At 37.0% G+C, this 214,438-nt stretch overlaps 17 protein-coding genes and 1 non-coding gene across 29 annotated transcripts; 8 read left to right on the top strand and 10 right to left on the bottom strand.

The window, feature by feature from the left end:
* The first annotated feature begins 915 nt into the window (after nt 1-915).
* Nucleotides 916-55,816, top strand: LOC113503923 (transcription factor HNF-4 homolog). Of its 3 annotated transcripts, none has more exons than XM_026886075.1 (10): nt 916-1,493; nt 42,620-42,803; nt 48,026-48,120; nt 49,825-49,952; nt 50,946-51,092; nt 51,460-51,580; nt 52,069-52,200; nt 52,566-52,802; nt 53,261-53,399; nt 54,507-55,816. In XM_026886075.1, the coding sequence occupies exons 1-10, from the start codon at nt 1,397-1,399 to the stop codon at nt 54,559-54,561; spliced, it is 1,335 nt and encodes a 444-aa protein (XP_026741876.1). In that variant the 5' UTR covers nt 916-1,396; the 3' UTR covers nt 54,562-55,816. The 3 variants fall into 3 exon arrangements, with proteins under 3 accessions (XP_026741876.1, XP_026741883.1, XP_026741871.1); XM_026886082.1 differs by lacking the exon at nt 916-1,493 and adding an exon at nt 26,295-26,528; XM_026886070.1 differs by lacking the exon at nt 916-1,493 and adding an exon at nt 39,609-40,454.
* A 2,080-nt stretch (nt 55,817-57,896) lies between these two features.
* Nucleotides 57,897-66,533, bottom strand: LOC113503894 (fanconi-associated nuclease 1-like). The gene is made up of 11 exons (XM_026886031.1): nt 65,749-66,533; nt 65,091-65,351; nt 64,561-64,759; nt 63,468-63,698; nt 62,778-62,912; nt 61,995-62,226; nt 60,678-60,883; nt 59,950-60,068; nt 59,359-59,610; nt 58,734-58,912; nt 57,897-58,154 (listed from the first exon to the last, which is right to left on the bottom strand). Exons 1-11 carry the CDS (start codon nt 66,410-66,412, stop codon nt 57,990-57,992), a joined length of 2,643 nt encoding a protein of 880 aa, XP_026741832.1. The 5' UTR covers nt 66,413-66,533; the 3' UTR covers nt 57,897-57,989.
* A 621-nt stretch (nt 66,534-67,154) lies between these two features.
* On the top strand, nt 67,155-69,003 carry LOC113503942 (tctex1 domain-containing protein 1-B-like). 2 transcript variants are annotated; one of them, XM_026886089.1, is made up of 4 exons: nt 67,155-67,358; nt 68,021-68,214; nt 68,276-68,419; nt 68,802-69,003. In XM_026886089.1, exons 1-4 carry the CDS (start codon nt 67,275-67,277, stop codon nt 68,965-68,967), a joined length of 588 nt encoding a protein of 195 aa, XP_026741890.1. In that variant the 5' UTR covers nt 67,155-67,274; the 3' UTR covers nt 68,968-69,003. The 2 variants fall into 2 exon arrangements, with proteins under 2 accessions (XP_026741890.1, XP_026741896.1); XM_026886095.1 differs by lacking the exon at nt 68,276-68,419 and having other exon boundaries at nt 67,156-67,358.
* Nucleotides 69,004-69,217: 214 nt separating this feature from the next.
* LOC113503902 (synaptic vesicle membrane protein VAT-1 homolog-like) lies at nt 69,218-94,280 on the bottom strand. Of its 3 annotated transcripts, none has more exons than XM_026886043.1 (9): nt 93,894-94,280; nt 79,778-79,907; nt 78,632-78,847; nt 77,548-77,699; nt 74,791-74,894; nt 73,717-73,772; nt 73,108-73,302; nt 72,601-72,883; nt 69,218-71,234 (listed from the first exon to the last, which is right to left on the bottom strand). In XM_026886043.1, exons 1-9 carry the CDS (start codon nt 94,142-94,144, stop codon nt 71,203-71,205), a joined length of 1,419 nt encoding a protein of 472 aa, XP_026741844.1. In that variant the 5' UTR covers nt 94,145-94,280; the 3' UTR covers nt 69,218-71,202. The 3 variants fall into 3 exon arrangements, with proteins under 3 accessions (XP_026741844.1, XP_026741852.1, XP_026741860.1); XM_026886051.1 differs by having other exon boundaries at nt 72,649-72,883; XM_026886059.1 differs by having other exon boundaries at nt 72,685-72,883.
* Nucleotides 94,281-100,593: 6,313 nt separating this feature from the next.
* On the bottom strand, nt 100,594-103,663 carry LOC113503883. Its single transcript, XM_026886021.1, has 6 exons — nt 103,423-103,663; nt 103,115-103,316; nt 102,750-102,918; nt 101,671-101,810; nt 101,060-101,317; nt 100,594-100,835 (listed from the first exon to the last, which is right to left on the bottom strand). The coding sequence occupies exons 1-6, from the start codon at nt 103,521-103,523 to the stop codon at nt 100,641-100,643; spliced, it is 1,065 nt and encodes a 354-aa protein (XP_026741822.1). The 5' UTR covers nt 103,524-103,663; the 3' UTR covers nt 100,594-100,640.
* A 440-nt stretch (nt 103,664-104,103) lies between these two features.
* On the top strand, nt 104,104-114,231 carry LOC113503846 (retinoblastoma-like protein 2). 2 transcript variants are annotated; one of them, XM_026885966.1, is made up of 19 exons: nt 104,104-104,378; nt 105,072-105,208; nt 105,526-105,726; nt 106,751-106,941; nt 107,265-107,425; nt 107,595-107,730; nt 108,127-108,209; nt 108,671-108,837; nt 109,619-109,835; nt 110,220-110,429; nt 110,697-110,823; nt 110,904-111,017; nt 111,092-111,225; nt 111,508-111,687; nt 111,843-111,969; nt 112,054-112,151; nt 112,734-112,895; nt 113,095-113,270; nt 113,596-114,231. In XM_026885966.1, the coding sequence occupies exons 1-18, from the start codon at nt 104,241-104,243 to the stop codon at nt 113,266-113,268; spliced, it is 2,757 nt and encodes a 918-aa protein (XP_026741767.1). In that variant the 5' UTR covers nt 104,104-104,240; the 3' UTR covers nt 113,269-113,270; nt 113,596-114,231. The 2 variants fall into 2 exon arrangements, with proteins under 2 accessions (XP_026741767.1, XP_026741759.1); XM_026885958.1 differs by having other exon boundaries at nt 113,389-114,231.
* Nucleotides 114,227-117,866, bottom strand: LOC113503860 (SAGA-associated factor 29). 3 transcript variants are annotated; one of them, XM_026885997.1, is made up of 7 exons: nt 117,638-117,866; nt 116,906-117,011; nt 116,433-116,579; nt 116,161-116,283; nt 115,810-116,034; nt 115,382-115,639; nt 114,227-115,072 (listed from the first exon to the last, which is right to left on the bottom strand). In XM_026885997.1, the coding sequence occupies exons 2-7, from the start codon at nt 116,942-116,944 to the stop codon at nt 114,980-114,982; spliced, it is 885 nt and encodes a 294-aa protein (XP_026741798.1). In that variant the 5' UTR covers nt 116,945-117,011; nt 117,638-117,866; the 3' UTR covers nt 114,227-114,979. The 3 variants fall into 3 exon arrangements, with proteins under 3 accessions (XP_026741798.1, XP_026741779.1, XP_026741789.1); XM_026885978.1 differs by having other exon boundaries at nt 116,161-116,286; nt 117,638-117,856; XM_026885988.1 differs by having other exon boundaries at nt 116,161-116,286; nt 117,750-117,856.
* A 227-nt stretch (nt 117,867-118,093) lies between these two features.
* Nucleotides 118,094-124,247, top strand: LOC113503873 (polyadenylate-binding protein 2). Its single transcript, XM_026886010.1, has 7 exons — nt 118,094-118,294; nt 118,368-118,519; nt 119,498-119,645; nt 120,946-121,078; nt 121,195-121,324; nt 121,702-121,838; nt 123,028-124,247. The coding sequence occupies exons 2-7, from the start codon at nt 118,427-118,429 to the stop codon at nt 123,062-123,064; spliced, it is 678 nt and encodes a 225-aa protein (XP_026741811.1). The 5' UTR covers nt 118,094-118,294; nt 118,368-118,426; the 3' UTR covers nt 123,065-124,247.
* A 735-nt stretch (nt 124,248-124,982) lies between these two features.
* LOC113503830 lies at nt 124,983-129,598 on the top strand. Its single transcript, XM_026885934.1, has 8 exons — nt 124,983-125,395; nt 125,767-126,003; nt 126,179-126,500; nt 126,713-126,888; nt 127,140-127,262; nt 127,542-127,684; nt 127,925-128,096; nt 128,417-129,598. Exons 1-8 carry the CDS (start codon nt 125,285-125,287, stop codon nt 128,528-128,530), a joined length of 1,398 nt encoding a protein of 465 aa, XP_026741735.1. The 5' UTR covers nt 124,983-125,284; the 3' UTR covers nt 128,531-129,598.
* Nucleotides 129,590-130,406, bottom strand: LOC113503839. The gene is made up of 2 exons (XM_026885946.1): nt 130,205-130,406; nt 129,590-129,903 (listed from the first exon to the last, which is right to left on the bottom strand). Exons 1-2 carry the CDS (start codon nt 130,259-130,261, stop codon nt 129,601-129,603), a joined length of 360 nt encoding a protein of 119 aa, XP_026741747.1. The 5' UTR covers nt 130,262-130,406; the 3' UTR covers nt 129,590-129,600.
* Nucleotides 130,407-132,582: 2,176 nt separating this feature from the next.
* On the top strand, nt 132,583-132,664 carry Trnal-aag. The gene has a single exon. It is a non-coding gene; the product is annotated as a tRNA-Leu (tRNA).
* A 153-nt stretch (nt 132,665-132,817) lies between these two features.
* On the bottom strand, nt 132,818-136,711 carry LOC113503821 (probable splicing factor, arginine/serine-rich 7). Its single transcript, XM_026885922.1, has 4 exons — nt 135,835-136,711; nt 135,447-135,607; nt 134,394-134,534; nt 132,818-133,900 (listed from the first exon to the last, which is right to left on the bottom strand). Exons 1-4 carry the CDS (start codon nt 136,549-136,551, stop codon nt 133,111-133,113), a joined length of 1,809 nt encoding a protein of 602 aa, XP_026741723.1. The 5' UTR covers nt 136,552-136,711; the 3' UTR covers nt 132,818-133,110.
* Nucleotides 136,712-136,876: 165 nt separating this feature from the next.
* LOC113501012 (inner centromere protein A-like) lies at nt 136,877-139,316 on the top strand. The gene is made up of 5 exons (XM_026881987.1): nt 136,877-137,149; nt 137,288-137,409; nt 137,951-138,092; nt 138,479-138,654; nt 138,949-139,316. Exons 1-5 carry the CDS (start codon nt 137,098-137,100, stop codon nt 139,054-139,056), a joined length of 600 nt encoding a protein of 199 aa, XP_026737788.1. The 5' UTR covers nt 136,877-137,097; the 3' UTR covers nt 139,057-139,316.
* Nucleotides 139,317-139,659: 343 nt separating this feature from the next.
* On the bottom strand, nt 139,660-152,567 carry LOC113503800 (dynein heavy chain 12, axonemal). Its single transcript, XM_026885902.1, has 2 exons — nt 152,380-152,567; nt 139,660-151,358 (listed from the first exon to the last, which is right to left on the bottom strand). Exons 1-2 carry the CDS (start codon nt 152,512-152,514, stop codon nt 139,692-139,694), a joined length of 11,802 nt encoding a protein of 3,933 aa, XP_026741703.1. The 5' UTR covers nt 152,515-152,567; the 3' UTR covers nt 139,660-139,691.
* Nucleotides 152,568-153,143: 576 nt separating this feature from the next.
* Nucleotides 153,144-160,975, bottom strand: LOC113503810 (store-operated calcium entry regulator STIMATE-like). Its single transcript, XM_026885911.1, has 6 exons — nt 160,646-160,975; nt 160,155-160,299; nt 158,568-158,689; nt 158,117-158,316; nt 154,963-155,037; nt 153,144-154,623 (listed from the first exon to the last, which is right to left on the bottom strand). The coding sequence occupies exons 1-6, from the start codon at nt 160,767-160,769 to the stop codon at nt 154,534-154,536; spliced, it is 756 nt and encodes a 251-aa protein (XP_026741712.1). The 5' UTR covers nt 160,770-160,975; the 3' UTR covers nt 153,144-154,533.
* Nucleotides 160,976-161,399: 424 nt separating this feature from the next.
* LOC113503775 (heterogeneous nuclear ribonucleoprotein K) lies at nt 161,400-182,800 on the top strand. Of its 3 annotated transcripts, XM_026885862.1 has the most exons (12): nt 161,400-161,566; nt 170,311-170,352; nt 173,813-173,907; nt 174,004-174,060; nt 174,899-174,942; nt 175,435-175,510; nt 175,669-175,779; nt 179,997-180,125; nt 180,255-180,695; nt 180,793-180,962; nt 181,334-181,434; nt 182,083-182,145. In XM_026885862.1, the coding sequence occupies exons 3-11, from the start codon at nt 173,818-173,820 to the stop codon at nt 181,383-181,385; spliced, it is 1,170 nt and encodes a 389-aa protein (XP_026741663.1). In that variant the 5' UTR covers nt 161,400-161,566; nt 170,311-170,352; nt 173,813-173,817; the 3' UTR covers nt 181,386-181,434; nt 182,083-182,145. The 3 variants fall into 3 exon arrangements, with proteins under 3 accessions (XP_026741663.1, XP_026741670.1, XP_026741679.1); XM_026885869.1 differs by lacking the exon at nt 170,311-170,352; XM_026885878.1 differs by lacking the exon at nt 181,334-181,434 and having other exon boundaries at nt 161,402-161,566; nt 182,083-182,800.
* A 1,212-nt stretch (nt 182,801-184,012) lies between these two features.
* Nucleotides 184,013-185,324, bottom strand: LOC113503791 (lysM and putative peptidoglycan-binding domain-containing protein 3). Its single transcript, XM_026885890.1, has 3 exons — nt 185,155-185,324; nt 184,897-185,074; nt 184,013-184,733 (listed from the first exon to the last, which is right to left on the bottom strand). Exons 1-3 carry the CDS (start codon nt 185,163-185,165, stop codon nt 184,149-184,151), a joined length of 774 nt encoding a protein of 257 aa, XP_026741691.1. The 5' UTR covers nt 185,166-185,324; the 3' UTR covers nt 184,013-184,148.
* A 3,488-nt stretch (nt 185,325-188,812) lies between these two features.
* On the bottom strand, nt 188,813-213,570 carry LOC113503760 (protein disabled-like). Of its 2 annotated transcripts, none has more exons than XM_026885847.1 (19): nt 213,146-213,570; nt 211,204-211,418; nt 210,057-210,200; nt 209,147-209,296; nt 204,046-204,234; nt 202,751-202,942; nt 200,461-201,051; nt 199,992-200,192; nt 199,488-199,645; nt 199,113-199,206; nt 198,213-198,811; nt 197,529-197,896; nt 197,020-197,184; nt 196,258-196,363; nt 195,670-196,047; nt 195,384-195,457; nt 190,289-190,370; nt 189,763-190,140; nt 188,813-189,519 (listed from the first exon to the last, which is right to left on the bottom strand). In XM_026885847.1, the coding sequence occupies exons 1-19, from the start codon at nt 213,183-213,185 to the stop codon at nt 189,147-189,149; spliced, it is 4,497 nt and encodes a 1,498-aa protein (XP_026741648.1). In that variant the 5' UTR covers nt 213,186-213,570; the 3' UTR covers nt 188,813-189,146. The 2 variants fall into 2 exon arrangements, with proteins under 2 accessions (XP_026741648.1, XP_026741654.1); XM_026885853.1 differs by having other exon boundaries at nt 200,461-200,934.
* Between the last annotated feature and the right edge of the window lie 868 nt (nt 213,571-214,438).

Below are 214,438 nucleotides of genomic sequence, written 5' to 3'. Positions count from 1 at the left end.
ATTTATTATTGTTAGTGATTAGTACATTACAGGGCCCAATCCTCCTATTTACAATGGCCGATGAATTAATGGAAGTCGGCTTAAAATGACACTTTTTGTATTCTCTCAAGCATTTTTTCTACACAAAAATTATGGACGGCGCGGAATACATGGTTAAAACAATGAATTCCCAATTATTGTGTTTGCAAAATGCTTAATAGAATATTAATAGTTTCAAATTTAATCCAACTGCCATTAATTCATCGGCCATTGTGAATAGCAGAATCGGGGCTTAGGTATGTTTTGATGTTCTTCAGAAGATAAAATCAACACGTTATATTGTTATAAAAAAGGGTTACTTTTCGTTGTTTCTTAAGGCTCACTACAGGAATAATTATCCAAAATTTACCCGAGACTACCGAAAACCTAGTGGTATTCGTACAAACGTATAAAAATGCTCCAATGTCTTTTGAAATATGCATAAAATTAAGAAAATATTTCATTGATTCGCAGACAAAGAATTTGGCTGTAAATTAGGACGAGCATTTTCTAAAAGCAGAATTTCTACTTATAATTTAAACTACCTACCGAGAAAGTAAATTCTTAGTTTTAAATATGAGCTCTAGAGCTACCTTATTTATTTATCCACATTCTTGTTTAACTACTCATTCGGCTTATTTTAAAGCATCTGTCCTTCAGAAGGTATAAGGAAAAGTAAACACCGAAACAAAAATTATGATAGGATTACCAGATAAACTTTATCAAAACCAGACACTAATCCATGCAATTCTAGGTTCTTGTAAGGTACGAATCCAAGCAGCTGATAAGGTTAGAAACGTGGTAGGGGGTGTAGTGGAGTAGCCGGTGTTAGTCCAGTGTCCAGCGTTGGGAGAGCTTATTGAACTGCACAGTGGAGTGCAGTGGGTATTATTTATAGTGGATCAGCTGTTGGCGGCGCGGCGGGCGGCCGGCGGGCGGTAGACGCGGCCGCGAGCGCCGCCACTCCGCACATCCTGCGCACACGGCGCGCCGCCACTATCTGCGCTATCGTACAAAATAATACATCCACGTGAAACGCCAATAAACCGGCTCCGGCGGCTTGTTTACGCCGTTTACTCACCGGCCGCACAATTACCAGACCCGTCAAAGTGAACTGACTGCCAATAATATTATTTACATAACTTACAGTGACTTAGAATAACTTAGGTAGCGACGTAAGTTATTCTAACAGTGATTTATTTATAAAAAATACATTAATTCGTAATTTACGTTACGCAACTGCGTTCGGGACGCGTGTGAAGATACAGTGTAGTGTTTCGTCAAGGAAATAATTCATAGGATATCAACAAGTCATGGCTCCTTTCTAGGAACTTGGGTTGTTGTAATTTGGACTCTGTGTAGTGGTTATAAGGTGAAAATGAGGAGCGACGTGTTGGCACCGAGCGAGCTGGAGGGGACCGACTACCTTCTCTCCTCCACGATGAGGCTGGAGGACAGCTTTCTGCAAATACTCGGTGAGTCCATAATATACGTTCACGGACTTAGCTAGCTGCATAGCAACCATACATGCTTGCTGCGAATTGATGCCCTTACAGTGTATCTATCTTGCATTCAATGACTTGAAGCAGTAGTCAATAAATTCTACTACTAACTAATCTATTGATGTGGAATAACCAACCGCTTCTATTGGTAAACTTAGGTAAGCAACGTAAACGTAAGTATGTAGTCTAATTAAAATGAAAAATTAGTTAGGCATTATAAAATTAACATTTATATTCATAGAATCTCAAGGTCATTTCATAATACTCTAAAAAATGACTGGGAATCATGGTAAAAACTGCTAAATGAAGTAGCCTGTGCCTGTCAGTAATAATAAACGCTGAAGTGATTGGGAAAATTATAAAAACTATACTCTTTCGTTCGGTATCTAGGTGCGTACTAAACTTATTCCTACCTAGATATATGTAGGTACCACAATCATAATCCATCATTTCATAATCAGTAAAAGTAAGCAGTCTGTTGTAGAAATGATAAAAAGTTGATTATTTAATGCAATGTCACCCGCAAGACAAGTAATTTGATAATTTCGTTTACTAAATTTAAATTATTATAATATTACGAAATATTTTGCAAAATTATAAGCCTACAGCCTACTTTATTCAAAGTATACGTACAACTGAATTATAAATGCTGTAAAACAAATGACGTGTGTGACGACAAAAAATCTTTGAAAGTTACAAAAGAGTATTATTGTAAAGATAATCCCACCAAAAACATTACATGTAAAAAAATGCCAAGTCTCTCGATGCAGTCTTTCCATCGTAAAAAGTTTTGAGATCTCATAGAAGCCAAGTCCTATTCAAAATATTTTGTAGTTATAAATCAACATTTAGTAATTGTATCAATAGTTTTCTTTATATTATAATTATAGTGACTTGGCAATGAGCACAAGAAGAAACAAATAAAACGGCATATTTGTAGGAGTTGAAAGTTACACACACCGCATGCGTAAACATTAATATCACAAAATTAATTTTCTTTTGGTTTATCCGTGTCGTCCCAACCGAATTTCGGCAACGGCAGTCAGTCTTAGTGTACTCTCGATTCATTTACTTTCATAAAGCGATGGCCCGTAAGGTATTCTTAATTATTGTATTGGAGCATGTAGTCGGTAGTGACCATCATGATTCACACATAACAAATAATCTGATCACTGGTCTCGTCAGTAACATTTGCACATAATTCCAGGCATCAAGCAGCTTTTAATTTGTGCTCATTGCCAAGTCACTATAATTATAATATAAAGAAAACTATTGATACAATTACTAAATGTTGATTTATAACTACAAAATATTTTGAATAGGACTTGGCTTCTATGAGATCTCAAAACTTTTTACGATGGAAAGACTGCATCGAGAGACTTGGCATTTTTTTACATGTAATGTTTTTGGTGGGATCTCATTTATTTTTTGTAAGTGTATTTCTTTCTTTTTTTTTAGGTGTCATAATTTCTAGGACTTCAGCTACTGCTTTGCTTAGAACCCATTCTCTATCTCTATCTCTTTTGTTTCTTCTCTGAGACTTCGTTACTTCTAATGTAAACAAGCTTAAACTTATATATATATGCATATATATATCTACTAACTTACAAACTATAGCTAAACTAAACTAAATAACACGTAAAGTTCTCCGAATATCAATTATCACTACAATATTTTTTAGTTTCGAAATGGTTTTTCATAGACAGGTGGCGCTATCAAATGAAAATTATCGAATTATTCTGAAGTACTACTTAGACTGCGCTTTGTAACGAAACCATAGCGCGATTCAGACACGTACAACGCCATCTATCGAGCGCGCATACAATATTTATCGCAATACAATGGAGTTTTAGCTTTATTAATTTAATGAATTATGAATTTTATGTATTAATTTGTATTAATGATAGTCTGTGTATTACATTTATATTATTCTTTTCTATTCTATGTATGTATTCATCCAATTGAATAGGTACTTAAACAACGAACAAAGTTAACAATGCAGTAAAACTCCATACATAATGTTCTTGCCAAACCGCAAATATAAAATTGTTTTCTATGGCATATTATTTTTTAATGTTTTTATAATTTTTCCTTTATATGTGGCTAAGGACCTATCTTGGTGCAAAATTTGAAGTTTCTAAGTCTGCTAGAAGTACCTTAGATTTTTGATGATCTGTCAGTGAGTCAGTGAGTCAGTGAGTGACAAAATGGTGTAACTTTGATCGACCGTAACTCCTAAACCATTAATTCAATTGGCATGTAATTTCGAACTTAAGCTTGTTCTAATGCCTACTATTATTCCCCGAAAAGCTAAACTCCTAGCTTTGTCCACGTCGAAGATACAGGGGGGGCGAAACAGCCGCGAATCGCTTCGAGAAAAGATGGTACGGCCGTGCCCGTTTTGCTCGAGACTTGGCAGGGGCACTGCCGTGCCCTCAGATTTAACGCAGCTCGTAACGTAACGATTTATGGTAAGTCTTCTGCAGTTGTATGAAAGAGACGGGGCTTGACATAACATAGTGCGGTCTCGTTTACACACGGCACACTTCCAACAGTCATCTCAATAGGCTATAGTAAGCCTTAAAGAATTATCATTTATTCAGCATACAATAAGTGCAAAAATATTTTATCAGTAATAAGTGTATTTTTAAATGGATGTATGCAAGGGCGTGAAACGAGACGGAGTGACACCTTGAACTTGTTGCACCAAGCAGCACAATTACGTTCACAATTATAATATTCATGCACTTCATGACTGCACAATATACTTACATAATTTTCCATACCTTAAACCAACATAAAGCTCGTCTTTTAACAATAAAAAACGTCGACTTAATAGTACAATTTTGGCAGTTTATAATGATTTTATTGTTCGTTAAAAAAACGTAGCGCCTCAGTTTTATTTTTACAAAATTCTGTAACTTTACTCATAAATATTCATGTTTATAGATCGTCTTGAAAATAACGAGTTTATTGACCTAAGAATTTGCGTTTGGCAGAATTATACAAAACTAATGTGGAGTTGTAGACGAATAAGAATGTGCCTACTTACAGCGTTTGTATTTGATAAAAGGAATACTCTTCAATTTTTTTTTTCATAATAAAGTTGTCACTAAAAAATTAAAAAATAAATTGACTGCCCATAAACAAAAAGATTTTGGTTCTATTTAAAAAAAAAAGATTGTAGATAACAAATGTTAGTTATGAATAAACACTGGTAATGTTGGGAGATGAGTTGCTTAATACTATCGCAGTAACGCCACAATAAAAAAATCATTAAGAGTATCAGTATGACCGACTTAAAACACGTCATAAAAACTTATTTTCGGTTACTTTGACAACTGATTGTTTAACTCATCGAAGTTTAAGGAAAATGTTAGTTACGTTTTAATTTACATAGCTAGAAAACCGGCCAAGTATGATTTGGGCTCGCGCGCAGTGCTCCATACCATTTTCTATTAAAAGGCAAAACATTTTTTATATAGGTAGTGTTGTACCCAAATGGTAAAAAACTGAAGCCAATATATACCAAACTCCTCTGATTGCCGTATGTCTGTCTTTCCATCACCAAGCTGTGTTACTGGATTGCGGTTGATTGTCTAAAACGCGATGTGTGTCAATTTCTTTAGAAAATATGTATATCTTTATCTTATTTGTGTGGAACCCCAACTCGCAGTAGACTGGTATTTTCTTTACATTTGCAGCCATAAATTACAGATTTTCATGTTGCATAAACGTCCCATCTTGTCCAAGACAACTAGAGACGCTTTGCTCTATGGAATGATATGCACCCACGCCAAGGTTAATAGGCACTAGTTAAAGCTAATATAAACACACCTATACATTTTCTACTATATGTGTTTTCCCTATATAACACAATATACTATTATTTGTTAACTTCTAAGTTAAGCAAAGAGAATAAAGATTGAAAGTTTAAACCATTAAGAGAGTGTCAACGAATATATGAATGAGGCTAAAAAGTGTCTATCTTTCATTTTCCCCATAATTAATTCATGTAGGTGTTGACTAAAATTCTCGGATTATCCAGTTTACAAGACAAATAACTCATGTCTCACAGATTGAGTTAAATAGCAAACAGGTATACAAGGACACTGTAAGAAGGAAGCGCGTCGGAAAATTTTCATCTTAAGAGATTATGATGATCTGCGGTATAACGTTACACAATAATTGATCGTAATTGGTTTTGACAGCTAACCACTAATAGGGCTATTATGAATTATTGCTGTTAAAACACTGGCCATTACCGAGGAATTTATACTATAAGAGTTATAAAAATGATGAGAAAATATTGTCTGAAAGGAGTCTTTACTATACATATTTTGTGAGACATGAACAGTTAATGCAATACGTATTTTGTATAAATTAAACATTCAAAAAACTTCTATATTAAAAATTAAAGACTTTAATTTAAGATCTTTCTCCGTGTACTGCTCTCTCTTTAGAGACCTAATTATTTTAGCCATAAAAGGAACAAAAAGGTAGAGCGGCCGAAAGCTGCACGGAATGCTCGCATTAATACGAGTAAGTTCACAAAATCATGTATAATTAAAACTTTCTTTAACCGTACACAGATTAAGGAGCAGGGGGTCCTTTAATCAAAATCAAAATCATTTATTGGAACAAAAAGTAGTGAATAACATTAATTATGCGTTAACAGCCGACATCTATCCACTTTAAATTCCCTATTTACTCAACGAAAAAAAAATCTAAGACCTTGGCTTACCAAGTACAAGGGTGTAATTAAAACCTCTAATGTGCTTTTAGTTTCCCTTTCATTATCCCACTGAAAACTCACAATCTCCACCCAGCTAGTGTTGTCCTGGATACACGCACGTTGTCCTTGTTGTAACTATTTACCTAATTCAACATGTCCGATCACAGTTGAATGTCTCAAGCGATTTTAAATACAAATTTTAGCTTCTCGGGCAAATGAAAGTCGTCAGTCCGCATGCTTGCCTACTTCAAGTTAATCGAAAACAAACGTGTTTTTATTTATGTTAAATATGAATTTACAAAAGATAATATGATTTTGGAAATCTTTCGATTAAAATGATAATCGAATACGATTTTTTCCATGTAACTTTTGTCTTTCTGTTTGTATTCTTACGTATTGCGTTAGTAAATAATTTGAATTGATATAGTAAGCATTAATATATATATATATATATATATATACTAGCTGACCCAGCAAACGTTGTTTTGCCTAATAAATTATTTCTAAAAAAGTTTCGACCAAAAAATAAAAAAAAAGTTTTTTGTGTGGAGATGTTGTTCTATTCTCAGTCCTACCCAATATGTATACAAAATTTCATAAGAATCGGTCGAACCGTTTCGGAGGAGTACGGTAACTAACATCGTGACACGGGAATTTTATATATTAGATATATATAATTCAATAATATTTCATCTACTCTACGTTATAGCTTTTACGGCTTCTTAGATACTAATATAGTAGATGTTATCCAAACCAAAGATTAACGTTTATTGACTCACTTAATTTTGTTGAAATATTTATCTGAATTTAATGTTGCTATCGAAGCATTACCTAGTTATTAGATATCTTCGATAAAAATAATTTATCTAGGTTTATGGTCATAGATTATATTATTTGCGAATATTACCTATGTTTATAATAACTTATCAACAAAGATATTATGACGACGACTGTTATATTTACGGGTTTTACAACCATAAATAGTGGCCAAATACATAGGTACAAGACAGGGTATAAAATTCAGGTTCTGTTTTTAGTACTCTCGCGGTTTATGGAGTAAGATTTTGCGAGCTTCAACATGAATTATAATTCTCTTTACTCCGAACTCAACGCTGCCAAATGTGAAAACGTTTACGGTTTAAATAATTTTTATCATTTCGACGCTATATGTTCATATTATACAGGAGATTTTAATCAGATTTTAGTAATTTTCCACCAATTTTCATATCTGGGCCTTCCTTCCTTTATACATAACTGAGCGTTACCGCTTATGGCTACGACTTTAAATTGATTGCGTAAAACTAATATAAATCATGTGTGTACGAAACAAGGAAGTGTACAAGATTAGGGCCCTCGGTTCACAGTGCCGCTCACCGGCTCAATTGCCCCTGACCTGCCTAATGTGGCCGTAATGATGCCATGACGGGGGGGCGTCAGATGAACCGACACATCGTACGTAGTTTGGATAGTATCGGATTATAAAACGAAACACACCCCCTTTATATATATGTAAATACGTTTTGCGCATAACCTACCTCAATTTACGTAAATAGATTTTCGTATGCAAAAAGAGAAAAACTAGCCAAGTTCGAATCGGACACGCACGTGTAGGATTGTTTCGCACTATAATTGAGTCCGTATTTTATAAAAGCACAGGGTCACACCAAAAGTCATTTTTGGCCCTTTTGATATTTATTCTACGTTTAGTATTTGTTGTTATATCGTCGACCAAAATAATATCTAAGTTACTCGATCATTATCACTATTAGGTGTTAGTCAGGCAAGCAGACTTCTTAGTGATAGCCGTAATAGAGTCCCGTTTTAATAACCTCCCTTTCTGAAGGGTTTGTCAAAACTCTCCACGCTTTGTTTGGTTAATGGGCCGAGTAACAATCCAACACTTCATATTTTGCGATTCTAAATTCAAATTTCTATGCGAAGTAAGGATTTTAGCGCTTAAATTGATACTTCTTGCTAATAACAAAACGCACACGACGGCAGTTTATCTGATATTCTTGTTTCAAACCAACATGCGTTGAGCCTAGGGGGCACAGTTACTGTAAGTAAATAAATGTATTATAAGATTAGATTAAGATAAGCACTAAGTATGTACTCAGTAACATAAGTTTATCAGTAAAGTGTTTTCACTGGTATCTTTTGAAGGAGTGGAGTGTCAAGTCGGAGATTGTACTTCATACCTAAACATTCTTTGTTTTTAATCTCTATAAGTAAGTATAATTAGTTGTATATTTTGAGCTACTATCGTACAGGTGTAAAGAGGGAAACAATGTATACTTTAAATCTGAATACGAGTGCTATTAATTGAATATTATAAAATGTTTCAATTGAAAAATCAGAAAAAGGCAACTATACGTATATGGTTATGGTTACTAAAACAAGCAAAATATTATAAAATATTTTTGATAAAAAATACTTGAATTTTGAATTTGAACAAAGGTTGTTTACATTTTGATTAAAAACAAACAAACATAGGTTACAGTCAACACATTTACTCATTAACTTATTATTGTTCTAATCGTTGTTAGACTTTTCTAATTATAAGACTAATGAAAGCTGATACAGCCGGAACGGAGATAAGATGGCGCATCTCGTGTCAGGAAGGTACTTAAGTATCTCGCAAATTATCACAAGCCTTGAGCGCCATAATTGTGTCACCGTCTAGACTGATTAATTAACTAGGAAAAACATAATGAATCAATACCAGATATACTAGCATAGTTACAAACACGGAGCATAGAAAATTAGAAGGAAGAGTCTGGCTACGCGCGTTTGTCATGTTAAAAATCAACTAGTTTGTTAAAACCGACCTAAAGTTTATTTTGTTTATTTCAAACTCTTAAACTACCATTTCAGTTTGAGAATGCTATACATTCTTCTACCTGCCTTCGCTTGAAACCCAACTAATAATCATATTTTTTAATATGTTCGTCTTTGACAAACACTCGCCGAGCATCAGAAAGCGGATAAGCTCGTTGGGTGCCACTTGCCCCAATTCCTCTCCTATTTCTATATTCCTTGTTTACAACTATAGTTTACATGTTTCTTATAACAAATCCGGGTCGTTGCGCCCTACTATCAGTGTTATCACACCAGACGGATGTCGTAATCGACTTTTGTAAAATGTGTTATATTTATCTGCGTAATACCTGCTTAATAAATTAGCATCGGCTCTATTATCTGGCATAACGGCATGGCGCCCACCTGTTATGGTGATCAATATTGATTAAGGACGAGACAACTTTACACGAGATTAAGTTACGATTGCAGTCTTTTTACTAATCGTTAAGTTGCACTTTCCAAGAAAATCAGACTATACTGTATTATTGTACGTTTTGTCTGATCGTTTTAAGTGTTTAAAAATAGTGACGCAGTCTTCTGGTACTGTAATAGTAGTAGTATCCAATGATATGATTTCAAACCCAAGGAGAGGGTAACCTCGTTTTTGGTCTGAAGAATTAGTTTAGTGTCTTACCAAAGTCTATAAACGAAACCCTATTAGGTACTGAAGCCATTCCTATAAGGAAAAACCGGACACTGCAATCCGAATCTTTACTTAATTTATCATAGTTGCCTTTGTAATGATTCTAAAATGTTTCTTTTTATACTTATAACGATGAGACCATACATAAAAAATAATAATTTGATGACTATTGAGTTTATGTTCCTCACAATGAGATAAAAACAGAGGTATTAGTTTAATAGTTTGTAATTATGGTCGTGTCACATAGGTAAGTGATATCGATGGAAAACATGGACATAATTACGGATGTCCGACATTACTACAAAAAAATAAAAGGTAGCTATATTTTTTTTTTAATTTAATCGTGTAATTGAACTTAAACTGCTTTTCAGAATTAACTTCCAAAAAATCCGTCAGATACGAGTCGGACTAAAACACTGAGGATTCCCTAGGTATAAATAGAACAAATTTGTAAAAAAAGTCATCCATCGAATAGATTACCGTACCAACCGTTGCTTAATCTAGAATTTTGTTTTTATTATTTGTTGTTGTATCAGCAACAGAAATTCATCATCTGTGTAAATTTCGAGTGTCTAGCTATTATGGGTCATGATACAGCCTGATGACAGACTAACGCCGGACGGATAGCAGAGTCTCAACAATAAGGGCCCTTTTTTACTGTTTGAGTATGGAACCCTAAACGAGATCTGAATTTTAATCTGAGGCTTGCTTGTCGGTTATGCTGTCACCCCGTCAGTCATACTTGAGCAGATATTCAAATTGCAGAATGCCAAAACTCCAATTTGATTATGTATTAGGTTGGGTGCATGTGACTCGAATGTTTGTAAACTACCCGCGACACAAGGATTGAATTCCTTATTGCGGAGTCGTATTTAAAGTAAAAATTAGGTCACCAACTAGGATGTAGTGGATAAAGTTATCGTACTAATATAAGCCGATAAGAAATTTGCCTTTTTGCTTTTATCAAGCGATTATCTAGTTATATGACAACCGCTATGAATAGGCAACACCTGTAAACTTTTGTATTTTTTTTAATGCATACCCTTCAGCTAAGTCACATATCTAAAATCGTTGACAGATTAAAGTCACGTGACTTGTGAAACGTTACACGAAATAACATTTCCATACATTTGAATATTAAAGCATAGTAATTAAATTTTGTTTAATCATAATCAACCAATTTAAGAATCATTTACCACCGTGACCAGTTTTTGCGAGATATGAAGCATTCTCACTGACTAAAACACCCCGGACCCCTTCAAATGTCTGTACTAGAGCCACATAATCGCTGCACGAGTCTAGCTTGCCTAAATCCTGTTGGACTTCTTCTCGAGGGGAAGGTGTAAAGAGCCCACCCCTCACTCTTCGTAAGAAGGGGCGTGTGGGACGTATACGGGTCCGGCGTCTCCTGTCACCCACAGGCCCGAGCGCAAGGTGTTCGAACGTCGGATCTACGACCACTGCCATGGCGATCCATGACGATTCCAAAACATGAATCCCATGTTTTGGAATCGACTCCTTACAGAACAAACTTGAATCTAAATAAACAACGAGTGAATAATTTACTTAGAGAAACAATCGGGGTCCCGACCTCAGCACAAAGTGAAAATGCTAAACAGTGAATGTAAATCGAGTATTTATTAATGATATGTATATCGGTTTACGGTTAATAACATTTTGTACTAAAAGGTGTCTGCCCTTAACCAAACACTTTTATAACCCCTATCTATAATCGACTCTTTAAGTACCAAGTGACAGTCTGACAGATGACTATCCTTACTGTGACGGTGATAACTTGAAACTTAACTGATTGTCATTTGTCACTTGTTTTAATGTCAGGCAATATGGATGGTACCGACGTGTTTACTTGTCCATACTGCCCAATAAATAAAATTTTGGAGGGTAGTAGACCTTTCCCTAAGTAATTATATATTTATAATGGAGCAGGCAGAAAACCACTGCAGGCGCTGACAAAGACTGAAAGCAAACAAATTTTTAAAATGTATAAATGAAGTTTGTTTTCGAATAGTTACGCGACTTTAGGTTCAATTAGACGGTACAAATAATATCGTTCTAGTTCTCTGGTATCAAAAGTGAATCGCCAACAATATTCAGCAACTTGCACTTGATTCCCATAGTTTCTAAGTCGGCAATAAGAATCTAGTTAAGAAGAGCTTGGAAGCGTCGCTTGTCTCTTATTTTGTCTCTTGAAGAAGAAACTGAAAACAAATTGAAATGTTTTAATAAAGACTGAACACTTGAAGTCTCTTGTATGAATCAGAACAAAATTGAACTGAATGTTATAAAAGTAAATAAAATTATGTTGTTTAATATATTTCAAGAGCGAATAGAGCGATCTATTATTTTGCAATTCTAAACATACTTTTTGTAGTAATTATTTAGGTAGATAACATCCAAATTGCAACAAGCAAAGCGGCCTGCCTTCACGTCGTGCGTCAAAGCACTCTGCCTCTGTGTAGTAAACACTTAACGACGATAAAAAAACCATACGAGGTTAAAAAACATTATTCAATCTTAAACTAACACCTTGAAACTGTATTAGGAGAGGTCAGTCTTGATAATTTGTTAAGAAAAACTGACAATTAATTAATAATATGTACGCCGTAAGTATAGAGGAAACTACAAGTTTAAATTTTATATTGATGGAGGCGAATTAGAAAAAAAAATACGATAATTTCAATAAAAAATATAATAGTAACTTCCTATATATTGGTTATGCAGTAAATGCTGAGATAAAGATCTTTGTAAAACATACAATATTTTTTTGTTATCAATTTAATTGCGCCATATTTTTACGCAAAGAAGTTTGACGTAAAATGAACTTAAGAACGAAACGTCTTCACGCAATACAAATGCGTAATGTTTACTGTCGTAATCAAAATGTGTCTGTCAGTGGTTTGGGGTACATGCAGGAGATATTTTAGTTTGCTAGATAACAAAATACTACAGTGTAGTAGAATCTAGTATGTCTAGAATATATGTCAAAAGTAAAAAAAAAGATGAATGAAAGCAGCACGGAGTGAAACTAACACAACCGTCTCATTCATACATGTTAAAAATATAGACAAAATATAAACATTTATTTTTATCTAGCCTACTGTGTCCCACTTCTGGGCAAAGGCCTTCCTCAAATCCTTCCACGATTCTCTATTCTGGGCCTCAGGGAACCAGCCCGCGCGGTAAGCATAAAAATAACATAGATTTGTTAAAATACAGCCAAAATGTTAGCTAATAACAGTTTCCACAGTTACAGTGACATTTCACCCTTAAGTGTTTCTGTCATTGGCCCGGTGTCAAAAGGATATACAGACAACGGTTCCTTGGTAACCCTTTGGGAAATTAATTCTGATAGCTGAATACTACTTAATTAGATACACTGGAGACAGGTTCCGAAGATCTAAGAGTTAGTGATCTGTAAACGCAAGTCAGTGTACCGCGCGGCAGAACACCTTCCAGTCGTTTCAGCCCACTGCCCACCGCTCTTCAGTTATAACATCATCGACTACCAGACTACACATAATATTTTTGTGTTGAGTTCTCATCAAGGTCAGGACGATGACTTATTTTTGGATGCGTTAACGAATCATGACGGTCTGTGGCCGCATAATTATCATCTTGCACATCCTAAGTAAGATATCGCTATTCATCATCATACTGATGTTTACTCACCTTTTGATATTCCAAGCTTATTACTGATGGAAATAGAACTGTTGACGATCTATTCAAGGTCACATCGTTACAGTTGAACGACATTTAGTAACCTACAAACGATACAACTGTTTTTATATCTGTCTCGACTGTCTTTATATTTACGACACCTGTTTTTTTTTTAAATTTGGGTACTGTTTACCTATTCTAAAGGTCGTCTATGTACCTATGTAGATTGTGGTAGATGCTAAAAATCGGTGTCATCGGAAAAAGCCAAGCCAGTTCAAAACGTCGAAGGCACGCCGCTTCGCTGCCAGTAACTTCCTAACCTATGCCAACGTGGCCAACTGGCGATGGGATACTGACACTGCATCGGTGCGTGCGCGACTGTCTCCAACCAACTATTTATGTAACAACTTATATTTAACGCCGATGCACTTCCGGAATGCATTAAGAAAATTACATGTACAATTTGGATGGCAGTCGTCCAGAAACTGTGAATACAAGTCCTGTACAATGATGACTTTATTAAGCATATTTCTATGGGAATTACATGACCTATGTCTACAAGGTTTAGCTTGAACTTGTTCTCATTATAATACTTCTGATTTCTTACTATTCAAAGGGTACTTTGCCCTAGTTATATAAGTATATATCCTTTTTGTTTTCATACTGTCTTGGTATCTTTTATATGACTGAAGGCAGATTTTAGTATGTCGGCAAAAAGTCTTCATTTAATGGTAGGTACATCAAAAATTTGTTAGATGAGTTGCAACAAAAAAACTGCTGTTTTGATAACTTGCAGACTTAAAAAAATACATCAACTTATTTTATAACGTAAATAATTATAAATAACAATGATGTAGGCGTTGTAATCACTGTTTTGAAGGCAATCATTATCTTACTAGAACTTAAAAACGAATCATTGTTGAGGTATTATTCTAATATCATTTCATGAGCAATTATTATCTATATTTTTATTTTCAAATGTGACCTTAAATCCATCTTTATATTATAAATACGAAAGCATAGGCATAATTTTAATGAAACTTCGCTTATGGCAAGCGGATAGCATGCTCTATTAGGCAGAACATTGGCGTCATCTGCCTCGTTTGCCAAAAACGCGGCTGAGCTCGCGGTTTAATGGTACTTAGGTATACATAAATCTGAACTTTTCAGTCGACTTCTCAAAAGAGGAGTCAGTCGTGTTTTATGCCTGGTGGACACATGCTACCTCTAGCTCGCTGATGGGCACTTTAAACTCAGGATTATTTTCTGTGTAAGCTGTCATTAGCTCCCATAAAAAAAATCTGTTGTTTCCATTTGAAGTCGGCTATCAGCTTTTGCTCTCTACAAGAACCTATCTAAGCTATCTATATCACATCTAAGCAACATCAGAAAAGTATTCGCTTAATAAGAGTCACCCCTAAATTCCCGACTTGATCTAGATTTCTAGATATTTATTTGATGTGTATAAAAGGTGTCGTATTGTCAGTAACGGCACTCGCAGAGGACAAAAGGCCAGCGTTATCGAGCGCATATATTATTGGCTCAACGCCCTCTTTGAGCAACGTCTATTGATAAGAAGAAAGCTATTCCGAATATTTGGTTCTTTGATAACAACAGTTATGTAAGAGAACGTTGTAGTTATTACTTTTACTTACTAGCTAGGTTCCTAACACAATAGCAATACTGACGATATAAATTCTGGGGCTTTAAAGTAACGTTTGAGTAATCAAAATCAAAAAGTCTTTATTTTTCTCATCATCGGAAAATTATGGTTACATGAAAGTTTTGTATATGACATAGAGACTGAAGTCTATTTTAAGTAAAACCTGTGTCACAGATCACCAGTTTTATACACATTATATTTTGAAAATTAAAGAGAGCAGCGAAAAGAGAAAAGAAAAAAATTTATACAATATTTTTTTTCTTTTCCCTTTTCGCTCGTAATTCAAGCAAACAAGCTTCATTTGTTTATTGGAATGAGTTTCTTCTCATGCGAGGATATCGTGGACTTACTTCGGTTTAAAAGGAATCCATCAACCACCTACTTTGCTTTTTTTTTGTTATGCGGGGAAATCGTCATGGATACCCACCTCCTTGGAGGAGGAAGTTTATAGTCTCAGGCTCTTACAGATAAACATGAACAGCCGTGCACCGTCTCTTGCATTTAGTAATTGCCTCTCTTTTCTATTATTTTTACAAATAGTTTTTTCACGACATGTTACATTCAGTAAGGATGTTTCAGATTTTACTTCTATTTGTTTCGAAGCACCTTTTGTTTCTAAATGAGGTGTCGGTTCGCCGATAATAAAGGCATCCCCAGACGATGTGGTCTGCGAAGTTAGCCTCAAGGGAGTCTGGAACGTACACTCAATAAGTTGCTGAATGGAACATGACATGTTCGAAACTTCGTATTTCTGCATGGAGCTGAGGAGGCAGGAATGTTATACCTATATATGTACACAGCTTTCGAAGGTAGTGTAGAGTGTTGAAATTAAGACGAAACCTACGAATAAAGATGATAATTTTCACATAATTATAAATTTGAAATCATCATTTGCGTCAACTGGTTACTAAATGTTTAGTTGACAAATTAGTTCTACGCTTAAAATCAAACATGTTGGCAAAAGTTTTTTCACCTCTTAGCAAACATTGGCTGAAATGTTGGTGGTCATAAATCTGTCATAGGTGGGCTAACGATTGTCACCTGACAGTGTTGCAAATCGAGGCATTTGTCAAACATTTGTCGTATAGAATAGTGCAGTTCTCGTGACATACCGACACCGTGCCAAATGTTAATACTTAATTACTTATTATAATTATGTGTTATTTTATTGCCATACTTATTGCATTGCGAGTGTATATTAAAATGATTTTATTTTCACACTGTGGCTGTCCTAGGTTAGTGATATATGCTAGTTTTACCATTGGCCGTGTTACATTGCGGATGTTTAATTTGGAGGCACACCCACGTTCCCAAGAATTCAAATGAAGACCCCGAGAAGGTGTGACTAAAACGTGGTGTTGTTTTATGACTCTATCGATTCTATTTGTTCGATGAAAAAGATTTTTCAAACTTACTTACTAAAAGTAACTGACTTCCCTTTTTTGGTGGGGGAAACCTCATAGACACCCACTCCCCCGGGGGAGGGAACAGATATTGTCATTCTCTTACTGACTGAACCTAACCGCCGGGTGACGTCAGCCGCGTTTTATGCCGGCGCGACTACCTGGTGGACACATGCAGCCTCCAGCTCACTGATGGGCTCTCTACATGTACACTAGGATATCACTACGTGACCCCTGATTACCGTATGAAGAGCAGCTTGCAATGTTTCGAGTCAAGAACACCTTGGGTCAGCTTGTGGAAGCGGGACAGGGCAATACATGGTATAGAGCGTTGTCTCTCTTCCACCAATACTATTACTATAAGAGATGATGGTCCCTGATAGTGTGATTTTACACATAGCTTAATCTTGACAGATTACTTTGATGACCTTGACACAATGGCCGATTAACGTATAGATAACGTTGACTCTATATTCTTAACGGCCTTTCCCACGGACATCTTTTGTACTCGTTTTCGGAATTTTATTTTTATTTTTGGTTATTTTTTGTGTAAAGTTCTATAATGCCAGCCTATATGTATACGTGTATAGCTGGGCAGAGGATACGTTCCATATAGGGAAGGTTCTAGCATTGATAACCAGCGGGTTTTAGAGAATATTTGCAATCGAAGTTTACTTGCGATGTTTTTATGTCAGTACTTTCTTACTTTGAAAAAGTAAAAACACTTGGTTAATTTCTTGCGGTAGGTGAGAGATCGAACCTACACCTTTGTCCATACAAATCCGTACATATAACTTGCACCATGGTCCAGGTTTGGTGCCAAACGCACGCAACCTTTGTGGAAAGTTAGCTTAATGTAATCTAACATGAATAATTTAAGCCTTGGTGTTTATTTTTAATTATATTTATCTTGTTCTTGATATTTTACACGAGTAGTTCATGAAGTAATTACCTGTAGTATTAAGTTTCGTGTAGCTTAGACTTCCGCTTCCGAACTTATCAGAAAAGTATATAAAAAACTGTTAATTTAGTCACAAAACTAAACAGACACTAATTTGTATTAACAATGTAGAAAGATTTTTAACAAAATAGTGTCATTATGTTGGTTATTAAAAAGACGACTTCAAATCTTACGGATAAATCATACTAATCAGCAAGGCCACATACAAATCTACATAAAGAAACATGTGTAGAATACACGTCATTGGCAAAATTATATTAAAATTAACTTCTTGCTTTGATATAAAGGCTAATGTAAAAATGTAACCACTAATATTATTTTTGTGGTTGGCTGTATAACCTTGTGACAAGTACGCAGGTAAAAACTGTACCTACATTTATTATGTTTAGCTTACGTATTATATTATTACGCAGGTATTCATGGAGGTTAATAACTGCATAGATTCTGGAAATTATTTTCCATGTTCTCTGAAAAAATAAGGCCAATGTAGAAAGGGCTCCATGCTTTGGTGATCTAGTACAACTTCTATACTTTCTACAGATCAAGCTTTATTTGGTAAAAGATTGTCTCAAGTAATCGTCTTCATAATCGTCAGCCCATATTCGTCCACTCCCCAATTGCATACAATCAAAGTCTATCTTCTAAAGAGGAAATAGTAATATTTAATCACTAGAGATGAAGGGTAACGGTAAAGCAATGGTAATGCTAATGGTTTTGCGTGTGTGGAGGCACATCAAAGAGATCTGGTTGCGAAGTCAATCAATGCAATTTTGCATTTTCAACTGCTTTTTCGACAGCCGTGAAGGCGGTAGTTATATCCCTTCAATTTGGATCTTTTAACTTGCGACCTCCCAACTTATCTTATGATGCAATATTGGCACCTAAAGACTTACCGCTCTTCGTCAACACGACTGTCCTAATAGTCCCGGAAAAACTGAGAAATACCGTGATGATTACAGCCAATGATATAAGAATTACCGGCAGTAAAAAAGAGATCCTCACACTCTTACACGAAGAATATGAAATTGGGCAAGTTGTGAACCTGCCAATATTTTTAACTTGCCCATTTAGCCGTCTACAATATTGAGTATGTCTAGACAAAATCCCACTTCCATTCGTAAGCAAAATGTGTCTGTGAAGTTGATCGATATTTTGTAAGCTCCATATTTAACCAAAATATCAGGTTGTCGTGAGCGGAATATTTTATATTTATAACATATAAGGTTGTTCACTCCGTTGCAGATACCTTTTTAAGATCTCAGGTCGTTTGGAAATTTCCTGCCCGTTATAACCTGCCCTTGCTTCGTCAATATGATTGGATATAATCTCAATTAAGAAATAAGGAAAAAATATATGCACGTGCGTCGGCTTTTTTAACGAGTCAACACCAATTTTAAAGCGTGGTAAGATGAGATTGTTTATGATACGTAAAAATCTATTAAAAATATGAGTGCAAAAATAAGAACATTAGAACTATTTTGTATGAAGTAAGTCACAACTCAACATTCCCCCTGCCCCTTGCTCTTGTCCCATTGTTTTCTATTTAGGTATGGCGAAGCTTGTCTTCGTCTTCAATACCCTTCCATCTGGCGTCGTGTATTCTACACATGTTTCTCTATGTTGATTTGTATGTGGCCTTGCTGATTAGTACAATTTATTCGTAAGATTTGAAGTCACGTTCTTTTGACTTCTTGAAACTCTATTTATCCCTTTTTACGTGGATGTTCACAGAAAGTTACATGATTGTTTCTTAAATAAATATTGCACATATTAAATGTATTGCTATTGTGCAAGAGCTTGGTGTTGTCTAGTATTTCTTTGAGAGGATGTTTTATCTAAACCAGTTGGTATGTAGAACATGTACACTGTTTCTGATAACAAATTATATGATGACTTTCTTATCATTGTTGTTGAGGTGAATTAGATAAATTGAGATAATTACGTTGAAGTTTAGTTTCTAAATTTGCTCGCACCTTTGTGAAAAAAAAATATAGGTAAGTACTTCAAAAAAAAGGTAAAGACTTGAATATTACCTACTTTATTATTGTAAACGATTTATTCGTGAACATTTTCGTCGTCACCCAACTGACTTTGTTAATAACTCATACCCGACTTTGTTGTTGTTTTTAAGAAAGGTGAGTGATAGCTCATTGTAATTTTATTCTCAGTGAAGTTATAAATTAAAAGCGTTTATTAGTAAACTTATCTACACATATTTCGTATGTTTGCATCTTATAATATTTCCTATGAATGCATTTGCCATTGTTGTGTCTTGTTATAAATCTTGTTTTACGTCTTATTGTTATCATTTATTTATAACAGCTAGCAGTAAGCTTGAACCACTATTTTATATCCTAGTACTTGCAGCTACTACAACAATTTTTTTCCCGCTCTTTTTTTACGGCTGTCTTTTTGGTAGGTCCATTTATATTATAAGCGCAAGAGTAGCGTGGTGAGGGATCAACAATACCCCAAGGCATAAAGCACAGTTCTGAGGGAACACAATATACACTAGCAAGTAGCATTACAGAACAGACTATTGGGCCTAAGACTCAAGGGTAACCTAAGGACTTCCACCTCCTTACAGCAGTGCGTGTTAATAGAAAATCGTGGTTAGTTTCGTAAATACCGTAAACATAGATATTTGTACACAGTTGTGATAAAACTGTGGCACGTTATAATTCACTATCGATATGTGCCGATGAATTTTATGGCACCCTAAATTATGATTGTGAATAGAATGTAATAAATTAAGATACATTTCAAGGTGTAAGATATCACACACACACACGCTTCACGTAAAAATTACACAGCAATTCTAACTAACTTCAAATAATTATCTACTGTAGTTGTTTAAAATGAAAATTAAAAGGTTTAGAATAGTAAGATATTGCTTGCGTTGATATTTGCCGAAGTTTAAGAATCAGACATCAAACTTTGACACTGCCAAAGCGACGGAAACTCAGGGTTATTAGAAGAAAAATGATACTAGATAATACCTGCCACCCTTTTTAAACTGACCCAAGAATGGTGTAGTGTAGGAATAATTTAATAATACAGTCAGCATTTCTTCAGTTTATTAAACATCGGATACCATACAAAACGGCGCTTCTTCACAACTTTAGCAACATAAGAAAAGTATGAATGGATCGCGTCATACACTGACATCGTTCTGTCAAACAACTCTGTATCATTGAACGACCTGCGAGTGCTGCCAGCGCGGCTCCCCACACCTGCCAACAACGGCGTGACGGTGACGTAGGGGTGTAAATCATGATTCATTATTATTAGATTGTTGCATAATTGCCTACCGATGCAACAACTAGTGGGTAATCTAGGTAGATATACTTAGAAGCCGATTTTAGATCTGTGACAACGATTGTTGGCTGATAGTAATGGATTATGAAAGCTGTTAAACAATAGATTACTCTAGGGGGAATTCCACCGCCGTTTGAAGCAAGAGTTTCAGGTGTTGGAGCGAGATGGGGCACTATCTTGTAGAGTGACATCTCCCTTCTTTCACGGCTTCTCAGAGATATCTCATAAAAATCAAAGTACTTGTAAGTAAATACATTTACTAATATGGGGGCCGAGTGCCAAAATGCTTATTAAAGATCTAGCAAAGCGTCTTGTTGACTCTTCCCGTACCCCAAAGGCTGGCTTGTACTTCGCTCAGAGGATTAGCTTTGCCTTTCAACGTGGTAACGTGGCAAAACGTTTTTGATGCTTTATTTTAATTATTGTTTTTGTTTTTAAGTACTTATTTTAAGTGTAAATATCTAGGTTGTAAATGTTTTAGTAATAGTTTTAAATAAAGTAATTACCATATCAATTTTAAATTCACCTACATTATTATGAAAGAAGTCAGTTTGTTAAACATGCTCTTCTATAAATGTTAATTCGCCAACGAAGGCTTCTAGTCTGGCTAGTAAAATCTATCTCTCTCAATCTTCGCATCGCATCGCTGCACATGAAACAAAACAGAAGGTATTAAATATGGATATTTATTATTCAATTAATCTTCACACAATACCCAGCCTTTACAAGGTCAATGCCAAATAATTATAAACAATAAAAGTAGCTAATGTTTCTTAATAATTAAGTTGTTTACTCACAAACATAAAGTTAAGATTTAACTGAATATTAACCTACGAACACACAATACATGAAAAGCAGTTTAAAAAAAAAAAAGAATATGTAATTTAAGTACAAAAGGTTAAATAGGTATTTTAAAGTAAATAAGTGAAAATTATTTTTATAAAAATAAAATTTTAGATGAAAAATATTTACGATGATCCTAAAGATTTTTTTTTCTAATTTAAAAACAGTAGGTACCCGATCAACAAAAAAAATAACATCACTTTACTTGTACAGTGTAGTTTTTATTTTAAGTCAGTCGTATGTTTTTTTTTTGTTACAACAACATTATTATAGAAACTGTGAAACACGTCGGCATTATTATACAGTACTCCTAAAATAATAGTTATGTAAGTCATTAAGTAAACGAATCTCGAGTGACGCACAATACAAAATAGTTACAAGTTCTAGGCTAACCTCTTCACAATATCTTACTGTAGCAAACCAAGGTCGCAAAATTTGAGACAAAAAAGATACACAGTTTCCTGCACAATGTAAGGAGTATTTTCAGACGAAAGTATCTTTGGGAACGTTTGTGGGATATGTGCTCATCTTCCATTGTCCACTTTCAGCTATTAGCAGAGAGTTTTAAGAAAGTTAATTTGTTTTCCCTGTTTTCTTATCGCATCCATAAAAAATCTATACTACGTATGTGTACAGATAGCGTTGCCAGGCGTCCGGATAAAGCCGGACATAGTTAGGCTTTTTGATTACATGTCCGGCTAAAATAAGCGGTGTCCGTCTTGTCCGGCTTTTGTTAGGCTTTTTACGATAAGTAAAATGATGAAGTTATTTTTTTTTAGTTAAAAATGTCTTATTTGTTCATAAATGTTTTATTATCTTGAATTTAATTTATTGTGCAACTCAAAGAGAAACAGTTTTTATTTTAATCATGAAAAAGACCTGATTTTACATAAAAAAATTGTCGTACCTAAATCCTCAATAATATAGGGTGTCCGGATTTTTTAACCAAATGTCCGGCCAAACTGGCTGGTCTGTCCGGCTATTGGGTTTGGCGACCTGGCAACGCTATGTACAGAAGAGGTGTCTTCACGTTGAACATAGACGCGTTGCTGAACTGTGACCACACAGTTATTCTTACCCAAAAGGTTCTTATGAAAGCACTCTAAACAACTGAGAAAGATGTAGTTATATATTTTAGTATCAACTAGCTGTTGCCCGCGACTTCTTTCGCGTGGTTAGAAGATATAAGTTTTAAATTTTTGAACGGAAGCCCTCAAAGATGAATAATTATCCCTGTTTATTCCACATTTTCCATTTTATCTTCGCTCCTATTAATCGCAGCGTGATGGTATATAGCCTAAAACCTACCTCGATGAATGGTCTATTCAACACAGAAAGGATTTTTCAATTTGAACCAGTAGTTCCTGACATTAGCGCGTTCAAACAAACAAACAAACTCTTTAGCTCAATATATTAGTAAGTATAGATAAGCAATTAGGTACAACGTTTTCCAATGGAGTACCTAAACTAAACTTGTCATCACCATATCGAGTAGAGGCCAAAAGAAGGACGCGAAGTTGTCCCAACTGGTTTACATGCTGTCAGATAGGTGACAATTACAAACAGTTTTTGTTTATTGTATTACTATTAATCACTGATATTCATATTGATCAAGGAGGTCAGTAGCAGAAATCAGAGTAGACGAACAAAAAACATATGACCATCAAAACCAATTACACTAGTAAATATCCTTCAGAGCCAGAACCTTTAGAATTCAACAGGATCTCGCAGATCTTATAACTAGATATAATTTTTAACTTCCGTCGCTGAAGCTGATTTCCAATGCAACACTTACCGAGTACCGTTCAACTAATAAGACAAAGAAATGAAGACATTAAAAGCTACGCTGATGGCCCTACTAAACCCTTCAAACCTATATAAATATTTATTTACTTACAATACAAGTAACAAGCAAACTGTACGAGAGCTTCAATGCCACGCCGAGATTTATTAAAAGCAAACAGGTTGGACGTAAATATTAAATGAATGTCAGAGGATTGTTGTAAACAATGATAAGTATGATAAACTGGAACTAAAAATAGTGGAGATAGTGTGTTATCTAGAAAGAAATGGTAAAAAGGCAATCTTAAACAAGAAATTGGCATAACAGATTTCGGTTTCGACGGTGGGGTAAGTGTCTTTTAGGTGAATGAAGAAACCGGGGCAACAAAGTTGTCTGCAAGGGTTACTGTGGGTGGACCCGGTACAAGAAGTGCAAAGGAAGGAACATAAGTGGGTTTTAGTCAGTAGGAGTCTGACACTACTTTACGCTCAACTCAAAACGGAAGGACATTTGATGATTTCCCACCCGAAATAAAGGTGAATAAAGGAAAACTAACATTGATCAACCAGATATTTCTTTATATTTGCGTTACTACAAATGTTTGTTTTATTTACTACGTACTAGCAAATAACGAGGCAGAAAGAGGTAATGTAAGCGACAGGCTCGCTTCGCTTCGATTTTTCAATAAAATTACATTTCAAAAAATCTCTTATTCAGAAAATCATGAGTAACTACTAAGCCGCCACAAGATCATGGTATTCTACTTCTTCTTCAAATTATCTATATCTTGATACCTACAATAAAACAAACCACTTTGAACCCTTAATAATTTAAATATAAGACTCAGATCAACGATAGAGGAAATATCAGATTGAACAAACTGGTCCACGACGCGACGCCGCCGTACTTGACATAGTTTCCCAAAAGTATCTCTAAACGTGTTGTTTTGCTCCGGTGTTTGTTGGTATTCCAATATAATAACACCTACTGTTATATAATCATTGATGGAAAACAACGAATGGAAATAGAATGTCTATTTTCAATCCAAAGTCGGTCCAGATTAGTGCAGCATATTTCTTGGATAAAACGTTTCTAATAGTCGATTTATTTAAGTACAACACAGTCATTGTACGCTAATTATGATGCTTTCAAAAAAAGCGTTGCCTGCATTCGGCTGCTGGAGATGGTAGGGGTTATAGCGACGGCCCAGCCCTTTAAGTCGAGTGACTTGAGAAAAATGATATTTTCATGGCGTTATTGTTTGATGTAAATGATTGTAGAAATTGCGCTTGACTACAGGGACAGGGTGTAAACTAGAAGGAAGATTGCTATGCGAAAGTCTTCTGCTTCCTGGCTGCTATTCTTTAGCTGACCGAAAAATGAACATTCGAAATTTATTTCCAAAAACGAACGCAACAATATTTTTGCCTCCAATGCACTGACTAATAGAATGCGTTTTCATTCGCTATCACGCCTCTAAGTATGTTGCGTGCCTGCAAAATAAAGCAAAACAATGATTCTTAATTGCACGAGGTCACTGGTGTAGTTGCTAGATGTCAATTGTCATGTTATTGCAGTTCCTAGGCTAATTTATAGTAACCTAGGAAATTGTCTAAAGATTTTCTTAGAACTACACTGTTTAACTAGTATAAAACTGGTGCCTGATTGACCCCAAACCACAATACATAACTATCGTTACAAGTTACTACTTATGCCATCGATAGACACTGGCTAGACAGTTTTATGAGCAAACCTTCTGAAAAAACTGTAGTTAATCGCATGTAAAAAGACTTGAGCGTACAGGTTCATTGAGCACTTAGTTAACTACTGGGTATTCTACTTCTTCTTTATTTAATGTTAATAGTTTATAACCCCTTCTATCATTGCGGTATGGTAACTACTTAAATTGGAAAATAAACAAAACTTAAAATGCGTTGGTATGAAAAATGGTATTTGTAAGCTTTCTAGATTATTTGTTCGAGGGCTGAAATCTTTATTTCCTAAATATTTTAGACTCGTTTTTATATCAAAACATGTTCATCCGCTTTAAGGTCTTTCGAAACCGCCATTTCATGAGTCTTTGCGTGTAGTGCATTTGAAATAAAAATTGCAGAGGTATCGACAATACCACTTTTAAAGACTTTCCATTCACTTGTAGGCTATTAGACATAAATAATTAACCGTGTTGCAATTAATTAGATAGCTAACTACACAGAAACAGTTATTATAGGTAACACGTGTTTACTACTGTGCACGTTTATAGGTTATCATAGTGGTACCTACAGTTAATTCAGTTTATTATAAATCTTGTTCTTGTGTTAAATAAATGTTAATTTACGGAGGTAAATGTGTTTATGGATGTTAAGTTTAAGTGCCTACTTACTTACAAATTAGCGCAGTAAGAATACCTGGGTAGGTAGTCACTCAATGTCAGTAAGAAAATACTACATAAGTAGATATTAAAAACTCCAAGAGATAAAAAACATAGTTGAATTACGTTCTTAATACTTTATTTATAATAATTTAGATTAATTTGCATTTATCAACAGGTAGGTCTCAAAATTAAACCGTTAAAAATTGTGGGCACGGCAAAAGTAAAAGTGATAAAATTTATGAAAATTGAAAAATATATATTAGGTAACACACTGTTAACTTAGAACTTATAAAATTGAGATAAACAAAACAATCATAACATTCACGTCATGTTATTTAGACCACATCATCTCGTTACAATACAACTGTTACGTACGAGTACTAGTAGCACCATCTATGAAAACATTGGAGAGTTACGTTATTATCTTTACAGTGTGTTGGACAGATGTCGCTTTTATAAGTTTCATTACTTTCAATTTCGTTCATTCATTCTTTCCGATTGTAGTTCAATAAGCGTTAATAGCACTATCTATGACGTATGAGCTAAAAGGACATGGTATCCAGCTACGTAAAACAGAATTTTCGTCGTAAACTGACAATTAATTTTGACATCTGTCATTATTCCTTAAGAATTTGATCAGTGGAATATATTTTTATTAAGTGTTCGAATAAGTGTGGAATTTATTAACCAACCCAAGGATACATATCAAACGTAAAAATTGACAAAACAATGGGACTCTGTGACGAAGGTAAGCGCATTTCTTGTAATACATCCCTTAGACTTGATGAGAACATGATGGCAGTAAACAAATTAATTACTATCAATATACCTAACTGATTTCAATAGCACATGCGATAGTAATGCTGTATAATTACTTGCGTTTATTGAGTATGTGGAAAAACGAAAGAATTTAACATATTGTTGTCTGCTGCTACGCATTAGAACGGCGTAACATTATTTCTAGGCATGTTAATAAAGTGTTGACGAGACGTGTTTTCCGTTTGTTTAGCTAAATGTGTTTGCTTTAACACTAACAATATTTGTGTGCAATCTTGATCGCGGATATGTGAGAGAACAGGTTTGACCTCTAAACGTATTACCCAATGTTTATGTGACGAGGGTTATCTCTTACTTAACTATATAGGTCAGTAAAGTACTTAAATACATATATATTATGAAAATTAACATTAGTTGTTTAAGTACCTAAGTCATAACCTAACTATTTGTGATTATTGATAAATCCATATCTATATTTACCTTTATAACTTGTAGGTATATTGCTCATCTACAGTGCAAAGTACAAATGGCAAAGGAATTTCCTATCATGCCTGAAGTTATGACATTTAATTAGCTAAATCACTTTATACATTATCAGTCACAAGTGTGCCATAGGTATCGGTAAACAGGTGACGCAATACCAGAATTTCTATAAATTCTAAAGTTTGAATTAGTAATATACTTATCTTACACACTCAGTCAACATTTAAGATTGGACAGCCATTATTTTTTATCTAAAAAGATAAAATGGTATGTTTTGATAAATGTTACAGAATAGATTAGATTGTTTAAGACTCAAAATGGCATTTTTTAAGATTTTTTTTCAATGTTTACAAATTAGGGTTGTCTATAATGTTTTATTGTCTGTATTCCATATTGCCAGGGGTGTGTCCCAGTAGGTGTGTGCTCTAGGACACACCCACATGTTGCTATTTCATTAGTCCCACATGACAAGGGCAAGTCTGTTATTTTGGCAGGTGCCCAGGTTAATTTGAAGGTGGGATTAAGAGTATATTGGTATTACTGCATTAAATACATATGTTTTACGTCAATTTGTGCAACTAGTGTTTTTTCCATATATTATAAAATATTTCAGTATTAACTTATTTTTAGTTACCCTAATTAAAATATTATACTCCATTTTAATAGGTTGGATTTTATATTTAAACTGAATTTTGAGGGAAAGGATACACCAATATTGCTTACCTTTTTTTAGGTACCTAAACACATGATCAAATGCCTTATTGTCTTCAATGTAGTTTGCTTATTGTTTTGGCCAGTTCAACTTAGTTGCAACATCAAGATCATTAGAGAAACATTTCAACAATTGCTTGTTTTCTTGACATTATAAACACATAAAATATAAGTTAGTATTGCAAATCATTTTTTATTAACTATTGTGGTAAATAATTGCACACTTGCTTGCACCCAACTGCACTTATCTGACCTATAATTTTTCTAATAATTTATTACATTGTATATGTATTGTTATACAGCTGTTTCATAGTGATAGTGTAATTAAAATACTACTTATAAAATTTATTGATGTTTTCATTGTTAGATGTGGTACTACTTAATAATTATCTTAGGCACACAGATCTGGTCACAAGGAGGTTGGATATCATAGTAAGAACAGCCAAGTTTATGTATTAATGGTCTATAAAGAAAATTAAGTGGTTAAATACTTATTTATTTAAGAAATTTCTATCATTCATGTAATAACCAGATAAAGTTTAATTAAGATATTTACCAGACACAAAATAATATATACCCATGATTGAGTATAAGAATGGTATATAGGTAATTGCAGTGATGTATGAGCATTGTGCATTTACAATGGTCTAAGGCACAATTAGTTTCAATTGTAAGCTTGCCACCACTAGACCCAATTGAATGCCAGCCCATTTATTGTTGCTATCGAAGTACAACATCTATAACTGAACTTTTAAACATATACTGACTTTGACAACTTTTGAACTAACGCGTTGCCTGTTTCGTTCGGGAATTAACGCGGGATATATATTTGTTGTTAAGTCTTTGTTGTAAATGGTTAATTCGCCGGGCTGGGGGCCATAGCAGATGCTATTCAGGGCTCGGCAACCAGCATAATTTTAATAACCAACTCGTTTGAAACTTTTTTTTAAGAGAGAGTTTTTTTAAGAGCGAAATGCTCTTAAAAAGGAGGTCTTCGGTTACACTTTAACGGAATCGATATTATTTCGGTTCTGATCAAAGAGCTAAATAAAACGGTTTCTATTCGAAGTGTCGCTAATTTCCACGCTCCGCCCGTCACGTCTCTTTCCTGGGCAAAAAGGCCAAAGCCGCTCCAATAAATGTAGAAAAAAGAAATGGAAAATAGTACTAATAATTTTAGATCATGTCTCGTCAACCAAACAAAGCTCCCGCCCGAGAGTGTTACATAGAACTTGGTTATGAACCAATATATATCGAACGGTTCCCAAGCCCTGGTGCTGTTTAATAGGAAGATTTAGCTCTTAATTGGTCTGAAGAAATGAATTCGAAGTGGTAAATCAACACTTAAGAAAAGACTGAAGTAAAAGACGAATTATCTATATACTAGCTGTTGCCCGCGACTTCGTCCCCGTGGGTAGAAGATATAAGTTATGATTTATACCTGCCCTGTTTTTTTCACATTTTCCATTGTATCTTCGCTCCTATTAGTCGCAGCGTGATGGTTTATAGCCTAAAACCTTTCTCGATGAATGGTCTATTCAACTCAATATTTTTTCAATTTGGACCAGTAGTTCCTGAGATTAGCGCGTACAAACAAACAAACTCTTCAGCTTTATATATTACTATAGACTATAGATGAAATATGTTTGTATAGTAACGATAATCATATTTAATTTACGTTACCATTTACGTACGTAAGCAAAAAGTAGTAATAAAACAATGTTTACAAAGCTGAGTGATAAATAAAATCAGGAAGTTATCATTTAACGTTAGAGTCCCACAAGGCTCTTCACTTGGAAAACTGTAAAAACTCCGTATATGTGTAAAAAGTTATAATTACTTATGTACACAAACAATGAGATGACAAAAAATGATAATGCTCAATGAGTTTGTGTATTAAATCTTTGCGAAGTTTGTATAAATATACATATGTACATCTTTCAAAGTATTATAGATACTAATTAATATACACCGTGATTTTTTAGTCGTCTTACAAAAGCAGCCCAGTTCATGTATCCAATGACTAGAACACGTTCATGATAAAAAAAATAGGTATTTATGACATTTAAAAAAAAAATGCAATTTTTATTCAATATTATGATGCAATTCGTAGTTTTTTAGAAACACAGCTCTGTTGCGAGTGCGGTCCGAGCCTTGTAACAATGGTGAGGGGCGCGGGAGGCGGCAATTTTATCATTTTTAAGAGTATATTTCAAATTTCTCTTGTTTAATTTTCTTCGTACTTATTATCTTAGTTGATGATAAAAAAAAATCGCGCCTAGGGGTATTTTACGTCGGATACATGAACTGGGCTGCTTTTGTAATACGACTAAAAATCACCGTGTATATAGATAAATAAATATACAATACACATACGAAAGACGTTTTTTTATTATTTGATATGGTAAAATATTTGTTTCAAAATATCTTTTTTTTTTCTTCTAAATGAATCTCCATCCATGTCCATGACGACCACCGGCGGTCAACCTTTTCCGCATGTTCTGGCCACTGACCTAGTCAGCTCCACCCAGCTTCAGACAGGGTGGGATGTAACATAGAGATATCGTTCTCTCTTTTACTGAATACACCTGTGATGGCAATGTTACACAGTAAATTGTAAACACATACAGTGATATATGTACATTATCCACATAAAAAGTCTTTATTACAAATCCGAAAGTTATATGAACAATTATTTTCTAATACAATACACAAACATTATCTTAATAACTATAAATAACAAACAAATAACTGATAAGGAGTCGTTAAATAAACACGTAAAGTTTCCGATGCGTAGATACAGCCTGATGAAATAAAGTAAACAACACTGATAGATCATCCAATTTATGATTTATAGTCTGATGACGAAAAAACATAAACCGATTAATAGATAATTTGTTTAGCACGTGTATTATTCCAGTTGTGGAAGATGCTCTACGCTGTTTAGTGCCGTGTCTCACCTCTACAACTAGTTTAATGTTCATTTAGAAGGCAGCGCGGCGGCAATGGTATGGTACGGTGAAACAGTTTTTAATTTTCGGGGGTTAAATTCGAATGCCTTCAACCCATGGGCATGGCGTAGGCATGGCGTATGTTGGACTCTGGCCGACTAAAAAAACCCCGGACCCCTTCAACTATCTAAGTCGGAGTTACGGGATCGTTCACGCGTCTCTCTATCTGGAAGAAGTCGAAGCCTGCGTTCAAATTGATGGAACACCAGGTCTTCCCCCCAAAAATGTTTTGCTTCTGTTTTCGTTTTTAATTCCGTTCCCGGGTTTGTCCTAAACTGGACCAGTAGTGAACCAGTGTTATCAGGGTCGTGAGATGTCGTTCGAGCTTACTTTCAACGCGTGAATTGACGCTGTCGCCATTAGCTAGAACGCCAACTAAATCTCAATTCAGTTGAAAGAAAAGTAAACGTAAAGGTCTCAGAAAAAATTGCTCAAAAAATGCTGTTAGGCCCTCGGATAGACTACATACAGCATCGTTCAGGTTAAATGAACTTTTAACTCCACGTGCCGGCATCAAAAATGAACTTTGGGTTTACCGTAGTTATGAGGCATCTGCTGAGGTTTTCAATTGTGAGATTCTCAATAAAAGTCCAACAGATTAGTAGGCTTTTCCATAATACTTGGTGTCTTGCGTACAACGTTGTGTCCTAAGTGTATGCTTTTCCTTGACAAAATTTAATATTTGCTAGAGGTTTTTTCAAAAGGTAATTGAAATAATAACTGGATAATAAGTTAAATTTACGTTCAGCTATAACAACATAATTCTGTTTGATGTCATGCCGGATATAAGGACAAAAAACGGATAATCCATCCTAAACGGTGGTCTTATCGACAATTAAAGAAATTAATCTATCATGTCATTTTTTAATTTCATTTGTCTCCATTGCTTGGTGGGAGTCGGGAATTTTCCAATAAAAATCCAATATCATCTGTAATTAAACTGGTTCTTAGTAGTAAATAATTATGGCCGTTTAATACCCAGTCATCGTGGCATGGCACTAACTAAAACGATAATTGTGTCTACCTAGGTATTTATGTTAGTCTAGGACGTATTATCTCGGCCTGACTAATGAGTGACTCAAGAACTCATACTTTGTTTCTAACCGCATTAAAAATGACAACTTTAATTCACAATTACAGTCATGCCCATATGGTACAGAACTACATTACTGATTCTTGTTGCTAAGTGCTGAATGCTTGTTATTATGGGTATATAATTTTGACTGCCCTTGCAGCCCACCGATTTAGGTCACCACGCCAAACTCACTGAGCGTGACGTGTCGCTGGTAGGATCCCTCCATAGGACAAGCATATGTGTGAACCACGAATGTCTGCCCTGAGTCTGGATGTCTCGTGCATTTCCAAAAGGATTGTCAAACACTCCGCTCTACAAGGACCAAATTACTAGCGCTGGAGTCTTATAAAAAATAATCTTTCTTATATTATTATTAATACGTAATAAGGTAAATCTTACTGTTATATCAAAATAACGTACCTTATGCCTTTGTATCATTATCTTACCTCTATGATATTTGTTTGCTTGTCTGAGACTTGGTGACTAACGTTTCTTTCTAATTACATCCTTTCACTCGCGTTGCCTAAATTAACCTCAGTCGCAACACAAACGAAATTCTATGTTATGTATGACGTAAGCCCACTGTAAGTAACAGTATGTTTTTAATGTGAAAAAATACTCGCTTGAGCTAATACTGAACTTTGTAAACATCACCTATTATATGGCCTATGGATGTTTAGTGACGTTTGTTGCTGAGTACTATAACGCTACATAACGTTTTATCGGTTCATCAATATCTATCTGTTGCTATACAATCCCTAGTAAAGTGATGAGGACTACACGGCCTTAACGGTTACCCAAAACTGACGAATGCTTTGATTTGCGGCCATTTTGAAAAATTACATATGTATGTCGCCCTCAATTCTTTCTATGCATAGATTAATTGTTAATAGAAACTTGATTTAAATCAAATAGAAATAATATTAAGCAACATAATACAAATATCGCATTCTGTTAGTTTTGCACAGAAATACAATTTGTCCGCTCCACAAAGAGTCCAATTATGACGAGTCGGACTTTGGACTGTGATTTCCACAGATTACTTGCGACCAAAGTCCACTAGGCGCTTGCGTCAACATTACTCGAAAAACTAGTTATTTCAACTTGCAAGTCACTGTGAATGGGCAAAAAGAAAGATTTGGTTGATTACGTATGCCTTATCTTATTTTTATATTATCAGGTTTTGCCAAATATCGTATTAATAAAATAGCATATGTTATGCAGTATTTTTAGGTATTCCGTCATATAAGCTAATCTTTTGCACGGGCAATGATACGACCTTTGATAGTGCGCTTATTTTTTATCAACCAGGTAAATCTATGTATGATAGCTCAGTCATTTTGCAACGTGGCATTTAGATAGCCCGGTCCGTATAATAATAATAATAATAATAATATCATGGGACAACTCACACACGGTTATCTGATCCCAAGCTAAGCAGAGCTTGTGTTATGGTAACCAGACAACTGATAAACTTACTTATATATTTCTAAATACATACATATTATAGTATCATGGCAGCATATGACTAATGTTATGTTTAAACTTTCTTGATAGCGCACAAAAAGTGTTTTTACCCCAAATACCAGATTATTCCCTCAATTAGTTACATCGTCTGAATAGAGGTTGATCCTCGTTTAACCCAGTTCCTGGAAGAGTGTTTTCTTTGGCCATTTATTTTGTTGCGGGTTCAATGTCTGTCAATATTTTCCCTAGGATTATTGATGATTTAAAAAATCGTGGCCAACAGAACGAGCAATTATGTGTTTCAGGGTTGTCCTATCTAAAAGCACACGTTAAAATAATGATTAATTAATACTAACTTGGTATATAGACTTCAACTTTTCTAGAATATCCATGGTCACGATATAAAAGCTAATAAGTCGTTATGCTGTCTGTAATTACCACATAAAAAAGGAAACAAAAAATGGTATCCAACCTTTACGCTTGCGTACTCACACGTTTGCAATGGTTACTTAACTTTACAATCACATCAATTATTTATTGGACTTTGGACTTTAGATTTCTACAAATTACCCATGCACAAAGTCCACTATAATTATACATGATTTAAAAAAAAAAGCATTAAAAAGCGGTTATAATCTGTCTGACGTGGTTAAGCAACTTGTTTTATGATCTTGGAAATTAGATGTTGCGAATTGGGTTTTACCATGAGCAGACTAGCCAAAACACGGTTTTTTATAGACGTAATCTATATTTAGAAGCCATTTTAAATAATTATTAAAAACCTGTAGCAATTTAGAGATTTCTATTCGTCGGTGAATTTATTTGTGTTTATGTAGCTCGATATCTTTGGACTTTGGAATCAGATTTTCGATGATTCATTTGTTTTGAAAACTTACTCGTAAGTGAATTACAAAGGTTGGATAACGTTTATGAAGTCTATTATAGGGAATATGACAAAGTGAACACATTTTCACTGCAGGTTTACTTCAAAAATAAATGCGTGCCCGCAGGGATGCGTAGTGACTAGTGAGGGATGAGTATTGAGTTAATTAGAGACAAGTGATGCTTCATTTACAAAATTTAATTGATTCTTTTACTGATTAACCGGTTCCATTGGTTCTTAAAGAGTATTTCTCCATTTTGCCTCGTAGATGCTTGGAAAAATGAAATCCGCTTCCGAGGTTGTTTACAATGAGGACCTTGCAACTGCAACCGGAGCAGTTTCAGTACTTTGAGAGGTTTTTGCCATACCTCTTATTGCAATCAAAATAACAGCTCCAGAACCCATTAATTTGCTTATTTATATCCGTTGTGCCTTTTTTGATTTTCGTCTTTTTTATTTGTATAAGTAACTCGTATGCAGAAAAGAGCCTATGTTTCGCATTTTGAAAACGGGTCCGTTTACTTTTGCCTAATTAGTCATACTAAATAATAATAACGTATCAAAGCGTTTCCTCGAAAAATCTTTAATTACGCGACGACAAAGAAATGACGCATAAATTATAATAAAGGGACATATAAACGTCTCATTGATTTACTTTTGTAATAATAACATAGCTGACTCTTAGTGCAGACAACACGACTACGCATTATGTTTGCCGTTAGAGTGACTAAAAAGTGTTTAAGGTAGAAAAAAATGCGTTTTCTTTTTTTGTTAATCCTTATTTTTTGAAAGGCGTTGAGTATCTCTATGGAATGGGACACGTCAGCAATTAAATGATTGTAAAATGTGTCTAAAGACTGTTGAGGACGAAAACTAATTTTTGAAATCGTCGGAAGAAAGCTATTTTCATTAACATCTAACACCTAATCACACTGTTTTCCCATCACGTATTATATATATTACACGTATTATATATTAAACTAGTATTCAATTTTTAAGATTTTATCGCACTTATGTATACACTACCTACAGTAGGCTTATAGCATTAATGTAAGGGTATTGTTGATATAAACATGAAAATCATTATCGCTAAGCCGCTTAAAATTCAATACGGAAAGTGGTACAAAGTTTCAGTGCAGGCTTATAAGCGGTTGGAAGTTTGAACGTTACGGTCATGATTATAATCTGACAACCAGATAGGATCACTGATATTTATAATTAAGTTTTCAAATTAACCGATGAACTAAGTATTTTGTAAAGAGGATAAGGAAATAACGTACGATGTTGATAAAGTCCGGATGCTAATTGAAACTTGTAAATGTTTGTCAAATAGAGGCGGGCAAATTACATTTTTATTTCTATTTGTATCCTTGGTCTTCAGGAACTATGGAATTTGATTGACTTAAAGAAAAACTCATCTACTCAAACTTGTTCACTGATAATTAATTCTGCTTTTGAGCGAAACATTATTTTAAGGCACATTCCACGAAGTTGTTGATGAACATGTGGCTTATTTATCCCGTAGTGTATCCGTGGCTTAAGACTTCGCGCTCACTGGCGACGAAACTGTTTTCTCTGCGACATGTGACGTTCTATCTCTACGCGTCGAAGCAGACAAAACAGTTTCATTTTAGTTGGAAGACTACTTAGGTGTTGGTGAATAATATTGTTTTTTAAACCCTGGCTCGTAGTACTTACCAGTAGGTACTTAAACGGAAACGGGAATCCGTTTTACATTAAACCGAAAATATTTAATTAGGAAACTACTGCTCTACCTGCGATGAACCCTAAGTAGAACGTGGAATTAATAATCCTAAACGTAGCAAATACGAACATGGTTGTAATAAATGTTAACAAATACTGATTTATGTAAGTAATTGTTATGTATACTTGGAATGCATTTTACAACTTGGTGTCAAGGTGTAGGTCGTAAGTACCAACGGTAGGTATTAACAATTCTAGTAGAAAATATATGTACGTAGGTATGTATATAACTATAACATTAACACGTTTCAGAATATAACCTCAATGTAGTGAATTCATTAAGGTAACAGTTTAAATGAAAATAAGTTTACGTTTGGCGTAAAATTTTAAAAGAGAGTAGTATGAAATAATAAGTTTTGTACAGAGTATCTTGGCAAGTCCTAATTAGACAGAAGAGCTGTGGAGGTTACTAAAACTGGAACTCGAAAACGAAGTCGATGAGGACGCGCCAACAATACGACCGATGTAATGAGTTGCTAAGCATTTACATTCTCCGAGCAAATGCCTAAGATGCAGTACGGCAGTTCAGGTTTAGTCAATAAGTCCGACACTACCCACTTCCTCCACTGAGGAGGATGGATGTCCGGTTTCATGGACTCCCACCATGAGAATTTCCCATGCCTTACCAAAAAGCTGATAACGCCAGCTGGGATAACATCGATCTTTTCTCAAGGGGTTCATGTGAAGTAACTTAGAGTAAACTGAGGAGACCTTTTGCTTATCAGCAAGACAAAGTTCATGTAAAAAAAATTGCAAAGCATAGATCAAATACATGATTATCCACGAGGACTTTCGATGACGGTGTTTCGCAATTCATGCTTATTTGGCTAAAGAGGAAAGACAGTATAACATATAAGTAATTAACTTTTCAACAAATAAAAATATGATAACAATTCGTATTATTATTATTACGTTTTAAAGTAACTGCAGTTACTCTTTTCCGCAGGCAGCCCGTGTATGGCCGGTTATAGAGATAAAGTCCTAAAACGTGTCTCATGATGGAAACTGCAGAATAAAGATCCCTAATATAGAAATACGTTGGATAGAGCTATCGCAAAGTGTTGTATTACATGATAGATGCTTTAGCCTAGCATAACATACCTGATTATTTAAATAACATCGCAAGATATAATTTTCTTAACGTTTGCGAGGACTCGGATGGAACCGGATTTTCCTCGTACAGTTAGCAACGAAACTCTTTATGTTTGCAGATTTTTTAAGCTTATAAATTCGAACGAATATAATAACTAAGAATTGAGGGTGGGAAAAATATTGTGACAACACCAAATCACCACTTAAAAGTTGCTGAACGCGAATGTGATATCTGTTTTTTTTTTGGGAACTGGTTGTTCTGATTTTGTTTATGGACTTTCGTTGCTGGCCGTACATTCGTTTTTTCATTCAAATCTCGATTTTAGTTTGTTCTTTTCATCATTAGTCGACGTTTTTGTTTTTTTTTTTTCAATGTTCGTGTTTGTATAATTATGATTTTCTTGGATTTTTGTTAAAGTAGGTAGTGTTGTGACAAAAATCAAAGGAACATCTCTATAAAGAGAAAAATGTTAGAAGGAAACAAATGGATCATTTTATGTTATATGTCTTTAATGTGAAACCTTAGACTTAGCTCAGTAATTATAATATGCTGTACCGAAAGGAAAGAATGCGTGCTGGTGGTTTATTGCGGTGTTTCTTCTCACGCAGCACAAGCACTTAGGAAGGGTTGAAGGGTGGGCGAATCTGGATGCTAACTATTGTAATTTAACCTTCAAAAAGTAATAGTTGTAGGCTAAATTGAACCTAGAAATTAAGATGTTATGTCAGTTCTTAATTCCAACTCTACGAAATATCGCTCTATCGACTTATAGTTTGAATAAACAGTATTTGATTCTGCTTGAGAGTTACCTCACTCAGCTGTCTTACGTGTTCAACCCTAAGCCCTAACGTCACATGATTTTGAACCAGTTTAGAATGCGGCTCCATATTTGTCAGAATTTCGCCTTGAAGATATAGTTAATTGAATTAAACATTGGTAATATAATAACATGTTACTTAACCTTATAGTTTCCGTATACATTCGTTTATCATTCACGTCACGATTTTTTGATGAATTTGTGTTCCGACCTTGTTTTACAAGTAATCTGTCAGGCTATTTTCAGTGTATGATAGGCCAGTTGAAAAAAAGGACGAAACTTACGAAATGCATCTATGAATTTTAATGAATATTTCCCGAAATAGATGTACACTTTTCTCCCTATATTTATTCTCAGAGAGATCATAAAAGCTTTTTTATAAAAATACTCCTTCACTTATGAATTAAATTCGCGCATCGTGGGGGATTTCACAAACATTCAAGTCACATGCACAAAGACACCAAGACTCAGGACGAGCATTCGAGGATCACACAAACGCTTGTCCTACGCGGGGATCGAACCCGCGACATGTCGGGCTCAGCGGCTTTGGCTTGGTGAGCTCAACCACTCGACTATTCGTGCAATCGTTAACCTTTGGGAGAGTGCAGTTATTTTTGTAATTTGTTCCTATACATCCATAATCCTTATATAGCAAATGTTTTATATACGGAGTATTTAGTAGTGACTGCAGCTAAATGACTCACAGTCATTATTCATGATCGAGTCGTAGCTACGCGTTAACATTTTGAGCTACTTTTACGCCACGCTTGCCTGTTTTGCGTCATTGTCACCCTAAGTTCTGAATTTGTCATGCACTCAATTAATTAGCATCACGTTAAATGACCAAAATGAAATGCTTACTCTTATATGATGTAATATTATTTATTTGCTACAACTTATATTATGTAAGCGGTACGTACAACAGACTGAAGTTCACAGTAGTATAGAGTGAGCTTTTTAACAGTTGGAGATGCATTCAGAGCTTTCTACGTATAGCATGCGTATAGCATCCTGCGGTCTACTAAATTTGTTATCAGAAGCCTCGTGGTGTGCAATAGAGAGGGTTATTGTGCCATGAGTGTCGTGCGGCAGGCGGCACTGTCTCCAGGAGGCCTACCACTTCCCCTTAAAGTAATAATACAGCAATTGTAGAAGTAAGATGTCGCTCTATGCCTGTAGTGCGCAGTCTCGCTCCCACAACTGCAACAGTCTTACTCTAACATGTGGCGGTAGGATCCCTGGCCGAGATACCGCGACCCCGACCTGCCCCGTCTGGAGATAGCTCCAGAATGCCGCCTCTGTTTACATGGCCTACTACGTTTTAAAGCAAATCACTGATACATTACCTAATTGGTGTTTAGACGTTTGTTTGTTTGTTTAGGGCTGATAATGTGTATTTAGACTAATTAGAACTAATGTCAGTGAAATAAATAGTATTTATCCGTGTTCTTATAATACATTACAATATTAATGACTGATAAGTATTATGTGTAGCTCAATTACTCATACAGTGATACATAGTCACACATTATTTTGTATTTGTTTGACGCCACTAACTGGGCGGAAAGAGTGGTCGATGACGCTGTTCATTCACACTTATTGCCTCTCGCAGATAAATCTCCAAGAACTTTATCAGCATCCCGATAGTCGTTAGATAAGCTTCGTGCCCACACAATAGATGCACGCATAGCAACAAAGGAACATGCCAACAAAGCCAATGCGTGTGACGATCAATTAGTCACTCGGGCGTTTGTTTACTTACAGCAACATGTCAGTTATGGCAAAAGCTTCTGTCCGTCAGCTGCCGAGTGAGTCCTCCGGCGGCGAGCATTCGATTCCACATCCGCTGCATTTCCGATAACGCGTGAGTCAGCGGGTGTCGGGTGCGCGGTTTGCGCCGCGAATCGCTGCCGTTTGCTGACTACGCTACTGTTGAGCGGGTCATTCATAGGTGTTGTCAGCAGATTGGCGCAGCGGATGATAGGTGTGGTAGCGATCCGCGATCGGCGACCGCGGCGCCGGCGGCGTCAGTCGCTGGCTCACAGTGAGTGCGGAAGGTCGCGTCACAGCCATCAGTTAGCACCTCGGTCATTCGAGACCGGCGTGACTTTCTGTAAACAAAGCTATCGAAAACTCGTGGTACACAATTACTGAGTGATAAAAACGAAAACATTACCCGGAAGCGGTGCAGTCGCTGTCACCACCCTCATTACCGGATCAATATTAGCTACGATCAACATAAAGTATTTGTTATGATTTGTATTTGGTAGTTCGCTGATAAGGGATTGTGACACCATTTGTTTTAGTTAAATCACCTGTTGGTCAATCGTGTTTGTGTCGAGTACGGGCGGTATCTCGTGTTGTGTTCGATCGGTGGATAACAGTCGCGCGCGGGTGTAGTGTGGCGTAGGGTGGCTGAAAATGCCGGTGCTGGGCTACGAGATGGCCACTCAGGAGATGTGCCCGGTGTACAGCGCGCCCGAGTACGCGGTGCCCGCGCAGCCGCAGTGGGACAAGCATCCCGCCAGCCCTTACTACGGGTCCGTGGTGCGGACCCCGCCTCTGGACGCGCGCCCTGTCACTTACAACGAAGGTTTGTTGACAAAACAGTCCCACCTGATTATGTTCGCATTCTAGCGACTTTAAATTAGTATATCGGTCATTCACGTATAGCGTATCAATCTACGTTACAATCCTCCGTAACTAGTGTAAGCTCGATTCGAATTTATAATATCTATGACAAATTAAGTAAGAACCTTTACATCATATTTAAATATATAATATAAGCACCTGTTGATAAATTTGAGGGTAAAAGGTATTATTGAATGATAATTGTTAATTAAATTATGTTTATCTTTATAATAATATATACTTATCGACTACTTAGATAGACAAATTGACACGATTTCATGTTTACGCCGCTTGATTATGTGTCAAATCTATACTCTATACTAATATATAAAGCTGAAGAGTTTGTTTGTTTGAACGCGCTAATCTCAGGAACTACTGGTCCAAATTGAAAAATTATTTTTGTGTTGAATAGACCATTCATCGAGGAAGGCTTTAGGCTATAAACCATCACGTTGCAACTAATAGGAGCGAAGATACAATGGGAAATGTGAAAAAACAGGGCAGGTATAAATCATATCTTTTACCCACGGGGACGAAGTCGCGGGCAACAGCTAGTTGTTCATAAAAATGGATCTGAAATCAATAGCAATAGTGTTGTTCCATTTGTCACAGGTATTTACAATTGTCTATGATCAAAAAAGTATTTTAACTTAAGTTTTAATGCGTTTATATCAAAAGTTACGTAAGAGAATCTAATGTGAGATAACCCTTTTTAAGGCTTTAAGGGACTCGAAATTCAGAAGGACTACCTTTCTCTTGGTTTATCAATAATCTCATTTGACAATGCAACCGTTAAAAACTTTAAAGGGCAGCAAAAACTCCGATTAATATAAGTAAACACAATATATTTTAGATTTCGTTATTGTTTTTTTTACTATCTATAACAACCCTATTGGGCTTTAGGTCCATTTTACAATGCCCAAGAAATTGTTATTTACACATATCTTTCACCAACACGTTGTTTTGAAGTTCTCTCTCTTTCGAATCGTCATAAAACGAGTACCTTCACTATCTTCCGTAAGGCTATCAGGTCTATAATTATCGACAAAGGTTAACAATAATAAACAGCTACTTATTAACATGGTTACCCACTTTTACATCTATTTGTAACGGACATACCCACCCCGTGTAACAAAAAAGTATGTAATTTAAACGACTAAGAAGGTTGCATATCTCAAACCTTTTTTTGTAATTTTGTAAAGAGGTTGCCAAGTTTTGCTTGAACTTATTAACTTCCCGGTTAAAACCGGTGTTTAGTTTAGGACCTCACTGAAAATTAAAGAAAACTACAGTATTTGCAATTATTTACCCCGAATAGGATAATAAAACTTTGCGGAACGTCCTAAAGTCTTAAGACATAGACAAACAAGCGATAAACAGATTCTCACCGACGAGAAATATTTACGAATAAATAATATTTTTTACTGTGTAACAAAAACATAACAGGTCATCAAATTATTATTGGCTGTCAAATTATGCTGTATGTAAGTGACTACTCACTTTTTTTGCCGCATACGCCGTGCAATTCACTCAGAACTACCAACATAGCAAATATTTATCTATTTTATGTCCAGCCAGCTTCAAATTTGGAATGGTTTACATTGTTTTAGGAATAGTAATTTGAACTATAATAAATTCAAATATAAATAAAAGAAGCGAGTAGTTTTCATTTAAATTATGCTCATAATTAAACAAATTGAATATATTACACAATTAACGGATATTTGTCAATTGAACTAGCTATTTTCTTGCGTGCGTACATGTTAATATTAGTTACTCTACCAGTTTTTATTGTTGTAGTAAGAAGTTTTAGGAGTAATTTTATTTATTCGAAAATTTAAATTTTATTTAAAATATTGGGAGTTGCATTTTTTTGCCAAAACATAATTGGCATATATGTATATCTGACCGTTGTTATTTTGTACCGGAAACTTACATGAAAACATGTAGGTAGATTCAGAAATTCGAAAACCCAACATCACACTATATTTTCACATTTCTTGGAAGTCAGTCCGTCAAAAAAGTTCAATCCAAAGAGTTATATCCATATTATAAAGCCTTATTTTCAACACGTAAATTTCTAATTTATTCATCATAATTATATTAATAAGCCTAACATTGTTACAGATAGCGACATGCAGCTAGAGACGAGTAGTAGCGAGGCGAGCGCGGCCAGCTCGACGGCGCTGTCGCAGCACTGCGCCATCTGCGGCGACCGCGCCACCGGCAAGCACTACGGCGCCTCCTCCTGCGACGGGTGCAAGGGATTCTTCAGGAGAAGTGTCAGGAAGAACCATCTGTATACGTGCAGGTAAATTATACATCATTCATAATTCCATTCTAATCTTGTAAACGAAAGAGTAAAATTGCCTCGAGAACATTTAATATGCTTTCACGACGAAACGCCCTCAAAACGTCAGTCAACGGTCGATTTTATCTGAGGGAATATATATTAATAATAAATAAAAATATTAATATATATAATATCTTTTTCTTTAGGGAAATTGAAAAGGCTTCCTTTTACTCCTGTCCAAGGTAGTCTTGTAAGCGAGACAGCGCATAACACAGCGTAGAAGCTATCTCCTTTTCGCAACGACAACAATCTAAATGTAACAAGTGGTAGTAAATGCTCGTAGCCGCAGGCTCAAGCTGTACCCTTAGCCTGAATATACAAATTTCTTCTACCTTTTCGCTCACAGGCCTGTCCCTGTAAACATAGGCTAAGATAATATAACCACGTTATTGTATTCGGTTATAAATTACATCGTAATCCAGATTAGACAACTTAATAATTTATCCGGGATAACCGGCATTTGTTTGTAACTAACGCCACTCTGAGTCACAGCTGGCACAAGTTGTTGCCCTACAGTCTGCATTATAGCATAAATCCATCGTTAATATAAAATTTGTGAAATATTTCCAGGTTAGTATAATAAGCTCTATACCAGCGAAAATGGCGCTTCGTAAAATAGATTTAATGCTGTTAGAGCGAGATAAAGATATACATGCACGGTGTGCGAGACAGAGAGATCGATATTTTGTAGATCTTTCCACGCGTGCCAAGTTACACCGGCCGCTCTGAAGGTATAGGTGTATATAGTGATAGGTGACACTAGTTATTCATGCGAATGCGACTGCTTGTGTAATTGCTGAGTGATAGAGTTGGCAAGGCGCTAGAATTCGCATCTGTGGGAACCACAACCTTCCCTGACGCTGGGTGCGAGCCAATAAGGGATTCACACATCTGTTGTCTCTATCTCCCTCCCTCTTACATGTGTGTTATTGTATACTAGCTGTTGCCCACGGGCCCGCCCGCTATAAATTGAAAATGATTACACGGGATCATAAAACCGGGATAAAAGTTGGTGGTTTTTGCATAAAAGAGAAACAAACCTCCAAGCATAACTTTCGCGTATATAATATTAGTAGATCTATAAGGTAGCAATGACATAAAAATGTGGGTTGATTTGGATGCGAAAGTTAGGCCTATGTTGAGCGGTGGATCGCAATAGGCTGAGTTGATAGAATTTAGCGGTATTACTGTTTTCTTGGTGCTTATTCTAACTAGTTCAGACTCCAGATCCATTGATTTAGACAAACTTTGGTAGTTTAATGAAATTAATAAAAAAACTCAAATCAATTGCGATTAACGACCGGTTATTTATTATATTGCAATAGCATAGATAGACTACGTTGACAATTTTATGAACAAAACTTAATAAATTGTAAAAAAAAAAACTAACTTAAACATGATAATAAATAGTCCATTCAACAATAACAAAAACGAATAACAATAACATTTGTTTGACCTGAAATTGAACTGAGAACACGACACTCGATGTTCACGTTCCTACCCACGAGACCGCTCAGGTTATTAACTTAATCACGGAGAATGTGATTCCGTTGACGTATGTAATTGTGAGCAAGGTGAATAGGTGTGTACTACGTCTTCATATTAAATTACATTGAACAGAGGAAGAATACTGTGTGTTCAGTCCCTAATACAGAACACGTAAACGATGAAATATGTGATGCGTTTATGTATATCAAGCGTTCCATTGAATGTACGTAAAGGTAGGGGCTGACTGGTTGCATACCGGGGCAGCGGGATTGTCCGAAGGGGATTCCGTGGCACACGATCGGCAAAAGAGGTATAGGTGTGTTTAAGACTATAGAAGTCTGACGCTCCCTTACGCTCAACTCAAAGTGGGAGGAGTCATTAGGTGATTTCTCATCCAGTAAAAAAGCCTGGTTGTAGCAATACGTTACGTTTTACGCTGCTTTCGCGAGCATTCGTGTTAATACGAGAACATGCTCGAACAGCGAACATGCTTGCCGTCACGTGCAGTGTTAAATTACACACGATTATCGGATATTCACTGACTTCTATGAGTAGTTCTTGCATTGTTTCAAGTATTTTATCGAACAGGAGTAAAGTCAGCAGTTTTTTATGTATTGTGATCATGTTTTTTTTTTCCGAAAAAGTGTTAGAACTAAGGTATCGAATTGTAACATGTTCGATTCTAAAGTTTGAAGTTTAATGTACCCTGGCTTTCCCCACTCTTTGATTTGCCAGTTCCTCAGCCTATCCTTGGAATTATTTAATTTCCTTTTCACTAAATTATAACTTAGCGAATGCTGGAACAAACGACACAATATACATAGGTACGCCCCAGTGTATCATCACCTTTAACCGATGTTTTTATTACGTTCAATAAATTCGTATCCACCGTATTACGTCAAATACTTGTAACTTGAATGTGGTTTACCATGACAGTCAAACTTGTTTCCTCATAAATGTGATCGTGTTTTTGTGTCAATTCGATTACGTCATCCGTTGATGGTATTACTATATAATTTTAAATAATTACCTTCGAAATATAACGAAAAAATGTATCTATTTTTAGTATCGTACGATCAAAACAAATATGTTAGGTTTTTTTAATACGTTTTGGCATCGGCCTAATCATTCGACGTTAGGTTTTTTGTATTGGCCTAATATTACATAGTAATTACAGCCGAGGAAATGATATTATCTGGTTTGCAATTTGAGAAGATTATGGGTTATAAATAGTAAATATTATATAAAACTAATGCAAGGCAAACGGCATAATTACAAAAGTTACTTCTTCTAAGTCACTGAGGCAGTATAACTTCATGATACGATTTTTTTCTACTTTCCGCCTTCGCGTCTATGTCCATACGGTACTATTATATCGATTTTGTAGGTACAGTTTCTCAGTCCTTGTCAATTTCAACTCGGAAAATTTTGCTCTCAACACATAAAGAAATAAATTGGTACTTACTGGATCGACAAACGCAGGGAAGGCAAATTAAAATGAAACACAATTATACCAAAATTAGTTATTAATATTTAATATTTATCTAGACTACCAAATCACCACATGAACATTATATCAAACATAAAGAAATTTGAAACCTGAAACACACATATATTATGTACCTTAACACAGTTAAAAATAAAAACAAGTGCTTTTTATTTGTTCAGCTGACGTGTGATCATTACTGTAAAGCGTGCAAGTATGACAAATTAATTCATTATTTAAATAAAACATCGTACTATTCTTGTTTCTTCATTTGCTGTATACAAAAGCTTAAAATAAAAAGTCCAGGCTCACAACTAACTCCTTATCAGGTATTGACTGATTAAGCTATACAATCATACGCAAAGAGGTAGTAATATGGCTTTTTAAGTTATATATGTTCGTTGTTGGATCCCTCCTATTCGCAGGGCCACGGCCAGGGCAGGCTACGTGGTCAAGTCGGCTCTGTATTAGTCTGGTATTATTACGTGTATTTACAGGTCTACTATAATAACATATATTTGTCCAAGGCCCCAATTCTGCTATTTACAATGGCCAATGAACGAATGATATTTGGTTTAAAATGACAATTTCCATATTCTCTTGAGCATTTTTCTACGCAATAATTGGAAATTCAGTGCGGGATGGTACACTCAGAGTCAATACAATTAATTTAAAATTATTGTATTGGAAAAATACTTAAGATTATAGGAATAGTTTCAAATTTAATTCAATTGCCATTCATTCATCGGCCATTGTAAAATAGCAGAATTGGGCCCTGGGCAATCGCACTCGCAATTCAAAAAAATATGAATATTGAAATATATTTCATTTATTGCTTGAAAAATAACAACAAATGTACAATATGTGTACGTGGGTACAGATAACATAATTATGATAAAACGATGACATTGTTTACTATCGGAACGTATCTATCACTCATTGTCGTTATGTAACGCATGTATCTCGGACTTTCTCTATGATATTACTCATGTCATCTGCTTATTAAAACAAATGCTTGTTCGATTAGCATAGACTGGGTATTCGTTATTTGAAATAAACACAGATTATATTATAGTTGGATACTCTGTAGAAGCAGCATTTTTTTTTTCACGGGAATTGATTTAATTGTTTTAATAAATACGAACAAGCACGCATAAACTACATATTAGTACATATACAACGAATATTTAAATTACTATCAAATTTAAAAATAATTACTTAAGGCCCAAGTATCTGTCTTTGTTTAGTGTTTAAGGGGAATACGGTTTTGACGCTTGAAGTTTTGAGCGCATTACAAAAGAATGAACATAATATTTTGTGAACGTTGTGGGCTCTATTAAGAGTATTTTAAATGCCTTTCTAACACTTGATTTTTTCTTCATCATTAACAAAGTGCTTATAATTAGAAATCATTCGTCTCTGCCATTGGATATTTTAATTAAACTTCTTGTTCAAAAATTTAATAAATTACAATGTTAAGTAAGAAAAATTATAATTTCGTAAATACTTTACCAGTTATTCTCGTTATAGAATTGCGACGTTCGCTAATAAATCCTGCTATCAGACGCGTAACATATCAGTGTGACTTCAACTTTTTAGCATTGTTTTTGTCACGGCTATTTTTAAATCGAATACCTAAATGAGAATAATCAATATCATTATTAATTTAATGTATAAAAACAAACATTTCTTCAACGTTCTATGTGATTAATATGTATCTGATTATGATAATCAGAATAACGCTTGAATGTGTTTTTTTTTCATTATTTATATATAGAAGTAAACTTACAGCCGCATTCACAAGCGACATTTTACTAACTGACGTTTAGTTTTTAATTAATGACATATTTATTACGACATTCGACTTTACAGTGACTTGACAGCTTGACTTTTAATTGAGGGCCGTTTTTAGGTTTCCGTACCCAAAGGTAAAAAGCTAAAAGCGGAACCCTATTCCTAAGGCTCCGCTGTCTGTTCGTCCGTCCGTCACTAGATAGAATCTCATGAAGTTTGATAGCTGGACAGATGTATTTTTCACCTATTATGTATTTCTGCTAAAATTCTAAAAGTAATTTGTCACCTCAAAACAATTTGTTAATACATATTGGGTGTGAAAACATTCAAACTTACAGAGAGATATACAACATACTCATATTAATATACAAAATTGTAATTTAACTCACCAACGAACATTCACTTGTTACAGATTCAGCAGAAATTGCGTCGTGGATAAAGACAAAAGGAACCAGTGCAGATACTGTAGACTAAGGAAATGCTTCAAAGCAGGAATGAAGAAAGAAGGTGAGAAATACAACATAAAACCTTTAGGTACTACACAATACAGTGAACAGCTGCTATGCCTGATATTAAACTAACAAACTTTGTGGTCACACTAATTTGACGACCTCCGTGGTCGAGTGGCGTACGCACCGGTTTCAAGGTGTCGCTAGCTCTGAGGTCCCGGGTTCGATCCCCGGTCGAGTCAATGTAAAAATTCACATTTCTACATTGTCTCGGGTCTGGGTGTTTGTTGGTACCTTCGTTGTATCTGAATTCCATAACACAAGTGCTTTAGCAACTTACTTTGGGTTCAGAACAATGTATGTGATGTTGTCCACATATATTTATTTATTTAATTAAATTTATTAAAATGTTTGTGAGTGTGGGTGTGCGATGTATAATTTGTTACTTCTTGCTGCTTGTCTGGGACAAATGGATGAAACTTGGTACGGTACGGTGGTTCTTTATAAAATTTGGGCACCTAACCTGGAGCTACGGCCAGGACTTAGCTAATACTAAGAGTTGTGGAAGGGTGACTCAGTAGTCTGAGTAGAAGAGAGACTCTTTTTTGCTACCCTATAATCGTTGTAAGTTATGATTTTTAGTGGTTTGCACCCCTGTCCTATTAACCTACCGTAGTATTAACACAAAAAGAATTTTATGAAATTTTATGCGGATTCCAGATAAACGGATAAAAAGTGATTTAGGAATATTATTGTTTTATTTCCATTAATGCTTTCGTTGTTTGTCTTTAATTAAATTACAGCCGCAGATTAAATAACAAAATAATTTAGAACTTATTTGCAGCTAGAATATAAAGTAAACTAGTAATTTGATTTACCTACTGGTAACAACGGCTCATATTACCTGTTGCGAAATATTACCTATATTGCAACAGTTTCGATAACAATTAATAAACATTTTTGGTTCGCTTAAGAAATTGTGATATTAATAGTGATTCAATCACCGAAAGTATTGTAACATTAATCATATAATTATTAGCTAATAATTAGCTTATGCCTGTCAATACAAAAACAGGAATTAGCGGACAAAAAATTTGACTAGATATCATCCGTTTTGATTAATGATGATAATCTTTGTCGCGAAAAGATAAAATAATCTAAAACGTAAAAAAATACATCAAAAACTGCTAAACCATTTAGGATGAAACTGATGCATATAAATTAATCTAAGAATTGCAGTAATAGAGACGCATAAAAACACAAAATCTAAGAAAAAAAGTTTTATTAATTTCAATAAAGTAATTAAATCAATTTTCATGTCCACATAAATCTGATTGAATTCTTTGTTCAATAGTGTCCTTGTGTCCAGTTCACTAACCTTCTTTATCTCAAATAAATGGCAATAACACTTATTATAATATAAAATATGATACATGTATGTTTATGGGTAGGTATGTGTGACAATAATTAATATATGTAGTTTATTGTACAATCATTAATACGCACGCAGATTTATAGGAAGTTAATCTCTGTTTATTTCTAGTTTTACCGTTAATTCAATTTGAGTCATACTACCAATATATAGATCAATATAGGAATTAATTTATTTAAATGAATTAGTATTAAGGTTTGTTTCCATTGAAAAACCTGAACGATAAATTTATTCATGCAAAGGAAAATATGTTGTCAGATAAAAGTAACTCTTATTTCGAAAGCTTAAGGTCTATATTCCCTTGTATTAATAATAATTATCAATTTACAGCGGTACAGAACGAGAGGGACCGCATCAACTGCAGGCGGCCGTCGTACGAGGAGCCCACACAGGCCAACGGACTGTCCGTCGTGTCGCTACTCAACGCTGAGCTGCTCAGCAGGAAGGTCATTGATGAGGTAAGGAAACAAACGTACATTATACACGGTTATTTTTTAGTCGTCTGACAAAAGAAGCCCAGATCATGTATCCGACGTACCCCTTTTCGCGATTTTTTTTTATCATCAACTATGATAATAAGAACGAAGAACAATTAAACAAGAGAAATCTGACATATATTCTTAAAAATGATAAAAACGCCGCCGCCCGCGCCTCACCATTGTTACAAGGCTCGGACCGCACTCGCAACAGAGCTGTTTCTAAAAAACTACGAATTGCATCATAATATTGAATAAAAATTGCACTTTATATTTATTAAAATCTCATAAATACCTATTTTTTTATCATGAACATGTTCTAGTCATTGGATACATGAACTGGGCTGCTTTTGTAAGACGACTAAAAAATCACGGTGTATAATACAATTTAAAATGATTTACGAAAGGTAACTAAGGAGCAGTGTTTAAATTACTTTTAATGTCGACAAAATTACATCTGCAAAAGAGTATCAAAATCGCATAGTTATTCGTTGCTTTTGTAAGAGAAAAGAAAAGACTCGTTTTTATTACATTACAGATTATAGAAATTAAAGCTGTCGGTATCAAAACTTTATTTAAACTGTTTTTATAGTCCTGTCCTGACATTTACATTAACTATTTAAATTACACTATAATCATAAAGGGGCAAAGAATTCCAACCTCTATTACCTCCTTACTTAACAGTCCTAAATATAAATTATGTGAGCAGAGATTTGAGATCTGTCGCCGTAATATCGACAGTAATTAAGAATCACCAAAATAAACCTTATGCCTTCGAAATAAGCTTTCTAATTGATGAGACTCACAATCTTACAAATTTCCATAGGTTAGTAAAATTAAAAGGCATGGAATGGTATTTATTGGATTAATCTTACAAATCACAAACCTCTCATAAAAAAAAAGTTCCAACCAATTAAAAATACTGAACGTTTTTCTCTGTATGGCTAAAAAAACTAACAATAAACCTTTTCACAGACCAACAACGTGACAGACGCGGAGATAAACAACCGCAAGCTCGCGAAGATTAACGACGTGTGCGACTCCATCAAACAACAGCTGCTCATCCTGGTCGAGTGGGCCAAGTACATCCCCGCCTTCACAGAGCTGCATCTGGATGATCAGGTATGTGGAATAACACATAAGATGGTTGACTATAGACTCGGTTCTTGTGATTCTATCTCTAAATTATTTGAATGCGCTGTATGTTAAATATTGACTTAATGTCAATACATATTTCACTGCACAATTCACATGGCTGTTTAGTTGATTTACCTTAAAACAGCTTGAGTAACTTTTTTTAATCAATCCATCGTATCGAGGACCAATGCTGGACATAGGCTCCCACCAAGTTACCCCACAACACCCGTTTTACTTCTTAATTTACGAAAAGTATTCGATTTATTATAAGAGTTAGCCAAAAACATACAATTTTCAACCAGCTCCATTCGCCATAAATTTAAAATACTGACATATACACTGTGTGTGGCAGGTGGCGCTGCTGCGCGCGCACGCGGGCGAGCACCTGCTGCTGGGCTGCGCGCGGCGCTCGCTGCACCTGCGCGACATCCTGCTGCTCGGGAACAACTGCATCATCACCAAGCACAACATCGGTAACTAGCTCTAACACTACGACATACAACAATAATACATGTAGATTGTACAACAGCACACTTCTGAGTCTCGCATCTCAAACGCGACGTATACCACGTGACACTTCGAAAACACATCAAACTATCGGGAATAGTACAAGGCCGCGTGTCTGACAAACGCAGCTTATTTATATTTATTTAAATTATTTGATTTAAAAAAATTGCATTTGTTAACCTTTCCCAGCAAGTTTATTATGTTTATTATATTAGATATTATATATTAGCAATATTGCGTTTATTAAAAAAACAAAAATTCTCAAGCTACATGCACCCAGCCTTTAAACTCAGAACAAACAATCGTCGATCACACAAACGCTTATTATTATTATTATTTACATACTGCTTCACATTTTTCAAACACGTTATGTATTGCATATTATTAACTACTTTTCACCGTTGTTACATGCCGCTTTAGCTAATGAAAACTCACGTGAACTTATTATTCGCAGATGGTCGCATGGACATAGACATCAGCATGATCGGCATGCGCGTGATGGACGAGATCGTGAAGCCGCTGCGGGAGATCGACATCGACGACACAGAGTTCGCGTGTCTCAAGGCCATCGTGTTCTTTGATCCGAGTTAGTATAACCAAGTCTTTTATGTCTCTCGAATACTGATTGGAATTTCAGCATCATTGGCTCAGACTGCTGAACTTGAGTTCACTGGTTCAGTGTCTAGCTTGGGCGGCGGCATCAGTTAAGTGCTGGTAATTTGTATAAGCAAGCGGCGCTGAACGTGCCTGTAAAACGTGTGACAAATTTTTAATTTTCGAATTCGCGCCTTTATTATCGAATTTGTTAAAATACATTCTACTAATATTCTTATAGAGATCTAGATCTATATTTTTTAAGAATGTACATTTTCAACAGTTCACATTAATAGGGCAAAAAGGCAACTATCGCTTAGATTATATCATATTAATGTGAAATTTTTATTATTCCAGACGCGAAGGGCCTCTCGCAGCCGCAGAAGATAAAGCAGCTCCGCTACCAGATCCAGATCAACCTGGAGGACTACATCAGCGACCGGCAGTACGACGGGCGCGGCCGCTTCGGGGAGCTGCTGCTGTGTCTGCCGCCGCTGCAGAGCATCACGTGGCAGATGATCGAGCAGATACAGTTCGCCAAGCTGTTCGGGGTCGCACACGTCGACAGCCTGCTGCAGGAGATGCTACTAGGAGGTTCGTAACATGCTGATAGATACGTTGGAGTCGTTAGACTATGGTCAAATCGCTGTCAACGTAGGCAAGAAAATATTTGACTGGCCTGTTGGTTTAGTGGTTAGTGACCCTGACTGCTGTACTGAAGGTCGTGGGTTCGATTCCCACCCAGGACAAATGTTTGTATGATGAGCCCGATCATTTGTTCTGTGTCTGGGTGTAATTTATCTATATGTATTATGTATTTATTTAATATATAAGTATGTTTTATCAGTTGTCTAGTACTCATAGTAACAGCTCTGCTTCGTTTGAGACTAGATGGCGTTGTGTGAAAGTTTTGGAATATTTGTTATTTGACATGAAAACCGACCACTGACAAATCCATTGTATACAGATCAAACAGAAAACTTGTTGCAAATCATCCTGTTACAAATATATTGTAATATACAAATATGTAACCTAAGACTATGCCTCCCCAGGCGCGTCTACGGAGGCGGGCATCGAGGAGGCGGCGGCGGGCGGCGGCGCGGGCCCGGGCGCGGCCTCCCCCGCGCTCGTGCCGCAGCTGCCCGCCGCGCACTACCTGCAGCCCGCGCCCTTCAAGCAGGAGCCCAACATGTGAGACACACTACTCATGTACTACTGATCATGGAATGATACTCAAACATAAAGTCTGCAAGACTTTCTTACAATGCTCATGATTTAACTAAGTTTCGAATCCATTTGGAGGTATTTTTAAAGCGAAATGTGTCTCCAGTCCATTGGAACACATGGATACTATATCGCGCTTTTGTTACATTCAACATCACTAAACGTAACAATTCCAAAGTCAATCGGAGGCAAAGAGTGAGCCTTTTGCTATCTCAGCCACAAAGGTGTATATTACCTGAAAGTATTGAAGAGCGACGCAAGACAAGTTGTGTTTGAGTGTCAGGGGGTGACATAACTAATAGTACCTTAATGCTGCCGCACTTATAAATGTACATTTCAAGTCAAATCATATAGTTACAGAAAAACAAACTATTTTTTGAATGCGTAATAAAATCATATCTCTGGATCAAGTTATAAGGTTCAATATCGATAGTAATATTTTATGGAATATTTATGAATACGGCAGCAAAACTTTATAATAGTAACGCAACACGTTTGATAAACGGCAGACTGCCTTGTATTGTTAGTTTTAGATGTATTGTTAATATAGGCCCAATAGCGTGCTAGTTGTGATACATTGCCGGCGAAGATAAAGAACTTTTGATTTCAGAGCTAGTCACCGCAATGTATTGCAACTCGTACGTTATTCGTCGTCTTAAAGACCCAGAGAGCACAGTCTTCCTTCAAATATCCATATCATTTGATTCATGTTTCAATATAAAATAAATCTCATTATAATAGATTAGTTTCTTACGGATGTCGTGGCGCACTTAATGGGAATCATTGTACTAAAAATGGGTCGCCATTACTATTCAAAGAAATTGAAATGATAGAACAAAGTTAGGACTCCTTAGCATACACTCCGCCAATTACGTGCGTTATGTGAAAACTATGTATTGTTGTAACTATGTACAGATTCGGTACATAAATGTTTAAAGAAAAGTTACATCTAGGCACACAACATTTCGCGACTAACTGGCTATATGGTGACGGACGTGACGGTATATTGTATAATTCCGGTGAAGGGACCAAGGCGTGGTTTTATCTGAGGTTAATAAACTGTTGTTTGACCAGGAGCCCCCAACACGATACGCCAATGATGAAGACTGTCGACATTACCTTGTTATAGAGTGACGCTCGCCGATGCAGGACTGTGACGTCATCGCGCACTCGCGTGCCTTAAACCCGTCATGAACAACGGTGCGAATACCGAAAGCAATTGCATTTTAACCAAAATGGCTGTATCAAAATCAAAATAAATATACTATATTATTGTTATTTATTAGCGGGTTGAAAATGAGAGAACGAAAAATTATGTATACCGAAACATGTATGTGGATTTAGCTACAATTTTTTTAATTGTAATCGAAATTCAAAGAAGTCGTCAGGACTTTGTGTTAAAATCGTTTTTATCCCGTTTATTAGAATAAGAATAAACTTTAAATTGTAATTCGTGAAAACAAAATGTCTATTATATTGATTGCCCTATGTATACGTTTTAAGGGAGGGGTAAAATTGCAGCTTTAAAATAGGGGATTGAGGGAAATGCAATGATTTATATAAGAGAAATGTAGCCCATAGATATTTTAAAAGTTAAATCGTAATTTTTATAAAAAAGCATACAATTTTTGATGTAATATTTATGTATACATACAAGATTTTAGATTTAAATCGATTTGTGCCTGTATTTTATATAATTGTTTGTTGTGTAGGTGTAGGTACCGAGCGTTTGCCAATTTTTATATAAATATAATGTTGATAGTGTGTAAGTAGGTATTGGATAATAATGCAACCTTTTTGCGTCATAGCCACGTTATACTTTAGTTAAATGAAGTCGTTCACATGCCTACACTTGTTGGAGTTTATTATATTCCTTAGATTAATTTTAACTTATTTGGTGTTGAGTCAAAATTTATACTCTAGTATTCGGAATATAAGTTACCATGGAAGTAACGTAGGTGATGGTATTCTAGGAAATGTTGTGGTTTATGTAGGAGAAGGTTAAGAGTTATAGGCATTTTATCTCGATTATATTATTAAAATAGAAATATATTATGTATACAAGGTAGACGGATCTTGTAATGTCTATGTATTATTGTGTACTGTAGCCACATTTATAGACACGTTTGTTAATAAATGCTCAAAGTACTAAGTAGGTGTTATATTATCTTGTTACTCGATTGGTGATAACCGTTATGTGGTGAAAGTTACTCCACGTATGAATTTTTGTCATTATATTTTATGGGTTTGTAAAGTCGTAGATTTTATATGATATAATCTAAGTAATAGGTGCCTTATTGTCCTATTGAGGTGTACTGTTGAAAATGTACATACTATGTTATGATTTTTTAGTAGAATATATTTTAATAAATAATGTTACAGAATTTTTGTCGTTTTACTTTTTTCCAAAAGGTAATACAGCCTGTCGACTGCCCTGTAGCATTAGTAATGGCGTATCCACACATGGCCGGCGGCTCGGCCGGTAGGCAACGCGGTGGCCAGGTCGCTGTGTCCCTGGCACGTGCATCTTTTACCTGCACGCGCGGCTTTTAGTTTCTGCCGGCACTTTGCTTGCAGCATCAACACAGAGCGATAGCCTCGGGACACAGGCAGCTTTAATTGAGGATATAGATATCACACCACAAAAGTTCGATTGGGGCGAGTAACTACACAAAATGTTACGGAAAAAAAACAATGTCTGAAGTTCGTATGATCAGTATATTGTTGTAGTATTAGTGTTAGGAGCTAACTTATATCAGTACCATAACTTACAATGCAATGCTTCATGAGACCAGTAGAACCCAAACAATACAAATAAAAGTTGTCCACACTAATCTTCAAACTAACAAAAATAATATCCAAAAGAAAACTTCAACTCGTATAATTAAGTGTAGCAACTAAAATAATCTCATAAGATAATCACTAAGGTGTCTCCCAGACTAAGTCTTTTCGCTTCAGTCTCCGTCCGAGGGTTTCTCCTCCACGTCCATGTATCCTTGCCGGCTGGAGCCGCGGTTCTTGCAGTACAGGAACACGACGGAGATCGCGGACACGGCAGACATGGCCAGCAGAGGTACGTACACAGGGAACATGCCGACCTCACGCCGCGCGAAGGTGACGCTTTTTAGAGTACTTTTGTATATTTATATAAAACATATTCTGTCAAGTCTGTTGACGGCGTCACTTCGGAGTTTTGTTTATGGATAGTTCTTGGAAAAGTTTGTATTTCGTTGTTTTTGTCACTGTGGTTTCCGTACAATACTCACGCACGGATGGGTTTTGACAACTTACAGACTTGAAGGTCGCTAGACAGATAGCTGGACCGATAACAACGACTAACTTCACTTTTCTGGTATTTTTTCTGGATGCAGTCTCGATATTATCGAAATTAGGAGTTAAGATAAAACAAGGCATTATGCAAAATATTCATTTATTTACGTTCATGCCATTCCAGTCAAACATGTTAATAATTCTTAAAGATTTCTATAATAATAACAGTCTTTGTTTTACAAATATATAGGTAATCAACAATTTCCATCATTTTTGGTATCACACATAAAATATCACACATTTTTATTCTTATACCTAATTATTTATATAAAAACTTATTTGCTACGTAATTGGTTATATGTATCTTTACTATAAAATACGTCTATAATATAAAAATTAGAAATATGGTTGTGATGTACCAAGTATATAAAAAGTATACAGTAAGTACGTTGTACCGCGGACATTTGAGTCATTTGAATACTAATTTTGCTTTGTACTGATATCGGTTTAAACGTTTACGAAGGCATACCGCTAAGTCTTTAAATAATATTATTGTAGCCCTGAAAGCTTGACTGCAAAAATACAAACTTCTTCTTTAAGACAGTGAGAATTGTACTTTTGTGATCTGACTATGAGTGATTAACATTTTGTTTTAAACATAACTTTAAGTAAAGACTATAACTATAACTATAACTAAGAAAATGTGATTAAAAGCGTAAGAATAAAAAAGCACTAGATTTAACAATAACACACTGCAGTTGTACTGTGATGTTTAATTCCAATGACTAAATTGGGTGAAAGGCCTTTGCCCTATATTGGGCATTCAAGGCCAAATAAAAACTTATAAAACGTATATTTAATTGGATTAAATAACGAACTGATTAATTTGACCTATCAGAGGGTTCGTTTACCTGACGTGACTGTAGTGGATGGTGTGGTCTGTGAGTTCACCAATCTTAGGGATTTAAATCATTTTCACAATATTTGAAAAAATCAGAGTTTTCATTGACCGATCCACCCAGCTCAGCACGATTTCACCTAACTCCAATCATAGAAAAAGCACCATAGTGGTTTACTATATTTTTATAGTAACTATCGTGATAATGGTTCATTATTAAACTATGCAACGGTTTACTTACGCGTATTTATAGGTATTGCGTGAGTCGCTTCAGCTCATGATTAAGGACTCCGGTTGGGTCCGAAACTATATAGTCAGGAAATCCCGATAAATACGCGTGCTGAATCCGTTGCATCATTTAATAATAGAAAAAGCAGGGTTATTATATTCTATGGTAAGTTGTCAGGGTCGCTAGCTCTCGCCTTGCAGCGCGTAGTCTTGGCTCCCACATAGCAGAAGCCCGCGTCGATCCCGTTGTCCAGTAGGTACTGAAGCCACTGTAACTGCTTTATCGATGGCTTGTCCGAATCCGACTTCACTTCCAAAAACTTTACCTGTTAACACACAAACATGTAATATTATTAATTGAGTTGTTAGTAACAGCAGCATGAATACGTCTCAATGCTGGGGACAGACCTTATAACCTCTTCCCCTGTAAGGAAGGTTTAATTTCTAATAACATTAATAATTATAGAAATATTTTGTTATTTCTTTATATTAAAATATTTAATCTATTAAGTTTTAAAATATTAAAAAACCTACGTTTTTAAATGTAAAAACGATAGTTGTAAATTGCATTGTCATCGGGTTTCAAGCTACCATGAAAACTTCAGCATGCCAGCTTATCGGGAAGTGTCTCAAAATTGAGTTGCAAAAATCCAACAGGAACGACAAACAAACGAACAAGAAAAGTGAGTGTATAAAAACGTGGCAATAATTCACATTGACATTAAAAAAATATACCATAATTATGTTCTTAATAAATAAATGCGGACAACATCACATACATTGTTCTGACCCCAGACAAAGTAGAAATATGGATTTTTGCACCGACCGGGGATCGAAACCTGGACCTCAGAGCTAGCGAAACCTTGAAACCGGTGCGTACGCCACTCGACCACGGAGACCACTACCTTGTTGGTGTGTATGTTCCACAGCGTGAGGTCGGGGAACCCGCTGTGGCAGTAGGCGTAGTTCCTGGCGAGTCGCCCGCAGAGAGCGGCCGCCCCGCGCGGAGACAGGCACGACGTCACCTGCGACACGCTCTCCCACTCCATGCCCTGCGACTTGCGACGGATGTCAGACAACTCGCCTGGAAACAACAAAAAAAACATTGTAGAATACTTAACATTGCCCAATGACTCATTTAAAACATTTTCTGACTACTGTACTGAAAACAGTCTTAGGGGTATCGTGTTGCCCAAATAACTGGGTTGAGATCAGATAGGCAGTCGCTCCTTGTAAAGCACTGGTACTTAGCTAAATCCGGTAAGACTGGAAGCCGACCCCAACATAGTTGGGAAAATGCTAGGATGATGATGTACTAAAAACTCATAATATAACCTATTGCTATTGCGTAAACGAGACGGAATTACACTGCGCTTAGCGGCGTCTCTGTTCCACACATAAAAACTTGCATTGCCGCAAGTCAAGACGGCACAAGCCGTAACTTAAAAGCTCTTTATACAGAATTACCCTCTAAGTGTTTAAATATTTGGCCAATGAAAGTAAGTAAAAATCTAAACTTGAATGACTTACTTTCAGGCCTCTCATCCCAGCACTTCTTCATCATCTCGAGGACATCCTCCAAGGTTCCCTCCTCTATGAAGCGGAGCCTCTCATCTATAGCCTCCTTCCTATTAGTATAGAAGCTCTCACAGAACATGTCCAACGGGTATCGCTGGTAGGGAGTGAGAAAGACCCCGGTGACGCCGCGCGGTGGAGTGTAGATGATGTCGAAAAATAACAACGTGAATATTGTTACCGCTATGCTGCCTTCCCAATGCTCACCTGTTGATGTCAGATTGTCAAAGGAATTTGAGGGGTATTTTAATTGAAAGGTTAACAATAAGGTTTATTTTTGCAGACTTTATCTTTATCATTCTCAAATGCTTGTCCTGTTCTCGGTGTCTTTTTTCATGTGACTTGAATATTTGTGAAACCCCTCGCGAGGGGACGAGATTTTGACTCACTTGCTACAATAATGCCCATACTTTGGGCTCTCCAGCAACCACACAACTGTACTTTAAGGACATTAAATCTCGCTACCGATGCCACTTTTGATTTACAAACTAAAGGAAGGGAAGCGGTAGTGCCACAGACACAAAAAGAAGTTAATGTATAACTCACCATGCGTGAAATCTCCGTTGCTGATATAGTGTAAGAGGCAGGCATTTTCCACCGATAATATTGCTTTCCCGTTAGGAGTGTGTTCTTTAAACTTCAGTTTTCCTCGCATGTTGAGATTACTGTAACAAAGAATTTATTGTTATACAGACCTTTAATATGCTCAAAACTTAATAAATTAGAATAGCCAGCAAAATCATTTAGCCTTTAAGAAGTTTGAAAAAGAAGCAACTTCCGTTTTTTTTCAAGACTTATTCATGCATTCAATTTAATGATTTTATGTACCATGCCCACAAAACCGTTAAAACGACTGTGGGAACGAGTGTCACTTATATTTATATGTTAATATGTTTATAAGAAGTAGGAAGGAATCGAGTTCGGCCCGCCTTCTTGTTGCGAGGTGGTGGATCCTTTTTAAGTATAGTTACCGGCACGGATGTTGAGCGCTGACCTTCGTCTGCGCAGAAGTAATTTTTTGGGTCCCTTTTGCGGTATGAAGTGAGAAGCGGGGCGGATAAAGGCAGTGATAGGCCCGCAGAGCATCGCGTCATAGCCGTCATGAGGGATTCGTTGAAACTTGCTCTTAGCTGCAGTTGCATGCACCTCGAGACGGCTCAAGATTGGCGTTTTATTTTGTCATAAGTGTACGATGCGCAAAGCGATCCCTACTCTTCCGCCGAGCGCTCTAAATCCGTGCCGGTAACTATACTTGATGTTAAAATGCTACTTACTCCATGGGTTGTTTCTTGATATGCGCACAGGGCAGACTGGCCTCCAGTATCTCGTGGGTGGCGGCCCACCGCCGCAGGTCGTCGCGCAGGGTCTCGTCCAGTTCGATGTTCTTCTGGTTGGCGAGCAGCCTGGCGCGCGGCCTCAACGCGTCCTTCAACTGCTCTGGCATGTCTGACTCGAATCCTTCGATCAGGACCCTTGCTGACTGTATAAAAATGTATTTTTAATGTCGCATGTTATTATCTTAAAAAGAGTTTAAGATGTAGGTAGAACTTGGTTCCAGAATTCACACTCCCTTGAAAAAAATCTGATGACATACCAATCCTATACTTTCATTTTCTGATAATCTGTTATCATTTTAAGATCTCTGATTGTGTAGATGTATCAATATGAACTTACACACTTCCTTTATAAAGACAAGTGCGTGTTACCGATTTAAATATGGATAAATTGTTACGAAACTTTACACTAAGTTTACTTTTTGTTCAGACTTTCGTTGTTTACCGCGGTTTATTAGATAAACAATTCCTTTTTTATTCTACAAAAACATTCCATGCTACGGAAATAAAATAGCTCAATTTACGATCCAGACGAACGAGTGACGTACTAAATTCTTTTTTGGCGATAACCAACTAATGATTAATAGACCTGATATTGTGTAGATATAATTTCGTTTAGTCGGCACACTTTAATAGGCTTAGCACGTTACAATTTCGAAAATTGCATTTCATTATCTACAATCTTTATAGTTAATATCTATGCTATCGTAACTCCGCGACAAGGCGTAAAAAGACAATAATTCTCGAGTATATTATAAAAAATGTAAAGATCTTAATAGTTGAGTACCTAAATCTTGGAGTGCCTTTTTATACAAACATAAGAAATAAATAAACGTTTGATTTATTTCAGTAGTATATATGATTGGAAATTTTTATATTTGTTTTTAAAATGCCCAATCCTTGCGGTCTTGAGGTCTTGCCCAGCATCGGGACGTACATAGGCTGATGTTGTATATTATTTTCAATATCCCTCTAGTTGTCAAATTAATAATAATTCATACCTCTTTTTTTTTATAAAACTTATGCGTGATGTCATTTTTGTGTATAAATTTTGCAAAATCGTTACGTGATAAGCCCGTCTCCTAAACTATAAAGTTAAAGCAATTTATCTTTGTAAGTATTTATTCGTCCGATAAACGCAAAGTAATGTGTCGAATATTTTCTGATTATCTGTCAAAGACAAACTTATTTTTACTTTTTATACCCAATCACCCAACAGTTCTACTGTAAATAATACTTGTTATGCAAATGACATACCTTTTCGCAGTTCTTCAAATATCTCTGAAGTATTAATGATTTCTCGACGTACCATAACGCTTTCTTATGAGTTCTAAACTTTGTTTGACTTATTAACAAGTCGAGAATTTCGATGGCAAATAAATGCTCATCGGAATTCAACCTCTTCAGAACCTGGACTCCATCCGCCATAATTTTTATGTAAGCTAGCGCAGCTGTGTATCTACGCAGCCAAACCGGTAACGATTGATACCTAAAAGTATACAAATATTTTAGTTGAAGCCATAATATGTGACTACATATCTATCGAATTGGTGGCATTTGGCTAGAGAAACAAACACCGACGCATCGGAACAAAATGCCGGTATCAGTAAATGAAACTAAGAGGAAAAGACGCTACAGAAAAACTAACGGATCAGTCGAATGGGGCGTGGCATGGCAACACTTGGCTCACGGCAAGGTCACGCCTTGAAATTAAATCAGGGAGTAGATAATACATTTAAACATTTGGGACATTTTATTTTATCATTTGCCATGACATAATATTTTATGTATTTGTAAAGAAAAACTCGACAGAAGAAGGGATGTTCTATAGTCAGAAAACAGATCAATAGGGTTCTAGCTTGCCGCAAATGTAGCTATTTCCGGCAAGTATGAGGTTTTAGCGACCGCCCTTTGTGGCACCATGTAACTATTTATTTGTATCCAATCCTGTACCTGTGTGGTGTGCAATAAAGAATATTCTATATATCTATCTTAGCTATGTGAGAGTGCATAACTAAAGGTCTATTAATAATACCTTACCTTTGCATTTGTTTATCGTCAATCTCTTGGTACAACTTGTATGCTTGTCGTATTATCGCTGCACAACTTTCGTTAGCGTCATTTTCATCGCTCTTTATCACATAGTCTTCATATAGTCTGTAGGCCTGCAGATACCTGAAAATAATGCTGAATATTCAAAAAATGCCAAAAAATATTTGCAGTAACAAAAATGAACTTTATTGCGACGCAAGACGATGCTTTAAGGAGAGCTAATTCTATTAGTAGACTGTTCACAGTGGATGTAGTTCGATTGTAGTCATTTATATATTCTATAACTGAGTATTTAGAAACTCATCAGTGTTACTGAAACTATTATACAGCATTTGACCGAATTAAAGGCTGGGCTGTTTTTGCACAAAGACTGGTCTGTTTTTGCACAAAGACTGGTCTGTTTTGGTCATGTTTTACAAGACAGTATCTTTTTGGCCGTTAGCAAAAAACATTTTATTTTATTGGATTACCAGCTGTTGCCCGCGAGCCCGCCGGTTTCAAATCGAGAATAATCCTGATCAATGTGTTAATCCTGGTTATAAACCATCTGTGTACCAAGTTTCGTCTAAATCCATTCAGTACTTTTGCGTGAAAGAGGAACAAGCATCCATACATACAAACTTTCACATTTATAATATTAGTAGGTATGATATAAAACCTTTTTAAAGTAACACTTGCCTATAAAATTCATCTTTATCCTGGAACACAACACTTGCATTATCGACCACCATATCTTTACTAACAGGGAAAGTCTCGGCCTTGGTTTTGTCGTGTAACAACATCAGCTCAAGTTTCTTCTCCCTTATTATATTGAAGTCCATTCCTAAATACATCAGCACATACAGGCTGTTAAGTGTTGTTCTTGCTAAGTCAGACAGTTTGTAACAGATGCCTGCTGTTGATTGTAAACTGAAACGCAACAGGAAAATAATTAATATTAAAGGAGCCACAACTATTTTGATACAATGATTTTGCTTCTTATTTCACCTGGATTAAGAGAAATTTTAAGTATTCAAAATAAAACATACATTATTATAATTACTAATTAAAAGTATGATCATCACTATATCATCGTCGGGGATGATTGAAATCCGCGAATCTACCATAAGTAAAGTCCGCATATCTAAAATGCGCCTAGTTTTACAGGGGTAATTAAAACTAGTAAATAATTTAACCGCGAAAACTTAAACTGGCTATATTCGACAGATACGCGGATTTTTCCGATTACGCGGATTTGCACTATCCCCGACGTTATATTATACAGATAATTCATGTTTTTTTTACATATCTATACTAATATATAAAGCTGAAGAGTTTGTTTGTTTGTTTGAACGCGCTAATCTCAGGAACTACTGGTCCAAATTGAAAAAATCTTTTTGTGTCCATTAGTCCAGACCATTCATCGAGGAAGGCTTTAGGCTATAAACCATCACGCTGCGACTAATAGGAGCGAAGATACAATGGAAAGTGTGAAAAAAACAAGGCAGGTATAAATCATAACTTATATCTGCTACCCACGGGGACGAAGTCGCGGGCAACAGCTAGTTACACATATCATATCAGTGGAGTCTTGTCAGAAATTTTATAAGACTTGGAACATCACTACGCCCGGGCGACCGCGGATTGTTAATTCGGGTCATTCCTATAAAGTTTTTAATATTTTATCAGTCCACTATTATATACTAGCTACAAAGTTACCGGAGTTTCTGTTCTACAACCACCCATAGGATATGATCACCATTCCATTCTACCTATATTAGTTTATACTTACAGGTCCATAACTCTGGTCCTGTTGGTTGTTTTTTCTTTTGTGAAGAAGTTGCTGATTGGTGCCTGTTTACAGAAACTCTTTAATGATTCTATAGCACTTTTCTTGTTCGTAATTTTAATCTTTAGCTTTTTACATATCTCATCAATTACTGGTTTCTTTAAGATCTTCAAATATTCATCCAACTCCATTATTGATTTGCCTAAAAAGGTACATACATTGCGACTTCATAGATCCAAAAATATAATTGGAAAAACTTTATCAGTAAGCATTGGCGTGATTATACTGGTTGATAAAAAATTGAAATTAATAAGATAAACAGAAAAGAAAACTCACAAATGTGACCAACTGGTTTTGCCAGTTGGTTAGGTGGAGCCCAGTAAACAAAGTATGAAATGAGCTTTACAGATATGTTCAAAACAGCTAGCATAGCACAAGACCCTATATATTTTTTCAAAAGTCTCTTGCTCTGGGAACTTTATTCTTCAAGTGAACTTGAGAGGATTTAAGAATTCTTAATTTCAGAAACTCACCTTCTGATTTTGATAATATAATAAATCCACAGTCAACTAAACTTTTAATTATTTCTTGTAGATCATCAACAACAGTTATTTTGACCACTTCATCAGCATTGTACCAGCGATGCTGGTACCAGTACAGCCTGCAAACTAACCTCATTCCCACATTCTCCAGGAACACAAAATGGTTTAAAAGAGTCTGTGACTCTTCGTCTAATAAACACTTCAGGCTTTCAGTCCCAAGAAACTTCTGTACGATATCAAGAAGAAAGAATGCTGGAACAAAATATAAATTGACAGTTATGTGTATAATATATTTTTCGAACAACTCCCTCTAACTAAGGAATTTAATTTTGTTTCACTCAGGGTCTCTTAACATTCAATTGGTAACAGTTATACGCTTGACTGCTGTCCTACAAATAAATGGAAACAAATCCATTTATTTCTGCTTTCTAGGGGGCTTTCAACTATATTTAAAGGAAGGGTAGGGCCTCTGGTCACAGTTCAAAAAGAGAATTCAAATATCAACTTAGTACACAATTCAGGAAATTTATATATTCTCATTTATTTGGTTTATATAATATGTTTTAGTGCCTGTTTTAGCTAAGGCTGTACAAAATTTTGAATTCGGAATTTGGTATTTCTATAATAATTTGTTTATAAAGAATCTTACTCTTATCATCAGGCTTGTTTTCACTGCTTGATCCCTGACTTGAACTGAATGGGAGAGACAGTTTCCTCTTAACTGGACTCTTCTTAGTAATACTGCGTTTCTTGGTAGGAGAAAAGTACTTAGGTCTGGAACTTGGAGTCGATGGTGACTTGGAAGGGGTCTTGGGTGACTTTGATGGTGTTTTAGGTGACACCCATATCATGTCACTGGGAGAAACATTACATACAATGCTCTCTGCAGACTGTGAACTTAAATTCACTGGTGACACTGTTTGTTTGAAATCATCGCTACTTTGAGTGGTATTTTGTGATACCTGAGGAGAGTCACGTGTTTTAGGTGTCCGGAACAGATCTAGATCTTCTTCATCCTCAATGTACACCGGTGCCTCACGCGGAAGAGTAACATTTTGCCTCTTTGGTGGCGTTCCTTCATCCTCACTGTCACTTATCAGATCCACTACTTCCTGGACTGACTCAGACTTCTCGGTCACCTTTGGCGGCGTATCCTGTTTACTCTGTATTATCTGCTTTTTAGGAGTTAAAGGCCTTTTCAGACTTAAACTGCGTTGTTTTGTATTCTTTTCAGCACTCATGGTTTTCCAGTCTTCACTGGCCCTGGATTTTAAAACAGGGAAATAACTAGTCATCAATCTGGAGTTGAACATTATCTATATTGAATAGTTTGTGGTTATGTGTTTTGCTAGTTTCGTTTTCCTAATATTTTATAAAGTCGAAAACCATTATAATAAACACGATGTTTTGTTTTTATTTATAACTGTTTTGCGAGCTAATTACTGCACTACAAAAACAAAACACAAGCACTACTACAGGACAACTATGAAATATAAAATGGCGCGAAACTTGGTGTGTTTCTGTCTGATAACAAATGTCATTCGTACCTACGTACATATACAATTCAGTCCGCTATACACATAAGCCGGCACTGCCGGCAGCCAATACAAAATACGATTTGACATTGTGTACTGTACAATTTAACTCAGTTATACAGTCTCAACAATGCACATTGTTGTGATTGGCCAGATTGGCCTACACGTTGCCTCAGTATGGCGGGATAATTCAAAACCAATATTTGACAAGTTGACAACTGGAGTCGTTTACGAAGTCCGTTTGATTTATATTTTGAACAAGTAAGTGCTGTTTAGCTGCATTTCCCCAATGGGAATTCAAATAGGTGTAACTTGTTTTATCACACTAAATATAAAAAAAAACGATTGAAATATGGAGAGCACAGCCTAGATGTTATCTAACTGTACGTTGTAAAGTAACAGCTATTCCTTTAACTATGAAAAAATTAATTAAATCGATTACTATTTATTTTCTGTCATATCTCGAATGTTCGCTAATGTGCACTATATTCGACTTATTTACCGGCCTTAATAGTAAGACCGTTCTATTATTTCCATAAAACGAGATGGCTTACCTTTCGCTGGTTGATGGTATACCCTACCTACTAGGTGTAGTTATTTATTGTGCGTAGATGTGTATTTGGAATGAAAATGTATTAAAATGTCTCATGAAGAAAAAAGATATTCAGTCGCTGCTGCTAGTGCAGTAGTAGGCAGATACATCAGCTTTAGACGGCCTAAAGGGGTAATTTTAAACTTGTAATATGTAGAAGCTGATTCAAAATTTTGGGTATAAACGGTTTATTCAGCTTTTCATTTGGGTATATTCAAATGTCAAATTTGAAAATATATTTTCAGACAATTATTCATAATAAGTCGTTATTCTCATAATCAAGGAAATAATTTTTGCAAATACTTTAAAGCGCATCTGTAGCGGTTTGACCAAGATCAACTTCCTACAGGTTATAAGTCTCTCATGAATTTCACCACGATACCTAATTCTTAATCCCTAACCTTCTCTACCTTCCATGCCTGCCTCAGCAGAACAAAATGTTCTCCTAATGATATTAAATTTAACTGTTAAAGCAAAATAAAGGTCAAAGTCAAGGTCCTCTTACATTAAATTATTTAAATACTAGCGGTGGCCCGCAACTTCTCACCCGTGGGGTATTGTATAATCCTGGTTTTTGTTAGTTGATTAAAACACACCTTATGTTACTTCTAATTTATCCAAGAACATATTTGCAAATTTTTACGACGATCGGTTAAGTATCGAGTGAAAGCGTAACAAACAAATTTATATTCATATTTATAAGATTAGTAGGGATTAAGATGGTACTCATGTTACCATGCCTTCAATAAAGTATTGATTAAACGTTTTTACTTACACTGACGATGGCTAAACAGGTCCGGACTTACCAACCCACATATAGACTAAACCCCAAAAAACGATTCGATGCAGAAAAAATCGAAAAAGTCCTTAAGCGTGTGGTGGATGAAGAGTTATTTGAAATAGAGTACAGCGAGAAAATAGTTCCCGACCTCTGTTTGAACCTTTCAGAAACCATACGTAATGCCGTGAAAGAAGAAAACTATGACAGGTGAGACATGACACATGAAGAGGTGTTTGTAATTTGTACTTACCCTTACAATAATATGTAGGATATCAAAATTGCAGAAGCACCATCTTACAATAAACCTTCCAGGAAAATGTCTGCTAAAGAGTGAGCATGATGTATATTTTGCCAATAATAGCCGGGGTCTCGGCATTCTCCTGTATTTACTGTTTTTGCTTTCGAGGACGACGTTAGTAAACGATATTTGTTGATGTTGTGTAAGTCCCTTGTTTTAGTGTTCAGATTAGTAATGTGGATAATGATTAGATCGCAGGAGCCAGGTCGAACAGGATTGTCCAAATGAATGTGAGTGTCCGTACACAACACCCTAGTTGCCACAAAATGATCCTGGTTCGAAAGGTAGCAGGGAGATGCTTGACAATAAATCAGAAAGGGAAGTAATCTGTTGATAATTTTTAATATTTCTGTTAAGTTTAAAGCGAAGTGCAGGGTTAGAAAAACATACAAGTTTAAATCATTTAGATAGAAAATGCTGAATCAAATTCTAGATGGTTAATTAGGTTTACCTTTCGATGGCATAGTATTCTTAGTCAGTTTCGTGATTGTTTCAGGTACAGAACAATTGTGAGTGTTACTATTGGACAACGGCGACAACAGGGCGTTCACATTTTCCATACATTTCTGTGGGACCATGAAAGAGATGCATTTGCCTCGTACAACTATGAAAATCCACACTTGTTTGCCAATGTCGTTGTCTATGCAGTATATTTAGACTAAATTTTATTGAATTAAATGCATTTTATTTGATCATGATTATAGCTTTTTTATTAGGTCACTGAAAGCAGGTATTTAGAAATATTAACACCTTTGTGAATAACGAGACATATTTAGTGAAAGTAGTGGGAAGCACAAGTAAATCTCATGTAATTTAAATAGTGTGCAAAAATAACTTTAACTCCCTCAACCAGCTTCCAATGTGTGTGTATTTGAAAGGGTAATTTTCGGGTATTTAAATAAAAGTCTTTAGTAAGCATTTTTACAGATCATACATATTTATTTATTTATTTCATAGTATAGATATCACACTGGCCCGCCCTTATAAAAATAAATGTGTAATACAATAACGACCCAGTCTGGTGTGAGTCTGCTGGCGTGACCGCGCGAGTTCCCCTTCACTTAAACCCGATCTTGAAGTTAATAAATATTGGCATCAATTTCGATACTAACCTACAACAATTTGGACACAATCACAAACGGCGCAGTCACCCCAGCTCTATTACTATTGAATTTCATCAAATATCCTTATACAAGAAAATTCAGAGATAATTCTAAACCATTATACAGGTTGATATACACAAGATTTAATTAATATATGTTTACATTACAAGAAATTCGCACATATTTGACACACAAAGCGAAGAATATTACTGATAAGAAGACTAAATAGCTTTAAGATATTGGTCCGAGACACTGAAGCGAGAGGTATCCGCGTGCCGATACAACTAGCACCAAGCCACCGTACGAGAACAAGCGGGACAAGCGGACACGGGACAGGACACAACGCGCGCTCACGTTACTCTATGCTTTTGCAAAAATGTTCAAAAAGGGTAAAAGTTTATAAAAAATCGAGTCTGTCAAACAAGTCGGTGGAGTGAACACACATCGAGAGCGCGGTCATGTTGAGCAGGCGGGGCTCGGCTCGGACTCCGCTGATATGTGTATTACAGATAAAGTGTTTGTAGTACTGAGTACGTACACTACGGCCATACTGTACATATATGGCGGTAAAACGTTGTTACAACCTTAGGAAATAAACAGTAGACAAATACAATATGCTAGATATATCAAAAACAAATGCAGTGAATATTAGTATCAAAATATTAATCCTAATATATATCGTGTGAATGTGTAATGTTTGATTAGATATGTGATAATTGTGTAAAGATACATAAAAAGCTTCATTATATGAGATGAGACCGCGGTACAGTCCTTTGGAATATAAAAATATTACTTATATCGTAGGTGACATCGATTATGTTGATTTATATGAACTTAGCCACAAAAATATCTGACAATTTGGTAAGCTCGTCCTGTTAGGTCCGGCGGTAGACGATCAGCCGAGTGCGGGCAGGCGGACGACCGCTGCGCTAACGCACTACCACTGGTGCGGAAAACAAAGCTTGTCAAATATTCTCTTAACTAGAAAATAATTTACAAAACGTTTAAGTATAAAAATATAAAGTAATCAATTTTTAAGCTCAAAGTAATAAAAAATAATATGTTATGTAAAGGCAGCATAATAATACCGCAAAACATCTAGCATACCTACCACAAAATATCACACGTAAGATTTCTCATTCGTTAGTCGGCGAGGGGCGCCTGGGCTCAGAGCACGGGGCTCGGGCGGGGCGTGTGGGTCGCGTGGGCCAAATTTTAAACATTTACTAATAAAATATTAAAGCTTAACATACATAAAGATTAAGCATCTCTGCACCTTAGATATACAATAGCCATTCAAAATAACTGCAGATTAAAATATCTCATCTTAAAAATAAAGTCTTAAACATTAAACTATAATAAAAAAAGACTGCATGTATTTTCCGAGACGTTTCTTAACTTAGGCCAAATTAATTCATAAAATAATAATTGATTAAAAAACATAAATTCATTGTAGTTTCGCTGTCATATTTCCAACGATCAATTTCATAAAAAATCTAAAAAAAACTAAGAGAATGTGATGATGTCGAATAATTAAAAACTAAAATTAGCGAGCGACATCGTTCGATCGTCTGTATATCAATGATTATATGAGGCAAAACATTTATAAATAGGTGAGCGATCGAAGGATGTCGTGTAATCAGACTTGTATAGTTCAATAAGGATAATAAAACACGAAGCAACATATAGATGTCGGCGCCGCAGCCGGGCGAGGCAAGCGCGACAGCCTCGGGACTTCAACTCTAACATAATCAATTGGCGGTGGTTTGTCTGTCAGTCCTCGGGGGAACTAATTCAGCTAGATTCCTTCTCCTTCTCCTTAGACTCTGCAACCATTAAAATCACTATTATACACATGGGCCTCTACAAATAACAAAATGCAAAAGGAATTCCGACGAGCAATTGCCAGCTCATAAATAAATATAAGTTTAATTAATAATTCATATTGTCATACAGTTATTACAATACAATCTGGATTTAAATATTTATTGCAACAAGCCTTTATGATTCATTCAAACTGAAGTAGTTTTTGCTACTATAAATATTTTCTACGATTTCATATTATAACAATGTTATACATTTTAGGTAAATGTAGACTGTATTTTGCTAATCATAAGCTGTATTTATAAGCATGCTAAATGTTTGCGCTATTTCTATACTTATATAATTTATGATATGAAAGCATGGCTTACAAATATATATATTCTATTATGCAATAGTTGTATAATCCTAGAGTATGCTACTGAATATCAGACCCGACTTTTCATGACCAAGCTGGCTAAACGGATAATAATTTCACAGCCTTCAGCCTTGGCGTCATTTATTTAGAAAATTCCACATATTTCTTTTTGGTTTTACTAGTAAATAGTACTTTAAAAATATTCATTTTTAACCTTTTTTTAAAACCTTTCCCACAATAACAATTAATTTCCTTTTGTGTCACGTTGAGTTTCACAAACATCCATAGAACAAGAATTTTGATCATTAACATATTCAAAGTTATTTTTTTCAATTTTCGTTTTCCAATAAAATCTAACATAATTTACGTGAAGTTCCTGTAGCAAAATCGGATCACCCTTTTAAAGTCTATAAATATTTTCACCTCTCTCTAATGAAAATCGTCATCATCTACTTCTAAACTGCAATTAAGTATAACCAAATAATATATGACGCAATATGCAGGATATTGAATGAAAGCATGGAACTTCTAGATATAACTAAAAGCAAGTCTAAAGGCTGTATAAATACTTATATATGTATGCCAAACATAGGGCATTAAAATTTTATGCGTTTAGCCAATGCGTGCGTAGTTAATTAAAAATCAAAGCCAAAATAAAAATAATAGTAGGGTGAGCTTCCCAACTGCAGGCTACAAGCTACATTAGCTTCCAAGTTAGAAAATAAAACCATAGGGGTCCCTTATTATTAATTCTCTAATAGTATAAATAAAAGGTCATCAAGTCAATTTATAAAAGGGAATTGAATATTGATTTTGGAAGCAAACGAAGCCGACAGCTGTTCACGTCACCCCGCATTAATAAATCGTTACTTATATACTTAATAAGTCATCCATAACTTTGTCTGGACTCCAAATCTCTGTCGAGGTTTGTCGTCGATGACTTACAAGCGTTGTATGTAGCTCGTGAAGCGCACTCGTCTACGCATGCCTGGTCACAAGAGTTCGAGACTGACCTTCGTCGCTGTTACCGTTAGTGAGCGGTTCTTCACCGTTCTTCTCACCGTTCTTTTCCCCGTTCTTTTCCCCGTTCTTCTCACCGTTCTCGGCCGGCTTCTTCTCCTCCTCCTTGGTCTCCTTGTCTTTCTTCTCCTCGGAGCTCTCTTTGGCTGGCTTCTTCTCCTTGCCGGACTTGCCCTTGGCCGGGGTGGCAGGCTTGGGCTTGGGCTCCAGCGACGGGTCCAGCACTAGCTTGCCGATGTTCTTGCGGTCGTGCATCTTCTGCATGGCCTCACCGACCTAGCATAGGGAAGAATGTTTTATAATGGCGCCTATTTTGATAATAGTGATATTGCCCTTATATTACAGTGGTAACTCAATGAGACTAGAGACCCGAGAGAGAAATTACAAAGTTTCAAACAAAAAAACATAAATACCTATCTCCTCCCAAATTGATCAAAATCGAAATAAAATACAGTCCGTGTGATCAGAATCAGAGTAAAAAGTATCATATTGTAACTTACATCCTCAAGCGCCCAGGTGGAGTCAACGAGCGGCTTGACCTTGCCCTGTCCCCAGAGCGCGAACACGGCGTCGACGGCGCGGCGCACGTAGTCAGCGCGGCCGTGCTGGAACAGCAGGTGCCGCAGGTTCAGACCCGCCAGGCTCTTGTTCTCGTCGAACAACTTGATCGGGGACACCTTGTCCACTTGCCACCACTAAAACACAAAAATTAAGAAAATATTAGCTCTAGTGGAAGATGTACATAGCTGAAAGTAGTGCCCTATTTCTTGCGTAGAGTTTCCAAGAAACTGTTTTTTTTTATTATTACAAATTGAAATTTTTGTTGTTCAATTTACCAACCTCAATTACATTAAATAAGTAGGTACCTATTTTCATTTGAAAGGAAGGGCAAAATAAAGGAAGCTGGTAAAATTTGGAAATTATAATTCTCGAGTATCATTAGCAATTCAAGACCAACTGCTGAAATGTAAGCAATGTTATTATCTACAACAGCATTCAGTACGAGTTACAAAACCATGTTTAATAATTGTAGTAGGTAATAAAGTGCAGCGTATTTAGTGTTAAGGCACGCACTGTATACGATCAGATAATAAGCATTGGCTACTCACTGCACGCGCCGCGCTGAAGAAACTCTTCGTCTCGCCGGTCACGATGTTCGATGATCCTGCGATACACACCATTGTTTACTAAAACTTATTTAAATTATCTTTCAAGCTCATATAATGTACTTTATAAAAGTTGGAATAATGAGTTTAGTTAGGAGTGTTGGTACTTGTCTCGGAGTGTCTAATATAAATTGACCCTTAGGTTCTTCGCATAAACGTCGAGTAAGAAAGCGTAATTTTAGATTAGATTAGATTAGATTAGAATATTCTTTATTGTACACCATGGAATTACAGCAGTGATTCTTAATACATACAATGTTAGGGTACAATGGCGGTCTTATCGCTAAAAGCGATATCTTCCAGACAACCTTTGGATGGACAGGAAAAATATCAGTATGTACAGAGGTAGGTGGTGCACTATTGTTAAAAACATGTAAAGGTATACATAAACATACATAACATAGAAATAAGAAATAAAATGAATACATACAATAATCAGATAATCAGTGTTTAAGATGACTTAACTTTTAATATTCAGACATAATATATTTTAATTAGCTATAAAAAAGAAATTGTTACCATGGGCATTTATTAGTAAAATGAAATAAATGACTACCTATTAAGTAAATATTTATTTGCTGGATTCAAGTTTCCAAAGGGAAAATTGCAAAGGTAAAAAAAACATGTTTCAAGCTTATAAGTTTACAATAATGATTTAATAAACGTGTAAGCAGTTAACCATCAGTAACCACATAGGTAATTATAAGATTTTCTTTCCCCACCCATCATAATTATTTAAATTGGTTTAGAAAATTGTTGTAAACAAGTAATAACACTGTAACAACTTGCTGTTATAGTTTAATAGATTTAAACGTAGCTTTGAGAATGCGCAAACGCTTTACTGATCATCTTCTATTCTACTGGAATAAGAAACTACTTCGGATAACTAATTATAACTTGAGCTTTTGTAAAATTTCATTAAGGACTCCGGTCGAGTACAAAAGTAGTCGTTGTTGTATCATTCAAGCGTTGGCATTTTTCCAGTTTCACAAAAAGTTATCTATACTAAAAACTTACCATAGAGGATGTACCGGCCCATCGGTTTGAGTAGCTGATAGCCGCGGTTGCACTCCTCGCCGCAGAGACAGTCCAGGACGATGTCAACGCCATCCGGAGACACCCTGACAACGTTCAGTAAAGTTAGTCATGTATCATTGCTCAAGTAGGGAAATCCCATTGTGTGTATGAAGGATTGCAACGCATTGCCATACACGTGCAGGTTTAGTCAGTAAGAGTCTGACAGTACCCATTTCCTCCCCCGAGGGAGTGGGTGTCCATGAGGATTCACCGCCTCAACAAAAAAAAAGGTAAAACCATTGTTGCCCTTCCTCTGTACGTCCACTTATAACACTAATGAATATTCTATCTTATACTTCTATTCTAGTACGTGTTTTTAGCTGCAATTTTGTCGCCAAAAAAGACGGTTGCAGTAAAAGTTATCATCCACGAACCAAACATTCCGATTTTTGTAACGTTTACGAAGACTAGTTTTGTCATAATTGATATTACGGCACGTGAAGATCATGCTTGTTTGGTGGGTAACTAACCATATGCCTACTATAATTACATGAATGTAAATTATCTCGTTAATATCTCCACACCATAAGACATAACTTCTTTATTAGTTCGCCGAAACAAGGGTAATTTAGATATGATCAAAACCACTTTAAATTAGTAGAACTTAAACATGAAGCGAATATAATTTGATGCTAGTATTTTTTATTTTACTCGGCCGAGATACTTACAGTTTTTTTATCTAGTTTTAAGTAGGTACTTGCACCTGATGAATCACAGCCTGTGTATAAGTCAGGGACCTCATTGCAGATAAATGTGATAAGTACAATGTTTGTTGAGATAAATCTTTGTGTTGCAATTATGTGGAGTTATTGCAGATTTTTTATAGTATAATATACCTACCTATATATGTATACTTAGGTTTTGTCAGTGACTGACGCTTTAGTAGTTTTTCTTGATACAAAAGCAGTATCAACAAAGATTGAGTGGTTTACATAATAGTCAGAAGAGAAACCCATTAAAGAAAAGAGAAGTCGGTGTATAATAAATCCACAGCTACTTTATACAGTAAATCAACGTTTCCACGCGCATTTGTTCGGCCGGCAGATAACTGACACTATTTATTTACATTGAACTTGTGTGGCTCGCCTCGTCTTGTTTACGCTATAAAGTGCTCAACAGATATAAAAATATCTTTGTCTATTTACGAGAATTAAATGTCGCGCTTGTTACGAAGCAGCTGCCCTAAGGAGCGGGTTATAAAGCGAACAATTAACGTCCAGAGCGACCAACTAAGCCAGACCCCCTTCTTTTGTTTCGTCAAGCCCCCCTTGTTCCTGTATAACGATGCACTAAGGGGGCGTGAGAGGTCTGACTCCGCTGTGAGGAGTAAATATCACTCGAAGGCAACTCGCACTGAAATATGTAACTGTAATAACCGCCAATTAACTAAGCATGGGATTGGGAACAAAATTAATTCGTTTGCTCGCACGTCGCAGCGGGAAGTGGATCATCCAAGTTACAATTTTTAATACATGAATCACCCAATTATAATGACGTGTTTGATAACCAGGAAGAAAATAAAAAATAAGGCCTGCGATAAAAATTAACGGACAAATTGTAAGTATGTAATTTACAGTGACAATAATAAGAATTCACGGGAATAAAAACCCCTCGCATACCAAACATTTAATGCGTGTAATGTAAACAAAGGTATTATTAGGAGAAGATGAAGGGCCGCTGAACGGCGGAATATTTTTAACTCGGTGATACGTACTCGAATACGAAGCATCCCTTCATTTTTAGAATTCTTTAAGATTACTGAACAAATTAATTATGTGTTTAGTGATTCATTGCCAAATCTTATAATCTGTTCACATTGTTTCGAGAATCATTTTATAAAGGTAAAACAATAATCATAGGTATTGTTTGAGTGTTTGTGTTGCTTACATTTACGACTTTGTAAGATCGATTGCTTATAATAAATGCGCCGCTATTGCATTAATTTTTTAACTTTGGCACGTGTTCAAAGAAACTCATTCAAACTATTGATGATCTCACCGAATTCTTGATATGAACTCCAGGATCGATTTTTATCTTACGCATTACCGAGATTGTATTGTGAAACCAGAACGCAGCGACAGCTGATATACAGTCTATCGTAAACTAGTATTAATATCATTTAATAGCACTTTAATGTTGTAACGTCAGATGTAGCCACGTATGATTGTGAAATATTGAATGTTTTCTGAAGCAAGTATACCTTCGTTATAAATAAGAAATACTGTTTTTTTTTCATAATCATCAGAAATATAAGCAAATCACATTCTTAAACTATTCCCAAGTAGATTTTGACTTACTGACTTGATGTTTCGACCGTAACATTCTCTAATATCCCGTATGAATGTAATACCCGGATAAACGTCATAAACTTAATCTAGGACATACTCTTCCGGGTAAATACCGTTCTAGTCTGCAAAATCGTTCCCTTCTAATACCTACTCATTCAGAGTTCCTATCCGATTAGGTTTGTAGGAATCCCGTAATCCACTACCTTAGGGGGATTAAACGATCCTTAGGGACTTACCCAGATTGGACAACTATAGCCTGAAAAAGATTATATTTAAAGAGTTTTGATGACCACCGAAAGATGAGCTCTTTTGTTCAGACAGTTCAAGTTACACTAAGTCTTGTCCGTCTTGTCTTGCGTCTTGCTTCGTAGCAAATGACAAAGCAGGTTCTATATGTGACGTTACTTACTTCCTAACTTCGCTGGTGTAGTCGCTGCCGCGCTCCAGGAGATGATCGATGTTGTTGTTGTTGGCCTTCAGAGCCTCGTGCTTGGTCTTCGAGCAGACGCCGAACACCGTCACGTCGTCCACGGTCTTCGCTAGCTGGGCTACAGCTTGGCCCTACGATACAATGTATGTTAAGTAAGGAATCTATTGTTGAAATCTTGATGATGGGAAGTCTTTGCAGCCTCAGTCTTTGCCGCTAGTGAAATGAAGCTTCTTAGTGAAGGATAGATTTGAAATGTTACTAGATTTAAAGCTCAGTATTTGCTGATATTTAGAGGTGCTCTTTGTAAAACAAGGTTACTAAGTATAAATTCGGACCTTTGGTAATTTAATATCCCCTTGTACTTATATTAGATTAGTTATAGCATTCGCTTGTTGCAAATTGGACCCGTGAATCTTACTAAAAACGTAGGAGGTTATTTCTATCTACCTACAATTATTTAAGGTCCTCAAATAAGTATGTAGTACATGGCATGAGACCCTGCATTATTATCATTTGGCACAGTCAGTATAGTCACACACGTTATTAGTCTTTGAAATTGGTTTCCCCTGATAATAAATGTCAGCTAATTGGTATTGTCACCCCGCCCAGCCTGTTTCGAGTAACCGGTCAGTGACACGCGACGACCGACACGTCGATACTGAAATTCCAGAACAAATATGCCTACTCCTAACTATTTAGAGCAACAATTAGACAAGTCTTTAAACTGTTTACGCTCTCATTATGAAGCACACAAAAATGTGTGAAGTGTTAAGTGTGTGCGGCCTGTGTGAGCGGGTCAATGCTACTAACGCGAAACGCGAGTATTTTCGATTTCATCGGGGTTTGTCAACTTTGAATAATTCTAATTTTAGCATTTTTGATTCATGTGTTTTTGGTTATTTTTGGCAGATGCAGCTTAGTTTTTGTTTCAGTCAGGACATTGACAAAGCGATTCGATACGAAGTTAGGTAACATTTTTAGGAATATAATATACTCATTTGGGGAAAAAGCCTAATCTATAGTACCTAACGCATAATGGCATAAAGTAGTATCTGAAACTTACCACACCGCCTCCAGCGGAGTGCACCAGCAGGCTCTTGCCAGGCGTGAGGTTGGCCATCTCGAAGAGCAGCAGGTAAGCCACCACGTAGTTAGTGGTGACGGCTACCGCGTCCAGAGCGGTCATGCCCTCGGGCAGCGCGTACACGTACTGCGCTGGCACAGACACCAGTTCAGCCCACGCCCTGTACTCCGGGAGGGCTACCACCTGGTCGCCAACCTAAGGGAATGAAATTGTAGGGTTACCAATAGGTATAGGTACTTTCTTCGTATAAGTTGATCTTGGATCGTTGAAATCTTAATCCTTGAAACACTACAAGCTTTTAAAATGTTTTTGTAATATCAAGTTAAAATGAAGACAATTTAAAAATGCAACACTTTTCCTTCGCTTGAAAATACAATGCCAGAAGGCCATTTTGTGTAAGCAAAAAGAAACTTTCACACTTTATGAAAAGTTTAATTAATTCTATCTTGCGAAGACGGCAAGGAAGAAAATTTTAATTAAAATAATCTTCCGTCAAGTAAGGTTTGCGATACTACCCGCACATTAATTGTATTATTCATTGCATAATTAATATTCTGAAGGCGTGTGAAATTTCACATAGTGATGTTGAGGAACAGCACGAGGCAGAGACATATCGGAGAAACTAATTAGGATTAGGGTTGCCAAACTCGGGACGTGGCGAGAAATTCGCGATCCGTCAAGAATGTGGACCCAGCGGCGAAGTAAATTAAATGAAAACTGAATTACGGTGCAAAATGTTAATGGAAAATAGCTGCGGGCGCCCTATGAACACGGGAATGGACTATCAAGATAGAATTGCAAGCTTGAAATGGGCCAACCCTTTTCAGCGACTAACAAACATATTAGTCCTTTCTTGTGTACTAATTCGATTTCAGAACTTTACTCACTCACTCATTGTTACAGTTAAGCGCTCAATAATGTGTCTGCGATGTCTGCGTCCTCTGTAGTTCTAATGAGAATGCTAAACGCTATCGAAAAGTGACTTTTTGTCTAGGTGTTATCAAATTGGACAGCGAGTAAAATTAAAAGGATCAGTTTGCGACTATAATATTATCCTTACGTCTACTGATATTTTTTCTATTTCCCTTTCAAATGCTGGTAGCTGTATCTATTTCTGATGATTACCTTGAAGTTGGTGACGCCCTCGCCGACCTGCTCGATCTCTCCGGCGCATTCGAAGCCGAGGATGAACGGAGTCTTGGGAGGCGAGTCGATGGCTCCCTGTCGCACGATCAGGTCTTGGAAGTTCAGACCGCTGTAACAAACGAAAACATCAGTACCACTATAAAAATTCGGCTTGTCTATCATACCATGTTGAAATTTTATCGCCGCGCTTGCTAACTAAACAATGGGCCAATCCTGCTACACAACATCCGAAGCAATCAATCGCATCGATATGAATAATTTGAACATATTAATCCCACTTCATCATTCAAGTTAATCGTCGTGAACGAATGATTTTAATAAACAAGTGCGTAGATATGTTGGTACTTAATTAAATGAGTGAGGCCTGGAATGCGGCAGCCATTTGTTATTATGTTCTAAAGGCGCGCACAGAATAAAGAAGGCCGCATTTAAATTTTTAAACGTGTTGACGTCTCAATCAATAATATGGCAGGACCAAGGCAGGACGCGGACATCGACTACTATTGTTACTACACAAAAGAGTCGATGATGTAGGTTAATTTAAATCACGTCAAATTTGGTGGCCCGAATGACAAATAACGAGAATATTCACTTATACTTTTGGAAGCCAAAACAGTTTTACGACGTCATTGATCTGTTTGAATGAATCTATAATGGAATGAGCTATAAAGATAGTTCGAGGACCGCAGAACCAGATGCCGTACGTTATCAATGACACACGGATTCTTACGCACGAAAGACCAGTTACAAACCTAGAGATTGACAAGTCCTATGACTATCTTAACATGACTAAAGTCAAATAAAAATAATTTCGTCGTTCCAAGTCGGAACCCCTTCAGGGAAAAGATGTTCAAACCAATTTAATTAAAATATATAAAGGTAATTTAGTAATGATAGCAGAAGCCCTTTTCGTGGTAAAGAAAACAATAGCAAGGTAAGTGATACGAGGCACTTACACGTGTTATAAAATTGCAAGCCGCTATACAGTGTACAGATAGTGGGAGCCGTCCCCCGCGGCGTCCCGCCTCCCGAGCCCAATCGATACCGCGGCGCGCTCCCCGACCCGGCCCTACCTACTGTCTAGGGCTTTAGTACTCTCTAGAAAATCTTTTATATAAAAACCAAACCAACCTTCGCAAATAAAAACGAACAGTAGGAATGTTAGAAATAGCTTCGACTGATTTATTACAGAACTAATCTGGGAGACGTTGTGTTAAATATCGATTTACAATCGAAAGTAATAAACGTCTGCCGGTGTAAGTCAACAACCAAATGGGTAATGTACCAAAAGCCTATTGTACCAACGGCTAAACAAGGAAATACCATTGGTCGAGCTAATAGAAAGCCAAAAATATCCATAGTGTATCCAACAAACAATGAATGCTGGCAACTCCGACCTCGCAATACGAACCACGTTTTAGCCTAGCAACTCTTATGTGGAATCTACAGGTTTTGCAATGTTTAAATAATCATTGAAAACATTCTCAATTACAGACTGTTTTGTTTCAATTTTGTTGCTCGCCGGCGAACGGTATCGACCGACGGATCTAGATAGGTACGTTGAACACCACTTAGTAATTTAGTCTGCAAAACCTCCCCTCGGTGTTTTCATGACTCATCGTCTGTCTACCCTATTCGCAGTATCGATACAGTATAGTGTAGTGAAGGCGGAAATTTAATATCATTTGTCATAGCCGGCGGTACCCCACAAAACGCAATAATCATTATTTTTAAGTATTACCTAGGTTTTCGTTGTTTAGGGCTTGGTAACCCTCTTCGCAAGCCAAGTTCCAAGAATTCATGTCCACTTTTCCAAACTATTTTCCGGCCGCATGTTTACAATTCAATCACGGTTCAATGACTATTCGGAAATTATAAGCCTGGTGTATATTATGTAAACTCATGAATTATGTGGCATGGACCCAACTAAAGTTGCTATTGTGAAGTGTGTAGGCGCTGAATATAAGTAGACCCGCCTACGATCATCAGCTTGATTAAATGTAGCTAGGCAGAAATGTTTTAAGCAATACGCTTTTAAAATAGATCCTAACCTGAATTGGGAATTATTCTGCTGTAATTATTATGTAATACACATAAATGATAAGGCTTATGCCGCCGCTATCAGAAAATAGGGAACATTCATAATAAAACCTACAGACATTGTACGTAAACAAATAAGACAATTAATCATGTCGATGAATAATTTCTCTATAAATATTCCGCCTTTGTTAACACAATCAACAGATGATTCATTTACATCATCGTTACTTTGTTTCACGCATGAGGGGGCTTAAGAAAATGCTTCGTCCCCCTCCCATATGTCGTATGATATAAATGCACTAATTCCGAATAATTACTGCGACATGGGAGTCGAATTAGTCGATAGCCGCCACGGTGTCGGCTGTCACACGATTGTCGCACCCGCATACATTTTATTGGATAAATTGGGCGCGGGCACTACGGTTTCATTATGAAAAAAGCTTTGTCCTACATCTACACGGCATGGTGACGATCCTGGGACCCAACCGGCAAAGGGTCGGAATGTTAATCCGAGATAATCTCCGCCGAGTTTCGTATCAAATTTTACGCACGCTACCTGAACAACAAGGTTTATTCAACAGTTATTGAATGGCTTCCTCCTCCACAATAGTTGGTATTGGCACGTCATGCGCAGGTAGAAGACTTTGTAACATGCACTACTTTCAATAACACAACATTAACGTTCTTGTGAAAGAGAATCATCGAATTTAGAATTCAAACTTTTCTGCGTATAAACGTTGTATGTTTAAAGTTAGCACGTTTTATGACACGCAATTAAAATAATGTGTAGCGGCGGCGCCGAGTTAAGGGTGTTTGTCACTTGAATAAATTATGTTAGAAAATAGTTACTAAGTGTTGTTCCCACTCGCGTGTTCCATGCCCCTCATGTCAAGGCCTCGGGGTTGTTGTTCAGTTAAAAGGACAAACTATAAAGTCGACAACCCTGTCCTCCTTTGATTATCTTAATTATGGATCCATTTCCACAAATTCAACGTATAACCAGTTAAAATTCAAATATCGCGATGTTGACACGCTTCTTATAGCATGAGTCATGTAATACCAATAATATAAGTATTTGTTCAGAAATATAAGGAAAAATACCTATGCCATAAAACACTGTTATGTCTAATATTTATCAGAGTGGCGGTAACTCCCGCGGCAATTAATCGGATCACGTACAACTTGAGGATTACTCAAAGGGTCTTCAGTATGGGCACGAACACAACCCCAGCAAAGTGCTAATGCGATTAACGCATTGCGTTGCATACAATTTCTATTCACGCAATTCAAATAACTTTACGGTTTATTAAACAGCAGTAGAATGATACGTAGAGAATAATTTTGAATAGGTTATTATTTGCGTAGCAGTGCGACCCCTCACGTGTGCGCTATCATTAAAAATGGACATTAAAATGAACGAATGAACACCCTCAGTACGGGGTAATTTAAAACTGCATCGGGGTTGTGCGGCGCGCCTCGCCGGCGACAGGCGCCGTGACGCCGACGGCAGTGCTGGCGCGCCTCTACCTATACAGGGGATATACATAGGTACGGCTAGCTCATACTGTCTAGGTACTAATATCAGTCTAGAGAAAGTTTTGCCATGAAAAATCACATTCATTATCGTCTGGATGTTTATGGCTTCAAAAGAAATCATTCATAAAGTCACAGTATATATCAAAATCAAAGTAGCACATTTTACGCTAAATTGCTTGCTTTAAACAACGCCAATTTCGAGGAGCGTTCACTCCAGTGGAGGAACTTGCACAAGTCGGATGTCGGGCGTCACGTTCCACTGCACTTCGGCGAAATCCACGCCCCGCGCACTTAACTTACACGAAGGAGAATTGCTTTTCTGAACTTTGCACTTTCATTTTCATCGGGCGACAGTGAAAACAACTGAACCGGTCAATAGACCTTTCAATTTTACAAGTTCAGAAAATGTATTGCTGTAAGTTTTATTAGTCTGGAACTCTGGAAGTATCGTAAAAACTATTGTGGTAGCACGATGTCGTTTTTTTTACCGACAATTCTCTATGGTACAGCTACTATTAAAGAATCTTTTTCTCTGAATAAAAAGACCTTTTTGCTGCAACAGTCTCTTTTGTATTTAATTTATGTATCCTGTTTTATAGGCCTACAAAAATCAGTACCTTTATCCTTAATTTGTCAGGGGTCTATACTATTGACATATCACACATCCACATATACAGACGATTCGTCAGTGTCTAACTCTATTTTCGACGAAAACGTTGAGAGCGGTAAGTTCATTGTAATTCTGCGTGAATACTGTGTACATACTAACTCCTCTTCCGTTCGCCGGCCAGCGATCATGTTTCGTGTTAGGAACTTCACGATACTACAAGTGACTGTTATCGCACCGCAATTACTTCGTGAAACCTGACTATCTCTTTACGATGTTTACGTACGTCATTGTAACTTTGTTTAATTTGTTTGTGACGTACGTACGCCGCAGGTAATAGAATAGTAAAACTAGTAAAACTCATAGTTATCATAAATTAAGTGTGTCACGTCGTTCTTGTCATTAACACCAAAAAATAACTGTAAATTGTCGCTTCAATTTGTTCAGTCCTTATTAAAAGAGAAGATAAGAAACAAGTCCAAGTATCTATCAAGTTATTTTCATAAATATAGGAAATGTAGCTACGTACCGATCAACATTATGCTGCCAGTCTACACCCATGGGAACAAGAGCAATCTCCTTTACATATCGATCCAGATTTTGGGTAGAGAAAATGAAACAGCACAAAAACTTTACGAGTGCGCCGGGGATCGTAACGTTACCCAAACGTTACGATCCCCGTTACAGCGCTTCTTTTACAAGCAAAAAACTGAATACTGAAGAAGTCTAAAAATCTTTATAATCCCGCAATACTACAAATGAACTCGTTCGTTTTAGTAGAAGCGTGTTAATTAGGCTGTTTTATGTTCATGTTCGAGCTACGGTGACTCACGTAAGCCTACAAGTCGGTACAAAGACTGCGACTTGTGAATAGGAATAACTCATACTATTGGTTCATCATACGTGTGCCCCGGAGTACAAGTGCACCGGAGGAATTTCCTTATTTGCGTGCTTTCTGATTCATTTGTATTCCACACTGACACGAATCGACGACGAGTTGTCGAGTCTAATACACAATAAGTATTATGTTATAGGCTTATAAAATAGCCACCGGAAGTACCACTGGTTGTATCGTTTACGCATGAATCCATGTTCTGACGCATACGATACGAACTCGATACATGTTAATTATGGCAATTATAGTAGTTATTTATTATGTACTAACAACTACTACTCTGTTTACTCATTAGGTCGTTTATGGGGTTATGCATTAGTCATTGAAATCAAAGCGCTTACAACGATTTGTCATAATATATCGTTTCAATAGTTATGGTTATTCATCTCAAAGTTTCCTTTAATGAATAAGCATATTGTGTAAAATTATTTATCTAAGCTATTACGTTAGCTTGTTTTTTCTGCCATCAAATTGGGGAAAAACTCTGAACAGCCTATTTTACAGTTTTTCGACGGATAGAGAGCTCTATGCGTGTTTAAAACTATTATTTTATTTCATGATCCTGAAATAGAACCTAGACAAATGAATGGGGTCAAATATTAAAGGAATTTAACCTAGAATGCTAATTAGTAGCGTGACATGCAAATGACCTTATATTATTTACTTTTTCACCAGGCCATGGGGTGGTATAAGTTATAAAAATGATTAATTTACATTCCAGTTAGATGTAATGAGGATAGTACAAAAATACTCGACCATTTTTATATATTTTCATAACTCCAACACTAAAATACGTAACAGTTACCGTTATAACTGCATATGACTAAAGTGACGATGGTTAATCAAAGGCTCGGAAGGAATAATTTAGGTGGTTAAAAAAGCGTTAATATCCGGTTAGCGGGCCATGACGCTGACCAGAATGAATGCATCGTGACACGCGTGACGGACCTATCGACTTCCGATCAGTGAGTGACGAGCATACCAGCATTGCCAGCCGACCGCGTGTGACACCCACTTCACTCCTAACGACTAATTAACTGATGGAGATAAATACTAATGATACTAAATACAAACACCCCAATTTCGTCTAATTAATGTTGACTTTTCCTCTCCAATCTTGTCAGCTGAGCGTAATGAGCGAAAGTTTTTTTTGACGATAGGAATTACTGAATTGAGACGGGTAAGGCTATGTTCTATCCGTTCATTCTGACTTGCTGAAACTGTTTTTGTTTAGTACCAGCTTAAAGGAGATTTCTATCCATAAATAATTCTTGGTAATACAATCAAGTTTCAAACTGTCCTGAAGTAAATCTTAGTAACAATTAAGTGGCCTCAAGGCGCCCATTCGTTTTGGTTAATCGCTGCTTCCAACCGCTTATCAATGGGTCTTTGCGACCTACTTAACGGTTGAACCCTCCCCTTGACGGCGATAATTTCAAAGTCATTTTTGACCAAACTCGGGATCTAATATTCCCCTTTTTGGTGTTGGTGTTTTTAAATGAATACAAAAGCTTTTTAACGTCGTAACAATTCCCCACGTCTTTAGAGACATGTTTCGTTTGTTTTCAAATGACTTGAATTAATTACAAGACGTTAGAACTAATTTATGCTATTTATCACATGAACACCTTTGGATAAGAAAATAAATCTCCAAGTCGAAAGTGTCGTTTCCGTCAGCTGTCCACAACACGAGAACAAATTATAAACGCAGGTTTCTAAAAAGGTATTCTATATTCTAAAGGTATTTCTAATGTCAATTTACTTATTTTAATGACTTTGGTAAATTGTTGTTTAATTATAAGCAAATAAAGGTGTAAATGCATTGGAATTACATAATACTATGGTAGTGGAGGTCGATGATGTGCGCGTGGTAGCTACCTTATTAGTCACCCAGTATGCTAATGATGAGCCATGTCGGTTGTGTTTCGACCGTACGTCAGTCATCCGCTTTAATTGTCGACTCAGGAAGTGAACTTGCATTCCGCAGATGGCTGAACGTTCAACTTTAGGGCGACTAAATAATTTCAATTGAGTCGTCATTAAGCCCGTCTCTCCGCATCCATTTCATAAATTGTTGCCTACATTTAACGCACGCATTACGCACTTGCGTGCACTATAAAACAGACAAGAATTCGATTCAGAACTAAGCAATTATCGCTTTCAAAATGTGCGTTACGCAATTACTGATAATAGCTCTTAATTTTATACTTCCATCGAAGTGCCTTCGCTACAATTTCAACTTTAGATGGGTTTTATTCTTTGTGGCCACAGAGAAGCTTACGTGAGCAAAAGTAAGCTTTCGCTTCATTGTAAAGATACCTATTTATTTACACCTAATTTTATTGTAATATTCAATTTGATGACATGGCATTACTATTGAAGCACCGTACAAAAAATGAACGGACATTGTTCCTGCCCAAAGTGACTTAGTATTTTATTATCTTTGATCTATTCTTAGTAATAACAGTATTATAGTTTTTCTTTGGATTTATTGTTTTAAGAACAATATTTCCTTTCTTTCTCCGTGTGCACGAGATAATGAAAACAAATAAAAGATAACAAGATACCCAAATAGCGGACAGTTTTTTGTGTGACTAATAAAACTTGTTGCTTTGTGGAATCCCCTAACGGCCATAACAATACTAAATTCATATTCAAGAGATCCATCCAGTTGTTTGTGAATCAAAATGTCAATAGGAAATACAAAACACGAGCTCTCAAATATAAACATGAGCACGCAAAGCAAACACCGAAACCTTAAACACATTACTGTGTGTGTACCGTAAAACTTTTAACAAAGCAATAATATCCGAAATCAATGTAACAGACCCTCATATGAAACATATGCGGGTCGGCAAAAAACTCATCTACACAGCATGACGCGTCGGTTGTAGGGTAATAAACGGAATATCATATAGTGGCCAACCCGAAAGTCGGCAAGCAAAAAAAGGTGTTGGAACGAAGCATATTAGGGCGTGAGTCGGTTCACTACAAGGAGGGTGCCCTTACTTCTACGTAACTAAATATAGATCCGCAACTCCGGTACAGGAATTTGTACTCTAAACACGTCTGCGATGTACCCACGGCCCACTGGCTTTGAGCAGATTTACTGCCGAGCTTCCTCTAACTCAACCTCTTATATCCACTGTAATGCTTTTCTAAACAAGTACGAATTGTTTTACCACACATCTATCAAATGACTGTAGCATTGAAAAAGGAATGTATTGAATAGCACATGTCAATATTTCGTAAGGTTTAATGAAGCCATCGAGACATTTTATAGACAGTCCATGATGTATTGTCGATAGGAAAGAAGAAACTTTCGTAAACAATAATTCCGGATGTTAAACAACTGTACATATTTCTAAAACCATATACTTAACTGTACGCACGTATCTCTCAACACGTTTAGCAAATAATGTAATTAATTTTACGAGCTATAAATTTTGAAGTTTTACTGTAGATAACCTTGCTAATTTGGAAGTTAATGGTCCAAATGAAAACAAAACATGCCACCGACCCAATTGAAGTGGAGGAGTTTGAGATAACCGTGCATACGTAATCATACTCAACAGAATAAGTCAAAATAAAACACTAGTACCGCTAGTAGCAGTAAGAAAATATACCAACACATGGTTTTATTCATTTATCGAAGAGCATGGTTAATGGGAGCTATAAAAAAACAAGCATTGGCGTCGAAAGACGTAGGGCCTGCGGAGATTGGTCGGGCGGCATGGCGGCTCGGCGCGGGTAGGGGACGCGGCGTATTGATCCGGCGCGCGCCCGAGCCCCGACCCCGGCCCGCGCCAGACATTACAGGAGCCCTCGCACCCTCGCCCCCGCGCCGCCCTCCCCGCGCCCCGCCGCCCCGCACACCACCCAGCCGACAGCGACACCCGGGTACAACGCAACCACACCCCTTCTGCGTGCGAGGATCGACTCACGGGATTTTCCAATTCAATTTGCTAATCAATCGAGAACATAAGCAGCGGGTGTTGAGATCATTATGTGTAGAAAACGTTATAACTAAGTGTTCTGAATAATATAGCCTCTCGAGCTTCGACGGCAAAATTACGAATGAAAACCGTACAGGCGAAACTTTCTCGCAAGATTGATCGCAGATTAAGATTCAATAAGGCATTCATGAACATTGTGGCTTCCAGAAATGCAAGCCGAATGTTCTGGAGTTTTATACCTTGTCAAGAGGGTTTTATTTGTCAAAAAAGATGAAAGTATGCGACGTGTTTACTTCCATATACAGTAGCGACTTGATTCGATTATGGGCACAATAAGCGAAGGAGCATTTTCGTAAGTTCGTTGACTCCGCGAACAATGTGGCCGCGGGCGGCGGTTGGGCCGGCGCGACCCCGCCTGCCGCATCTGCTGGCCGGCGAAGGATTTTATAGAGACAGCATATGTTGCAGCTTCCGACTATTACAATTTATCGAGCCACTTGAGGTCAACCTCTATCAGGCGAGTGAGAGTCCGACACGGGGAAACTTCCCAAGCTGTGACTTTACATGAAGACAAGAATCTTTATCTTATTCCCATTTCATGTCATGTAACAATAGATTAGAATAGTCCTGCGTTCAGCAATGACTGTACGTATTTTCATTCCTCTGTTTCATGTCCTTATAAATTTTATACTGTCACATTCAAAAGGTTAAAACAATTTGTTGAATAAGTGCAATGATTGAAGCTATCTCCCGACAAATATCACACGGATAACGTTATTGACACTGTATTTATATTGTTAGGTGAGTCAGTAAGTGCCTAATAGCCTAACTTGACTGACTCATCTGTATAAGTTAACTGCAAGTAATACGGGAATAAGGCCGTGACGCATCGCCAGTAGACGTTTTCGTGCACGCTAATTATTGTGTAAAATAAACAAATACAGTGAGTGCAACCTCAATTATCTTCGAAAGGTTATCTGTATCTAACCTAAGAAAACCAGTATTGTCGCTGGCATAATCCTGACTTCGAATTGCAGTGTTCTATATTAAAAAAAAATCGAAGACAACAAAAAGTTTCTAGTTCGATATTTGTAAATCGAGCGCGACGTATAATTTGGGTACTTGGATGTTCAATTTAATTCAAATCCCGAAACTGTAGAAGAATTAGCTTAATGTGAGGTTTAACGTGCGCGTGTTGAATCGCTGTCTCTCATCATGTTTGATTGATGGATGGACCGCAGCCCACAGGTCATGCTAACGATAACACGTTATTATAAAAATATGAATATAATGATAGGCGTTGTTGTTATTATTATAAAACGAATATATCTTTGTGTGAAACGCACATAATTATATATTTATGGTTTATTTTATTCTATCTGATTTAAATGACAACATCCAACAACTGATTTATTGCGTTGACATCAAAGTAAATCAGATAATAAAATCTGATCGTGCTCCGGTAATAAGTTTGAATGCTGAAATCGATTCAAATTAACAAATAATAAGGGTACTTTCACCGTTAAATTGATAAAGTGCTACCAATAATGATGAATAACTTGGTAAGAAAGCACACAATATACCCCTATTATCAAATTGACTCCAGTCAGCATATAATAACTATAAATTGTTCCTTTATATTTGTTGTTTGTATTGAAAAAAGTTAATTCGAGTCTATTCAGAAAGGAGTTATTAAACCGGTAGTCGGGAGCGTGGCGATAGGGGGTAAACATGTCCACACTAGGCACAGTGAGCCCGGCACGGCACTGAATCGTAAGCGAATCCACCCACTCGGTCGTTGCAGTCAGGTACCACAAGCAAGTTATTTGAATCGAGTTAGCTCAAGAACATAACTTTCTAGTGACTCATAGGAAGAGAGCTATCTCGCGCAGACGCTCTCAATAAGGAAGAGGGTAATAAACAAATTCATCTCTTCCATCTTATGTGGCTTCGGAGCCCATTAAAATGCACAATACTGCACTTTATTCCATAGAGCTCGGCCCCTGTACTCGAGGGGCAAATGTTATTTTTAGGCTTTAAATTGATACGCCAACAAAGGAAAGGATGTAAGCAATTAACACTGCGCTTTCGTTACAAAAAGTGCACAATCTTGTAATGATAAGCACACAATGGAATCCTTGATATTTACGTTATCCGTGACCCCAAAATAAACTCGAGTTCGAATGATGTAGGCCAGACGCCCAGAGCACACATGGACGAAACAAAAATAAAAGTCCAGCCATCATATTTCCCATCATCTCCACATACAATTAAGCACTCGCCATATAAAAAAGAAAGCCACTTATACGAGGCGTGAGTACCACCATTGTTCTTGGAAGACCTCTCTTACTGACACTGACTTGACCTAATTGAAAATAATGACGCGTTATTCATTGGGCTGATCCCTTAGTGAAGTCGTACAAAACATATCGTCTGAATGGTGGACGATAGCGATCCCTGTGCCAGTGGACGCACCGCGGAAACGGACTCCGTTGCGAGATGGATTTCATTTCATGAATTGTAACGTATCATTAAATTAATATCAGTGTTAAATATATTTTGTATGCTATGAACTGGAGCTTTACTCGTCTAAACAATGAATAAAGGCTGTTCTACTTTACGGAGGGCTTTCAACATAGTCTAGTGTGCCAGTCTGTTACATTTTGAGATTATACATACTGGTTTTTTTTTTGTTACAGTATCTGTATGGTGACTATGAGATAATCGTCTGCGTGACTGTGTACAGGAGTATATGTATTAGTTGAAGTAACTCATAATGACTTGAACTTAATTGAGGTTCAACATGCTCATGATACCTCATAATGGCCCAATTTTTTAACCTTGGTAACGACTCTCAAGATATAAATAAAGTTGTGTTTGTATCTGCGTACGATTCGATCAAGTTTTTTCGTTTGTGCGTGTTAACCCCAAACATATTAATTGCATAACATTTTTAGTAATGTCACGTTTAAGCTTTTTAAGCTTATCGAAGATTTTAGGCTGCTAACCGTGTTTTCTGGATGTAATCTATACGTGTACTGCAGTTCTTTAAACTTTATTTTTAACGACCATTTACTTTATCTTAGTCCAGTCACGATCAAGTTAACTTATTCCGTTAAAACTAACTGAAACGGTAAGGGAGATACTGCGATAACAAGGAATGTAGAAATTGGACCCCCGTGAAACGAGTTTGGTGTCAAATGAAATGGTTCCAGATTAAAAATACCATGATTGTGCGTTTAAAGCTTAAAATATTTAAAAAGGATACTCTGGGAGCGTTTAAGTAAGGATCTTTTTCATGTAAGAAGTTGGGATTAAACGAATTTATTGTCATTTAAGATTAGGCGGAATTCAGAAGAACAAAAAAGTAAGTAGGTAAATCTTTGTACCAAAATTTCCTCGGTCAGAAAACAAAACGTAATCGCGCTACTGATACAATAATGATGTAGACGATCAGACTCGTGCAGCCATTCTGTAGACCGCTACACTTGCGACGCTCGTTCGGCCATGTAGGCGGAACTCACACGTTTTTGCGGCTCAAAACTAGAGAGCAAACTTGTACTGGTACCGGTCCGGGACTCAACCAGTCAGTTAATATTTTTGCGGCAGATGGCGTCGGCTATGTCGCGGTCATTTACATAGTAAGTCGACGATAAGCGCGCTATATTTAGCACGCGCAGGGATGCGCCCTGCCGGCCCTGGCTGCCACCTCGCGCAGCACCTACACGACTCGCAGCCAGACCTCCCTAGCCTGTCTCATACACCTCCGTGACTTACTATTCCGAAACTATATTGTCTTCAAAATGTTCGTTTGTTTTACTTAGATCCAACTTAACAGTTGCTGTTTACAATCGGCTGTTTATTGAGGCTAATATTACTAAAACAATAACGTCTCAGAGACAAAAGATTTACTTTGTTAGGAACAGTAATTGTTAGTCACGATTCCTTTAGAAATCCTTGAGTGCCAGTAAGAATTTATTTTATCAAAACTTGATAAAACCCCCGATAACATTTGATACAAGTGAGTAAGCATAAAGAAAAAAACTGCCTGCCTTATCAAACTTCCGAAATGGTTCAACGTCTGACCTTATCCTAAAGAAGCCTGTCAGAAAAAAAGGTCCTCATTGATTACTGTGAACGGCGGCGGCGGTGTAACGAAACAAATACTTCACAGTTAAGTGAGTGTTTTGTTGAGCCTGTAACGAACTGCAGTTAACGTTAACGAGAAAAGTGGCAGATAACTCATGTGTCGCGGTTGCAAGTAGCACGTTGACGCGACTCGTCCGTTGCATTATCTGAAGCACTGGAGCGATAAAAACGAACAAAGAACAATGTCAGTAGGCGCTCAACTCCCTTTCGCACGAACTCAGCTCGGCCGGGCATCGTATGACAAAATAACATTAATTTGTTACAACCGTCAGCGACGCAGCGTCCACGCAGCGACGCGCTTCGATGCGTACATGCATGCAGTTATTCCAATATCGATTGAAAACACATTTCCATAGCATATTGAATAAATAATCTGGCGAAATCGAATGAAATAACACGGCCATGTAAACATTTTACATTAACTAAGAGAGAGGCTAAAACCGGCGTATAAACATAAAAGATGATCATCGCCGCATGGACAGCGCCGGCCGGCGAAGTGTAAATCCGCTTTAGGGCGCGTCACACGATCGGTGGTGGGTGCGAGTGTGCGTGCAGAAATTTCAATCGGTCGGGTGCATGAGCACTGCATCTCGGCGGAGGCAGATGTTAATGAGGCAGCCGAAACGCGCCGAGCGAACGGGACCTGTCCGCACGGCCACTGAAGTGGGTACACTACGCCGGCCGCGCAAGCCGGTCTACCGAAAAATATCCTTGGACACGACTAAAAAACAACATGATGTATAAAATCATATCCTTTTTCAAGTTCGGTCACCACCCAATAATTATTTGCACAACATGGCCATCGTTGTGAAAGAATATCTTAAGTAAAATATTTAAACGCAACGTCGTTCAACCGGCTAATACAACCTATACAATTTTAAATTATAATTAGGGTAGAAAGTTGGTACTCACCATGCCTTCACTCGAATAAGGACCTCGCCTTCTCCAATGGTCGGCTCGGGCTTCTTCAGAATCTTGACAGTTTTGAGTCCTCCGAAGCCGGTCAGGACGACGGCGCGCATCTCCTTGGGCGGCGGAGTCTCCTTTTCCTTTTCTTCAGTCGCCTTCTCAGGGGTCTCCTCGGGCGGGGTCTCAGTGGTTCCATTTTCAGTGGGAGTCTTTTCAGGGGCAGCTGCCGCAGGGGTTTCCGTGCTCTCCGTCATGGTTTTTGAGGTTTTTGGCTGGGTAGTGCGATCGAGCGGTGCGGCTAGCGGACGCGATGGGAATGAGCCCGGGCGAGTGCAACGGAGGTCGGCCGGCGAGACGACGCGCCGCGAAACGAATGAGTCGAGAGAAGGGAGAAGCGCGCGCAGCGGCGTCGAGGGTGCAGGGGGCGCGGGGGGCGCGGGGCGGGCGGCGGCCGAGGGGGGCACACGCGCGCCACCGCGCGGCGAACAGGTGGCCACCGCGCCGGCCGGTTTGCCTCCCCCGCCGCTCGCCGCCCGATATTACACTACATAGGACCTGGATTAACTTTATTGCACAGAGGTCGATAAAAAAAAGCAGTGTTAGTTATGTACTGTTCCACCACGTAGACTCTGTGTAGCCTCGAATCGTCGCCTCCTGAAATGGTACACACCCTGAACGTGACTTGGCAACGGGATCGATAGTATAATTTATGGCGACTAAAGTTGCATATGTCGGTGCTATTGAGCGGCCGTGGCAGACCAATGTATACCGAACAAACGGGCACCCACAGTAGGTACCAGACGTCCAGACAGGGCTCACGCTATCAAAATTAACGATTAAAACTACCCTCTTTAGGCAGCTTACGTGAATCTCACGAGCGACCTGTTGATTAAGACAGATAAAGATAATGTAATAAAAGCAAATATTTGCATTGTTAGCTCGTCATATATCGGTTCATGTACTAAGTACAGTGGGCTGATATGCCTGTGTACTGCATGCCACTGTTATAAAAGCATTGTTTACGTGATAAAAACGAAGTTAATTTTATCAGCACGGCCTTCGTCGATGAAAGCGTAAACACTATAATTAAGATATCATATTACAATATATTTTAATGCAAGAAGACAGCTTGTGCTTCAAGTTACACGAGAACATAACATAGCTAGCTTTCGAAACTTTACCGTTGATTTAATATTTAAAAGACGACGGTAATTGAAAGAAATAAACGTAGAGAGGAAATGTTGTCATGTTTCCGCGCGTTAAATCTTACTTAAGCAAAAAAAATCTATACGGTAAGTGCATAGGATGATTAGCTGCTATTACAAATGTGGGCTTTAATAGGAATAAAAGTTTTAACCAAGGTAAGCTCGCCTATGTACAAGACTAAAACATTTTTGAATGAGAGTACAATACCTAGCAGCTAGCAGTAGATACTTAAGATAATTACAAATGAATGACTGAAATAGTTACGACTGGACTGATTGACAAGGGTACTTACTTGATTGGACCGGCTTGATTAACTCTCACACAACGGGCATTAGTTACTCTGTATTTACTGTTCTGGAAAATAGAAACCTCGTACAACTAGATACGTATTATTTATTAACAAGACTATAATATAAATCTGTAGATCTTACTGAATAAGACTGTCAAATCAAATTAGCGATAATACCTCACGATGAAATACTAAGTAAATAGGATCCGTTTTATTTTTCTTCATCCACATCAGTCTCGACCAATTGAGAAAAGCTAAGCAAGAAGTAAGAAAAACAAGAAGGCAAGTTATGTTCGCAAATAAAGTTTATTTTTCTTGCACGCAAAAGCACTATACGGATTTGGAGGAAATTCAGTCCATAGATAGTTTATAATCGTAATGAGAACAAAGGTGTATGTTCCTGTGTGATCATTTTCGATTTGAAGAGAGCGGAGCCGCTGGCAACAATATGTAGTGTGAAAGTAATGGCTATAAGTCACTGATTATTGAACCTGCTCTTAAATCTAGAAACAGAAATACTATTGCTTCTATTAATCTTAATGCTAATTTTTTTTCTTATGTAGACCAAAATGCACAATTGATTGTGAATTTCATAACCCAAATTGCACACGTCTGGAGTGCGTTTAAACACAAAAAATACGAACTTTATAAATCATGCCGTTCGTGTGGGCTGGCCATTTATTGGTATTTATGTCATCATCATAACAGCCGGGAAACGTACTTCACTTAACATCGGGCACCCCGTAAATAATGTAAATCAGTGCAAGAGGGTCTGATAGCGGGGACTTGGCGTTATAAGCAAATCAGCATTATGATGACTTTGTTAATAGGACCAGTCACAAAACCTAGCAAGCTGCTTTGTTGGAATAATGTTCGATCTGTAGCTGGAGCGTCGCAACAAAACTAGACTATAGATTGTAAGTAGAGCTTGTGCCTCCCAAGTCACACATTTTTTTATTTCAAATAGGCCGCTTTCCAGGCACTTTAAAAACGTTGTAGTAATGTTTTGGTAACGACTCTAGTTGCAAGGTTCCAAAATGATGTCTTTATTTTAGATGTCTGTTTTTATATTTTTTTTGTAAATGATTCCATGTTAAAGTTACTGATTGAACATTAACGAGGATAGACTACAAAATGGACTAAAGCGACAATAATAAAATCATTCTAATACAGTTCTCTCAGACTCAGAAATAAGGGTGAAGAGGATTATTTAAAGGGACCCAAATATACATTACTAACGAGAACCTTGTTGACTTATATTTCACTAAAAATAGCTAGTCTTAGGATGAAAAAAATGGCATTCAAAAGTAATTGATTCAACGAAGAGTCTAGTTTTGTTATCTTTTTGAGCGAAAGTATTTTAAAATCATGTTCATCGCTAAGGCATAATAATGTTGTGTCTTTTTTTATATTCCAAAAGTTAATATGGGTCTCATTAGTGTATTAGGGCTTAGTTTCAAAAATGATGGTCTTGCCTTTATTAAAGGAAGCAACACAGAAATGTGTTTGCCATTGCTATACAAAAAATAATAGTCATATGGAACTACATAAATATTGTCTTATTACAGTAGCTCAGACGCTTGGTTCAATGTATCCCATTTTCCTTAGGGATAATAATCTCAATCATTATTACATTTATTCCTAAATACGAACTTAATTTGCGTCCATCATTAATAATCCATTTAATTTCGTTTTGTTTGTGACATAGTCTTTAATAGATTGAATCGATTACCGCTTATTTCAGTATATTAAAAAAAGGTTGATCATGACACAGAATAAAATCGTTGATGTTAATATTTTATGAACTCGAAAACTAAGTCTACAATGGGGTAGGTTTGGTTTGGGGAGGATGGGAGTCGAGAAAACTCCTAAATACTGCTTGACCTTTCCTTAAAGGCGTGGCGAACACATATAAAAGAAGGTCAACCGAGTAGATCCCATCCCGCTACTTATTTATTACTGAAGCTAGACGATGTCACGGGCATACAAATAGAACGATAATATATTAAATAATGTCACTATTGATGTGTTTCTAAGCCATCAAGGAAATAAGGAACATCATTTATCATTTTGTACAAGCAACAGCTCATACGTAATTAAAAATGGGATCTTTACAACAACTCCTTTATATCAAAGCAATAAGATTCATTATTAGTCATTTAAAGCGAAGGTGACGTCAAACGATGGGAATAAACGGTATTTTGTATCCCTATGACAAAAAGATTTATTGGTACATCCCTGTACGACCAGGAAATACTATAAAATTGTTTATGGGGAAAATCGCTGTTCAATCAAATCCCATTGAACGAGCTTCTATTTATATTATTGAATAATTGAAAACCAGCAAAAACCAATCTCATAGAATTGGTGTTTGCCTTAAGGATCGTGAGTTCAATTTCCGCTCCACATGATCTACAGATAATATACATAACCATAATACCGACAGACATCACTTTATTTTGCATTACTGTAAAGGAATTTCGACTTTATCGCATCACGTAAGACTCAGTTATACTTGCTTCTCTTAAGAACCCTAAAGTATATTTTGTACTTATTTGTGTTTTTATGTATAAATATTTTAACGAGCCCCTAAAATTGAGAATTAAAACCTAACATAACTTGCTACGACAACAGAGAAAGTATTGTCTACGAGAAGGGAGCTCTCATCGGCTAAATTGATTGCACAAACATTTTATGAAGGGTCATCTTCAATCCAATTTGAGATCGATCCAGTAATTGGTTATAACCAGACGTCTGGGCAGTTGAACTGAACATGTAGGCTCAACTTTAATCTCAAATCTTCAACTTTTGCTACGATTCGTACATCCAATCCACTATTTAGGATATTTTAATACAATAGAAAACGATTTGATCCAATTGAATACAGAATGTAAAGAAGGTTGCATGCGTTTCATGAGTTAAGCTAAAGGAAAGTGAGATGTGAGCTCCATCAAATTGGTCATTGCTATTTACATTTTATTTCATACAAAATCCGTTTGAAATGTTTTTAAATCATAAAAATACCTTCTGGAGGCCTATCTTGGGCTCAGTAAGTTTCTGAAGGATATTATTATTCGCTCCTCAAACGCCTCAGTTAGCGTGTCTACAAGGACATAATTAAGATATTTAAATTCGAGCGCTTTCCGTCGTAAATATGGGTGATAAGATCATACTTAGTAGGGTTAATCCAGGATAACACGACCGCCCTAAGCAGTTCGTAGAAATATTTATTAGCTTTAACGAGGAAATCTAACGCATTTACGCTAGACTAATTTTTAATTAGAGTTAGAGGACTGCGTTTGAAACAGATTGCTCAGCTAGTATAGAGAGAGAAATCTCAATTTTTGAAAGCTGTGAAGTCTATTAGGGTTTCCCGCAAAGCATTACAAGAAATACGCATGGTAATACTTTTTAAACACGGTACTGACGCCCCACAGTCTCGCCACTATTCTTGAAACTTTACGTTAGGTAGAAAGATTATTAAAACCTTTGTTTTCTTTAAAAAACAGTTGACTATTTAGCTACGCATGTTAGGACAAATTTAATTACAAAAAATATTTACTTTACGGTTATACTTTGTCTTCTAGAATTGCATATATGCATTCCCAGGGGAGATAGGTGATAAAAGGGATTACCATATTCCTAAGAAATGTGAAATGAATGATTGCCAATGAATCACGAGGACTATCTGAAAAACATGTCTCAGCGATATTCAAGCAGCAATTTTATTGTATTGTCTGAAAATACCATGCGACCAAGTGGATAAGGGTGACTCAAAAAGGTTCTTAGATAATAAAACTATGTAAAACAATGCAAGAAGAGAGAAATGGCAAACAATGGCGTTTTCGGTGAAATGATTATTGAGTTATTTCTTTTGACCGATTAACTTTACGTAGCTGCGTAGTAAAAAATACCTAATTAACAGATTTAAGTTCATTCATAAAAAAATAATGAAGACCGGAATAAGTTTAGCTTAAGGCAGGTAGGTACCAGTCATTTAGTAAAGGTAGTGACAATAAATTGTGGACTATCCCATGTCCTGGTGAAGGGGTGGAAAAACACACACAGCCGGAATCAATAATTTCGCTTTCTTTTCAAGGTGAGGGGGGATCCACGGAGACTGTCAACAGGTCAAAGGCACTCTTCGTTTAGCCACCAAGAGTTCATTGCCTATTTTCCGTGACGTCATGAGACGCCTTTCAAGTCTAGTCGGGTGTTCACACCATTATTTATTCAGATCGTCTGCCAGTTTCGTTTTAATTTCAAACGACACATGCTAAGTTATGTTTGAAAATGCTATCTTGGAGCCGGACGATCTTATTGCATATTTAATATCTTTAGATGCCTTCATGCCTGGAACATTTTCTTAAAGCCTGATACTACATCATGGGTGACCATCGAAGCGATGCAAAAATACTCCTAAATGATCATCCATTAAGACGTATGTTAGAACGAGACGAGTGAAAAAAAGAAGTGGGAGAAGATCGCGATTAGTAGCAAATACCGAATTGGAGATTATTACTATTACTAGCCTGGAATGTCCCACTGCTGGGCAAAGGCCATATCTCTCAAATTGGAGATAGTGCGAGAATAAACCACTGTAGGATTATACGCCTTTAAACAAAGAGTTATGATCCACACTAGGTACTTTTTCTTTGGCTTTACGCTCGTGGATGTCACTTATAGCAGCAATCACACTTTCTTAACTAAAATGTTATCTAACTTGGTCAAGCCATTTAGATCAGGTGGCAGTAGGCGTCTGAAACATTCACGGTAAAATGCTCTGAAGTTATCATATCACATAAAATTGGCCAAGTGTACGGAAACGCAACAAAAACCATTTTTAGACCCATTAAACTAAAAATCATCGTATTTATTGTGGATCAGACGATCAATTCATTCTATAACGGGTATTCCTAATAAAGGTAAAAAAATAGTCTAAAGGGTGCACATATAGGTATTACTTTTATCATTTTTTTTTAATGATCATTAAGAGTTACATTCAAATGACGTCAGCAAACCCTAAAGCGACGTCGGCGTCGGCCGCCTCGACAATTTATCATTTTATTGTAACGATACCGCTTTGCGACGGCTGGCAAGTTTTGATTGACGACACTGCCAACCTACCACGAAATCACTAAAAGGGGACAGTAAAATCCAACCTGGTTAAAACCTCTCAAAATCTACCAAGAAAATGAAAGAAGGCCATAAACGCTACAATAATTTATTAAACCATCATTAGTACACTACAACAATTAGACTTGTTTTCTTTGTTCGGGGTAGCCAGAGTTAGCGCCATCTACGTAATAAGAGTAGCTCTCTTCGTCATCGTCCTCGTACTCGTCGTCCTCCTCGACGTCTGCGTCGCCAGCTTCGCGGGTCGTCGCTTCCTCAGCCAGCCACACTTGACGAGGATCGTTGATTCGCTTGTGTAGTTTTTTCTGTTCAATCTATGGAGAATACAAGGTTTATTAATTTTTGATCTGTATTCGATTAAATACGTTAATATCGAGGACGACCATGACCGAAAAAGGTTGAACAGAAACGTTTTTAAATTATTTTGTGTTTGCAAATAAATAAATGACTATACAACTGCCAGTATTTAACATATCAATCTGAGTTGAACCTTTATTTACTAACTACTATTTTCTATATATAAAGTGAAGAAACAAACCTGTCTTTTCAGTAAGAAGTCTGCGAGTTCTTTCCTCTGGTTAGCAACAGCTGGTTCATTAACTTTGTCTACAGGCACCCTATACGATATGATGCCGGGAGTCGTGTTCAGTCCGCTCCACGCGTCACGAGTCTTCTTCCTAGCTGCCAGGAGTCGGCTCATTATTTTACCGTGGTCGAGACCAAACACATTGTTTGTCATAACGGGTAAGGGTTCCTCAAACACAGGTGATTTATCTTCCAACTGTTTTATTTTCGCCTAAAATATACAAAGAGAAATTTTAGAAAGAAGAAGATGAAAATGTTATAGTCTCTTCATGTCAATTGTTGAAAGCACTTAATCAACTGTAGTTATGTAAAATTATACATAGCTAGCACAAGTTCAGCCCAAATGAGATATGAGCGTTAACACCCCAGTTACGAGCGACACCAAAATGTAAATTCGGAACTTAGTCATACTCTTTGGTTTTACTGCACAATTCATTTCAATATTTGCAATAGTCTGTCTATACAGCCTTTAACTCCATACCCGAAAATCTCGATTACAATTGCTTGCTGCTATTAAGCATAGTCTTTTACTAGCTAGCATAAATAAATAAATATCATAGTTACCTTCTCTTCTGGTGATAATTTTGTATTTAAGGTGAACTCAGATTTGAGAAGTTGTCCTAAGTCAGTGGGAGTGTAATCCTCACCATAGTCAGCAATAGCCAGACGACGATCAAGGTCCACAATGACGGCTTCTTGTTTATCTGGTAAAATGTAAAAAATACATAAAATTACTACAAAGTAGTTGGTCATACTCATAAGTCATAAAATTCCTTAATTTTGCCTTAACAATCACTGCGTTTTCGAATTGCCATTTAATAATAATAACATACTAGAAGTTGTAGTCTACAACTGTCACTATGCCATCTAGTAAACTAAGCCAAACTTGCACTATAAGTACTAGACAACTGATAAACATACTTGAAAGGTTTTTAAACATAATATAGATAAATTACATCCAGACACAGAACAAACTATTATGCTCATCTCATTTCCCCTGGGTGGGAATTGAACCCACAATCTCTGGTATACCTGTCAGGGCCACTAACCACTAGCTAGATCTAGGCCAGTCAGTCATGTGTCACTAGGAGAAAACCTGAAAATGATTGTTACCCATCAATAGATAACAAGATCAGTAATCTTCTACATATACATAACAGCAATATTTATTTACACAGCCAAATTATGTTCATAAGATATAATTTTTTAATTAAAATCCTTTCATTTATTTATAATGTACGGTGATATAAATAGGGCAAACACTTTTTTAACAAATTGAAAAACAAAGTCAATAAAAAAATCTATACTAATATATAAAGCTGAAGAGTTTGTTTGTTTATTTGAACATGCTAATCTCAGGAACTACTGGTCCAAATTGAAAAATTATTTTTTGTTGAATAGACCATTCATTGAGGAAGGCCTTAGGCTATAAACCATCACGCTGCGACTAATAGGAGCGAAGATACAATGGAAAATGTGAAAAAAACAGGGCAGGTATAAAACTTAACTTATATGAAGTCGCAGGCAACAGCTAGTATATTATGTAATTGTAAAATAAAAAATCAAGTCTTCTTAGTTGCTCTAATTTTGTATAGATTACAAAGCAATATTGAAAGAAATATCTACTATGTGTTCATACAAACCTTTCACAAATTCTATGTATGGTATTTCTCCCATGATCCTAAGAGTGGAGAGCTCATGTCTCAGTGCTCCGGCCACCTTACTAAGTAAGTTGTTAGTAGTATCATCTGAGGCATCTCCTTTGCACACCCAGAACACATTCACCTTCTGAAGGTCCGGAGTTACACTCACCTGAAAGAACAAATAAAATTTTAAGAATAGACTAGCATGAGTACTGCCTAAAATTCAAGATGAACTGTTCAGTTTGGCTACCATAGAACAGGCTTTGCCTTATTGGGGACCAGAAGGGTCATGTTAAAATATTATAATCTTTTTCATGACTGTTACATTTTATTATTAACTATACATATCATCAAAATTATCTTACTTTGGATATCTCAATGCCTCTACCAACTACATTCATAGCAACTGTCCCAGTTGACATTAAATCTGTAATTTGTTTCATAAAGATCTTGTTCAGCATAGCTGTTCTACGCATCCCACGCTTGCCAGGTTCATGCTTAACCTTAGTCAAACTCTTTACAGACGGTAGAGCGTCGGCCTCGAACGGTTGTGTTGGATGCCACTGCCTAAAATCAAACAAAATAAACACGTATTATCACAAAAACTATTTACAAACTGCTAAACCAAAAGTAAAATCTTTTAATAGCTAGATGTGATAGAATATAATCTCACTTTTTGGACTTCGGATTCACCATTTTACACAGTTTTAAACCTTGCTTTTTTACGCTGAAAGCAGCACAGGAAACATGATAAAACCGATGAAGTGAAATCATTTTCCTTCAGTGATGTAAATGATATCAATATAACCAATAGGAAACGCAAACGTTATAACTTGTAAACTAATTAAAATCAACAACACGCTCGCTTCAAGAAAATTTATAAAAGAATGAGAGTGACTACTAGAATTTTTTGAAATTTCGTTTATGTTTTGAAATTAGAACCATGGAATACGAAAACATGTTTCTTTCTGTCAATGTCAAAAAGCTATCTTTCATAACATGTCAAACATGAAACTAAATCGCCAGTAATATCCCGGAAAACGAGTTGGAGAACCTTGTCAAAAATGTGAATAGTAGATTTTCAAAGAGGACAATGTCAATTTTATTATTGTTTGACTCGATAGGTGCATGCAATATGTAGGAATCGCTATTTCAGTAATATATTTTATAGACTATTTTTAGTCGGATAACTTAAGTTATTTAAAAATAATGATATTTTCTAATTATAGGTATTTAAAAGTTTATAGTTCTTTAAACAGTAAAACAAAAGAATATGTCCATTATGTAGTCGAGCATACTGGCTACATTAGAACTGGCGGCCATGTTGTAAAACCAAAGACAATGAAAAACTTACCGCGCGTGGGAGGAGCCGTCGTATAGTGTACTTCCCGCCAAATACCTGTCAAATTGTCAAAGTGGAGCTAAGTTTACGTGTGCTAGGTTGTTTATTTTTATGTTTTTTAAAAATCATTTAGTGAATTCTTTGTAAAAATGTCTAATTTAGAGGAAAATGAAGAAAGTCTTATAGCCAAAATGGATAGCCTCTGTTCAAATTTAAACGTAGACCCTGCAGCAGCAAAAAAGTCCAAGGATTCATTTTTAGAGATAAAAAGAAATTATACTCTCGATGTAAGTATTTTGCTGCTTTATTTCTCATTTCTTTAGAAATTGTTATTGCTTCTTACTCTTCACATTAATTTGATGTGTGATGTAGTATACAAATTGAGAACCTGATGTGCATCATAACATTAAATGAATTGATGCTACTGCATTTAAACGCTTCCCTATAAAAATATTTTGCTTCCGTTCATAAGATCATTATTTATGATACAAGTTACGTTAACATACGATCAAACATTTTTTTACGATAAAAAATCACAACTTTCTCTTTTCGAAATATACACGACACTGATCTCCAAGGATTAGTACCTGTAATAGATAGAATTGTACTGAAAGCATTACATGTCTCGTGAACTAACATATTTAGCTCCCCATACACTCACTTATGTGACAGCTGCTTTCTTTTGGACAAAATTTTAGTACATGTCATATTTCTGTGAAGTTTGTGCTTATCCTGAATCATTAGTATGAAATTGGGTGAACCATATAAAGATACTTCTCTTGGCCTGTCCATACTCTGCAAAATGCTTTGTTTAGCCAAACATAACATTAAGTTCTCTACAACCTCAAATCATGTTCAGTCAGGAGTCGTAGTCTTTTATCTAGATCAAAGATAAAGTATATAAACACGACACTCAAACTTAATTTTTATGTTCTATCAAACCCAGCTCTTGTGTTTGTTACTGTTGTGTATTGTTTTAGGGTGACACATTACATTGGATGGCTTGTGCCCTGTATGTAGCATGTCGCACATCAATCACCCCTACTGTGCAGTCTGGAAAGGCTGTAGAAGGCAACTGTGTCAGTCTGACAAGACTACTGAGGCTCTGCAACATAAGGTAAACTGCATGGATAGTCAAGTGGTCAACATACCAAACCCACTGTGAAGTTATATTGCAGTATGTGATATGAAAGCAATAAGAGCTTAATAACTGTATAGATGCAACATACCTATGTTTTGAGCCAATGTTTAGTATGTATGTTAGTATTTGCTTTGGCTCTGAATAAGCATATTAAGACCAGAAAAACAATAACAATTATTGTTATGCTAAAATACATTTATTTAAATCCTTAATTAAGTTTCTACTAAAAGTATAGCTGTTTTATCAATAGTTATTAACAAAATCTCAATAGATTAACTCTTTGAATGTTACAGTCTAATACAGTTCTTCAAAAAAATCAAGAATTGGATGGAGATGGCTTCAATGTCAACTGAGTTCAAAGACAGGATTTCACACTTGGAGCACAAGTTTGCAGTCTCCACAGTTCTGTACAGGAACTTCCAGCCTATCTTCCAGGAGATCTTCTCAGGGTTAACCAATGAGCCTTTGAAGACCAGCACCAAAAGGAGGCCTAAGTAAGTAATCTTCATGAAATCATGTATAGAAGTCTGCAGTTATATGCATAAATTTCCTTACCTTTTATTATACAAAAGTAAAACTAGATACAGGTTCAAGTACCAAAAAGATATCATTGGCAGACCGGGAATACCATTATCCTCCAGATTTAAAAACAGAGTTAAAATTTAACTTATTATTGTTTCTACCTTTTTTCTATTTATAACTAAGGGTAAGTCTATAAATAGTTTCACATCTTCTTCCAACCCAGGAAATAGAGATGAGCTATTTATGGCTTAGTTAGTAAAAAACATCCCTCAAGAATGGAGTGCAAGACAACTGTGGCATACATGTGAATGACTATCACAATTTATTTAATTAAGTATTTTTATAAAAGGTACTTGTCTGTTTCTGTCAAGGCTTAAATAACTACACAGCTGATTCTGATGATAGCTTAACTCCCTAAAAAATATCCGATACTATCTGATATTTTTTTTCTTTTTAGTCTTTTCTGTCCTCATCTATCTCATCCTTGTATTTTCATTGAATTCAAGCAATTTCTTTGTTGTGGCTAACCACACAAGTGAATGTAGAGGTAGGGTATGGAACTTAATCACAATCATAGTATTGCAAAACTTGTTTTTACTCAATAAGGTACAGGTAAATTTGTAGAAGATTGTTCAGGATCCACTAATCAGATTATTATTCTTTTTATGTCTGAGCTTTATGTTATTGTATACAAAAAGTACCATGCAGGTAAGGCTGTGTACAATACTAGCTGTTTAATTCCTTTGTGTCTATTGAATTTACATTCTGTTTTTCTACTATTTATTCTTTTAATTACTTTTTTAATGTTGTAATTTACAGTCAGCAACCAACCAGTCTAGATTTAAATTTAAAGTTAAGCAAAGTAGCAATTTGTGGTTAAGGCCTATGTAACATGATATTAATTGCTTGTTTTAAATTAAAGATAATTTCTACTAGTTCATAAATGACTAAATTATGTTGCTGTCTATATCATCTTTATTTTTTTTTTCTTTTCAGGTCACAGCCATGCACCACAAATGCCTTATATGAGTTCACATGGTGTTTATACATCTGTGTGAAGGGAGAATTCCACAAGTCTGCCCATGATTTAGTTGATATGTACCATTTGCTGCTGGCATGCTTGGATTTCGTTTTCGGAAATGCTTTCATGGCAAGAAGGATTGATTTAATCAATCCAGAATTCAAAGGTATGTTATCAATATTGATTAATCTTTTTATCTGCGATTGTTTAAAGGATGCAATCATTTTGATATTGGACATGATGCACGTCTTATCAATCTACTTTAACTACTTTACTCCATTTTTTTAATCTTAGTTGTCTTTTTCACTCCTATGTAAAGATAATCAAAAAATCTGGCCAAAGCGGCTAGTGTCGCAAGACACCACGACATTCGAAAATCGTAGTGCCTTGAGGAACCAACTCGAGACCTTGCTTGCCAGTCCTGCAATCTGACCACAAGGCCACATGTAATAATATTCACACGCAGCTTATTAAACTTATTATTTTCAGGTCTACCAAGCGACTGGTTAAAAGACGATTTCGAGATGCCAGAAACTCCTCCATGCGTTATATCGACTTTGTGTCAAATAAAAGATGGTCTTCTGGTTGATGCAGCAGCCACCAAGGAATATAACTGGAAACCTGTATTAAAAACATTTTTTGAAAAAGCCGTAAGTGTTTGTTTAATTTGTTCAAAGTTTTTATAGACACTCTTATAACCACTCGACAGCATTTTTTCATGATGCAGTGTGGGTTTGATGGCCGCTTTTAATTGAGTGTCTAAAATTTCAAAGATTAAAATTTATAATTTTATTTAAATAGTATTTTCTCAATTTTTAGATCCTAAAAGGTGAAATGGATCCACCAGCTGGAGTACTGGATATTGGTACTTTTGACTCAAATCTGAAATCATTAAACAATCTATATGAGACTTATGTATTAAGTGTTGGAGAATTTGACGAAAGGATATTTTTAGGTAAGCTTACTTAAAACCAAAACCAGACTGAAGTTGATTACGATTTCAGAAAAGAGAATCTATAACCCTCAACTTGTCAACTATGACCTCCTTACTAAAGTATGGGATGAAACCTTTTTAAAAAAAGCAGTAATGATGCTATCAGGCCTGTAATAAAAAAAGTAATACTGTCATTGATATAACCTGTCAAAAATACTATCAGTACATAAATGAAATAATAATTGAAAAAACGTGACTATGTCCAATATTTATTATTTGAACCCTATATTAACTTGCTTTGTGGATTATGAGGGTATTAACAAAATATAATTTAAATTTACTAAAAAGTTTTTCTCATTGTTTTTTTAATACAGCAATTATGTTCATTGGATCTTAACTTTTAAAACTTATTTTCAGGTGAACATGCAAATGAACAAATCGGAACTAAAACCAAAGTATCAGGAGATGAAATATCACAAGTTATTGCTACTTTTGGACCAGTGAGTATCATATAAGTTGTTTTTGTTATCGATTTCAAATTAATTATATAAACTATTTATTTTGACCATTTGACTACTGTCGAATATGAATTGTATTAATAGTTACTGAAAATTTTTGCAAATAGTTTTTTCCAAAATTTATATTTTGTTTTGTCGAATTACTAACACTTATGTGGTGTCCAAAAAAGTGTTTTATTCTAGAATCTACCGGGCTCATTGAGCGACATATGCATATTACATCTATACAGACTACAATGGGCCCCGTGAAACATCCACATGACACAACGTTTATTATATTTCTAATTAAAAGTATTGAGGACTTATGAAAATCATTAAAATCAAACTCATGCAGGGTACCTGGTACCAACTTACTTTAACAACTTTCCCTTCACGGGAAGAGGCCTTTACCCGGTTGTGACACCTATATCGGCTAGTATTATTTATTATTTTCTTTTGTACAGAGTGGCCGCGCATGTCACGAGACCCCCCTGACGGGCCGCGACTACCTCGCGCGGCGCGGCGAGGAGCTCACGCCGGTCTCCGAGGCCAAGAACAGTCTCGCGAGGCTCGCCGCCTACCTCAAGCAGGCCAAGCTGCAGCCTTCCAGAGACCTCTACAAACTGTTCAAGTTTGTATACATTATCATCAGTAATAATAATACAGTAAGAGTACAGTTTATACTGTACTGTCCTGGACCTGGAGACATGACGCGTAACTCTGTTAGTCTAGTGACTCTGATTCAACATCTGTGCTTTGTATGTGTCTTGAATGTTTGTGAAACCCCCTACAACACAAGGATTACATTCTGTAATGTTGGAGTTTGAAAACAGTTACATATTACACTGTAATATGACAAACCAAATTCATGGCTCTTGACGAAAATAATGGCAGTCTTATTCTTTTTTTTTTGTTCGATGCAAACTATTAACATCCAGGGCCTCTTTACTATTGTAACAGTTAAGTCAAATGTCATGTACTGGTACTATAAACGAAACTAGATTTGTAGTATTTTTTTGTTTACTGAAGGTTAGTGTGTGAGTTAGTGCATGATTATTTTTAGTATTGCAGTTGCATACACTTATCACAAAAACTTATCTTTATGCATTTTTTTAATCTTATCTTACTGACGATACTAACTACAAACAAACGATATTAACAAACAAAATGTACAAGGTGAAACTTTTAAAGAAAATATAGTAGTTTGATATAAAATATTCATTGAATACTTTACACTTTACAAACTCTTAAAATGTCTAACTTCCATGAGTTATATGGTTTTCAATAATTTCTTAACTATTTAGTCACTCTAAAAGCATTCCTTTGTATTTATGTCCCAGCCAGTATTCACTGACTATGATATGCCTCTTTCCTTCCAGTAAGTAGTCATAATCATTCTATTTTGTCAATAGCGACTGTAATGTAAGTGTCGAGACGGTGAACACGAACCTCATCCAGCCTTGCAACAAATGGATGGAGCAGTTCGCCAGCAGTCTGAGGGAGACCAACAGCACTTCCAGTAACGAGACTATTGGCTTCCGCTGCTCCATGGTCACTTGTCTCTACTACAAAGTGTTTGAGCACATCATCAAAGAGGAACATAGAAAAAAGCCGCAAGTGTCCTTAAATGTGAGCATATTTACTTCAAATAAACTCAACTTATCAGTTACGTAAAAATACAGAGTCAGGACCAGCTTTTCGACGTCTTAGCCGAAGACTGCCAGTTTTGTAAGTTCATTAAACAAAAGGATATCGGTAAAAAAATAACTGAAGCCTTTTCAAATTTCTCATAACATTCACATAAAAAAAAAACTTAAACTGCACAAAATACTGTCCAAAATTCGGTTTTGTGTACGACTCGTGACTTTAACGTCTATTTCACATTATTAATGATAAAAACGTAACTAATATGTCCTTATCATTGTTAATGTCAAATAGGGCAAGACAGTGAAATTTTTGTTTTGTTCTAAATACGTCTGTTATGTATATCTCACAATGATACCTTTGCACCAGATGCTGCTGACCCAAGAGACTTACCAGCTGGCAGTGTACGCGTGTTGCACGGAGATAGTCCTCCACGCGTACGGCGTCCACTCCATGAAGTTCCCGCGCGTGCTGCAGATATACGGCCTCAGCGCCTTCCACTTCTACAAGATCATTGAGCTCGTAGTACAGGCGGTTGTCGAGAAACTTAGCCGGGATGTTATAAAACATCTGAACGCGGTAAGTTAATAGCGCCATGACGTATAGTATCTGAAAAAAAGGAATGAGAGAACTACTCCAGGATGTCTTATTGGACAGAATCCCTGTCTTTCCTCTGGCTTAGTTCGTCCTCTAGTTTTTCTGGAGATACTAGGAAAAAAAAAGTTTGGTTCCATGTTTATAATATGAAAAGACTTCTTACAAATTTTTGTCACTTTATGAAGTCTTAACGCATTTGTAAAAGACTGTTTAGGCTACCAGCATAATATGTTTTCCTTTTTATTCTAGGTTGAAGAAGAAGTATTAGAGTCTCTAGCTTGGACTTCAGACAGCCCACTGTGGGATCAACTCAGTAGAACGCCAGTGCCACCGTCCAATGACGTCAGAGTACATGACTCACCACGACGCAGAAACAGTATGTTAACTAAAATCACAAATAAAAACTTGAATAAATGTTATAACTTGATGTACTGAAATGGAATGTTTTTCAAACAGATGGTATGCAGTCTCCAGTATTAGCAGCATTCGACCACTTCCTCTCGCCACTGGCTGATCAGGCCAAGAAGCAGCTGTTTAAAGATTCCATTAAACCTGGCCAGTCATTACTCGGTACATTATCCATCCAACATACTTTTTAAATTCATATATGCCTTCAGAACTTTATAATATTTCGTTTTTAACAGTTCCCACAAACAATACACCTGTGAAGCAAGAACCTAGCACAAGTCAACCTCCACAGAACACTTCGAATGGTGGCGACAATACTCCCACAACACCCAGAAGAACAAACAATTCCTTAATACTATTCTTTAGAAAGGTAACTTCTGAGTATTGTTACTTTGCTTATTAATTTAACATTCAATTAAAAGGAACACAACATTATTTTCCAAAACCTCAACCCGAGTTTTCAAAGCCCGTTTTAAAGAAAGAAAAGATGCAAATAAAGATACAGTATTTTTCCTCTTTAGTATTTAAAACGCAACCACTTGACCTCTTTTTAAAGTAGGATTAATAACATTAAAACTAATACGGACTGCATTGAGCGTATGCATGCTATAATAATGTAGAGAAATTTCAGTATGTAACCTTGTTTCAACAGTTCTACAGTCTGGCGGTGGTCCGCATTAACGACCTGTGCACGCGCCTGCGGCTGACGGACGACGAGCTGAAGCGCAAGATATGGACGTGTCTGGAGTACTCCATCATGCACCAGACGCAGCTCATGAAGGACCGCCATCTCGACCAGATACTCATGTGTGCCGTATATGTTATATGTAGAGTGAGTATCATAGCTTTATTGTATTTTAATATTCACTTTCGCCTTCCTACTCATTGCAGTCATTTGATTTTGGATATTTTTCAAGCCATGTGTATTTGGATGCGGGCTTCATGTGTTTTTCTTCCATTCTACGTGTTTCGTACATTTATTTTTAGGTATCAAACAACCCTACAAATCAAGTAGAGAGAACGTTCGCAGAAATCATGCGCTGTTATAGACAACGACCCCTAGCGGATAATCATGTGTACAGATCCGTTCTTATCAAGCAAGGCGAAGGAGAGAGTAAGTAGCTATTTATTGCTTTTACTTGATGCTTTCCCATATCCATTGTGTGAGAAGTTCCCCTAACATATCTTGTCTTTTTAGGTTCACCAAAGAGAGGCGATTTAATCAATTTCTACAATCACGTTTATGTGCAATGTATGCAAAACTTTGCGTTAAGGTTTACTGGGAAACATAAAGATGTAAGTATCACCTTGAACATATTCCATGCTTTTCGTTTCTTGGTGGATGAAGATGCAGCTAAGCACTTATCTGCATCTTCACTGCACTTATCTTTATACTAGCTGTTGCCCCGCGACTCTATCCGTGTGGCTAGAAGATATAAGTTATGATTTATGCGTGCCCTGTTTTTTCCACATTATCCATTGTATCTTCGCTCCTATTAGTCGCAGTGTGATGGTTTATAGCCTAGCCTCTTCTAACTTTTTAATTTGGACCAAGTAGTTCCTGAGATTAGCGCGTTAAAACAAACAAACAAACTCTTCAGCTTTATATATTAGTATAGATAGTTGGATCCGGTTAGATTCGGAGCCAACACCAAGTAGTTGTAAAAAGGTTAGGCAGATGAAAATAACCATACAATACATAGTTCTGCTTCTGTTCTAAAATGCTTGTTTGCCACCATCTGAGATTCCAATTCATGATAACACAGATTGTTTTTATATGGTTGTTGACGGCGTGATATCGTACGCTATATCCAGGATGGTGGTAATCGAGGCATTGTATTATTGTATCAGTGAGTAGTACAGCCCCTCCCCCCGCAGGAGTGCAGCCTGTCCCCGCTGCCGGCGGGGCGCGGCGACGCGGCGTGGTCCCCGGCGGGGCAGCGCGTGTCGGAGCGCCACCAGCTGTACGTGAAGCCGCTCACCACGCCGCCGCCGCACAACCACCACCTCACCTACCGCTTCAGCCGCAGCCCGGCCAAGGTACGCACGCGCCATACTCTAATACCTCCTTTACGCGCTCCTCGATTGTTACTTGTTTAGCAATTTTTGGTCACAAGTTAACTCGCGTTTATTTTATAATGACACATGTATTAATGAGATATATTCTGTTTTCTGTAAGCTAAATGCAAATTCCTTTTTAATATTGATTAAATGATTACTATTATGTCGTTGTGTTTAGGACTTGCACGCGATCAACACGATGGTGTCATGCGAGGTGGGCGGGCTGGGCGGGCTGGCGGGGCTGAAGCGCGGCGCGGAGGCGGGCGGCGACGTCGTGAAGCGCGCGCGGCTGCAGCATCCCAGCGTCGCGCGCAAGCTGCACGGACTCATGACCGACCGCCAGGCCGTCTAGAGGTAACTGCACTTGGCTAGCGAAACAAAACTTTATTGACTACTCAGTGCTATGTGTGTGGATCATACGATAGCTTTCAACGTACAAATAACTAACTGATTATTATTGTTATTGTTCCAGGTACATTCGACTCCATCCAAATTAACACATTCGAGTCTATTTACGTTCTTAATCATATTTATTTCATTTCACTTAGTACCAAAAATCGCTTCTAGCTCTCTAGCCGTCGTCTTTCCTTTGTAAAATGATTTGATTATTTGACGAATTTAATATGTAAATGTGAAATCAATTTTGTTAAGGTTGACCATAATGAGTACCTTGTTATAGCTTGTCACAACTGGACAAGTGGTGCTAGAACACCGCCGCGAGTTGACGGCGTTGTCGCCTACTTAGCACCATAATGTTGAGAAATATACATATTGATCTCATTTTTTATTTATGTTGATATACATATATTATTGATATGCCATAACTTGAATTTTGCTCATCGCTTACGTAAGATTTAAGTAATAATAATGAGTCTATTAGGGCTGTGTCGGAATGAAATAGTGTTTCCGAGACAAAGAAACGTGGATTTTATTTACCAGATTACATATTGCTACCACTTTATTATAATACTTGTGTGTAATTTTGAGTTTAATTTTCATTTTATCTAAATTTGACTTCATAGTTTGCTTAGAGCAAAAGTTTTATTTTATACCTAAATATAGGTAAGAACAGTGCACTTTACCTACAACAGAGTTCCTCGTATGTTTTGTTTATTCAACTCTGACATATTTTAGTCTCTTCCATTAATTGTATTATTCCTTAGTTTGTAAGTAATCAGAGAAAATATAAAATCAATTTGTTTTAACTTCTAATCAAAATTAAATGATTGTATATTTCGGACATAAGCACTATATATAATTATCATGTATTCTATTAGATTTTAACCTTAGACTATAAATAAAAGATTGTATTCAAGTTGAAATGTTTTATTTACCTGTAGTAAAATACTACAATAAGCCCTCTAACGCCCTTATTTTGTGTGCATAAAGTTGTTTGTAATAACAATAAGGAGAGATAAAGAAAAGTCGTTTTCTTTCGCCTACAAACGGCAGTCATTTATTAAATTAAAAAAAGAGATCATCGGAGTAGATAACATTAATAGTACAAATTTAAACTACAATATAGTATTCAATACATAGCAATGAGCGAAAACCCTAAAAAACCTGTTTATAATTATATGTATGTAGTCATTCCAGTACACATTTTCTTAAACTTAGCTTATATTATAAGTACCTACATCATAAAAGACACAAATCACTAATAGTTCGCCAAACTCACTCGAACAGCACTAAATGTGGCCGCATTGTCTTTTAGCACTAATGATTGGAGCAGATTGATTACACTAATGGAGAGAAAGGCTATGCCCACACCGCCCTATGCCGGTTGAGTGTAAAAAATGCTGGGTACGAGAAATACACTAAAATCTGATAAGAAGAAAATTGTATATATCCAAACATAGAGGTATTTAGAGCCAGGAAGTACAAAATGAGTAGGCCAGAACACCTAACTCGGCGGATAGATGACTCAGAAAATTTACATGAAACGAAAAAGCTTGGATAGTAAATGGAATTCATTTGCTAGGGAGGAAGCTAGTGCGGCTTCCCTAGAGCAGGTCGTCGGCGGAGTCGGGCGGTCCGCGGGCGGGCGAGGCGCGCTCCGCGGGTCAGGTGGCGCGGCCCTTGCCCTCCTTGATGGCGATCACGTAGCGCTGCGCCACGCGCTCCGGCGGCGAGTAGCCGTCCGCGTACGACGAATCCTTACATACACAACATCATACAATCTATATTTCAAGTAATTGTGTTTTCCTACTTTTTTATATAAATTGGTATTCTTATTCCAATAAAGGCAAAATCTTTTACAAGATACTGTATAATGTATACGTATAATTAATTATTAACGACGCCTTAAATTAAAACAATTACAGTGATGCGCTCCTAGAGGGATAAAGCTGTGTGTGACCGCGATAGGCTGTATTAATCATACTGAAAAACTCTGGTATTCGATTTGTTATCATGTGATATCCACAAGAAAACATACGAAAACTAATTCAATAGTCAAAACATACCTCAAACAGAACTTCATAAGGATCAGCGGCGGTGGCTGGCAGGCGGTTGACGACAGCCCTATAGAAGCAGGTGGTCTGCGGGTAGAGCGCCATGACGACGGCGCCCTTGGGGAACAGCGCGTGCTCGTCCACGCGCGGGTCGGCGCGCATCAGCGGCAGCGGCACCACGCGCCGCTTGCTCAGCACGTGGCGGTTCTTCTGCTCCTCGTCGATGTCGTCCACCTCGTATTTACCTTGAGCCGGCAGCCAGCTCACAACCTATTGTATTGATACACAGTTCTGAATAAAAGGTGGGAATTAAGCTTAGCCCAAAAATATAAATCATTGAGGGTTGTTGATAAATTTACATTTGCCACTCTTTATGGCTAGCAGTGATTCTTGATCCTATATAGAATTCACATTGCATTATATACTTTTGCCTTACAAACCTCAGCCAATATCCAGTTCTCTTCCTTCTCCGAGACTCTGACGAGCGCGGCCACGGCGTCTCCCGCTTTGGCCACATGTCCGGGGTCCGGCGGCACGGCCCCGCACAGCGGCGGCGCGCGCTCCCCGACGCGGCCGACGTGCAGCGGCAACGTCTGCGCCGCGCTCAGCAACATCTTCATCAGGGCACCGCAACCGATGGTCTCCTTGTTGCCAGCGTAACGAGCCTGAAATTCCATGTGACATAATAATGCTGTCCCTCAACACAAATGCTTATAATACTTAAAACAGCATATGACATCACTACATCCGATGTTACGTATTTTTTTTTATAATATTACTTTAAAATATACCTGTATCCTTCTTTCGTTCTTGATGCTTCGTATTTCATAGATGCGAGACAGAGCCTTTCTGAGTAAACTCTCTTCTTGCTCAGCTGCTGTTAAGCCCGCTTTGTACAAATTTTTCAGTTGCATCTGCTGGTAAGTACAAAGTATATTTAATACAAAAAAAATATTGTCTTCTAAACATATTTATGTACTTAAATTGATTTGTCACAAAATCATGGATATGAATAACTGGATGTACTTTTTATACTTTTAAAAAAAAAACATATGGCCTTTACCTGTTGAGATGAGCTAGATGAGTCTTCACTGGAAGAGGGAGATTCTACAGCTTTTTCCGCTCTCAATATGGAATCAATACACTGTTCATTGCGAGCTCTCTCTGCTTCAATGTCATATATCAATCTGTGTAGGGATCTCAGCCTTTCCTAAAACACAATATAGTAAACATGTTAACTTGATATATTATGCAGGCTGTCTTGGAAAGCAAAACAAAGAGGATATCTTGACTTTTCCACCAAGCAAGGTTTTTTATTTTTTTAGGTTCCGGTCGCTCTGGGAACTTATGCAGAGGCCTATGTCCAGCAGTGGACTGCTATAGGCTGAAATGATGATGATGATGATGAAGGTTTTTAATACAATCAGTCTGAAAAGTGAAATCTCCCAACCTCACACTCCAGTATAATTGGGCTTTATAGAATACTTCAGTGCTACAAAGCCATATATTTAAGAATAATATAGTAAATATGAGTACCTGGACTTGCTGAGCTGCAACATCAGCTGTTAGAGGCATTTTGAAACACTGACGACAGCCTCCAGCTAAGATATATTATATGGAACCAGCACACACTCACAAACAGCTGTAATAAAAAAAGAGATGCATTATTTTATATTCTTTGAATTGCTTAAGATTTTAGTTGGTCTCTACATGTATAAAGATGTTAATTTAGACCATTGTACCTATATAGTAAGTACATAGTAGTTAGAAAACACTACATAGTGAGCTATCAACAAAAGGTTGAGGAAATGAACATATTTATTATAACTTAACTATTTTAATGATTTTGCGCATTGCATTACCTAGTTAATCTTTTGGTAATCAAGTATAATGAATATACCAAATGCTTGCAATTTACCTACTTAGCTGATATTTATTTATTTCATATGACACACATTATTTTATACATATTTGGCAATATCCAGTGGGCAGTACTGGGGTAAAAAAACATACTATGCACTTTATTAATCAGGTTACTAGTAAGCTCGAGGTATTTTCATGTTGTTTGCACATATCACATATCACACAATCAGACTCAAGACTTGACGACAAAAGTTATTCTATTGGTACGAAATACCACGGCCTGAGACCTAAAAGTTTATCTTGTTTTGGCTCAATTTAAATCTATATCTTCATACTTTTAACATTGTTTTATAAGATTTATTATTTAACTGTATTGAAAACATAAGAAAAACATTGTATACTTACAGCAATGAATATTTTGTACAGTAAACTAGAATACACCATTAGTCTTATATAAACTTAGAAAGTTAGTATGTTAGGTTTTTACTGGTTATTTATCAGATTAAAGATCGCTTACATCCAATTTGTTATGTTTATTTTATTTCAAATTATCCCGTCCTCTGCGTTAATCCAAGGCCCCCTTATCAGATATCACTTTGACACTTGACAGGTATTTGTGATCTGTCAATTTGTTGTATATGATCAAAGACAAATAAAGAATAATAGATGCGTGAACGTTTTTAACAAAAATAATCAAGAGGATAATAAATAAAATTTGCTGCTGGCGGTATACACCTTGTGGATTACCAAAAACATATTTGAAAATAGCTTTCAAGTAAATAACGAAGATAGGAAGATAAATATATTATTAGAAAAGTATTGTCTATGCTACGTTTGCCTATTGCAACTTGTAAGATTTTGATAAAATGGTAACACTGGTAGTTGTTTGGTTTGGCGTTTAATATTTAGGTATTTTTGCCGAAACGAATCTGTAAATATCGAGGGAATAATACGATGTTCATGAAATTACAACTATTACTGTGAAAGCCAAAGACCCTATGTGGTCGATGTGAATTGTATTTTAAAAGTAGGCCATTTGCGTTTTAACGGATTTGGTTACCGGTACGTCAAATATATCTGTAATCAGTAAAATTATTTTTGAGGACATTTTAATCAATTCGTGTGCTATTTTCAGGCATATAGTGAAGTGCTAAGTTTTAAGTGTTGAATTCATGAAAGCGGCAATCAGTTGTCATGGCAGAAAATGATGATTATCTAGAAACGATTGACAACAATCATTTGGACGGTACCAACGGTTCTCTAAACATGACCGACAATAGTCTCGGAGTAAGTATTTGTATTAATTACTTTCATATCATATTACATTTATTAGAAATCATAATTTTTTTTATGAGAATATACGTGAACAGAGTCCTTCCGCAATTCCACACTTATCGTGTAATAACGGTAATCGGCCTTTACCTGTCTGGCTTACGAAGCTAACCTGTAAACATTTGATAATACGTGTAACATTCAGATTCCGCAGTAGAAAATGCAATAGTTAAACCACAAAAAAATCTAGCTTTCAATTTCAATTAAGTTTAATTGATTTAAATAATGTTGCTACAGTATTACAAGGCATTCAAAAGAAGTTTTTTTCATTAATGTAATTGATCTGGTTATGAGTAGACACCTAAAAACCGTTTTTCTTTTTCTCAACCCCCAATACTATCAATGTTTATCAGATGTATCAAAACAAAATATTTTTATTTTAATGTTGACCTTAATTATTGTGGTATTTACTAGTAAACAGATAAGCCACTAATATACCAGAACATTATCTGTGTTAGGCAACATTGTCTGTTTTTTTACTACATTTTGGTATCTAAAGCTAATATAATATGATACACAGCACCTAATTGAATAACAATTTGTTGTTGTGTCAGATACACAGTAATGCCATTCAGAAAAATACCACATGGCCAAATTGTTAGAAAATTTTGATATGTATAATACCTTATTTTGTAGCTAATATAACAAGTAAAAGTGTAGCTTTAATGTTTTATTCATACTTTTGACAGAAAACAACTCGGCAAAATATTTTAATTAATATTAAGTAGTAAACTGGAAACAAGACCAAAATATTTTATCCCAAGTTTAGACAACATTCAAAATCCACTAATAATTTTTATAAATTATCAGCTGTTAACACATACAAGATACATTCTAGTAGTTTTAGCTAACATGATGTAATTAAAAGAACAAACCTATAACAAAAATTTCAAAACTGTAAGTATGTGTGATAATGATATTAAACATTGTCAGGGTGGTGATGAAGCCGCTGGCAGTGAAGTACCAGACTTGGCAGCCATCAAAGCTCGAGTCCGAGAAATGGAGGAAGAAGCAGAGAAACTGAAACAGATGCAGACTGAAGTAGACAAGCAGATGAGTATGGGTAGCCCTCCAGGACTTAGTAAGTTGAATTATTTGTACCTTTCTGCCTCTGCTTGCTCTACTAACCCCCCTCATCATTGCAGTTTATACATCAATTCAAAATTCACCTAATCAATATAGGTAATCAGAAAAACAATTCATTTCTTCAAAATTGAGTTATAGGAATCATTCCATATTCATGCTACTTATATAATATTTTCTACAATATTACTCTATAGGTGAACAATTAATTGGTATTAGAAGCATTGTACTCAGTTTAGGTATTTAGGACCCACATTTAACAGAAGTTTCCAATACCCTCAACTACAGAACTTAAAGTTTAAGCATTGTTTCTCTTAAAAAGGTCTTGCCAGAAAATATTGAGGAGCCATATTCTGGTAATCACAACAATTAGTTCATGTTCAGGTCATGATGCTTATGAAAAGAAAAGAAAACAAAAAAAGAATATGATATGTGTTTTGTTTGCATGAGAGGAAAAAATTAGTAATTGAAAAGTATCTATCTGTTCTCCACGTTTACACATGTGTTTCGCGACAGTTGGTGGCTCTTCACTTGGTGACATAAAAATAATGTCCAAAATAAGTCCACAAAAACACTTTACATAGGCAGAGATATTGGCTACTCCTCTGGTATTAAATTTAAGGGAACAAAAAGCGATTGTATTACAATGCACAGTGGCGACTTAGCAAGATTGAAGAGCCATGACTTCAGGTTGGAACAAATGCATATTATAATACTAAAACACGAAAATCAGTAAAGTGTGTAAAATTAATACTTTAATAAAGTTGGTTCAAAGTGTTTATTTCAGCCTAAACCTTGTTTGCATCTTGATTCTTGCATTGCATTTTGCAAATACACTTCTCAGCAATTATGCAATGCAAGATACAGCAAGCGTGGCTTACTTGATCTTCTTTAACTCGTAAACTTTGTGTAATAGAATATGTAAACGTGGTATTTATTTAGCTTCACATGGCTTACTCTGGGCAGGCAAATTTCAAATTAATTTCACTTGTCAAAGAAACTGGCTTAAATATATGTAAGTGCACAGGTAGGCCATGTAAAGTTGTAATACAGTTCTCATCAAACTTTATGTCCTATCTGACACCAGCTACTTGTTGCACAGTAATCTCTACATATCCAGCAAAATTTAAAATTGTAACAGACCAGCATTCCATCTTGTTCAGACTGGACATATTTTTTTCTAGAATTGTTTAAGTAATACTATGTGTGTGAATTTAATTTATAAAGATTATGTGTTGTTACTAAATATATTTATCTTCTAAAAACTTGTTATTTACACCATTATTTTCTTTCCACAGCGAGTCCTTTAAACATGTCGATTGAAGAGAAAATAGAAGTGGACAATAGGTCAGTTTATGTAGGCAATGTGGACTATGGAGCCACTGCCGAAGAGCTTGAACAGCACTTCCACGGATGTGGATCTATTAATAGGTAAAATACATTAATTACTACAATTCTGTCACAGTTAATTATGTATAATTTCAGCTTAAATACTGATTGTCAGGATAAAAAGTATCAAGTCTAATAACGTTGATGTTTATTTACAGGGTTACAATATTATGTAATAAGTTTGATGGCCATCCTAAAGGATTCGCCTATATAGAGTTCGGTGACAAAGATAGTGTACAGACTGCAATGGCCATGGACGAATCGTTATTTAGAGGGCGTCAAATAAAGGTATGCTGAAATAAATATTACATTGATTAAAAATTGAAACTAAACCACACCATTACTTGATAAAGTTAAAGTCCGAAATAATTACTCATAGCCTCTATTCAACTATGCAACACTGCCTGGTGTGTAAGTTGATGTGTGCATAATTTTTCCTAACTAAAATTTAATATATTATTTCTTTGGATTGCTTCCGATTATCGAAAAGGTTTACCAATTTTTTTTGCCTTTAAATTGTTTAAGATATAACCTCTTACGTGTATATGAATGTATTATTTCTTTTTTATAGTTTTTAGGGCTAAGAATTGCTACTCAATTGCGTGATGATGATGTTGATTTATTGCGCGACGCGCGTGCTAACACATAAGTGGTAATGTCCGCAGGTGATGCCCAAGCGCACCAACAAGCCGGGTCTGTCGACGACCAACCGGCCGCCGCGGGCCATGCGCGGCCGAGGGCGCTCGTTCCGCGGCGGCTTCTCCCCGTACTACTCCGGCTACCGGCCCGTGCGCCGCGGCAGGTACAATCCATATTAACACTGTCTACATCTTCAACTTCCCGTGTTTTTATTCTGTTATATAATTTGCAACTGTTACCGAAGATTTGTGAAATTTGCTCTGTAAAGTGTGGTTGTAGGTGTACAATTTGTTAATTTGTTTTGTTGTACCCCCTTTTTGTTTTTACTCATCTTTATAGCGATAAAGCAATCTCAAACTGTATTGTTTCAAGGACTTTGTTTAACACAATGAACATGATTTTGAAATTGCATAGAAATGAAAAAATGTATTTACTTTTAAAGTTAACTGCTTCAAACATGAATGTTTAAATAATCTTAACATAAAACTAAAAATTAAATTATAATATGGAAGGGTTTGACTTTGCTTTATGATATCATTTATGATAAGTATTTTATAGTTTAGCATACCAATTTGTAACTTGTATTTCGCTTTTTGAATGTGTAGATACATTTGCACCATGTTACATTTTGGTTAGGTGCTTATCGAATGCTAAACGCATAGCTTTAATACCTTCTTTCTTATTATTATATATTTTTAGTTTTCCATTTACATAATATTTTGCCGTTGGTTGTTTGTAATTTGTTTATATCTCATTATATCTTTAGGAAAACTAATCAGTTTTACCTCAGACATCTTAATGATAATCTGTAGAAAATAATAAATTAGTTTTTATACTCTCTGAAATACTCTAAATAAAATAATGTTGTAGAACAGTACATAAAACACACTATAATATGAAAACTGGTCAGGTAATAAGTCTGGGAATATTGTAAGACATTTAACAGTTGCAAATTACGAAAGTTTCTTTTCAAATTTGCGAAAGATGCCACTTCCTGAATTTATTTATTCGACTTCTAGCATATTGAGCTGGAAGTAGATTGATTTTAGAATATTACAATATGACGGCAAATTGGATGTGACATCTTTTGCAATAAAACAATCTGTAGACAGTAGACACTGTTGTAAAATTCGGTACAAACTGTTGTAAATTGATCAAAAGAAAGACAATATTTATACACACATTTTACAAATAAAGTTTGTAATAGAAAACTGAGTATTTTCAATACGGCCCCTCCTTCGTCGTCAACGTATCATGCATGGGAATGCGTAGCACGTAGTGCGTAGCGGTAGTGTCGTAGCTGTAACGTGTAGCGTATAGCTGTAGTGACTAACGGCGTGCCTTGTTTGCAGAGGTTTCAGGCGCGGCGGGTATTACTCTCCGTACTGAGTGCGGTAGAGGGGGGCCCCCCCGGCCGCCGCGCGCGGTAGCTCTGTGCAAGTGTGCGGTATAGCTAAGTTAGTGTGTGGACGCCGCGACGTCGACCCGACTATAGCTACTCGCCTGCGCCACTGGACTCTAGCTCTACCATATATCTTTACTTTCTAAACGTTGTCGATAACGATTATGTAGGTAAGGACAACTTACGGACTCCGGTGTATTGATGACGGATCGCGTTATAGAAATATGAATTTTTATTTTTACTTGTATAAGATTGATGCTGGAATGAAGTGACTTTAAAAAAATGTGCTGTTACTGATTGTGAACAAAAAATACTAAACTGGACTTTTCAGGGCGATGTGTTTAGAATAAGTCTAGAGAGTAAATACAAAAATATACGATGTCTTTAGTCATAATTGACTAAACGTTGGATTATGTATCACATTTATTAGATAATGTTGAAATATTTTCTTTGACTAATTTTATATTTAATTCGCCTTAAATATGTCTGTAAAGATTTTGTGGATACAATGATGGCAATCATTGTTCATATCGCGATATTAGGTGTTTAGATAATAGTATTGTACTATTGGTATTATTGAAACAAATGTGAATGCAGCTGAGAACTTTAGGAATGCTAGTAAACAGTTAGGTCGCCACATAAAGTATTTAGTGGCTGCGCAGTTGGTGTATTTTGTTAAGTGATGTGCCAGCATGTACCCACCTTGCACGGCTCGCGCCGCCTGACTATATAATTTCGGCTTTATTGTGGGAAGCTAAACATAGGGTTATAGAAACTACTTTTTAACTTTACATTATGTATTAAGATTGCGGCTAATTTTTCCAAGTGTCTCGGAAATGTTATATTTTTGTCTATATTTGTTTGTTACTTTCTCATTATAAGTGTATAACTTGTCGTCCATGACCATAACATTTTAGAATAATATGCATTCGTGTTCGTTCTCATAATGATTGATTTTTTATCTACCCACAACAGTAACTGTGTGGTGGCAATGTTAATGGAATGCTTTAAATTTGAATATTCCGATTTACAATAGATAGAAATCGAAATTCCAGTCTTATCTATTTTATTATAAAGTACAATGTACGCGTATGATATAATATATTATGTGTAATTTTTGTGTTCTTATTCAAAAGAAAGTTGAGAAAATGCAAATTAAAATGCTCGAAAGAAAGAAAGGAAAGGAAAAAGATGAAAAAGATTTGAGAGTAATTTAAGAATAATTTTAAGAACGAAGTTGTTGTTTTATTTATTTTACCTTTTTAGTTTTAATTAGAAACTACATTTAAAAGCAGAGCAGTAACGTTTGGCACTAATAGAAGAAAAACTACATTCCAAAATTATTGATGTGGTAAGCTAATATTGGACAAGATAGTGTAAGAAGGGTTCGTCGAACTCGAGTTTCCCAGCTATATACAGTTAAAACTCCAGAAGAAAAAAGATGTCATTTCAAACAGGGAGAATAAAAGTCGGGAAATATTTACACTATTTTTGTCACGTGGAACACAAATATATCATGTGCCTAAAACTTTGGGTTCGATTCCTGTTACTCGCCATAACAGACGATTTGTATTTAATACTAATATTTGGATTTAGGGATAAAAGTTCTATAGGATAGCTGCTAGGTGTCCGGTGTCCCGTCGAACTACGTACGTACCGTACCTCCTAACAGTCGATGATCACAATGTAGACAAATATTTTATTACTGTTATTGCTTTGACTTCCACCAATTTTTCGAGACTAGAATAAGGCAAATTGGTAACTAACTAGCTAGCGACTTACGAATATTAATTCATTTTTATACAGGTATCGTCGCTATCGATTTTATTTGAAGAAAACCCGAGCGGAATGTGGATTTTAACACTGGCAACTTATTTCTAGTAGTAAACATGAACTGTTGACTTTTTGACAGACGACGTTTCTTCGCGACTGTATTGTATGATAATGTCAGTCAGATGGTGTTTTGTGTATAATTTTTATTATTACAGACAATATTTTGATGATTGATTCGATTTACGTGGTTTCGTATTAGAAAGACATCTTGTCTTGTTATTTGACTCTAGCTTCTGTAAAATCTGTTAGTAAAGCCTTGTTAAACCTAAATACCATATTTCTTACGTTTGTCGGAAACTCATTTAAGTCTATTACAATACAATATTGTTTCTACCTTGATTGTCGTATTCAAACTTAATAAAGTGGCTACCATCATGTTTGCAATGGGCCCTGAGTTTTTTAATTTTATCAAAAAGTTGGAGGAAAACGGCGACAAGCTGACTTCAAGTACACCATTCGAACAACCTCTGGATTTTGAATTTAATGTAAGTATTCTCATATTTTGGTTTAAATTACTAAAAAGAACAGGAACTAATGAAGTCGTAGAGAAAGAAAAGAAAAGAAAAATTAAAAAATAATAGCACTTAATGAAGGCATTGATGTTCTTAGAGTTAGTCAATTTGTTGTTTACAATTTTAAAAAAACTTATTACTATGCACTAAAATCTTTCTGCAAAGGAGCTATCTCTGAGTTATACTGTGATTAGCCTCCGTCTTTCCAAATTTTGTAGAATACTGTTCATGTTTTTGGAGCTGGTTTTGATGGCCCATTTTACTCGGCAACACAAAAACTTAGTATTATGGTTAGCTGTTAGAATTTTACTGAATAAATGTTAAAAATTATTATATTGTTTCAGAACTCCACATGTCATGTGTGTAATGGGTATTACGGTCCCAGCTTTGGGGAACCTGTTTGTGTGACTTGTCATGCATTTCTGTTCCCCGATTTCCCATCATACTTGCCATCTTCATATTTCTACAGTGAGAAGACTGATGACGGAGACTCTGGCAATGATGAGCCATCAGACCTTAACTATAGCTCTGAAAGGAAATTGAATAGAGCATGTGCTCTGCCCCCTTGGTGGTATTATAGAGTAAGTTACTTTTGTAAATTGAATACCCAATATTTTTTATTCTAGTTCTCTGTCAAGACATTTTGAAAGCACAAAATACTTGATTCGCAGTTTCATGATGGCTAGAAATGCCTTTCAATAATAATTATTAGCATTATTATACATAATGGATTTTAATATGTAAATACATTTTTAGAATTCACTAGATAGTGAAACAAGCCCGGAGGACGAAGCAAGTAGAGCTAGCAACTCTGGTGCAGGCGCAAGCAGTAGTGGTAATGGTGGTTCAGCCAGTGCTAATGGAGGCCCCAGCCGCTCAGACAGCCAGGGCCCAGGCCGGCCGGAGGGCCGCGCCGATGGTGCCAGGTCTGCTGACGGCGGGGCGAGTCGAGACGACCCGGCCGGGCTGGGTCCTCCGCCGCACCCGCCCTGCCTCGCACGTTCCTTGCAGGCACTTTCCACACCCCGACCTCCTGATAATCTTGCGCCGGGTCTTGTGGAGCAGATGCCTTCTGAAGGTACTTCTAAACAAGTGACTAAATTTTTTCTGGTTTTTTTTGGTAATAAATAAAATAAACTTCGAGTGCAAGGTAATAATAATATATCTGTACATTTTTTTGGTAACTTACTATATATAGCAGTATAGTCAGGATTTTGAATAAATATGTTCTATTTTACTGTATAAATAAATATATGTTAAAATGTTGAACAAAACCCATATTTCCCGTAGTGCTGCTGTCCATCTTCAGCTACCTGGACGACCTGTCGCTGAGCGCGTGCGCGTGCGTGTGCGCGCGCTGGTGGCGGCTGGTGCGCGCGCGCGTGTCGCCGCCGCGCTGGGCCGCCTTCACCGCGAGGCGCTTCCCGCTCTACAGGCCGCTGCTGGCCAACATCGACTGGCATAAGGTACTACCTGTTGTAGATTAAGAAACATCCCAGCATAATAAATGGCATAGTGTGGTGTTTCTTTTCAACAACTCGAATACTTATGGTAGGCTTTCTGGTTAAATAAACTCCTTAATACAAAGTATAGTACAGCATATCCAAATCCTGTGAATGTGTTATTTTACTACATTACCCACATACTGAATTAGAATGTCAGAGAAGTTCATTGTTGTAAATTACTTTTATAAGAAGTTATTATGTTGTTGTTGCAGAAATATCAGTCGCTGGTAGAGTCGTGTTTCTGCCGCAACTGTCTCGTGCAGATGTGTGTGCAGGCGCAGCCCGCCGGCGAGGAGAACGCCTGGCGCAGGAACCGACTGCGCATCGAACTCAAGGTGCCACTCTCAATACTAACACCGATTTACATTAAAATATGTAGTTAGTTCCGTAAAATAAACATTATCGGTATCCACTAAAACAGCAAAACCCCGATACACGAACAAGCTAGAACCCGTTAAAGGTAACATTTTAACACGATTTCCTTTAGCACTTATGGAATTTCTGAAATGTATGGCAACAACATTCCTTTGCGACTGCGATTTTTCATAATTCAAAACATATAAGTATCTAAATTTTGTAGACGAACAGGTTTTTCAAAGTAGTATTATCTCTAGATGTTACGCAACGACCCGCCAGAGGGCATCGCGGCGACCCCGCTGGACCCGAAGTGTTGCCACTGGCAGGCCAGCGTCACCGGGCCGGTGGGCTCGCCCTACGAGGGCGGCGTGTTCTATCTCTACATACAGGTGCCTTACGCGTAAGTCACACTTCTAATCTATGTACAAGAATCTCGTGTCGACTTGACTCTAAAGCTATAATATATGTGCAACAATGTTCTGTAAATACAAATGTATAAACGTATTTATAAACCCACCTTTTTATAAACATATTTTGTTTCTACCCAGATTATTTCAAAATCTCTCCTATTGTGTACACACAACACACACAATAAGATAGTACTTCTCAATTCCTGAATGCCCACCAATATATCCATCAGCTACCCCATGAGTCCGCCGGTAGTCCGCTTCCTGACGCGCATCCTGCACCCGAACATCTCCCGTCACGGCGACGTCGGCATCGACTCCGTGCATCACAACTGGTCGCTGGCGCTCACCATCAGCAAGGTGCTCATCTCCATACAGAGCCTGCTCACCGACCCTTATACTGCTGTGAGTAACTATGTAATGTCTTTCAGCTGTACTGAAAATTACACGTTTTTATGCTGTTTTTGCCATACTTAAGAAACAAAATAAAATCAGAACGTATTTTTTCTAAGTATCTGCTTTGTAAGAAAATTGCCGTTTCTAAACCTTTTCGTATGATCGGCGAAAGGAACATGTAATTTTTAAATTTGTATAAAAAACATTTTTTTTACTATCGTACTGGCAGCATCTTATACAGGTAAAATACATTACTGTCCAAGTGGAGAGAATTATGAGTAAAAAAATTATCAGTTATCCCATCACCACGTAAATAATTATACTTTTAGGTGTGTATGGAGCCTGAGTTAGGCGACATGTACGTCCGCGATCGCGCCCGCTTCGAGATGCTCGCTAGGAACTGGACGTGGCGTTACGCCATGCACGACATACTACCCTACTGACATAAGTGGACAGTGACAGTGACTAAGTATACAGTGAGTTCGGATCTACGTTGAAACTCTCATAGCGGACAAGAGTTGTTACTGTGGAGAAATTAACGTATAGGTGAGATTGGAGTGAAGGAACAATCGCATGAACGAAGTACGCATACGCTAAGTGAACTGTGCCCAGTGCAGTAATTCGTCACGATTGGTTTTGAAAGGTAACGATAGACTGGCATGTCAAAGTATTTTTCACCCATTATTAAGTGGAGCCCTACGTCCAGCAGTAGACTGCGATGGGCTGAGTTAACTACATATTAATTGTTTGATGTAAACTTCACAATGAACAGAAAGTGATACGACATTATGGTAGCACTTATAACAATTTGTCATTAGTCGACGTGGTCGACCGACTACGCTAATTTCGCTCTTTATTTGGAAAATTAAGAGAGCTTATTTAAGCAAGTGTGGTATGGAATATCTTATGTGATCAAGACGTAGTCTACCTGTATGCCAAAATTTCATTAAAAGTATATTGTCTATGTACCTATACGTAGGTCGTAGGTATGATGATGTGACTTATGTATTCAAATATAGAATATAATAAGTTTTGCGTAATTGGTTAGTAAATATATTTTAATCATACATTGAATAGCAGGTACCAATAATGGGATAATATGTCCTGTATGAAAAGTAGTTATGTGAGCCCAAAATAGTTCATAAAGGTTTGAATGAACTTACCTCTGAATGATTTTTTTCACTGTGTTATTTTTACTTAATTGAAAATATTATCAGCTTCGCAGCGCTCATTGCGTTTTATACAATAAAATGTTTCATGTATTTTGCTATTTTCAGCAAATCTTTGTAAACCTTAGCCTTAACGGTTTGCGATAAAACCTGGTATATTTTTAATAATGTAACCTTTTAAAGGATTATTCAACAGTTTTGTATATTTATAAACTACGTAATTTTAAACAACGCACGATATCGTATGACAAATAAAAACGCACGCAAATGTATAGAATGGCTGTGTTTGATGTAATAATTATGTATTGAAATTAATAAACAATAAATTGTACTGAACGATTATATTATTTGGGTTTTTTTTCCTTTTTTGCTTTGTTTTTAATTACTTGGGTGTTCCATCTCTCAATGAGTTTTTTACAGTTGCAAAGTGCTGGTAAACATTTTCCACTACCGGGAGCCCTGCAGTAGCCAGGGAAGGGGGCTTCGCCCTTCGGCAGCCATCTTCGGGTGGTGGCGAAGAGTAAGGGGTCGTGCGGGCTGTCTATGACTTGTCTCAGCTGTCCCAGTTTTACCGTATACCTGTTAGTTCGGTACTTCAAGCTGCCCGCCACGTAGTAGTGGATGTAAACTGCGAGGGCGAAATACCCCTAAAATAACAAGGATAAAACTTCAAAGTTGACTGTTTTTGCGCAAGTAGATATTAGGCTGTAATAAAAATGACCAAGACTGAAATAGTCATAAAAAAATGCAATTCTGATTTTTTTTTTAATTTCACTTTCTCAGTATTTTGGCTGTTGGAACGCTCCCCTAAGTTCCTCAAGCCGTTCAAAATAAGGGAAACAGTTTGTGACGTAGTAGGCATTAATTCAGGATTGACTGAATTTTCCAAAAATAAATGAATTATATATTTTTTCAGCTACTATTACTATTATAAAATCATTTACTTACGTGTAGATCTATAATTTCAGAGTGAATTCTATCAATTGTTTTAGCTGCTTGCAACATACTTATTGCTTGTAGACACGGCTATTTGACGAACCAATCAAATCTATACTGCCAATGGCAAATGCAATCGTTAGCCAAATCCTACAAATATTATAAACGCGAAAGTTTGTATGTATGGATGTTTGTTTTTACGGATTTAATGAAACGTTGTACACAGATAGTTTATAACCAGAGTTTAAAACATAGGATAGTTTTGTGGGATCATTTTCATTTTGGAGTGGTTGGGGCTGGGAGCAACTGGGGTGTTTTGATAGATAAAATATACGTTGTTTTATTTAAAAATTAAACACATTTAGCCAGTTTATTATTTATTTATTTAAAAGTTAAATAGTTGTATAATAAGCACATGAGTATATTATCTACCTATCTCTAGTGATTATATGTATATTCATGAAGAAATAAACAAAAATCGAATTAATATCTAACGCTTACGCTACTAAATTATAATAATTAATCTATTAGTAGTATACACATCGAAATAATATGATTATTTTATACGAAACAAGTTATTGCCTGTTATTCTACATGTCACTAACTATCTTCTTATGTCAATTAATGTTTGCAATTATAACTATTATCTTTTTTGATATCTCTACATACAATAGCACACGGGATGAGTAAAGATGTCCGGCTCCGGTAGGTATATGAATACTCGTAGATTTTGAAAAACTCCGCAAGTTCATTATTTATTTTGAGTACCGTACAAAAATCACGGCAACTCTACTCACCCTATTTTACGGCACTTGTATTTAGTATCCGTTTGAAGATCTTCTTGAATTTTCTCTTGAGAGTCTTCTGGTGCGATCTATGAAAACTACCTTCAATCTTTCTCCAGAATGGCCTCTGGAATCTCCCCTAGATTTTCCTCTAGAGTGTACCCTAGACCTACTTTTAGAATGGTCCCTAGATCTTCCTCTAGAGTGGCCCCTAGACCTACCTCTAGAATGGCCCCTAGATCTTCCTCTAGAGTGACCTCTAGACCTCTGTCTGGAGTGACCACGAGATCTTCCCCTAGACCGACCTCTAGATCGCGCCCTGGAAAGTCTCCTAGATCTTTCTCTGGAATGACCCCTGGACCTACCTCTGGAGCGATCTCTTGATCGTCTTATCTTGTCAATATATCCAGAACAGCCGTTACAAGGACCTCTAGATCTTGCGCGTGAGTTACTGCGAGACCTACTCCGCACTGCGGCACGATGTACGTACGCTGTTTCTTCTTCTCCATCAGTATTTTCATCCTGAGCTTCATTATTCCGAAGACTGACAATTAAAGCAGCGTCCATTGTTTAGTAACTCTCCAATCTGTAACACAAATCTAACTATTTTAGAAATTATTTGACTGATGTTTAATATCACTGTGTCACTCTCACCCTCAACGAATCTCAGCTTTAAATGACAATTATGTTGAAATATCTATTTATAGGTTTCATATATTGCGCAACAGTTACACAATTTATTTATCAATTGCAACATTATTGCTCAATGATTGCAAACATTATGTAATACAATGCAATCCTTTTGTGATTCACAACGCTATAAATACATGAACTATAATATAGACAAGGGCTACTAATTCGGACTTACACACTTACATATCGAGATGTTATTAGGAGACATTCAATTAATGACTATACCAACCGTTACTTACCACGGTTTTTATGTTTCATTATTTCTTGGCCAGTTGCTGCTATATTCGCTGTGTGTTGATATGAGTAGCTATTACGGTTCATGAGATACAGTCTGGTGACAGACCGACGGACAGACGGTAGAGCTCATGTAAAACAGGTCTCGTTTTTACCCTTAGGATACTGAATTTAAAAAACTAAAGATGTGTCCATATTGATAACTTGTATAAACCAATTATTACGAGTTTTACTCATCTTATCTTTGCAACAAATCGCTAGTTCAAGTAAAGAGATTTGTCCCTTTAGTATAATTCGTTAGTAGGTACCTAATTAGTTTAGTATGACACATGATTATCTGGTATTTCGCCTCTTAGGGGAGGCAATCATTGGTAGGCCACGGGGAGCCAACATGTGCGTCCCTAAGCCTCTGGACATGACCCCGAGTGCGCAGGACTGCTTCACAGGAAATGCAAAGGCTTTTAGCGACTTACAATATTTCGTACACAATATTACCTTTACAATAAAGTTAAAATCAGTATTGCAAATTCGAAAATACGATGCGGGTCCATGTTGCACGCAACAAGTTGATTGCGATTACGGCTAGGTTGACTGCCGGAAAAGTTGGGATAGGTCTATTTAAACATTCGGAACGTTGACTTCTGGACAACATAGCTAATTTTAACTTACGATTCATATGGTAGCGTGGCCGAGCGGTCTAAGGCGCTGGTTTAAGGCACCAGTCTCTTCGGAGGCGTGGGTTCGAATCCCACCGCTGCCAGATTCCTTTTTACTTCAGTTGTTCAGAAAATGTCAAAAAAGCTGAAATAATATTGGAACTTTTGGTGCCTTGGTGGCTCTGGACGCTTTTTTTGCTATTCTTATAATATAAAAAAATAACGATTTTGGGGCCTTAAATAAAAATAAACAATAGTGATTTGGATCATTGTTTATTGTTCCTTAAAATAATCTTATCCATTACTAAAACACATGAATTATGACAAAAAAAGGTTTTAACCGAATTTATAAAAATATGAATTCATTACCTTGTGTATAAATTACTACTGAGAAATGTGAGGAAAATAAATAATACAAAGTTATTTGAAATTATGTACTTTCAGCTTAGAAAAATTGGTAATTACTAAATATACAACAAAATAAGAAGCATTTTATTAGTTACACAAGATATTACTTCATACAAGTATTTTACGTGGTCGCTTGATCGTTCTACGGCGAGTTGGAAATGTCCATGTTATCTGGAGAATTCTTTTCATCACATACATCAGGGATTTTATTTTCAATAGAAGAAATGTCCTTTTCTTCTATAACAGAAAGATTGGGAGTTTGGTCCCGAGATTTACGTTCGTGAGGCGTTTTAGAGTCTCTGTGGGAGCGACTCTTGGAACGTCGACTGCTAGAGCGAGAGCGTTTACGATCACGAGACCGCGAACGCTTTTTATCCCTGGACCTAGAACGTTTTCTATCTCTAGACCGCGACCTCTTTCGATCGCGTGATCGGGAGCGCTTCCGGTCTCGGGACCTGGTCCTCTTCCTGGAACGAGACCTCTTTCTCTCCTTAGAACGAGATCGCCTCCGGGATCGCGAGCGCTTCCTGCGCGATCGCGAGCGAGATCTACGTCGGGATCTGGAGCGATCACGTTTCCTGTCTCGCGACTTGGACCGGTCCCGTTTCTTAGAGGGTGATCTGTCTTTTTCCTTTTCTACATCCTTTTCTGGTTTATCGTCGGCCGGTGTCGAAGCTTTGGACTTTTCTGAGTTACCATTAGTTTCCACAACTTCTAGCACGGTTTGTTTGATTTCCTCCTTCTCCTCTTTTTCGATTTCTTTAGGGGGCGGTGACTTAGACTTATCCTTTTTATCCTTATCGCTTGAGTCCTTCTTATCCTTGCGATCGCGATCCTTATCTTTGTCCCGCGAGCGGTCGCGCTTCGAGCGCGAGCTGCGGTGACGTGACCTCGAGCGGGAACGTCGCGAACTACGGTGACGAGACCGAGACCTGTAAGATAAAGTGGATAGTTATTATTATTTTAGACACAGTATCATAATGATATCGATTACTTTAACTTAGTATACCAAATGGTTGTGATACATAACAGTTAAAAGTAATACGAGATACATAACTAGTAAAGCAAGTTTGTTTTTGAAATTGTTAAAATAAAAATACAGCATGTTTATCTTATCTCAACTGTTTGATAACCCACTTGCAAGTTTTTGTTTTAAAGAGTTAATAAAATGGGTTTAAGCTATGTTTACAATGCAAACACCCACTCTGTAGTCACCAGGTGCCGAATGTGGGAAACTGACACAAACCGCAGAAACTGTTACGGTATGAAAATTTGTATAAACAAAGCATTTTATTTTACCAAGCGCTCGCGATGCAGGCGGGAAGTGGCCAAGGATCGGGTAAAGTGGCGCTCTTTCTTATTAGACGCCCAGACACTATTTGGGTCGTAGAATCAACAGAGGAAGTAAGAGTTTGTTCCATTTACCTGGAGCGATGTTTCTGATGCGACCGAGAGCGGCGAGATCGATGTCGGGACCGCGAGCGAGACCGTTTGGAACGGTGGCGAGACCGGGAACGGCGCGAGCGGGACCGAGACCGCCTCCGCGAGCGAGACCGGGACCGTGTCCTGAAAATATAACATACTAATTAAATACGGCCAATACGTAATATACATTTATGTTCCAAGATTTCATAAACCTTTGATATAGGATTACAGGTTTTCTTGTATTCCCGCCAAAACTCGGGGCCTAATGACTAAGTAAATAGTGTATATTGGCAAAAATATTTGTTTAATGGAGAAAAGCTAAATAGACATTTTGAATTCATAATTCATGCAAATGTTAAATAAAGCTGCAATATACTATATCCACCACAAGCTCTCTGTGATTTCCTCCGCAAGGTTATGAACATATTAGGAAGATCTCAAAACAGTTGAGTAGTTTTAGAGTAATCATCAAATGGAAGTTAAAATGAATTATTTACATATATTTCAAAGTCAGCAGGCTTCACTATTGCACTGCATAAATAATTACTTTGCTGCAGAGTTATGTTAAAACAGTCCTTTCTAATAAGATACTCACTGATTTTAAATTAGGTATACAAAGAGCAATGTTATTCTTAATTAAATATGTCTTGAAAAACATAAGGTATTCCATGAGGAGAACTTTCAATGGCACAGTAACTAAAACAATTTCGCAAATAAATATAATTGCTTTAGAGTAAAATATTTATCATAAATTAGCTAAGTGAGTCAAACAAAAAGGTAGACATATACTGTCACAAGATGTTTGTTGGCCATTTTAAGATGTCCCCTATAATTTTGATGCACCTATTAGGGTTCAGCCAACATTTGCACAGTTAGCACCAAATATATGTTGCATACTTTTAAGTAACTAAGCTTATATAGATAAAATATAATATGTATAAAAACAAGTTAATTGAGTAAAGCTACTAACTAAACTACAAAAACAGTACAATTAATGTTGAAAGACATGGGTTACGCCTTACTTTGTAAATAAAATGACAGTAGTATTCATACCTCCTTTTATCTTTAGAGAGGAGTCCTATAACAGGATCAATGGCTGCAGATATCAAGTTCTGTGCCTCTTTCACTCTACACATTGCTTCTTCAATCTCCCTCTGGGCCGCTTCATTACTCTTAGTTTGAGGCTTACATATGGCTTGAGTGGCATGCAGCACCTAAATAAAATAAATGTTAGAATATTTATGAGTGATTGAATGTTTACTCAACTTTTGATTCGGTTTTAAGTTGATAGTGTGTTTTATGACTTCAAGGACTTTGGAGAGTCTAAGATGGCCCACTGCCCATTTCTTCGAGAAATAGTAGAGTAAAATAAAAATAGATGAAAGATATGGCTATATCAGAAGTACGGGTTAAAAAATTTATTGGCAATTTTGTATGTTACCTTGATGGCTTGTCCCTCCACAATGCTACCATTTAACTGCAGAGCTTTTAGGACAGACTCCTGCTCAGTCATCTCAATCAGCGCGTATCTTTGTTTGTCAGCATCTCGGTCACAGAACCTCATATATTTAACTTCACCAGCGTGACAAAAGTGGTCTATAAGATGCTGGGATGTCAAATTGTCGACATCACCAACTAGAACTGTTCTTCTTATTTCTTCTATTTTCCTGGAGTCGTAAGCCGCCGGCAAAGGCGGGTAAGGGGGCAGCCCAGCCGCCACTAACTTAGGATCATGAGTTTGGATCACCTGGCTTGGAGGAACTCCTTCCAAGGTGTTCACAACATGCGCCGGTAGACGAGGTTCAACAGTGCTTAATCCTGGCACTAATGTTCCATTGCTCGACATTTCCAGGGCTTTATGCTCATCGGGAATCTCTCCAGATTGCATGGGGATAACGATTAATGCCCGGTCAATGAACACTGTGTTGGTCATGTGCTGGGCTACGTTGACAGTTGCCGAATCGTAATATTTTACATAACATATCCGGGATTGTACCGGACAGGATACATCCCTGATGGTAGGGTACAGTCTGATGTCGTCTATCTTTCCAAGATACCCAAAGAGTGTTTGCATCTGATCTTTAGTGGCCTGGGGCGCGATGTTGGTGACTTGAATCACCCTCGTGCTGCCCGAAACCATTTTCGACGATTTGCACATTAAAATGACAAATAGCAAGCACTTATAACTTAATTAACGGTTATATCTCACTATCATGACTTATTTGTTTCTACATTTTCGAAATTAAATGGAAGATTTTTCGTGAAACACTACAAATTGCAAAACCGCACGCTTGTCGCTTACAATCCATAGATTATAAAATTATACTACTAAAACGCCACAGGCCACTGGCGCCACTGCACAGATAAATTGAACACATCCGTCCAACATTTTATATAAAATAGGATTGTGTATTAATTACTTACGTAAATAAAATTAATTACGCATAAAAATATTGAGCACACTTATTTATAAATTTTTTGCTTTGTTTCGTATATTCTATATGTCTGAAATAGTCTGAATACGAATGTTTCTGAACGACAAAAATCACGGGAACAGCAAGTTGTATTATGGCGGCAAATTTAAAAATCGTTTGAGAACCATTGTATCTTTCTGTGTTCATAGGTCTTTCTCTATTTCTCTGTTAATAGGTATTGAAAGTTAAATTAAGTACAATTTGAATAATTTCTACACAATATTTGAACAATGTTTTGTGAAAACGAAAGTGTCGAGTCAATAAAATCGAAACTGAAATCTGGTGAGTCCATTTATCTATCTTGGTTGAATAGGTTTTACAGAAATCAAGAGATGTGTTTTCTATTAATTCAAGTTGTTTTAATGTGTTAGTACTTGTATAAGGTATTCGTTTAAGTGTTAACCATTTTTATTTTTTCAGTAACTAAACAAAAATTGGCAAAAGAAAGAGAGGTTTTAAAACTGCGGAATAAAGAACGATCGCTTATTGAAGAGCTTAACACAACGAGAGCTGAAGGAGATTACATAACAGAGCAAATAGAGGTAAATTAATTTAATACCAAATTGATTCGACATTTCCGATCTGACTACCCTGAGATAGAAGAACTATCGAAGCACGCTCCGGGGCCATTGTTTCTTTTAAACTCCAGGCAATTTTATAATGCTAGTATCAGTGTAGCCTAATGCAGAGTATTTCTTGGACTTCAAGGAAAGTGCCAGATCACGCATGCGTCGACTAGCTTATGGTACTGAAGCATTTTTGAGGGAGTCTCACAACCCGACAAACAAAATAACCACTAAGTGGCATCAGAACGAATAGGCAAAATCCTACTTTTTTAATTTACTTCTTTGTTGTGGCTTTCTGAGGTCCTATCACTGATGCAGTTATGGAAATATGGAAGCGAGACTTTACGCTTCCAGACTGAATGAATAGAGGATGTGTCCGATATTCGGATGAGTTCTTTCAAAAACAGTAATGAGGTGTTTTTCGAACTTTTTGTAAAGATAGTTATCGGACAAATCTTCCACCAATATTAGGATAGAAGAAATACGGGACAAATTATTAATTATTTTAATCATACAGGTAGTAAAAAACCAGATTACTCAGAGCAGGCACCAGATATCAATGATTGATATTTGCACGGTATCTGAAGATTTGAAAATAGAAACACATAAGTCTACCATGAACGCACATTTGGCAGGTTTTCAAGAAATGTTTGATAAAGGTTGGAGTTTCATATTTACAAAAATTATAATTGTTTTTGGCACTGATAGCATATTAAGACTGGGTGACTAAGTTTTATTATAATAACTTTCGTGAGGTGGATTCGTAATGTTTACTTATTTACATTTAATTCATGCGTATTTATCGGGATCCAGCCCGATAAATACGCATCATGAGCCAGCGTGGCAGCGGAGTCGTGTCCGTCGCGAGTTGATCTGTGTGAGTTAACCATTCATAAAAAAATAATTGGGTAACAAGAAGCTTAAAACAAACATTGTATAAAAATAATATTTAATAAATAGACGTTTCATTTAACTTTCTTCATTGACGTTGCAATTCGTAGAATTAAATTGTAAACTTACAACTTTCTTGTTCAACAACGACTAGAGCAGAGAGAAGTTGAATATCGTATAAAACAACAAAAAGACAAGGAGGCTGAACTTCTTGAGCTACAACGGCAGAAGGAATGTCAGATCGCCGAGGAAAAAGCGAGGCAACAGCGGGAGGCGGCGGCCATTGAAGAGGAATGCGCTGCGATTGAACGGGAGTGCGCTGTGCTTAAAGTAGGGCCAAGATTTTAGTAGTTATGGCATCATTTATTGCTTTTTATTTGTGTAATTCATTCAGGTTCATAGGTTATTTCTATTGAAGGTTTCAAAACAGGCTCTGGCTATCACTTGTTTGAGAGACGGCGTTCTTTACCTAACTAATTATCCGAGGCGTTTTTACTTTTGCGGTTTCTATAACCCATGACAAATCTGACAATTCTAGTTTACATAGATTTCGTAAATAGTATGTGGTCAATATTTTACAGTTATCTACTTACTTACCCTAAGTTTAAAAAAAAAACATTTCAGAAAAGAAACACCGCAATAATGCTGAAGTTACGAAAAAGATTACTGGAGGCTGAAAATACAAGACGTGAAGTTATGAAGCGTAATTCGCAAATACAACAGGGAAACTAAGAAATAATTATACAATGCTTGTTGATACACCTTATTCACAATAAAAAATACACCAAAAATTTAATAAGTTACGTTTTATTGATTTTAAATTCAGAACACTCATAATCGAATAACATTCAGAAATGTCTAAATAACAATTATAATAATTAGAAAAAAAATTGAAATTGACCATCAATAAACATTTAAAAGAAATTAAGCCAAGGGCCACTTTTCCCCCACAACTGGATGTTTTGATATAAAATGTAGGTTGCATTATTATATTAGATATTCCACAACTATCACACAACACCATCTAGTCTCAAACTAAGCCAAGCTTGTATTATGAGTACTAGACGACTGATAAACATACTTATATATTTCTAAATACATACATATTATAGACAAATTACACCCAGAAACAGAACAAATGATCATACTCATCACACAAACATTTGTCCTGGGTGGGAATCGCACCCACGACCTCCAACATAGCAGTCAGGGCTACGAACCACTAGACCATCAGGCCAGGAAAATTATATTCACAACAACCAACAATATTTATAGATATGTTTTTCTATCATACCATTGGTGTCGATCAAGCGACAAAAAAAACATATAGGAGTACAATATTTTAAAATAATATCATTAGGGTGTTATTAAAAGTCTAACTGCAGTAATAAAGCTACGCTACGTTTTATCCAGTGAGCTGAAGGTTTATCCGAAGGCAGGAAAAACGCTAACACGAAGTTAGATGAATGACCAGTCGTGGCCAACACGCCTTTCCTCTCCAAAGTCTTGTACAGCGGACATTTGTACCTCGTACCTTCATCAAACTCCGATTTCAATTTAGGGAACAACCACATAGCGGGTACGCCTTCGTTTAATATCTTTGGAAATTGTTCTGCTATTGTGTGTTGTCTCCGATCCCACCGGCCACCGTCCATAAACAGTCCTTGTACATATACTCCCCAAGGTGGATAAGCAGTTTCATAATCCACTTGCAGTACTTGAAAATCAAACACCAGTAAATCAATAGGGATTTTCTTCGCTCTTGCGTAATTTTGAACTGAACCAGTAAGGAAAGCTTGAGTAAAGAAGAAACCAGAAAGCCAAAACGTAGATGGTTTTCCGTTCTGGTACCAATCGTCCAACATAGCCAAACGTTCTATAAAGTCAGTTACGTAACTAGGAAGAGGTTTCAAACTAGGATAAGAAACTTTACGCCAGTTATCTGGGATTTTTCCGAGCAACATTGCAACTGACTGTAAATCTAACGCCGGTGACATTACAATAAGACCTTTTACAGCTTTTTGTAAATCTAATAAGGAACTTTTAATCTCTTGAAGTAATTTATTGAAGCGCTCCATTTCTTGAATTAAGACGGTATTCATAGACTCACTGTAATCAACAGGATACTTTTGTTGCGCAACTTCAACGTCGAATTTATCAGGTAGCTTCGAAAGTATTTCCGCTGCCATTTGAACGAGAATAACTTCTGTGTTTCCTCCTTCACCACCGCTCCCTGTTCCTTCAACAAGCACTAGAGCTTCTGTTAACGCCATCGAAGTAGTATAATCACGAGTAATTCCTGCATTCATATGTAAACCAAATACTTCAGGAGGAGGGTTTACCGGCACACTCTCAATATGCTTAAGATAATCTTGATATTCGCATCTTCGCGGAAGACCATACTGGTTTCCAATGTCACAGAAAGTATAATTTGGGTCATTTACAACATTAGGGTTGACGTAATTGTCTAAAATAGTTACGATTAGCCGACGATCCCAGTCATCTGTGACCCTGCCACCATAGTTACATTCACCTGTCAAATACTTAATAGCTACATATTGAATTTCCTCGTACTGGTTTAAAAACATCTGCAACTGCATAACTGATATCTGAAAGTCTGAGTCATTAAACCCATATTGAATGTTCCATCCTAGAGGCCCAAATTTTTTTCTTTCTTGGACTACTGCATGGAAAAAGCTAATCCCATATAGTAGCTTACTAAAAGTTTTATCTTTTCCTGGACAACCTTCAAAAAACTCTGTTTCCTTTACAGGCTCCGAAATATAGGACCGATTTAAATTATGCTGCAGACCTGTAGGTGGTTCGTTGGTCATTTTAACTCCTACTTGTAGTACCGCTTGTGGGAATTTTTCTGTAGGATAGCTTGTCAACCATAATCTGAAACTGAGGTCAGTGTTGGTTAAATCAAAACCTTCTATTAGTTTTTCCATAGCGGGAAGCCAAGAAACTGCCAAATGACAATTTTGTAAGCACACCCATCCGCCTTCAAGTTGGGCTTTCTCAATCATCGCACGCGCGATTGGTCCTTGACCTTGTCCTAAAGATATCGAGTTAAATCTGTGTGAATATCCCATTCTTTCACAATATTTAATTAATGCACCCATGGGGTCCGAGCCCGGAGATAAAATAAAAATTAAAGGAGCAAGGCAATTTGAATCCCCAAAAGATTTACCGATATCAAATGGTGGTGGTGTTATGTATTTCCGACCCATTTGTTTTTCAACAAAGTCTGAAATGGCTGTGGTCAGTTTATCGGGTCTTAAAACTCTAACAATTAATAATTTTTGAAACTGAGAAAGTTTTTTATTCCACACTCCGGGCAATTCTCTATGATGTGGTTCCATGTCGTCGTATACAGCTTGCCATTTGGTTATGTCTTTTACAAAATCTTCTCTAAATCCCTCATAGACGGGCAAGTCATTAATTCGACATATTTCGTCCCAACTTTTATCCGGTAACCAATCAACTGGTTTTCTCAAATGGTTTTCAACAGCTATGCCTCCAGTTATAAGAAAAATGTGTTCGTCATGGTTCATCTCACCAGATGAAAGCATCATTTTTGCGCACATAATGTATGAAAACATAAGTTTATCTTTGTCAAATAGTGATCTACAAACATTACTGTATAAGTTGTATGTAAAAGTGTCCTTTAAAAATTTCAATCTCTTATCTAAATCTTTTGATTTGTTAGCATTTTCTATTGAAATAACATAAAGATTAATAAACCATATTAATGAGTATTGGTACATAGGATCTACGTTAGGCAACTCAGTAACACAATAGTACAACACTGCAGAATGTGAAGCGATAGGTCTGTAACCATGTCGGAACTTTTCTATTATGACTTCTGTCTCCACACTAGCTTCTTGTTTCTTCATAATATCAATTGCCAATAGTTTAGAAGAATCAAGAACTTCAACGGCACTTTCATCTTCCAGAATATCACCTTTAGTTTCTTGCAAAGTTCGTAAGATATCGTCTTCTACCTGTTTGAGCGCAGCTCGATTAGCCGCACTTTGTACTATTAACTTTTCCCTTTTTTCTTGCAAATCTGGTCGTTCTTTTGCGACGACTATACCCAGTAACTGATCCTCTAAACCATCTTTAGTGAGAGCAAAGTTAATCAAAGTTACTTTGTTAAAGATTTCGGGTAAGTAATGCGGATTCCTTAATTTAGTTGTCATATATAATCTAAAGTGAGGATGATACTCAATAACATTGTCTCCTAGGGCAATAAATTCTTTACCTCCTTGAGTGTATGTATTTTTGAGTAAAACAGGATCTAGAGGTGCTTCTACTTCTTCAAGAACACATTCTATCAGAGCAGGTTTTCCGTACTCCAAACAAGTCTCGATAACCTTCATGTAATTGCCATCTGTAAACTTTAAAACTTGCAGATCATTAGCCTTCTCCATAGTTTTGATCCACTTATTTGCTTGTCCTTGTGGATCAACTAGCAAAGACCATCGCATGGAGTTGTCTTGAATTATACCATTATCTACAGAAAACGAATCTCTAGGTAGGCCGGCAATACACCAGTTCTGAATCTTAATATCTGTTCCTAAAACATCTTTAAACACAAATTGCTTAGAATGTGGCATATTTAGTTTAATAACTAAATCACGCCATTTATCAATAATCTTAACTCGGATAGGCAGGGTATACGGAGCTAAATAAGCCATAATACCACACGATACTAGAATATCTCCGGCTAAATTATCAAATAGTGTCTGCAAATTTTCAGCAGCAGTTGTCCAACGGACTCTTTCGCCGCCTAAGCCTCCAATTAATTTTTCCGCTCTATGCAATTTATCAATACATAATTGAACTTCATCTTCTAATTGTTTCTTTTTTATATTAGCTTCTTCCAAAGCTTCATTCAACTCTGCTAACTTTGCTTCTAATCTGGCTACTAATGCTTTCTTTTCTTCCAAAATTGCCATTGTTTGTGCAAACTCTCGTTCAGCGGCTTCTAATTTAGCCTTTTTAGGGGCTACCACTTTAGCTACCGCGTCATACATATCCATAGCTATAATCCATTTACACAATCCTTCAGCGGCAGCAGAAGCTTTGGCAATTATATGAGGCTTGAAATCTTTATTAGAAAGATATTCTTTTCTTATTTTTTGCATTATAGCGATAGGTATATTGTCCTTGTCGAAATTTCGTAGAGAATCCAAGAAACTCATGTCACCTAATATTCTTTTACTAGGGCCCCAATAGTCTAATATTTTTTTTCCAGGATTAGCTGGATCTGGAATCTTATCAGGTGGAACACCCTTTATAACACATACCGCTGCCATGACTAACTTCACCGTACTTGGAGGATTTTTCATAGACTTAACAATTGTAATATCAGCAGGTTTTAATGTGTTTAGAGCAGCAATAGCATCTTCGAGGATAGGCAATGCCAGAGCTAAATCAGCTTCACAATCTTTCTTAAGTTCTTGAGCAGCAGCAGCTTGTACATTCGCTACTTTTTGATCCTCCCTGACCTGCGCGGCTGCTTTATCAGCGATAGCGGTTTCAGTTGCTATCTCTTCCATCATTTTAGCTGACTTCGCAGCCATTATCATTAGTTGTGGTTTCAATGCGTTTAGATCTCGTTGCATGATTGTTACTGCGTCGGCTGCTTGACCAAGCTTATCTAAACCGTTCATGTATCTAAGTTTTGCAGTTCTCAATTCACGTTGTCTTTTATTAGTCAAAGCAGTAAAAGATTTAATTAAATCTAAATAAGACGCTGATGTAATATAAGTTCGACGACCATAATTATTATAAAAATCAATTGATATAGTACGTGCGTCAACGTGAAATTGTTTGCAAGCTATAACGGCGCTTTGTTTTACCTTATCAGGTACATTTACTTTTACCATGTAATAATGCGCTACCATTTCTAGAGCATCTTCCGGCCAACTATCATACCAGTCAATAGTACAACAATTAACCAAAGATGGGTAAAGCCTTAATCTTGTTCTAAAAGCGCTGCCTATAGGGCTGAAACACAACACAATATGAAGTTTTGCTTTACATCGACCTACAAAGAAAGCTAGAATTTGCAAAGGACTTATGTCAAGATTTCTATTACCACCTTGAGCAGCTAAACGAACAAGTTCGAGAATTTCCTGTTTTTCATCTAAGCCGTAAAGATTAGGGACTTCTCCTGAGTTTAATAAACTATCCAAATTCTGAATAAATACCTCTTCTTTTATTTGACTCTCAGAAAACAAAAACGTCGTATCTTTATTTAGGCCACCAGATTCCCGAAGCACCAGTTTTATGTCATCTTGCCAATCCTTTACGCTGTAAGTTTTTGTGATCTCAGGCTGAAATATTTGTTGTCCTAATATGGTACTAGCTAAACGCGTAAGAGATTGTCGACCAGAGCCACCAACGCCAACTAATAGAGCATTTCCTGAAGGCATTGACAACAGTCTACAAACCTTTGACAAATGTTCTAGAGCATAATCAAATAATACGATCGTCATTTTTGCTTTATGCATAGCATTGTATTCATTTAACATTGACACTGCCACTTTTAAGACAGCCTCTTTCGATGGCATTTCTTCATAACGTCGCTCTCCTTCTACACTGTCCGTGTCTAGATAGCAACCAAACATCATATTCTTGATAGTATCTCTAGTTACTTCTCCATTAGGTGCTTGATAGGTATCTAAAGAGTTTTCGAATGCATCTTTCATACAATCTTTGGTAGACTTTTTCAGTGTTTCAAAAAACCAATTTCTGTCATCCTCATCTACTAACCTATCATAAAATACCCGTAAAATTTCATGAACCCAAATTCTGACAAATGTCTTTTTGTTATCTACAGATTCCTTTCTCAAAAGTGCGCAGCCCTGAATTACTCTTGAAAAATCGCGTAAATTAAATATATAATGTGACTTTGCTGGTGTTGGTCTTAAGCCTTCCGTAGCATGGTCATAAATATCCATCGTAGCAGCTATTATGTTAAGAATAAACGGATGTACGTCTTGACCGAATCCATTTCTTCGCCAGCCTAATGTGAGCAGGGAGGTAAATATTTTACTCATGCTGTCTTTAGAAAACTCATTTATAGAATAGATATTGAAATGCCTCAGCATTCGAGGATAAATTAACTGGCGACTGCCACCCACTGGTCCAATCGCTCCATAAAAAAATGTATCATAAATGTACAACTTGTCAGTTGTTTTCAAATCGTACCAATGCTTTTGGTCAAAATATAACCGTAATAACTCAATTGCCGGTTGAGCTCCGTACACTTCCTTAGCAGGCATGTTCATATCATCAATGAATATAATAGCCACCTTACCTTTAGAGGGTCCATAATTATTTTTTCTTCGTTTGTTTAGTTTAGATATAACTAGTTCTTGCGTTTGATTTGCAGTCGTTGTTGTTGTGAAGGTTATAAAACCTGGAGTATAGTGGTCCATTTTAATACGATTCATCAAGAAATTTTGTACCAAAAAGCTTTTGCCAGTACCTGTGGGCCCAATAAGCAACAATGGCTGCTTGAATTTGGTATGCAACTTTAACAAAGCAAAGTATTTCTCTGACTCTAAAGTTGGAATAACCGTTTGAAGTAAATTAATTTGCTCTTTTACAGTTACACCTTTAACAGCTTCAGGCCAAGGTTTCCAACAACCTTTACCTTTATACATATAGTAATGGTCGATTATCAATCCATCCGGAGGAATAGACACATCAACGCGATCTATGGCATGTGGAATACCTTTTTCACCTCTAAAGTATTCTTTAATTAAACTGTCAAATCGTTCCCGGGAGTCCGTATTAAGAATGCCACCAATTCCCCATACTAATGCACTCAAGAAAGATGCTAAAAACCAAGTTCTCGTATGTCTTGTGTCTTCTTCGCCTTTTATAGCATTATCCATATACATAACGATGAGATTGAGAGTACTGATCACCAAATTTACTTCTCCAGCTGTAACCAATTGAGAACATTGTTTTCTTACATAATAAACTAATGGCGTAAAAAGCCATTCACACATTTGATAAATATATTCTTCATTTTCTTCATACCATATAGGATTTAAATTTTTTAGCCATGATTTATAAAAGGGCCTTAAGCCAAATGAAGCGGACTCCATGTATATCATTCCACATCTCGATACGGTCGCAGGGGAGGCCTGAGACAAATCCATTACCTCAAATATCATTGACATGACGCTTGACATCGCCATCACTTCACCTGATGTTAAACAAAGCTTCCTATTGTCATCTAAAACTGTATTCATATTTTCGATCCAAACGGCATCGACTGGGCCATCAAAGACAATCCATTTTCGGATAGGAGTATCGTCTGATGCGAAGTCTCTAAACATTGTGGCGACAATGCCATCCGTCCATTCATATGATATTGGATCAAACGCACCATAAAGCTGTCCCATTGTAACTGCTTTAGGGTTTAGTACTTTGTAAGTACATTCGCAGCCTCCAGGCTGATTTTTTTGTTCCATTAATGTTAATGCTTCCGACAGTATCTTTAATGTCATTGACTTTGCTGAATAAGGATCCCCTACAAGCATAAATCCATGTCTTACGATCATCATTTCAAATGTCTGTATCACTTTAGTAAGGAAACATTCCATTGGTTGTAAATTATTTTCTGCGCATCTAATATGACAAGCGTTTAAAAAGTTTACGTAGTCTGGTTTTGGCAGTTGTATACCTGGGAATAAATCCGATATGATGCCTTCAAACAAAGGTACATCAAATGACAGGAACTTAGGTAAGTTGACATCTGTGATTGACCGAAGCAGTAAAATACTTTCACTTTCATTTGGGAAACTTCTTTTTAAATTTCCTGCGGCGGAAAGAACTGTTTTTACAGCTCGCATCCCATAATCGTAATGATTTTGTGATGATAACTGTTCAGAGCACAAACGATATGTGGTTACGATTTTCACAGATAAACTTCTGGCATCGAGAAATCCAAAAGAATACAATGAAATTTCGCCAATCATGGCATAATCAGGCACCATCATTGCGACTGTTCTAAAAAGCACTTTTAAATTGTCGGGCAACTCTGACCTACCCGCATAACCTGGGTTCATAGTGATACAAACGTAGCAAGCTGGATTTAAAGTTAGAGTAGTTCCTTCAAAATCAAACGTTTCTAACTTTTGTCTGATTGCTTGTATAATGCACAAAATTTGTTGTGCTATGACAGACAGCACTTCCACTTCAATCCTGTTGAATTCATCGAAACAAACCCAGGCGCCACAAGATGCTACACCTTTAAAAAATTTACCCATTGCTTTATAATCTAATCCGTCAGAACAATTAAATACGACACATTGAACGGCTAACGCTTTTGCCAAGTCTTTTGTCGTTTCAGTTTTTCCTGTGCCAGCTGGGCCTTCGGGAGCACCATTTAAATGTAAATAATAGGCACCTATAAGTGTTCGATAGCATCGGTCTGTTAATGGCGTAATAACTAACCGGTCGGAATTGCCTAAATATTCGTAAGCATAAGCCACTACAGCATTTATAATCTTTACACTAACTTTTTCATCTTCCCAATAGTAACGTAATTGTGCCAACCATTGAAAATCTGTGACTTCTGTTACATTTTTACCTACTAACTCAAATATAACATCTTTAGCGTGCACATCGATTACAATAAGCGCTTTTACTGTAATACTGTTCAGTTTCGTTAAATCAGTGCGTCGAATGATAGCAACAGTTTCATTAAGTTGTACATTTAATGTTTGATGAAATGCTTCAAGTTCGCTTAATTTGTGAGTTTGGAGAGATTCGTGAACATCTACGGCCCAATAAATTTGAGATATAGCGAGCACTACCATACCTTCCCATGAGAGAATCCAATCAACACGACTTATGTTTGGATAGTCATAATAAGATAATTCCGTTTCAGATTTTACAGCTTTCAGCATTTGGTCTTCAACTTGAACAAGCCACTTTTCTACAGATCCTCTTGCCGCTTGGACACTGATAGTCTCAAGAAATTCAACTTGTTCGCCTTCCATTGAAATCATTGCAGATATATTAAAATCATCGTCGAATACCAATTTGTTGATTCCTTCGAAACATTTCTTTAGATGCGGCTGAACTTTAAGGGGATTTTTAGTTTCTGACAGGATTTCTAACATTTCGTCATTTGATAAGAAAAAGAATCGAGGGAAATACAATCGCTTCTTTTCTAAATAGTTGTTAACACCATCGTTAATTTTATCTAGTAAAGCGGTAGCTATTTTAAGAGCTTCCAATACGCCTGTAGCTCCAGCTAATTCCAAAGCGTGAGGGTCCTTTTCGACTGAACCCATATATCTGCGGTATACGTTATTCACTTCAGTAAACATAACTCCTTCTTCAGGCATTTGGGCAACAATGTCTTTTGATGAAAATATGGGTAACAGGTATAACCACTGACTTTGCACTTTTCCCCATTCATCGATAGTAGCATTAGCTCTAGTTATTTTTTCATACCATGACTTAACTTGTGTTTCAAAAGGTTTTACAAACGCTGAACCTCGCATACCGATTGTTTTAACTATATGGTCATCTAAAACGCTTTGGATATCGTCAAGTCCAGAAAGAATGTGTATTCCAGTATCTTTATAAGGACTAGTTTTAAAGCATATATCTCCCCATTCCGCCATCATTTTATTAAGATTTGTAATTAGAGCAAGTTCTTTCGTGGCTGCTACGCTTATGATTTCATACTGATCAATATTATCCCAGAGATCAAATTGGATAATTTTTCGAAGCGTTGTTCCAGCTGTGGGAGTCAAATCAAAACCGGCAATTTGAGTCATTTCATCCCAGTGTCTCTGCACCAAGGCCGGGTTGCACATAATATGAGCCATTTGAACATTAGGCCTCCATTCCTTAATTTCTGCAACAGCTTGAGCACATAATTTCATTGGAGCCGGCAGATTATTCATATCAGGGTCATCTACTAAACCCTGAAATCTTTTCTCCACGCCTTCAGCTATTTGCTGCTTAATTTTTTGCCTGTAATTCTTTGAGATTTTTAAGAACTCTTTATAATAAAAATCGTGATCAATTTCAATTTGAGTGTGATCCAAGTATTCGAAAGGTCCGTCCATCCAAGTATAATAACTCCGTTTCCATTTATGTACCAGATAGACAAGGCTATGAAACGGTTTAATATAATCTTTTAGTTCTTCCAAATCGGGGTAATTGGTAATTGGAAATTTGAACGTTGCTTCTTCAGTATTTATCCACGCCACGAGTTTGTCACAGTCATCTAAGCGATGAACGAGTTTTCTCAGGTACTCGAGGTATTCAAGAGTGTGATCAATATCATCCATATTGTCCAAGAGTTCCAAATGGGGTATCATTTCCACCACTTCTTTATTTAGGTGCATTATTTTAGCTAGGAGATTCTCCTCCATATCTGCTTTGTGGGCCTCGTAAGCAGTAGCGTTTCTTTCGAAAATTGGCTTAATGTCTTTTAGCCAGTTTACAGTCCGCGTATTTGAAGCTACATGTTCTTCTGTCAGAGATGTCATCTCAAGGAGATTGGATATAATGTTGATTTGCACCATTATTCTTTCCTTTAAAGCTTCAACTAAAACTGTCTTTGCGTGTAAAATGTAGATTCCTTGTTCTATTAATTCAACTGCGTTTGTTGGTTCTCTGAGAGCCCTTTCTTTTATCTCTTCAAATGCAGCGCAAATACTGTCGTTTTCATTTATGTGGTCACTGATAATACCCGCAATAAGGTCGTTAACAAATTCTAAAGCTTTGCGTTTTAAACCGTCTACCATTCGAAGTTGATGCACAACAGCACAATTAAAATATTCATTTTCTACAACAGCCGTAATTTCAGAATCTATGCCTTGAAAATACTTGATTTTATCTCTAGCAACTTCAAACTTTTTGGCTTCTTTGATAAATTTAACAACGGCGGCTTTAGCCGGAGCCCCGTAAAGCATGCTGTATTCTCCACGCAAAAAGCCCAAATAGCTACGTAGGGGTTCAAACACGTTATCTAATGTTTCCTGCAATCTCTGATGACCATCTTTATGTAGCCAGTCGTTGTATAGAACTGGTAATGCGTCGAAGTTATATGGTATTCTAAGATATTGTTCTATAGGCATGAGCCTCTGAGCCATATTGCTTATTGCATCGGCTATAGAATGAAATACTTCGTTAACATGTTCAAGAGACGGATCATAAAAAAAATCTCCGTCGAAATCTAGGGCTAAATTAAGTATAAGGACAGACTCTGGGTCAGCTAGACTGTCTATAATAGCGTCAATAGATCGGCGCATAATTTCTTGAATCTGCATTGATATAATTTTGGTTGCACATTTTACAAAGCTTGGTATCTTCTTAGTGCGCATTCCTCGCAGACATCTTGGATTTTTAAGCCATTGAACCAGAATATTATACCATGTGCTAGAAACTAGATAATCGGCCCTTCTGATTTCTTCCAACACTTTAGCTAAAAAATCATCTAGTGATATAGGTCCATGAGCTCTATATTTTGCTAAGTCTATGATGCATTCGGGAAAAACTCTTTCAGATGATTCAAGCACTAGTCTTATAAAAGGATGCAATACGAGAGCTGCATCACGTAACTTTCTACGACATCTGAGCATAAAGTCAAAATTATCTGTGATGCCATTAAACTTAAAAGCAGGTTCTTGATACCTGACCCTAGAGACTCCGGGCTCGTCTCTGATGATAGTCTTGACTGCGAGTTCGTGAAGGTTGCGGTTCCATTCGTCTTTACTCTCGCCAATCAGTTCGTCCATTAGTATCGGATACATGTGTCGAAGTTTTGACGGGACCAAGCCAAGGATTTTCCGCTCCCAGTCCTTAGACATCGGCGGAGGTTGTATCTTCTGCGCGCATTCTCGTAGTACGGCGACGTGGCGTGACTGTGATATCTCCCAGTTTTCTCGTTCACATCGTTCTATGGGCGGTTTCGCAACCTCGACTTTTCTTTCAGTCGCTTTCTTTTCAAGAATTTTGCGGAAGTTTGCTTTCTTGTCCTGCAAATTATAAAGATTATGAGGTTTTGCATGACGGTTGATACCCGTTAAGAATTTATAGGTCTGCCTCAGTTTAGAGATTTGAGTTCATCCGACACAGGCTTATAATTATTAGCTCATGCTTAAAGAGTCCATACAAAACAAATTAGTCGGACAAACTCGAATATCACTAAATATACACGTATTTTGCAAATAATTACAAAAATGTTCGTCTTACTTCAGTTACAATAGATACATAAATTGCCATAAGCTTTTTTTCAAAAGCCTTAGAAGTCAATTTCAGAATCAGATAATTAAAAATTATCATGCACAACCTTTACTTAGCCTTTTCTGTATTTATACAAAGACTTCCATCATGACGTAGGTACTTAAATAATTACGTATACTAATTATCATACGTGCGCATAATTAAGTACGGCTGAACTAATAAGTACCTACAAACAAACAAGACAATTAACTGAAAAAAATCTTCTGAATTGAATTTATACCTTTCAGGCGGCTAACATCGAGATTTAAGGATAAGTTACATGTAACTTACAGAGGAGCTCGTGGCTGTGCTATAACCGCATAAGTGATTCGATCACAGGTTTAGCTACGGACCAACCGCGTCAAATGCTTGACGCGGTTGGTCCGTAGATGGGTGACCATCTTTATCATAGCAAGTTCCTCCGTATTTCGGAAGGCACGTTTTTCCTACGTGGGTCCTGGCTGTTATTCCTACATCTTTGACAGTCGTTACAGGTAGTCAGAAGCATGAAAAGTCTGACAGCCAGTCTAACCAAGGGATGTCGTGTTGCCCAGGTAACTGGCTTGAGGAGGTCAGATAGGATAGTCGCTCCTTGTACTGGTACTCAGCTGAAACCGGTTGGACTGGTAGCCGAACCCAACATAGTTGGGAAAAGGCTAGGCCGATGATGATTACATGCAACTTACTTTTCTCACGTACGAAGTCCAAGTAGTTAATAGGTACATAATATGTGATCTACCACCAACCTACTGCTATGTAATGAATGCATGGTACCTTGAGCCTGCTATAAGGCGGTAGCGGCGTGAAGGGTAATTCGTCCATCAGGTGCACATCAGGTATCGGCCTCATTATCGGCACCCGGCACCCATTTTTCGTCTGCAAGAGTTTTCTCAACTCCCTCTCGTCCATTTTAAAGTTTTAAGTTGTCTCCAATCGAAAAAATAACAAATATTTTATTATTTTTATTTCATTTGAACTAACAAACAAAAATAAAGCTTTTCAAACAAAACCATTATGACAATGTCCCAATGGTAGTGACTATTGATGTCACATTTGATTAGGGAACAGGGAAATAGTCATGGTTACAGCGTTTTGTTTATATTGGTTACGGGAAGACAGATTATAAAATTCCAGGACGGCTAATAATGTGATAAACAACAAAAACGTGTGTGAAAACTCATTACATAGTTATCAGCTAGAACATGTTATAAACAATGTTATAAGGATAGAACAGAATCACTTCTAGAAACCCGCACCTTTTTAAAGGATTATATGTGGCTACAGGTCCAACGCGAAGATGACTTGTAGAGAATTCTAATTATTATTTTGTACATGAAGTAATAAAAAAATATTTTTACGTACCTTTCAGTAAACGGACTTACGTAAGCTTGGTTATCTGCTTGAAACATCTAGCTTTATTAATAGCCTATAAAAATACTTCAAAAAGATGTTCTTTGGATGAGACATATAGACAGTAATCAGAAGGTAGCTATAACTGCAAAAAAATATATTTATTAGTAATATAAATAAAACTCCGATGAACACGTAATGTGAATTATATTCGCACAAACAATGAACAGATGCACAAATATATATTTCTCATGGATCAATATATACATCATAGTTTTTACAAAACTTCTCCTTATTATCAATATTTACATTACATCACAATCATATGATTTGACTATCATTTAGCATACAAATTATTTTGATAGTGTAATATCATTTTATTGAGTTCACGTTAAATTTTATTTTCAGATCGTTTGTTGTTTATTTTCATTAAATTTTGCTATTTTTATGTCGTCGCGAAATACTGTTTAATATGTACACTAAAACGAATAGTACAGATGCAATTCATTTACAATTTAGTTATAAAAATAGCATGGCGGTCGAGCATATCGCTCGTATTTTTTTTAAGGTACAATTAATTATTCCACGCGTTGACTCCAACCCTTTGTTGCAGTACGCATTATGTGATGTAACATAAAAAACGAGTGTATAACTACTAACAAATGGAATTAAATGGAATTTTATAGGAAGATATGATTCCCGTGACTTTCTCAGTCTTAATTCGATGTCAATGTACAAATTCTTGTCAAAAAAAAATTCAAAATACATGGCACTACTCTGAGGATCTAAGTACTTATACCGTGTAGGAACATTAAAAATTATCATATTTTCAAAAGTAAATTGTATAAAAATATTTTTTATTTTATTTTTATTCGAAGCAAAATGGTATATTTGTACATTTAATATTGATGTTTTATAAGTAAAACAATAATTCAATTCCATACACAGTGGGTCATCAACTGAAAATCAGCTGTCTGTACAAATACCTCATTTTAGCACTACAAAAAAAAGATTAAATCATGGCCACACTATACATAGCAAACATACCATGTTAGCAATTTCAGCTCAAAAAAAAAGCAAAAATATCAATAGGTATATAATCTTTACAATATTTATAGTTATAAGCATTTATAAAAAACTAATTAATTGTTATCCAATATTTTAAGTATATACCCATGGGTAATTTTGAAATGTCTAAATAGGTTATTTTATGTATAACATGTGCCATTATTACATAAATATATTATTTATACACCATGTTTAACTACTCACCCCTCAACTTGCCATATTAATTATAATGTATGTTACAAATATGCACACAATATTTCAAGATATAAAGATTACAATTCGAGTAAAATGGAATTAGGTACATTTTGAATCGATTAACGTATATTCAATTTTAGTCGAATAAACTTTATTCGATTATTTTCGTATAGCGAACTACTGACGACTAATAAACTGGCCGGATAGTCGTAAGGTCGAGTGCTAGCGTGTGTTTGATGGCAAGTGTTGTGAGCCAGTGGGGTCTACTCTAGGAGATTACATTTAAGCCCGAAATACGCTGGGCTTCCTGTAGGGTCATACGCTGGCGCCCAGCAGACGCTCGTCCGCTGAATCTCGCTCCTCCTCCGAGCCTGACTTCTCCTTCTTGATGGACTGATATCTCACCTGAAGATATACAAGTAATTATGTTTAAAAAAAACCTCTTTAACTATTTAATGAAGCTGAGTGATGGTGCTGGTGATGCTGAGTGAAGCTGATGATACACGACACCTTTACGTTCAATGTTCAGCATATTAAAGTCGGCCTAATTTTACCATTTCTGTTTCTGTGTATCAGATTATAAATTACGGATAAATAGTTTTATCAAATCAATTGATCAAGTCATTGTTTACGTTTATCTTAAAAATGCAGGAATGACCTTAGATTATTGTGGTGTTTACGTAGTTCGAGAAATAGACCACATTGCTAAGCAGTAGAAAGTAGAAATAGAACACATTTATTTACCTTCGTTTTAAGTTTGGAGCTGACCCCTCGCGGATGATACATGAGGAAGTTATCAGTCACCCAGAATATTAAAATCTGTAACAATTCAAACATACAATCAGTACAACACAAATAGTCTTAAAGATTTCTTTTCTGTCGTAACACCGTTTGCAGACTCAACGCTTGAGAATTATGGCGCCACGACAAATGGCAAAGATAGACATAAAATAGACGTAAAACTGTGGATTTAATCCGCGATTATTTATGGTCCATAAACTACGCAGTATCTAGAAGTGCAGTTTATTGACGTATGTGGATAAGAATTGATAGGACGCGTCTGTCTCGTGGCTAGTGGAGTGGTGGGACTCATTGGGTACAGGAAGTACGGTGACAATTTGATCGATAAAGATTAGCCGTAAGCGGTTGGACGACCATATAAAAAACATACCGAAAACTTGCCGGATCTCAGAGAGCAAGTATCGCTTCACAAAAGTTTTACCAAAATCCGTTCAGTAGTTTCCGAGTTCAAGAGTTACACACTCTTATACATAGTAGAATTGAATTGTTTATTTAAATTGATTATTATCACAACGCTAAGTTATATATCAATGGAAAACAACAAAGCTGTCAAAACGTTAACGTATTTACGTAAGTTAACGTTTTAATAGTTAAGTTGGGAACGCAACGTAGTCACGCAGTCGTGACGAATGAGTTAGTGCAATAAGTATTGTTTCAATGCCTTTGTTTAATGGATAATACGTTTCATAAATTAATGGCCTTGTTATTTATAAAATATTGGGTAATTAATTTATGTAAGTTAGGTTTCTGTTCTCATGAATACATTGTTGTTGGCAAATGAAGATAAGAATCTAAAAGTGTTAAAATCAGGGCTGATAATTATTGCTTTAAAAAAATATATCTACCGTATAGTGAAAATTGTAACTAATATTACAAATTCTATGGAAGGATTATTTTATCATTCTTTTACACCGAGACCACTCTTTAAAGGCATTTGAAATCTTTATATTTACGTAACTGACTTCGAGAGGGTAGTTGTAAACAAATAATCGTTGTACGGTTGGTATCTAATATCGATTTAATATTAATACGCATTCTACTGAAAAGGCACTTGACGTAATAGTTATTTTCCTCGCTGTATCAATATTTGCGAAAGAAATATTTACGCAAGCGTTATCGGGCGGAGTTATTAATATGATATAGGCAAAGGATATACACTACTTATTCGATATTTGGAGTGAATGTGAGTTAATAATACTTTAACCATCGTAAATATACTCCTGATGAAAAAACACAAATTAGAGGGGACTAAATCGAAAATCAATCTCAAATTGCTAATTTTCAGAATTGAAAATCGAAATTCTGCGAAAATTGATATGATTGCATCAATTTCATTACTTCTATGGACTACGTGCAGTTTCATTCGCCGTTTAAACATCGTATCCAAATATTCTCAAGGTATGTTAAGGTCAGCATATAGTCTCGCTAATTTAAACCGCAGACAGGCCTCGAACTTGCGTCCTCTGGTTCAACATACCAGTCGCTTTACCAACACAAAACACTTAGTAAGTTTAGATATTGTACAGATTTGAAATCAGCTTATTTCACCCACGGTTCTATCCTCGTTGTTCCAGATTCTGTATCCTTATCAGTTTCAAAAGTATAGCTATTAGCTTAGATTTATCAAGATTAGAAATTCAATCCCAATCTGTTAAATATTGTTGCCTTAGTAAAAAGCCATATATGTATTTATCCATTATATCCATAAACAAAACTTCCTTCGAGTTAATCTTATATTATACTAACTACTATACAATGCCTTATTACACGTTTTAATATTCTTTCGCGATCGGTAATAGCTTCAAGTCCACAAAGGGCATAATTCTGTAAGTAGTCGTGTCATTTGCAGCAATTTTCTTGCGGTAGGCAATAGCGGAGACTGTTAATAATTTATTATGATTGCAAGGGTTCCGTCCAACTTGTGACTGTAGGTAGGTATCCCACGGCGGCCTATTCTGATACGTATTTATTCATTCTTTATTTATTTTTTGTAGTAACTATTGTGAGAATGTTTCACTTAAAATGTTGCCACGGTTTACTCACGCGTGTTTATCGGGATTGACCGACTAGTTTCGGACCAAACCGGAGTCCTTAATCACGAGCTGACGCGTCGAGGTCGCGAGTCGAATTAGTCTGGAAATCCCGATATTTTAGGTGGGTAATCAAAATATTGAAAACACGGATGTTTCGTTGCGGTTCTTTATTCAAATTTACTTCATTTTGGGTATTCGTAGATTATATTACGAGTCACAAAACGGAAATATGAAATTCAGGCTTATTTTACTTTACTAAAAGGATGCAATCAAAGTGCATAACTAATGTAATGCTATACGGCGACTCGTAACGATTAGTACAACACACAAACTGTTGACCATACCGATTAACTTTACATAATTGGATTCGTGAATGGTGTGTAAGACTCTGATTAAATAAGCCATTTTAGTCAGGACCACGTGCTAAATGGTATGTGACATACAAGGACATCTGCGGTGGCGGTTACGTATCAGATTCTGTTTATTTTATAATGCCCATATGTGGAGGAACTTGTCGCATAAATACTGTCTTGAATGTGCAAATAATTGTAATTTGGATTTCTATTTCTTATTTTACCTATTTTGACTTTTAAACGTATAATTATGGCAGATTTATGAATGGGTAATATGCGTCTCTATTCTGAAACCATTATCATCTTCTCATCTACCCTAGTTTTCTTATAGTAGAACTAAAGACTCGAATGTTTTGTTACTTTGACGACAGGATTCGCCTACCCAAACCTACCTCCTACACCTACCACCTACTCAAATTGTTACAGAAATTCAACACAACGAACGAAATACTTACGCAAGCGTTATCGCGCGTAGTTGTAATAAGGTTGTAATAACTTTACAGTATAGATTGAATAAGACGTCCTTGCTACCGTCTTTAATAACGAAAAAACACATCGGCGGATCAGCGGGCCATGGTCCAAAAACGTACCAATTGTAAAAACGAACCGGTGACAAAAGTCACTGATAACAAAAATAATAAACCTGCAAAAGGACCAAGAGTATTCTAATTAAACCTGTGAATTAAAAAAGATAGGAAAAGAAATACTCACATTAACAAAAAACGGTATAATGAGCATAACGACCGCCAGCTCGAGCCTCGGGTCGGAGACTGGCGAGAGTCGCAACGTGGACAGCACGGCGACGACGGGCGGCAGCCGCAGCACCAGCGCTAGCACCGACTTGGCGAACGTCGCCAGCGCCGCGTACAATATGCACTGGCATATCCACGCGGCGCACATCGGGGGCTTACCTGGTGGAAGAAAAACAACTCTAATACTTGTGTCGTAAGAGTTACTACAAATTTAGGGATTCGTTGTAATTAAAAGTTACGTGGAAAGAAGTCTACTAAATTCTATTGTAGTCACACGACGCAAGCGCAAGCAAACCCGCGACTACGGGAGACGCAACATTGAGGACGGGGTATTGTAAGTTAGTTGCAGCTCAACACATCCGTGAATTCAGCGTGTGTCAAACAAAGAAAAAAGAATATTCTTAACTTACCATATTCACCAAAATTGATGAGAGGTACATCATAAGTTCTTGCGCAGTACTGTGCTAATCTGATGCCGGCCCATATTATAAGAAGACCTAGTGTTGAGTCCAGCATGAAGTTGACTATGTACCTGTTTAAAAAATTACAGTTATTATAATGAATTGCTTGACAAGCACCTCAAAAACAGGAATGCAATGTGGTGTTTGGAAACCTGTGGAAGTTTAATAATAGGTAATTAGTAATTACTAAGGCCCATAGACATATACCTTAAAGACTAACATAGATATTTTAAATTAAACAAAGGCAAGACTGTTCAATGGGGAATGATACTGCCCATTTCCTGTACCTTGCTCAACATTCTTAAATACACATTATTTTTAGTATTATTTGGTGCCAATTTCAAGTTATTTACCAAACCTGTATCTAATAAGAAAATTCATGGCTTCCACAACAACAGAACCATGCTCAGGTACTACCAGCTCTATGTGCATCTATTAAGCTGTCAGAAACTCATTTCTTATACTGAATTATCATTTCAAATTCTGTATACTCTTCTCACTTTCAAATCTATACTAATATATAAAGCTGAAGAGTTTGTTTGTTTGTATGAACGCGCTAGGGAACTACTGGTTCAAATTGAAAAATTATTTTTGTGTTGAATATACAAAGGAATGTTTTAGGCTATAAACCATCACGCTGCGACTAATAGGAGCGAAGATACAATGGAAAATTTGGAAAAACAGGGATAATTATTCATCTTTGAGAGCTTCCATTCAAAAATTCCTATCTTAATCTCATACCTTCTAACCACGCGGACGAAGTCGCGGACAACAGCTAATATCGAAATAAATAAAATAAAGCATACAAAGTAAAAGAGGTTTTATAACTTTCTTCTATAAGTATCAGATGGTTTGTTACAAGTGTATAACAGTTGCGAGCACTACACTTCGAAGAAAAAATTTGCTTGGAAAGTACATTTCACAGGCTTCATAAGATAGCCAGAAGATAGTAGCATGTATGACTATTGAATTAAGGTTGATTATTGCTAAATTCATATGGACTAGTGACTTGGTAATATAAGGCATTAATTGTGTTAAATAGAATAAAAATATTCAAGGACAAGACATACAATGGGTGAAAGATGTTTCAAAATTATGATTTATATAACAGAAAAGGATTTACATTCACTTTGTAATGTTGTCAATGCTAGCCTTATCAATACCATTATAAGAAAATAAATTAACAAACAATAATGTATTGTGTATAACAGGTTTTTTTTACAAAATTGTGTTTGTTCCTCTTTCACATGATAACCAATCCTAGCAATGGGACACTCAGGCAGACTTATTATACAATTTAGTATCATTGCACCAAGTTTTTAAGTACCAGTGAAATCCCATGGTGCCATGACTGAAATGGTTGTTCAACCAAAATTCTGATCAATTGACTTACAACAGATTAAATTGAACTTATCAAAAATAAGTTGTTTTTTATTTAATTAGATTTGATGTAAAGGATCCTATATGTTATATAGTTGTTTATAAGTCTTTATCTGGAAATTAATTAAATTGTTTATACTGTATAAGTAAAATTACCATGTGCAGGGGTTGCCAGTGAGGTGCGGTGACAGCCAGACATTGGCTGCATGTATGATCAGTGCTCCTAGGCCTTGTTTCGATGTGTCGTAGAACCATATCAACCAGGGTCGTCTCGCATAGCGGGGCTCACAAAACCTTTTACCTAAACAAAATTAACATAATATAATACTATGTGTGTGTTATAATACTTTTCTACCTTTAATTAATTTAAATCATGACGAAATTTTCCATGAAGATGCATTAGTTATTAAACTACATTGATAAGAAACATAAAAATGTTTATCTGTCATGTTGTCTGTTGACTTATTTGATTGATAACACTGAGAGATCATGACCATAAATATCATGGATCATGGATACTAGATGGATACTAAGCAGTCATAAATTAATTAAGCAAAAGGTTTCTGAAAGAATTGTCGTAGCGTATCATACTACCTTGAACTCCGGCCTGTCTTAATTTCGCAATTACTCCATAGATACCCTCTCACCTATTAAACACGTAAACGCCAATACCGCCAACAGGAACTGCATGAACCATCCATAAGTATCAGTGAGAGCATCTTTTGAGCAATGTAGCTCAGACCAATAAATATAATCGGAACTATTATTCATTTTTCATTTCTTATTTAAAGTATTATAAGATTCAAAGCACTTTCACTAAGTAAATTTCATGGCTAATATTCAGTAAAAAAATATAATAAATTACTTTTTCACTTTAGATAACTTTAAACACTCACAAATAAATAAAATTCAAAATATTTTCTCGTGAAAATTGTATTCGCATTTATTTCAATCGTATCATTTTTGACAATTTTGACAGATGTAACGTGTTTTTTTTACACATAATTTGAAATCAGGCTCAGGTATTGTAATGAGTATCTGGTATTCTCGGAATATATAAATCCATTCATTATTACTAATTAACTTGGTGTAATTAATGAAACTGTTGGATTTTTTTTGACTTATTATTATTAATGATAGAAAAAGAAGTAAATTAAAATATTAGTTTATTCAAATAAATCGTCAATGACAGTTATTTTTGTGGAAGGAATAATAAAATTGTTATATGATATTTTTTTATTATTCATTTGCTTTTCTAAATTTCTACCTTAGAATGTTGATTTGAGCAGAATAAATAAATTAGTACTACCGTGAATATTTAATGTAGTACTTACTTTCTTGCCATATCCTTTTCATTCACAAATAACTCAAAATAGTAGAATATTGATTTACGTGGTAATACAACATGAAAATTCTACCAAACATCTTTTTTACATTGCCGCCATTTTTTTGTGGTTTTCCTGTTTCGCAATATAATTGACTTGTTTTATGTGTAAATTAATAAACTGTAGTTGAACGAAGAATTATTCCCACAGAAAATATTAATTAGAACATTTCGTCTCCACAAGGTATGTCAATTTTGTATTATATATGTCGTCGTTTTTCACGACAGTCACGTCATGTTATCGATTATTTTGCAACCGGCGTTGATTCTATTGGTGTTATTATTTATAATTACTACCTATCTATAACTAAATGTGTTTATTGATCTCATCCAGTTTTAGGGCATGAGGTTATAACAAATGTTTACTTTTGAACTGGTTAGTCATCTTTTGACGGTGTGCAATTCGCATTTGATGAAACTATTCGTTCACAAATAATCATTCTATTATTACGCACTGTATTATTGTCTTCATCGCTCGCTCACCTATGATTATACAGAGTATTTGGCGTGCTCTATAATAAAGATATCGTTCTGTTATGATATTTCGATCGTAGGTTCTCAAATTACTTGTTTTAGTACAAATAGACAAACAGTTTTGAAGTTTATCAACATTCCATCTCCGTACTTTCCTAAACAACTTTCGTTTCACACAATATTAGGAATTCAACAAAGATTCATTCGCTCATTTAAGAATTTGTATAAAAGAAAGTCCTAATTTTGAATGATTATTATTTTCAGATGTTGAATATTCACAGAAATATGAGTAAGATTAATAACTCGAAATCTTGTAGAATATCGTAATAGTTTCTTTAGTTATCATTACCTTATACAGACCAAAGTGACTCTACGTATATAGCTTCATGTTAATACATAAATAATCTTTATACTATTTAGAATAAGGTTATCTGTGTACTGTGGCATCCTGTGCGCTGAAGTTGGTTTTAGTGATAAAGAAGTATTTATGAGTAGTTATTGTAGGGTCATACTGCTAAGTAACATAATAATTTAATTATATTTAGTATATTTAACCAACATTGAAGTATTTACTTTGCATCATCCTATGTTGGACTGGTATATGAATGTCACAGGCATTAAGTGCGCTATTGTATATTGTTCTTGTATTAGAAGTGTAGTAAATAATGATTAGTGTTGTTCTTTAACTTTTTATTTTTTACCAATGTGGCAAGGAAAGCTGTACTGTAGTTATAATAGGGTTTGTCAGTCTGACTGTGATGAATTTTAAATTTACAAACATCAATCTGCTTAAATAATGCTATGTTGTTTCATTTTAATTTAAAATTACCATGGGAAGGAAAACAAGAGTTAAAATCCAAAATGAATTTTGTTTGCAACAATGGTTTTGCAATGAATTAATGCTGAGATTTGCCTTTGCTGTTTTTGAAAGCTGTTACTGTCTGCAACTGCACTTTTACTGCGCTTTGGCTTTGTCAAGTTATTAATAATTTATAAAGTACTTATTAAAAACTAAAAAAAATTATTTGAAATCAATACTGAACAGTTAATAATATTACATATAAACTTGATTCATATTTGTCTGTCACATACAGTTTTTTTTGTTTAGCCATTACTGTCCCACTGCAGGTCAAAGGCTTCTCTTAGATTCTTCCATTCTTTCCAGTCTATTGCTTTTTTCTTCCATTATTTGTGGTATGCATCCAGTTCGTCGCGCGATCTCATTCGAGGCCGTCTTTATCTTTTGTTTATTCTTATGATTTATTTATTGAACTCACATAAATAAGTTTAAGTATCTCTTAAAACTTCGTCATCTGCTACCAACTCGCACAGATCTATAGTGCTATAAGTTCAGATATTTTTAATTCGAGAATTTTTGTACATGTAGTGTAAACAGTGGTTTAAAGTTGTTTTTTTCCGTTAAATCAGAAACAGCCAAAAGCTACTGAAATCAATGATTTCTGGTACAGGATTTTTCAATAGGTATTCATTCTACTTAAAATTCTAGGCCCCTCTTTAAATTTAAATTTTAGTTTTGAACTGTCTAACAGCATAACATTCTATTAGCAAAAATAAATATTTCCATAATCAATCCTAAAGTATTTCTGACAAAGTACATAAAAATGATATGATTCTACAACACTAATGACTAAACACTTAAATTGATTGGAAAATGGAATTTTAATGAGGGTATTAATTTTGACCACAGTTTCACGGCAATCTGTATGCAATAATTAGTAACTAGAATAGCGTCATTCTTAAATTATCTATGTAAACGTAATAAAACCCGGTAGTAAATACGCCCTATTGCATTCTATAAAAAAAGCTATTGCCCCATTTGCTCTTAATACCGAGAACTCTTTCTTGCCTTTTCGCACAGTAGTGGTTAATTAATGACTGCCTCGCTCTCGCCCTTAAAACGTCGAGGGGATCCGAGGCAATCCATCACAAAGTCAAACATCTATGAAATCATTTAAGTAATCCATCCCAGCGTATCCATCGAGCTCTGATTTTATTGCTCTTATCGATACATATTTTTTTTAATAAATAACGCATTTATTTGTATAAAAAGCACAAAAATCTGCTTTAACTAAGCTATAACTTAGGCTTAGGAAAAGCTCATAATAAACGATTTTATTCAATAACCCATCGGACCATCAGTGCTGTTTGTCCATAGGGACATTAAATAGAGCCATGTTATTTATTGCCTCGCGTGCGTGCACCAAACTTATGACTGCTTTTACGGTGTCTGCCATTTAATTTGAGCGTACATGCAATACAATATTGGAGAAAAAGGGAATCTAATTGTCACCTCATCCCTTCGCAAGTGGTGCGGCGTAGCCACCACAGAGTGGCGGGGCGGCGCCGATAGCCACCGGAATCGAAAGTAGAACGTAATAATTATCGGTGGTGGGACTGGCGGCCTGGGCTGGGGGCCGGTGGTCGCGGTTCCCGCGGCTCGACCGTCAACAAACGGTCGCGCGGCAACTGCTCATGACATATGCATGAGAGCGGCACGGACGACGCCGCCGCCGCTTAAATATACAAGGACGGACGTACCGGGAAATTACTAGAAAGGCACATACATACAAGATGTCTCCAGCCCGACTGCGATGCCGTAGCGTGCGGCACGCCCAACGAGCCTCTCCAATTACACTCACGAAACGTCCGTCCGATACCTTTCTTACAATTCTAGACTATTTTTACAACGGTAACCACCGCCGGTCTCCATAAGTCATGAAGACAAACCCATTACAACTTTAAATGCATCATTTGATATTCCATTTGACTTATAGACTTGCACGCAAATATACTATAATGAACGATACCTCAGGAAATTATGGTTTACATATAAAATGCATGCATGTCTAATGTCTACTTGACAAAGGAAATTAGAGCTGTGTCGCCACATAATGGTAGACTCCCTGGCAGCCTTCATGTAATGAGAGACTATATATTTCATTCATACCGTTCAAATATTTTTTGTAAGTTTTCAAGGAATCATATTCTAATGTAAACACTCTGTATTTTTTTTTGTAGTATGATATTGTTTTTGAACTCAATCATAAATCATAAAATCAAACCATGGATGTCCAATGTAAATCTGAATAACTATTTCGCGCCAATTTGGTTTTTATGATTACGTGAAAACAAGACGTTTATTCTATTTAATAGTGGAATGTTATAGTATTTTATTTAGTTACATACTTGTTCACCAACCTACCAGTCATCTTGAAAGTCACAACCAATTCTATAATTGATGTTCAAAGCTATCTCGGAATCGGTTCTATTTGTATCATGAGGCGTATTCCGGTCAGATATTTAACTTCATGTCTATATTTCTGAAACAGTGACCAACGTTGGGCATTCGACCGACCGGGTTCCCACCTCAAAGATGTTATGATCGATAGAAACATCAAATATTCACGCACACCGCAGGCCCACGAGGAAACGAAATGGATAACCGTTATCTGAAAGGCCACAAGGGGCGAACGTGGCCCTCTACGCTGCCCTTTCTCCTAATAACCTAAACGTTTTCTTAAAATAATAGCATTCTTTAACTGCGAAGCTAACATTTCTGAAACATTAATTAGGTAATGGTCATGCGCTCGACAACCCCAAATGCTGCTTTGAAACATTCTTTGTACGATGTTAAATTACCCAAACCTTGCACGCATCTAAAACGAACGAACTTTAACTCACTGTAAATAAAATCTGTCCTTTTATTTTAACAAACAGGAACAAATCGTACGCTTGCATATACCGATCGAATTAACATTAAAGATGAAACTCGAAGATGTATTTTGTGAAATTAATTGTCACTTAAAAGAATTAAAGCTCTCGAAACTTTATTCTAGCGCATATCACGCTTAGATTATGTATCTACAACATTCTGATTATTTATGTAGAACTTATGCCGAAGATGTCTAAATTAAATTCGTGTTCAGGTAGAGGGTCAGAGATCGTTCCAGGAAACTGTTACCGTAGAGAATATCAGGCTCTTAACGTTGTAACTAGGGTTGAAATACTTTCATGGTTTGTTAAACATTAAACTTGAGCCTATGCGACATAAATGGGCGCCCAACGTGGGACCACGAGTGTAAAGTAATATCTCAATTACTTTTATTAAGTGGTAACCGATTAACCGAGGTATACATCTCTGTTGGATGATTTTGCTAAATTTTCTATCGATTTCTTACGCGACGTATCGGGGCGCGCGGTGATGTAATGAATAATTGATTGCTGTCAGACAAAATCTGAGCTGTAAATCTTTTGGGGATTTAGACCGCTTTGAGATTCGCGATGGTGTCGTAAGTGTAATATTTATGCTTAGTGGAAATGGTAAATCTTGTTATTCCTATTCACCTGATCACATGAAATAATGTAACTCTTAAATTGAAGGTATTAATAGCTGCATAGGCTACATATTTCGATATAATTTCCCTTTACGTGCTTGTATGAAGCATACATAAAAGAAAAAAAAATCTTAAGTTTATTCAAAAGTGATTTTAATTTTCTACAATTTCGCATGTATTACGGAAATGACATGGTATTTCAGCACAGTCTCTATAATCGAAAAACCCTTTCACCAAAAGGCTTTTGCTAAAGCCTCTATCAATAATAGATTAGGTCCTTACCAACCTTGGCGAAGACCTCGTATTGTAAATGTCCTCAAATTTATAGCGTAGGAATCGTTTTAGAAAAATATATGAGATAGGCGTATACCTCTACCTGCCGCTTGTGTGCCATTTCAGAAAACTCTCATATTTTATTCTTAGAATTATCCCATACGCATCAAGATGAATGTGTTATACATGTAACTTGTACATAAAACACTTGATATAATATAACACGTACATTTATGTCGCTCTTATTACGAATTCAGTAGATCAGCTGTAATATTTAGTGTATTATGGTAATTTAAATGCGACACGGCTAATATGGCATAGCAGTTCGGACGGGAGGCGCTTGAACTAATGTTGACGTATTTTGCAAGACGATAAGGCATCTTGTTGATCGCGTTTGTTGTTGTTTCATTAGTGCATAAACAATTGCTGTCGGCATCCTCGTGATTTAATGACTTAATTCCGCTTTGACGCCCTGACGTGCAAGGAGGGAGTGGTATATGCCTGACGGGCCACTAATTGGCTTTAATTTTTAAATACAATCGATTCCTTCTATAATTTGATCTTCAAAGTTCTGTTTATGTCGTTTTTTTCAATTAGCGTATTTTCTTACAAAAACTCTTATTTACTAAGATATTTTAAGAAATTTCCTAAAGTGTAGGATTGTTTCCTACCTAAAATACCACATTATTTTGTGGATTAAGGATAATGGTTTTCAGTGGACTAATAAAAATTGCTCTATCTAAATGAAATTTAAATTAACGTGACTGCTGTAATTTATTCGGCAATAATAAATTTGATAGTTAGTTGAGTCAAAGCACAATTTGGCGGTTCTATTGAAAACACCGTTTGCTTGCAGCTTGCAATGTTCTATCGTCGTTTACATTCGTCTAGTAAGTTTATTGTTCATACTTGTTTTTCCATATGTTTCAATTGGGCTTCTAGCAAAGTTAACTATCTCTGTATTTCATCATAAGTGCGAAATTAAATCTTAATATCTTTAAAATATCAATTAAACTAATAACAGCATAATGATTGTGTGGTACGTACCATACTTAACAATTAACGTTACATCGTGCATTTCTATTTTAAAATGCACGCTCTACATCGGTGCTTGGTAATTACGAACTCCTAAATTATTTAGACCTGGCCTCAAAGACACCTGCATATTCTCTTAAAGAAGGGGAATTAATGATATGGGTGGCGTGGTGTAGCCTCGACCCATCACGTGTCCAGTCCCTGGTAGCAGTCATGTGGTGGCCGGTGGCGCCTGGCGGCTTCCCTTTGTCGCTGAATATTTCAGCAACCTGTGTCAGGTAAATTACAGACTTCACTACGGCCCTCGATATTCTACTTCAATTACACGTTTAAAATAATATCGCTGGAAGAAGCCAGCTACAATTAGGTCAGTACCGCATGATTGTCTCAACAGCCGGCTTTTCCCACGACGGAACCGATACCTACCTTCGTACCACATGTTATATCTCACGTTAATATCCAATTAAATAAATCATACTATTACTTGGCATAAAATGAAGATTTCCATTTTAAAATATTCAATAAATTACGTAGTTTTCATTTGGCCCTTTTTGAATTTTATCTGGGGACGAATTCCCGCTTTACTGTATTTAGCAGAATTTCATATTTTCGCTGCATCCACTACCTATCTAAACTTTCCAGTAAGTAATAGTGTCCTAAAACAAGCCTTGTTAGAATAATTGTAAAAGATACTGTCAAAGATCAAGGCGTCCGTTGTCGGAGACAAGAGTGGTTTGAGTATAACTAAAAATGATCACCCCTCAGTGGATAACCGCGGCGAGCCCGGCTTAACATTCTTTGTTTATATAACCGTACAGTTTACATTTAGCCACAAGCATTTTGCGTTATGTAAAAAATAATTTTAAATTCCTTCCATATTTATGTCCAAAGGTAGTTACAGTGCATGAAATTACATTGGATATTAATATTGGTACATAATAGCATGTTGATATTTTCGAGATAAGCATTTTATCGATTCAGCATATGTATCTTAAAATAGTGGTACCCAATGCTACCTTTAAAGATAAAGTAGATTATGGACACCATCATTGTCACTGGTCAGCATTATTATAGTGCGCATTTTTGTTGTCATTCGGTTGCCATGGTTACGATTGTCTTGACGTGGTTCATCGGTAGGCTATTAACCATTAGGTATTGACATATAACTACAAACATAAAATGTATGTGTGCTTTACATACATTTACGGAATGTAGTCCAAACATACGTATCGCTCTTTGATCGCTAGAATATTTGAATCGCCTGATTGGTTTTCGGTCAGCGGTGAAAGTAATTTACTATGTTTTGAAGTAATTTTCGTTTGGGAACATCAAACTGGGTCTGCTTAACTTCGTAAATTTTGATCTAATTATAAAACTTTTCGCAATACGACAAAGGTTCACTAGGGCGCATAAATATATTTTGAATAAAGTATGATGCACAAATGTGATGATCTCACGTTTTGATTCTTTGTCTTCGCCATACTATTTATGAAACAAGTAACCAATAATAATCTCGTTCATAAAATAATTTAAATCAATTTCATTTTGATGGACAATGCAATGGAGTGTTCATATTAACTACTCACTCTACACGGATAGCAGAGTGGTTGAAGTTACCACGCCAAATCCACTGTGCGTGTCGTGTCGCGGATTCGATCCCCGCGAAGAACAAGCATTTGTGTGATCCACAAATGCTTGTTTTTGGTCTGGTTATACATTTGATTTGAATGTTTGTGAAAACCCAGCGACACAAGGATTCAATTCCTTACTGCGGGAGTAGTTTTTTTTTTTAAATATGAAAAATGAACTTCATTTTTCGTTTTCGATCTTCGGTCTCCAATTTTCTTTTCTACGAGTTCAGCAGTAATTTGTATTTAAGTCATATCTATAATGTGATATATTTAATGCTAATTATAAAATTAACTGAGATCTGTTAATCGCTTCATCATTCCCGAATCAAGGAACTGCTACGTTTAACTAAAAGGTTATTAATGTTATTATCATTGAGGTGGACTTGGAACAACGAATTTAACGTCCATTTATTGTGGTCAATTTGTTAAGTGAAGTCGTAGGTGGACATTAGTGGTCCGTAATGACAGTGTCGCATGCTAGAGTTACCACCTCGTATAATTATTTATTATGTTACATTACTCTTCGTAGTTCGTGAAGCTATCAAAAATGTAGATGACGCCACCAGCCTTTACTTTGATGGTATGATACAGATAACAGAACAATAATTTTACTTCGATAAAAAGAAAACAATTGAATGTGTGTTATTGTTTTGCATGTATGGAATATGCAGATTGTTGATTATGTAAATGCTATCTAAAACACCAGTGTGACACGTCGCGACTCAGGCGAGACCGAGTAAATCAGTGTGCGGGATGCTTAGACGGATAACAAGTTATCTTAGTTTGTAGGAGATATCTAGGTTGGCTTAGACATAGAACAGGGTGTCGTCTTGCGGCGTGACTCGTTAAGTCGTCGTTTCCGGGGCACAATGAGAGGCAGGGTGTTATTGACGGGGCGGCGGGTGGCGCGCATGTGCACCTCCGGCGCCCCGGCGTCTCGGGGGTGCTTTACTAACGCCCGTCGGAGCCAAAACGATGTCAGTCTACTCGCGGACGTCTTCACTACTAGACGCGAACCAAACCTACCAGCATGAAGCCTCACGCGCTCTCCGTTTTACAAACTCGTTACAATGTAGGTTTCTTTGGAAAATTTCGCGACTTTAAATTTTTTATTTAAACTTTTCCATTCTTCGATCTAATTGGCTTCTCTATTGTTTTAGGAGTATACCGCCGTTGCCTAATCGCTCCTGATAAATAATTCGGTGAGTATTTCCCCTTCTCGCGATTTTATTTTCACGTGATTTTTCCGTTTATTTAAAAACCCGGTTCATTCGAAATATATCGCGCTCTTCATTTCGGTTTTCCCAGTTTTCCACAGACCCTTTATATTTTAATCGTTAGTGGTACATCTTGAAAATCGGGTTAATTTTACTTTTTCTGGCTTTTTGTTCCGTAATAAATATAACTGTATTAAATAGGGAATTATTAATTCTGTTAAGTAAAACGCTAAGGGTTGTAGATAAAATACTAAAGTATGGATGATATTGTAGACCGTGGCGGGACAGCTGGTAGTGACATTTTGATCAACGGTTGTTCGTAGGTTTTTATTAATGCTCTTTTTGCGCTCGTTGGTCTTTAGGTATGTTGTCGGTCTTTGTGTGTTGAACACCTGCCGGGGCGGCTCCGGGCCCCGACAGTGCCGCCTGTTCTATTCACGAACATAATTATGATTTTAGTTGTCCTTCACCTCGTTTTTATTCGAAAAGCTTTTCAGTAACATTATTGTTCGAGATTATTCTATTGGTCCGAGTTCCTCTAAGTAATTTCCTCCTTATTTATTTATTTCGCTTTGTTTATCATTTAAAAATAATTATATTTTCAATTTCTAAAAAGGGTTTATAATTCAACGATAATTACGTTATTTATCTGCTTCTAAAATAGTAAAACAAAGTTTGTCCAAACATAGTGTTTAGGGCATCTGATAGTATCAGTAGTATCGGTACCCTTTGTGGCGCGAACTGAATCGCGAGTTGCGAATGTAGGCGTGCACCTGCGGGGTGTCAGTGACCTCGTTCACCTGCTGCCCGGCAGACGGTCGCATTAACATACGGTGCCATCTGCACGGTCTGCACCCTTGGACCAATTCCGAGAAATTTTTCAGCCTTTTATTTGTTCTATCGTTTTATTAGTTCTCAAAACGTTTACGGATTTAGGCCTCGATCTTGACTAACGCGTATGTTTTAAAATGTGTCGAATATGAAAAAATGATTTTGTCACACCTCTCATTCTGTCTACTCTTATCTGAAATAATATTATAAGACCAGTCATGTTAAAAATGCTATGGGGTTGTTTTATAGACGGTGATTTTCTAGTCGTCTTACAAAAGCAGCCCAGTTCATGTATCCGACGTAAAATACCCCTAGGCGCGATTATTATTTTTTTATCATCGACTAAGATAATAAGTACGAAGAAAAATTAAACAAGAGAAATCTGAAATATACTCTTAAAAATGATAAAAACACCGCCGCCCGCACCCCTCATCATTGTTACAAGGCTCGGACCGCGCTCCCAACAGAGATGTGTTTCTAAAAGACTACAAATTGCATCATAATATTGAATAAAAATTGCATTTAAAATTTATTCAAATCTCATAAATACCTATTTTTTTATCATGAACGTGTTCTACTCATTGGATACATGAACTGGGCTGCTTTTGTAAGACGACTAAAAAATCACGGTGTATATTTATCATGATATTCCTGTTGAAACATCTATAATTGAAGACCATGCAATTTATTTAATAATATGCGGTAATTAGTTACAGAAATTACATTTATAGAGCGGAAATAAAGGAATTCAGCTAAAAAAAAAATAGAAATGGATCACTGCAAATGTAGATATCGATGGAAAGTCTTGATATTATATGCAAACGTGTTTGGAAAAATAATATTTTATTTATTTAATCCCAAACAAATTACAATATTTTATTTGTTATGTAAATTATGAACTCATGTAAACTGCAAGTGACTGCAGTTTGTTATGAGCATGCTCAGTAGCACGACACGCCAACTCTGTAATAGTTTCCAAGTAAAACTATAACACGAAACTCGGTTAGCTCGAAAAATATTCAAGTGCTTGCGACATGCATCGAGCTTAGGCAAACCATAATTTAATTCCAAATAAATGCACAATGTCACAAAAATACCTAATTGAAAAGAAGGAAAATCATTTCTGTGAAGCTATTTCTATTATAACGAGCATTTTCCACTAATTAGCCGGCTTTATGACTGCAAAAATATTTACCTTATCCCCCCAAGAGCCTCGTTATTTCTTAAGTCATTAAGCTGCTGTGTTATTCGAACGTATAAATTTAATAAAGCGCCGATAACGACTTCGATATAAACAAAAATGCACAATAGAGGTCCTATGTATTTTAGTTATGAATAAAGAATATCCATTACTTAAGTTAATTGCTAGAGCTTATCCATCAGAGACTTGCCTCAGAAGTTTACAGATAATTGTTTTAAAAGTTTCTGTGTGATCGTAGAACTCTAAATGGTATTTAAATTTTAACGACTCAGTTAACATCCCAGACTTTAATTTACTTAACAACTTGCGGGTCGGCTCACCAGGGTCTCTTAACAAGCATTCTACTGAATTACTTGCATCTATAACTAGTTGAAAGATCTATAAATCAAACTGAAATACCGTTAGAAATAATAAGTCTGCGTTTCGCTCAACATTTTTTGCAAAAAACCTGAAGTGCTTACTAAGTGGATTCCCTTTTATTGTAATGAAATCACCGGTTGCCACCGGACACTTTCTGGCCCACGCCGTGCTCCTAAACGGAAACGGATACGAATCTGTCAGAGGAAAAATTTAATACAAAATACAGGTGCTAAGAATATAATTCAAGTACTTGTTCTTTTATTTTTGAGTAAAATGTATTTTTGGACCGTCAAATGTCAAATATTCATCTAAAATAAAAACTTGTTTGTGTATCGAGATCCGCTTTCCGCTCCTCTTTTGTTCAACCAAAGAAAGATCATGTATAATTTCATAAAATTATTATTTAAATCCGTCTTTTTAATCCCCGGAGTCTGCTATTTCTCAAGCAATTGCGCAGCGCAGTCCTTAGTTATAAATTTAGGTATTTAAATAACATTGTAACGCAGACAGAATTCAAACAATTAAATTTTAGTGAAAACCAGTTATAAATCCGCGCTACAATAAAGGACTGAATATACATTTGTAATCTAGTAGCGGCTAGGGTTAATCGTTTGGAGGATGTACCCGATGTAGGTCGTTCGTACCTGTACCTCGCCAGTCACGTCCTGCATCCGGTTCCCAGGACTAAGGTCGCTTTAGCCCCTTATTATCCGGATAATCTAGTTACATTGTAACTGTATCCAACCTATGATCGCACGCAGCGTATGAATACGTTGAACGGGAATTGCCATGTCAAAGCAAAATTGTGCGGAATTATAGCGGAAGGTTATGTGAATGAATATGTACGTAAATTATATAACTTTGAAATTACTTGAACTGATGTATGAAAATAAGCTTTCGAGTTTTATCATTCTATCAATTCTATTTTTAGTCATTTATATTTAATTTTACAATTGAAGTCAGCTACTAGAGTAGTTTTACTTTATGTATATACGCCCGTAAAATGCAAAGTTGTAGTATTATTAATTAATTGTATAATGTTGTATTGTTCAGGTAAAATGAAGCGAGACGCATACGGCGATGAAGGGCCCGCACAGAAACGTCCACGCCAGAACGACGACGAAGTCACCTTCCTCATACCGAGCAAGGTACGCATAATTAGTTAAACAGAATATTCTTCTTCGGTTCGGTCAGAACACGCAGATTTATTTATTCGACATTGACACGTTGTATGTTGTCATCAGGTGGCGGGCTCGATCATCGGGAAGGGCGGCGCAAATATATCCAAGCTAAGGAATCAGGTCAGTATTTCCACTAATTTAGGCAGCTACACATAAAGTAAGTAGTGGATTGTTACGAGTAGACTCGTTTCATCAATACGGCTTGATACTCTATACTTAATGTATTACTATTTAGGTCATATAATTAGTCCTTCGTTCATTATTAATGTATTTTTATAAGCTTTTCAAGCAATGGCAGGTATTTACGAGTATTGTTACAATCAACATAGTCTTGCGTAGTCCTTTACGAATTTCATATTACCGTAAGTTTAACTTAGCATAAATTACATTATTATTTTATCTATCTGAATGTTTCTAATTAGTTAATACATATTAAACATTTAACATTTTTTCGCCACAGGTACGTCTACCAATCTTATAAACTCTAAACAATTGTACTGCTATGTGCCTCTATTGGGTAATAAAAAAGCCTACCAGACCCGTATCTTCTAGCTTTATCATGAAATACGCTATACTCGTCTGTCTTGTAAAGTTTAAAAGAAAACTTTTGCGAACAAAGAAGAGCGTAAGGTTCGATAGTTGATCTCGGCATCGAGTCTTACGACAGCGGCGAGTCCGTAGACTTATAGACAGAATAACCCCCCGGCAGCCAGTTTGCAGGTGATTAGCGCCCCCGAGACGCCCCTGTGGGCAAGTAGCGCGACGCGCCGCGCGACTACACTCCGCCGCGCGCGCGGCCAGGCTCAGCTCGCCACGTAGCGAGTGGTCCTAGGGCTGAGCCTGGCCGGCGGCGGCAGCCCGCGAGTGTAGTCGCGCGGGGCGCCGCTACAGCGTGTCTTGGTTGCCGGTCCCGCCCCGCCGGACGCCGCTGCCCCGCACCCGACGCCCCGCCACGCAGTACAAAGCCTCTATAACAGTCCCAGATTGCCCCGGCCCCGAACGGTAAACTATATCGCCAACATCTACTCTCAAAACTTAATACAGCCCGAGTGGAGCTCTTGCACTCTGCTCGTCAACAGTCAGGAGTTGGAATCTGTTAAATATATCATTAGCTCCCGGCGTTAGGCGCTTTATTCCGTACTCGAGCTCCCGTCCTCATCACATCCGCAGGACTGCACTGTGTCGCACTGGACGCCTTCTGATCTTTACTTTCACGACCTCGGAGTCCCTGTATCTCGCTCATTAGCCGCTATGTCTGTGCCCTTAGGACTGAATCCTATCACTTGTTACTTACTTACTTCTCTCCACGCTGGAAGGCATCTATATATTCAGTACAACACGTACGGACATCAAGTTTCATCGCATCATGCTTCAGTTACTTATGAGTCCAGACCTCCCTGACCGTTGATATATTTGAACCGTTTTATATTGTGCTGTGATTTTATACTGGCCGTCCTGCGTTAGACGTGTGTGTTAATGTTGCTGATTTTTCAGGGTACTATCGATTACGGCGCCGGATGTCGACACGATTTTGGAAATCGTTAAAGAAATACTGCCATGCCTAGCAGAAGTAAGTATTCACTTGTTCTGTTCACATAATATAATATTTTTGCATAAAAGCAAACAAGAAAATAACACATTCTCAGTGGTTAATACTTTATTTAGAAAAGGCTTACCCCTAATTAAAATTTGTAAAGAAAGACTAATAACCAAGTAATAATTAAACAGGGAGGTGTCAAGAGCACGAACGAGGACTTGGACGTCCGTCTACTGATCCACCAGAGCCGCGCCGGATGCGTTATAGGGAAAGCTGGAGCCAAGATCAAAGAACTGCGAGAGGTAAGCGCTTAGTCTAAACATTTATGGTATTATACCTCCTCTACACACAGTTTGTCATTTCATACTGATACATTAGATATTATTGGTTACATGCGAGAATATAAAAGGATCGCCCGATTTGTATTGGCCCAACCGAAGTCTTTAATCAGGAGCTGACGCAACGCCTGTGTGTAACTCTGAACTATTTCTAAAAGCTAACATTTTAGCGTAAACCTTACCCAAAAGGGTAAAACGGATCCCTAATACTGAAAATCGAGGTTAAGCAACGGTTGGCTCAGAAAAAATTGTTTAATTTAGTTTTTTTTACGGAACTCTCATTGTTGACCCGTTTTTTTATTAGAGATATAGTAATGTAGTTTTAGAAGACCGTTTGCCGACTGCAAGGACTTTTAATATTTTTTTATCATCGTATCTTATGCGATTAAATGTGATCCGTTATCTACGGGCAATAATTGAGGTGGCGAGCAGATGCAGCTTGCTTTAACGACTTGTTAGCAGTCATCTGTCGAGCGAAGGTTCACTTATACTTAAAGGATTTTTTATCATGTAGACCCGCAGCGGCATTCAGGCCACGTGGTGCCGGTGCATAGGGATCTGGGCAGATGCAAAGGCAGCTGCCGGGCCGCCAACAATCTCAAACCTTTATCTGACTATCGATATTGTATTTTTTAAAACCCCAATGCTACACATATCTACATCACTATAACTATATATAGCTCGTCTCGTACTTGTTAACAAACAGCGATTGCATTTACAAAGTCTCTGTTTATTAGAAGGTTTCATAACTCGTCGACGAACAAACAAGGTGAAGCGTCTGCATAACAGCAGAGTGCATCGCAGTGGATCAATTACCACTCGTCCAACTTAGTTGGAAGTTTTATAACGAGTACGTGAGTGCGGTGTCCGGCGAAACTGACAACTTTGTAACCTGGCTTTTAGCGGCTTTATTTCATAGTCGGCATAATTTGGGTTCATCTAAAAATTGCATAGCTCCCACAGAATGTAGGGAGACGGGCTTGCGTCGTCCTGTTGTTCATAAAAGACTGTATTCAAATAATATTCTACACAATGTTTTTGTCTCCGGAAATAATTCAAAGACTTGATCGTTTTCTACCTGAGTCCATGTTGGTTCACTTTTTCTTTTATATTTTTTGCGGCGATCAGCTGTTCTCCTTATTCTTTTGTTAAATAAGTTACGGCTTCAATTTAACAAGACACAAAATTCTTCATGTACTGTTGAATTAACAATATTCCTATGAAATTTCGTTCCACATAAAAAATATGTGAATAGAGACGTTTTCAATAACACAAAGATTCATTGTGTTTCGTGCAAAAAGTATTATTATTAACGGTAGGTCGAATGCTAGTGAATCAACATGTGCCAGAAGCGGTGTTAATACGAGGTTAGTGACCTTCACGTGTGGAGCGTACCTAGGGCAGCAATTTCTTGAAGTGAGTGTAGTGTAGGCATCGCATGTGGTGGGTAGCGGCGCGCGTGCGGCGGCAGCTGCGGCAGGTGCGCCCGCAGCCGCCGCGCGCCGGAAGGCCGCACAAAAAGTGGCTCGCACCTGGGCTCCACCCAGCCTACCTTACCTACTTGCACAATGCTTCTCGCCCTCGAAGGCCTCTTTTCTTACATAAATAGAAATTTCAAACATATGGTGTCGCATCCGCCGCTTTTTACGTCTTTGAACCCTGCAGGTAAACTTTAACTCGAAGCTTTGCTATGACGAAAGCGGAGGAAAAGAAATCATTTCGAAACCCGCTTCAGCACGTGATTGCTGTAACTTTCACGACGATTTCATCAGAGTTCGTAAACAAGAATACTTTTAAGGTTGTTTTCGAAACTTTTAAACAAAACCCATTGTTGGCGCCCCGTGCTGGTTCTGAATTAGCTGGAGGGCTCGGAGTATCACGTGTTATAGGGTTTCATCCGTCGGAAGCGCTCGGCGCCGGCGTCGGGTTACGGAGCCCAGCGCACGTGACGCGGGAAACTTTTTGTGAACTTCCACATCCTCTGCATTGCATGTACTTAAACTGTGACAGCGGATACGTGCACCCCGTTATTAAGGGTTGGAGTAATGTGGGGCATAGTACACAGCAATACAATAGTGTTGTGTACAGTTAGACAAATAACAGATAGCAGCCGGCAAACACATGTCGTCGGTGTAATTAGGCGCGGGTGACACCGGGCTCGGCTGTCGCGGTGTCGCCCACAATTACGGAGGCACGCGAGCTGCCCGCTTCCGTTTCCGATCGAATCGCACCGCTACTCGTAAGGCTTCTTTGCTTTGAATCATATCGACCGAAACAACTTTTATTAACATAAAGCTACATCGTAGATGAAATTTGACTTACACGTATACCACGTAGTTTGATTACACGGAATACTAAGGTACATACTCGAGAATTCTGATTATTCAAGAGACGTTGTTTAGTGCTTCAGGGAATTGTAGTTGATCTGAATAATGTTAACGCCGGTTTGGAAATATTACCACTTGCTCAGTAGCTGATTAGCGGCCGCCTCCCGTGGGAAATACCCCGCAGCCGATATTTTGGGCCCGCCTACCAAAACATGAAACGTGAATTAGAATTTGTCCTATATTTTGATACTGCCTGAATTGTAAACACTTCAGTATTTGTTTTTTTAAGCTAAGAAGTAACTTTGATAGCCATATAAGCTGCGCTCGAATACCAGAGAATGACGCTTTTCTTCTGATCAAGATAAATGGTGTTAAAATAATGGCAGAAGCTTTTACGGGTAGACGGGACGGGCTAAGTTTATGATTGATCGTCGGCGTCAGGAACATTGAACTGTAATATGTTTTAGACAGACTATACAATTATTTGTCGAGCACACACTTTTTTGGCTAAACAAGATCTTGGACTTCCATATGTCCGTCGGCGTCAGTTACGTTTAGATTTGTTGTGGAAATAGCATAAACAATAATATTTCTAATAAATTATATCGTGGAAAGAAACTGCTCTCTTTAATATGACTGACAAGTTAGACTTGGTGTGGGTGTCGCGGATCGCGTCCGATACGATTACTTCAATCACGGATTCTTTAAAGAAATGGACCAAATAATAAAAAATAATTTATATAAAAGAAAAGCCTACTAACATCAATCGAGTGCTATATTTAAATTGTTTAGCTCCACCCCACCAATTACATTTTAATTTAAAACATTGTGAAAGTGTACCATCTCTACGCTCGAATTTATTAGCGGCGTGTCGTGAGCGTGGCGTAGGCGTGGCGCGTGCGAGCTTTCCGCGGAGCCCCACAAGTGCAAGGAGGGGAGGTCGGCAGGTGTTGCACGCGCCGTCACTCGCTCCGCCGCTCATTCCGCGCCCGACCACCCTCGAGGGATGGTCGCTTCAACCGCGCTCTACACCCGCGACTTTTTAGCGATCACTTGCGCGATAGCTTGCGTTGAGCTCTATCCGTACGACCTAGATCGAAGTGAACATTTCAGTCTCAATTAAATAGTGTAGTGCATCCGCGTTGACTGTGAAGTGAGTTGTAGTAGTTGAGGTGCGCGTCGGTATTGAGTAACTTTGACTCGTAGTATGTGTGTGTTGCGGTGCGTCGCGCGGATGTTTGTAGGGCGGGTAGCGAAGGGTTGTTTGTGCGTGATCGGGCGGCGGCCACGTGCGCCGGTCGATGCCGCCGCGCATGCGCCCCGCCGCCTGTCAAACGTCAACCACACAGAGAGAACCATCAGCCAGCCATCGCGGACCATGACGTTATCTAATATTGGTAATTGATCAACCATCGATTTCTCATGCGGCTCCATAACAGCCTGACTATGTCGTGACCCATAAACATGTCCAGACATATTATGATAAGTGTTATGTAATTAGTCCTTGCATAGGGCGTTGTATTTGTTTTTTCTCTGATTAATCGTAACTTTGTCACAACCACTGAACTATCTATTGAATTTCGTTCAGTGCTTTGTGTGTTAAATAGATATAATATTTTTTAAACCGATGCTTTATGATCTTATTGTCCTTTGTAAGCTAAATTATGTTGTCAAAAACCAAAAACCCATTATATTTTTCGTCCTTAGCATTGTTCTTAGTACACTTATTGAAAATTCCTCGAATTTCACGTTTTACAATAAAATGAGTGAATAAAAAAAGTTCATATTTCAAGTTCTTTCAAAGAATCATGTGAAAATTGATAAAAGATTGTTCAACAAGACATTGTCTTTCAGAAAACAGGCGCTCGCCTAAAGATCTTCTCGAACCCGGCGCCGCAGAGTATGGAGCGCGTCGTGCAGCTCGTGGGCAAGGCCGAGGCCGTCGCGGCCGGCGTCAAGGAGGTTCTCGACCTCATCCGGCAGGTCAGTACCGACACACCGGCACGCACACAACATTTTGAATAAAATGGATTGACTTGAGATAATGTAACACTATGATACGTCCAAGTACCTAAAATATTTCAAACCTTTGACATCGCTTTAAAATTACAGGTTCCCATCAAAGGCGCCATACAAAATTACGATCCACACAATTACGATGACTTCTATGCGGATGAATATGGAGGCTTCGGTAGTGGGCAAGGAGGTGGTGGGCCTCGGGGTGCAGGGCCTCGAGGACCACCGCGCGGACCCCCACGGGGTATGCCGCCCATGGGCCCCGCGGGGCGCGGCCCAGCCCCTCGCGGCCCTCCAATGGGTCGCAATGGTCCTCCCGGGCCCAGGCCCGCCTTCAATGACTTCGGTGGCCCTGGACCTCGAGCCAGCTTCAGTGGTCCTCCCAGAGGGAACTTTGGAGGTGGCGGTGGCGGCGGCAGTAGCTTCGGTGGAGGAAACTTTAGCGGCGGCCGAGGCGGCGGCAACGGCGGTGGGAACTTTAGCAACAACGGCGGCAACCAACAGGACACAACCACACAAGTCACCATTCCCAAAGATGTAAGAGTGCCTTCGTATCTAGAAATAATCTGAAATGTAACATAGTAAGTTAGTACTTTTCTGGCCAACATTGAAATTTTATATGTGAATGTTCCAGTTGGCCGGTGCGATAATAGGCAAGGCCGGTTCCCGCATCCGCAAGATCCGCGCAGAGAGCGGCGCGGGCATCGAGATCGCGGAGCCGCTGCCCGGCTCCACCGACCGCATCATCACCATCACCGGCACCCCGCAGCGCATACAGATGGCGCAGTACCTGCTGCAGCAGAGGTGCGTACCACTTCAATACCGTGTGTGCTACTCATGTCTGTCTTCCACCAGTCTACACACCCCACTTAATTGACATCCTTTGCAAATACAGAGATAACAAGATAAGTTATTTCGATTCAATCCTTATACAATGTAGCTGCCCCTGTTGGCCGACTTCATCATGTTATCTCAATACCTTGTGTCAATGTTCATATAGTAAAACAATTGAAAAGCATGTCAACATTAATTACAATAACTACCATACAGTCATCGCTAATATTGTCAGTCAAACTGATTTGTGCTGTTAACATTTAATTTGGTTGAGGATTTTCCTGAAATATTTACCATCACTATAATTCAATATTACTAACACGATATTATTTTGACGATAGAATGTTTGAAGAGTTCCCTGAGTTGGCACCAAACCAAACTAAGATTAAGTAGAGTTTGTTGAACGGATTTGACTGTGTGACGTCGATGTTGTGATGCTCAGGTAAAATTGCACACAGTTGTTAGTAGAGGGAGCGTAGATATTTCAAGCGAGTGTTTACAATGTATTATCATACTTACAATGTCGTCGATCAATTGTTCTGACTCCTTGTATCACTAGAAACTTTGTACTTACGTTATCATTCATCACCACTGTATGTTCTAACTCATTTAATCTTTTATTGTGACTAACAATATGGTAATTAACATTTCTAGGTGTTCATCAACTAACGGGCCTCAACCACTAGCCTCGAGTTGTCTGGAAGACTAGTGATTTTGTTGTTTTGATTTGAGTAACAAGAAATCACTAATCTCCCTACAAAGCGTGGGCGAATACTTCGGATCAAGATTTCTTCCGTGTTGCTCCTGTTTCTGTAATACTAACATTGTTTATTTTCGTGTGCTTTTAATATTGTTCTGTGTGTTGCTTGGGAATATTTATACATAAATTATACTTTGCCGACCGTACCATGGCAAATATGTTGTGGGCTGTTTGACAGAATGTTGTCTCCATATTGAACTTAAGCCAGGCTGACTTTGTCTCACAGTACTGTTACTGTCACATGATCATAACTATATTCTCACTGTCAAACTCTTTCTATGATGCACTGTATGGCTACAGCACAATCTAACGTCCTTTTCGTTATTTCAGTGTGCACGAGAGTAACCCGAATCTCGGAGGACGTGGGAACTTCTAATAGCAGCAGCGATTTTGAAGTGTGTTTATATTGATATCAAAAGCTTTACTTTTGTCACCTCAGATCACGTCATTAATTTTATACAGTATCAATCCGAGGCTCACCTTATTATTATATATCTGTACATAGTGACAAAGCCTAACCAGGAAAATATATAATTTACTGTGCTAAGTTTATTGCATGCTCCAATGAAATTATATTTGTCAACTTTGTTTTTTTGACTTGATTTATTAATCGTAGAATATGCTAGGCTATATTTTGTCTTGTTTAATCTTGAAATATAATGATTATATGCAATAATGGTGTGATATACAGTATGATATTTTCAATGAGGGGTTATTCAAAGAGGAAGTTTTACAAATTAAAATATAAATCATTTATCTTGTAGGAAACTTCAAACTGTCACCCTTAATGTTTGCACTATTACAGCTTGCGTGAGGGCGGGCGACTTACTTTGCAGGTATCTCTTGTGGGGTACGACCCCTGTTCAAAATATCCTCCTGTTTTATTTCTCTGGTCGGGTTTTAGCTATTTAAGAATGCATTTATCATAATTAATATGTAATTGTAAAAGAGTGTTAACTAAGATTGTGTCAATGATTTACCGATTTATTTGTTACATCGATGTATTTTTAAGTGATAGCAAGGAAAATAAATAGTTTATTTTATGACACTTGGTTTTTTTTGTACTTTTACTCGTAACATTGTCTGAAAACACCGAAAGGACTACGTAACAAAAAATGGTATAACCACAAAAGCTCATCACACAATACACTAATAATAAAAAAATTGCGACCGTAAAGAACAGCCAGCAAATTAGTTGCCGGATGTCTTCTCCACGTCCATAAAAAGTTAAAGTGTGGACGCATCGGGCAGCATAGTATACCAATCTATTTTAATTAGACAGAAACTCCTAGTTGAAACGATCGAAAAAAATGTAAACGTTTCAAATTCTAGCTCTCTAGAATATTGCCTTCAGAAAAATGTACTGCAGAGCTTGTATGATTAAACTGGTTTCTTACCTACTACGAAGCATACTTCCTTTTAACCATTTCCTCAAGTAATAATTTATTTCATCTGACTCACCTGGTTTTCAATAAACTCCTATAGACTGGTCATCTGTATTAGACGTCTTTGTGGCTGAGTCAATACTAACTGTTGTTGGTGTTGACAATACTTTGTTACAAAACTATACCACAATATCTTGAAAGAATAGAAGTATTTATATGGACGCATATTGTTATGTTCAATACAATACGATGTCGTACGTGTGTAAATTCAATGAAAATAACATTAAATGTATTATTATAAATGAGATAGTCATCACGCTGAAGTCTTATCATAGAATAAAACGCGCAATAGGCTATTATATTCTAGGACCCAGGTATGTGTGTTTATTTTATAGTTACTTAAGCACGTACGTGCGTAAAAATTATCGAAATGGAATAAAGCCTGAAACTGATTAAGTATGAAACCATAATACAAGTACTTATTCTAATTATAGACAGCAATAATATTATTCTGTGTTTTAGAACTGAAACGTAAGATTTAATAGGAAGTTAATTAACGGTTTCTGTAATCACTGTGAATAAAAGAAATCCATTAAATGTATTGCAATTTATGTGGTAGGTAAGTAGCTTTAGCTCGCGGCTTCGCCCGTCTGGATTTCGGTTATTATAGCTGCAAAAACATAACCGTCCATTATCGAAGTCTGGATAAAGTTTTATTAATTCCAGGTGGCAGCTACCTCATTACCAAACTTTATCGAAATCGGTTTGCAGAGGTAGAAAACACATATACTTTCGCTTTTAATTTAGTAAAATTATAATAAACTCATCTGTCAAGGCAATAAATTTACATAACATTACATTTCAATAAAAGTATGTTTGATATGTACTTATAGTGATATAATTTATTAAAAGAATCACATTGTGTCCCCTTACAGTGATATATAAAATTGATTTATAACAAATACCATCACGACTTAAAGCTTTGCCATCAGATCGAATATCATAAGTCAGTCATCGATTTGAGTGTAATGGTGGAAGATCAGAAATTTCAGAATGTTCATGTTTGTCTAAATAAAACATTACATATACAAGAGGTATCACAACGCCTAGAATGAGCATACAGCACACTAAGTGGAACCACTTCAGTCCAAAATCAGCCCCATGAGAGGTGAGCTCCTTCACCACAACAGCTTCCACGGATATCTTCTCCTTACTTGGCAAGAGTTGAGTATCTTCCGTAGCTTGTTCATTCTGCTCAGCGTCAGTGTAAGGCACTACAGACGGCGTCAGAGTACTGTTCATCACAACAGTATTACAGTCTATAGAACACTGCAAATCTTCCTTCTGCGAGGTGTTTATTGATATATTATTTTGGTTCAATAGTCCATTATAATTACTAGTATTTAACAACTCCTGTATGACTGCGTTTGACGTCGTGTTTGTCGTTGTGTTGGACGTCGAGGGCGTCGCCTCAGGCGGTTGTGTTGGAATGAGCTCTGTCAAAACAGAGTATGGTGTAACAGGGACCTTAATGGTCCTTCTTGCAAATATTTCATTATCTTTATGTATGTGGTTGATCCTCTTAAGTTCTGATATCTGAAAGTGACAAAAATAACTAAGTAACTTGATACAAGATAACAATGATAACAGAGCTCTTATGGTAATGAGACTTTAATTGAAAATATTGTTAACTGTAAATTGGTATCAAACATTATTTAACGGACGTTAATAGATAAATATCTTATTGAGTTAAACTTACAGAACAATAAAATCTCAATGCGATCGCTTGTAGAGTATCGCCTTCTTGAACTTGGGCCTCAATAAAATGTTCCTGAGGTTTTATTCTGTGTAGCTGTATCTCACTGTGGTCGGGTGCGTCAGTTTTCTTGCCCATGGTATAGGCCACCAAATCATCTCCGCCTTGCATCGGGCGAGCCCTAAAAAAACAAACATCTTTGTCTGTTACACGTAAACAACATTGCGCTTCTTTACTACGCTCTTCTTTCACTACACTTACCTTTGTTTCATTATAATATACAACACTATTACTAATAAAAACTACCATGACCTGTTTAAAGAACACAAAACTACCTTTTGATACCCAATTTTAATTAATTTACGGATATAAAAATGTAAAACAGCTGTTGATACACTCAGACTTGACAAAAAATTTTGACAGCTTACCATTTCAAGTTGTGACGCATGATTTAAAGTTGCTAGATCTAAAATTAATAAGACAGCAACAGATATGGCAATGACGCTGTCACTTTCGTATTTTTATTTTTATATTATTTTCACGAAAAAGTTATATATATCAAATAACATAAAAAAAGAACCTACTTCTAAGAAATGATATTATAATAAAGAGTTGTTTATACGTAATTTGAGCTGTAAAATGAATTATGTACTTGTGACGTGTATTTACACAATCGTCTGTAGAAAGTAGTCAATTTTATTATAGTAACATCAATGTAAATAATATATATGTACTCATTTTTAAAAGTTAATGGGAATCTTATGCTAATTTTATAGTAGTGCCATCTGCAGTGCTGTACACTGTTATAATAATATCAAACGAACATTTTGTTCAAGTATTATAACTAGGTTTCATTATTTTATTAGATAATCTTTATTATTTAAAACACTAGTTAACTCGTTAAGAGGGTCATATTAACTTTTTTTAACTTGCTTTTAATTACTTAGTAATAATTAATTCTAAGGAACTCTAAAAGGGTTTGGAAGGGTGAAAAAAAACAAAATTTTTAAAATTCTCATTCTACTCGTTTAAATGTAAATGTAGTAAAAAGCAATGTAATACCTACATGGTACAGGCAATAAAAAAGTTCTGAGAGGTAAATAAAACTCCATAAATTCGATCGTTTCGTTATAATTTTAATAACTTCGAGTATTTTACACAACAGTTACAGAACATAAATACCTTTGGTATTGCGCCATAGAGGTGGTAATAATTGCACATAATTAATTTCCTCTAGCTACATTATGTACAAAAAATACATTAATACAAAATCGACGTCATCATTACTAGTTCATAGGTAACCTTAGTTTACATGAATACATTTGTTACACCGCTATCATTGATTATGGGTTAGTTTTATATTGGAGGTACATATTATTATCAGATATCATTAATCTTTATAATTGTACCCATACGACAAGCAAACGAAGCAAATGCCGCCATATTGGTACAACTTTAAACAATGCATAAAAAGGTCATTAATATTTTAAGTTAGAAATAGACATTTTGTTTTACAAATTCATTTAATTGCTTAATGCTGCCTTTTACATTGTATCCGTTAAAACATAAGTAAACAAACTCGTTCGAGGAAATCACAATAAATTAAAATTATCACAGTAATGATTCACTAAACATAACTTCTGTAATATCTTAAGAGCTTAATTGACGCTCAACGTAGAATCAATTTTCACAGAGTATGTATGTCTATCACAAAACTTAATGAGAATACAATAAAACATTATAAAATTACAATTAAAATAATGAGATTGTCTAATTCTACACAAAATGCATCAAAATGAAAAATATACAATTAAGGAAATGCGTTATTTTTATGAACCTGTGTTCCACGATATTATGTTATAGAAAGTCAACTCGATTGGAATATACGTAAATGCTTATGCATTTGTTCGTCGTTTGTCGTTTTGTTTTAATACAAAAGATACCGTGCCATAACATCGAAGCCAACTAACATCGACCACAGCACCTTGCTAACTAACTGCAAAATATAATACACACGTAGGTGCAGTCGCCAACAAAATAAATGTTTCATCACACACGTAAAGTACGGTCCAACTGTATTTCTATGTACCTTTGAACTACTGTTAATATTATAATCATATAAAATATTACTAAAAGTGAAAAGCAGATTTTTGCTGGATTTTTGTTAGCGACAGTACTACAAGTGCTAAAACCACACTAAAGCTCAAATGTTCTGTCGTCGATGTTATTTATTTACAAAATAAAAATAATAATATTTACAAAGGATTTACACAGCGCCTCCAGCACAGGATTGCATCGTAGCAAAATATTTACATTACCAATTTAATTCTATACAGATTTGTGCCCAAACATTCTTTGCCGATACCTCCCCGTTAGTTTATGAACTTCTGTAAAAGTACTGGCCATTTAAAGTTATTTAAGCTTAATTATGAGTAAATATTATCGTTGAAATTAATAAAGGAATTATTTCGTTTATTATTCCTTCGTGATTGTTAAGAAATGCTTTAATGAATACAAAAAAATGAAGTTTGATACAATAATAAATACTGTACATAAAAATGGATATTTTATGTAACCGGTACATAGCCTACTCCCCATATAAAATCTTTTATTAGTAGTCAGTGGTCGTTAAAGAAAATGCATTTTAAAATAACATTAGTAATTCAATAGATTTCATTAATAATAGAATTTAAGTAAAATATAAATTGTAATAATTACTAAAACAATTATTAAGACATAATTACATAATTAAAATTGTTATCCATGATTATTATAAATTGAATATAGGGCGTTGCTTATACATATCACAGTTGGCTTGTAAAGGTGCATACATACTTATGTAAGTATATCAAGCGTGTATACACCTTTACAAATATACGACTAGGAATCCAATGGTTATAAATAATACGACATTATTCTCCTAAAAACCTATATCGATCTAATACTATTTTACTTCCATTTCTCCCACAGGCAATAAATGCAATCACCGTGTTTAAGTGTTGTCATTACCATAAATTATAATTTCTAAATAGTAGAATATCGTGCAAAAATGGATGTTGATTGACATGGGTCTCTAGAAGTTTTGTAAACTGAAAATATCGGCATTACCTTATTAACAAAAGGTCTTATTATAATTGCTCACCATTTTTACTTTTAAGTTGCCATTCCATCTAAATATGGCAATACTTAGATCTAAAATGTATTTAAATACTAAAATGTTGCTGTATTTAAAAGGGCCCTGAAACTGCATTGCCACAGGAGATGCGGTGAGGAATATGTTCTAATAACCAATATAATTACTTCATAAAAAAAACTGTAAGGGTAAAATAATATCTGATTTGGTCACCATTTTGAAGACATACTCATAAATTGACAGTACATTTCTATTGCAAGCCGTTTTTTATGCTGTCCTTTAAGCCAGAATGACATCATATTCCCTTAATGCCACGGCTTCTGTCTCATTGCAAATTGAGGTCAAGCAGTTTTATTGCTTCTTTAAACACATTCCTTGCCTCGCATCCTGTGGAAACGCCACCTCATTGGCTAACGAACGTGAGATTATTTTAGACATTTATTCAGAACACGAGATCTATGAAAAATATACTTATTTGCTATGGCAAGACTCTCTCGACAATACTTGTCAAATCCTCCGATGAATATCAATACCCCTTGTTTGCATTCTTTCACTATTCATTTTACTCCTTATTACAAATTACAAAGAATCTAACTAAAACGTGCGACTAATATATCGTGATCCCTACTTTTATAATGTCTTTTTAATACAAAGCTTAATTATAATTTGTTTTTATTTTAACTGTGATTTTAGGAACTTTGAATAAGAAGCGAGTGAAAGGGGTATATGAAAGAATAGTGATTACACCGGGACCAACATACAACAAAGTAGGTTGGATTGTTTTGGTTTTTTAGAAATAGTCAACCTGCTTGTTACGTTATTTGCATGATACTGTGACAAGGTAAAGGCATTTTTTGATTGCATCAACACTTTTCCATCGTCAAACGTTTTATTTGTGGAAGAGAGATTGAACTATCTGTCTCGACCATATTACTCTGCTCATGGAAAAATCAATATTCTCTCAATAAGTATATGGGTATTTAAAACAATGGACATTCATACATCGCAAGTTAAAGGCAAGAAACTAAATAAAGGGAGGCACGAGGATTATCAGCTGCTCACAATAGTGCTACACTGCGGGTCCGAACCGGACCGGTCCGGGGCGGCGCCGGAGGCCGGCTCACGCGTTGTCAAACCCTTGGAAGTCTCCCGGCCAGTTCTCCCGGCGGGCCGCGCGGTCCGAGCCCGTACACGCGAAGAACGCGTCGCCTTCGAAGGGGTCAGACTCGCGCGTGAAGATGTTTATAGAATCAGACTTACGGATGTCGCGGGTGGTGGCGGGCGGGGGGCGGGCCCGCAGGGGCGGGACCTCGCCCTCCTCCTCCTCGGCGATGGAGGCGGTGCGGGGGCGGGGCGCGGAGAAGTCGTCCTCGAACATGGAGCGCGGCGACACCGAGTCCGAGTCGAAGCGGAAGCGGCTCGCGCTCTGCTCCAGCCGCGCGCTCGACACTGACAGCGGGGAGGCGGTCACGTCTTCCGGCTCGAACGCGAACCTAGAAATGCGGAGATTACAACATTTAGACTTACGGACAAGAAAGATTTAAAGTCAATAAAATTAACCAGAATAATCTGCTTCATAAATAAATTAATCACAGGAGTTGACCGGGAGAAGCGGTACGATCACAAACACGTTTATAACAAGACTTTGGGTCAAACTAAATGTAATTCAAGCCAAATGTTTTGATAATAAGGTTTTAATCATGAATTGCGATAAATAGCTTGAAAAAACATGTTACCTGGTTCCCTCCAAGCTCGCGTACGGCGCTCGTTTCTTAGTGGTCGGTGTGGGCGGCTCAGTGAAGTCGTTATCGAAGGGCGAGGCGTGTTCCCTCTCTCGGGGGGAAAAGTCATTACTAAAGCGGTAATCCCTCGGCCGGCGGGGTTCCTCCCTCCTCACTCTCCGTCGTGGCTCTCTAGTGTCCCGCCCTGAGTCCCGCTCCCGCCCCGAATCCCGTTCTCGGCCAGAGTCCCGCTCTCGGCCCGAGTCCCGGTCCCGCGTGACGTCACGGACGGCCTCGCGGGTCACGTCACGCGGCACGTCGCGTGTCACGTCCCGAACTACGTCACGTCGTGAGCCCGAGCGTCGTGATGACCAGGACAGCGTAGACCCGTATCTAGTGATATTCACAGATTAGTTTGAAATGTGGAAACATGATCAATGAAAGGTCAATCTATTAGCAAGTTACATTACATATTTAATAAAAAACTTTCATTATTTTCATTATTTAGCTATCAACATTTATATTATGCAGTATATTGTACCTCCTATCGCTGGGATCTTCACTCTGTCTTAGTTCTGCTCGGCGCCTCGTCTCGCGCCAGCCGAGTGAACCGTAATTTCTCTCTGTAAATTAGATGATCAATGAATGTATAAAAAAATATGTTTTGTAAAGGTAGTCACACTCATTAATTGAATTAAGAATAAAAAAAACATCGAACTAAAATTTACCAATAAAAAAACCAGTCATTAGTGTCACAAATTACATAGAATAATTCAACAGTTTGGTTTTTGACTTTTAAGCGGTTACAAACACAATTACACACTACTTTACTGCCGTGCGCTTAGTGCCCGACGGTCGCCTTGACATATCAGCACCGTTTACCCCACCTAATAAATCCACTGAATCTCAAAGTTTTGCTTTCTAAATTAAAGAATATAAAATATTTATCTCGCATTATGGAGTCTCACAATTGTGGATCTTGTGGTGAGATATTAACCGATGGAGTTCGCTGCACAGTCTGTAGCCAAGACCTGCACTTTCACTGCGCGGGAATCACTGAGGCTGGTTTTCGCAAGCTTGGGGACAGGAAGCTTTCATGGCGCTGTGGTAAGTGTAAGCAGTCTGGTATGAATAGCACTCTAGCACCCTCTTCTCCGAGAATTGAGCCAGATTCCTTAGTACTGAAGGAAATTAAAGCCCTAGCCGAGAAACTGGAACCGCTGGAATCGCTGAGGGATGAGGTCGTTAGACTGAGGAAGGAATTCGCTGAGCTGAAGTCCGCAGTCGACGATAACACCAAAGAAATGAAAGCCTTCAACACTAGAATAAGTCTCGTCGAATCTCGTTTGGTGCAGGTTGAGAAGTCGCAGAGTCAGATTGACCAAATCAAAATCAGGTTGGACCAAATGGAACAAGAAATGAATTCTAGTGAGCAATGGGCTAGGATGAACAATGTTGAAATCAAAGGTGTTCCCCAAACGGCCAGAGAAAACTTGTTCGATATCCTAGCTAAAATTGGTTCCAAAATCGAGTATCCTGTCACCAAGTCGCAGATTAATTTCATTACCAGAGTGCCTACGCGGGAGAAAGACCGTACTAAGCCGATTGTTGTGTGTTTTTGCAACCGGTACGTCAAGGAGGATTTCATTGCTGCGGCCAGACTTGTATCCAAGAGTAATCCTATAACTGCCTCACTAATTGGATTCTCAGAAAATCATAGGATTTACGTGAATGACCACCTGACTGTGCACAATAAAGCTCTTCTGGCGAAGGCTAAGAAAGCGGCTGGTGAAATGAATTTTCAATACATCTGGATCAAACATGCGAAGATACACTTACGAAAAACGGACAGTTCAAATATAATAATTGTGAAAACGGAGAAAGATCTTACGAAAATATCTTAATTTTACCAAAAAAAAATGTTATCCTCTTAATACGAATCAATTTCCATAAAATTTATATTTATTTAATTATTGTATTGCGTTTGAAGTTTGAGAACTACTGGATTCAGTGTGCATACCATGTATTCCTTCAATATCAGTGTCGCTTCGCAGTGTCAACCAATGAGCACGCAACTAATTATTCTCACACCTCTAATGTGTGCCATTGCAAACTTAGTCTTATCTTTAGTACATTAGTGGTTAATTTCTTTTGGCACATGGTGTCGGTTGGGACCATTTGTTGTCGGATGGTAGTGTTTACTCAATGCTTTGTTCCTATTCATAAGTCATTAGCGATGAATTCTCAAAGCTTGATAATTATGGGTCACCGTGTATTTCTGTGTGTGGATTATTTTGCATGCATTATTTTGCTTTCTACCTGCTGCTGTGTAATTCACTGCAGTTATTATAATATTTCTGTTAAGTTTTCAATAACTGTGCGCCGTATATCATTGTTGCATATTGTGGTTATTATTTTATGTTTGATATTAGTTATTGTTAAAAGAAAAAAATGGTAAATCTAAATATCTACTATCAGAATGTGCGTGGATTGCGTACGAAAACGCTCGGCTTGTACAGGAACATATGTTTAAATTCTTATGACGTAATAATATTTACTGAGACGTGGTTAGTGGACAGTGTGAATAACAGTGAGCTATTTGACGGGAGGTATTTAGTGTGGAGACGTGACCGTGATTATTGTCGAACATCTCAAACACGGGGAGGCGGTGTCCTAATAGCGGTTAGGAAAGACTTGACGGTCGTAGATAGGTCGGACTGGTACAGCTCTGCTGAGGACCTTTGGATATCAATAGTGTTAAAAAGGACCAAACCGTCAATTAGTTACAGCATTCATATTTGCGCTCTTTATCTTTGTGCCGAAAATGCAGGTAATTCATATTACACACAGCTGGACAATTTCACAAAGAAACTAAACGATTTAATGATGACGCACTTGACAGATACATTTCTAATAGCAGGCGATTTCAACTTTGGCGATCATATAGATTGGTCGATTAACAATAGTGGTTCTGATCTTATTCCTATTAATTTTTCTGGCCAACAGCTTACGCATTTTATTGACACAATAAATACCTGTAGTCTGTCGCAATATAACGGTACCCGTAATGCAAACGGTAGGCTACTGGATCTCGTTTTTTCAAATGGTAACGTATCTGTCGAGGAGTGTCAGGAGCCACTTGCATTACCTATTGACATGCATCATAAACCTTTGATTATTCAGGCTGACTTTGTTGAACTGCACATGTTAAAAATAAAAAGTATGACTAAATACCAGTTTTATAAGGGCGATTATGAAGCTATTCGATCGGATCTTGATCAGGTGAACTGGGATGAGTTACTATCTACTCAGTCACTTGATCGGGCCGTAAAATTATTCTATGAGAAGCTGTATGCGTTAAGAGATCAATATATACCCACTAAGTCACTTAAAGCATCGTCCCACCCAGCCTGGTACAATCGAGCTCTGATTAAAGTCCTTAAAGAAAAATACAAATATCACTCTAAGTATAAACTATACGGCAACCTCTCAGACTATAATGCGTTCACTCTGCTACGCAAGAGAGCTATCAAGATGGAACAAGAATGCTTTGATACCTATATGCTTAACGTAGAATCCTCTATTGCTAATAACCCAAGGTCGTTTTGGTCTTTTGTGAAAAATAGAAAAAACAAGTCTTCGTTTCCTAGCATATTACACTATCAGGGAGAGGTTGCTGATTCCGGTGAGGATATCAGTAACTTATTCGCAAAGTACTTTCATTCTACGTTCGTTGAGCCTGACCCCACTAACACGGAGCCTAGTGAGTCCAAACAAACATGCCCCAGTGTAAATTCTATTAGTTCCATACAAGTGTCAGCCGAAACAGTTCTTTCATTATTAAAAAAAATAGATCTTACTAAATCCGGTGGACCTGACAACATACCACCGATATTTATTGTGAATTGTGCAAATAGTCTACTTATACCGATATGTATATTGTTTACTCGATCTTTAAATGAGGGCGTGGTTCCAAAAATGTGGAAATCGGCTTATATAACACCAGTCTTGAAAAAAGGCGACAAGTCGAATGTTGCGAACTATCGTCCTATTTCGAAGTTATGTCTCTTTGCCAAAATCTTAGAACGAATAGTATACGATCAGTTATACTCGGCTGTACGAGTTTGCATTGGTGACGAGCAACATGGGTTTCTTCGCGCGCGATCCACCACATCTAATCTGCTTCTTTCGACTAATTTTATTTTAAAACATATGCAACATAGAGTGCAAACAGACGTTATCTATACTGATTACAGTAAGTGTTTCGACAGAATCGACCATCGTATGCTCTTGCAGAGGCTACACGCAGTTGGTATGCATGGTGACTTGTATCGTTGGTTTTGCTCTTATATTGAGAATCGGACGCAGGCTGTAGTTCTTCATGGTTACAAATCAGGATGGTGTACCATCCCATCTGGTGTACCTCAGGGCTCACTCCTGGGTCCTCTTTTGTTTGTAATATTTGTAGCTGACATAAAATCCTGCTTCAAGTATAGCAACATATTACTGTATGCGGATGACATGAAAATCTTGAAAGCTGTACGTAGTTTGTCGGACTCTGAGGAATTACAAGAAGATCTTAACAGATTTGCAGACTATTGTAAGCGTTACAAACTCCAATTAAATGTATCCAAATGCACGTATGTCTGTTTTTCGCGGCTTAATTCAAACATTTCTTATAATTATTCGCTTAATAATCAAGTAATTAATAAATTAACTTATATTAAGGACCTAGGAGTTATCCAGGACAGTAAGTTACTGTTTGACAAACATGTAGATTACATCGTCAATAAAGCTTCTAAAGCTCTTGGCTTCATATTAAGAACCTCAGCCTGTTTTCGTTCCTTAAAAACAATTAAAATATTGTACTGTTCTTACGTACGCAGTCATCTTGAGTACGCATCACAGGTATGGAATCCCCAGTACTTGGTTTACATAAATCGCATTGAAGGAATTCAAAAAAGATTCTTGCGTTATCTGGACTACAGAGCTCGTCAGACAACAAATGGTTATATAAACAGATGTAGACGCTATCACTTCTTGCCACTTGAATACAGACGTAAAGTTAATGATATTTGTGTTTTGACTAATATTGCAAATGGCACCATTGATTGTCCTGAGTTATTGTCTAACATAGGGCTCCGCACTAATCCGATAGGACTTAGGCAGCGGCCAGTATTGGATATAGCTTTTTCATCTACTAATTATGCAGGCAACTCCTTTTTCATGCGAGCTGCTAGAAGCTTTAATGATCTTTCGCAAGGTTCTGACATTGATATTTTCTGCACAAACGCTAGCTCAATTAGAAGGCAGATGACCCATAGCTACTTTATCGGTTGAACTGATCTTAAACTGAGCATTTTTATTTTTTTCAGTTTAAACGTGGGCAGTTAATAGCAGTGTCGAACTATTGTAATATTTACCACATGACCTTTTAGTCTGTTCCCCCTTTATTCCCTTCCCCTTTCATTCCCCTTTATTTTGTGTTAAATGGTGCTTGCTTATTAATATGTGGAAGCTTGTAATTAGCAATTTGTTTATCTATGTAATACCTATTCTACTGATTATTTGTCTGTAAGCTTTCCTATAAATAAATAAAATAAAATAAAAATTTATATTATAAGGTTAATGTTTACCATCCCTCCTCCAACGCTGGTCCGGCCACCGATCTCTGGGAGACGAGCGCCCCGACCCGCATCCGTCACTGTAGCTGAAATATACACACAATCGTTATGAGATAAGTAAACTCCTACACGAATAAATAGGACAGTCTATTGGCGTCATTTACGCATGTAATGTAGTCTAAATTTGAGTTCTTATTCATTATAATACAAAAGCCGAATTTAGCTGAATAAATATTCGTAGCAGGTTTATGTAGTATTTTTAAATGAACAAAGGTTTGTATCTTTTTTTTATACTTACTCTTCCTCCTCATCATACGAATGTCTCGGCTTCCTATGTCTATCCCTATCCTTATCTCTGTAGTCTTTCGGCAGTCTCTCTCTACTCCTGGAGTCGCGGTACTCCCTGTCCCTGCTATACGTCCTGTCCCTGTCCCACGAGTCATTCTCCCTGTCTCTACTCCTCCGGTCCCTTCTGTCTCTATGGTCCCTCTCCTTGCTGACGTCACGGCGGTCGCGGCCGCTGCCGGAGTCTCGCGCCGAGTCTCTGCGGTCTCTAGCTGAGTCTCTGCCGTCTCTGCTTATGTCTCTGTCTCTTATTTCACGTTTTTCACGCAGTTTGTCTTTCTCTCGCCCGCTGCCGGAGTCTAGGCATTCTCTCGAGCCGGATGAATTGTGTCTGAAAATTGTTAGTAAGGATTTGATTTAAGAAAACATAAAAACGGAGGAAAGTGTACTATTTTTAAAATTCTCTTTTTATTCTGTTTAAGTGTCTCTATGGCTAGGAAGATTTAAAAGAAAAGCAAAGGAAGTAAGAAGAGTTAGCTATGAAGAGTTCTGTAGTAAATAATTAGTAAAAGTATAATTATAAAGGCAGAATGACAAGTACCTGGAATCCCTGTCTCTGTGTGAGGGGGGAGGTCGCTGCAGCCGCGTGACGGGAGGTAACTCCTCGTCCCACGGAGACACGTCGCGAGATGACGATGATGTTTGTACTGAAAGAATATTTATTGATCAGATTTTATATCGATTTTAAAACAGGTAGGTGTTATGTATGGATAAAAGCTTTTTTATGATTTTGTTGTTAATTTTGACTTTTAAAGATGCGTGTCGTTGAAAGTTAGCTGCTGTTATGAGAAATCGAATAGAATAGAATGTAGAAGAATGGGATGCGAAGTAAAAATATTGCAATTTTGTATGTTATTTTAACATATTTTTGCAATAACAAGCTTGTATAACAACGCGAATAAAAAGTGTGGGGAACAAGTTCAAGACGATTTCAACCTAGCTGGAGTCGCAGATCATTACATAAGGATATTTTTTAGTCTGGTCAAGTTTGTCCCATCTCTATATCTTCTTCATTGGTTTAAATACTTACTATTTGAAAGATTAAATGATGTAACGGTTTACTCACGCGTATTTATCGGGGTAGCCCGACTAGTTTTGGACCCAACCGAAGTCCTTAATGATTAAAGACTCCGGTTGGGTCACAGTTTTCACAGGTTACATCATTTAATAATGAATCAGTCTCACGATAGTTATTATATTTGAAAGATGTCTTCGAAAGAGGACGTTCTCATCGCTTAGAATAATGAGTTTACTAGGTACTTGAAAGACAAATCAGAAGCAGTGTAGTGTGTGTCGTAGTTACCGATGGGCTTCCTGGCGGGCGGGTCGTGGTGGCGGGCGCGGCGCGCGCGCGGGCGCGGCTCGGAGTCGCGCGAGTCGCTGGAGCCGGCCGAGGCGGGCGCGCCGCCCAGCACCGCCCAGCGCGCGCCGCCCGCCGCGCCGCCCACCACCACACCCACCAGCTTCTCTGGGGGGAGCGGGCCGCATCATCAGTATATTGTACGTATTACAAATTTTCTAACGCAAATGTTCTAGATATTATTTTTTTTTGGTTAAACAATTCGTTTCTGATATTCATGCCAAATTGTAATAGATTTATCCGTGGTAAAGCAACACACAAGTAGTAGGATTGATATGAATAAAAGTACAACCTTATGTGCTTACAAAGAAACTATTTCATCCCACAGACCCCATCTAAAAAACTCAACAACTTGAAAATTCCCAAAAAAATAACGAACTAAAAAATTAAAGTACAAAAAAACTTATACAATCTACATTCCTTCAAATTTTTTACCACATCTACATACATACCTTTAGTATCAGGCGAGGACCCGCTCACAACATCACTAATAGACCCGGTCGAGAGTCTCGCGGGCGGCGGCGCCAGGTCCCTGACCGGCAACGGCGTCAGCTCAACAGGCGTCAACTCCTTCTTAACCTCCTCAACCTTCTTCTCCTCCTCTCTTTCCCTCTCCTTCACAACAGGACTCTTCCTGAACGCGTCCTCAACGTGTGTGAAAGAGAGCGAGCTATTGTCGATGCAGTCAAAGAAGTCTGAGTTGTCGAACCCATCAGATTTCTCGTCGGATTTCTTTCGTTCTTTGGGTACTTCAGGCGGTAGGGATTCAAATTCGTCTTGTGGTGGTTCTGTTATTGTTATTTCGCGGAGTGCTGCGTACCTGGAAACAAAATGCTATGGATGAAGACGTGAGCATACATTATGCATATTCAATCGTACTTATGAGTCATTAGTATTCGTCATAGTACAAAAGAATCTTCGAATCTAAATCGATTAAATTATGCTTTAAACATTTTGAATTGAAAAACGCCATCTATTTATCTTTAAGTTCAGTATTAGACATAGACGTTATCATACGAAGAGAGTAAACTCAAAAACAACCAATCATCACAAATAGATACAGTCTACTGACAAAAAAAAATACAATGACCACATGTCAAAAGAAAAAATATCAAGAGTAAAATCTAGTAACATACCTATCATTGGTATTCTCCAGTTTAACCTCAACGTGACCATTATCGCGCGGTGACGTGCTCCTCCTGACCTTCTCAATCTGAAGAGTCTTCATCACAGACTTGATATCCTCAATTTTCGCGTCAATCTGCGACGGTTTCGGACTGACGGAGTTCCTGAACATATTGAAGGAATCCAGCGTCAATTCGTCTAAAGTTTTTAAAGGACTACGGGCTGGCTCTTTGGCCTCAACTTCCCGATCTTGATTAGCCCTCATCAGATTATCTATAGCCGTTAGTTCCTTTTCGTCTGAGTCTTGCTTCGGTTCCGCCTCTAAGATGTCTATAGGGTCTAAAATAGACTTGGCTTTTAACTCTTCCTCTTGAATTTCCCTAAAGGCCGCGTATCGGTCGTACGAAGCATTCGCTTTTTTGTCAAAGTCGTCGAAGTTTGCGACAAATGTGTCCGTGATTTCCGCTGTTGGGGTGAAGTTGTCTTCGAACTGTGGTTTGAAGTCGTTCTGTGTTGGCTTGTCGAGAATACCGCTAGGGGTCGATAGCCCAGATAAAGCTGTCAATGGTTTCTCCTTTTCAACCCTCGTCGAAGGCTCAACGTGTATATGCTGAAACAAGTTGTAGGAATTATTATTGTTATTCGATTTCCTAATCTAAGCAAGGTAGGATAAATTGTCTACCTTTTTGTTTTCCCGCGTTCGCTGTTGTTTTTTGTTTTTGTTGAGAGGAAACAAAAATTTTAATGTGAGGTCAATGACATGATTATTCAGTTGTTTTTCACAACTGCGGCTTACACAAGTATGATTTTTACAAATAAAGAAGCAACGATTTTCTTATTATGCAATATAAATTATCCTTAAATAAAATAATAATAAATTAAATTATACTATTAACATAAACGTAACTTACCGCTCTATCGTTGTCGGCAGCTAGGTACGACCTGAGGTAGTCGGTCAGTTGCGGCAAAGTCATAGACGATAGTGTAGCGGCGGGGACTCGTAACCTGGAACGGGCCAGATGAGATGGAGATTATTTATATGTTCCTTCTGTTAAACTGCAGTAAACTGGCGCGTAGTAGACCTGTGATCATAATAGTCCCACGGGAACATAAAATCGGGATAAAAACTGTGTGTTAAATCCTGGTTATTAACTCTCTGTGCACCAAGTTTCGTCTAAATCCGTTCAGTGTTTTTTGCGTGAAAGAGGATCAAAATCCTTACCTACAAACTTTCGTGTTAATAATATTAGTAGGATACTATGTTAGTTCCCCATGTATATTAGTACCTGTGGGCCAGTTCGTCCATGGTGCAGGTGAGCAGCTGGCTGAGCGTGATGTCGAAGCGGCGCGCGGTGGGCAGCGGCGGCGGCGCCGGCGTCAGGTACTCGTCCTCGCTGCTGTTCGTGGCCGCCGACGACAGGCGCGGCTTCATGCTGCGGTCCGCCTGGGTGAGTATATACGACACAGTGATTATGAAAATACATATATTAAGTATTTGAATTTTGAAGCAACATAATACACAACAAAATCTATTTTTATTAGATCAGCATAAAATCAGGAAGCAATAACTGTAGCTCTAGACTTAAATTCGTTGCGAAGCATCTTCTCATAGACACTAAATACAGCTTACTCAGTACTAAAAATATCTATAAAATCTTGTTTTTTTAGTTGAAAGAATATCTAAATTGTTAAGGATTACCAACCGTACTTTATATCGTTTATGCTTGACTACAAAGACAAATCAACCTTAACATATTAAGATAGAGTTGCTATTAGAATAACACACTGACCAGCGGTTCCCGTCGCATGGCGGGCTTGGGCAACTGAGGCGGGCCCTCGTCATCATCATGGTCATGTGGGGGTCGCGGGGGCGGGCGGACCCCGCCCACCTCGCCCGCCTTCTTGGGCGGCAGCGGCGGCGGTGGCGACGCGCTCTCTACGCTCAGCTTGTGGGCTTGCGGCCGCTGGCGGACCATGCTGCCCTCTGTGCTCTGGGGGGTTTAACGAGTTATTGGGTTAGAGAGTTTGATTTGAAAGAGACTTGTCAAAGAACAGTCGAGCTGACTAGCTTTTGTTTCAGTGAGCAGACTTTTATTTTATGAATGCGAGGAAACATTTAAGAGGCAAAAATTTACAATGAGTCAAGTTTTTAAATACAGTTCGGGGCAATAGAGTAAGCAAAGCAGACTCGCAACCTTTGGCATCTAAAAATGTTGAGAAATACTTAGGTTGATCTAGCCAGGTGTAGTGTTGTGTTACCTGTCTCTGCAGACGCGGCGACTTGGGCACGGGCTCCGGCGGCAGCGAGACCTGCAGCGGGCCGTTGAACACGCTGCGGCCGTTCTCGAGCGGCGGCGGGCCGGGCTCGGCGCGCTCGGGCTTGGCCTTCAGCTCGTCCGGCCGCACGTCCACCCGCAGCGCGCTCGCCTTGGGGAACTCCGCCATGCTCGTGAACGGATCGTCTTTGAACGAGTCCGAGAACGGATCTGTGTTATCGAAAGGATCTGTCTCCGCGAACGGATCGGACGAGAAAAAGTTCCCCGAGAACAGTGCGGTCTGCGTCGGCTTGACGATCGCTACCGAGCCGCCCGAGTGCCGCGACAGTGACGTCATCGTCGTCGCCGGCCCGTAATGCTCTATCTTAGTGTCGGTGCTCACCGGCAATATGTCTGATATAAGGCTCTGTGTGGACACGAGGTCTTTGAGCACTTTCTTTGGCGGATTTTTGAGCTCCTGAAAGAAGAGTTTTTTGTCAACGTAAGGTTTACTCCGGCCGGTGCCGAGGGGGTCTAGTTCCGTGAATACGTCGTAACTGAGCGACTGCGTCGTTGACGCGCTGGGCTGGCATACCTGTAACACAGGCAGTCACCATAATACTAAGTATATGTAGACGTGATAACGCAGTTTTCATTTAAACTTCTAGTATTACTTGAGCATTACAATGTACAAGTAATCCTTGATTTTAATTTTCATTAAACAAAAAAATCGTTCTACATTGATTAAGCGTGCGTCTAAACACATAACCGAATTGTGCGTTTGTTTGTGCATTAACCGAGCAAAACGAGTCGTGCGGGAACTGTTCAGCGATACTGACGTCACGGTAAATGGCGACTCGCGAGGTTACGGCATGCTTTGGGTCACAACGGTTCTCGTTAAGGTAAAGTTAAGCGTCACGTCCACATAATTCAGTCTTATAGCATACAGACCAGACGTCACACAGGGAGCTCTACTAAGTATTCGAATAATATTGCGAACGATCGTCAACGATTTTTATAGAGACAAAAAGTAAAAAAAATACCAGCATTTAGATTTTTTTATAGTATCGCAATAATATTCAATACATCCAATTGAAAGCGGGTACCTGAGGGGTCATGCACTATAAATAATGTACTAAAACAGTCGTTCACTTACACATAACATGAACATAAAGTTACAGAATACAGCTTTTGCCAAAATAATTTCACAACTACAAGAAAAAATTGATTGATAAATAAATCATTACATCTGTCCATACGGCCGTTACGAACATAGATTAAAATAAGTAGGCTGAATTAATATTGTTTATATTACATAAATAAATAGGTTTTATATATTATTATTAATACTTCTGTTCATTCATTGGCTACTAAGTCTAGGTTTTTTTCGCAAACTCAAGAAATTAAGACTTTTAAATATTGCTTAGAAAAGTTAGAAAATTGAGTCTTGAGATCGCGAGTACATAATTACATAATAAGATCTTTAATGCGAAAGTGGTTTATATCTCAGTTGATACATGGATAGGAAACCATTCCTACGCCTATGAATAAAAGTATCCACTTTCACATTGCATTCAACAAATGACTTTACACTGGCCGTCGACATAAACTTAACTTGAATAATATTGTTTTAACAACAAAAACATACAACCGACTTCAAATAAAAACTTGATGATTTTTATGGCACCAAATGACAGCTATTTAATGTAGAACGAAAATGGATAAACAAAATCAATTTATTCAGTAATGAACTGGCTAGGTTCTGAGAGTTATAAACAAAATAAAAGAACAGACGAATTGAGAACCTTCTTCGTTTTGAAGTCGGTTGATAAAATTATTTAATAACATACTTATGCATGCCTAAGCTAGGGCCCACTGTGTGCAGAGCCATTTTTATATTTTACATACTAACAACATTTGGAGATGGCGCCAATATCGCACGTCTACTAAATAAAGTTTGTGTGGTAGTGAAGCCATCCGTTTTAAATAAATACTCCATAAAGTGGCCAAACGGCTTTCAACCTTTAGTTGTGAGCTTTAAGTTTTTTATTAGTTGTCTATATTAATACTGCCTAAAGCTAGCCATTCATGCTACGATACATCTCATAGTTTAACTGCACAATTTAACTGTGCAGTTGCAGGTGAACCGAATTGTGCCACGGCCCAGTAATGATATACAAGTTAATTCATGAGGTGTGTCATAACGTGTATGGGTATCTTAAGCCACAATACACTGTATGGAGTCAAACATCAATCCCTTAAATCTAACTTACAATAGCTACAGGTTTACTAACCGGCGCGGTTTCCGTGAGGTTGTCGACGAGGGCGGGCGTGGGCTCGAAGTCAGCGGCGACGGTGGCGAGGTCGAAGGGGAGCGGGGGCGCGGTCTTGCCGGGGCTGAACACTGCGCGGGAGGTTGTGGAGGGCGCGGCCCGGGCCCCGCGCGGGCCCGCTACTGTAGCCGGCGGTGGGGGCAGGAGGCCCTTCTGGAGATAATGTATGGGTGGATATGATAATCTACGAGTATGTATGGATAATATAAGGTTTAATTCAGTTTCACCGATCCTGTTGTTTTGATAGCTAGTACTCGGGAGTATAATATAGTATGTGATAATGCAATACTAGGATATGACATAGAGCTGTGCTTGTGCTAGAGTAGAAAGGTGGAGCTCCGCTTTAAAATATAATTGAGTTTAAATTTGTTGGAATTGTCTTCTCGAGTACTCCGACTTCATACTTACTTTACTTCATGATTTTAACTATTTGGCTCTACTCTAAAAACGGACTAAGTCAAATGTAAATGTGAATGTTGAAATGGGGTCCGACTGTTTAGACCCTTAGATTTTGAAACCATTCGTGTTAGGTAATTCGTTTTCCGAAAAATATGGCAAGATGGAAAGAAAATTCCAATTTTTAGAGAACATAAAGAATTAAGCAAAGACGATAAGTATTGTCTCAAATTCCCAAGTTTCACATAACGCATTTATTTGTCTCATGACCCAAATAATTAAATGTCGTAATACTAAAACTAAATAACCGATATATCCGCCAAGTTATATTGTTACTGGATGCTTGCCAAGAGTTTTTATTGATCTTGCCTTGAATAAGAGCAAGGTAGGATATTTTAGCAGGACAATAAAACTCAACTCTGAGGTATATATTTTAAGTTTTAAAACCGATACGTAGGTATTCTTGGGTATTGGAAGGTGAGAAAAGCAACGAACATAGAGATATCACTCGACACTGTATGTGTAATTTTTCGTTTATTGAAGGGACGCAAGAACTGGATCAGATATATTTTAGACGCATACAAGTGTGTTTTAAACAAATATTGACTGCTAGGGAAGGTTTTTTAGCACTTCTCGTAACTAAGATTTTCACAATCAGCTTCCAATCTTCTTTTGTTCAATACTACCTGTGTGATAACCAAGTAAACAGTGTGACAACAAGTCTCTAGTATCATCTTTGGATGAAGGTAGACCGTCGAACCGCATCAAATCTCGCTGGAGAGAGAGAACTATTATACTCCCAGTCTGGGCAAAAATCACCACCCTGCTTTTTACATCATGCACTTAACCTTTAATATTACCTGTGCGGGTATCGCAGTGAAGGAGTCCCCAAATGGGTCGTTGGAAGGGGTCAGACCCTCGACTTGCGTCAGTCCCCGCCGGAGGGAGCTGAGCTCCTGCTCCAGGTCCACCAGCTCCGCGACGCCGCCTTCCGCGCCGATATCTGCAGCTTTAGACGTCGATGAGGTCGCCTCCGTAGATGTTATACTCTGTGGAGACATAGAAGTGGAAGGTTCTTGTTAATCACAGTATAATGTGAGGTATGGTGTGACTAAGAGTTCGGATTACCTCTGGGCGGAGGAAGTCCAGTTGGGATTATCCAGAATTTAAAAGGTATAGGTACTTCTAACGTATATAAAGAGCTCACTGTAAGTCTGCACTTAAATTCATCTTTGTATCCGTAAAGGTAAAACAATAAGATGATCCGCCAGATTTTTCGATACTTCAATCCAAAAAAGGACATGCTTATGTCTTGGCTACAAAACCGACCACCTACACAGGCAAGACCGCGATCAAAAATATAGGACACAATTTAACCTTTGGCTAAACTTTTCGAGTGCATGCAAAATTTCCATACATCAATTAGCTTATACGCAAAGATCAACAAGTTCAATCAATCCAGATTTGTGTGACCATCTATTTCATATCGACATTGACTCCTAATTGATATTGCATTTTATCGTTTGTTTTTATCAGTAGTAATTGATTGATTATAAGCACCAGTTATAAATAGCTCCGACTGCATGTATGAGAGTTGTAGTATATTTACAATAATACAGTACAGCATACCCAATAATTTAAAGCTATCGACAAATAATGTACCCACTTAAGATAATATATCAGGAATTAGTATTTATTTGTGTATTAATTAATTTGTTAATGTGTGTATATTATAAAGCTGTTTTGTATGTCGTGGTAATAATAATAATCATCGTTCCACAGTGGGGTATAGTCTTCAGATCGCTTAACGACTACCTATACCAAGGGGGAAATAGGGAACGTATGAGGCATGAACCATACCATATATGGAAGGTATAAACATAGTCACTACGCTTTTTCTTTGTTGTTTTAAGTGTATTAAGTTCTCTAACACCGCAGTGACTAAAGTCTATTCGAATTGTATTTTATCATTTTAACAGCAAGGCAGGAATAAAATTTTAGTCCATTTAATATACCTAAAAAGGCAATATATTTTTCTAACTAATAAAAAATTGAGTTCAAAATCAATGCCCTGGATGAATGACAATCTTTGATACCTTGACCATGAACTCAGTACTTGTATTGATACAAATAATTTATGTTTATTTATTAATACATAATTACGACTGTCCGACAAGTAAGATAAAAGTTTAACAACTTATTATTCTCTTATCTGAGAAGGACGTTTGATGCACTCAAGTACAATTTTACAATTTTATTCTCAACAAGCTCACAGTTAACCTTTATACGATATTTATCTTTAACACTACACAATAAAGACTATATTGTTGTGAATATTTTAAACTTAATGTTGATTGTATAGTGTACCGCAACAAGAAGTAAAAATATGTTTTTTATAGTCTTTATTGCAATACAATAAAGTTGATTATCGATTAAAAGTATCCATTGTCGTGTGGCTGATGGATCATTGTGAACATAAAATAATTGTTATCCTTATTCGGTCATCGACCTCTTGCACAAGGCTAGTCGATAAGCTTAGAGAGATTATATTTAGTCTGACGTTTTTTTATTTACAACTAGATTATCATAAAGTGTACCTCCTGTATATGGGAAGGTTCAATCAAGGTCGTTCACTATCAATTGTGCTCAAGCTGTCTTTATAAAGGAAATTGGTTTTCTCCCGCGTCTGCCATTTCCGTCAAAGACATGTAGAAACATAAAATGACTGAGGAAAATTGGCGCAATGCCTAACTGTATGGCTGTCTACGCATAATAACGAGTTTAGTTTTATTTTAATAGAAAATGGAAATAATGAATACATTCAATTTTATGATAGAATATACATAGGCTAATTACAGCGATTAAAAGTAAAGCTATCATGGCATACAATAATTAAGTATTGCCAAACTTTGGCAACATGAATACAAATGTTGCCAGCTCATTTAATGATACTGCAAAGGAGCAATATTGCATGTTAACGGTTTTGAGGTTGCGTGACACCAAATGATACCAGATATTATCTTCTACTTGGTTGCGACAGAATTAACAAAATTATAATCTAAACTGTGACAAAATTGGGTCTATTTTTCTATAATTTAAAAAATAGGTAAAGAATAAGACTTCAGGTGGCTTAAAAATAACTAATCGATACGTCTGTGTCCGTGCGGCTGAAAGATTAATTACGTTCGTGTATTCATTTGGAAAATATAAAAAAACCAATGTAACACCGAACACGCTGAATAATGTATTGATTTACATGTTTTTTTCTCTGGTTCATTTTTAAGAAAGTGTTGAATTTAATGCGTTCATCTTTGGTAACGTTAGGTATTACAATTTCGACGGTCAATCTCACTATGGGATACTGTGAAGATAGGTCCATGAAAAAATTAAAAAAAATAAAATTCGGCAGAATCTGGTAAAACTATTGGAAGGTGAAATGGTATGCAGAAGAAAATAAAGAAATAAATTAAAACTGAATTGGTGTGGGCTTCTATTTTCCAAAACAAACGTAATCAAATCTATAAGTTAGTGGTATTTTATAAAACACTTCGATTATATATTTACGAAATATCTATATTACGGAACCCGAACTCTTAGTTTCTATTTACGAAATTACACAATAGACAAACAAATGCTTTGAAAATTTGGACTAATTCTCGTATTCGCACTTCCCTTCTCCTTATTGTGGACACACTTTGCTACTTTCGATATTTTCTCCCCCCAACTGCCTCTGTTGCATTCATTAAATCAATAGATTTGTTATTTTTTTAGTAATATAACTTTGTTTTATTATCATAGTTAATCTGCTAACAATGGTATGGATTGCATGATTGCATGTTTAAAATTTCTGTTATAACCTAACTTGTTTTTCGTTCCGATAAATAAACATACAACAAAATGCATGAAAACCAACTCTTATTACATCCTCCGTTACTCGTTCCGTTTATCAATTACTTTTATTAAACACGTAATGACCGCAAGATATGGATAAAGTGACTTTGAATCCCGCTCATGTAGATTCAATTGAGGGAAATTGGCAATTAGCGTAGGAGAGGCAGACTTGGACTTTTATTTTTTATAGTGATTAATGCTGTCACCGCTCGGAATAACAATTAGATGACGCGTTGGTCGAACATGACATAAAAAGTAAAGACTAGTACCATAACAGTATATGAATTATTAATGCCTATCTATGTGCGTTAATTCGTCGGAACCGCTGGACACATTTTAATGAAAATTGACACAATGGTAACGAGTGACTGAAGGATGACAGTACAGAGTAACACCTACCTTTTTGTAACGATATTTTTTATATCGAATTGTCCGCCATGAAAACATTTTATTAGATTAACTTTCAAAATTATTAGTAAATTGATACTTGATAACAGTTTTGGTAGATAAGTACAGAATCATAAAAAAATCCAAAACTACACAACTTTTCCGCACTAGTATATCTTATCACGTTAAACTTTTTCAGCAAGAATTTACAGAACACAATAGCAACACTGCACCTTTTTCCTCCGTTTCACAGTCCACTCTGGAGTGAGAAGCCACATTTTATTACAGCCACAATGAGTGCCCGACCTACGCTACGACGGCAGCAGCAATGTCCAGTATTCCAATGTTTTGACGACGGACACAACAATCGATTGACTCATACACAATAATATTCATCACGATTTCGCTATTGTTACTTCATTTATTAAATAACACACATAATCGTTGCACATTTTTTTATCGATGCTTGAAATTAGCCTTAGGAGGCTCTGAATGCTTCACCAGACTGTTACATTGCAAAATGTGGAATTGAGTCGCGGGTAAGGCTGACTAACTAACGTAGGATCACATAACAGTAATTCCAGGTCCAAAAATCCTCATTAAAGGAGCAATATACTTCTTATTCTTCGTGTTCTTCTGCAGTTCTCGTCGTAATGTGTTTTATAATTTTCCCACCCCATAGACCTACTTCAGCCAGTTCCGATCGAAAACTGACTCGAAAGACATGTGCGAATAACTAGGTTACGAACACAAGACTAAAAGATTTTCGGATAATTAGGATATTTGGATTGATCAGTTCCTGACAACGAAATAATCTTGTAACCATTCTCCAAAACATCCAGCGCCGCATTACTTTTTGATAGCGGCACTCTTGTTTTGAAAACAGCCCGCTTAGAAATCTATGGAACGCAAAATATTTTTTATGTTCGTGTGTAGTTTACCTAACATGTATGTTTACCACGCGGGAGCCGGCTAATTTTAAGCCCAAAATGTAGGGTGGGATTTAGTTCCCCATAAAAATACTTTAGAATTAATGATGCTAATCAAAATTTTAGGCTAGTTTCACGTTTTTCGGCATTAAGTACACAGCACGAAAGTTATTGAGAAAGAAATCATATTAAGGTTTTTTCTGAGAATAATACATTTTTTTTAAGTGTAAACTCAAACTATTCATTTAACGGATTTTAATGAATGTATGGCGAACAAGACCTATCGTAACGAAATGCCATTTCTATAGGTTAAGCGTTAAATAGAGACAAGAAGTGTACAGGCACGTCGCGGACGTAACCTCCAGCCGTCCTTGAGCACTCGAACGTCCAAAAACCGAACCTGAATCTGGGCAAAATGACATTCAGACGCGCGAAAAATTAAGATGAGTTGCTGGACGCCTGCTTCGACGTCGTCCACTTTGACAGTCTTCGGACGAGATATACCACCTCCGATACCTCTCTTTAAACGACAAACTGGATTCGTTCTGACAAAATTCTTCTCTTTTCGTTTGTTTGACAAAATTCTGGACTCCGTTATCCTTACACCAGGATAATGAGAAAACAAGAAAGGAGGCTCTGCAGTGTCAGCAGTCGGCCTACAAATGTCTATCAATAATTTTTGTAACATTTTCATCACGAACACAGTTTCTCTAGATTTTGTGGTAGGAGGGCGCTTTTCTTAAGTTTAATTTACCTTAGCCTTGTTTTCAGTGGACGTATTGGTCGTGTGCCGCACCAAGCTGCTGGTTACCGTCTTGCCTTCTAGCTGCTGCTTCGCCATTTCCACCTCCTTCTTCTTCAGCTCAAACACAACTTGAAATAAGTCTCTCATCGCTATAACTACCTATAAACAACAATTTAAATGATTTAGTACAAAAACAAGCAAGAAAAGGGTAAAAAATATAAATTCTTGTCATCTTCATGTTTAGTAGAATTGCTTCAATAATAGTTTAATGGTTAAAGGTAACTGGCGTTCAAATCCCTACGGCGAGGATTTATTCATGTCTAGTGATTATAAAACCTTTTTTAAATCATCAGTAAACTTCTAGTTATAACTTTGAGGGAGCAGGATTGTTCTGAGTCTGGGTGTCTTTAAGCATGTGATTTGTATGATTGTAAAATCCCCCGCGACATAAGGATTAAATTCCTTACTGCGGGAATCTCTTTTCTATAACTTCTTAATAATTTAATATAGTAACAGTAACTTAAAGCCCTTTCATGTGATGCTCAGTTCCTCTATATATTCAACCGAGTACTGAACTTTGAGAAAAGGACATAAATTGAAGTCATGCTCATGAAAATATTCGATTTCCAACATATCAAGTAGTCTTCATAAAACTAGGTTATTCTGAATAACAGCATTGGACTTCTGATAGGAAATAGCCAGACCCAAAATGTTATTGAGGGATGATTTCTTATTGAAAAAAAAATATACCACAGCTTTATCGAAAGAGCATTTGTCAGCTGATCCTAATTGCTATGGCAGGCTGATTGCATACTGGGGAAATGACTGCTGCTTTTTTGAAAACAGCAGATTATTTCCAAGAAGCGGTGTTATGAATCCTTGGATATGTTTAAACATTTTATAAAGGTATAGATCTTACTTGACTAGCAGCTTTATCAGTCTTGATACCGAAGAACCGGTGTCCGGTGTCGGGCGAGCCGAATATGTAGCCGAAGGCGCGCGAGTCCGTCATGTCCTGCGCTATGAACGATATCTTGTGCACGGGGTGGTGGTACAGCGAGTCCTGGATAACACAAACAAGCTATAAACATACGGCAAAAAATCGTGGACTTTTGTAAAATATTTGTGAAATATCAGTTATGTGAGGGACAGGGAATCTAGGTTATTAATCTAAAATAAAGAAAGAGTCTAAAATATTATTTATTTGGGTTTCGTATCCTAAGGGCACACAAAGGACAGGAACGAACGCGTGGGTTGTAGTCTGTATAAGTCTCTCCCTTCCCCAAAACGGGAGAAGTCATTTGATGACTTCCCATCCGAAAAGGGCCATCTTAAACTTGAGTCTCGATTTAGTATTCAAAGGTTCGAATAAAAAGTCCAAACTGTGCAAAAAAGGAAGGTTCAATGTAATAAGACTGGCAACATACTCTATAAATAATCTGCTATTAAACAGCGGACCGCGATAACAATGTAAATATTTGTACCGAGTTGACTACATGTGGGTTTTGTAAGAAATTTCAAAGTATGCTCGTCTTACCCTAGCTGGTTAGCCTTGCTAAGTTATTAACCCTAGTTACGTAATACTCCAGTCAATAAAACCAGTCTTTAAAACAACATTTTAAGTCTGCAACGAAATAAACCTGCAGTTTTATTTGCTTATTCATTTTGAACTATATTTTTCAGTTCATATAGTTGGTGAATCCGTACGCGTTACTGGACGTACACTCGAAATATATTAATCAAGTTAGAATAATAATTAATTATGTGAAAAATAATATTAGTGAAGTGCTGTGAAAGAGAGATGCCGCTCTACGCTGTGTGTTGTGCTTTCCCGCTTCCACAACCATAGTCATATAACTTTAAAGCGTGGTGGTACCGGAACCTTATTACTAGGGCTCCACCGTCAGCCTGATATATTTCTGTTGCCTCTCTAAAAACGAATACTAAAACTCAAAAACGAGAGGCAAAGTATCTTAAACTATTTTAAGAGAACCCCCAGTTTCACAGGTAAAATTTATACTAAACCGAGTTCTTTCAAGCTATACCTACAATGGAGTACCACTTACACCAGTCTTATCATCGCGCAGCCTGAGGCCGTCGATGGCGACGTGGACCTGTATCCTCTGCTTGTGCTCGCCGGCGGCGCGGATCGCCATCTTGAGGTCGGCCAGCGCCTCCTGGCACATCCTGTCGCCGCGAGCCTCGGGCACCTCGAGCACGCCGATCAGCTTCGCTCGGAACGCCACGCCTTCGCCGAGAAACCGGCCCGGCTCGTTCTTGTCTGGATAACGTGATGTTTGTATTGTAGTTAGACATTTACTACGAACTATGTATCTCTAACTAAACATCTCCAACTTTATCTTTCTTACTATTCAGGATAGGGGAGCAGATCCTAATTTCGTTACCCTATACGTTCGGATTTTGATTTGATAGCTTGCAGAAAGAAGGTATCAGTACGTATCTAACTTGACCTAAGTCTTCCATTTCGGATGAAATGGGCAAAATGAGGTTGGAATAGGTGTGTTAAGACGCTGTCAAAATCTTTTCACATTACTCTCAAACTGATTGTTTTAGAGTACCGCGTATCTGCCGCACCACTGACTAGTCTACGTTAATCTGAACAAAGTATGAGTAATTTCTTTGTTATTAAGAAATGAGTTTTAATTTCGTAGTGAAGTATTTCACAACGTTCTGGGCCAAGGATTTCAACAAAGAATTTTTGTTATTTATTCGGCTATCGTAATCATAAACGGCCTAAAGGAAGACACAACTTTAATACTGTCAAACTCCTTATTCCGCAAAGGCATTCGAAAACACACACATATCATACAAAGGCCAATGACTTGAACTTTAATGCCAATGTCAAACAGCCATTGTTTTCAGAATATAGGACTTTCATACATTATCTTTGTCAGGCATAATCAGAATGAATATGCCGCGATAATACAAGCATCGCATAGTAAACAATCCCGTAGTCGTTAGTCAAGCAAGTCAATCAAGTCTAAATATAATAAAGCACGTTAGTAAGCACAAGTGCACACACATAACACTCATTAACATAATTACATCACCTTTGTTAATCAGACTTTTTGATTCCATCTTTTTCAATGTCATGTTTATTTTTACACCTTTCCGTGGAGCACAAACAACGCGACTGGAGTAGTTACAGCGCAAAATAAAAGTGAGTTCGGGTGTCCTATTTTGGCCCCTGTTTACGGTGCATCATTCCCAGTTTAATTGAATTTCCTGTTTTTAAATTTAGATCCTCGATTGTCGCAGGCCCGCCGGCACCTGTCTGATGCGACCTCTTTCAAAACGGTGATATACTTTTAATTTCGTTCAAAAAGTGTTAGGAAATGCGCCGAGAATGTTGTATGCATACTGCGCAATCATTGCATGCCATATACTTAGAGATATGTATGTTATTTACGAAAGAACAAGCTTTGTTTTGAGGACGAGATGTTAGTCTAGTCATGGAATTCAGTGTTACATTGTTGAAGTTCTATTTACAGAATGCTGCTAACGCTAAGAGTCTGTTTATTAAACCTGCTTTTTTCAGGCGAGCGTCTGATAAGAGGCAGATTTATTCGGTTAATCAAATACCGTAAGTGTTTTATTGCTGCGAATATTTTTATCGGGAATGCTTTTGCACATGTAGTACAATATAGTATTATGATAATATTAGAGACTACCTATTAATAGTTAAATACAATAACCGGACATCCGAATACAGTAACATAGTAATTAAAAACACGTTCACGAGAGAAAAGTGCTCTGAATTGTTTCGTGTAATATATTATAGACGATACTCATTGTGCTCAGTTCATTCAAAATTGATATGTGTAAGATAATTAAGCAGACAAAGTTTTAACGAATACAGTAGCGGCATTAATTAAAAATAATAAACGAAGCTGCCAACAGGAGTAATGAGAAGAGTAGGTACATGCCAAGATATTGTTACGAACACACACAAGCATGACTGTCTGCTCTAAGGACAGATGTACTCACCGAACTGCCGTAAGAGATGCTGGAAATGACACACCTGCATAATTTCCCGTACAAACCGACAAATAGCAAGTTATGGAGTTAGTCCCCTCGACGCACCGCCGCTCCACATCCGCCACGGGCCCACAACACACCCTCTGTCCAAAACACCACGGGGGTCACTCATTATGACAAGGACTAGCAGCACACTGAGCGAGCGCCGTCCACGTACAGTTAGTAGGTGACATAGCCGATACATGCAGGTTACAACATATACCGCAAAATATAATAAAGCTAAGTAATATGCGAATAACGTGGTTGGGAACATGTAGCGCTATCTAACAACACCGCATTACCGTCATATCAAAAGTAGAGAAAAACATCGTGATCAAGAAGCTTAGTTGAGCTAACACGTTACGGACTCACATTTGCAAGGGCTGGTTTTCTTACGAAGGTTTGCATTGGAAAGTCAGTCGGTAACTTGTGATTGAACATCGGTAACTTTTTAAATCTCCACTGAAATACAAATACACTATGGAATTCACTGGCACCGCTGCGCGACTACATTATAGGCACTGTTCATATAAAAATGCAATATTCAAGTTTCACTATGAGGTTTATTGATTTTTACGTTGCCGTCGGTAATGTGTGAGGATGCGTGAGAGGTGGTCGCGGACGGGTCTCACATGATGGAGACACGCGGGCCGTGGGATGAAATAGGCAGGAACAGCGGACAGTTCGTGGAATTAACATTAGTGTATGATTTTGGATGGCAATGGAGGGTCGCAGCGGCGGGCACCACATGGGCGCACTGGCGGCGGCGCGCGCAGCTCGTCTCCCCTCGCGCCGCACGCTCGCGCACCCGCCCCTAATCAATATTCGCTCCCGATCTCTGCTCTCTACAACTTTTATGGTTCCTTCAATGAACACGCGCACTATTTCGACTCCGTCGTTAATTTTTAAGCGATTTTTTTACCTCACTTAATTTGATGAAGTAGAATTTTGGACTAACGTAATTATATAATGAATTTTCAAGATAATGTTGAATACATATTTATTTAAAGTCTCTTAGTTAAAAATGATCTGAGTACTAAATATTATCAGTTAGGAGATATGACTGATGAGATATATTCATGTAATCCCTTTGTTGAAAGTGTCACTATATTTGAGTATACAGATAAGATAATTTTAGGAAGGGAAATTAAAGGTGTTTTCACGGTCAACACCACCTATTTGTTAATTAACTAATTTGTTTTTTCATCTTTTATTTTGATTTAAATATAATAGTATAGCCTATTTATCGCTAATTAATTGTTA

This window comes from Trichoplusia ni, chromosome 2 (genome assembly GCF_003590095.1).
Source record: "Trichoplusia ni isolate ovarian cell line Hi5 chromosome 2, tn1, whole genome shotgun sequence".
Taxonomy (NCBI): domain Eukaryota; kingdom Metazoa; phylum Arthropoda; class Insecta; order Lepidoptera; family Noctuidae; genus Trichoplusia; species Trichoplusia ni.
The sequence above is the reverse complement of the archived record's forward strand: the minus strand, read 5'-3'. Positions and strand labels throughout refer to the sequence as shown.

Coding starts and splice junctions, on each gene's coding strand:
- LOC113503923 (XM_026886070.1), top strand. CDS start 40,283: ATGCCGGTGCTGGGCTACGAGATGGCCACTCAGGAGATGTGCCCGGTG. Junction 40,455..42,619: donor CCCTGTCACTTACAACGAAG/GTTTGTTGACAA, acceptor ACATTGTTACAG/ATAGCGACATGCAGCTAGAG. Junction 52,201..52,565: donor CATCGTGTTCTTTGATCCGA/GTTAGTATAACC, acceptor TTATTATTCCAG/ACGCGAAGGGCCTCTCGCAG.
- LOC113503894 (XM_026886031.1), bottom strand. CDS start 66,412: ATGTTCAACTCCAGATTGATGACTAGTTATTTCCCTGTTTTAAAATCC. Junction 63,699..64,560: donor AGGACCAGAGTTATGGACCT/GTAAGTATAAAC, acceptor GTTGCGTTTCAG/TTTACAATCAACAGCAGGCA. Junction 58,913..59,358: donor CTGGGATGAGAGGCCTGAAA/GTAAGTCATTCA, acceptor TGTTGTTTCCAG/GCGAGTTGTCTGACATCCGT.
- LOC113503942 (XM_026886089.1), top strand. CDS start 67,275: ATGTCTCATGAAGAAAAAAGATATTCAGTCGCTGCTGCTAGTGCAGTA. Junction 67,359..68,020: donor GCTTTAGACGGCCTAAAGGG/GTAATTTTAAAC, acceptor ATGGCTAAACAG/GTCCGGACTTACCAACCCAC. Junction 68,420..68,801: donor TTTTTGCTTTCGAGGACGAC/GTTAGTAAACGA, acceptor TGATTGTTTCAG/GTACAGAACAATTGTGAGTG.
- LOC113503902 (XM_026886043.1), bottom strand. CDS start 94,144: ATGACGGAGAGCACGGAAACCCCTGCGGCAGCTGCCCCTGAAAAGACT. Junction 77,700..78,631: donor ACTCCGCTGGAGGCGGTGTG/GTAAGTTTCAGA, acceptor ATTGTATCGTAG/GGCCAAGCTGTAGCCCAGCT. Junction 74,895..77,547: donor TACACCAGCGAAGTTAGGAA/GTAAGTAACGTC, acceptor GAACGTTGTCAG/GGTGTCTCCGGATGGCGTTG.
- LOC113503883 (XM_026886021.1), bottom strand. CDS start 103,523: ATGATTTCACTTCATCGGTTTTATCATGTTTCCTGTGCTGCTTTCAGC. Junction 102,919..103,114: donor GAGGCATTGAGATATCCAAA/GTAAGATAATTT, acceptor TTGTTCTTTCAG/GTGAGTGTAACTCCGGACCT. Junction 101,318..101,670: donor AATTATCACCAGAAGAGAAG/GTAACTATGATA, acceptor TGTATATTTTAG/GCGAAAATAAAACAGTTGGA.
- LOC113503846 (XM_026885966.1), top strand. CDS start 104,241: ATGTCTAATTTAGAGGAAAATGAAGAAAGTCTTATAGCCAAAATGGAT. Junction 111,018..111,091: donor ACCTGGCCAGTCATTACTCG/GTACATTATCCA, acceptor CGTTTTTAACAG/TTCCCACAAACAATACACCT. Junction 111,226..111,507: donor TAATACTATTCTTTAGAAAG/GTAACTTCTGAG, acceptor TTGTTTCAACAG/TTCTACAGTCTGGCGGTGGT.
- LOC113503860 (XM_026885978.1), bottom strand. CDS start 116,944: ATGCCTCTAACAGCTGATGTTGCAGCTCAGCAAGTCCAG. Junction 116,287..116,432: donor CATCTAGCTCATCTCAACAG/GTAAAGGCCATA, acceptor TGTACTTACCAG/CAGATGCAACTGAAAAATTT. Junction 116,035..116,160: donor AGAACGAAAGAAGGATACAG/GTATATTTTAAA, acceptor ATGGAATTTCAG/GCTCGTTACGCTGGCAACAA.
- LOC113503873 (XM_026886010.1), top strand. CDS start 118,427: ATGGCAGAAAATGATGATTATCTAGAAACGATTGACAACAATCATTTG. Junction 118,520..119,497: donor TGACCGACAATAGTCTCGGA/GTAAGTATTTGT, acceptor AAACATTGTCAG/GGTGGTGATGAAGCCGCTGG. Junction 121,839..123,027: donor CGGCCCGTGCGCCGCGGCAG/GTACAATCCATA, acceptor CCTTGTTTGCAG/AGGTTTCAGGCGCGGCGGGT.
- LOC113503830 (XM_026885934.1), top strand. CDS start 125,285: ATGTTTGCAATGGGCCCTGAGTTTTTTAATTTTATCAAAAAGTTGGAG. Junction 125,396..125,766: donor CTCTGGATTTTGAATTTAAT/GTAAGTATTCTC, acceptor ATATTGTTTCAG/AACTCCACATGTCATGTGTG. Junction 127,263..127,541: donor GACTGCGCATCGAACTCAAG/GTGCCACTCTCA, acceptor TATTATCTCTAG/ATGTTACGCAACGACCCGCC.
- LOC113503839 (XM_026885946.1), bottom strand. CDS start 130,261: ATGTTGCAAGCAGCTAAAACAATTGATAGAATTCACTCTGAAATTATA. Junction 129,904..130,204: donor CTGAAATTATAGATCTACAC/GTAAGTAAATGA, acceptor TTGTTATTTTAG/GGGTATTTCGCCCTCGCAGT.
- LOC113503821 (XM_026885922.1), bottom strand. CDS start 136,551: ATGTGCAAATCGTCGAAAATGGTTTCGGGCAGCACGAGGGTGATTCAA. Junction 135,608..135,834: donor TGGAGGGACAAGCCATCAAG/GTAACATACAAA, acceptor TATTTTATTTAG/GTGCTGCATGCCACTCAAGC. Junction 133,901..134,393: donor CATCAGAAACATCGCTCCAG/GTAAATGGAACA, acceptor TTTATCTTACAG/GTCTCGGTCTCGTCACCGTA.
- LOC113501012 (XM_026881987.1), top strand. CDS start 137,098: ATGTTTTGTGAAAACGAAAGTGTCGAGTCAATAAAATCGAAACTGAAA. Junction 137,150..137,287: donor AAAATCGAAACTGAAATCTG/GTGAGTCCATTT, acceptor TTATTTTTTCAG/TAACTAAACAAAAATTGGCA. Junction 138,655..138,948: donor GGGAGTGCGCTGTGCTTAAA/GTAGGGCCAAGA, acceptor AAAACATTTCAG/AAAAGAAACACCGCAATAAT.
- LOC113503800 (XM_026885902.1), bottom strand. CDS start 152,514: ATGGACGAGAGGGAGTTGAGAAAACTCTTGCAGACGAAAAATGGGTGC. Junction 151,359..152,379: donor CGCCTTATAGCAGGCTCAAG/GTACCATGCATT, acceptor TATAATTTGCAG/GACAAGAAAGCAAACTTCCG.
- LOC113503810 (XM_026885911.1), bottom strand. CDS start 160,769: ATGAATAATAGTTCCGATTATATTTATTGGTCTGAGCTACATTGCTCA. Junction 158,690..160,154: donor ACTGGCAACCCCTGCACATG/GTAATTTTACTT, acceptor TTTTTTAAACAG/GTACATAGTCAACTTCATGC. Junction 154,624..154,962: donor GCTCCAAACTTAAAACGAAG/GTAAATAAATGT, acceptor GTATATCTTCAG/GTGAGATATCAGTCCATCAA.
- LOC113503775 (XM_026885869.1), top strand. CDS start 173,818: ATGAAGCGAGACGCATACGGCGATGAAGGGCCCGCACAGAAACGTCCA. Junction 175,780..179,996: donor AGATCAAAGAACTGCGAGAG/GTAAGCGCTTAG, acceptor ATTGTCTTTCAG/AAAACAGGCGCTCGCCTAAA. Junction 180,696..180,792: donor AAGTCACCATTCCCAAAGAT/GTAAGAGTGCCT, acceptor TGAATGTTCCAG/TTGGCCGGTGCGATAATAGG.
- LOC113503791 (XM_026885890.1), bottom strand. Junction 184,734..184,896: donor CATTGAGATTTTATTGTTCT/GTAAGTTTAACT, acceptor TGTCACTTTCAG/ATATCAGAACTTAAGAGGAT.
- LOC113503760 (XM_026885847.1), bottom strand. CDS start 213,185: ATGCAGGTGTGTCATTTCCAGCATCTCTTACGGCAGTTCG. Junction 199,207..199,487: donor ATGGACGAACTGGCCCACAG/GTACTAATATAC, acceptor GGCCCGTTCCAG/GTTACGAGTCCCCGCCGCTA. Junction 197,897..198,212: donor CTGGAGAATACCAATGATAG/GTATGTTACTAG, acceptor TTTTGTTTCCAG/GTACGCAGCACTCCGCGAAA.